Here is a 288,358-nt window from a genome sequence, read left to right as displayed (position 1 = left end):
TGAATGAGAGCTGCAAGAGGCAGCAGCTCAATTAGCTGTGGCATTGTTCTGACCCAAAGCAAGGAATAGTTGCTTACATTGTCCATAGTGCATAAATCCAAAAAGAGTGCAGGTGTGAGGGAATTGAGATGAACAGGCTGTCTAGGAATGGCAGATTCTTTTCTTTACAATGATTTCACCATAAGCCAGACTCGGAAACAGACATCCCAAAATGGCAGTCATTGCCTCCACATGATGTCTCGAGTATTTTTGTAGCATCGCAGAACATTTCTATTGGCCCTGGTTAAATAGCTGGCAGTGTGAGATATAGTTGTTAGCTTTGCAACAGTACTATGCTTATTACAGCCTATGAGCATTAGGAATACACGCGACAGTAGGAGTTGAAGTGAGCAACTTGCACTGCCATTCAATATGATCATTTCTTTGCCACGCTGGCCTCAACTCCTCTTTTCTGCCAGTTCCCCATAGTCTTTAACAACCAGACATTTCAAAAATGCATCTCTCTCTTCTTTAAATCCTCTAGTAAGTTATCCTCCTTAGTTCTTAGATGTAGAGAGGATCTTCTGCACAAAGAAAATCTGCGCACCTCCATTTCAAATGACTGGTTCCACAAATTGCAACTAGTTCAAGTTCAAGTACTAATTTATTGCCACATGCACCAATTAAGGTACAGTGGAATTTGACTTACCATGCAGCCACGCGATCAAAAAGAGCACAATACACAATAGAATGAACATCCACCACAGTGGAATCAACATTCTTCACTGTGGTGGAAGGCAATGACGTTCAGTCAGTCTTCCTCCTTTGTTCATCCGTGGTCGGGGCCATGAACTACGGACGGCCCGATGTACAGGCCATCTCGTCGGGATGCTCGAAACTCCGATGTCGGGACGGGCGGACACTCCGCGGCTTGGAGGTTCCAAATCGGCCGCTTCCTACCGGAGACTTCGGCTTCACGATGTTATAGGCCGCAGGCCGGCGGTCGGGAATACTTGCTTACATTGTCCATAGTGCATAAATCCGAAAAGATTGCAGGTGTGTGGCTTATGGTGAAATTCATTGTAAAGAAAAGAATCTGTCATTCCTAGTCAGCCCGTTCATCTCAATTCCCACACACCTGCAGTCTTTTCAGATTTATGCACTATGGACAATGTAAGCAAGTATTCCTTGCTTTGGGGCAGAATGATATCTGTCTGTAGGAAGGAGCTGAGATGCTGGTTTATACCAAAGATAGACACAAAATACTAAAGTAACTTAGTTGGACAGGCAGCATCTCTGGAGATAAGGAATGGGTGACATTTCAGATCGAGATCCTTCTTCAGACTGAGAGTCAGGGAAGAGGGAGTCTAGAGATATAGAAGGGTAAGGTGTGAAATCGGCAGATCAAAGTGGATAATGGTAAGGAAAACATAGAATGCTTCACAGTTAGTTGAGGGGAAGGAGACAATGCGGCATACAATCAGTAATATTTACTCAGTAGAACTAGTCGGAGTACTAGGATATGGGAGGGAAGGAGAGAGAGGGAAAACAAGGTTGGAGAAGTTAGAGAAATCAATTATAGTACTGCTGAGTTGTATGCCGTCCAAGCAAACAATATTTCTTCATTTGAAGACTCTCCCACAAGTAAAAGGATTTCAACATCCACCCTGTCATGCCCCCTCAGAAGCTTATATGTCTCATTCTCCTAAACTCCAAGGAATACAGTCCCAAACTGTTTACCCTCTCTTTCCAGGACATCCCTCTCACCCCAGGAATTAGCCAGCTGAATTCCTTTTGATTGGCTCTAATGCTACTAGATAGGGAGATCAACAGTGCCTAGAACTAGAAGATGCAGATAGATTAGTGAGAGTGTGATTAATTGTTTCGCACTGGTGATGCATTTGGTAAGGCATGCCACTTAACGATACTCGACCGCATATGAGATCACAAACATTTTTTTGCTCATTCAATTGATGTGGTTGTCGCTGGCAAGGCCAGCATCTGGGGATGGGCAATAAATGCAATGTAACAAATTTTAAGCAAGTTCAAAGGCAGGGAAAGAGGGGGAAGGGAAGAAAGAACAAAAGGGAAACTTGAGATGCTTCAAACCTGGAAGGGAGCAAGAGATTTACATGCTTGTGGCAGCTATCAATACATTTTTAAAAAGCAAGTTGCTGTTTTAATCATTGCTGGGTGTATTTGTAAAACTTTAAAACATGATGTTTTTAACATTTGTATATTGGTATATGGGCCTTACAACCAATGGAAAATCTCAATAGTTTTTCATAGAGTTGTACATTACAGAAACAGACCGTGCCCATGCTAACCATCAAGAATCTATCTATACTTATCCCATTTAGTAGCCTTTAGTCAGTAGTCTTCTATGCCATCCATCAATGAATTCTGACAGAAATGTAAAGGTAGTACAAATTTAGCACTTTCTGGAACACATACAATTAGCGATCCAGTTGAAATAGCATACCCAGTGCTATGTTGTTCTCAAGAAGGGTCTCAACCCAAAACATCCCCCATTCCTTTTCTACAGAGATGCTGTCTGTCCTGCTGAGTTACTCCAGCATTTCGTGTCTATCTTCAGTTTAAACCGGCGTCTGCAGTTCCTTCCTACAGTTAGATTTCCCGTGACTCTTCAGAGAAATGTTGTCAAACTGTAATTTTAAGGAGCATCTTAAAGGAAGTAAATGCGTACTGCAGAAGTGGCGGTGTCGGGGAGAAATTCCTAAGCATAGGACCTTGGCAGCTGAAAGCATGGTTGACAATGATGGAGCAATTGGAACTGGGGCCCAGCAACAGTGCCATGCACATGACCCAAAGAATCAATGCAGATCACAGAGATGGCATGGGAAGGGTGGCGGGGAGAGGAATGGTGTAAGGACTTAAAAGCAGTTTGATTTTGGCCTAGCGTTTATGGAAGGTTGAAGATGGGGACTCCCGTGAGTCCGTTGCAATTGTCAAGTCTGAAGATACAAAGGTATCAATGAGCTTTTGAGCAGGAAAGAGCAATGACACAATGGTGGAAAAACACGGTGTGAATGCATGGTGAGAAGATCATCTTGGGTAAAAAACAGTGCAACGGTTCCAAACCGCCTGAACTGGCCTTAGCAACTTAGCCGGGGAAGAAATTAAGTTGGGGGGTTGGCAGGAGATGGAGTAACAGTGAAATACCTTTTTAATATCCAACTGAATTAAATTTTTATACCCAGAATTATATGTCACTCTTCTCTCTGAGAATTTAGTGGAGGGATTGTGAGAAGTGTGGGTGACGTACAAAGTTTGTGAGTGTACAAGAAGAAAATAATGCGTTACTATGACTTGCACTTTACCTGTTTATCTCTCAATCTTCAGTAAAACAGTTGAAGTGACTGTGATAAAAGAGCTGCTTTTCTGTATGAAGACAAAAGAGACTGCCGATGGATGAACCAGGAACAAAAATCACAATGCTGGAAGAACAGTGGCTAAGCTGGTAGAGCTGCTGCCTCACAGCACCAACAACCCGTGTTCGATCCTGACCTCGGGTACTGTCTGCGTGAAGTTCTTCCTGTGACCGCGTGGGTTTTCTCCGAGGCTCCGGTTTCCTTTCACATTCGAAATACATGCGGGTTTGGTTGGGTAGGTAAATTGGCCGCTGTAAGTTGCCCCTTTTGTGTAGGGGGTGGATTCGCAAGTGGATAACATACAGTAGAACTGGTGCGATCAGGTGATTGGCGTGGACTTGGTGAACCAAAGGGTCTACTACTACCATGCTCGATCTTTCGATTCATTTCAATTCAACTGTATGGATGCTGGTAGACCTGCTGACTTCTTCCAGCATTCCAGTTGTTTGCTGCATTTCAGTTCTTTAACATTTGGCAAATGGAAAGCCCGTATATAATTGCAGACTTTTATTTTCAACTAGATCCACTGTATCAGCATTAAATCACAGTGAGACACTGCTGCACATCAGTAGATTTTGCACAGTGGGATAAATTGAGATGAAAAAATACACAGAATGTAATCACATAATATATTCAAACTCACTTCAAAGGCAATCTCCCTTTCATATATTACCCAGCAATGTTAACCCAGACAAGACTCCAAAAAGAAAAATGCACTTAAGGATCTTTAGACCCACAGGAACTGACAGAAAGTAAAGGTTCCTCACTACTTGCTTGGAAATTTCATAACTTCGGCATTTATTCTTTGACAGTTTGAGCTCGTGGGGTTACAAAGGAGGTACTGGATGTTCCCTGGATTGGTGAGGAGGAATTGATAAAAAGGAACATGCTTTTAAAATCGCTTTCCTTTTAAAAAGAAAATTCAATTTATTCTTCCTTTAACTGAGTACCATCAATCTTCACACATGTGCTTGAATAATAATCACATCCAGGAACAACTGCATATTTTTGTAACCAGCCATCCCACAGCAATTGATTACTATGTTAAAATTCTATTTTTAATGTTGCTTTCATCAGGTTTGCACCATGCTCCACTGTCACTAGCTTCAGGAATACAGCTGGGCAAAGCATTTTATTGACGCAAACAAAAAGTGAACAACCTGAATGTGGGAAATAGATTTATTCATTGAAAGAACTTGCCTATTCATCATGCTATTCATTGTCAGATCCCCCTCTCCCCACTTCCAAAGCATTTTACAGCTCATGAATATCTCACAGAGGTGGGGCAGTGGTCGAGTTGCTGTCTTACAGCGCCAAACCTGGGTTCGATCCTGACTACGGGTGCTGTCTATATGGAGTTTGTACATTCTCCCTGTGACCACGTGGTTTTTTCCCCGGTGTCCTGGTCTCCTCCCCACACTTCAAAGACGTATGAGTTTGCAGGTTAATTGGCTTCGATAAATTGTAAAAATTGTCCCTAGTGTGTATAGGTTAGTGTCCGGGGTGATCGCTGGTCCGTGCAGACTTGGTGGGCCGAGGGGCCTGTTTCCGCACTGTATCTCCAAATGAATCATTATCTTCATGTAAAATATTGAAATAACAATTGGTTGACATGCTACAGAGAGGGTGCGGAAAATATTCACAAGCATGTTCCCTCAATTGGAGGGCTTGAGTTATACGAAGAGTTTACACAGGCTAGGTATGTTTTCGCTGCAGCAAAGATGGCTAAGATATGATGTGAGAGAGGCATATAAAATATGACATGAGTGAGGCACAGATAGGGTAGAGAGTCGGTCTTTTTGCCATTGCAAATGTGCCTAAATCAAGAGGCATGGGTTTAAGGAGAGAGGGGGTGGGTTTAAAAGGGATCTGAGGGGTAAATGTTTCCATACAAAGAGTAATTTGTGTCTGGAATGAGTTGCCAGAAGAGGTGGTGAAGAAATGAATAGTAACAACATTTAAGAGTTATCTTGGCAGATACCTGAATGAGCAGAGCATTGGGGATATGAAATTAATGCAGGCAAGTGGGATTAGTAAAGTTTAGTTTGGATTATTTATTGTCACAGGTACTGAGGTACACGTAAAAAGCTTTTTTGTTGTGTGCTATCCAGTCAGTGAAAAGACCATACATGATTACAATCAAGCCGTCCACAGTGTACAGATAGGCATACTGGTCGGCATAGATATTATGAGCCAAAGGGCTAATTTCTCTGCTGTACAATTCAATATCCATAACAATGAGATCATGACCACACAATCTACTTTAGTAATGTCGGTGAAGTATTCATTCATTATGAAAGAAGATTATCCAATCACCTACAATAATGCTCCTCAAATGCTTCCCAGAAGGTTAATTTATCATTCAAATGGTACATTAAAAAAAAGTCAAAAACATCTGTGGCAGAACATTTTGTTCATCTATAGACAAGTTGTGGAATGGTCAAAACTTAGGGAAATATAATTTACTACAAACCCACTTCGCTGGCTGGGACACAAAAGTGCTGATTGATAGCAGTTTTAAGAAATGCAACTGATAGTTTGTGCTATCAGGATCAGAAAATGTTGGACACTTTTAGCAGGCCAGGCAGCATCTGCAAGGAAATCAAAAGTCAACAATTCCAGTCAACATCAGCACTGGAAAATTGAGGAAACGAGCACAAGTTGCAGGAGGGAGAAGGCAGGGAGAACAGGTGGCCCGTTTTAATTCTGAGTTAAAGAATTAAAGTTTTAATTCCGAGTCCGCGCCAATCTGCAATCATCCTGTACACCAACACGATCCTACACACCAGGGACAATTTACAATCTTTACCGAAGCAAATTAACCTACAAACCTGTACATCTTTGGAATGTGGAGCTCCCAGGGAAAACCCACACGGCGAAAACATAGAAAGTCCATACAAACAGCTCCTGGAGTCAGGATTGAACCCGGGTGTCTGGCACTGCAAGGCAGCAACTCTATCGCTGCGCTACTGTGCCGTCCCTAAGTATTCACATCAGGATCTGGGTATCAACAACAAAGCTGGCATTTATTACGTATCCTTAATTGCCCTTGAGGAGGTGGTGAGTCACCTTGTTGAACCTGTAGTCTTTCTGGTGAAAGTACCCTACTCTCACGGTAATGGTAGGCAGATCTTCCAGGATTTAGATACTACGGTGGGTTGCTTTGTCCTAAATGCTGTGGGGTTATTTGAGTTGTTGTTGCTGCATTCTGTGCTAGGGGAGGATATCCCTTGTGGGAGACAAGGAGCATCATGAGGTAACGTGGACAAGGCAGATTTAAATGAAAATGAACACAGTCGGGAATTCAAGTTCCTACAAGTAATGTGATAAGCACACTGAAAATCATTTGACAGTTGTTTGTTGGAGCAGCGAGTCACTTAGTGCTTGAGGCAGAGAATCATTTGTAATCTTGAGCAGTGGCAAAGTAACCTCAAGGGACTGAATTGGGGAGGTGAGTATGAGAAGCTGACAATTAATCATGGCAGGTCCAAGGTGCAGAGTTGAGCATGGAAGAAAGGAATTGCAGATTCTGGTTTATTAGCTATCCGAAGCAGGACAGCTCAGCCAAGCCAACTGGTTCAAGCTTCTCTTGCCCTGCTCAATTTATTTCTTCCCACCTTAATTCTATCCTTTCTCCCCTGATCCAGTCCCTTTCAACCATCATGAAGTACTTTGAGAGGTGGGGCAGGGTGCACATTAACTCCAGCCTCCCAGACCCTTGACCTACTGTGATTTACCCATGTCGCAAGAGGTCCACAAAATACACCATCTCCCTGACCCTACACTCATCACTGGAGCATCTGGATAACAAGGTCACCTATATCAGCCAGCTATTTATTGATGATAGCTTTGCCTTTAATAACATAATCCCAACCAAAGCCCTTTCCAAAACCCTGGATCTATGTCGGCACACCTTCCCCCTCTGCAACTAGATTGTTGACGTTCTAACCTATAGACCACAATCAGTGGGGATTGGTGACAAAACATCCTTCATTATAATCCTCAATACCAATGCCACCAGTGTATTCTCAGCCCCTTCCTATACTTCCAATACACTCACGAATGTGCGACCAAATTCTGCACTAACTCCATTTGCAGATGGCACCGCCAAAGTGGGCTGGATCTCGAACAATTATAAGAAAGAGTACAGGAAGGAGACAGAGAGCTTAGTAATACGGTATCAAGCCAACAACTAGGGTTGCCAACTTTCTCACTCCCAAATAATGGACAAAAGGACAAAATACGGGACAAATTCCCAACGGCAATTAGTTGACCGACTCGGCCATGCCTGAGTGCTGGACTGCACACAAACCCAGCTAGCGGGCCAGCTGTGGAGTTTTGGCCCACGCAACGTCGCGCGCAAAGTTCAGCGTCCCATCCAACTCATTACCCGATGATCGGCCATGAGAAGTCGGCGGTAAGCAAAGGTCCGAAGGTCGAACAGCTGGCCGGGCTGCCGAGGGGCCACAGGCGAGGCACTGCTGCTGCACTCTATGGGCTGGACTATGTCGGAATGGGTAAGGCGGGGCCAGATGCGACGATCCGACCCAACAGTCCCCTCGACCCGATTAGTAGCGGGCAAATACGGGACAAGGGTGGTCCCGTACAGGACAAACCAATTTAGCCCTAATATGGGACATTTGGCAACCGCACCGACAACCCCTCCATCAATGTCAGCAAGACAAAGGAGCCAGGTACTGACTCCAGAAAACGAGGTGATGCTCGTGCCCCAGTCAGCATCAATGGTGCTGAAGTGCAGATGGTGGAGAGCTTCAAGTTCCTTGGCATGAATATTACCTACAATCTGTCTTGGACCAACTACACTGAAGCTAGAGCCAAGAATGCACACCAATGCCTCAGAAGACTAAGGAAGTTCAGCAAATCTCCAATGACTCCTCCAATTTCTACAGAAACACTTGCAGGAACCATATTATTGGTTCCACGTTAGGGGCCTTCACACTGCTAACAACAACTGCATCACATGGACTGACACTCCTGGGTCCTACTGCCTCCCCCCACCCTTTCAACATAAATGCTCAATAATGGTACCATTGGGTCCTGCTGCCCTTTCTTCTATTCCAACCAAGCCACTTCTCCTACCACCCACCCATTCCTACACCACCCCTCCCCCCCACACCCCCCATCCCCCCTGAACCCTCCTCATCCCCCCCCCCCACAGAAGTTTAGTTTAGTTCAGTTTAGTTTTTAGAGATACAGCGTAGAAACAGGCCATTTGGCCCACCGAGTCCATGCCGACCGACGATCACGTTACCGACCTCAATTTTTACCAAAGCCAATTAACCTGCAAATATGCACATATTTGGAAAGTGGGAGGAAACCGGAGCACTCAGAAAATCCCCACGTGGTCACAGGGAGAATGTGCAAACTCCGTACAAACAGCAGCCGTAGTAATGATTGAACCCGGGTCTTTGTTGCTGTAAGGCAGCAACTACTGCTGCACCACAGTGCCACCCTAAGCCTCCTTCCACCTCTCTGACCCCCACTGGGCCCTGCCCTTACCCTTGTCAGATTTTCACTCAGCATAGGTCCTACCTTATACCCCTATGACCACAACGAGTTCCGGGCCCACCGTGATCTTGATCTCTTCTTTCATCGCCTCTGCCTCTGGCCCTTTTTCTCTTTCAGGAATCTTCCCCACCCAGTGACAACCCCTTCACCGTACCTTCCCCTTGCCTTCCACCACCACTGCAATGGATCAGCCTCTGTAATATCTGACAGCTCCGACAAAATGTCACCACCAGGTACATATTCCCCTCTCCTTCCTCTCTAATTATTTTCAAGGGATCACTGCCATTGTGGCTCCCTAGTTCTCTCTCCCATTTCCACCAACTATTCATTGTCTTACATAGAAACATAGAAAGTAAGTGCTGGAGTATACCCTTCGAGCCAGCACTGTTATTCAATATGATCACGGCTGATCATCCCGAATCAGGATCCTGTTCCTGCTTTTTTCCCGTATCCATTGATTCTGTTAACCTTCAAAGCTATATCTACTGTAACTCTCTCTTGAATACATCAAGTGAATTGGCCTCCACTGCCTTCTGTGATAGAGATTTCCACAGATTCACAACTATCTGGCTGAAAATGTTTTTCCTCATCTCAGTCATAAATGGCCTACCCCTTATTTTTAAACTGTGACCGCTGGTTTTGGACTCCCCCAACATCGGGTCTTATACCACTTGCCCGTACAAATGCAGGAAATGAAACACTTGCCATTTCATCTTTCCCCTTCTCACCACCCAGGGACCCAAAGTCTTTCCGGGTGAAGTAGCGATTCCCTTGGACTTCTTCCAATTCAAACCAAACACAGATAAGGTGACTGTTTTGCACCGTTATGATATCCAACGCAAACTTGAAGCACAGCAACTTACCCTCTGTCTGGGCACATTGCAGCCTGCAGGACTCAACATTGAATTCTCCAACTTTAGCAAACCTATTCTTTCTTTCTGTCTGCATCAGAACTGGCCACTTCTGATTTCCAGCATCTGCAGTTTTATGAGTTTCATTTCCTATTGGCAATCTTGGTAGTTATGGGAAAGTATGAGAATCGCTTGATTTATATATCAAATGAATTATGTGCCTTACAGTAATTAATATCATCAAAAACAAAGGATGCAGATGAAAATGCTCAGAATGAGGACAGACGTGCACAAAGGAAGGTGATAGAAATAGGCCAAATACTAAATTGATGTTGGCGCACTTACCTGGCAAGCCCACAGGTCAATTGAAGTCCCATTTAACAAAGTAACAGAAAAGCTGCAAAATCAATTCAATCCAGAGCCAGTGGAGATTGTGCAAAATAATAGGTCTGGAAGTGATTATCAGAGGTTAGTGATTATAGTGTTGTCCTAAAAAATCTATTGCAGCTTCAGTGCATTCTTGGAAAGCATACTGCAAAATGAGCTGTGGAAGGACTAACATGTGGATGTAGTATACCCAGTCCAAGTTATTACACAAACTAGATCTGATGCCTGATTGAAACTGAAAGATAGCTACAAAGTGGTGAGGAAGGCATATGTACGGGATGCTTGCCTTTGTTGGATGGAGCAATGAGTACAAGAGTTGGGACCTCATATTATAGTTGTATAGGTCATTGGTGAGATGGTTTCTGGAATATTGTGAGCAGTTCTGGATACCATTCAATGGGAAGGATGTGATTAAGATACTGAGGGTGCAGGTTTTACAAGGATGTTTATGGGACTGGAGGGCTTGAGTTATGAGAGACTGAATAGGCTGTGTCTGTTTTCCCTGGAGAGGAGGAGGCTGAGGATTAACCTTAGCGAAGATTATAAAATCTTATGGTGTATAGATAAGGTGGATGGTCTTTTTCCCATAATAGGAGAAACTAAAACTAGAGTGCATAGGTTTAAAGTGAGAGGGAAAATGATTAAATGGGACATGAGGAGCAACCTTTTCACACAGTACGGGAATGAACTGCCAGAAGAAGTGGTAGAGGTGGGTAAAATTACAAAGTTTAAATGACATTTGGACAGATTCATGGATCAGAAATATTTGGAAGGATATGGGTCAAATGCAGGTGTGGAACTAGCTCAGCAAGGCATATTGTTCAGTATGTAAGAGTGGGCCGAAGGGCCTGTTTCCTTGCTGTATAACTCTATGACTAAATACGGAAATGGACCCTAAACAAAGGAAATTTGACAGGCACAGAATGTAGAGTGACTTGATATACAGAACAATGGTGTTGAGGCTGGATCACGTGAGTGTGAGTGGCACAATTAATGCATCTGGAAAGAAACCCTACTATTGTTGCACCGGGAACCATTCAGACAAACGTGTCAGTTAAGGTCATCAAGATGCTTAAACTGTAGAAAGCAAGAGCACGTGGCAAGATATTGATACAAATATTGAACACAGTATGCATTGGATTAAAAATGTGTCAAAAAACACGTGAAAGCTGGTGACATGTTTTGAGGACATCATGAGAGGTGATGCGTGGAGCTCTTTAAAATGGGCAGAGATGAACGAACTAACGCTTGCAGTGAAGGCCTGGTTGAAAGTATTGATGGTGAGCTGGAAGAATATATTTATGGTGAATACATTATGACCATTTTTAAAGAAGCTTCTGGAACAGTATGAGGATATGCTTCATGCACAGGCATCAAAGAGCACAAAACACACATTCATATTACAAGTACCGGGGTACTTCATGTGCTAAAACTTTAGCTGGAAAGTGAAACAATGCTAATAGAGTTATTCCTTCATAGTTCATGTAATTTTGGTCCAATCCTGACCTCCGGTGCTGTTTGGGTAGAGTTTGTACATTTTCCCTGTGACTGTGGGCTTCTCCTGTTTTCTCCGGTTTCCTCCCACCTGCCAAAGATGGAAGGTTAATTGACCATTGTTTATTGCCTCCACTGTGTAGGTGACTTGGGGGTGGAGGGTCAATGGGATTGTGGTGAGAAGTCAACACAGATTAAATGGGTGCTTGATGGTTGGCAGACTCAGTGGGCTGAAGGGCCTTTCTTTGCTGTATGAGTCAACGAGCACCTACCGTGTGGGTAGATGCAGACAAAAGAGACTCCAGATGATGGCATCTGGAGCAATAAATAATCTGCTGGAGGAACTCAGTGGGTCAGGCAGCATCTGTTGAGAGGATATTGTTGATTACCCATTTTGCTGCACAGATGCTGCCTGACCCCTGAGTTCCTCCACTAAATAGCTTGTTGCTCTGAATAAGATGGTCCAGGCAGTTCTGATGATGCAGCCACAGATGAGCAACACTTTCATCACCTTGAGGAAGCGTTCAGATGATTTCACCAAAGCAAGGCCAAGCTTAAAAATCTATTGCATCTTTGTGCAGAAGATGTTTAGTTTATAGGTGGATTAACGACCCTCAGAAGGAGATGTTGACTATTTCATTTAGATTTTACAAGGTTTTAAATCTAGTGCGGGTGGTTTGCTGGGAACTCCCCTTGTGCTAGATACTGACCAGAGATCTTTGTTGGCCTGAGACTGAAGAAGGGTACTGACCCAAAGTCACCCATTCTTTTTCTCCAGTCATTCTGCCTGTCCCACTGAATTCCGCCAGCACTTTGCGTCTATCTTCGGTATAAACCAGCATCTGTGGTTCCAGTCCACACATCTTTGTTAGCCATTCCGATACTAAACTTTGTTTAACCTATGATGACCATGATGAGAATCAGATGTAGGTCATCTTAATGAATTTAATGATGATGACACCTGAAGTCAGAATATATAAACCAAATGCTAAGCTCGTCACAATGAAGGAGCCACAGATATCAAGATTTATCCTTACAAGTGCTAGAAGACTATTTCCTAGTCATTGCAATAGAAATAGTTAGAGCTACACAAAAAAGTTGAGGCAAGCATAAGAACATAGGGTAGGTATTGTGATGTGCAATGACTAATTCAGGCACAGGTCCGAATGAAGCTGTCCTCATCGTAGATCCAATGATTCCAAAGGAACTGCAAAGTGACATTCAAAAGGGACCTCCCTGTGGAACATGCGGACATTGTGAATATGATGCAGTGGCCAAAGGATTTACTTACTGGCCTAGTGCAGATAAAGGTAAACAGATCCTAGCCCCTCGATGTACATGATCTCATATGTGCTGAGAAAAACCTCTGAAAGGACCAATCCAGATGTGCAAGCGGCTACAACAATATCACAGCACGTTCATATTGATTATTGTCAAAAGGTCGCAGGCAAGATTTTAATATTAATAACAGCTATTAAAAACAGACATAGAACAGTACAGCTGGGGAACAGGTCCTTCAGCCCACAATGTTTGTGCCTAACATGATGCCACCTTAAACTAATCCCTTCTGATTGCATGTGCTCCATTTCCCTCCATTTGCCGCATGTTAATGTGTCTATCTAAAACCCTTCTGAACACCACCTGCCACCACGACCCCTGCAGTGTATTCCAGGCACACTCTGTGTTAGAAAAACCTGCCCCACACATCTCCTTTAATTTCACCCCTCTGATCTTATAACCATGTCCTGCAGTCTTTGACAATCCACTTTGAGAAAAAGATTGTGTCTACTTATTCTTGTAATGTTATACACTTCCACCAGGCCTCCTCTCAATCTCTGATGCTCCAGAGAAAACAATTCAAATTTGTCCAACCTCTCTTTTGGTGAATTTTTGTAACTTTGGCGTCGCCAAAACATGGCAACACTTGTGTACTGTCTAGGTGAGGTCTGCTACATGATTTTAACGGGATGTATGCAAAACAAAGCGTTTCATTGTACCTATAGTAGGTACATTTGACAATAAGTTATAATTGAATCATTGAATCCATTTACCTCAGTTGACTTCACCCAGGTGAGACATTAACGTGAGGCTCCTGTTATGGTGGACGTACTAACTTTTTACCCCCAACCTGTATCAACAACAAAGTACTCTCATTATTTATTGGTACAATTGAGCGCTCCATAAACAGCTGTTCGTAATGAAGTGGATTTACAACAAAAAGAGAATGCTGGAAGAATTCAGCAGACCAAGCAGCATCTGAGAAAACAAACAGACATAAATTGGGGCTTCAGTTCCAAACCCTGCAATAGGACTGAGAGTAAAGAAATCCCCAATCCCCCCCCACCTGGCTTTATCTGCACATCATCCCCTCCACATCTAGTTCCACCCAATATTACCTATCAGATACTATTCCTTTGCCCCAACCATACGTCTATACACTGGCAATCTTTCTTCTTCCCTCTCAGTCCTGATGCTGGGTCTCGAGCCAACATGTTGACCTGCACTGTTTGTCTCCCCAGATATTATCAAGTTCTTCCAGCATTCCAGTTTTCATTAGATTCCAGCATCTGCCGTCTCTCTCATCTTCAAGTGGATTTACAATCTGCACGAGGTCAATCAACTCCTACACGGAATCTTACTCTACTTCACTCCAGAGCCTAGACCTGAACTTCAGTTCATTAAGCTGCAGGCACTTCCCACAGTAACTGTGTAATGTAACTGCAGCTGTAGACTGTTTCCACACAATGAGGTTCTGTATGCAGTCATACCAACGTTGTGCACTGTGCAACTGAAGTCATAACATTCTTCACTTGTGTGGGACAATTAGATATATTTAGTTCATGTCCATGAAAACTACATGGAAATATATTCAAATGGTAATCTTTCTGACCCAAACGATGGAGTAGTTCTATGCTTGTTTGTTCCATGTTCTGTAGTATTAGAATATGTTTGTCTGTCTGAATGAAGTCTTTCAATTTGTGTAATTAATTCTGACCGCTTCATGTTAACTCAGTAGAAGCAAGTGTTGAACTGCAGTGGGAGCACCAAACATAGTTGCTCTCTACAAATGCCATTCGCAAATCAAAAACACGCTTGAGGACATTTTGCATGAGAACAAAAACATCAAAGCAAATTGAGAATTGGTTTAATTTGAGTGTGGAATTTCCTGCATCTTGTTCTCATGGCAAAACACACTGTGCCTGAAAGATGAAAAGGTTCTGGAGCAGGTGAGCAGCAGCATAAGTGTGACACACCAAATCCTCTACCTTTTGCAACGACCAGTTGGATGAATTACCCAAATGTATGGCTATCTGATAATGGTCACACTACCTTATAACTGAGCTTCTTCCAATTCAGGCTCCCTACCAACTGCGACAAGATTATCAGTGTACTTTATAAATGCAAGGTAATTTTCCTCACGTTTCAACGTGTGCTTATTGACCAATTTTCTCCCAGGTTCTGCACACCGCTCTCTCTCATCTTGACAGCCAGAAGGGGGGCTATGTGAGGATGCTGTTCATAGACTTCAGTTCAGCCTTCAACACGATAGTCCCCACCAGACTGGCTGAAAAGCTGCTGGAATTGGGACTCAACACCCCCTGTGTGCCTGGGTCCTGGACTTTCTCACCACCAGGCCCCAAGTAGTCAAGATGGGAGGAAATACATCGAAGTTCCTCACCCTGAGCACAGGATCTCCCCAGGGTTGCGTCCTCAGCCCCCTACTGTACTCCCTGTACACACATGACTGTGTGGCTAGGTTCAGCTCCAACTTGATAATCAAGGTTGCTGATGACACTGTGGTGGTGGGTCTGATCTCAGATAATGATGAGAAGGCCTGCCGGGAGGAGGTGGCTGATCTGGCACTCTGATGTCAGGACAACAGCCTCCTCTTGAATATCAAAAAAACGAATGAGCTGATCGTGGACTTTAGGAGGGCACATTATCCGAGGATGTACACACCATTGAAGATAAATGGGGATACTGTGGATAGGGTGAGCTGTTTTAAATACCTGGGAGTTCATATCTCTGAGGATTTGACATGGACATCACACGCCGCAGCACTCGTGAGTAAGGCAAGACAGCGCCTTTACCACCTCAGGCAATTGAGGAAGTTCACAGTGTCTCTGAGGATTCTCCAGTGCCTCTACTTAGCGGCTGTGGAAAGCATCTTGTCCGGAAATATCATGATTTGGTTTGGGAACTGCTCTGCCCAGGACAAGAAGGCTCTGCAGAGTGTAGTGTGTTCGGCCGAACACACTATGGGAACTACACTTGCCCCCCTGCAGGAACTATACATCAGAAGGTGCAACTCCAGAACCAACAAGATCATGGGAGACCCCTTCCACCCCAGCAATGGACTGTTCCAGCTGCTACGGTGAGGCAAACGCCTCCGTTGCCATGCTGTGAGAACGGAGAGGATGAGAAGGAGTTTCATCCCAGAGGCCATTAGGACTGTAAACTCCTATCTCTCCAGGGACTAACTTTACTGTACCATTTTACTGTTGTGTGGTGTCTTTTTAAAATTGCTGTTTTTCTTTCCTTTTTCTTCCCTCCCACAAATATGTAATACTGTATGTGGATATGTGATTCTGTTCCATTCTGTTTGTAGATTGTTTGTTTTTTTGCACAATACGCGAGCATTGCCACTTTTCGTTTCACTGCACATCTCGTATGTGTATGTGACAAATAAACTTGACGACTTGACGACTAATAATTAATCTTCAATGAGATCTAAAGGTGTTATATCTTATTTTGAACATATATTTCAATGTTATAAGTGTAAGCAACAATAAAAACAGGAGAGTTTTTGCAATTGTGTGTTCATGAAACGTACAGAATAGTGAAAGGCTGGAGAGGATCTTTTCACTAGTGGGAGGGTCTAGGACTAAAAGGACGTTCTTTTCGGAAGTAGATGAGGAGAAATGTCTTTACTCAGATGGTGGTGAATCTGTGGAATTATTTGCCACAGAAGGCTGTGGAGACCAAGTCGGTGGATTTTTTAAGCCAGGGTTAGATTGATTCTTGATTACCATGGGTGTTAGAGATTATGGGGAGAAGGCAGGAGAATGGGGATAGGAGGGAGAGATACATCAGCCATGATTGAATCGTAGACTTGATGGGCTGAATAGCCTAATTCTACACCTATCACATGATCATATGAACGTGTTTGGGGCTAAATTCAATGGTGGGAACTAGGCATGAGGTGCGGTACACGATGAACATGCGGTTGGTCATTGAAAAGCATACAGAACCTCATCTTGTTGTCTGCAAATTATAATTATTGTTGCATCCAACCTGTGCTAAGAGTACTGCACAGGGCACCAATAGTGGCTTTCACCAATTAAGCCTGCACGTCTTATAGGGATGGAGCAGTGTGCTCAGGTTAGACACTAGCATGTATGCTATGACTGAATTTGACAGAGTCATGAAGTTAAAACAAATGGAAATGCTCAATGACCCACCGTGTGCATCGGGAACCCATTTTACACTGATCCCATTTTATTCCCCCACATTCCCATCAACAAAACCCCTCCAGATTCCACCACTATTGAATAGGGTGTCACTGTGGCATAACGGTAGAGTTGCTTCCTTAGACCGCCCGAGACCCGGGTTCGATCCTGACTACAGGTGCTGTCTGTACAGAATTTGTACGTTCTTCCTGTGACTACGTGGGTTATCTCCAGGTTCTCCAGTTTCCTCCTACACTTCAATGATGTACTGGTTTGTAGGTTAATTGGCTTCAGTGGCCAAATAACCTGCATATATTTGGGATGTGGAAAAAACTGAAGCATTCAGAGGAAACTCACATGGTCACGGGAAGAATGTGCAAACTCCACACAGACAATACCTAAGGTCAGGATTGAATCTGGGTCTCTGGCAGTGCAAGGTTATTTTACTGGTTTTCAGAATTCTTATAGCAGATTTTCAGCTCTGCTGTTTATATTACTTTCACTTCTTGGGAGAGATTGATGCACATAAAATGTACCTTATTCTGGTTCAGCCATACTAACACTGAAAGCTGCGTCCAGATATGAAATGGTGAGGCTGTTTACAGAGGCAGGGTTTTATAATAAGTAATATGGTTTTACAGGAGTGATTGAACAATTCCCAACAACAAAACAATTGGGAACAATTCAACATACATCCAAAAGCAGTTCTCCTGCCTATCAAGCTCTTTATATGTTAGAGCAGTGTAATTTCACACCATGATCTCTCTGGACATCAATGCTCCGAAATGGCTTGTCCCACTAAGCAATTTTTTAGGCCACTGCCGGCGACTGTCATAGTTGTAGCAGGTTGCCGAAAAACCGGCGACTGGAGTAATGGGCCGGTCCCACTTAGGCGATTTCTTAGGCGACTGCTGGCGACTACAACAATGGAATTCACCAAAGTCAGCACCTACGACAACCTACGTCACCTGGTGACAACCTACGCCATCCTGGCAACAACCTACGACAACCTACGACAGCACCTACTTCAGGAGAAGACAAGCTACGACAAGCCCACGGTCGCCGACTGTCACCAAATTTACATTTTTACATTTCAAAATCTAGCGGCGACCAGAAAACATTACTACTCTTTGGGCGACTGAGGAGACTACTCACGACCATACAGGCGACACCCTGGCGACCGTGTGGCGACAGCCTAGTCGCCGGCAGTCGCCAAAAAATCACCTAAGTGGGACAGGCCCTTAAGGGTCCTGCTATTCCATGCCTTCCGCTTGCATTTCACCTTCCGAAATGCAACACTTCAAACTTGTCCAGATTAAACCATCTGCCAACTGATCTGTATCCTACTCTATCCTTTGACAAATATTTTCCCTATTTACAACTTCATCAATCTTTGTGCCATATGCAAACTTATAAATCAGCCCACACATTTTCATGCAAATCATTCACGTATAATGTAAACAAACTCATGTTTTAAACATGATTGGAAAGAGACATCAATGTATTGAACATTAGGTAGTCTAGACTCATGCAACTGATTATTTGAATTGCAAAGAATCAAGTTATTTTCTTTGCATGGATAGTATTGGGATGGTTCCTAAATGCTGTATATTTTCAGTGTTTTGCAACTGAAAATAGTTCTTCCCAGAGTGAATCACTAAAGCAATCACATTTAGGGCACTTTAAGTCACTTATGTAATTCGGCCAGATGTTTCTATGCATGATTCCCACATTAGTACTGTACAGGATGCCAGTACTCTCCATGCAACTTGGTCCCATTGACCCATGAATATTTGTAATTTAATACTCCCGAGACAGCTATTTGAAACACGGGACTAGGATACCAGCCAGGTATTAATTATTTACCTTTATCCTTTACGTTTCCCTTATGCCCTTGCCTTCACATTGCAACCTCCCCATCTCGAGTTGGCAGTCAGCAGACAACCCTGGGATCACCTGATCCCAGTCTCTAATCTTTCCCTCACCCCATTCCCCCATGTTTATTCTATCTGTCCTGACCCTAGTCCATTCTTGTACACACACGTGATGCTGGACACAGTCCAAATTCTAATCCTCTAACCTCTTCCAAAATGTTGGACTTCAATACCTGCCTAAACCTACTGCAGAGCAGCCAGGCCTGACTTAATCCAGCCACCAAAAGAAGTAGAGTACAGCAGGTTTTTATTCCCCAAATTGTCCAATATCCTCCCCAAGTTCCTCCAATAATTGAACCTTGAGTTTTAGTTTTGGAGGTACAGCATGGAAACAGGTTCTTCAGCCCAACTGAAGTTCCCAGAGCAAAGCCACCAACAGAAATGTTTGTTGCAACTTGGGGCTGTACCATCTACCAAACCCTTTGGAGTACACTAGGATTTCTTGGCATGCAGACATGCAGATTACCCTCCTCTTTCCAATCGGTGACACGTTAAAGTTCATGGCTGTGACTCTTCACTAATACTGCAATCACAGTTGGATTAGCCCCTCACCACAGAAAGAGTTGATTGATAACACTACTGTCCCTTGCACTGTGAGGAGAATTTTGTGCCTGCTTATTAGCTTCCCGCAGAGTTATAACTAGAGCCAGAATGTTTAGGCACTAAAATACTCTGAAATAGGCAGGCAAAAAAAGCATAATAAAATTACCAAAAAGGCACTAGGAAGCCATTTATTGACAAAAAAAAGGCATAAAAAGGCATACATTTCCACCACCAAAATATGGTTAAAAATGATAATATAAAGGTATACGACATTAAATAACCAAAGTTGCCTGCTTGCACATAATTACTAGCATTTTTTTTTAATTATCTGGTGTTAAACTATGCTGTCTCTCAGACAGAATATGCTTCAGTTGTGAAAAACGTCTTTCTACCTCATCTGAGGTCACTGGTGCATACCCGAAACAAGCTACCGACTCTATATTTATGTCGATATCTTGTGCATTACAACTACCTTTGAGAACTTTAGCTATGTTTTGTATTTCTTCAAATTCTTTGTTACCTAAAATCACTCTCTCGCATTTTACTTGTATGTCTTTACCTACATCGCCAGCAATTTTATGAATATCGTCAGTTACTTTGTTGAAAACCGGCAAGTTATTCACTAAGGTAGACAAAAGTACTGGAGAAACTCAGCGGGTGCGGGAAGCATCTATGGAGCGAAGGAAATAGGCAACGTTTCGAGCTGAAACCCTTCTGCAGACATATATTACAGATGAGAAGTACTTATTCACTAATGTTTCACCACGTTTCTCAAGGGAAGTGATAGCTTGTGTGAAGTTTGCAAAATTGGAAGCAATAAACACAAGATTGCGTTGGAGGGACTTTTTCTGCATGATTTCACTGACAACCCTGACTGCATTAAAATTTAAACAAATTATTTAAATATAAATTCTAAAAATGTGAAAATCTAGTTTTTAAGTTTGTAGAGGTAACATCGCACAATAGGCACTGCTTACATAACAATCAAAATCTTAGAACTATAGATTAACATGCTTTGGACAATTATTACATATGAATTGTAGTTTTCATAGCTGTTATGGTTCAGAGCTCAGTTCCTTCTGTACAGCATGCAAATAAATAAGCAGATGAGATACGAGTTATTAGAATGTTTATTGAAGAGACAAGGCTGAGGACAAGATATGTGAACAAAATGATTCAATATTCAATGTCGTTGTGGAATGATCTCAGAGATTTGAATTGTCTTGATAATATTCTGTAGGCACACAGCCGATAAATTTCACACTATGTCTCAGAAGCGTAAAAGCCACGTACTGAGGTTTTGATTATAACATAATTACAATATCGTTGCTGCATTGGAAACTTTGACTCATTCTAGAAGTAAATTAGGGTGCGGTTTTTAGAAGCTGTGACTGTGAGATATTTTAATGTTGATCATAGTTTATTAACTTCGAGTCTACATGGCTGGAAAAGGATATTGGTTTTGCTGACTAGAAGTTGGAGTATTATGAACTGATAAGGTAGGTTAGGGGAATTTTGGGGGCTGTGCGTAAACATATCTAAGCCCGTGTGTAGGTGTAAATATCAGAGACAACTTATTGACACACTTAAAGTTTCTAAAATGTTGACTACTACAAAAAGCATTTTGTTATTTGACGATGTTGCAACAATACCTAAATGTTTGCCTTATTTAGCAAGATATATTGTTTGCTTTACTTTTGAATGGTTATTCAGTGATCCAGTAGATTATTCACAGATGTCTAAGATAGTCTGCACCTTCAACATTAAAACCATCTCTAACAGAATCACTGATGGATAGAGATAAGGAGGAAGCCTCTGGCACACCAACCTGCCACTTACTACGCACAACTCCGTTAATAAGTTTTCCACAGAATTTTTATCATGCGTTAATTCATTTTGATTCAGTCTTTAGACGCAGATGTTTCCTGGGCAAGGCTGGCAACTCTTGTTGCCTTAAAATGATGGTGTTGGATCAACTGCAAACAACTGCAGTACTTTGTGTTTGCATGACCACAATGCCACCCTCCTCCAGCAAGCCAGGTCTGAGCAGTAAATCTGTATCTTAATTTCTAGATATCACTACAGTGGCAGCACTGCTTTGAACAATAATAATTAACATGGCAGAGCAAATGTATGACTCTATAACTTCAAGACTAGGATTATTTTCTCTGGAGCATGGGAGACTGAGGGAAGATCTGATAACAGTATATATAGAGAGGCATAAACAGGGTAGACAGTCAGAATCTTGTTCCTAGCATGGAAATGTCAAAGACAATTGGGCATAGCTGTGTGAGAGGGCCAAAACCTAAGAAGATGTGCAGGCCAAGTTTTTTTATTCAGAAGGTGGTGGGTGCCTGGAACGTGCTGCCAAGGGTTATGGTGGAGGCAGATATGTTAGTGGCATTTCAGAGGCTTTTTGATTAGCACATGGATATGCAGAGAATTGAGTCATGTGAATCATGTGCAGGAAGATAGGATTAGTCAGGCATTGAGGGCCAAAGGGTCTGTGCTGTACTGTTCGATACCACATGTTCAATACCATAATTTTGCATGGCCAATTCAAAGAAAATGCTTCTCTTTACTCCAACTCCAATTCTGATTTGTAATAGTAATCCTTTGCTGCCATCCTTGGAAATGATCACTAATAAAACTCGATGAAATTTATTCATTATTTGTTGTCTTCCAATCTGCACATAGACTCACTCCCATTCGAAGAAAATAACACTGCTGAGTTAAAGGCTGGAACAACAAGAACCTGCATATACAAAGCACCTTCAAAATACTGAACTATTGCAAAGTAATTTACAATAATATCATGAGCGACGTGAGCAGATGTTAGAGCAAGTGATTAAGTGGTAGGTGTAAAGTGTCTTAAAATAGGAGACAATGGTGTAGGGCGGGCATGGTGGTGCAGCGCTAGAGTTACTGCCTTACAGCGCCAAAGACCCGGGTTCGATCCTGACTAGAGGTGTTGTCCATGCGGAGTTTCTACGTTCTCCCCGTGACTTGCGTAGGTTTTCCCCTGGATCTCCGGTTTTCTCCCACACTTCAAAGAGTTACAGATTTGTAGGCTAGTTTTAGTTTTTAGTTTAGTTTAGAGATACAGTGCAGAAACAGGCCCACCAAGCTCGTAATGACCACCGATCCACGCACTTTAATACTACCATACCCACACTATGGACAATTTATACTTATACCAAGCCAATTTTACAACAAACATTTTACGTCTTTGTAGTGTGGGAGGAAACTGATCTCAGAGAAAACCCACGAGGTCACGGGGAGAACATACTAACTCCGTACAGACTGCACCCATAGTCAGGATCGAATCCAGGTCTCCGGCGCTTCAAGTGCTGTAAGGCAGCAACTCTACTCCTGCGCCACCGTGCACCATAATTGGTAAAATCGTAAAATTGTCGCTAGTGTGTGTAGGATAGTGTTAATGTGTGGGGATCACTGGTCGGCGCAGACTTGGTGGGCTGAAGGTTTCCATGCTGTATCTCTAAATTAAAGGCGACAGTAATAGAACAGATTAGAGCGGAAATACTTGAGACCAGAGCCCAAGAAGCTGAAGACAGACCTTGGGTGGTGGGAAGGAGAAAACCGGGCATGTCAAGAGATCAACATTGGTGGAATGCAGATTTTTAGTGTTTCATCACACTGTTATTGTTATTGAGTTATTATTGTCATACGTAACTATGTTTAGCATTCTATTTAGGCAAATCATACCATACATGAGTCCTGGAGGAAGTTACGTAATCATGAAAATCCAAGGGCATGGAGGGAATTATAAATAAAGATAGTCTCAATCAGCAAAAAACATAAGTACTGGAGGAAAGCTGTGGGTCAGTTAGTATCTGTGGAGTGAAATGGACCGACAATGTTTTGGATCAGGTCCCTTCTTCAGATTATAGACACACAATTTTGGAGTAACTCAGCGGGACAGGCAGCATCTCTGGATAGAAGAAATGGATGATGTTTCGGGTCGAGACCCTTCTTCAGACTGAGCTAGGCGACCGGGTGTCATAAAGATATGCAAGGATAATCAAAGTGGAAGAAGTTCAAGGAAAATGTAGAATAGATCATTGTTAGCTAAGGGGAAGGTGACAACGAGGCATACAATCAGAAAAAAGTTAACCAGGAAGTCTCCTGATCTAGAGGATAAATGGGAAATGGTTCAAATTATTGAGCTTACTAAACCAATGTACAATGTTCCGGAAGTGGCGGCACTGCCATGCAACTGCGGCTCGCCTGCAGTTCGTCTGTCTTTTTCTTTTTTTTTGTTTTCTTTTGTCTTGTTGGACGTATATTTTAGTTTATTTTTAGTTGTGTATGTGTGGGGGGTGGGGGAAACTTGTTTTAGTCTCTTCCTTCGGGGGGGGGGGGATGCGACCTTTTCTTTGTCGTAGCTGCGTCTCTGTCTGCGCTGAGGCCTAATCGCGGAGCTGGCGGCCTCCAACTGGGACCGACCTCGAGGCTCCGGAGGCAGAGCCAGGACTCACCATCGCGAAGTTGGCCGACTTCGGGGCTGTGGTGGCACTGTGGCGGCGGCCTGACTTTGGAGCATTGAAGCTTAGGCGCGGGCTCAGTAGACGACAACATCGGGAGCTCGCAGGGAGCTCTCAGGTCCCAGGTTGGTGACCGATTCTACGGAGCTTCCGCAACAACAGCTTCGTCCGCTGGACTGGAGGGCGGCAGCTTCTTTCGCCCCAGGCCATGGAGTTTGAACCACAGGACTTACCATCACCCCGCGGGGGGGCACAACATCGGATCGCCTCAACGCAGAGGGAGAACAAGGAAGGAAGAGATAAGGACTTTAAGACTTTTGCCTTCCATCACAGTGAGGAGGTGCCTGGTAGACTCACCGTGGTGGATGTTTAACTGTGGTCATTGTGTGTTCTGTCTGTTATTTTATTTTCTGTCATGACTGCAAGGTACGCAATTTCGTTCAAACTAAAAGTTTGAATGACAATAAAAGAAACTTTATACTTTATACTTTGTACCAATGTGACCCCAAACACATTAGTCAAACAGCAGTATTGAGATGACGCTTGTGATTATGCTCGCTCTGAGTCATCGTTGACTTGTTCACAGAAGCACATTGGAGAATGGGCTTATCACTCAACATCCCCAAGACGAAGGTTCGCAACATGAACTGGAAATCGTGTACCACTTTCCGTGTGTTGGGAACCAGCTCTCACTAAAGGCAAACCATCTTGGTAAATGCTTGCAAGTAACCGAGGATTTGTAGGCCCAGGCTACTGCTTGGGAGGATTCATTTTGGCCATTGGGTCTTTCCCAGTTCTTTGGTAGCACTGTGTGATAAATCCCACTCCCTCTTTCCAAACAAAAAAGGTTTCCATCACATATTTACCCAAACCTCAATTTGAAGTTACTATCGAATCTGTTTACCATTCCATGAATTCATTCCTGATCACAAATCGGTTCAAAGAGAAAGACCTTCCTCAAGTTACTTCAGCTTTTTTTTTTACCTTAAATCTGTGAACTCATTGCTGCAAGCAGAATTTCTTTATTTAGTCCTTGAAAACATCTTTAACAAATGTTTTCCTCTACCCTATTCTAACCTCACCACTTGACTGAAGTTTCACATCACAGGCAGCATCCTAGCAATTCTTTTCTGCATTTTGATATTCCAATATGCTTCCTAAAATATGGTGCTGTAACTGAACATAATGCTCCTTGTCAGGAAGCAGGATGGGAGTAAGTGTTAAAGTAGCAGTCAATGACCTTGTCAAAGTTTCAATTACCATCACCACTTTTGTGCCCCATTAGTAACGGTAAGAGTCCCATCCATTTTTAACAACCTTCTCTACTTGTCTTCCTGCCTTAAAGATTTACGTGTACCCACCCCCACTATTCCTTGGCCTTGCATTTCTTTAAAAGTGTACCATTTACAATAGTTGAAAAGTAAAATAACTGCAGATGCTGGAAATCTGAAGTTTTGTCCCACAGGACAAAGTATAACTTACTTTTTAACTTACTTTTTCCTACTTTGAATTTCTTCTTTCTCCCCTTTTCCAATCTCTTCCCACTTTCGTTAGTGATACTTCTGATACATTCCATCACTTTGAGAGTTTCCGGTTCCCTGGAATCGTCTGGATCATTTTCACCATGTACTCCAATCACCTCATACCTCCATCCCTCACCAGGTTACCCAAGGACTTTTGCTTCTTTCTTGAACCCTGGTCCAACCAGTCTCCCTCGATCATTCTGTCAGTCTGAAGAAAGGTGCCGACCCAAAACTCCATCTGTCCATTTCCCTCCACAGATCCACTAAGTTGCTCCAGCACTCTGTGTTTTTTTGCTCAAGATGCCAGCATCTGCTGTCTCTTGTGCCAGCATCTCTTGAACAATTTCTTGAACCCACCTTCCAAATTCAAGATGCAATATGGGAACTGGTACAGATCCATGTTGTGCCCATCTCCTTGTGGGACATGAGGCAGAGTCCTTACTTTGATTCTATTTAAAGCTTATTGATCACCTCTTTTCCTATGCACTTATGCTGCTTCATGCTCTCATATGGAAAATTACAGTTTTGTTTCCCTTCCTGCCACCCTTCATGTGACCATCTCTGTCTCTTCCCTTTCTAAATCACTATATCCATCGCCATCTCTGGGAATTCTGGAGCAGCCGATATCCATTACAAGTTCACAGGCTCCCACTGCTACCTTAATGCTTACTCCCAACCCCGTGCAGACTCCATTCCCTTCTTCCAGCAGTTCTGGCTCCATCTTATGTGTTCTGAGAATGACTTTGCCCATCAGCACTTCCAAGATATCTTTCCGAATCAAACTGAGTTTATTGTCACATTCACAAGTATGGTGCGGTATAGATCACAGGCACATAGACTTAGACAACACATAAAACATAAATTATACCTTAATTATTCATAAATCGTACATAAAAGACAGTGGAAAGATTATGACTGCAAAAATAGCATAGTGGCGCAAAACATAATTAGAAATAAAGTTCATGGTAGTGCAAGAGGTGGTCCTCGTGTTCCATTGTCACGGTAGGATTTGGGGAAGCACAGGTTGGTTCAAGAGTCAGATGGTTGTAGGAAAGTAACTGTTCCTGAACTGGTAGCATGCGACTTTAGGCTCGTATGTCTTACAATGGCAGCAGTGAAAATAAGATGGTGGGAATCTTTAGATGCCACCTTCTTGAGTGGTGCCCCATGAAGATGCTTTTGATGGTGGGATGGGTTGTGTCCACCACTTTGCAACTTCTTCTGTTACTGTGTCGTGAAATTGCTGCACCAAGCCATGATGCAGCTAGTCAGGATACTTTCAACAGTACATTTGTAGAAGTTTGCCTGAGTATTTAGAGACATTCCTAAGAAAGTTGAGGCACTGGCATGCCCTCTTCATGGTAAGATCTATGTGCTGGGCCCAGGATAGGTCATCAGAGATATTAGTGCCCAAGAATTTTAAGCTGCTAACTCTCTCCATAGCTGACCATCAATTAAAACAGATACAATACATGGTCTCCTGACTTCCCCTTTCTAGTCAATGATCAGTCCCTTGGTTTGTTTGATGTTGAGCAAGAGTTTGTTGTTGTGGAATCATTCAACTAGATGTTTTATTATTGTCATCTTCATCCCCACACCCATGATTCGACCAACCACAGTAGTGTCATCGACAAATTTATAAATGGTGTTGGTGCTTAGCTGATTCACACAGTCATGGGATAAAGAGGTGGAAAGAAAGTAGAGCAGGGGGCAAAGCGCATAGCCCTTTTCAGTTTGTGTCAAAATTGTCAGGTTCTGGTGCAAGAGCAGGGAAGCTGGTGGTCCTCGGCTGGTTTAGAGGTTATATCCGTGGGAAATGGGGCAGGGTTGAATCAATGACCTCTTATGATAGGTGGTCATCGGCCTGAAGTATTGGTTCCATTCATCTCTCCATAGACACTGTCTCCACAGATCTGGAACAGAAACAGAAAATGCATGGAAAACATACCATTGAACTTTGCTGTGTGTCTCATGCATTTTCTACCTCTGTTCAGATTTTCAACATCTGTATTTTGTAATTTTCAATTCTGACCAGTTATGATGTAACCTATTGTTACCTCTCACCACAGACACTGCCTAACCTGCCTGTCTTAACCCACATTCTGCTTTATTTCTAATTTCAAGCAACTGTTGCGACTGTATCTTATGTACTTATTCCCTCCTCTGTCCTCCCTCCATTAACAGCTCCTCCGGGCAGACTAGTTACCATTAACCAGTCTTCAGCAACCCCTCCAAGTTGACACCAAAGACGTACACGTTTATAGGATAATTGGCTTCTGTAAATTGCCCCTAGTGTGTAGGATGCGGAAGTGGAATAACATAGTGTGCAGGTGATTAATGGTTGATGTGGACTCAATGGGCCAACCGGCCTGTTTCCACGCTATAGTGAAAAAAGCACAATCTTGGGTTAAATCCAAGAAAACCTCCCTCCTCTTGCAAACAGCCGGGTAAAAGAGAAGGCATTTGGCAACTCAGATCTCCGAAGTGTCAGAATGGACTTTTGCCAAGTGAATAGCAAATGATCCCAGAATCTTCTCACTGAGCATTGGCCGACACCTGCCTAAGTCAGACCCAAGCCTCAGCTGAGGGAGTTCATGGAGAGAGTGAAATGGGAATCTGCCATCCTGGCTGCAGAGAGCTTCTCCTAAGGAGTTAGTAAATCAGGAACAGATATATAATTTACTATAACTATTCTTGTTGAAATGTTTTGTGCTATGAATAGTGCTCCAAGTGGTGTTTTTTTCCAGGATTCCACATGTAGTAATTCATGATTTCCAGTGGGGAATCCATTTGCATTGATCAGGTCAGATCATGCCACTACCAACACTGTCCAAGCACTCTGGCCACTAAGCCTGCCTGTGTCGATGGGGAGACTCCCATTTCAACTGTGGAAGGAATGATGTATTTTCCTGCTCCTTTCAAACTTTGGCTGGGAAATTAGGTCAGTCGTCAGATTTGCACCTGCTTTCAGCTCTCTCACATAATCTTATTTTAATAGCTTAGTTCTCAGAGATTTAAGACCTACTATTCGGGTACATGCCCCTCTCTACCTCCTATCCTTATCCTACAATACCAACACCATACTATCCACCAATTTTATCACCTCTCACTCCATCCCCTGATGATGGCCCTAACCCGTACCATTCCCCCAACTATCCATGATTCCACCAGTCAACATCCAATGAGTCAACACTTCAATAACTATTCCTACCCCCCAAAAGACATTTCATCGCCGTTAACTCAGTTCCGACTTCCCAACCAACCATCAATCTCCAGTTGAATGACCAAACTCTTCAATTGTTCTACAACTCTTGCTCCATAGCTCTGACTAACCACTCATGGCCCCTACTCCAGCTCCCCAATCTGACCCCCAACTTCAATCCCCAAATGCCCCCTGAATCAGGGTCCTGATTGAACCCATTCAAACCTCTCTCCCCTCCGTGATCCCTTGGACCCAGAAGTACCCAAAACTTTCAGTCATGGCTAGCAATCAAGAGAAGCTGTGTAAAGACCACAGTGTAATGGCCAACACCTCAGACACTACTATATTTTGCTCTAAAGTACTCGTGATCAAACCAATTGGTAATGTGCCCACAACAACCTTTTAATACTCTTTCCCCACTGCCAATGAATTTCTTGGTCTATATGTTTTTTCCATTTGCATATTTTAAAACCATAGTTAAAATAGAAATACTATTACTATCCAATGTGCAAATAATTACAGCACCCTTGAATAATTATATGGATATGTTTGAACTTGTTAAACATACTCCATATGGGTTCTGTGCTCAGCTGTTTTAATTCAACAAGTAATTAAGCTTTAAGCATCCTTTACAGATTCTGTTATAGAACATAGAAGAGTTAATACAACTCCTGTCTTAAGGGCGGCATGATGGTGCAGCGGTAGAGTTGCTGTCTTACAGCATTTGCAATGCCGGAGACCCGGATTCGATACCGACTACAGATGCTGTTTGTTCGTTCTCCCCGTGATCACGTGAGTTTTCTCTGAGATCTTCAGTTTCTTCCCACACTCCAAAGACCTAACGGTTAATTGGCTTGGTATAAGTGTAAATTGTCCCTAGTATATGTAGGATAGCGTTAATGTGTAGGGGATCGTTGGTTGGTGTGGACGGTGTGCCGAAAGGCCTTTTCCGCGCTGTATCTCTAATTTAAACTGAACTACAAAGTACAAGATGGTGCTCAAAGAACTGTCTCCTGGTGGTCCCAAGTCAAATCACTTTGAGAATTTTCTTATTTTCAGTTTCTCAACAACTGCCATGATGAAAGTCTCATCCTGAAGAAAACTGAAAGAATACAATGATTCAATACACTGCTTTTCCAAGATTGCAATCCTGGATTTTAAGATGGTAGTTTGAAACACACGTCATCACCACTAGGGCTTATGGAATCATCTAAATTATTCCAATTATTCAGGCTAGCTTGAGTCACTTTCAGGTAACTAAGAGAGAATTACAGGAATTTGATTAACATATTCATTGCAAATGGTATTAAAACTGAAAAATATTATATCTCAAAGAGAGTCAAATTACAATTATTGTTATTGAATTATTAAATATTTTTAAAACTCTGAGAGTAATAAATGTGGTGAAGTTTTTGTTGAAATAGAAAATATTTTGTACGAGAATATGACTGATATTTTCCGCTTGCTGTTTTTGGTGCATTGCTCAGTATGGTGACATGGCATTATTATCCACCTATAGGTCAATTGTTAAAGGGAGGCAGAAACTGAAATTCAAATCTTATGGTTCACTAAGTCTGGTTTGCTCTATACTTTAGTCATAAAGCACAAGGTATAACATCTGGAATTCCATTTTTACTGTTTATTTTGTCTCAGTTCCATTCTGCAGTGTTGTATTGTCAAAGCCATTCAAAGGACAATTTGATGTTTTGTCTCTCACTGTACAGTAAAACTTTGATAATCTGCTATTTTACTATTTGGAATTGTTTATGGTTCAACATCTGACTCACCAGCTGATATTTCTCTTTCTCTCTTTTAAAAGTCAGGACCCTATTTCATTCACACACTCACTTTAAACTCACAGGGGCCCTGTCATCTGCAGCCCCTTTAAATGCTTTGCTTCCCACAAACTCAGCTAGTTTGGTTTCCTGTGCTCCCTTTAAATTTACTGGCTTCACTGAAAAAAAGATTCATGTGTACTATTGAAAAAAATGTAGATGTGTATTTGGGTATTAATAGCAGTGACAAACAATAGCCTGAAAATTCTGTCAGTTCAACTGACTGTGCCGGATTAATGGAGCTTTATCTTTCTCCATTACTATCCCTGGGTGTGTCCCATATGATACAGTAGTACAGTCCCAACGGCAGATGCCCAGCCCGTATTGTGAGGCATCACAGGTTATCGTGACAGGACACTTCAGGTCGAAGTAATTCAGGGTAGCTGGCCAGCTGAAGTTTAAAAAAATCGAATACCTGTTGATGCTGTTTAAATGACTTGGACGTAAATATTGACGGGTAGTAAGTGTGCAGATGACATCAAGATTGTTGGCGTTGTGGTTTGTGAGAAAGCCTGTCAAAGTATACAAAGTGATACAGCTTAGCTGCAGAAATGGGCAAAGAAATGGCAGATGGCGTCTAATCCGAGCAAGCGTGAGGAATTGCACTTTGGAAGGTCGAATGTATGGGGAAAATATACAATTAATGGCATGACCCTTAACAGCATTGATATACAAAGGGATCTTGTGGTCCCTTATGACTCCCTGAATGTGGCGACAAAAATAGATAGAGTGGTACGGAAGGCATATGGTATGCTTACCTCATAGGGCATTGAGTATAAGATAGGAAATCATGATACAGCTTCATAAAACTTTAGTGCGGCCACATATGGAATATTACGTTCATTTCTGGTTGCCCCATTATAGGAAGGACGTGGTGGCTTTGGGAAGGGTGCAGAGGACATTTACCAGAATGATGCCTAGATTAGTCTGGGGTGGCACAGAGGCACAGCGGTAGAATTACTGCCTTACAGCACCAGAGTCCCAGGTTTGATCCTGACTACGGGTGCTGTCTGAATGGAGTTTGAATGTTCTCCCTGGAATATGTGGGCCGAAGGGCCTGTTTCCGCACTGTACCTCTAAAGTCTAAAGTAAGGTCTAAAGTCTAGAGGTTTTTAGCTACATGGAGCAGTTGGATAGACATGGATTGTTTCTGTAGAATTCCAGAGGTTGCAGGGAGACCTGAAAGAACTATATAAAATTACTAGACCAAGTGCAGACCCGTTGGGTCTGTTCCCCCAACGTGCGGTTGTGGGGGGGAAGGCGGCATGCAGCGTCACACACTAACTAACCCCCGCCCCCCCCCCCCCCCCCCCTGCACTCACACTAATTACCCACCTTGATATTATATTAATATTATTAATTTGCTCCTTTTACCCCATAACCATCCTATCTACTTACGCATAACCCCCAACTTGCAGTCACATCTAGAGAGGAGGGCGGAGGGGGGGGTAGAGAGTGAGGGCAGAGAGAGAAGGGGCAGAGACAGAGACACAGAGAGAGGGGCAAGAGGGATAGGGGGGTGGAGAGGAGGATAAGAGGGAGGGTGGGTGAGGGGGAAAAGGTGGGGGAGCAGGGGAGGAGAGAGAGAGAGGGGGTGAGAGTGAGAGAGAGGGGGTGCTGAGAGAGGGGGGTGAGGGGGAGAGGTGGGGAGCAGGGAGGGGGAGGGTGGAGGGAAGAGGGTAGGGGGTGTGGGGGGGAGGGGGTTTAGGGGAGGGAGGGTGGGGGTGGGGGATGGAGGGGAGGGGGAGGGGAGAGAGAGAGGGGGGAGAGAGGGGGGGAGAGGGGGGTGGGCGAGAGAGGGAGGGGGAGAGAGAGGGTGTGCTGAGAGGGGGGGTGAGATGAGGGGAGGGGGAGAGGTGGGGAGCAGGGAGGGGGAGGGAAGGGGGTTTAGGGGGTGTGTGGAGGGGAGGGGGGTTTAGGGGGATGGACGGTGGGGAGGGGATGGAGGGGAGGAAAAAAGAGGGGGAGAGAGAGGGGGAGGGGGAGATGAGAGGAGGGAGAGACAGGGAACGAGGGATTGGGAGAGAGAGAGGAGAGGGGTGAGAGAGGGGGAGGGGGGAGAGAGAGGGGAGGGGGAGAGGAGAGGGGGAGAGGAGAGGGGGAGAGGAGGGGGAGGGAGGGGAGGGGAGGGGGGAGGGAGGGGGGAGGAGGGGAGGGAGAGAAGAGGGGGGAGAGGAGAGGGGGGAGAGGAGCGGGGGGAGGGGGAGAGGGGGGAGGGGAGAGGGGGAGAGGGGGGAGAGGAGGGAGGAGAGGGAGAGGGGAGGGGGGAGGGGGAGAGAGGAGAGGGGGGAGAGGAGAGGTGGGAGAGAGGAGAGGGAGAGGGGGGGGGGAGAGGGGGGGGAGAGGAGAGGGGGAGGAGAGGGGGGGGGAGAGGGAGGGGGGAGAAGGAGGGGGGAGAGAGGAGGGGGGAGAGAGAGGAGAGAGGGGGGGAGAGGAGAGGTGGGAGAGGAGAGGAGAGGGGGGGAGAGGAGAGGGGGGGGGGGGGGGGGAGGAGAGGGGGGAGAGGGGGGGAGGAGAGAGGGGGGGAGGGGGGGAGGAGAGAGGGGGGGAGAGAGGAGAGGGGGGGGGAGAGAGACAGAGGGGGGGGGGGAGAGAGAAGGAGGGGGGAGGGGGGAGATGGAGGGGGAAGGGGAGACAGCGATAGATTGAGGGGGTGAGATAGAGAGGGAGAGGGGGAGAGAGCGAGAGGAGAGGGGGAGAGAGAGAAAGAGAAAGAGAGAGGGATAGGGAGAGAGAGGTGGGAGAGAGAAGAGGGGAGAGAGAGAGAGAGAGTGCTTTGTTAATTCAACCCCAACCATTTGCAGACAGTGTTTTTTTACTTCAAACTAGCTATATTTTCATTTTCAAACCAAATTAAGGGTACTCACAGTGCTGTAGACATTTGTTCAATGTCATTCAGAGCTCAGAGTGACAGAGACTAATTGACAGAGCTCCAGCTTGCAGAGACTAATTGAGGCACACCACTTCCTGGTTTTATAGTTCCTTCCCCTGCCTCCAGCGGGGGCAGCAGAGAGAATGGGGAATTTTGTAAAAACATTAATATCTCTGTCATTTTTCATCAACAGGAAAAATCCTCGGCACACATACGGCGGAGGGGGGCTCTGAGCAAGGTGGCCAAAAATGACGGCCGTAGGTGGGGGCGTTCTCTCAGAAATCGAAGCACAGATGGCCAAAACCAGTCAAGAACAGACTTTTAGTAATATAGATGAGAGGCATAGATAGGATAAACAGAACATTATTACCACTGAGAACTACTCGAGAGCTCCCACTAATGCAGCTCTTGTAAGTTCAGCCATCTAAGACAATGTGCTGACATGTCAAAGTTCCTCGTGCATCCTGTTGTTAACTAATTTCAGTGATAATTAAATTTCAGGAACTCGCTTTGGTTTAACAAACAGTACTATTCTAACCCACATTTTCACACAGTTATAGTTTTATAAGATTCTGGCCGAGAGGGTACAAAATAAGTTAATTTCTACAATCTTTATATATTGTTGATTAGAACGTGGCTTGAATATGGAGAATTAAAGGTCTGTTAGAAGATACAAAGACATTGACCTGAACAGCAACTCGCCCTCTCTCTCCACCCGCAGCATCTCTTGGCCACCACCATTATTTGTCATTATTTGTCTAAAGCATTGTTTCAGAGACCTCTTTGCCTCACATTCCAGACTAATGAGTGAGTGAAATGCTAACCATCTGAACTTCTAAACAATCATTGCAGATTATTGGAGTTTTTACTGTAAATGGCAGAGCAAGCAGGAGAGCAGTCTGGCCTATTGACCACAATTGATCTGTTCAAACCTGATCAGATGGTGGAGGGAAAGCGAAGGTTACAGTTTCCAATGATATAGAGAAACACAGCTGGACTCTGGGCTGCCAAGCACCTTGGATTAGGGAGGAGGCAGCACAGACTTTATCACACATTACCACAGCACTAGGTACTCCTAAAATATCACCACTAATGATGGGATAGAAAACAAAGGGTGTAATTTGCGCCTCCAATGATTAGATGTTCATTAAACATGTGGCACGAACAATGTTCAATGCAGCATTTGAAAACCCCATAGTTAGTAATTTTTGTGGTTTGGTTAACAGCTTGTTCCAACCATAACAGAGAAGGCAAACATCTCCCCACTAACACAATTTAATTCTGATCTGCATCTTGCAAAAACAGATAGAGGAAAAAAAGAATGCTAAAGAATGATAGAACTGAGAATTTGACTCTTAGGAAAGGCTACATGGGCTGGAGGCTCTTGTCTGTGAATCACAAGCTTGAAGCTGATGTCTCTAAAGTTCACTCATAATTCAGTGCAAACCAGAATGGACATAGGGAACATAGTGTAGGCAGCACAGTGACACAGCTGGTAGAGCTGCCGTCTCACAGCGCCAGAGACCTCAGTTCGATACTGACCTTGAATGCTGCCTGCGTGGAGTTTGCATGTTCGCCCGGTGACCATGTGAGTTTCCTTCGAATGCTCCGGTTTCCTCCCACATCGCAAAGATGTGCAGATTTGTAAGTTCTTTAGCCTCTGTAAATCGCCGCTAGCGTGTAGAGAGTGGATGAGAAAGTGGGATAGCATATGACGAGTGTGAACGGGTGATCAATGGACTTGGTGAGTCAAAAGGGCTGTTTCCATGCTGTGTGTCTAAACTAAACTAAAAGAGGAAAATGGAACAGGAATGTCAAAATGAATGCTGGAGAACAGGTAAGTGTGTGCCCAATAACAAAATGTCATGTTCTTTTATAAACATGTAGAACATAGGCTAGAGGAAGAGGGGGACGGATTAGGGTCCAAGACAATTTTGTTTTAAATGGAGCTATTGAGAACATTGCCAATGCTCAATGTAGAAGATACCCAGTCTGGATGGGCTGCTGGTGAAGTAAGGATGGAAATTGCAATGGCTCAGGCTGCAATTCTCCCTGGTTACAGGAATAATGTCAGATGGCTGGAGGGTTGCACCCCTGTTCAAAAATAGAGTAATGTAAGATTAAATGTCTACCATCAGTAAAACAGCGGTGATGCGAACCTTTGAATACAACTATCAAGACTAATTGGAAAAATGGGCTTTTTCAACCCCAAAAAGAAAGCTAATAAAGAAAGTCACCAGTGTCCTTTGTTAGGCAGAACAATTTAAATTACTACATTAAGTTTTTTAATGAAATCACAGAGTAATGAAGATACTTTGGTTCAGTCTTCACTAAGGAAGACATAAATAATCTGCCGGAAATAGCAGAGGACCGGGGGTCAAATGAGATGGAGGATCTGAGTGAAATCCAGGTTAGTCGGGAAGTGGTGTTAGGTAAATTGAATGGATTAAAGGCCGATAAATCCCCAGGGCCAGATAGGCTGCATCCCAGAGTGCTTAAGGAAGTAGCCCCAGAAATAGTGGATGCATTAGTGATAATTTTTCAAAACTCTTTAGAATCTGGAGTAGTTCCTGAGGATTGGAGGGTAGCTAATGGAACCCCACTTTTTAAAAAGAGAGTGAGAGAGAAAACGGGGAACAGTTAGTCTAACATCGCTAGTGGGGAAAATGCTAGAGTCAGTTATTAAAGATGGGATAGCAGCACATTTGGAAAGTGGTGAAATCATTGGACAAATTCAGCATGGATTTATGAAAGGTAACATGTCTGACGAATCTTATAGAATTTTTCGAGGATGTAACTAGTAGAGTGGATAAGGGAGAACCAGTGGATGTGTTATATCTGGACTTTCAGAAGGCTTTCGACAAGGTCCCACATAAGAGATTAGTATGCAGACTTAAAGCACATGGTATTGGGGGTTCAGTATTGATTTGGATAGAGAATTGGCTGGCAAACAGGAAGCAAAGAGTAGGAGTAAACGGGTCCTTTTCACAATGGCAGGCAGTGACTAGTGGGGTACTGCAAGGCTCAGTGCTGGGACCCCAGCTATTTACAATATATATTAATGATTTGGACGAGGGAGTTGACTGCAACATCTCCAAGTTTGCGGATGACACGAAGCTGGAGGCCAGTGTTAGCTGTGAGGAGGATGCTAGGAGGCTGCAAGGTGACTTCGATAGGTTGGGTGAGTGGGCAAATGCATGGCAGATGCAGTATAATGTGGATAAATGTGAGGTTATCCACTTTGGTGGCAAGAACAGGAAAGTAGACTATTATCTGAATGGCGGCCGATTAAGAAAAGGGGAGATGCAACGAGACCTGGGTGTCATGATACACCAGTCATTGAAAGTAGGCATGCAGGTGCAGTGAAGAAAGCAAATGGTATGTTAGCATTCATAGCAAAAGCAGGGAGGTTCTACTGCAGTTGTACAGGGCCTTGGTGAGACCACACCTGGAGTATTGCGTACAGTTTTGGTCTCCTAATCGGAGGAAAGACATTCTTGCCTTAGAGGGAATACAGAAAAGGTTCACCAGACTGATTCCTGGGATGGCAGGACTTTCATATGAAGAAAGACTGGATAGACTCGGCTTGTACTCGCTGGAATTTAGAAGATTGCTGGGGGATCTTATAGAAATGTACAAAATTCTTAAGGGGTTGGACAGGCTAGATGCAATAAGATTGTTTCCGATGTTGGGGAAATCCAGAACAAGGGGCCACAGTTTAAGAATAAGGGGGAAGTCTTTTAGGACCGAGATGAGAATTTTATTTTTCACGCAGTAAGGTGAATCTGTGGAATTCTCTGCCACAGAAAGTAGTTGAGGCCAGTTGAGGCCACCCTGGACACAACCTGTTCCACCTGCTGCCCTCTGGCAGACGGTACAGGTCTTTCAAAACACGCACAAACAGACTCAGAGACAGCTTCTACCCCATAGCCATACATGAACTTAATAATGCAAAATAAAAAATAACACTCACATTCAACTGAAGGGCTCTACCTCAGCTGCTATTGTTCTTTATCTGTAATTTTTTTTTTTTTTTTTTTTTAAATTTATTATATGTATGTATTTTTTTACCTTATCTTATATATTTAAAACTGCTCTTGTGAATCGCACCGTGGGATTGACTTTTAAATTTTGTTGTACCATGTGCAATGACAATAAAGAGATTCATTCATTCATTCATTCTTTGGCTATATTTAAGAGGGAGTTAGATGTGGCCCTTGTGGCTAAAGGGATCAGGGGGTATGGAGAGAAGGCAGGTACAGGATACTGAGTTGGATGATATGCCATAGTCATATTGAATGGCGGTGCAGGCTCGAAGGGCCGAATGGCCTACTCCTGCACCTATTTTCTATGTTTCTATGTTTCTACTTAGTACTCAAGTTGTTGACTAACAAGCATTGTTCCAACATAAACTCCCTGGCAATGCCTCAGCTAGGAAAACCTCACATGGACATTTTTTAACCACCTTATTGGCTTATCCTATGACATTTAAGGTGGCCCTGTTCTGCAAGGTGCTTCTGTACGAATAGTGCTCCCTATATTTCAATGTTTATCATTAACATATACCAAAAAAAAAGTAAGATACTGAGATCGTTTGGACCTCACTGGCAATATTCCAATCATAAATGGTCGCACATGACTTTCCTTTAATGAATCCATGCTGACTGTCCTTGCTTAATCCCTGCCTTTCTAAATGAAGCTTTATTACCGCCCTTTAGAATAGCTTCCCATAATTTGTCCACCACAGAAATTAAACTAAATGGTCTGTTTTTAATCAATGGTACCATATTAGTGGTCTTCCAATTCTCTGGCACTACTCCTATAGGCAGGGTGGGATGGAAAATAATGGTCAGAGCCTCTACAGATCTCTCCCAAGCCTCTTTTAGTATCTTGGAACATATTGCATCCAGACCCTGAGATCCATCGACTTTTGACCATGCGATACCCCATAACACTTCCTCTTTTAACTTCTTCAATTAACTATACTAATCCAGGTCAATGCTAAGCCTTTTTAAATGCCACTATCATATCTGCATCTGCCATGCATGGCAGCATGTACCAAACAAACTTGGATTGCTTTCTCTGGAACATTGCGGGCTGAGGGGAGACCTGATAGAAAATTATAATAGGCATAGGGTAGATTGTCAGAACCTTTTTCTCAGGTTGGAAGTGACACAGAATAGCGTGCATAACTTTAAGGTGAGAGAGGCAGTATTTAAAGGAGATGAGCGGAAAAACAGTGATAAAGAAGGCAAATGGTATGCTTCCCTTCATAGGTCAAGACATTAACTATAAGAGGCAAGAAGTCATGTTGCTATAGGACTTTGTTATAGGACTTTGGTTAGGCAGCATTTGGAGCATTCCGTACACTTCTAGTTACCCCATTACAGGAAGGAATTGATGAAGGCAAACATATTATACACCTTCTGTACCTCTCTATCTAGCTGTGTGCCATTTTCAGGGAGCTATGGACTTGGACCCTAAGATCCTCTGTTAAGGATTTTGCTATTAACTGTATATTTTCCCCTTACATTCCTCCTCCTAAAGTGCAACAACTCGCTTTCCATCAGATTAAACTTAATTTGCCATTTCTCCGCCTATTTCTGTAACTGATCTACATTTTATATAATACTGTGTACTTTGACAGCCTTCCTCACTGTCCACAACTCCACCAATGTTGGTATCATCAGCAAACTTACTAACCAAGACATCTATACGTTTATACTCAAGTTGTTTATATATATCACAAACAACATAGGTCCTAGCACAGATCTCTGCAGAACTCCACTTGTCACAGATCTCCAGCCAGAATAACACTCTTCCACCACAATCCTCTGTGTTAGAAACATGGAAACATAGAAAAATAGGTGCAGGAGGAGGCCCTTGGCCCTTCACACCTGCACCGCCATTCATTGTGATCATGGCTGATCATTCACAATCATTAACTATGTCTGCCTTCTCCCCATATTCCTTGATTCTGCTAGCCCCTAGAGCTCTATCTCTCTTTTAAATGTATCCAGTGAATTAGACTCTACTGTCCTCTATGGCAGAGAATTCCACAAATTCACAATTCTTTGGGTGAAAAAGTTTTTTCTCATCTCAGTTAAAAATGGCCTCCCTTTTATTTTTAGATTGTGGCCCCTGGTTCTGGACTCCCCCAACATTGGGATTTTTTTTCCTGCATCCAGCTGGTCCAGTCCTTTTATAATTTTATATGTTTCTAAAAGATCCCCTCTCATGCTTCTAAACTCCAGTCAATGCAAGCCCAGTCTTTGCAATCTTTCCTCATATGATAGTCCAGCCATCCTGGGGATTAACCTCGTAAACCAGTTCCGAATCCAAATGACCAAGTCACCATGTATTACATACATCTTAATCCTCTAGTTCAGCGTAAGGGATTTTTATTTATCTATCCATCTATCTATCCATCCATCCCTAAAACTCTGATCTTGTCATCGTCCGGTTTGTGCGGTCTTTCTATTTGCGCAAAAAAACGGTTCGCAATAGAGCTACGAATTTTCGCCAGTTCACTCACCGTTCTCCTGTGCTGTGATTGCACCAAGTTTTGTTCCGATCGATTGAATGTCATAAATGTTAGCAAGGTTTGCAAAATCTATAAAACCGCGCGTGCACAGATCAATTTCTTCTCCTGCAGCTCAGCGCTGCGCGGATTAGTTTCTTCCCCTGTCACTCACCAGGATGGTCTGCCCCTTCCTGCACCATCGTGTCTTTACTGGAGCTGAGGATGGCCCTGGAGGTTTCCAACCGGACACAATTTCCGGAGGGACCAGAAGCAGCCCAGCCCCAAGCAGCCCAGTCCCAAGCAGCCCAATGTCAGAGACCCAGCCCAGCGTCGGAGACCCAGCCCAGCCCAGTGTAGGAGACTCAATCCAGCCCAGCGGGGGAGACCCAATCCAGCCCAGTTTGGGAGATCCAATCCAGCCCAGCGTGGGAGACACAGCCCAACCAAGAGTCAGAGGCCCAGCCCAGCCCAGAGTCGGAGATATTACAGATGTCGCCAAACAGAAAGCGGAGACTCTGATCCCAACGGAGAAGAAGACCAGTGACCTGCGCCCATTGTGAGTCCCCATCGCACCACCAATTCCAGCCACTACCCCTCTGGTCCCCCTTGTTGGCTCCTCTCCCGTGATACCCCCTTCCCCATGCCTCTTCCCCTGTCTTTTCTCTGAGCTCGCTCCTCCCCGCCTACACCCCCCACAACAACTCCCCACCCACAAACACCTCGCTCCCACACACCCCCACCCCCCCCCGCTCAAACACCCCTGCCCCTGCCCAATGGTTTGCGTTGGGGGACCAGGCCTCCCGTGGGGGCTATGAGTGAGTAGTAGAATATTGCGTTGGGGGAACGGTTTACATTCGGGGAACAGGTGGGTGGTGGAAGCGGGTTGCATTGGGGGAATGGGTGAGTGGTGGATTATTGCGTTAGGGGAACAAGGCCCAACGGGTCCCACTTGGTGGTGGATATAATTAAAACTCTGATCTTGTTATCTTCTAGTTTGCGTGGTTTTTCTATTTGCGCAAAAATGGTACAGGATAGCACTACGATTTTTCGCCACCTTACCAATCTCCTGTGCTGCAAGTGCAACAAGTTTTGTTCCGATCTATGGTATATTTTAAAAGTTATTAAGGTTAAAAAATCTTTAAAACCGCGCCTGCGCAGATTGGTCTCCTCTTCTGTCAGTCACCACCACGCAGATTGGTCTCCTTTCCTGTCAATCTCCCCCATAGCCGGGGCAGCAACGCCCCTTCCTGCACCATCGTCGCACTGATTGGCTGCGTCCGCTGTCAGTCACAGGCGGCGCCTGCCTCGCCTAGCGAGGAGAATAAAGAAGGAGCGGAGTGAGCAGAGTGTGCATCACTGATGCTCTGCCAGGTGGAGAGCGGGTGGGGCTGCGTCTGCCGGCACCGACGATCCGGGGCCTGGACACTGACGATCTGGGGCATGAGCACTGAGGCTGGCTCTGAGGCTGACGGTTGCAACCTTGAGATTCTGGGGAGGATAGGAGGAGAGTGGGGAGATTGAGAGAGAGGAGGGGGTAGGGAGGAAAAAGGGGGACAGTGAGCGAGGTGAGGAGGGACAGTGGGGGGAGGAGGGTGAATAGAGGGAGAGGAGGGGGGGAGGGGGGGAGGTAGGCAGTGGGAAATACTTGGGGAGGTGAGGAGGGAGATTGCGGGGGGTTGAGGGAGAGAAGGGGGTAGGGTAGGAAAGTGGAGTTGAGGAGGGAGGTGGGGGAGGAGGGGGAATAGAGGGAGAGGGGGGGGAGAGTGGGGGATGTAGGGAGTGAGGAATAGAGGGAGAGGAGGGCAGTAAGGGAGGTGAGGAGGGATAGTGGATGGGGTAGAGGGAGATAAGGAGTAGGGGAGGTGGGGGATAAGAGGAGATTAGGGAGGGGAGAGATTGATGGAGGAAGGGAGGGAGTGACTGAGGGTATGGGAAAGGAGAGGGAGGGAGAGGCATTTACCCTGACTCTCATAAGACTGCCATAAGTGTTAGCACACATAAACAGCTTAAATTATAGAACTCATGATCAACTACAGTAATGTCTCGAAGCCTGGCTCTCAAAACATTGCACCAACTGGCTATCAAACCATTGCAATTTAAAGCAAATGTGGGTGTAACTGTGACAACATGGTTACATATCCCTACTTAAATGTGTTATGCTCATGTCATTGCACTGGCAGAGTAAGACTTCAAGAGTAAAATTCAGCAAAAAATTGTACTATTCAAATGGTAACAAGAATTATGTATGATTTTAAAATGGCCTGTCAAAATAGCTATACAAATAAATATATTTTTTATTTAGATTATTTTACTCTCTGTTAAGGTTTTGCATTAATTCTCGTGGTTTCTCACATTCATGTTGATTTACACCGTTATCCCTCTAATCCTTTAACGCTGTTTACTGTACCTGGGTACATGTGACAATAAACTAAACTCAACTCAAACACAAAGACCATTCCTCAAAATGTAACAATCATAATATTTAGGACTGCATCATAAGAGACATGAAGCTTTGGTACGAGTGCTGTTTGTCAACAAAATTACGCAATTTAATTTCCGGGTTGTAACTTTTAAGGAATGACTTGGAGGAGGAGCACAAGGCAGTGGAGCAGAGGAATGTACGGAAATATATCCAGAGGTCAGGACCCAAGAGTTGAAAGCATGACTACTAGTATTAGTGAGAAGATGCTCAGTATTCGCAAACAGATCCGAGTTTGGAGGGTACAGAGCTCTCTGATAGCTGTGGTGATTAATAAGCAAGGCCAACATCGAAGAAAAGGACAACAATTTGTTTAACCTGAGCTGCTGAAGATGGCAACAAAGGTCAATGAGAGCACAAAGCACGATGAACATGATGGCATTGGGTGGAGTTGAGCCGAGGGTTTCAAATTAGATCCATGTAACAGAATCCCAACTTCCCACAAAGATACAGAAAAGAACAGGAAGAAGATGTGCAGCAGGAACCAATATGAAATATCATAGGAAATGTTATCAGTGATACTGCATCCGCTTCACTCACATTAGTTCTCTAAGCCACTGAAACCACAAGCACAGTTAACGATGACAATCAAGTCAACAATCTTACATCAATAGTTGTTTTTTAGTCATTTCTAATCATTTCTAAATCTCTTATCCCCGCATAAGGTCAGCAATTTTACACCTCCAGCCTACTGTGCTATTTAATGACATGGCTAATCGAGTATCTGCCTTTGCCCCATAACCTGATACCTCTGGTGAACAAAAATGCTCAGTGTTAACATGAACAAGTTCTGTCGCATGAATTGTCATTTACAGAGGTCCAGAAAGTCCAGATATAACACATCCACTGGTTCTCCCTTATCCACTCTACTAGTTACATTCTTGAAAAATTCTATAAGATTCGTCAGACATGATTTACCTTTCATAAATCCATGCTGACTTTGTCCAATGATTTCACCACTTTCCAAATGTGCTGCTATCCCATCTTTAATAACTGACTCTAGCAGTTTCCCCACTACCGATGTTAGACTAACTGGTCTGTAATTCCCCGTTTTCTCTCTCCCTCCCTTTTTAAAAAGTGGGGTTACATTAGCTACCCTCCAATCCTCAGGAACTAATCCAGAATCTAAAGAGTTTTGAAAAATTATCACTAATGCATCCTCTATTTCTGGGGCTACTTCCTTAAGTACTCTGGGATGCAGCCTATCTTGCCCTGGGGATATATCGGCCTTTAATCCATTCAATTTACCTAACACCAGTTCCCGGCTAACCTGGATTTCACTCAGTTCCTCCACCTCATTTGACCCCCGGTCCCCTGCCATTTCCGGCAGATTATTTATGTCTTTCTTAGTGAAGACAGAACCAAAGTAGTTATTCAATTGGTCTGCCATGTCCTTGTTCCCCATTATCAATTCACCTGCTTCTGACTGCAAGGGACCTACATTTGTTTTAACTAATCTTTTTCTCTTCACATATCTATAAAAACTTTTGCAGTTAGTTTTTATGTTCCCTGCCAGTTTTCTTTCATAATCTATTTTCCCTTTCCTAATTAAGCCCTTTGTCCTCCTCTGCTGCACTCTGAATTTCTCCCAGTCCTCTGGTAGGCTTCTTTTTCTGGCTAATTTGTATGCTTCGTGTTTTGTTTTGATTATCCCTGATTTCCCTTGTTATCCACGGATGCACTACCTTCCCTGATTTATTCTTTTGCCAAACTGGGATGAACAATTGTTGTAGTTCATTCATGCAGTCTTTAAACGCCTTCCATTGCATATCCACCGTCAACCCTTTAAGAATCAATTGCCAGTCTATCTTAGCCAATTCCCGTCTCATACCCTCAAAGTTACCTTTCTTTAAGTTCAGAACCCTTGTTTCTGAATTAATTATGTCACTCTCCATCCTAATGAAAAACTAAACCATATTATGGTCACTCTTGCCCAAGGGGCCACGCACAACAAGACTGCTAACTAACCCTTCCTCATTACTTAATACCCAGTCTAGAAGAGCCTGCTCTCTCGTTGGTTCCTCTACATGTTGGTTTAGAAAAATATCCGTCATACATTCCAAGAAATCCCCTTCCTCAGCACCCCTGCTAATTTGATTCACCCAATCTATATGTAGATTGAAGTCACCCATTATAACTGTTTTACCTTTGTTGCACGCATTCCTAATTTCCTGTTTGATGCCATCCCAAACTCCACTACTACTGTTAGGTGGCCTGTACACAACTCCCACTAGCGTTTTCTGCCCATTAGTGTTTCGCAGCTCTACCCATATCGATTCCACATCCTCCAAGCTAATGTCTTTCCTTTCTATTGCGTTAATCTCTAACCCACCTCCTTTTCCTTTCTGTCTATCCCTCCTGAATATTGAATATCCCTGGATGTTCAACTCCCAGCCTTGGTCACCCTGGAGCCATGTCTCCGTGATCCCAGCTATATCATATTCATTAATAACTATCTGCACATTCAACTCATCTGCCTTATTATAAATGCTCCTTGCATTGAGACATAAAGCCATCAGGCTTGTTTTTACAACACTCATACAATTTATTTTTATACAATTATGTTGAAAAGAGGCCCTTTTTGATTTTTGCCCTGGATTTGTCTGCCTGCCACTTTTACTTTTCACCTTGCTACCTATAGCTTCTACCCTCATTTTACACCCCTCTGTCTCTCTGCTCACACATTTAAGAAACCCACCATCTCTTATTCTCTGTTTATTATATGTTTCTTCTTTCTCCCCTACATGTTGGGTCTGGGTGCTTCCCTTCTCTGCCTCCTGCCTCACACACTGTATACTAGTTTTCTCTATTGGAGTCCCCCCCCCCCAACCGTTCTAGTTTAAAGTCTCCCTAGTAGCCTTTTCAAAATCTCCCCGCCGGGATATTGGTCCACCTCGGATTCAAGTGCAACCCGTCCTTTTTGTACAGGTCACACCTTCCCCAAAAGAGGTCCCAATGATCCAGAAACTTGAATCCCTGCCCTCTGCACCAGTCCTTCAGCCACGCATTTATCCTCCACTGCGCTCCATTCCTACTCTCACTGTCGCGTGGCACAGGCAATAATCCTGAGATTGTTACCTTTGTGGGCCTTCTCCTTAACTCTCCTCCTAACTCCCTAAATTCTCCTTTCAGGACCTCTTCTCTTTTTCTACCTATGTCATTGGTACCTATATGTACCACGACCTCAGGCTCCTCTCCCTATGTTGGAGAAGGGGTGAGAGCAAATGTGTGGGAGTTTAAACAGACTCAGTTAAGAGCCCTTCAAACCATGATGGAGGGGAAACCACAACTGAAGAAAAAAGAGACACACTGGAATGATTGGCATGGAGATAGACCGTATCAGAGCGGATGTAATGGAGACGTGGAAACTGGAAGAATGGAATGGAGTCTATTCTAGCAGGGAGGGAGCACAGTCAAGATAGCTGCAAGAGTCTCTGATCTTGGAATAGTCCAGAGCTCATTTTCAAACTAAGTTTTTATCTCCAAAATGGTAGTACATTGTTTACACCGTTCATTTTGATCTAAAACCACAACTAATTATGTAAATTCTTGTGTTTGCATAACATCTATTTTGCTTTGGAGTTTCTGAAAGCCCACACTGGAGCATTGAAACTAAATGAAGGAATAGGCAGACCTTTCAAGCAGAAAATAGGAAGGAAATAGGTTTGGAGAGTTGCTCAGAAATGCAGCAGGCATTGCTTAACAGGAATTGAGTAACGTGGCGAGAGAATTAGAAATATCTTGGTTTCCTTAACTATGAGGATAATGTTATATTTATGTAATTTTACATTATATATGAATATTTCAATGAATTAATCTGTACTTTCATACTCCTGTACTTAGCAATTTTTTTAAAAAATAAGAAAGGCACAAAATGCTGGAGTAACTCAGCGGAACAGGCAGCATCTCTGGAGAGAAGGAATGAATGGGTGATGTTCAGGGTCAAGACCCTTCTTCAAAGTCTGAAGAAGGATTCTCAGCCCAAAACGTCACTCCAGCATTTATGTCTATCTTCGGTATAAACCAGCATCTGCAGTTCCTTCCTACGCATTTTTTTTTTTAATAAACTGGTATCCTTGGATTAATCATGGGTAATAATGTTTTGAAAAAAGGTGTTAAAATCATTCAAAGTTAAATACATTTTTTATTTGACTTTCTAGTAGGGATTTATTTCTTATTTGGGCATACAATAATTGACTGTGGAGAAAATTTTATTTTGTTTTGAGAAAGGATTATATAACCATATAACCATATAACAATTACAGCACAGAAACAGGCCATTTCGGCCCTTCTAGCCCGTGCCGAACACTTACTCTCACCTAGTCCCATCTACCTGCACTCAGACCATAACCCTCCATTCCTTTCCCGTCCATATACCTATCCAATTTATTTTAAATTATAAAATCGAACCTGCCTCCACCACTTCCACTGGAAGCTCATTCCACACAGCCACCACCAGTAAAGAAATTCCCCCTCATGTTACCCCTAAACTTTTGTACCTTAATTCTCAAATCATGTCCTCTTGTTTGATTCTTCCCTACTCTCAACGGAAAAAGCATATCCATGTCAACTCTGTCTATCTCTCTCATAATTTTAAAGACCTCTATCAAGTCCCCCATTAACCTTCTGCGCTCCAAAGAATAAAGACCTATCTTGTTCAACCTTTCTCTGTAACTTAGGTGCTGAAACCCAGGCAACATTCTAGTAAATCTCATCTGTACTCTCTCTATTTTGTTGACATCTTTCCTATAATTTGGCGACTAAAATTGTACACCATACTCCAGAATTGGCCTCACCAATGCCTAATACAATTTTAACATTACATCCCAACTTCTATACTCGATATTCTGATTTATAAAGGTCAGCACACCAAAAGCTTACTTTACCACCCTATTTACAAGAGATTCCACCTTCAGGGAACTACGCACAGTTATTCCTAGATCCCTCTGTTCAACTGCATTCCTCAATTCGCTACCATTTACCATGTGCATCCTATTTTGATTTGTCCTGCCAAGATGTAGCATCTCACACTTATCAGCATTAAACTCCATCTGCCATCTTTCATCCCACTCTTCCAAATGGCCTAAATCTCTGTAGACTTTGAAAATCTACTTCATTATCCACAACAACACCTATCTTAGTATCATCTGCATACTTACTAATCCAATTTACCACACCATCATCCAGATCACTGATGTATATGACAAACAACAGTGGACCCAACGCAGATCCCTGAGCCACCCCACTAGTCACCGGCCTCCAACCTGACAAACAGTTATCCACCATTACTCTCTGGTATCTCCCATTCAGCCACTGTTGAATCCATCTTGCTACTCCACTATTAATACCCAACAATTGAACCTTCTTAACCAACCTTCCATGTGGAACCTTGTCAAAGGCCTTACTGAAGTCCATATAGACAACATCCACCGCTTTACCCTCATCAATTTCCCTAGTAACCTCTTCAAAAAATTCAAGAAGATTAGTCAAACATGACCTTCCAGGCACAAATCCATGTTGACTGTTCCTAATCAGACCCTGTTTATCCAGATGATTATATATATATTATCTCTAAGTATCCTTTCCATTAATTTCCCCTCCACTGACGTCAAACTAACAGGTCTATAATTGCCAGGTTTACTCTTAGAACCCTTTTTAAACAATGGAACAACATGCGCAGTACGCCAATCCTCCGGCACCATTCCTGTTTCTAATGACATTTGAAATATTTCTGTCATAGCCCCCCCTATTTCTACACTAACTTCCCTCAATGTCCTAGGGAATATCCTGTCCGGACCTGGAGACATATCCACTTTTATATTTTTCAAAAGTGCCAGTACTTCCTCTTCTTTGATCCTCATAGTTTCCATAGCTACTCTACTTGTTTCCCTTACCTCACACAATTCAATATCCTTCTCCTTGGTGAATACCGAAGAAAATAAATTGTTCAATTTCTCCCCCATCTCTTTTGGCTCTGCAGATAGCTGTCCATTCTGACTCTCCAATGGACCAATTTTATCCCTCATTATCCTTTTTCTATTAATATAGCTGTAGAAACCCTTTGGATTTACTTTCACCTTACTTGCCAAAGCAACCTCATATCTTCTTTTAGCTTTTCTAATTTCTTTCTTAAGATTCTTTTTACATTCTTTATACTCCTCAAGCAGCTCATTTACTCCATGCTGCCTATAATTATTGTAGATCTCTCTCTTTTTCCGAAACGTCCAATTTTCTTTGAAAACCATGGCTCTTTCCAATTATTACTCTTTCCTTTCAACCGAACAGGGACATAAAGATTCTGTACAGGACAACCAGGTTCTGCAACAGCTTTATCCCCCAGGCCATAAGACTATTGAACTCACAATCAAACCGATGCTAGAACTTTCTTATACATTGCCACTTTTAAAAACTTTCCTATATATCTATTTTACAGAACTATGCACACATGAAGCACTTTTTATGGGCACACTAAGCACTGCATTGGAGACAACGAAATGCATGATCGCCTGATATAAATGTTATATTCTGCTGCTACTTTGAAGAGTCAATGCAACAAAATTTCGTTCAATGTGCACTGTGCCTATGTGTATACCTGAATGACAATTAAAGTTATATTCTATTCATGTACTGTTAACATTTCACCTTTAAATGTCTACTACATTTAAAACCATCTACTACATCCTTCCCATAAAAAAAAATGTCCCAATTCACTCCTTTTAAATCCTTTCGCATCTCCTCAAAGTTAGCCTTTCTCCAATCAAAAATCTCAACCCTTGGTCCAGTTCTGACCTTTTCCATAATTATATTGAAACTAATGGTATTTTGATCACTGGACCCGAAGTGCTCCCCAACACATACCTCCGCCATCTGACCTGTCTCATTTCCAAACAGGAGGTCCAGCACTGCCCCTTCTCTAGTAGGTACCTCTATGTATTGCTGCAAAAAACTATCCTGCACACATTTTACAAACTCCAAACCATTCAGCCCTTTTACAGAATGTGTTTCCCAGTCCATGTGTGGAAAATTGAAATCTCCCCCAATCACTACCTTGTGCTTACTACTAATATCTGCTATCTCCTTACATATTTGCTCTTCCAATTCTCACTCCCCATTAGGCGGTCTATAATACACTCCTATAAGTGTTGCTAAACCTTTCCCATTTCTCAGTTCCACCCAAATAGCCTCTAAGACGAGCCCTCTAATCTATCCTGCCAAAGCACTGCTGTAATATCTTCCCTGACATGCAATGCAACACCTCCACCTCTTGCCCCTCCAATTCTATCACACCTGGAGCAACAAAATCCTGGAATATTTAGTTTCCATTCACAACCATCCTACAACCATGGTTCACTAATCGCCACAACATCATACTTCCAGGTGTCAATCCAGGCTCAAAACTCATCCACCTTTCTTACAATGCTCCTAGCATTAAAATATACACATTTAACAAACCCACCACCTCTTATACTCTGTTTATTATCTTTTTCTTCTTTCTCCCCACTTTGTAACTCCACTTTTTAAAAAGGGAGGGAGAGAGAAAACGGGGAATTACAGACCAGTTAGTCTAACATCGGTGGTGGGGAAAATTCTGGAGTCAGTTATTAAAGATGGGATAGCAGCACATTTGGAAAGTGGTGAATTCATTGGACAAAGTCAGCATGGATTTATGAAAGGAAAATCATGTCTGACGAATCTTATAGAATTTTTCGAGAATGTAAACTAGTAGAGTGGATAAGGGAGAACCAGTGGATGTGTTATATCTGGACTTTCAGAAGGCTTTCGACAAGGTCCCACATAAGAGATTAGTATACAAACTTAAAGCACATGGTATTGGGGGTTCAGTATTGATGTGGAGAGAGAACTGGCTGGCAGACAGGAAGCAAAGAGTGGGAGTAAACAGGTCCTTTTCAGAATGGCAGGCAGTGACTAGAGGGGTACCGCAAGGCTCAGTGCTGGGACCCCAGCTATTTACAAAATATATTAATGATCTGGATGAGGGAATTGAAGGCAACATCTCCAAGTTTGCGGATGACACAAAGCTGGGGGGCAGTGTTAGCTGTGAGGAGATTGCTAGGAGGCTGCAAGGTGACTTGGATAGGTTGGGTGAGTGGGCAGATGCATGGGAGATGCAGTATAATGTGGATAAATGTGAGGTTATCCACTTTGGTGGCAAAAACAGGAAAGTAGACTATTATCTGAATGGTGGCCGATTAGGAAAAGGGGAGATGCAACGAGACCTGGGTGTCATGGTACACCAGTCATTGAAAGTTGGAATGCAGGTGCAGCAGGCAGTGAAGAAAGCAAATGGTATGTTAGCATTCATAGCAAAAGGATTTGATTATAAGAGCAGGGAGATTCTACTGCAGTTGTACAGGGTCTTGGTGAGACCACACCTGGAGTATTGCGTGCAGTTTTGGTCTCCTAATCTGAGGAAAGACATTCTTACCATAGAGGGAGTACAGAGAAAGTTCACCAGACTGATTCCTGGGATGGCAGGACTTTCATATGAAGAAAGACTGGATAGACTCGGCTCGTACACCTCGGAATTCAGAAGATTGAGGGAGGATCTTACAGAAACTTACAAAATTCTTAAGGGGTTGGACAGGCTAGATGCGGGAAGATTATTCCCGATGTTGGGGAAGTCCAGAACTAGGGGTCACAGTTTAAGGGTAAGAGGGAAGTCTTTTAGGACCGAGATGAGAAAATCATTTTTTACACAGAGAGTGGTGAATCTGTGGAATTTTCTGCCATAGAAGGTAGTTGAAGCCAGTTCATTGGCTATATTTAAGAGGGAGTTAGATGTGGCCCTTGTGGCTAAAGGGATCAGGAGGTATGGAGAGAAGGCAGAGATGGGATACTGAGTTGGATGATCAGCCATGATCATATCGAATGGCGGTGCAGGCTCGAAGGGCCGAATGGCCTACTCCTGCACCTATTTTCTATGTTTCAATGTTTCTTCCCTACATGTTGGTCTTTCTCCCCTACATTTTCTCACCAATATGTGCAATACAAACCAGTTTGATTTTATTGTCCAATCAGACTGAAAGTAATTTGTGACTGGAATAAAAGATAATGCCAATGTTTAGCATGTGACCTTTAATTATCCTGCACTCGATTTGTTACCTCATGTGGCTGGCCTAGTCTCTTGTGATGTGTCAGTTGTTTTGTAAATTTAACAATTTATATCTTATGATGCCACTGAAAGCCACTGTGCCACTTATGATGCCACTGAATGGACGGGAAGGGAATGGAGGGTTATGGTCTGAGCGCAGGTATATGGCACTAGGGGAGATTATGTGTTCGGCACGGACTAGAAGGGTCGAGATGGCCTGTTTCCGTGCTGTAATTGTTATATGGTTATATGGTTATATGGTGAAAGGACTTTATTTACGTGGTTTTCAGAGTCCGTGGGATATTTTAAAAACTTCTATTTTCATAGAAATGTTAATCATGTAGTAAATATCCATCTCATACTGCAAACACTTCAGAAGATAAAACAAAGTTAGACACAAATGCCCATTGTTGTTATATATACTGCTGCCATTCTTTTATCATATTTGATTAAATTTGCATTAAGTTTACGGTCTTTGAGGAAGTCTGCCAGCAAAATAAATACTGCCTCTAATTGTATTTTTACATTACTGCTACAGAGTGAGCGAAGAGCACAAGCGTTCTATGCTGAGGCAAATTGATTATAAAATGCCTTCCTTACAATCCAACGACTCTTGCCAGACAACTTATTAAAGCTGATTAAACATAGGCAATTATAGATTTGTTTTGGTAGCATGATAATGGAGATTCAGCTCGTTTACATTTCAATGAACAAGCTAATTGAATAAAGATCTGACCTAAGGTGGAACCGAGTGTGAAAGCCTTTGCGTAAATCACAAGATACAATTATGGCCATTCTCATTTTTCATTATTTGCCATTATAATGTATATGGTCACACAACCACTATTTTGAGAATGCTTATGTAAACCAAGAATGAGGCAAAAGTCAGCATTCCAGCATTGACAGCGCGCACATCAATTAAACTTCTGTTTGACCAACTATTACTACAACAAGGAGTGGCATTACATGAAGCTAAATGGAATCTAAAGCATTCAAAGTGACATTTGTTATTGAATTACAAATGCTGTATATTGCTAGCAAGCCCATCATTTATTGGCAATCTCTAACTTGAACCAATTGGTCAATGCTTTGACGCTCCTTCTTTAATATCCAATTACTCTTCGTATATTTATGCCCATTTTCTGCATAGCAGCCCATTAAATCCCTTCATAATCTCTCCAGAAAGAAAAATCCCAGCTAGTTCAATCTTTCTTGATCTCTATATTACTAAAACTCTGTTCTTGACCAGTTTTGGCGATCTGTGCTGCGATTTCCGAGAGAACGCCGCCACCTACGGCTGTCATTTTTGGCCACGTCGCTCAGAGCCCCCCTCCGCCTTATGTGTGCTGAGGATTTTTCCCGTCGATGAAATATGACAGAGATATTAATGATTTTACAAAATTCCCCATTCTCTCTGCTGAGGGGGGAGGGACTATAAAACCAGGAAGTGGTGTGCCTCAATTAGTCTGCAAGCTGGAGGAAGGCAGAGGGTCACGTTTCTCTGAGCTGTGAATAAAACTGAATATCCACACATCTATGAGTAAGTACCCTTAATGTGGTATGAAAATGAAAATATGGTTAAAGTAAAAAAGCACTGCCTGCAAATGGTTGTTTGGGTTGAAATAAAAAAACACTCTCTCTCTCCCCTCCTCTCCTCTCCCCCTCCCTCCTCTCTCCCCCCCTCTCCTTCCCCTCCCCTCCCTCACCGTCCCCACCCACCCCCCTCTCAGCCCCTCTCTCTCTCCCTCTCCCTCCCCCTCTCTCTCCCCCCCTCTCCCTCTCCTCTCCCCTCTCCCTCTCTCCCCTCTCTCTCTCCCTCCTTCTCTCTCTTCGCTCTATCCCCTCTCTCTCTCTCCGCCTACCCCTCATCCTCCCTCGCCTCTGCCTCCCTCCCCCTCTCTCCCCCCCTCAGTCCTGACCCTCCCTCCTCTCCTCCCCCTCCCCCTCCCCCCCCCCCTCCCCTCCTCCCTCTCCCCCCCTCTCCTCTCCCCTTCCCCCCTCTCCTCTCCCCCATCTCTCCTCCCCCATCTCTCCTCCCTTTTCTCTCCCCCCTCTCCCCCTCCCCCCTCTCTCCTCTCCCCCTCTCCTCTCCCCCCTCGCCTCTCCCCCATCCTCCTCCTCCCCCCCTCTCCTCCCCCCCCTCTCTCCCCTCTCTCCCCCCTCTCTCTCTCTCCCCTCTTTTTCTCCCCCTCCTCCACTCCATCCCCTCCTCCCACCGTCCCTCCCCTAAACCCCCTCCCCTCCCCCCTCCCTCCCCCTCCCTGCTCCCCACCTCTCTCCGTCCCCTCACCTCACCCCCCCTCAGCACACCCTCTCTCCCCCTCTCCCCCCTCTCCCCCTCTCTCCCCCCTCCCCCTCTCTCCTCCCTCTCTCCCCCCCTCCCCCTCTCTCCCCCCCCCCCCTCCCCTCCCCCCCCTCTCTCTCTCTCTCCCCCCCTCCTCCCCTCCATCCCCTTCCCCACCCCCCCTACCTCCCTCCCCTCCCCTCCCCTCCCTGCTCCCCCCACCTCTCCCCTTCCCCCCCCCCCTCTCAGCACCCCCTCTCCCTTCCCCCTCTCACCCTCTCTCTCTCCTCCCTCCCTCACCCACCCACCCCTTTCTCTTCTCCTCCTCCCCACCCTCCTCTCCCTCTCGCCCCTCTCTCTGTGTTTCTGTCTCTCTCTCTCTGTCTCTGCCCCTTCTCTCTCTGCCCTCACTCTCATCCCCCCCCCCCCCCCTCCCCTCTCTAGATGTGACTGCAAGTTGGGGGCTATGCGTCAGTAGATACGGTGGTTATGGGGTAAAAGGAGCAAATTAATAATATTAATATTATATCAAGGGGGGTAATTAGCGTGAGTGCGGGGGGGGGGGATAGTTAGTGTGTGTGACGCTGCATGCCGCCTCCCCCCCTACAACCGCACGTTGGGGGAAACAGACCCAACGGGTCTGCACTTGGTCTAGTAATCTATAAAAATCATTAGTATGAGAATTTATTCAATACTGATTAAAAATGTATACGTATATGCTTTAGAAATGTTCTCTTTTTAGTTCACAAATACATGGTTTGATCAGGGCAGATCAGAAGTGTGATTTAACGGTCCCTCTTGAGCACATAGATTAAAAGAGGACATGATAGTGTTACATACAATGATGATTATAGATAGGAAATGTTTCCTGCAGTCTAACCTGAGATCAGAGGCAGATAAACCCAGAGGACATATATTTAGAGCAAGGGGAAAGAGATTTATGGTGGATATAAGGAGCATTTGTGGGGTCATGAGGGGGACTGGTTTGACGTAGAGAGCAATGCATACCTGGAACACATTGCCTAAGAGGGTGATTGAGGCTGGGTTACTGAAAGCATTTATTGGTATTGGTTTATTATTGTCACGCTCACCGAAATATAGTGATCAACTTTGTTTGCGTACTATCCAATCCAATCACACAGTAGATGAGAAGAATCATGACATACACGAGTACAGCTGGTTGTGTGAAGAGAAAAATAACCAGTGCAGAATAAAGTGTTGCAGCATTACAGCTACATAGAAAGTGCAGATAAAAATATTGTAAATGTCGCAATGAAGTAGGTTGGAGATTGGGACAACACCTTTAGCATATGAAATGTCAGTTCAGTAGTCTGATAACAGCGGGGAAGAAGCTGTTCCTGAATCTTGTGTTATGTGCTTCCAAGCTTTTGTATCTTTTGCCCGGTGGAAGAAGGGAGAAGAGGAAATGGGAGAAGCAGTGGAACTGCTGCCTCACAGCGCCAGAGACCTGGGTTCGACTCTGACTACTGGTGTGGTCTGTGTGGATTTTGTATATTTTTCCTGCGACCTCATGGGTTTTCTCCGGGTGCTCCGTTTTCCTCCCACCATCCTAAGAATGTTTGTAGGTTAATTGGCTTTTGTAAATTCCCCATAGTTTGGAGGATGGGATAGCACAGAACTAGTGTGCAGGTGATAGATGGTCGGTGTGGACAGTGAGCCGAAGGGCCTGTTTCCATGCTGTATGTCTAAACTCTAAACTAAGCTGAACTTTGCAATTTCCTACGGTCTTAGGCAAAGCAGTCGCCAACCCAAGGTATGGTAATGGCAGTATGAATATTTATTTCTCTAATTTCAAGTAACCCTTGTATACCCTCTCTCTCTCTGTCCCTCCCCCACCCGAGTTACCATGCTAGTTTCACTGTTCCTATCCCTTAGTTATCATCTCTTGCGCAGCCAACAATGGACCTTTGTGAGCCCCATCTTTCATTGGTCATCGGTGCTGGCTCTGATTTCTTCTGTACCTTTTCATACCTCTAGATTCCTTCTCCCCTGACTCTCAGTATGAAGAAGGATCTCGGCCCAAAACATCACATATTCCTTTTCTCCAGAGATGCTGCCTGACCCGCTGAGTTACTTCAGCATTTTGTGCCTATTCTAGTTGCCAACCCAAGTTGTGATGCATCCCAAAAGAACACATTCTACGGTGCATCTGTAGAAATTGGTAAGACTTGTTGGATACATGTCGAATTTCCTTAGTGTTCTAGGTGGCTGTGCACTTCATGGCCAAAGTGCCAGTGTAGTTGTTCCAGAACAAATTGTTGGTGATATTTAATGCCCAGGAACCTGAACCTCTTGTCTCTCTCCACTTTAGCACCATTGATCCTGACTGGGGCATGTAAAACCGGGGACTAACATACTGTACCAAACTACTGTTGTGTTGTGTCTTTTTAATTTTGCTATTCTTTTTCTCACCAATATGTAATTACTGATTCTGTTCTATTCTGTTTTGTAGTTTTTTGCACATTCCGCAGGCATTGCCACTTTTCATTTCACTGCACATCTCGTATGCGTATGTGACAAATAGACTTGACTTGAAAAGAAGATTTAAGAAGGATCTACTTGAACGCTTGAATCAATAGACAACAGACAATAGGTGCAGGAATAGGCCATTTGGCCCTTCGAGCCAGCACCGCCACTCAATTTGATCATGGCTGATCATCCACAATCAGTACACCGTTCCTGCCTTCTCCCCATATCGCCTGACTCTGCTATTTTTAAGAGCCATATCTAGCCCTTGCTTGAAAGTATCCAGAGAACCGGCCTCCACCGTCCTCAGTGGCAGAGAATTCCACAGACTCACAACTCTCTGCGTGAAAACGTGTTTCCTCATCTCTATTCTAAATGGCTTACCCTTTATTCTAAAACTGTGGCCCCTGGTTCTGAACTCTCCCAACAACGGGAACATGTTGAGCGAATCACAAAGACATAGAGGGCTGTGGACCAAGGGCTGGGCAATGGGATTAGCAAGGGTGCCCATGAGTTAGCATTGACAGGTTGAGCCGAATTATTTGCTTTCATGCTGTATAGTTCTATGGTTGTTGTATTGACGATAATACACAATAAAAGATGAAAAGATTTTCCCTATTCTATTCTGATCTTTTCTGCAGGCTAACAAACGAGCTTCAACCTTCTGGATCTGTGCTATTTCGGTTAGTTTCGCCAGCTTTTTAAAAATAACCTACTTTAAATAACCTGTTTCTCAGGATTTGCAGCTAAAACTCAAAATACATGCAAATCAAATTCAATGGAGTTAATTATTATTTTACCAGCTGTGTGAATTTGACCAACGTGAAGCAACCAACTGGAAAGTGTAGATCTTATTCAAGGCGATTCAAACATGTGTAAAGTGATGGTATAGGCCATGTGTGTGCTCCTGCAGTATGTCTCAACCAATTATGAAAGTCTGAAATGAATTAAGAAGATAGAAACATAGAAACATAGAAATTAGGTGCAGGAGTAGGCCATTCGGCCCTTCGAGCCTGCACCGCCATTCAATATGATCATGGCTGATCATCCAACTCAGTATCCCGTACCTGCCTTCTCTCCATACCCCCTGATCCCCTTAGCCACAAGGGCCACATCTAACTCCCTCTTAAATATAGCCAATGAACTGGCCTCAACTACCTTCTGTGGCAGAGAGTTCCAGAGATTCACCACTCTCTGTGTGAAAAAAGTTCTTCTCATCTCGGTTTTAAAGGATTTCCCCCTTATCCTTAAGCTGTGACCCCTTGTCCTGGACTTCCCTAACATCGGGAACAATCTTCCTGCATCTAGCCTGTCCAACCCCTTAAGAATTTTGTAAGTTTCTATAAGATCCCCTCTCAATCTTCTAAATTCTAGAGAGTATAAACCAAGTCTATCCAGTCTTTCTTCATAAGACAGTCCTGACATCCCAGGAATCAGTCTGGTGAACCGTCTCTGCACTCCAAGATGCTATATTTTGCCTACTCTTACATTTTTATGTGTTCATCTGATCAAGTTGATGTGCAATCAGGAAAATTCCCAACTTTCTTTGTCAGATGCAATTTTTCCTAAAGCCACTGAGAACAATGATTTAGTGATGGAAGTTCCCCATCTCAACTCTACGAACATGCTAACTGCTTTAACGGTCTCATTGGGGCAGTCATGAATTTGGTGACTGCAGACTTTTGCAGCAGATAGTTCAAGTAAAACAGCACAATTTAATAATTATGGATGCTTTGCACAAAAAATCGGCTTGCAACCCGATGTGGTTGTTTAGACCGTATTTCTCACAGTCAACACCTTGTTCAGGAATTCATTAAAATTGATGCTTACTTAAGCATGAACAAACAGTTAATTCTGGAAATATTGCAGCAACCAGTCAATGTTTAAGCATTCTTTATTCACCGCATTGGGTTCTTGGTCACCACCCTGACCAAGGCCCTTCTCCCCCGATTGCTCAGTTTGGCCGGGCGGCCAGGTCTATGAAGAGTCCTGGTGGTTCCAAAGTTCTTCCATTTAAGAATGATGGAGGCCACTGTGCTCTTCAGGACTTGCAATGCTGCAGAAATTATTTTATACCCTTCACCAGATCTGTTTCTCGACACCATCCTGTCTCGGAGGTCTCCAGACAATTCCTTCGTCTTCATGGCTTGATTTTTGCTCTGACGCACTGTCAACTGTGGGACCATATATAGACAGGTGTGTGCCTTTCCAAATTATGTCCAATCAATTTAATTAACCACTGGTGGACTCCTAGCAAGTTGTAGAAACATCTCAAGGATAATCAATGGAAACAGGATGCACCTAAACTTAATTTTGAGTGTCATAGCAAAGGGTCTGAATACGTATGTAAATGTGATATTTCGGTTATTTCTTTTTAATGACTTTGCTAAAATTTCTAAACACCTGTTTTCCCTTTTTCTTTCTGGGGTATTGTGTGTAGATTGATGATAAAAAAAAAATTTCATCCATTTTAAAATAAGGCTGTAATGTAACAAAATGTGCAAAAAAGTGAAGGGTTTGAATACTTTCTGAATGCACTATACATCGGGGAAACAGGCCCTTCACTCCAATTCCTTCCTGAGCTAGTCCCATTTGTTGTGTTTGATTCATATCCTTCTAACCCTTTCCTATTCATGTACCAGTCCAAATGTTTTTACAGTATAAACATTGCAATGATACCCACCTGTACCAAATCCTCTGGCGGCTCATTGCACATACCGTCTGTGTGAAAATCTTGCCCCTCAGGTCTCCTTCAAAATCTTTTCCCTTTCATCTTAAATCGATGCCTGCTACTTTTAGACTCATCTGGAGAAAAAAAAATCCATATTTAGACCACCTTATATATGCTCCTCATGAATTCATATATCTCTGTAAGATTATCCTCAATTTCCTACGCTCCAGAGAAAAAAGTAGCAAGTTATATAGTTTCTGCTTATAACCGATGCCCCTCGGCCCTGATAACAGCCTTCTGAATACTTTTTACACCATTTCTTTTTTTTTTCTCCTCTTTTTTTTGTGTTTATTTTATTAGGTTAATACAGTACAAAACAATACAGTGGTACCTAATATTAGGTGCCAACTATGTCATAACGTAATACATTCTATGTACAACCTCTAGTTTTATGTTTTTGAAAAGGAAGTAAGAAAAACAAAAAAAAACAAAAAAATAGAGAGAAGAAAAAGAGGAAAAATAGATAGTAGAAAATAGAAAAACGTGAAGTGTGCATATAAGAAAAGAAAAAGTAGAAAGTAGAAATAGGAGAAAAAGACCCTTAAAAAATAAATTTTCAAATCTTTGTTCGGAGATGTAAATCTATCCACGACCTGACCTGAAATCAGTAATCTTTATGGTACTGCTGCATCGCATGGTTCCAAAAGGTCGATGAAAGGGGACCAACTCCTTAAGAATTGGTCATATTTATCTATTAGTCGGAGTCTCATTTCTTCAAGTTGTGCTATGTCCATCATATTCCTAATCCACATTATAATAGTTGGTATAGCTATATTTTTCCAAAATTTAAGTATCAATTTCTTTCCAATTATTAACCCATAATTAAAAAAAACTTTTTGGTCTTTATTTAAATTGATATCTTCTACTATTATTCCAAATATAATCCATTCCATATTAGGTTCTATTCTTGACGAAGAGCTTTGTAAATTTTGAAACAAACATTTATCGCATCTGGGAAAGACGTTTGGGTAACATTTATTCAACCTCGTTTTTGAATAATATAGCCTATGTAATAATTTAAATTGAATTAAATTATGCCTTGAATTAATGGAATGGAAATGTGTGTTCATCAGATACTTTTCCCATCTATCTTTTGGGATCTTTATCATTAGTTCATGTTCCCAATCTTCTCTTAGTGCCTCTGTTGAGGGTAATTCTCTATTTAATATACTATTATAAAAATATGATATTAGTTTTTGTGAATCAGCGTTAATATTCATTGCTTCTTCTAAAGGGTCTAAAAATATAGTTTGAAATCTATGTATATATTTCTTCATAAAGTCACATATCTGTATATATTTAAAATATTGATTATCATTCAGTTTAAATTTTGATTTTAATTGTTGAAATGATAACAATTTGCCCAATTCATACATATCTCCTACTATCCTAATCCCCAGTCTATCCCATTGTTTATATATTTTGACGATAAGAGATGGTTTGAATGCAGGATTGTTCAATATTGGGGTTAGTACTGATATATTTAATTTCAAGGATAATTTTATTTGTTTCCAAATTCTTATTGTATTGTGAATAATTGGGTTCTTCTTATATATTATACTATTCAATTTTATCGGTGAGAACAAGATTGTTCCTATATCATACGGGAAACACTCCTCTTTCTCCATTCTTATCCACTCCGACTGGTGAGTGGAACTATCCAACTAGCACATTATGTTCTTAATATGCACTGCCCAGTAGTAATACGTAAAGTTAGGTAATGATAAACCCCCAACTTTTCTTTAGGTTTACACAAATGCTTTCGTTGAATTCTGTGTGCTCTATAATCCCATATAAAATTAGTGATATTAGAATCTAGTATTTTGAAAAAATATGTTGGAATATATATTGGGATTGCTTGAAACAAATATATTAATTGTGGTAAGAAAGTCATTTTTATAGCGTTAATTCTATCTATCAATGAGAGCGGGAGCGTTTTCCAAAATTTAATCATATTCAGTTTATTTAATAGTGGCATAAAATTGGCGCTAAATAATGATTTGTGTCTTCTCGTAATTTGAATACCCAAGTACTTGAATTTTTCTGTCTACACCATTTCTAATATAATGATATCCTTTTGATAGCTAGGTGACCAGAGCTACACACATTATTCAATCTGTGGCCTCACCAACATCTTATACAGTTGTACTCAATGCTGTGACCAATGAAGGTAAGCAACCAAATGCCTTCTTCACTACCCTGTCTACTAGTGCAGCCACCTTCAGGGGACTATACATGCAGAACAGTGTGTTCTCTCTGTTTTGCAATACTCTCAAGGGCCCTGGCATTTACTGTGTAAATCCTGCCCTGGATAACTTACAAAACTGCATAACTACTCACTCGTCCAAGTTAAGTTCAATATTCCAATCCTCACCACACTTTTCCAATAGATCTGTTGTTCGCTTAGATAACTTTCTTCATTGTCCACTCTACCACCAATTTTGCTGTCATCAGCAAACGTATTAACCATGCCAATAACATTATCATGCAAATCATTAATATAGATGACAAACAATAATGGGCCCTGCACCAATCTATACAGTCATAGGCCTCCAATGTGAAAAGCAATCCTCCACTACCACCCTCTGACTCCTACAACCAAGAAAATATGTTGTACATTTGGCTAATTGGCTCTGGTTTTCATGTGATCTATCCTTCTGGATCAGCATGCCACACGGAACCTTGTCAAGTGCCTTGGTAAATGTAGATATTGTTGTAGACTATAATGAGGGGGAAAAGGAGCCAATATCACACTTGGATGCCCAATAGCAGTATTGGCCTTTCTTACACACAGATAGCACATTATATGACTTTATGGAGTGTGTTATGGAGTCCGGAAGGCTTCAAAGTGCCCAGACAGAAGATGAGGTGCTGTTCCTCAAACTTAAGTTCGGCCTCATCAAAGCAGCTAGATAGGTCAGTAGAATGGGATGGGGGAATTAATGTGACAGACAACGAAATGTTCAGGGCACCCAGCCGACTGACAGCGGGTGCTTTGCAAAGCAGTCATCCAACCTGCTTTGGTTTCTCCTTTGTAGGGATATCCCATTGTGAGCACCTAATGTAGTATATTAGATTGGGAGAGGTACACATGAATCGCTGTTTCAGCTGAAAAAAACGTATCCCTGCATGGTGAAAGGGGAAAAGGAATATTGCATATATGTTGCATCTCCTGCAGTTGCACGTGAAGGTTTCACGAGAAGTCGTAGGTGGATATGGAGGACAAGGGCGCTGCAAAGTGAACAATCCCTGTGGAATGCAGAAAAGAGAGGGGAGGAATTTCCTTTCCTAGTGTTATTTCTCTCTAACTTCCCTCATTGATCCGCAAATCAGGTTATTCATCAACAAGTTAGACTTGTTCTCTACATCCTATCCAAACCACCTCCAACCTCTCTGCAACTAAAAACTACCTTGCCTTCTCTTTTTTCTAGCTTAAGAGAAATCTTGGAGCTAAAACATAACTCCGTGTCTCTCCACAGTTGCTGCCACACCTGCCGTGTGCAGCATTTTTTTCACGCCTGTCACAATACTTTGCTACCATTTATAAGTGGGAGAACACATTTTTTTCTTTGTGTCAGGTATGTTAATTTAACGGATTTGGACAGAATATTATGAACAGTAACGCGCAACTAATTGGGCAATCGAGATCCAACAATGATTTATTATCACTGCTCACATTGGTAACTATTTTCCGTTACCATCCAGAAGTAATGAAATAAACAGCTATGAATTCCATTCTGAAAGCTCTTTGGAGAAACGTTCAGAATTGCGGATATGACCGGTTCTTTTCCCCCAAAATAATTCCAGTCAGGATATCCTGCAACAGCTTTTGGTAACGAGTGTCAAATAATGAGCTAGTATGTGAACGACCTTTATCAGTCAAAATAGGGCCGTTCCCATGAACTGATTCATTTTCAAAAATACAATCCGATAAAATTGCAACTGTGAATAAAACTGAGAGGTTACAGGCGAAAGAGGAGTGGAAGGCGACATTAAAATCACCAAGCAGACGATAATAAATACGAAAAGCATTGTTAAAATGGCTCTGGTCGTGTCCAGTATAGAGTATTTCTTGGGTGCGGAACGCATTGAAAGCCACTCAAACAGATCGACTGAAATAAGATTTCAGTAAACTCGAGACTCGCGTCACCGCTATGTGGAGATTTATTTTCCATTCTGACTTTCATTTTCATTCCTAGATTGCATGCTCAGTCCTATTCTCTCCGTTGCTTTTGTACGGATTTCTAAGAGCAATGTTCTCGTTCAAAGCAGACAACACACAACCAAATAGTTTTATTGTATTTCAAGACGTGTTTTTATTTATCCGTTGATTTTGTTTTTTAAATAGAAGATATCCAATCGCGTTTATTACATTTCAAGCGAATTAGCAGCCCATAATAAGGGGGAGGAAATGGGGGGAACAATCATGATCTATTTCGCTAGATTATTTCGCTAAACACGATGTTAATTCAAATTATTGATCAATTTCCAGAGCAACAAATTTTGAAATATCGAATTAATTTTAACAAAGGTCGAAAAGTCTCGAGCACAAGCAAGGTTAGAATAAGTCGCATCCGTGGACCTGTTCAGAGTTCAGTGTTTAATTGTCATGCGTATCAGCAATAGAATAATGAAATTTTTACTTGCTGCAGCTTTACAGGCCTATAACGCAAACAAAAAAACACACAAAGAAATATAATCAGTGCTGCGATAATATAATAATCAATAATGCCAGATTATAACAGTGCAAATCCAAAGTCGGCAATGCAATCAAAACAAAGCAGATCGTAATCATATTTGCTGAAGTAGGTTGTGGATGGTGTTGTGCAGTGTTCAAGAGCCTGATAGTTACTGGGTAGAAGTTTTTGAACTTGGAGGTCAGGGTTCTCAAGATTCTTCCCGATTATATAATGTTAACTATTTCTAACTAGTTGTGCAGGTAATTTGCATTTCAATATTTTTAAAATACATCCATTTTTCTACCTTGTCATATTGTATTGACGGCCAGTCAGCGGTTTTCGTTTGGATTATTCAACGTCACTTGGATTAAACTGTTCCACAAAATATGATTCCGCGTTTGTACTAGATATCAGTGCAGTAGTATTTTAATTTATTTATATTTATTTAGTGTCTCTGCAATTACAACTGAGTCGGTTCGAGTAGATGTAGTGATAAACTGCATTAATACCAATGGTAACATGGTCGCGTTTCTTTTTCCAGCGCTGTCTCTCCGTCAGAGTAGTTTATCCTTGTAGATATTTCGAACTGCATGGAGTTCGATTTTTTTCCAAGCGGACTCACGGAGAGAACAGCAGAAAGCAGCAATCAATTCATCGCCTCGTGCCCTTTTTCCAAGCACCAAACGCCTCCGGCCCTGGGACGATTTGGGAAACTTTTTTTTTCCAAAAATAAACTTTATACAGAATAATAAAAAATATATATATATATATATATATATATATACAAAGCAAGAACAGTGCAAAAACTCTTCCGACAGAAACTACCTATGTCTTCATCTTTTATGTCTTCACTCAATTATGTTTGTGCTTCCTCTTTGATATCACCACCTTCCAACCATCCGTGAGTTTGAATTCCAAAACGCGAATGGCTGCAGGGCTTCATTGAAACTGAAGTTTATAAAACGCGTGGACTCCGTGCAGGTCGCACTGCAGTGCGGTCTGTGCTTCGTTCACGCACCCGAACACAAGTCGGCAGCAAGGAGAGTTTCGCTGTGGTTGAAGTTTAACGACAAGCGAAAGAACCTATAAGTCAACAAGTGAGGGATGTTAACCACGCGGAATGCTGCTGCTATGGTCGCGATGACCGGCAGTGCTTGTGTCAACGTGTTTCGATAGGACACGAGGAAATATGCAGATTGACTCTGGTTTGTCCTTTTTCTTTCCTTTGCGCTTTTCCCCTTTGATAGTGAACCCTCTGAACCTGCTCTCTGAAAGCGTTCGGCAGAGGAAGGCTCGGGAAATGTGCACTAAACCTTTGAGAGAAGTTCCCAGCTTTGACAGGTTTCCTGCTTAGTGATACGAGACATTTCATGTCGCCATCTCGCCCAAGCAAAATATAGTCATTATATTGTTAAATGCATTTTATATAAAATGCTGCAATGCCACCGCCGTATCAATCTTTGGAAGTTAATGGCAACCTCGTCAACGTATTAAATATTTTTGGTTCTGCTTCACGTCGCTTTGTATATCTTGAAATAACGTTCTTGAAATAATCCTCGCATTATAATCCTTGCACACACCCAAGTGAACGACACACATGATCCACGCGAATACATCAAACCGCAGCTATATTAAAGTTCGAGGTAATGTCGGACATATAAATGTTCGTTTTAAGCTCAGGCCGCTGTGTTGTAGATCAAGTTAACAAGATCGCGTTTCCTAACAGAAATAGAAAGAAATGGCATGAAACAATCCGTCAATGGGAAATTATAGTAAAAACTACACATAACTACTATTCCAGACCAGGTAACTGGAAAGCTAGGAGAACTGTGTATTGATCCTAAAGGCAGCATTAGTGGAAGGAAACGGACACGCGGTCGGGACCCTTCCTCAGACTGAAAAAGAGTTTGGAGCAGAAAATCTCCCTCCACATCGGCTGCTTGTCTTGCTGATCTCCCCCCGCAGTTTGCTGTTTTTTTAACTCAAGATTCCAGCATCTGCAATCTCTATTGTCTCCCGTTTAGTGGACCTGTGCATGTAGAGAATCCCATAATATAAACCCAACTGCCTATTAATTTGAGCATGGTTTTCTTATAATTCAATTCGCCTATCTGCCAATGCTCCGATATAAATGGGAATACTTATTAATGTAATATTAATTGACACATTATAACTGGGTGGAACAAAAAAAAACCCAGCAGCTGTCGGAATTCTGAAATAAAATTAGACCCTGCTGGAAACACGGTAAGTCAGACAGCACCCGAAACGTCACCCATTCCTTCTCTCCAGAGATGCTGCCTATCCCGCTGAGTTACTCCAGCATTTTCTGTCTTGTGGAGAGAGAAACAGTTACTGATTCAGGTCCGAGACTCATCAGAACAGAACAGCGCTTAATGATATGTAGTATGTAAAGCAGACAGACAGGCGAGCCCTTTCAAAACGTTTTCTAAAAATGAAACAGTGAATAAGTTACTCCTGCTTTTTGCGTCTATCTTATGATTAAAATTGAATCTTGATCATCAGTTCCAGTGGTTGTTAACAATAGTGTGGACATTAACAAGGTATGGGGAATTTATAGTTACAGTTTAACAAATAAAATATTGCCTCAATTGTTTAAGTGGAATTATCAAATGGAAACTTAAAAATATTCTCACACAAAATAAGTAATTAGTAAAAATAATAGTCTGAGAGAAGAGTTTCAATATCTGTAATATACAGCATGACAAAAAATATCATGCAAATACGTTGTGGTGCATTGCTTCAATTCCTGGTCTAACCCAGTTTTAATTTTATAAGTATAAGTTCAATTCCACATTATCTTCTTCACCAGCATGCATCAAGTCCCAGGCTACATTCAAGCGGGGACTAATAAAGATAAAGCAACATTCTTGCCACACAGGTTCAAACATTTGACCTTGACAGTCAATGGCTTTAATCAGCAAGTCCTCTACCACTAACATCCTGACCAGAAACTCCTGAACCAGCTTCATAAAAATTGTGGTGAAAAGAACAGAGGTTGGGCATCCTGTGGTGATGAATCACTTCCTGATTCTTCAGGATCTTTCTACCATTTATACAGTAAGTCACAAAACACCTTGCCTGGATGAGTGCAGTGCCAAGGACACTCTCCACTATCCCAAACATTCATTCCTTCTAACACCAATGCAGAGTAAACTAGTTATAAAATATATTATTATTATTCACCTGGGCTGCTCCAACAACACCTCCCCAAACCCATGACTTCTATCAGCAAGAAGTATAAGTGCAGCAGGTACAAAGGAACACAACTTACTAGTTCCAATCCAAGTAATGCACCATTATGATATGGAAATATCTCACTCGTCCTTTGTCATTCTTGTCTCCAGATCCTGGAACTCTATGCCCAGCAGAAGTGTGGGAGAACCTTCACCTGAAGGACTGCAGCAGTTCAAGAATGTGGCTCACCATCTTCTCAAGAACAATTGGAGATGGGTACTAAATGCTGATTTCCTAACGATGTTCAGATCCGAAAATAAATAACATTTAAAAAAAATCCATGACTATTGTGAACTGCTCCAACTATTTCTACAATCGGAAATGGAAATACATGCAAACTGTAGATGTGAAAGTGACAAATTTCCAAATTATTACAATTCTAAAGTGATGATTTATGCTTTCTGTTATTTCCCTGTTGATGCATTATTTATGTATGCTGCCAGTTTGTTAAACAGGAAAATATTTGTTTACAATCAATTTACATTCAAAATGTGCTCCACAAAGCAGAACTACTGACCTGATGGCATCTGGAAATTAAAATATAACACATAAATGCCTTGCAGATGGTGCATCTTATTTCAGTTAACAAGAATAGATTTCCTTTCCCATTAAAAAAATGTGTGGTTAGAAGCTCCCCCCCCCCCCCCCCCCCCCCCAAACACCCCCCCCCCCCCCCCTCCCCCCCCCCCCTCCCCCCCCCCCCCCCCCCCCTCCCCTCTCCAAACACCCATTTCCGACCACCAACCTCCATACGAAATGTAGCTACAAGAAGGAAACGTGTTGGCCTATTGCTATATTTTGTTGACTCCCACGTGTGAATATATCTTCAGGTGTGACATGTAGCTGAAAATCCCTGCCTATACCAAGATTTGCAACACAAAAGCAATGAATAAAAATGGAACTAAACAAAACTTTATCTCATTTATAGTAATCATCATGCCACACGTCTTAATTTTGAACCAAAGTAACTGCACATTAACTCAATCTTGTAGTAATCCTTGTAGATTAACACCTATTTGCATTTAAACTGTGCCAAAGCACCCCAAATTAGGAATTTGGAATGGATGAAGGAGGGGGTGATTCATGCTGAGGCTGAACAATAGCTTGTAATATTTTTCAGTGTAGCTTTTTTTCATGGTTCAAAACTAAGATTTTATTTCGGAGTCACGTGAGTGACTACGTGAAGAACCCCGTCCAGCCGCACGTGCGACATGACGTCAGAGGTTTCCTGCCGGGTGCTTCGCGAGGGCAGACTATGGGCTGTGGGGAAACCCCGGTTCTCGCCGCGGAAGCGGATATCTGGGGAATGTCGGGTTTCGCGAATTCAGTCACTGACAAGGTGGTAAGTGAATTCCGAAGCGCTCCGGGTGCCGGGACGGTTTCTCTCCGATAGGCATATAGACGCTGGGGTTCCCGGGGAGGGGACATCCAGCAGACCAGGTGCCGGGAGGGGTTTTCCCCTCCGATATGCATATAGACGCTGGGGTTTCCGGGTAGGGGAAATCCAGCAGCATTGCGGTGCCAAGACCGCGGTGGTCCCCAAGATATGGGGTAAACCAACCAAAATGGCCATCCCTGGTACCGGGAGGGTTCCCTTCCGGTAATGAGAAAATTTGGAGGTTGGCCAGGATGGAGCTCCTAATGGAGAGGAGGCTCCATCTAGATACATTCCAACAACAGGAGTTGTGTCAGCTCGTGACTATGGGAGAGCCCGCACCAGCAGAGCCTTGGACAGGGCTGCTTAAAGGGGATGCCGAGTATATGGCAGTGATGGGCATATGGGAGAGCCTGCGCCAGCAGCGCCTTGTAACAGGGCTGCTTAATGTATGGCAGCAGCACCTATAGAAGGGCTGCGTAATGTCTCCCTCATGGAGGAGGTGAGCTTACCGGGGCAGTTTTGTTCTGAACCTGAAGTTGGAGGTATTGCAGAGCAGCATACCTCAAGGCATGGAAGCCGCCGGGTCTGTATTAGGCTGACACCGAGTCCATACCAGCGCGGGCTTATTGGAGAAGCCGTGCCAGCAGCGCCTTGTAGCAGGGCTGCTTAATGTCTCCCTCATGGAGGAGGGGAGCATGCCGGGTCAGTGTAACCTGACGCTGAGGGTATAGCCGAGGAGCATACCCCAAGGGATGAAGGCTCGTGTCAGAGGTACCATTCCTGGCAGCAAGGTTGCCATCCCAACACAATGCAGTGAACGCCACTATCAGGGGACGTTAGAGTCAGCCGGCGAATCTTCTATTCAGGTAAGACCTATTCCACAGGCAAAACCTGGAGGACGAAGCATAAGCTGTTGGACCAATTAGGCCAACGACGAGGAAGGCTTCATAGTTTCGGTGACAACGCACCCCACGGCTTCATCGGCAGTAAGCGGTTCACTGAAGCTGGTGGCAGCATGAAAGCTGGCCAGAGGGTCCACGCATTCTACCAGGGTTACTCTACAACTAAGGGACCACTTACAAGTTGGTAAGATTACACTTGGTTGTACAATACACAACTGATTAAAACATTGTCATCTACTCAGAGGCATTTAACCAGGTAAAACTAGACATTACTAGCATTCCAAGCAGGTTGGAATTGGGCCAGAATTGTGTTGAGGGAGGCTCAGTATTTTAGCCAGGATTGCCTTCGAGACAGGCTCGGAAATATGGGCAGAATTGTCTTTCAAGGTAGGGTCAGAATTGTGGCAAGAATTGTCTTTTGAGGGGCAGACACGAAATGATGGCAGGCGTGGCCTGTTCATTATGAAACATTGCTGATTAAATTGATTTCATAGGGTGTTTCTATTTACAGTGGTCATATTTGGAGGCATTGCTATGATGAGGCAATTTAACAGTATGATGACAATAAATCATCCAAAAAAGACTACTCAAGAGTTCAAAAACACTTGTTATGTATTGTCTGGATGATATTTTGACGCTGTATTTTGCTAAAATCCACTGTTTCAGTCTCAAGCTATTTGAGAAATTGGGCTCTATCCAGTTAAAATTAAGTTGTTATCAAATGGACATTGGGATTTCCCTTTGGCTATTAGTCGGCCAGTGACTCCATCCTGGGCAACAGATTGGAGTCAATAGAAACTTGGAACAGCCTTGTTGTTATAAAGTAGTTTTCTATTCATTAAGACCAATTGGCAATGTAATGGATGTGATGCAGCTGTGCAAGTGGGAGAACTGACAGCATGCTAAATGGCAAACTTTAAAGTGCCATGTAGGTCATTGTTAACACACCTTTGTTATTACCAGCTGAAGCTGCTAAAGTCACAATGATGGACAAACAGTATTCAGCATTGCTCCAGTAGTTTGAGCAGTAAACATTTCATTATATTGCAAAATGATGCTAATGGCCTAAGGTGGGAAATTGCGAATGTCATCTCTAGTTTGGAGGTGGAGGAGATTTGCATGTGTTATTGATTCTTGTTATTGGTATCAACTATCTATAGACCCTATGTGCATTTTATGGGTTATAGAGTGATTGAGCGAATATGCATATCTGCATGCTCATCATATCTTGATACATTATGATGGTGGCATATGATAGTCACGTGGATGCAATCAAGTAAAATAATCCTGTAATAGGTACATAATCTCATTTGCCACTGGAGTATCAAGTACAGAGCAATGACAACACAGAATGGGTGTTGGACCATACCGTATTTATGAAATTCTGATTCAATGCAAAACTGAATATAGATATGTTGTTTTCATGTTAATTCACAGGTTCCAAAGATATGTGGCATAAAAGTGGCGAAAGATACATTCTCGCTGCAAGCAGGAGGAATGGTCTTTTATGTCTTCCTCCATTTTGCTTCATCAGTCGGGTCTTCAAATAAGTCATCATGAGCCCGCTTTAGGTTTCCTGCTGTGTGATTGGCCTATGCAGTTTGATTCCCGATTTGTTGGGAATAATAATAATGCAACCTTATATGGTTATTCTAAACGTAACTTTGCTAGTTCAGCCTGTGGCTCGGGAAATCAGCCGTTGCATGATAAAATCAATTTATGTTCTACAGATTCTCCTACGGCTTAGGTTGTCACACCTATTATTGTATCTATTCGGAGTGCTGGGATAGTACCAAAAAAGCAGTACTTTGCTTCTTCAAAAGATGGGAAGCGTTTGTTTAACGCTCATATAACATTTAAAATGGTACAGATTTCTGAGCTCTTGGAGTTCATTTTAAATGTTCTTTGACAATATTAATAACTGTGCCAACGTGCTTTTCATCAGATTTGCTGCAGCAAACGAGATCCACTTTGTTGGGTTCACCCTGGATATCGAGTTAGAAAAGGATATCTTTAACACAAGTTTTTCCAGGACAAGTACAATGCAGTATGGGATGTTGACATTGTGTTAACACTATTTCAACAGGGGTTTCCAGCTACATTCTTAGCTTTGGCCGGATCTCATTAGGTAGTTATCCTCCTGGCGCTGGTTTAGCGCAACAGGTCAGTCGCTACATAATTGCGACAGGACAGGATGATTACACCTGTAAATAATATGTATAGTATTTTATGTTATAATTTATTTAAGCAGAGCAGTAGGGGTGTCGGGTCTCAAAATAGGTCAAAGCATACCCAGGGACCTTTCGTTGTGTGAGGGCATGTCAAGGTCACCAAGAGCCTTTGAGGCTCTGAGCTAGCTATGATTGTTAGTTAAAAAAACTTTATAAGAACGTATCTGTTCAAACCATTTCCAGGTGTTAAAACGGAGTTGAGTTATGCAGGAGTAGATACTGATTCCAGATCTCACTCCACCAGGGCTGCTACAACAGCAGCAGCAAGGGTTAATTACGTTCCGGTTGGACCACATCTTAACGGCTGCAGCTTGGTCAAACAAACAAATTTCCAAACATTTTATAATAACACGTTGCCAGACCAGGGGTATTTGTCAACTTTATTTTACGTTCTGTTATAGGTTCGATCCGGATGAGAGATGTGACTATTATTATTACTTCATTTAACAGCATCAGCATGTTTAAATCTATATCATGACTGTATGCATTATGAATGTTTTCCCTCATTTGTTAATGGAGCAGTTGTGGTTGAGTAGACTCGTTTCTCACGGCATGAAATCACAGGGCTTTGAAATCTTCACTCACGTGACGCTGTAGTAAAGTAGTAAGATTAAACGAGAACTTACCAGTTTGAAGTTTGATCTTTATTTTATAAGGAGTTACGATGAGGGACTACGCACCCTCCGCTCCCAACCCTCATAAAGGTCATCTGGTAGCTCTAGTCTTCTCTCATCTTACTATTACACTTCAGTCACTATTATCTGTGATTTCACACCGCTGCTTTGAAGCAGCTGGACGGGGTTGATTCATGTAGTCCCTCATCGTATCCGCTTTGGCATTCAACCATCTGTCAACCTAGTAGCTGTTTTGCGAGTATTACTTTTGCAGAATGAAAGAGTTCTCTTTATATGTTCTGTGAATGATGTCTGCAGAGTATGGGATTTTTTTTTTGGATTCTTGGAATAGATCATTTGCTTTTATTAGGTTTAGAACATAAATTGCTGGAGTAACAGCAGGTCAAGCAGAATCTCTGGAGGATAAGGATAGATGGCATTTCGGATCTGGTCCCCTTCTTCAAACTGCTCTTTAGTTTTTACTTGCTGAGTAGGCAACATGACATACTGGCAATTAACAGAAGAGATAATGGGCAAGAAAATTGTTACATACAGGGCCAAAAGGTAATACAAATGTCAATTTGTTTTGAATTTACTGTGTGATGCAAGCAAACTTTTTGTCTAGGCAGTAGTACTTGCAAAACTACCAGGCATCAGAATTGCACAAAATAGGTAGATTGTTCTATCATCTGTTGTGCAACATTGACTTGGTGCCAACACTGCTAAGGTGTAGCCTATGCCATGGTTAGCTAACAAGCTCAACCAAATTTTTAAAAACAGGAAGAAGTACCTCGCCTGTACTATCTGAAGAAATTGACAGATATTTGCAAGTTGATGTTTGATTTGGGGGAATGCTGGTTGTCGAGAATTCTGGCTACTTCTATACCTTTCACAGTTTCTGGAGTATCCTAAAAATGTGGCAGAGGTAAGAATTATATTCCCCATTCTGAACTTTAGCCAGATGTTATTGGTCATGAACATGGGGGAATTTGGTAATCAGTTCTCTTAGCACGGTAGGATAAGCGGGTGCTTGCAGGGCAGAAAAAAGGGAAATCCAGGAAGATGTCCTTTCCACAAACTATTTTCCAGGAGCAGTTTTCCCAACATGCACATCAAAGATGCACATCCCTGGCCCCCACCTTTGCGATGTGTTTGTTTGTGCGTGCGCGGTCGGCAGCAAAGATCCTGTAGGTTGCCGCTATGGTCGAGGCTTTCCAGGCAAGTGACCAAAACCCCTGGCGACTCATGGAAACCTTGGGTGGGGCACAAGGTCTTCAGAGGTTTCCGTTCAAGTTTCCTAAGTGGGACAGGGGCATTTACTTCTGTTTCTCTTTCCATGGATGCTGTTTGTTTTACTGATTGTTTCCAGCACTTTTTTGCAACAGATATTTAAACTAAAGCAGCAAGGGGAAAATGCATTCCTTTTTGATATTTGTGTGCTTTGAAGGAAGATGACAAGCAGGATAAATAGCTTCATTTTAGTACTTAGGGGGAATATGAATAATCTTGTAATCTTTAAAGGAAATATTTTAGGTATTTTTGTGTTCTTTTCTAATTCATTTCTAACACCGGGTGGTGCCCGTAATGTATATAACCAGTATGTCTCGTCAGCAGTCTGTCTTGTCCCTTCTCTGTTTTTATTATTTTAAGTATGTCTTGAATGTTTGCTTTAATGTCTCTTGGTATGTGTAGATGGTTTATGCATGCAACCTATAATGTAGCTACCTCAATACCACTAACCACGCCCAGTCATCTCAGTATAACTGTGATATCTTCCCCTTGCTCCTCCCTTGGTTCCAGTACGCCTGAAGACTAGATGCAGTCAGTACTGGGACGTGTTTAACATGTGCCTTTATTAAAGACTCAGTAAAGTTACAGTGTGTCAGACTTAACTCCTTTACATGGTGTCAGTAAATTAAACGCTCGCCTCCTGTTTATCGGGTTTTATTTGCTCCTAGTTTTACTAGTGTTTAATTCCCCATTTACCATGGCATTCTCGTGCTGCAAGCCCTCTCCCCTTGTCTTTGACGCTGACATTGCGGAGCGATGGGCTACTTTCGTGATGGACTACAACCACTTAATCAACATCGTGCACCGAAACAACCCTGATGCAGTCAAAGCCTCACTCCTGCTGAACCTTGCCGGTCCCAATGCTATGAAGCGTGCTCAGGCTTTCACTTACAATCCAGCAGTCCTGGATGACAACGACCAGGTCATCGAGCCGGCGGAATCTGCCGGTATGTCTCTTACGCAATTTTGCGGAGATTTGTGACTTGCCCTCTAACCGTATCTTGGAGCGGGCTAGATTCTTTACAAGGAAACAGCAGCCTGATGAACCTGTTGAATGTTTTATCGCTGACCTGCGCTACCTTGCTCAGCGGTGCCGTTTCGAGAACATGCATGATCAGCTCACCAGAGATATTTTGGTCACCGGCATGCTAGATCAGAAGCTACGAGCAGAGCTGCTGCGAAGACCGGATCTCACCCAGACTGAGGCTATGCATGTATGCCGTATAGCTGAGGTGGTTGACCCGCCACGTGGGCAGAGGGGATCTGATAATCAGGCTATTAATTTGACTGGTGTTGCTATGCCCCGTCGCAAGCAAGACAACGTTCGCCCTGCACCGCGGCTGACTTATGCCACTCGGGTCCCGTTTGTCAAGAAGTGCCCCAACTGCAACTATGTCCACTCTATGCAGTCGCAATGCCCAGCATTTGGGAAAGCTTGTAATTTCTGTAAGAAGATGAACCATTTCTTAGCTGCCTGTTGCTCCCGTGGGATCGTTCCTCCAGCTCCCAGACAAGTTTTAAACAACCTTCAACAAGTTGATAACGAATTCACTTCACAGTCTTCTGTCGACACTGCCCTCGAATCTGAACCCAGCATTTCCATGGGAGATGCCAGTGTTTATTCTCTCCTTCATAATCAATCTCGCCTCCCCGATCCTTCTGTGCTTGTCACTGTCAACAACAAGTCCTTCACTGCTAAGCTCGACACGGGGCCGAAGGTGAATGTTATGTCAACATCCCTGTTCAGGAAGATAAGGAATAATGAGCTGTTAACTGCTGATCGCTCCATATTGCGTGCTTATGGGGGAGAGGAGCTAAAACCTGTGGGGAGGGCCTCCTTCCACTGTGTGCTGAAGAAATCTTCGTGTGACCTGTCATTTTTCATTCTTGACTGTGACTGTGTGACTCTGTTGAGCAATCAGGCGTGTCAGGATCTCGGGCTGGTGTCCTTTGACCGTACTGTCCACGAAGTGCGGGTGATGCTGAATCCACTCTCCGAGTACCCTGACCTATTTGATGATGAACTGGGTAAGCTGCCCCTTGTATACAAGATCGCAACTGACCCGTCGGTTGTACCAGTGGTCCGTGCTCCACACAGGGTGTCGTTTGCCATGAAGGGCAAGGTCGAAGCCATGCTGAAGAACATGGTTGACATGGGAGTGCTTGAAGCTGTCAGCGAACCCACCGAGTGGGTCTCCACCATGGTCGCCACCATGAAGAAGGGTAAGAGCGAGATACGGGTGTGCATCAACCCCAAAGACTTAAATCTGGCAATAAGACGTCCTCATTACCCTATGAGGACTGTAGAAGATGTTGCTGCCCAGGTCGGTCAGGCCACGGTGTTCTCTGTCCTTGATGCCAGGAGCTCATTCTGGCAAATACCTCTAGACAAACATTCCTCAGACTTGACCACTTTTGGCACCCCCTTCGGACGATTCAAATTTTTGCAGATGCCGTTCGGCATCAACTCTGCCAGCGAAGTGTTTCAACGCTCCATGGAGCAACTGTTTGCTGGCCTGCCGTGTGCCATTATCGTGGATGACATCCTGGTTTATGGGAAAGATGCTGCTGAGCACGACCACAACCTCCGACGGATTCTAGACCGCGCTCGCCAAATCAACTTAAAACTTAACCCGTCAAAGTGCAAGTTCCATGTAGCTGAAGTACCCTGTGTTGGCCACATCTTCACAGCCCACGGGCTGAAACCTGATCCGCAGAAGACCAACGCTATCTCCGAGCTGTCTGCCCCGACCGACGTGACCAGCCTGCAGCGTTTCCTGGGCATGGTCAACTACTTGGGAAAGTTCATCCCCGACCTCAGCGAGCTGAGCGCACCTCTGAGGCAACTGACGAAAAAAGACATTGCCTCGTCCTGGTTCCCCCAACACCAGCAGGCTTTCGACCGTCTCAAAACAAAGCTTATTAGCACACCGACTCTCAAGTTTTTCGATCTGCAACGTCCTATTGTAGTTGCGTGTGATGCTTCCCGCTTCGGACTCGGTGCTGCCTGCCTGCAACTCCATGATGACGGCTCGCTGCAGCCCATTTCTTATGCCTCGCGTACCATGACAGACACTGAGCAGCGCTATGCACAAATCGAGAAGGAGCTTCTTGCGGTTGTGTTCACCTGCTCCAAGTTCAAGGACTTCCTTTTCGGTACCAGGTTCACCGTCGAGACGGATCATCAACCCTTGGTGACCATCCTCAATAAGCCTATCCATGTCGTTCCTGCTAGACTCCAGCGCATGATGTTACAGCTCCAGCGGTTCGACTTTCTGATCGTGTACAAGAGGGGCACCGAGATGCATGTGGCCGACGTGCTGTCCCGGGCCCCCCGGTCCTCCTGTGACAGGCACCCCTACGAGCAGGAGGATCTGCAGGTACTCAATGTCAACTTTGTTCCCTCTAAACAGCTGCAGTGCCTGGTTGAGCACACCGCCAACGACCCCGACCTGCAACAGCTCGCAGCTGTCATCCAGCGGGGGTGGCCCAACAGACGCACCTCGCTGCCTGCGGGCGCCCACCCTTTCTTTCTGGTCCACGACGAGCTTGTGCTCCGGGAAGGCATCATCATCAAGGGTCACAAGGTGGTTGTCCCTGCCTCCCTATATGACTTGTACTACAACGCTGCCCACATGGGGCATCCCGGAGCCGATGCCACCGTCTCACATGCCCAGGAACAATACTATTGGCCAGGCATGGCCAAGTACATTAAAGCCCGAGTAGCCTCCTGTCCTGATTGCAACACTCTTACCCCACATCAGCAGCGCCAGCCACTTCTGCAGCAGCCTGCGCCTGCCGTGCCCTGGACCTCGCTGGCTGCTGACATATTCGAATGGCGAGGCAAGCACTACCTGGTGTTGGTTGACTCATACTCCAACTGGTTCGAAGTAGACCTTCTCCCTGCTATCACCTCTGAAATGGTTATCAGTAAGCTGCGCAGACATTTTGCTACCTTTGGGCCCCCGGTCCGCTTGCAGACCGACAATGGCCGTCAGTTCACCAGTGCAGAATTCCAGGCTTTCGCTGTGAAGTGGAACTTCACTCACTATACCAGCAGCCCCGATTGCCCGCAGAGCAACGGCCTGGCCGAGCGTGCTGTCCGCAGTGCTAAGAATTTGCTCGAGCAGTCTCGTCTCTCCAATGGTGACTTCTACCAGGGCCTACTAAACCTTCGCAACATCTCACGGGACCCTACCATGCGATCCCCGTCTAATGTCCCACATGCTTCGCCCACCGATGCCGATCGCCCAACAATCCCTGGTGCCCAAGGTCCTACAGCCTGCCGCCATCCAGCAACGGATTGCTCACAAGCATGAGATACAGCGCCGCTCCCACGACAAGTCCTGCCGCCCGCTCTCAGCACTACTGCCTGGCCAGGTCGTCCGCATGCAGACAGCCACCGGATTCTCCCGACTCGCCACCATTGTTGGTGTGGACGATTCCCCGAGATCTTACCTGGTGGACTTTGATGGGACTGTCTACCGCCGGAGGCGCCAGCACCTGTTAGCCGTTAACGAGCCTCAGCCTACGCTCCTCCGTTGCGTTTCGAGCCTGTCATTACTAATTACCCCGCAGCTCCCTGCATGCCCCGGTCAGTTCGCTTGCCGCATTCTCCTCCCTTTGCGCTTCCTGGTTCCGGGCGAATGATCTCCTCCCCTGCACGCTCTCCCTCTCCTCCTTCTTCCCCGTCTCCTCCTCCTGGCTCACCTGTGTCGGTTGGGTCACCTCCAGCATTCCCGGTTGGGTCTCCGCCGCCTTTCTCCTTCCCGGCTGCTACTGCTCCGCCTCCTCTTCTATCTGGTGGGGAGGGTGATGGTGCTATACGCACACGCTCGGGTCGGATTGTCAAACCTCCTGTCTGTTACGGTGATTTCGTTTAAATTTGCATGTGTTGTATAATCACACTGCCACTGTTATAACTTCAATTTTAGATTTCTAAGGGAAAGGATGTAGATGGTTTATGCATGCAACCTATAATGTAGCTACCTCAATACCACTAACCACGCCCAGTCATCTCAGTATAACTGTGATATCTTCCCCTTGCTCCTCCCTTGGTTCCAGTACGCCTGAAGACTAGATGCAGTCAGTACTGGGACGTGTTTAACATGTGCCTTTATTAAAGACTCAGTAAAGTTACAGTGTGTCAGACTTAACTCCTTTACAGTATGTTTTATGTGGGGGGTGCGGGGGTGGGGGGAATCGGGGGAAACTTTTTCCAGTCACTTACCTCGACGGAGATGTGATCTTTTTCCGTGTCGCATCTCCGTTCCCCCCCCCCCCCTCCTGCGGCTTATATCATGGAGTGGTGCAGCCTTTCCTGGAGACCGACATGGAACTTCAAGCCGCAGGTGCGGTACGGACTTACCATCGCGGAGCCTGGGATCTTTTGCTGAGGATCGCCAGTGTTGGAGCTCCGACCGCAGGGCCTGTGAACTTTAACACTGTGAAGCAGTGGTCTCCAGTAAGAAGCGGCCGACTCAGGAGCTCCATGCCGCGGGATCCGTTCTGACACCGGAGTTTCGATCATCAGGACGAGACGACTTGAATAGCTGACCGTCGGCTGTTCAAAGGCCGCGACCATGGGTGAACAAAGGAGGAAGATGACTGAACTTTATTGAGGAATGCTGATTCCACTGTGGTGGATGTTTATGTTAAACATTATTTTATGTGCTGTGTGTATTTTTGCTTTTTACTTAATGTGGCTGTATGGTAACTAAAATGTCATTGTACCTTGATTGGTACATGTGACAATTAAATTGAATCTAGTTATTTGAGTTGTTACGATGGACCAGGATACAGGGCTTTTTAATAAATATTACAGTCATATCCATTTTTCTCTTTCGATGATGATTGTAGTTTCTGCTAAGGTACAAAATGATACTACACAATTTCACAGCAAAAGTCAACTAATGCAGCTATTTCTTCTTCCCCTTTGACGCTAACATTCAAAACGATGTCTCATAAGATAATATGTAAAGAAGACACAAAGTGTTGGTTGTAACTAAGTGGGTCAGGCAGCACTTCTGGAAAACATGGACAGGTGACATTCGGGTCAGAACCCTTCTTCAGAATGATTGTAGCAAGAGGAAAAGGTTGGAATGGAGGTATGGACAGGGCAAAACTTGGCAAGTGATAGGTGGATACTGGTGAGGTGAACTTTTGATTGGCAGACGGTTAGACAAAAGCCAGATATGAAAAGACAAAAAGTGTGAGAAAAGGATAGAAGAGGTGAGATTGAAGCGCAAGTGTTCAGTGATGTAAAGGAGGCCACATTAGCAGCACCAAATGCAGTGGATGAGGTCTGAGTAGATGCACATGAACCTCTTTCTTAACTGGAAGGACTGCTGAAATCCCTGGATGGATGTGGGGTAGGTACTTTCCTCTGCAATCACTGGAGATATTATAGCTGTCCCTACACATCCTCCCTCACATCCATCCAGAATCCCCAGCAGTCCTTTCAGGGGAGACAGAGGTTCATGTGCACCTCCTCTAACTTCATCTACGGCATTCAGTGGTATCAGCGAGACCAAGCGAAGACTAGGTGACAGTTTTGCCAAACACTTGCGCTCTATGCGCCAAGGCCTGCTGGATCTCCCAGTTGATTTTAGCTTCCCTTCCTATTCCCATACCCATACTGGCCTGGGCCTCCTCCAATGCCAGAGTGAGGTCACACATAAATTGAAGGAACAGCACCTCATATTGCACTCTGGTAATGGTATGAACATTGAATTCTCCAATTTTAGGTAAACAAATCCCCACCTTTTCTCCCCTTTATTTCCCTCTCTCCTACCTGTGCTTCACACATCTGTTCTTTGCATCTCTGGCCTTCGTCCAACTTTCTGCCAAGCAAAACACCTCCATACCTTCTTTACCTTTATCCACCTATCACTCGCCAGTCCCCACCTCTCCTCCAGCTTTCTCTCCCACCACCCATCCCACCCCCCCTCCCCCAACCAAACACTACAATAGGCCTGAAGAAGGGCCCTGACCAAAGGTCTCCTGTCCATGTTCTCCAGAACTCCTCCTTGACCCACTGAGATACTCCAGCACTTTGTGTCTTTTTTTGGTAAACCAGTATCTGCAGTTCTTCTGTCTATAAAATAATTCACATGGTTTCCAGAATAGAGGGAATGTGGATTTCTGCTCTTTATAATACTGAAATCTAAGCATTGCAAATTGTTCAGTTTGAGCAGAGTTAATTTGAGTTTTGTTATACGAGACTCTATATAAGAAATATTGTCACTAGAAAATACGTAATATTTCAATGTGTCTATTCATTCTATTAAATGCTCCAACAAACATTACAGCAATTACTTCTACATGCCTGGACATGCCTGGTCCTGACTGCAGGGAAGCATCTCACAGTATGAGGACTCCTCTCAGCAGAGTGCATTCTGTAGCCATATAATTTTATGTAGACAATAGATAAACAATGTTTATAGAACCATTACATTTTATTTGTCCAGGATAGCTACATTTTGGTATCGGTATGTCACTATCACATACACCGAGATACAGTGGAAAGCTTTGTTTTGTTATTATCTAGGCAAATCATACCGTAAATGAGAACATCACGCACATTAAACCCTTGTTATAACGGACCATAGGGGAGCGAATGATGTCTGTTGTTGCCAATTGTCCACTGTAACTGAGTAAGGAACTATCATTGTATAATAGACAATTCTAAGTACAGGGTAGTAGAAACAAATAAATTGCAGATGTTGGGTAATACACAAAAGGACATAAAATGTTGGAGTATCATGGATAGGTGACATTTTGGGGTGAGACCCTTCTTCAGACTCTAGTTCTGGAACTGGGCCTGGAATCCATGTGAATTGACAGCCCCAGTAAGTTGACAGCTGGGGGAGAGACGAGGATCGGTGGAGTCATTGATTGCGGCCCGTGGGCGGCCGGAGTACAGGTAGTCGGTGGCGGTGGCGATGGCGGCGCATGCGCGGCTGAGGAAGCTTTGTGGGCCGGCGGCCAGGGAGGCATTGCGGGCTGGGGATGGCGTCAGTAGCCTGACCTGGCAGTGAAGGTCCTTCCGCCATAAGCAAAATTCATCATAAAATGGTCCGTAATAACGAAGGTTTACTGTACTACAAAAAAGAAAATGAACAGAATGTAGAATACAGTGCTACAGCTACAGAGAAAGAGCAGATTTAAAAAAGTGCAAGAGTCAATACAAGGGAGACAGGAAAATCTGGAATTCTTTCTTAGCATATGAGAGGTCATACAAGAGTCAGATAACAGCAAGGAAGAAACTGTTCTTGAATCTGGTGGTAGGTGCTTTAAAGCTGTTGTACCTTCTGCCAACAGGAGAGGAGATAAGAGAGAATGACCAGGGTGTGAGTGTCAGCAAGAAATGTGCTGGAGTCAATGGGATGGAAGGGGAATGGGCTGATGATGGTTTACATGATCTACTGGGCTACTTTCACAATTCCCTGCAATTTCTTGTGCCGTTGAGCAAACTGTTGCCATAGAAAGCATAGATGTGTCCATGGTGCATCTGTAGGATGCATTCCATGGTGCATCTGTAGAAATTGTAAGAGGAATTGCCGACATGCCAAATTTCAATAGTCTTCTCACAAAATAGCGGCATGTATGTACTTTCCTGGCTACAGTGTCAATGTGGTTAAACCATGACAATTTGTTGGTGATATTTACACCTAGGAATTAGATAGGGAGAACACGGATATGCCTTCCTTGGCCAACATAACCCCCCAATGATATTACAATATGTCACAGATGCCAACGTCAGAAGCTCCTGCAAGAGTTTGAACCCTCGAAAAGCATCTGAACCTGATGGTCTACCTTGTCGCATTCCCAAAACCTGTAAAGACCACTGTCTGGAGTTTTAGTAGACATCTTCAACCTCTCATGACTGAGGTCTGAGGTTCCCAACTGCTTTAAACGGGCATCAATTAACGCCCAAGAAGTGTAAGGTGTCATACCTCAATAACTACCAACCAGTGGCACTAATGTCTGTGGTTATAAAGTGCTTTGAGAGGTTGGTTATAACGCTTATCAACTCCTACCTCAACAAGATCCTAGACCCACTACAATTTGCCTACTGTCACCACAAGACAGTAGAAGATGCAATATTCTGCACTCTGCACTGGACCACTTGGACAATAAAAACACATACATCAGGCTATTGTTCATGGACTACAGCTCAGTGTTCAACATCATCATCCCCTCCAAATTGATTACCAAGCTCAGGGAACTGGGTGTCTGCGCAGCCCTCTGCAACTGGATCCTCAACTTTCTCAAAAACAGAACACAATCAATATGAATTGGCAGTAACACTTCCTGCTCGATAACTACCAGCATAGGGGTACCTCAAGGCTTTGTACTCATCCCCCAGTTTTACTCTCTCTGTAGCCAGACCCACTTCCAACTCTATCTTTAAATTCACCAATGACACCACCGTTGTTGGACCAATTATGGATGATAACTAGTCAGAGTAAAGGAGGGGGATCGATCAATTGACCAAATGTTGCCAGAACAACAACCTTGCTCTCATTGTCAGTAAAACTCCGCTCAGTTCGTAATAACCAACCTGATCTCCCGGTGACTCAGAACTCCTCCTCCCATTCCGAATCGGACCTTTCCGTCCTGGGCCACCTCCATGGCCAGAGTGAGTCCCACCACAAATTGGAGGAACAGCACCTCATATTTCGCTTGGGTAGTTTACACCCCAGCGGTATGAACATTGACTTCTTCAATTTCAGGTAGTCCTTGCTTTCTCCCTCCTTCCACTCCCCTTCCCAGCTCTTCCACAGCCTACTGTCTTCCCGTTTTCCTTTCTGTTTCCCACACTCCCCCCCCCTCCCCCGACATTAGTCTGAAGATGGGTCACGTCCCAAAACGTCACCTATACCCTTGCTCCATAGATGTTGCCTCACCTGCTGAGTTTCTCCAGCTTTTTTGTCTACCTTTGATCAGACATAAATTACATTTTAGAAATTACAATGCTCATCGTTATTTTGAAGTAAATCATACAGCAGCTTCTGGCATCAGCACAAAGGCAGTTAAAATGCAGCAATCAGAGTGTTGCTGTCCAAATTAATCTCCTTCATGCACAGCAATATTATGTCATATTGCCTGGAGATTCAACATTCACATGCTTAGAACAGCATTAATTTAAGTTATTTACAAGATAGGTAACCATGTAACATGACAAAGTCAGGGCCTGTCTAGTCAAGTACAGTAGATGCAAGGATTCACATTATGAGTGTGGATAACAAACCACAACCCTGTGTACTTTAACTTACTTTTTGTGAGTATTTAATTTTTCATATTATAATCATTGAAGATACACATTCATTTTTGTACACTACATGTTGTATGCCTGCATTGCTTAATTGTACTCATGGAGAGTATAATTTGACTGGAGAGCATGCACCCAAAACTTTTCATTCTATCTTAGTACATGCAACAATAATAAACCAATACCAATAATGCGAGTTGCAGTGCAGAAGATAACTGGATGTTTGTGGAGTAATGAGTAATAAACAGCTTGTTTTTCTTGATACTTGGAAATCAGTGATTGAAGATCCTTTCTTAGGTTTATGCTAAATTGCTTTGGATTTTTCTTTTTATTCCTAAAGATTGACTGTTTCAAATGAAATAAATACCTGAGTTTTGTAACAATGTCTAGCTTACTACAATGTGAATTTTACAAACAATTTCCAATATCTATATAACATAGTCACGGAGAAGTAAAAAATTAATACCTTCTAAAATAATTCTGACTTCCAGTGGCGCCATGGAGTAGGAAGCAGGCGCCCGTTTTAGCACCGCTCCTGAAATGCGCTAAAAAGCCTGAAAAGAAAAACGGGGCCGATTTTAAATGCCTCCCGGCAGATACCTGACGTCGCGTAAATGACGTCATCAGAAATCGCCGCACACCGACGGGATACGGGCATTTTTAAATGAACAAACGGAATTTACCGGCTCTACCTCAGACACGACTAAGAACCAGACTGCTGGCCGTTCAAGAGTCAGTCAGAGGAAACAACCCCTGAAGAATCTGAGGAGGAATCTGAAGGAGAATGATTTATTGCTACTATGGAAGAAAATATAAAAGAACAAGAACAAGCTATGGCAAAGGACGTTGGTGAGATTCTGACTAATCAGCTGACTACTCAGCTTGGAAAGTTAGAATTGATATTCTACATCATCGCATTGAAGAAGTAAATACCGTTTTGCAAGAAGAAATCAAACGGGTTGAAGAAGATCTCAGCAAAAAGTTGGAGCTTGTTCTCACTTCAAAAAAACAAAACAAAGCGATTAAAGATCTGGAAGTTACTACTACGGACATGTCTGATACAATGCAAAGAATGAAGGAAGACCTAGACCGTGTTTCTGGGTAACTGGCCAGAATGACCGACAAATGCCTAGATCTTGAAGCCCGGTCCAGACGCCAAAACTTAAGAATTGTTGGAGTGAAAGAAGGAAAGGAAACTGGAAAAGATCCTCGGGTTTTCACTGCCAACTTACTTCAACAGATATTTAATCTGCCTGAGAGACCTAAAGTTGATGTAGCACATCGAGTCCAGAGAGCCCACTCAGGGATTGGAGCTCCACCAAGACAGATTATCCTGAAATTAAACGACATAGCAGCTCTTGAAGACATCATGAAGAAAGTGACAATCGGAAAAAACCTGATGTTTGAAGGAGAAAACATAAGATTCTTCAGAGATTATCCAGCAGAGATGGTGAAGAAACGTGCCCTTTTCACGAAGGGCACCGGCACGGGGCTGAGGCTGTGCTCCGGTGGCTGATGCGGCCTGGCGCGGGGCTGAGGCGGCATTCAGGCGGCGGAGACCTGAACCCGGGGCTCGGCCGCGGGCCAGTGGGTGACATCGTCGGGAGCTCGCAGGTCACAGGCTGGTGCCTGTTTTCCGGAGCTCCCGCGGCAACAGCTGCGTCCGCCCCGGGCCGCAGAGCTTGAACCGGCCCGTTCGCGGAGCTCGGTGAGCCGCGGGACTGACTTACCATCGCCCGGTGGGGTAACAACATATCGCCTCAGCGCAGAGGGAGAATGAGGAGGGAAGAGACAGTAACCCTAAGATTTTTGTCTCCATCACAGTGAGGAGGTGCCTGGTGAACTCACTGTGGTGGATGTTAATTTGTGTTTATTGTGTGTTTTGTTGTTTATTATTATATGTATGGCTGCAGGCAACGACATTTCGATCAGACCGAACGGTCTGAATGACAAATAAAGGATCTAAGTCTAAGTCTAAGACTCGTCTGATTCTTAGAGACATTCCAGACCTGAGATATGGAAAAATTTATCCCGCCAAACTAAAGGGATACATATGAAGGCTCGGAGCGTTTCTTTATTGACCCAGAAGCCGCGTTTAAATATGCCCAAGACTTAAAAAAAGGACCCTAAAGGATAAGTAGAATGCCATGGCTTTGTTTGATTAGCAGTGCTACTGAATTCTCACTGAACCTGTTGGCTAAACCGCGTGTACACCTTTTATATATATTTATAATGGGTAGTTTGATAGAATATGTTTTTTTACATAAAAATATATAAAAGTTGTAAATAAGATGGTCGACAAACTTGCATGTGCTTATGTCTAGACATTCTTATCAATGATAGATTGGAATGTATGCAGATAGACTGTTCAAGGCCCTCGTGTTTACTACGGAAGGTTCAAGACGTTTGAATTACGCAGCATAGAAAATAATTTAAATCGAAGGTAACGTAATAATCTACTAACAAATTATATAAATAATTTTATCATTATCACATAAAAAACTAACAATCGTACTAAACTGTTTTCTTTAACCTAAAACCTAATGTTAACACCTAATACCAATCTGTTCCTCTTTAAAGCTAATACTTAATAGCTACTAGATCTACGACCTCTAACCAATGCTCATTGTATCGGTTTATATCAAAAATATGTTTAATATCTATTCGTGGAGGGAGATTGGATCTTCCAGAAACTGCCAGGCCAAAGCGAGAGAGGCGATGGTGCTTGGAGATGGGAGGAGTAAGCGAGAGAGAGAGAGATAGGCAGGCAGGCCAGAGATTTCAATTAACCCCTTCAAGCCAGATGGTTTTCATCCGAGTACGTGTTTAATATACAAATACCAATGTATGATACTTTGTTCATTAAAATTGGGTATTTAAATAGTGAATACCCACTTAGACGTAGTTAAGAAATATAATCCTCTTAGAGGAAATTACTCACTCACAGTCTTCGACACTGTTTAATACAGGATTATTAATAAGCAAAAAACTTTTTTTTTTTAAATTTACATACAGTATTTAAATAGTAAATACCTACTTAATCCAACCTATAAGATGAACTACTTACAGTACATGTTCTGGGTTTTTTTCTGTGCATATAATATCCTGTTCTGACCTGTTTTTTATTTTCTATAATATTAATTTGTGAGGGGCAGAGCTAAATGAGATTTACACGTACGGAAGATCACACGAATTTTCCCACCAGTGGGTGGTCTCACACAGTATACTCAAATACTGCTTTTTTGATTCATTTATGTCATTTAGCACCTTTTTCGCTTTTTCTCCATAGGGCATCTTTCTTTGGGATATGCCATCAGAGTTCTGAAATTGGGAGCACCCACCCAACACCCAGAAGGTTGAGTTATTGTGTTGCAGCATCTGAAACAAGGGAATCCATGTAAGCTATAATGCAAGACGACCCTCTGAAGAAAACTGGAGGAATTACTTTTTGTAGCTGGAATATTAGGGGCGCTAACGAGCCAATTAAAAGGGATAAGGTTCTTGCCCAATTAAAATCAATTAATGCTGATATAATATTTTTACAGGAAATGCATCTTAAAGTTCAAGCTCAGACCAGGCTGAAGGCTAATTGGATCGGTCAAATATATCACTCCTATCTCTCCAAATCCAGAGGCACTGCAATTATAATCCGTAAGGGCATGCCATTTAAACATCAAAACACCATTGCAGACAAAGATGGTAGGTACGTCATAGTTTCTGGGGAGATATACTCTACCCCACTCACTATGGTAAATATCTATGCTCCTAACTTTGACAACCCACAATTTTTTAATAAAATCTTGACTAATTTCAGACTCCACCCAGCAAAACCTGATAATTGGGGGAGATTTCAATTGCGTTCTGGATCAATACTTGGATAAATCTTCTTAACAAAAGAGATATAATACAAAATCAAAATCCAGCGAACTCTTAAATACATATATAAGAAATAAAAATATAACAGACGTATGGAGGATTGCAAACCCATCCGGAAGAGAATACTCTTTCTCCTCATCAGTACATAAAACCTATACACGTATTGACTATTTTCTAGTGGACACTAAATTAACACCTTTCACAATTAATCCCAAATACCATAATAGTACTATTTCCTTCTCCTTAAACCTAGAAGGAATGTTTAATTAAAAATAGTTCTGGAGGTTTAACCCTCAAATACAAAATAATCCGGATTGTTGTAAATATTTAAAACAACAGATGGAACTCTTTTTTGAGACCAATGATACCCCAGGTATTTCGCCCTCATTATTATGGGAATCTTTTAAGGCATTTATTAGAGGTTCTATCATTTCATATCAAGAATGTCAAAACAAAAAGAATAGGACGGAACAATTGCAATTAGAAGAACAGATCAGACAACTTGACTTAGAAAACGCGATAGATCCGACTATAGATAATCATAACAAGATAGCAGTATTAAAATTTAAGCTAAATCAAAATCTATCTGCAAGAGTTATCAGATTATTTCAAATTACAAAACTGGCGGCCCACACACTTGCACGGTCCGAAAATCCCACGCGTCAACGGACTGTCGGCCCGTCTTGACGTCTGTCTTGACGGCGTACGCCTGGCCCGCAGGCTCACTCGGCATCACGCCCGCCCGCCCACTCCACCCTCCCCCCCCTCCCTGTACTTGGGGTCTGAAGCGTTGTTTGTGTGTGTGTGTGTGTGTGTGTGTGTGTGTGTGTGTGTGTGTGTGTGTGTGTGTGTGTGGTGTGTGTGTGGTGTGTGTGTGTGTGTGTGTGTGTGTGTGTGTGTGTGTGTGGTGATTAGTGTGTGTGTGTGTGAGAGGTTGGTTAGTGTGTGTGTGTGAGACACCTCAGGCCGCCCCCTCCCCTCGCAACCGCGTGTTGCAGGAACAGACCCAACATGTCTGCACTTGGCTTATGTTGATAGTCGGTGTCAGTCAAGTGAGATGACTGTGGGATGAGGAGGAGTGGATATAGATTGGAACTCAGCTCCTCAAGCCTTAACCTTCTAATTATATCTCAGTCAATGTGCAAACATTATTGCACACTCATGTCAAAGCATGGAATGCATCCTGTTGGCACTGCTTATCCCTGGGTAACTTAGTGCACACATTTACCAAATGCAGAGATGATATGGAACGAGATTGGTTTCTGTGTAGTCGAAGCTTCAGCTAGGTCGCGGCGTATTTTTCAAGATGTTAAAAATTGACCCCGACTAAAAATTGGTTGCCGTGGGAAAAATCGCTATTTTTTTAGTGGTAGGTCTAGTCGAAGCCAGTCGTAGTAGGTCGTGATGCTAATCGTAGGTAGTCGAAGGTGGTCGAAAGTAGTCGAAGGTAATAGCTCCGGGGTGAAAAAAATGGTCAGTAGAAAAAAAAGGTAATTTAAACAGCTGAACGTCACCTCTTTCACTCCAAGGCATGTTCATTCATAGCTGGAGTGTTTTTTGGAGAGGAGACGTGTTTTAGAGATGGTACCAAAAAAGCAGCAGCGCAGGGGGAGGGCATAACCCTAAACAAAACCTGCCATGCAGGTGTTGCCCACCCAGGAGGAGGAGTGGCACGAGGTGATGTCACGGGAGGTTATAGTGCAAGAGGAGGTAGCCCTGCATGAGACACCCCTGGAGGAGACCAGGGTGGTAGTATATGCCCCACCACCACCCCATCCTTTACTGCCTCATTTGAAGGCAGCAAAGCACCCCCTTTCTCCTGTGTCTGACACAGCATCAGAGGCAGATACCCCATTGGTGGCGAGGGAGGGCTGGAGCAAGGTTATGCCCTACACCTTCACCAGGGGGGCCTTGAGGAATGGTTCCAGCAGAATGCCATCCTGTAAAAAAGGAAAATGAGAGGCACAGGGACAGGGACAAGAATGGCATGCTTGCCATCCACTGCCCCACATGTGTGCTTAAAGTTCCATCTTTTGTCAAACCCCAGCACCACTCTCTTCCAGTCATCTGGTGTACTGGAACAGTCCATCACATCATCTCCATTCACCCATTGAGACCTCTTCTTGTGCTTCCTCTTCACCCTTGCTCTTCCCCTTCTGCCTTTGACAAATATGGAATAAATGTTGATGCATTAAAACAACAACCGTATTACCATCTCATCTGTATAATTTTCGCTCTTTAAACCATGTACAAACAATAGTCCCATCCAGTAACTGAGGGAAACATCTACCTTTTTCCTAATGGAAAACTACAATCTATTTTACATATGCAACACATTCCAGTTCTGAAGAACAACTGCCTCTTAAAAACGTTTTATGCAGCCAATGAAGTTGTAGAATTGTTATGCTTCCATTCACAGATATTTTACATTTCTGGCGACTCTATGACTGACCAACCTTTTTACAAAAAATGATAAAAGTTATTGATCTTAATGTACTTGCTTTGAATAACCACATATTCTGCAATTTAATTACAATCAGAAAATAGAATCCAAGACTATTTAATATAGATTAACCATTTGACCATGATTTGTTTAATAAAACAAATTAGGTTTGTTCTTTTTAAGAGACAACTAGGTCAAATTATAAATTATAGTATTTTTGCCTCTTATGAGAACAATTCAGTTGAATTCCTATTTAGTGTATATTCTCTTTCTCTCCAGTTTGCTGTTCAAATGTTTTCTCTGTTTTGCATTTATCATATTTGCATATATTTATCAATTTCCTCTTTTTTGCAAGTTTCTGTAGGAGGAATGTTCGCCAAACAGTATGATATATTATCCTGCACTTTTTTGAGGGAAATGAGGTAAATGCAGGCAAATGAGACGAGCCCAAATTGCCAACCAAGTTGGGCCAAAGGGCCTGTTTCCATTCTGGAAAGCTCTGACTTAAAATTATAAGCCTTCTACAGTGCTTTCATCATACCTGAGTGCTCACAGTTCCCATTGCCAACAAGATCTGTCCTGGTTAGTTTCCAAATTGTATTCCAGGATTGAAGTTCTTTTGTTGCCAGCAACATTGACCAACCACATGGCATTTCCAGCTGCAATCCTCCCAAACCCTATAGATTTGTTTGTTGGTATTGGAACACCATGTTACTAAGTTCTCTATTTCCTTTCTATGCTCTGTCGTTGTCAGAGATCCAGCGAACCACAGTAAATGGAGTTACAGCAGAATTTGACAGGAGAGGAAGGAGGATGAAAGTGTAGTAACGCTGGCAAATGATAGACTGGGCTAGTCAATAGGGATAGGGTTATGATTTTAAAGTCAGAAGATTGTGAATAAGGTGGGGTAGAAGGTGTGGACAGAGGTTGGAATAGGGTGGAGGGAAAGAGGTTGCAATTGGGTGGGATGCCCAGAAATGAGTTTAGTCTCACAATGTACACTGTAGGACTGGAGTCTTCTTCCGCCCTCTGCATATACAAAGGGCTGGTAATGCAATTACTGCTGGCTGTGCAGAACTTCTGACTGGGAATTTTATTTTTGTAAATAACGACAGAGCCGAATTCCTTCTTTTGTAGTGAATTACCTTTGCTCCAGATTGAAATTACAATAATTTTAATGTCCCAACTGACACTAAAATACCTTTCCTGACTCTCTATCCTTTACCGCTATAAGCCAAACCTTGCATTATACTCACATGAACTTCAGTAGTCAATCCACAAATGATCCCATGGAAAATGACTTCTTGACTATAACCAATTTAGCTGTTCCAAGCTCAATTCCTGAAAATCAATGTTTTAAAAGTTTCTTGAGAGAAAAGCTGACATAAAAAGCCCACACAAACTGCTGTAAAATAGCCATCTCTTTTAATAAATAAGGTCCTCAGGTGGTCAGACTTGTGGAATCCTTTGTTACACAGCCATCTCTCACAGCCCACATTAAGAGCTTTTTTTAAAGTTTGGTTCTGTCAAAACATGACGGAAAGGGGAATTACAATCTCATAGAATCATAGATCAATTACAGCACAGAAGTAAACCGTTCAATTCATAATGTCCACACCAATTCTCCACAAAAACAACTTTCTCCCATTGATACCTATTCCACAGCCTTGCAGCATATTTTTATCTACCATACTTATACAATTCCTTTTTAAGGGTCACAATTGTCTAAACTGGTCGTCATTTTATGTGTTTCAATCAAATCTTCCCACAGCTATCTTTTTCAAAAAAAACCCCAAACTTCTCTAATACATCCTTGTAATTTCCATTTTGCCAGTCTGTTAATATCCTACAATATGCCACAAACTGCTCAGTGCCAGCACAGTTTTCAGCCTTATTAACATAGGTGCAGCCAGCCATTCTTCCTGGATGTTTTGCAACAACATCATTTTATTTTGCTTGATTAGCATACTGATTACATGGTGCCAGAAGAATTTGTGTACTTTATGCAAATGTTTCCTTACCATTGAATTTTAATCACCACTCACCCATAGGTTCCAATACTCACCACTCTCGGGAGAGAGAGAGGGGCAGAGAGGGAGGGGGACAGAGAGACAGAGAGGAAGGGGGCAGAGAGGGAGGGAGGGACAGAGCGGGGAGGATGAGAGAGAGAGGAGGGACAGAGTAGGGAGGGGGAGAGGGAGGGGGGGGGGCAGAGGGAGGGGGGGGGCAGAGAGGGAGGGGGGGGCAGAGAGGGAGGGGGGGCAGCGAGGGACGGGGAAGAGAGGGAGGGTGAGAGAGAGGGAAGGGGCAGAGAGGGAGGGGGAAGAGAGGGAGGGGGGCCAGAGAGGGAGGGGGGGGCAGAGGGGGGGGGGGGCAGAGTGGGAGGGGGGGGGGGGCAGAGTGGGAGGGGGGGGCAGAGTGGGAGGGGGGGCAGAGAGGGGGGGGGGGAGAGTCAGGGGGGGGGGGGCAGAGTGGGGGGGGGGGCAGAGTGGGAGGGGGGGGGCAGAGTGGGAGGGGGGGGCAGAGTGGGGGGGGGGGGGCAGAGTGGGAGGGGGGGGGGCAGAGGGGAGGGGGGGGAGAGGGGGAGGGGGGGCAGAGAGGGGGGGGGGCAGAGTGGGAGGGGGGGCAGAGTGGGGGGGGGGGGCAGATTGGGAGGGGGAGGCAGAGTGGGGGGGGGCAGAGAGGGGGAGAGTGGGGAAGGGGGGCAGAGAGGGAGGGGGGGGGGAGAGTGGGAGTGGGGGCGGGAGACAGAGGGAGTGGGGGCGGAAAGGGAGGGGGACAAAGTGAGAGGGCAGAGGCAGAGAGAGAGGGCAGAGACAGAGAGAGAGGGCGTCGACCCAAGGACCCCTGCGCGAGGTGGCGGGCGGGCGTCGAGCTCGGCTCGGCCCGCGGCAGCAGCCTTCCCACCAGGCACCGGGCGGCCAAGGACTCCGAGCGAGGTTGCGGGCGGGCGTCGACCCGATGATCGTGAGTTCGGCCGCCACAGTCTCCAGTCCAGGGCCCAACTTCATCTCCGGGCTCATCCATTCTTCCACCAGCGGTGTCTTTGAATAACCTGAGGGGGTGGGAAGGGGGTTGGAGGGGTCGGGGGAGTGACGTCACTCGAAGCGCGTGGAAGATTCTGTGTGTGAGACGGCGCCAAGCAGACCCATTGTGACGTCGTCAGCTAAACCTTGTCGTTTAAATTCAAAGTCTTTGGATAATTTTAAACATTTTCAGCAATAAGTCAAGAAATAAAGCATGAAATGTTCAGATAAGGTGCTTTTGGACTCAACAGGAAAATGTCAACCAGAATATGTACCATTTTATCGTTACCGCGTAGTTTTTTCACAAAATGTAAAAACACACATGTATACACACATACAAGATCAAAGTTTTAAAGTTATACTAGACCAAGTGCAGACCCGTTGTGTCTGCTCCCCCAACGCAGCCGTTCCCTACCGATAGCCCCCACGGGAGAGGTGGTCCTCCAACTCAAGCGGCTCAGGAATCAGCAGTGCGGCTGTTTTTAAATGGCGTCTTTGAGGCGAGAGGCGGGCGCCAGCAGCCGTTATGGTAGCTGGCTAGCAGGAGGCGACAAAATGAGTGAGTGGGGGGGGGTGAAGGATTTTATTAAAAATGTGTACATAAACACGACAAAATTTAATGAGGAGTGGATACTTGGAATGAAAAGTGAAATCTCAACTGAAATGGAAAAAAACTTGGCGTTTCTCGGTCTGACGCTGGCGTAGCAACGAATCAAAGGCTGGCAGCCACAAGTCAGGCAGAAACACACACAGCCAGCCGGCAGCCACACAGATTTAAATATAGATAGATAGATACTAGATCAAGTGGGACCTGTTGGGTCTCATCCCCTCAACGTTGCCGGGGGGGGGGGGGGGGGGGGGGGGGTGCCTGCCCTGGCGCGTCACACACACACTAACCATAACCATCCCCACACACACTACCCACTACCCGCCCCCCCCCCCCCTTGATATTATAATAATATTATTCATTCGCTCCTTTTACCCCATCCCCCGCCCTATCCACTCACACATAGCCCCCAACTGCACAGGGCGGCTAGAAAGGGAAGGGAGGGAGGGGGGGGGGGGGAGTAGAGGGGGAAAAGGGTGAGGCGGGTTAGAGAGGGGGGGGGAGGGGGGTAGAGAGGAAGAGGGAGGGGGTAGAGTTTGAGGGTCGGGGGGGGCGGGGTTTGTCACAGAGGAAGGCTGGTTCCCGAACGCAATACTCCATCACTCACCCATAGGTTCCAATACACACCACTCCCTAGATAGGATGGGGGGGGTAGAGAGGGAGGGGGGAGGGGGAGGGGGGGCAGAGAGGGAGGGCAGACAGGGAGGGGGGAGGGGGAGCAGAGAGGGAGTGGGGCAGAGGGAGGGGGGGGGGGGGTAGAGAGCGCGAGGGGGGCAGAGAGCGAGCGAGGGGACAGAAGAGGGGGGGGGCAGAGACCGAGAGAGAGAGGGCAGTGACAGAGAGAGAGGGCAGTGACACTCCAGAGTCACTCCAGCTCCAGGCTCTGCTGCAGCCCAGGCCCAGTCACCTGGCTTGGCCCGCAGCAGCAGCCTCCCAAGGACCGCAAATTCGGTCGACGCAGTTTCTTTTTCAGCGCCGGTCACGGCCCCAGCCCAAGCCCCGGGTTCGGCCCTCACTCCAGCTCCAGGCCCTGCTCCAGCCCAGGCCCAGTCACCGGGCTCGGCCCGCGCAGCAGCTTCCCGAGGACCGCAGGTTCGATTTCAGCACCAGTCACGCAGGCAGTAGCCCAACCCGCGGGAGCAGCCTACAGAGGACCGCGGGTTCGGCCGCCTCAGTCTCCTATCCAGGGCCCGACTTCAATTCCGGGCTCGTCCTTTGTACCACTGGCGGCGTCTTTTGAATAGCCCAGGTGGGGTGGGAGGGGTCGGTGGGATGACGTCGGTCGAAGCGCGTGGAAAATTCTGTGTGTGAGATGGCACTGAGTAGACCCATTGTGATGTCATCAGCGAAAGCCAGTCGTTTTAAATTCAAAGTCTTTTGACGATTTTCAACTTTAATCTGTAAAAAGTCGAGAAATAAATCATGAAATGTTCAGATAAGGTGCTCATGGCCTCGACGGGAAAATGTCAACCGGAATATGTAAAAATGTTATTGTTACCGCGTAGTTTTTTCACGAAGATATAAAGACACACACACACGAGATCAGAGGATCAGAGTTTTAGTATATACTAGACCAAGTGGAACCTGTTGTGTCCCTTCACCACAACGCGCAGTTGCAGGGAGGGGCGGCCTGTGCGGTCGCACACATTAACCATCCCCCACACACACAGACCCCCCCTTTGATATTATATTAATATTATTCATTGGTTCCTTTTACCCCACCCCCCGCCCTATCCACTCATGCATAGCCCCCAACTGCGCAGGTGCGCTAGAGAAGGAGAGGTTGGGGCGGGGTACAGTGGGAGAGGGTGAGGGGGCAGAGAGGGAGGGGGAGGGGGTAGAGTTTGAGAGGTGGGGGGGCGAGTGGTGTCACAGGGGAGGGCTGGTTCCCAAACGCAATACTCTACCACTCACACATTGGTCCCAATACTCACCACTCCCTGGAGTGGGAGGGCAGAGAGGGAGGGGGGGGAGGCTGAGAGGGAGGGGAAGAGAGGGGAGGGCAGAGAGGGGGGCAGAGAAGGAGGGGAGGAGGCAGGGAGGGAGGGAGGGGGGCAGAGAGGAAGGGGGGACAGAGAGGAAGGGGGCCAAGAGCAGAGGGGAGGGCAGAGAGGGAGGGGAGGGGGCAGAGAGGGAGGGGAGGGGCAGAGAGGGAGGGGGGGGGCAGAGAGGGAGGGGGGAGGGCAGAGAGGGGGGGGGGGGGCAGAGAGGGAGAGGGGGGGGCAGAGAGGGAGGGGGGGGGGGGGCAGAGAGCGAGGGGGGGCAGAGAGCGAGGGGGGGGCAGAGAGCGAGGGGGGGGCAGAGAGCGAGGGGGGGGCAGAGAGCGAGGGGGGGGAGAGGGGGGCAGAGAGAGAGGGCAGAGACAGGGAGAGAGGGCAGAGACAGCACTATTCAAAGTACAAACTACATGCACAAATTTCAAGTAGAGGTGCTATATGACGTAGGCCTATACATTTCCACTTTATTTAATGTTTTCCACGCAATCAAATTTCTAGGCAATTTAGAATCATTTAGATTATTATTTTTATTGCTAATTACACGTATGTACAGTAACTAAATAGCATGCAATGTATTTTTACCCGATTTCTAACAACTAAAGGTTCACTTCAGAACGAGGTCTACTAAAAATTTGTGAGCAATTTAGGTAAAGCTGACTTTGAACTATTAGGATAATGACATTCATTTGAGACAAAGGTGGCAGGTGTTAATTCTTTATATTTGTTCTATCTCATTAAAACTATACGCCAATCATAACAACACTTGCAATGTTTCCTATGCATTATTTATTTCCTTTCCTTCTCACCCTATTATTTTTCTTAGTGCCTTTTCTCTTATGCCCCTACTGTACTGTCCTTCCTTCATTCCTTTCAAAGATTATTTTACGCCATCCTTTATTTAATTTTCCATTATTGTCTTTTATAATGACTCTTACCTACATCTCTTCCATTAGATCTTCTTTTGCACCTGATTCTCATCGTATTTTGTACCACTAGCTGCACAACAAATTTCAGCAACCACATTTCCAAATTTGTAATCATGGCGATAAAGCTATTCTGCTCAATAATGCAGTCACATATAAACTAAATAATGTTTCAAACAATAAATGTTTGAATGGATCTTAGCAGCACAAAATGAATAGTATAAAAATGACAGGACTCAGTGGTTTTCACAAAAAACAAGCCACCAGTGAATTAGGATTATGTAGGTCACATGCCTGTATTTTGGCAAATGACTGGGTCCTGCTGTGCATCCTGCATATACTAAACAAACTGCAATACTTTGCTAGATTTATTTCACAAAAAAACAAACCTTATATTAAACTGCTATTTTGGTTACCAGTGAAGCAGCCCTATTAAATCCATATTAAATCCATAATCCATATTAAACAGTGTAATTGAATTCCCTGGTGTAACGACACACTTATTCAAACTGATGTGTTTAAGTACTATGTAGTTGTTGGCATTAGCTGCACAACTACAACCTAATAGAGCCAGCCTTAAAGGGTCACATGCATGCACAGACACCACTGCTACATGATACTGTATGAAAACTGGCTAAGAGAAGCAGCAAGCATGACCCAAAATACACCAAAAGAGAGCATAAACTGATAAAGGAGTGACATGTTGTTTGCAAAGGGAATGCTGAGACTCGCCTGACCTATACTCAGGCAATCCTGCTTGGAAGATTTCTGCCAGGAACAAAACTCCTGCTAATTAGTCCACAGATGCAAGTGCCAGTAGTTTTGGAAAGTCTGTATGTGAGTAAATCTTCATATTCAATTGTGTTATTCCTTGATCCAAAGGAAAAATAAATAAATACTGTCCTCCTTGAATGCAGAATTTGTATGAGCTACCTAATGTCAATGAGCAATAGATTATGAGATGCAGCACAGACCAGCAACCTTGGCCTGGAATGATCCTAGGGAGAGGAAGCTGAGCAAGAAGACAAATGTGAAACCATTCAATCACATGTGTGATTATATTTTTAAGGTTGCAGACTATCTTGTTGGGTATAGACTTTATTCAGAGAAGCCTAAGAATGTGCTTAGATGGGATATGATGATATGGTGAGCCTTTATTAGCTTGAAGTGGGTAGGTCTTTAATGCAAGTTCTATGCCTCTTTATATAATGCATATGGATGCCTGAAAAGCCACTGATTCCCATTTTTCATTTATAACTCATTCAACAAGGAGAAGTGTTTGGTGTGCAAAAAAAGTGTAAATAAACTGTGCAAAAGTACAATACGTTGTCCAAGAGACAATTTGCATTAAGTATGAGCAGTGTCTATCATTAAAAGGTGTGACAAGCAATACAATAATGTAATGCAACATGACAAAGAATGTAGTTTGAGTGTAATTTGTTCTGTAAGTAGTCACATTTCAAGGGAAACAGCTTTCATAAAAGGTATTCTGTGAAGAACTAACAAGTTTTTTTTCCTGATGTGAGGATAAAAGATTTGCAGCGTTTTGAATTTATTGGTTCAAGTTTCACTCTATAAGCATTAATCTAAGGCTAATAAAAAGCATGACATAACATCAGAGGTAAAAAATTCCTAGTGGCATATAAAGATCGAAAACGCTAACAATTTTGCTTTTTTCTGGGATTGCGCCGTGCTTTTAGTGAGCACGAGTACTTATTTAAAAAAAACATTCATATCCCTATCATTCAACTTCTCCCATTTGGCAGAAGATAAAAAAGCTTAAAAGTACACACCACCAGATTCAAGAACATCTTCTTTCTTGCAGCTATCAGACTCTTGAATACGATAGGATAGAAACATAGAAATTAGGTGCAGGAGTAGGCCATTCGGCTCTTCGAGCCTGCACCGCCATTCAATATGATCATGGCTGATATAGGATATAACTTTATTTATCCCAGGAGGGAAATTGATCTGCCAGCATTCATAAAACACAAAATACTGTACATGAAACATGAAATTAAAGTGATGAGAGAAAAGGAGTGACAAGGTGTGTCTAATATTAGTTTAGGTGTCTCTTGGTGTGTCTTGTGTGGGGGTGGTGGGGAGGGGAAAGGGGGAAACCGTTTCGGTCGCCTCCTCCATGGAGAGGCGGCTCACGGCCTAACAGCATGGATTGCAGCGGCCTTTCCCGGAGTTGGGCCCGGAGCATCGATAGCAGGACCAGCGTGGACTTTATCCATTGCGGAGCGGGGGTGAACCCTTGCCAGGGGTCGCCAGATAGGAGTGCTCCGATTGCTGGCCTGGTGAATTTGGTATCATCAGGCTGTGGTCTGTGGAGCCTCTAGACGTGGGCGTGGTGTGGACTTACCATCCGGACCGGCCTATAACACCCTGAAGCCACGGTCTGTGGAGCTTCTAGCCGTGGGCGGGCCATGGACTTACCATCGCCTGATATCCCTCGCCAATGATCGCCAGAGAAGACCTCCAACCGGCGGCCCGCGGCCTATAACATCCTGAAGCCTCGGTCTCCGGTAGGAAAGTGCCGATTTGAGACCTCCAAGCCACGGAGTGTGTTTGATCGTTGGACTGGAACGCTGGCATGGGTGTTGTGGGTCAAGTCAAGTGAGTGCAGGGCCAACAATCCATTTCAATCCATTTCATGTCCAGTCAATCCATTTCAAGTCAAGTCAAGTCAAGCACAGGGCAGGTGGGGCCAGCCAACAATACAATCCATTTGCTTTTGTTTTAGGTGAGGTCAAGCAAAGCAACGACTAAGCAAAAACTCAGGGAAGGCGGGGGCAGCCAACAATGCAATCCATTTGCTTTCATTTCAGGTGAGGTCAAGCAAAACAAAGGCAATGCAAAAGCAAAAGCACAGGGCAGGCAGGGCCAGCCAACAATACAGTCCATTTGCTTTCATCTCAGGTGAGGTCAAGCAAAGCAAAGGCAAAGCAAAAGCACAGGGCAGGCAGAGCCAGCCAACAATACAATACATTTGCTTTCATTTCAGGTGAGCTCAAGCAAAGCAAAACCAAAGCAAAGGCACAGGGCAGGCCAAACAACTAATTTTCATTTCATTTCATTTCCATTTCAATTTCAAACACAGGGCAGGCCAAACAACTCATTTCATTTCATTAAGGGCTAACAAATCATCATTCATTGCAAGCATATTGCTGGCTAATAAATCATTTATTGTAAGCACATTAACTAGGTATGTTACAAAACCTACCTGAATCGTCATTGAGCATCTGTCCCAGCCCCGTGTGTGTGATTTTGGCGCTGTTTAGAGGGGGCGGGTTTAAAACGCGATTTTTACTAGGCTGTGCCAATCGAAAATGTTCAGCCTAGTAAATCATTAACGGAAAATCGCTGAAAGACCCCGTCGCAAAAGGTATTATTAGTTTTTATGGCCTTGCATAATAGTTATAGTAGTTTAAAAATCACTCTCTCAACCCGCGACCTCTCGCAGCCCCAGGGTTTTATAAAGCAAACAATTAAAGGTATGTACCTTATTTTTACATTAAAAGGGGCTTCTTAAGAACCCTGTATATAAAGTTTTCTATAGCGAGTAGCTCATTTTGGGCTCTTTATATCCCGCAGTATTTTTCTGGGCATTTGGGGGCACAAATCCAGCGCAATGTGAACGTTCTAAACCAGCGCGTTCCACAGGAACCCACTAGAAAGCCGATTTAAATTGACTTTAATTTACAGCAATTGAACACTAAATTCCTTCCATTTGGCCTATAAATTGATGTAAATGAGATTTTAAAATCATGTTTTATTGTGAATTATTTGTGAATATTATTTGGACACTTAGGCTATGTAAAAATGTTAATCATTTATTAAGAAATGGATAGATGTTTAGATCTAGTAATTGAAGTTTGAAATTAGCTACAATTGGGTAACTAACTAATTATATGCTTTAATTTCAGGTCCTCCAAGTAAGATTATTTTATATTTGTTTCAGAATGGTTCAATCTATGATAACTGAAAATTTCATTCAGTTCTCTTAATTTTTAAGAAGGTTATGGGCTTTTGACTGTCCTCGATCACAGCTTTTTTGTTATGTCCATAGAAAATCAGTTGGGAACAAGATGCTAATTTCCGAGTATGAAAATGGCCATAACTTTTTTATTACTTGAGATATGAAAGTGAATTAGGTGTCAAATTAAACTTATTATTATGCTTTATCTGATGGGATAAATTGCAGACTTGATTTTTTTAATCTCAAAATTTTGTAATATTGCTACATTAACGGTTAACAAATCATCATTCATTGCAAGCACATTAAGGTTTAACAAATCATCATTCATTGCAAGCACATTGCTGGCTAACAAATCAGTTACTGCAAGCACATAAAGGGATAACCACATAAAGCACATAAAGGGTAGACTTGCATTTCAGTGGACTCACAGCAGAATGAGAGTTGTGGCCTCTCCCTCACAAGCTTTCAGAGTGGCATCTGGGGTTTTATAGTCCTGCCCTCCCCCCGGAAGGGACGTTACCTTCATCATGGTTATTGACAGGCGAGAGGACCAATCAGCTGATCTCAAGATTTTTTTAAACACTCATAACTATTTTTATTTTTCAAGGGGAGGAATGCGAGTAAGATGGCCAAAAATCATAGCGAAATAGGGTAACGTTTTTCCTAAAATCTAAATACAGCGTAGACAGGAAGTGGTCAAGATGATACTTTTAGTTATATAGATTGTGTGCTCTTTTTAAGTGTACAAATTCATTTCACTGCACCTTCGGGTGCATGTGACGAATAAAATTGACTTTGAAACAGCCCCCTTAATTCTCAATTTTGGCCTTCTGTCAATCAGTCAAGATCTATCTAGGCTAGCAACGGTCCTCAAATACCATGGGCTCTCATTTTCTTTAGCAGGTTCAAGTGTGTCACCTTATCAAAGACCTTCTGAGAATCTAGGTAAACAACATCCAGTAACTCTCTTTTGTCTATCCAGTAATTTACTTCCTCAAAGAATTCCAACAGATTCATCAGATTTCCCCTTCACAAAACTATGCTGACTTAGACATATTTTATCATATGCTTCTAACTATTTGGAAACCTCATCCTTTATAATCTATCTATCTAGATAATCCAAACTCAAATCTTGACCACTTCCTGTTTGCACTGCATATTGATTTTAGAAAACACGCTACCACTTACGGCAGTGATTTTTGGTCATCTTACTCAGAGTTCCCCTCCGCTGCGCAGGACAAGCAGGTTTTTCCCATCAATGAAAAATAAAAGATTTATTAAGGTTTAAAACATTTTGAGATTCTCTCTCCTGTCAATCAGGCATGAAGGCCACACCACTTCCGGTGGGAGGGGGAGGGACTATAAAACCTGGAAGTGTGGACTGCCTCAGTCTTTGCAAGATGGGGGAGGGACAGGTCACGACTCTCAGTCTGAGCTGTGAATAACACTGAGCACATGTCTACTAAACTGTGAGTTGTTTTAGTGACCTGTCAGTGCCCTTAATGTGGTTTGAAAATGTAGTTTGAAAATGCAAAAGTGGTTTTGGTTTGAAAATGCAAAAATGGTTTTGGTTTGAAAATGCTAAAGTGGTGTGCCTTATTGAAAAGTGGTGTGCCTTATTGAAAAGTGGTGTGCCTTCTATATAATTAAAAGTCTAATTTTTGATCACTTCCTGTTTGCGCTGTATATTGATTTTAGAAAAAAGGCTACCATGTACGGCTGTGGTTTTTGGCCATCTTACTCAGAGTCCCCCTTCGCTCATCAGGTGTCGAGGATTTTTCCCATAGATGAAAAATAAAAGAGTTATTAGTGTTTAAAAAATGTTGAGATTCTCTTCCCTGTCAATCAGTGCAGGAAGGCCACGCCCCCTCCTGTGGGGCGTGTGGAAGTGTGGGCATGGCTCAGTCTCTGCACGATGGGGGAGGGAGAGGTCACGACTCTGTCTTTGGTGGCCTTGCATCCTGCTTGAAATGGTATGAAACTGCATTTGAATTTGGTGGCCTTGCACCTTGCTTGAAATGGTAGGAAACTGCACTTGAATTTGGTGGCCTTGCACCCTGCTTGAAATGGTAGGAAACTGCACTTGGATTCAGTGGCCTTGCACCCTGCTTGAAATGGTAATGAAACTGCACTTGTTTTTGGTGGCCTTGCACCCTGCTTGAAATGATATGAAACTGCATTTAAATTTGGTGGCTTTGCACCCTGCTTGAAATGGTATGAAACTGCACTTTAATGTGGTGGCCTTGCACCCTGCTTTAAATGGTATGAAACTGCACTTGAATTTGGTGGCCTTGCACCCTGCTTGAAATGGAATGAAACTGCACTTGAGTTTGGTGGCCTGGCACATAGAAACATAGATAGAAACATAGAAAATAGGTGCAGCAGGAGGCCATTCGGCCCTTCGAGCCAGCACTGCTATTCATTGTGATCATGGCTGATCAATAACCCGTGCCTGCCTTCTCCCCATATCCCTTGACTCCACTAGCCCCTAAAGCTCTATCTAACTCTCTCTTAAATCCATCCAGTGATTTGGCCTCCACTGCCCTCTGTGGCAGGTAATTCCATAAATTCACAACTCTCTGGGTGAAAAGTTTTTTTCTCACCTCAGTCTTAAATGACCTCCCCTTTATTCTAAGACTGTGGCCCCTGGTTCTAGACTCGCCCAACATTGGGAACATTTTTCCTGCATCCAGCTTGTCCAGTTCTTTTATAATTTTATATGTTTCCATAAGATGCCTCCTCATCTTTCTAAACTCCAGTGAATACAAGCCTAGTCTTTTCAATCTTTCCTCATATGACAGTTCCGCCATCCCAGGGATCAATCTCGTGAACCTGCACTGCACTGCCTCAATCACAAGGATGTCCTTCCTCAAATTAGGAGACCAAAACTGTACACAATACTCCAGATGTGGTCTCACCAGAGCCCTATACAACTGCAGAAGAACCTCTTTACTCCTATACTGAAATCCTCTTGTTATGAAGGCCAACATTTCATTAACTTTCTTCACTGCCTGCTGTACCTGTAAGCCAACTTTCAATGACAAGGATGCCCAAGTCTCGCTGCACCTCTCCCTTACCTAACCTAACCCCATTGAGATAATAATCTGCCCCCTTGTTTTTGCCGCCAAAGTGGATAACCTCACATTTATCTATATTATACTGCATCTGCCACGCATCTGCCCACTCACTAAACCTGTCCAGGTCACCCTGCAACCTCCTAACATCCTCTTCTCAGTTCACACTGCCACCCAGCTTTGTGTCATCCGCAAACGTGCTAGTGTTGCTCCTAATTCCCTTTTCCAAATCATTAATATATATGGTAAAAAGTTGCAGCCCCACCGAGCCTTGCGGCACTCCACTCGCCACTGCCTGCCATTCTGAAAAGTACCCATGGATAGCACGCAACAAACCCTTTTCACTGTACCTCGGTACTTGCGACAATAAACTAAACTGTAAAGTGTACATTTAATAGGAATCATCTAATGAATAACTTTCCATTAATTGTGTAATGTTGATATTGGTATATTATTGTCACGTGTACCAAGGTGCCATGAAAAACTTTGTTTTGCATGCAATCCAGGCAAATCAAACCATACATGAGTACATCAGGAAGTGCCAAACAGAAAATAGAGTGCAGAATATCGTGTTACAGTTAGAGAAAGTACAGATTGAAAAATCATGTAAGGGCAGCAACGAGGTAGATTGGGAGATCAGGAATTCATCCTTAGCATTTGGGGGTCATGAAAGGTGAATCTGGTGGTATGTGCTTTTAAGCTTTTTATCTTCTGCCCGATGGAAGTAGAGAGAATAATAGGTGTAAGTGGTTCTTGTTATGCTGGCTGCTTTCCCAAGGCAGTGTGATGGAGTCAATGAGGGAGGGAGTAGAGGTTGGAGAGGCCTGTTTGTATGATGGACTAGGCTGCATTCACAACTCTTCAAGTTTACCTGTCTTGGGCAGAGCCATATCAAGCTATGATGCATATTGATAGGATGCTCTCTGAGGTGTAACTTTAGAAATTTGTAAATGTCATTGAAGACATGCTCAATTTCCTAAGACTTATGAGGGAGTAGAGATGTTGGTGTGTTTTCTTGACTGTGGTGTCAATGTGGTCGAACCAGGACAAATTGTTGGTGATATTTATGCATCAGAACTTTAAGCTCTAGACCATCTCCACTTTATGATTACTGATGCAGACTAATGGGCCTGTCCCACTTAGGCGATTGTTCAGGCGACTGTCAAGTCGTAGCGGGTCGCGGAAAAACCGGCGACTGGAACGGCGACTGTCAGAGTGGAACACACACATATACTTACATCGCTTCCTTCACCAGTCAGTTATGCAGGCTGGGGACAAAGCAAGCAGGGTAGTGCTATCTGAGTGAAATTCACACGGTGCAAAGCCAATGTGATACAGACACACACCATGATGAACAGGAAAGTTGGCACTGTAATTAAGATGGTGAAAGCACAGTGTATGGGAAGGGTTACGCAAGTCCTTTAAAATAATAGGGGGGGAGACGGGGTGGGGAGGAGTGGAGACAACTTTTAAGAAGCCAGAGATACACAGCTGTGAAGCTCGGCGAACAGTAACATTACCGGTCAATTATACTTGGTTCTGAAAACTATTGTTTACGTTTTTTCCCCCCCAATGATCCAATGAAATTCACCAGTCATGTTGAAAAATTAGTGGCGACCAGAATGATGCCGCAACTAGTTCTGAGAATGCGGGAACTACTCACGACCATGAAGGCAACTGCCCTGCAACCATGTGGTGACCGCATAGTCTCCGGTAGTCGCCAAAAAAGCCACCCAAGTGGGACAGGCCCATAAGGCTTAGACTCCACCCCACATCCTGAAGTCGATGACCAACTCCTTCCTTTTACTGACATTGAGGGAGAGGTGGTTGACTTGACACCATGCTATCGAGCTCATCTTGTAGCATGTAGATCGTCTTGGATCAGCACACAGCAATGCAGATACTTTTAGTAAAGTAGCAGCAGTAAATCGTGACTTTTGTATTTAATTTATGCCTACACAAAGCAACAACGCCCTGTTACTAAATATAAACATTCCACGTATTATCACTTCCCTGGCCTTGCAAACAAATATTTAAGACTACTAACACTGATGAGCATCAGTAAATAGGGTTTGAGCAGCAACGGCATAACTCATAGCATTTCAAAACTAAGTTTAAATAAGCATGTACATTATGTTTCATCCGACCTTTTCAATTCGAGTAAACACCGATAAGACAAAGATATATACACATCGGTATGACAAAGATATATATTTTAAATGACCCCATCATAACACTATTACACAAATTGATCGGCTCTGAGATATAAATTCCAATTGCATAGGATTTAACACGTGGGATAATTTGACCTGCTAGTTTACTACGACTAGATGGTAGGTCGCGTGTATTGCGCGCTTTCCTGCAGGAACCGCTCCGCCTACCCTTTTCGCAATGTTGACGCAATCTATAAATAGTAGAACAAAAGGACAACTTCCTTGAAGCTTGCTGAAACTGCATAAAAGGGTAAGCTTTGTAGGGGGGGGGAGTGGGGGGTAAATGTAACGTCGATGTTTGTGAAGATTCGTTATACCAAAGAGCATATATACATTCTGTTACTTTCGGATCACATGAAGTATCGATTTACGAGAATCTGTAAGTGTCCCACATTGTTTCCTTCTATCAAAAGTACATAAATGTGTTCTGTAATGTACCTGCGTCAATTTCATCAAACGCGTTTACGGTTTCTTTTGTTTGTTACGTTATTTAAGGACACAGTAACGTAGCTTGTGGAGTCTTTAAACTAATGTGGCTTATACGTACCGTACAACCAAATAACGCAGAGTCGAAAATATTTCGAAGTACATTAAATTGTACCTTAGTGGGCATCTAATTGTATCGATACCTAGCAATGGGATGACGCAATTCCAGACCTGATTTTTAAATTGTTGATGTGAAAACAAGGTAGTCCCATATGATACGACGGGTTTGTTTATTTTCCTCCAGATATTTTTGGTTATTCTTGTTCCGTATATGATAAACCGTCCAGAAAAGTGGGCATTCGATGTCAGGATGTCCGTACAGATTGCAAAGAAACATGGTATGTTGTTAATTTGTGATTATTTATTTGAGGTTGCGTTACAACTTAACCGAATGATGAAAGAGAATAGAAGTGCCTTTCCCCGTTTACTTATTGATCTGTCATCACGAAATTATGCTGCTTGCGTAAACAGCCAGCACACCTTGACTAAGGTAACAAAAAGCAACTCAAAAAATAATGCATAGAATGAATAATACTACTATAGTATTTACATCGATACACAATAGTCTTCCGGCATTAGCAGATTGACAGTTCAGACTACCAAACAATAGTTGACCTACAATCAGGAAAATGCCAAATTAGACCAGTGACAGCGTCACACAGCCAATTGACGTAGGCATAGCAAGGAGGGTGGTACTTCCGCTGTAGCGGAGGACTTTGTTACAAACAATAAGCCGTTTACAACATTGCTGATTGAAGAATCCCAATTGATTCAAAGTAAACTTTGGAAAATTCGCCGAAGCATGGGAAATAAATATAATTAAAATGCTTCAATTTCAATTTGAAATTGTATACCAGTCTTTTACCGCCTTGTCTATTTTTATTTAAAGTGGGTAATGTCTACAGTTCTTCTAAACACCGACACTCCAAATTAAGATCTTTAATATGGTACCGTGATATATAGGTTACAATTTAAAGTATTACTGAGACGCAGTCTTCAATGCTCGGCAAGTGTGCGTCCGGATGGAAGTTTAAGACAAGCGCAAGATACGTAACTTGAGAAAATACTGTAAAACGCTGTGTATAGTATTAAAATATATTTAAAATATATCGTTGGTGTTTACTTTGTCCGTTAACAATTATCTTCCTTTTTAAAAATAATACAACCAGGTCTAATACGTGGAGTATATTTTGGAGAAACGTGCGCGACTGTCTTCGGCAGTTCTGCTTGTCTATTTATTTACGGGCGTGTATCGATATCGTGCAGCATCTAACTGACAGGAACAATGCAACAATCCGATTATCTAATTAAGATAGTTAATATTTAAATATCCCCATGGATATAACACTTTAACATAAACATTTGATGGCGAATATTTACGCTCTTTGTAATGAATTGCTTCACAACTTTCCTTTCTAAAACCGGAGGCGCTGTTGATAGTTCTTGTGGAACTGGAATCCCACCTCCTATTGGTCTGTTTAAAAAAGAACACCTCTCAGCACAAGCTTAGAATTTTTTAGAGCTACGGATTCAACTGTGACAGTACCCGTCTTAATTTTGAATCATTTGTTTTATTTATTCCGAGAGTTAGAACAATAGAAATTAATGTCTATTAAAACCACTCATGTAGTCTTCCAAATACATGAAACCAAAAAGTGCTATATTGTAGTTATTCATGAGGCAATAATCCACAGCTTTCGTTTATTTAGTTTAACTTTGTTGCCTACATCATCTTTGTGTCTTAGAAATAAATAACAGTATTTTTGTGAAATGTTGCCTTTATTTTAGCACAGGTACCACCAGATAACTTGTGTCAAAACATAAACTACATACATCATCAGTTTGGATTGTTGTCGTAAATGAATGCTGAATTCTTGTTCATTCTTCTTGCCTTGGTCGTTTCATTTTATGCCACTAGAAATGACTCTGAAGGTTCTGTTATTGTTTATACACTGTATGAAAATATTGTTCTATACTTTTATATTGTATTAGCATTTTAATAGCTCCATGTCTTTTCTTTTTAGCCCCTTTCAATATTCTCAAAATGTTTGAGCGTATATTATGTTTACTTGACTTGACTTGGTTTAAGACAATGAAAAAGATGTGCTTGGTACTGCATAACATTAGAAGGAAGTACAATTACTGGATACAAAAAGTCTCACTCCACTCCAACACCTGCCTGCCGCCTCGCACATTGAATGCTTAACATTCTATTAACCAAATATAGTCTGAAGAAGGGTTTTGGCCCGAAACGTTGCCTATTTCCTTTGCTCCATAGATGCTGCTGCACCCGCTGAGTTTCTCCAGCTTTTTTGTATAGCTGACATAAAAAATGGGTATTACATATCTATGGAAATTAGTAAGGATGGGACAGTTTGTTTAGTGCCTTTTTCTTCCCCCCCAAATGATCTTTGCTAGTCTTGTTCCTTTAATGATCACAAACAAAATTGAAACATGTTAGTAGGTTGGATTCTGCCATTTTTTTTTAACTTAATGGAAAGTTTAGCATGTAGTTTTAATACAGTTCTAGCTACTATCTGTAGGAATGATTAGCATACCAATTATAACAATTGATTTCATCACTGCTAATAGAATTTGCCTTTGTCCTACTGAAACATTTACACTTGAATTGGAAGATGTACGGAGGATACAAACCTCTGCTCAAATAATTCGAAGTTCAAAATTTTTGCCCACAAAGTATAGAAATAACTTCCTCCTCACAATTTGTGTATTGTGGGAGATTGTAACCGTCAACTCCGACCATAACTACCATTGTGCCCTGTGTCACGATGGTTAACCCTATACTTCCTGGCTAGAAAAGTGCACTCATTTTGGTGGACTAAGATTATCTAAAACCCTGTAAGTACTTTCACTACTTCACATTCTTGTCCAAGAGAAATCTGTTAAGGTACACAAACAACATCTGCTAACATTATCTTGATCAAGATTACAATGTATTTTAAATGATTATAATAATAATCACAGTGATACAGAATAACATGGATTACTTAAACAGTGCACAATTAATCGATTAATGTTTGTAACCATAGTTTTAATATATTGTGCTAAGAATGTTTTTAGAATAGAATGCTTCTGGTGGATGATTACAAGCCGAGACAGTGACCTATCCATGTTGTTGGTGATTCTTCTTGTTAATACACCCATCAGATGATATATTCAGATCACTATCATTTTACTTCTAGATGAGGAAATGTCCTTGGTTTCTTTAATTTTTTTGAAACAAATACATTTTTTAGATTTCCTTGCATCTACTAATTACCCGACCTGAGAAGAAAAGGGAGTTTGTTGTTGTTAAACCTCTGGTAATGCAGATCAAATTCTGGTCACCTAGGTTTGCAACAATGTCCCAACTTGAATAGTTCTGCATTTTGTATGTGCCAAGATTTCAATATATAGCCAATCCTTCCTGATATCGTAATTACAATTGGGAAAATAACAGGATTATAACTTAGTTGTACCACCAAACTCTTGCCAAAGTAGACACATTGGGTGAAAAACCTCCAACGAAGTGTTGCAACAACATTTAAGACATTTGGACAGGCACATGGATAGGAAAGGTTTAGTGATATGGGCCAAACACCTAGCAGAAATGGGCCACATTAGTCAGCAACCAAAGGGCAATTTTCCATGCTGTATGACTATTTGACGGAGCTGAAATATCAAGAGAAAAGGGCCAGATTTGTAATTGCAATCGAGAAAATCACCCCGCAATGGAATTAGGATTTAAAGTTCATGGGTTAACTTTTTTAACTGAAGAATCGTCACTCCTGAATTTGCCAGAAGAGTTAACATTTCAGTCTTCCACCTGAAATGTTAATTCTGTTTCTCTTTCCGCAGATGCAATCTGGTCTGCTGAGTGTTTCCTGTATTTTCTGTTTTTGTTTCAGATTTCTAGCACCTAGTTTTTTTAACCTTCAAATTCAGAATTGTTTTGGGTGATGTGACAGTATGCCCTAGACCCAAGTGTTCAAACTGCAACTTATGGATGATGTACAATCAAGGCCTTGTACAATCTTGTGGCATGCTTGTGCAATTGAGTGCAGTTATTCATTCACCTTTGATCCCTTCTATTTGCATTTGAGGGAAACACATTCTTAGGCTGGTTGTTCCAAAGTTGTACGTCAGGATCCATTATTTGCAACCTAATAACGATGAAACAAGGATTTAATTTTCTTAAATCTTCCATGTCCTTTAAATGTTCACATCCAAGTAGCCCATGTAAGGAAAATTAAATAGCTAGCACAACTGTTGATACAAGTGTTGAGTTTCTCCCTTTGCACAAAGACACTGAAGCAACAAAGTGATCAGGTGAGAGCTTGCTAGTTTTCTAGTGACTGTCAGAAGACAATTTGTGTCCTGGCAGTCATTTTGAAATGATTCACATTTTAAGATTGAAGCCTTATTGTCTTATTACTGGGATGACCATAACCATCTTAATTTTACCAGATCTTCTCAAATCAATTGATTGATGAGGTGTTTGGGACCCAGACAATAATAAATTCAGTGTTGGCAGGGCTTTATATACCTGTTGTAGCCTTTCAAGCCACACACTTATTTTTTTTCTATCAAACACATGTCTGGGATTCAAAATTAATGTGGTTTCTATTGATATCAATTTTACGCACAGATTTTTTTTAAGTTATTGAAACCACATGCAGGCTTGGAGACACCTAGCACCAAAATAAACTATCAAATGTAGGGTGTTATTTAAAAAAAAATCAAAACTCATCATCGTTCTTTAACGTTCTTAATTAATTATTAGAAAGGCACATGAATTGAGGCGGCATACGTCGATGTATCTGAAAAACAACAGTTCTGTTCTTTATATAAAAAAATGACAAGTGCCAACAGACCTGCGAAGTAGTGGACCTTGCCTGGTCGGTGTTAGTCGGAGGCAATTTTAGTGAGGCGCCGTGAAGTGTTCCTAACTGAAGCCCGCGTTGTGGCAAGGTGCGCTGAAAGGGTGAGGTTGGGAACCGGTGTGTGGTGCTGAGGCGGCTCGGTTTGTCGAGGAGCCCCCTGCGGAACCGTTGGCCCCAACAGCTTCTCGAGCCGCTACCGTTGGAGCCCAATTTCAAACTGTCAGCGCGAAGTTGCTGCTTACCCGGCATGCCGCGCGCATATCCTTCCCTCCTCCTCCCGCGACTAACGAATTTGAGTCGAATCTCGGCTTTCGGCGCCATTTTCGACTTGAAGCAAAAAAAAGGACCCACAGTCGAACAGCGCACGGCGGAGAAGAAGGAGCTGGAGACAGGATGCGAGCGGGGTGAAAGTGAAAAATGGCACGTCGGAGAGTGCGGGACAGAAAAAAGAAAAGGATTGGGGCGATGTGGGAGAGGAATAGAGGAAGGAGTAGTAGGTTCGGACTTTTAAGTCACGACTAACATTGATGGTCGGAGACAGGTAAACCAGTTGAGCTGAAACTCCTGTTCAGTTAACTCGTCCGTTGACCAGGAACTCGTTCTCCCCAATTAATTCGCCCGAACCACAGCTGCAAAGGGATGAAGGAAAGGAGCAGAATAGTGCGGAAGAAATAGGTTTGGATATTTCTCTTTTATAACCCCTCCCAATTTATACTGTTGGTTTTTAAAGTTTGGTATAAATTTATTTTTGTGCGAGAGGAGACACCCCCCCCCTTGCGTTTTCGTGTTTTAATTCAGTTTTTGTCATTTGTCTCCTGAAACCGCTTGCACTCTCCAACAAAAGTGGTGAAGTAAGCCTAAACTTTTGAACGGTATTAATTAAGTGACAATGTCTTGCGGCAATACTGGTAGGATATGTGTCGATAATATTTTTTTGTGGGGGTGTGGGGTAGTGGAGAAGACAAAATGTAGGGGAGAGCAGCGTGAAGGTGGATGAAGGGGTTTAACTGAGTGTCAGTGACTTTCTTTGATATCCACTCGCCCTCGATGTGGTCGAGCCCCCTCCCACAGTTGTGGTTTCGCTCGATAGCCCCTTCGTCTTGTTCGGCGGACTAGTTTTATGATTAAGCGCAAGTTCAAGGCTGATATGCGCATCTCTCTATCTCCATTCGTGTAAACTGTATCTGAAATCTAATTAATTTTGGCACTAATTTGCTAATGTCCCGGCTACAAAAACTGCAGTAAAAGTCCCCGGACTGGTCAACAGACGCGGTCACAAATCGGACTACTCTCGGACACTTGTTCCAATTTGCATCTTTTTAAAATTTACCAACATTTGAAAAACGATTCATTCCGAGAATTGAAACAACATGTAACATCGTGACTCTTTCCCTGACCGAGGCCGGCGTTCGCGATTCGAGGTGCCTACTCAATTGACTTTTATTTTCAATATTACTGTAAATGTCAATGCCGCAGCCCAATTTCAGAAATCTGTTGCCACCCCTATCCCATCCCTTTACACAACCGTCTCGGTGAGCAAGTGGCAGTTTTCCCTCTTCCCCTTACAAACTAAATTTATCTCGAATATCTTTGCGGATTTTCTTAAGTAGGCAGTTGGAAATTTCCCCTTTTAAATTGAATTTTGAACTTTTTTGGAATATGATTGAGAGATTAATGGTGTTTGATTCAACTTTTTCTCCGCGATGGCGTGGACGCAAGTGACTATTGTGTGCATGAAATCTTAGATTTTTTTTCAAAACCTATATCGGCTGATATCGGAGGTTTATTTAGGGTGCGTTTAAGAAAATTAAATTCGGGAGAAAACGATGTAACTTGTCATATCATGAAGTGATATTGAAAGCTGATGGCGCAGTCATATCAATGCTGTGCAAATATAGCTTTATATACGTTACATCTATTGACATTACTATGTATTATTTTGTACCGTGAATGGGACGTTTGAGGATTGTTTTTTTCATCTGGCACTTTAATTCCATATTTTGAAAATTATAGGTGTACAGAAATATTTTAACGTTTACCTAAATTAAATTAATAAAACTGGTGGGGATTCATTCCAACCTCATAGATGACTAAATCTTCTAGATATTTAAATATTATACCTCCCCAATATTTGTTGAATGCAAGTTGCTATAATTCTTGTCGAGTTTATTATTTAGTCCGGGGAGGAAGCATTGGGATAATCCTGAATGTTACTCGTTGGATTTACACTTGGTTTCAGACAGATGGGGCTAACATATTTTAACATATCACTCACTCACTCACTCACTTAGGGTCAGTATATTGGGGCCAGTGAAGAAAATACTTGTAAATGGCACAATCTAATCTTAAAATCGTGAAGAAGAAAAACAAGACGAGAAAGGCATCCCCCCCCCCCCCCCCCCCCCCCCCCTTCCTGCAGACCCACTGTTCCCCCAGTTCCCGACTTTGGTTGAAGATGGAACATGCTGCAGATTATCTGGGGGGAAATCAAAATGTTTCCACGTTGTTAATAGAAAACAAAGCAGTACATTTAAGGAACATTTTTAGCACAAATAATTTTGATTTGCTTTGGCAATAACAATATTTAGATGTCACCAGTATTTTAATGCAATTTCATTAAACCTTTTCATTATCAATGCCTTGGTGCAAATGATGAGTGTGTTTTAAAAAAAAAAAGAGAAACGTTTTTAAAGTTAAAAAAAACTTATAAAGTGATGTTGGAGAAGGATTAGAGTATGTTTAATGCAATTAAAATTGTGTGAAAGAACTTTCATAATAACAGGATTGATATGGAAGGCTGGTTCCCTACTCGTATTAAAATTGTAAATTTAGCTTTAATTATGTCAGTTACTTAATATTTTGCCATTTTTTTGATAGTCTAATAAAATGAAAAATGTACAAGATATTATGATAGTAAAAATATCCATGCATTTTTTTTAAATTTTCAACGTTTGCTGTTTGCACCAGGCAAATCACAAATTTTAGCAAGTATGTTTTCAAGCTTGAAAATATATGGCTTCTTTAGAAAAATGTTTATACTTTTGTTTTAATGTTAATTTAAATCATTTTTTCTTATATTGTCATGATTAATGTTATTTTATTTACTTTAATTCATTCAAGTGTAAAAGTTATTATGATTGCAATCAATAGATTGAATAATGTAATGTAGTTTACCAAAATGATCATCTAAATAAGTTGCATTGTAATGATGAAAATGTCTTGGATATGCAGTGTTATTAACAACACCGATTTGGATGCAGCTTATACTAAATGTATGGTGTTTAAAAAGTGATGCCATACCAAGTTTTCATATTATATACTTGTCAAATAAATATCCAATTTGTTGCTAATTAGTCCAGGAACATAAAGCTGTATTGGCATGTTTCTGAAATAGAAATGAAGATTTTTTTCAGAATATCTCAGATGTTTTAATGTTCAGGTAGCTTAAAGTAATTTGTGTCCCCACTTCCCTGCCTTCCCAACCATTACACTATATTCTTCCCATGGAAGGATATTTTACTTGGAGGGCAAGAAGGAGAGCAATCTTCAAGAACGTTATTCTATAATCTATTGAATTAGATTTACTCTGTATCGGATCATTCAGGAAGATGCAAATTAATTAAATGATGGTAACATGTTTAGCAGAACTTGAGCAGAAGATAACTTCCCATTTTCGTACAAAATGGGTTCATGTTTTCCAAAGTAACATTGTAATACAGCAAAGCAAATGTAAATTTACTCAATTGTTACTTTAATGGTCTCTCATATCATCCTATAATCTGCTTTTCTATTTTTTCAATTGGTACCGTAGCTGTTTAAGTGGTACCGGTGGTGAGGAGGGGGAGGGGGAGGGGGGGTAGGTTGGGGGTCGTTAAGAGTAAGTGGAGAGAATGCTGTTGGAGTGATTTATGCACTCAATTGACTTTAAAACTGAATTTAACAATTTCAAAAGCCCTAAATGTGCATTTTAGTATTATTTAAAACTAAAAATAGATAAATCTGTAGCCATTAATACCACTGAGTTTTTTGCAAGTTTTTTTTTTGTATGATGTCTTGGATTATCAATCTGCATCAGATTATAATATTTGAACTATGATTTCTAACTATTGCATTTTAATGTTCATGGATGAAAGAAACATTGGTTGAAATAATTAATAAATTGAAGTTAAGCTGCTGCCGAGATTGGTGATTTGAATTTTTCTTCTTGCTATTGCAGCAAAACACATAATGGATGAAATGAAGTTGAGTTTATAATGTATACCCTGACTTGCATTCTAATGGATTTTAATGTTTTGTTGGCGGGGTAGAGTAATGGTCAAACATGTCTTAATTCAAAGAGATTGTTATATTTCCCCAGATGATAATCTTGTGTATACTTTTATTTCAGAAATATTTACATTTACTGCTACTTCATTGCAGGGCTAACAGTTATTTTTTTTTAAACTGGTGTTGTTGCTTTTATGACAAATTACACTCAAAGCACTAGGACCATGGAGAATCCTTTCCCTGTATTACCATGATTTTCTAGTTAGGCCTAAATCATTTATCCTAAATCATAAATGCCTTTAACTTTGTGATCATCTAAGAAACTGCAGAGGTTTTGCATATCATTGGTAAATGAAGAACATTGATATATCCATGAGGGATTGACAGAAGAGACAAATTGAATAGAAACTGAGAATTTGTCTCGTTTTTTTCAGAAAAGGGCATGAAAAATAGATTTTTAACCCTTTGACCACTGAAAGACTTGTACTTTTCAGACCACTTTCATATCTAGTTTTACATGTCAATACATTTTCATGAATTTAGTTTTAGACCACTTTTAAAAGTAGTTTCTAAATTTGAGCTTTAGAAACCAATGGTGTGTTTTCCCCCCTTAAGGAGTGCAGATGAACTTACATTCTTGTGATTTGAACAAGATTAGATTAATTGTTGGAGTTAATATCAAAATATTTCAAAAATTGTGCATAATGGTTAAATGCAGAGAAAATGTATTTACAGCTATTAAGTGAACACATTGGCTGCAGAGGTAAACTACTGTGTTTTGAATTAGTTTGTCATTTACTTCTAAGTTCTAGGTTTTATACTCTGAATTTGCCAGAGGTGAGAATAGGATCTGAGGTTTCAGAATTGACTCTTTGAATGTTAAGTAGCTGCCAATGAACTCAGAATCCTAGTCAGATAATTTGGACTAGATAGAAACATAGGTGAAATTGGGGGATAGTTACTGATTAGCTCAGTTGCTTCATTCAACAAAAGGCATTTCATTCAATATAATGTGAAAAATAAAGATCCAATTTGACCTTTGGTGATAGTGGTCACAAAATGAATGAAGTGTATTGTAACTGGATATTTTCTGCTTCATTCTTGAATTATCCTTCACCTGTAATGTAACTTCACTTGCCATGCAACATGTCTGACAGCTAAAGTGATAGTCTGCCATTACATCTGACCTTGAAATGATTGAGAAAAGGGGTCAACTGGATTAAGTTGCGCTATTACATACATTCTTTTTTAAATGGACCTAACGGTGATATAAATTGAGATTACCAGCTGATGCAATATTTTGAATAAATTATGTTATTTAATGGTGGGAGTGAGTAATTTAATATTTCAACTTTGCTAATGGTGGTCAAGAGGAAAACTTTCATGCCTTTGTAAATCCCAACTACTGTATGACTTGAAAGCTATTGCTTTGAAGTTTATGGTTGCATATTTTTGAAAGGGTGAAAAAAATTCTCGAGAAACTTTATAAAAAAAAAAAAAAAAAAAAAAAAAACACATGTACACGGGACAAACTGCAAGCATGAATAACATGGAAAATGTATTTTAATTTGATAAATAGGATGTGGGGTGTTTTTGGAGCATTTTCTTCCATTTTCCAGACTTTGCATTGTGTTTGGTTATAATTTAGCAATCATTTTTTCAAATCTGCCTCATTGAATGTAAGTGCAGTACCTCCATTCATAATTATAACTATCAGCTATGGCTTGTTCACATTTTTATCTTTCCTTTTCTATCATGGTTCACTAAACCCAAATGTAATGCAACCACTATGGTGAAAATGAAAAGTATCTAAAGTGGCAAAACTAATTTTTAACCTTATGTACAGCTTTTAATTTATCCTGCACATTTGACACAATAAACCAAGGATGCATAATGTAAATTATATCACATGTCTGCTGATTGTCATTTTGTTTCTCCCACTTTTCAGCTATATTTGTCCTTATTTTTAATTTTTAACCTTTTCTGTGTTATTTTCCCTGTTACTGATGTTAATACCACTGCACTCGTTTCATAAGTCATTGCTGACAGACAAGTGGTACTAAGAGCTGGTTCGATTTTTTTTTGATTTTTTTGTCAGCTGAGAAATTATATTAATTTAAAATTTTGTTTTTTCCCCCCTAAAAATTAGATGTGGAAAGGACTTTTGGATTCTTCCCCAACTTAGTTACGGAGCAGCTTAGTTTTTAAGAAAACTTAGTTTTAAAAAAAATAGTTGTGGCTCAATTCTAACATTTTGTTAGTTCTAGCTATTTGTATCACACATAAGAAGCAAAAGCAAATTCTTCCACAATGTTCTCAAATATTCATGTGGAAACGACGCTTTACTATGGTTTAAAAAAAAAAAAAAATTGTAAGTGACTGCATATAGTTGTACATAATGATAAAGTATGAAACAGGTGAAAATCGGGGTCAAGACATTGGTGTACTTTTAATTATTTTTTTTTGGGGGGGGGGGGAGAATTAACTCATTGAGACTAATAAACGTTTAATAGGTTTGAGGATCCAATGATGGTTTTTTAATCTCAACTTTGAGTAGAAGTATTAAAACAATTTCAGCTAATTCGAAGCTGAGAAATGATGCAAAGTTGTGTAGAATCCCAATGCAGTTAAAGCTCCCAGAAAAAATGAATTGGGCGTAATGCTTATCATTCATGTAGCTACTGTACATTTGTTGATCTCTCTACAGTTATAGCTGTAGAAGTTTTGGTTTGGCAAACTAGCATTAGAACAAAGATTAAAAACAGCAACATATGGGTAATTTATTTTCTGAGATCACTTTTATTTGATATCAGGATTATATATGAAACTGATCTGCACTGTTCACAAAACTAGCATCAATGACAAAACCAGTTATGTATTGAGCTTCTTTCCCAAGGGTGTGGAAACTGTGAAGAATTTATTTAGACAAAATAGTATGGAGCTATTTTCTTTTTGGGGAAAATAACCATGATAGATTCTTGCACACAGTATTTCTAATGTATGGGTGTGTTATAATTAGCGTTTTAAAATGCAACCCAAAGTTTAACTTGAAATCTAAAAATGAATTATGGATAATCTGAAATGATATTCAATGTAGCTTATTTGTTTTGCTTATTCATTCATTGCAATTAACCAATTGACCAAATCATTCCTTAAACGGTAGATTAATGATATAAAATAGTACATTTCATTTAACTGCTCAAAATCACAAATGAAAACTTCGTGAATTTTAGTCAAATTAATTCCTAGACAAACTTGCTTTCCCAGTTTTCAATGTTGTAGGTCAACAGATTTCTCTTTTCATCAATGCTAACTGACTTGGTTTTCCAGCATTTTATGTTTCAATTAATTTAAGATAGACTGCGGAAAATAAGAAGATAAACAATGTCAACAGAATAGTTGTATATAGTAATTGCTTGACTTACGAAAGAGGCATTCCTGGGACGTGTTTTCCTTAAACAGAATTTCAAAAATAAAAGGGCTTTTCTCATTTAGTGAAAACTAAAAATTTAGTCGGTATTCCTGAGCTTAAGAATTAAAGTAATCTGATATTTAATCAAGGCAAATTTTATGAAACTTCAGATAAAAAGGTTGATCATACCCTTTCGAGGAACAACCTTACAGTAGGTTTCCATGTGGTGATGTCAGGGGGTGGGGAGAGAAAGAGTAGTAATTGGTTGATTCTGGTGGGCCCAACGATGTAGTTTGTAATGTTCATGCTGAGATTCCTTGTGACTTTTACTGGGTGGTTGATGAATGAGGCTTAAAGAAGATATCACTAGAAATCTGGACAGTGTTTTAATTGGAAGTTCCTTATTGCGTAGTGTAGCATTTTGTATCGTATTGCCATTCAATACCACAGTGGGATAGTTGTCTTTGAAGATGACTATCACCTTTTTGATGTGGAGGTACACCTTTTTATGATTGTGTTATTTTGGTGACTTTTTATTGCTTGTGATATTATTGCTCAGCTCTAGCCGATCTCATCTGTAAACTCTTCAGCATAGCATACCATGAATTCTTATTCTTCATACTGAGCTGTGTTGTCGAGCCCAGCATCATTTGTATACAAGACGGTATATTTTGGACTTTTTTACAGATTCACTTCGCTAGATTTTTCTGGCTCAAACTTTCTGTATCGTTCATTGTTTTACAAGTTACATAATCCTAAGAGGCATTAATGCATTCTATGGCTACCTTGATATTTGGCTATTTCATGAAATGGTGGGTTTGTCATTGCTATTTGACTCTAAATGACATTCCTCATTGAATGCTGCGGGTAAATATTCTCAAAAGTAATAATACCCTGGTCCAAAGGAAGAAACGTCAGCCATGTCATCAATGAATGTTTATGGATGTTGTTCATGTAGAGCAAGGTTTTGTTGTCCAGTTAATTCATTGTTCAATGAAAGGGGGAAATAAACAAAGTAAAATAATATTGAGAGAGCAGTGCTATCGCCCAGTCCTTTATGGAGATGCAAGCAACGCATATGCTGGAATCTTGAGCAAAAAAAAAGGAAATATTGGAGGAACTCGGCGTGTCAGACAGCATCTGTGGAAGGAATATACAGATGATGCTTTTGTTTGGGACCCTTCTTCAGACTGATGGAGTAGGGAGGAGAAAGCTGAAAAAGACAGGTGGTGGTGAGGCAAAACCTAAAGTGGATTCGGGTGAGGGGGGATTTGGTTGGCAGATGGGTGGATTTCTTCACCGAAGGTCGTCACCTTTGTTGTGGAGAAGCTTGTGTGTGCCTTAGATCCCGAAAGCTAATCCTTTTGGCGTTAAGCTCCTGGTAGGATCTTTGTGGGCTGGTTGAGGGGGAGGTTCCTGATAAGGTGCAGCCCAAGAAGACCTCAACAATGAAACGGGTGGAGGATGGTGACTGGCCAGCAAGTGGAGCACACATAACGGTGAGAGGCAAAGGAAGGCTGCAGCAGAGAGAAACTTCCAACTGTTGTGGAGTCCCAGCTCTACCTCTGACAAGGACCTTTTGTTTGTTCATGTACCAGTCTCCGCACATTAAAAGGTGTCACACACAGGTTGCCACCTTGCAGGGATATACCACCTGCTTATCCCTGCAATTAAATCTGTGGTTCCAGGATCTGCTTCTTCAGCAATCTCAAGACCCAAAGAAAGGACCCACTAGTGTACGGAGATTTTGGAAGAAATGTGTGCATACGGTGCTGGGGAGAAAGAGCAGGCGAAAGAGAGCATGGGGAAGGGAGGACCTACTTGAAATTGGAGAATTCAATGTTCATACATATCGGGTTCTCGGCTACCCAAACAAAATGTAGGATGCTGTTCTTTCAGTTTGCGTGTGGCCCTCTCACTCTGGCAATGGGGAAGACAGAGGACATATAATGGTATATGGACACACTGATCTGTTTTGTAGTCAATGCCTACTGTGTTCTGTTGTGCTGAAGCAAAGCAAGAATTTCATTGCCCTGTCAGGGACACATGACGATAAACTCTCTTGACTCTTGACTTGACTTGAATGACTTTGGAAAGGGCAGTTAACATTGTGAGCGACCGGATGCACCAGCAAGCTTTGGCAGTGTTTAGCGAAATAGTTACCCAGTTTGCACTTGGTTCCATCAATGTAAAGAAGCACCTAATGCAATATATGAAGTTGGGATCTTTGGATGGAAATTAGATGTCAGGACGGGTATTACATTTCCTGCACATGCCAGAGAAAGTGCTTGGGGAGGGAGTGGGTTATGTGGGAAGGCATGGATAAACCAAGGAATTGCAGAGGCAGTAGTCTCTCCAGAGAGGGTGGGGATGAGAAGATGTAACTGATAATGGGATCGTGTTGAAGATGGTGGAAATGTCAAGAGAATGATGTGTTGGATGCAGAGACTGTTGGGGTGAAAGGTGAAGGTTTGGGTGATAGTAGATTCTCCTCCAGACGAGCATGCAATAAGTCTCCATGTTACGGTGCCACTTGTATCCTTCTGGGGTGGTGGAAGCAAAAGCAGAACTACAGGACACTGGGAAACATGATATGGGCTTAATCCATAACAGCATAGACTAAACTATGTTTACTTATGAAAGATAATACTAATACTACTTTCTATTAGTATTAATGGTTATAGCTTGCTATGCTTTCTTAGTAATTCTAAAGAATGAACTTGTACTGAGGAATTCTTAGTAGTCCTAAAGAATGAACTTGTTCTAAGGAATTTTGAAAGATGCTCAAAATAATCTATAACAATGAAAGTATTGCGATTGCTATGCGAAAACAATGGTTTGCAATGCAAAATAGTGTGCCATTTTTCATAGGGCAAAATGGATTGATGAAAATCTGTACTTGAGTCTCTGTCGTAGCAAAAATTGTCTGTGAATTGGGGCATTACTATATTTGAAAAGCATCTTACTCCACATTGCTATTCTTGGCAGTGCTCTTTCCACCATAACACCAAGAAGAGTGCATGTGTCTCCAGAAGAAGGAGCTAGGACCTCATAGTTTAGGCTTCTGAATTTTTAATATTGTTGGTGACATTACATCTCTATAATACTAAAACTCTTCCTATTCTTTGTGGTTGTGCCGACTATGTGTCAATCTGCTTTTCCTATCTTCTTCCAAACGCTGGGCCACAACCGTCCCATTTTCAAATATCCTACTCGCATTTCCCCCGTCATGGTGATAAACATCTTCCCGTTGCATTCCCACCTATATTTCCGATGAGATGAATCCTTAACATTTTAAAAACAGCCCCAAAAACGCTCCAATTTCTGGGGGGGAAAAGCCCAGTGACGTCAGAATGCACTCGCAAGGCAGGACGGGACACTCCGGGAGTGAGGGGCACTCCAGCACTCGTGCGGCGGCTGCCAACGCCCGACACCTGGTGGCGAGGGTGGTGCAGCGGGCGCTGGCTGGAGCCAAGCCAGGTGCTCGAGCTGGAGTGAGAGCAGAGACCGGGGATTGGGATCTGTCCCCTCCGTCCCCCCCTGTCCCCCCTCCCTCTGTCCCCCCCCCCCCCTCCCCTCCCTGTTTCCCCCCCCCTCCCACTGTTTCCCCCCCCCCCTCCCACTGTTCCCCCCCTCCCCCCCCCCCTCCTCCCCAACACCCCCCCCCCCACCCCCCCCCCCCCCCCCCCCTTTTATCCCCCCCCCCTCCCCACTCCCCCCCCCCTCCCACTGTCCCCCCCCTCCCTCCCACTGTTCCCCCCCCCCCCTCCCCACCCCCCCCCCCCCCCCCCCCCCCCCCCCCCCCCCCCCACCTCCCCCCCCCCCCCCCCCCCCCCCCCCCCTCCCCCCCCCCCCCCCCCACTGTCCCCCCCCCCCCCCCCCCCTCCCCCCCCCCCCCCCCCCTCCCCCCCCCCCCCCCCCCCCCCCCCCCCCCCCCCCCCCCCCCCCCCCTCCCCCCCCCCCCCCCTCCCCCCCCCCCCCCCCCCTCCCACCCCCCCCCCCCCCCCCCTCCCACTGTCCCCCCCCCCCCCTCCCACTGTCCCCCCCCCCCTCCCACTGTCCCCCCCCCCTCCCACTGTCCCCCCCCCCCCTGTCCCCCCCCCACTGTCCCCCCCCCCACTGTTCCCCCCCCCCTCCCACTGTCCCCCCCCTGTCCCCCCCCCCCACTGTCCCCCCCCCTCCCACTGTTTCCCCCCCCCTCCCACTGTTCCCCCCCCCCCTCCCACCTCCCCCCCCTCCCACTGTTCCCCCCCCCCTCCCCCCCCCCCCCCACTGTCCCCCCCCCTCCCACTGTCCCCCCCCCTCCCACTCCCCCCCCCTCCCACTGTTCCCCCCCCTCCCACTGTCCCCCCCCTCCCACTGTCCCCCCCCCCCCGTCCCCACTGTCCCCCCCCCCTCCCACTGTCCCCCCCCCCCCCTCCCTGTCCCCCCCCCCCCCCCACTGTCCCCCCCCTCCCACTGTCCCCCCCCCTCCCACTGTGTCCCCCCCCCCCCTCCCACTGTCCCCCTGTCCCACCCCCCCCCCCTCCACTGTCCCCCCCCCCCCTCCCACTGTCCCCCCCCCCCTCCCACTGTCCCCCCCCCCCACTGTCCCCCCCCCTCCCACTGTCCCCCCCCTCCCACTGTCCCCCCCCCCCCCCTCACCTCCCTCCTGTCCCCCCCCCTCCCACTGTCCCCCCCCCTCCCACTGTCCCCCCCCCCCCCTCCCCTGTCCCCCCCTCCCACTGTCCCCCCCCTCCCACTGTCCCCCCCCCCCCCCACTGTCCCCCCCCTCCCACTGCCCCCCCCCCCTCCCACTGTCCCCCCCCCCCCCCCCCCCCCCCCCCTCCCCCCCCCCCCCCCCTCTGTCCCCCCCCCTCCCACTGTCCCCCCCCTCCCCCTGTCCCCCCCCCCTCCCTCCCCCCCCCCTCCCACTGTCCCCCCCCCTCCCACTGTCCCCCCCCCTCCCACTGTCCCCCCCCTCCCACTGTCCCCCCCCCCCCTCCCACTGTCCCCCCCCCTCCCTCTGTCCCCCCCCCTCCCTCTGTCCCCCCCCCCCTCTGTCCCCCCCCCTCCCCTCTGTCCCCCCCCTCCCTCTGTCCCCCCCCCTCCCCCCCCCCTCCCTCTGTCCCCCCCCCCCCCCCCCCCCCCCCCCCGTCTCCCCCCCTCCCCCCCCCCTCCCACTGTCCCCCCCCCCCCCTCCCTCTGTCCCCCCCCCCCCTCCCCACTGTCCCCCCCCCCCCTCCCACTGTCCCCCCCCCCTCCCACTGTCCCCCCCCCCTCCCCCTGTCCCCCCCCCTCCCGCTGTCCCCCCCCCCCCCCCTCCCTCTGCCCCCCCCCCCCCCCCCCCCCTCCCTCTGTCCCCCCCCCCCTCCCTCTGTCCCCCCCCCTCCCTCTGTCCCCCCCCCTCCCTCTGTCCCCCCCCCTCCCCTGTCCCCCCCCTCCCTCCCCCCCCCCTGTCCCCCCCCTCCCCCCCCCCTCCTCCCCCCCCCCCTCCCCCTCTGTCCCCCCTGCCCCCCGCCCCCTCCCCCCCCCCCCCCCTCCTCCCCTCCCTTTCCCCCCCATCCCTCTTTTTTCCCCCTCCTCCTCCCTCTCCCTCTCTCCCCCCCCCCCTCTGTCCCCCCCCCCCCTCCCTCTGTCCCCCCCCCTCCCTCTGTCCCCCCCCCCCTCCCCTCTCCCCCCCCCCCTCCCTCTGTCCCCCCCCCCTCCCTCTGTCCCCCCCCCTCCCTCTGTCCCCCCCCCTCCCTCTGTCCCCCCCCCCTCCCTCTGTCCCCCCCCCCCCCCTCCCTCTGTCCCCCCCCGTCCCCCCCCCCCTCTGTCCCCCCCCCCCTCCCTCTGTCCCCCCCTCCCTCCCTCTGCCCTCCCCCCCCCCTCCCTCTTGTCCCCCCCTCCTCCCTCTGTCCCCCCCCTCCCTCTCTCCCCCCCCCCTTCTCTTCTTTCCCCCCCCCCTCCCTCTCCTCCCCCCCCCCCTCTCTTCTGTCCCCCCGGTCCTCCCGTCTTCCCCCCCTTCTCCCCCCTCTCCCCCCCCCCCTCCCTCTCCCCCCCCCCCTCCCTCTGTCCCCCCCCCTCCCCTCTGTCCCCCCCCCTCCCTCTGTCCCCCCCCCCTCCCTCTGTCCCCCCCTCCTCCCTCTGTCCCCCCCCCCCCTCCCTCTGTCCCCCCCCCCTCCCTCTGTTCCCCCCCCCTTCCCTCTGTCCCCCCCCCCCTCCCCCCCCCCCCCCCCTCCCCTCTTCCCCCCCCCTCCCTCTGTCCCCCCCCCCTCCCTCTGTCCCCCCCTCCCCCTCTGTCCCCCCCCTCCCTCCCTCTGTCCCCCCTCCCCTCCCCCCCCCTCCCTCTGTCCCCCCCCTCCCTCTGTCCCCCCCCCCTCCCTCCCTCTGTCCCCCCCCTCCCTCTGTCCCCCCCCTCCCTCTGTCCCCCCCCTCCCTCTGTCCCCCCCCCTCCCCTGTCTTCCCCCCCCCTCTCCCCCTCTGCTGTCCCCCCCCCCCCCCTCTCTCTGTCCCCCCCCCCCTCCCTCTGTTCCCCCCCCCCCTCCTCTGTCCCCCCCCCCCCCCTCTGTCTCCCCCCCCCTCCCTCTGTCCTCCCCCCCTCCCTCCCTCTGTCCCCCCCCCCTCTCCTCTGTCCCCCCCCCCTCCCTCTGTCCCCCCCCCCCCTCTGTCTCTGTCCCCCCCTCTTCCTCTGTCCCCCTTCCTGTCCCTCTGTCCCCCCCCCTCCTCCCCCCCCCCTCCCTCTTCCCCCCCCCCTCCCTCTGTCTTTCCTCCCCTCCCTCTGTCCCCCCCCCTCCCTCTGTCCCCCCCTCCCTCCCTCTCTCTGTCCCCCCCTCCTCTCTGTCCCCCCCCCCTCCCCCTCTGTCCCCCCCCTCCCTCTGTCCCCCTTGTCCCTCTGTCCCCCCTCTCCCTCTGTCCCCCCCCCTCCCCTGTCCCCCCCCTCTGTCCCCCCCCTTTCCCTCGTCCCCCCCCCCTCCCTCCCTCCCTCCCCCCCCCTCCCTCTGTCCCCCCCCCCCCCTCCCTCTGTCCCCCCCCCTCTCCTCTGTCTCCCCCCCCCTCCCTCTCTTCCCCCCCCCTCCCCTCTGTCCCCCCCCCCCCCTCCCTCTGTCCCCCCCCCCCCCTCTCCCTCCCCCCCCCCCCCCCCCCCCCCCCCCCCCCCCTCCCCCCCCCCCCTCCCCCCCCCCCCCCCCCCCCCCCCCCCCCCCCCCCCCCTCCCTCCCCCCCCCCCCCCCCTCCTCCCCCCCCCCCCCCCCCCCCCCCCCCCCCCCCCCTCCCCCCCCTCCCCCCTCCCACCCCCTCCTTCCCCCCCCCACCTCTGTCCCCCCCCCCTCTCTCTCTCCCCCTGTCCCCCCCCCCCCCCTCTGTCTGTCCCCCCCCCCCCCTCCGTCTGCCTGGTCCCCCCCCCTCCCTCTGTCCCCCCCCCCTCCCTCTGTCCCCCCCCCCTCCCTCTGTCCCCCCCCTCCCCTTCCCCCCCCCCTCCCTCTGTCCTCCCCCCCCCCCCCCCTCCCTCTGTCCCCCCCCTCCCTCTGTCCCCCCCCCTCCCTCTCTCCCCCCCCCTCCCCGTCCCCTCCCTCTGTCCCCCCCCTCCCTCCCTCCCTCCCCCCCCTCCCTCTGTCCCCCCCCCCCCTCCCTCTGTCCCCCCCCTCCCTCTGTCCCCCCCCTCCCTCTGTCCCCCCCCCTCCCTCCCCCCCCCCCCCCCTCCCTCTGTCCCCCCCCCCCCCCCTCCCCTCCCTCTCCCCCCTCCCCTGTCCCCCCCCCCCCCCCCCTCTGTCCCCCCCCCCCCCCTCTGTCCCCCCCCTCCCTCTGTCCCCCCCCCCCCCCCCCCTCTGTCCCCCCCCCCCCCTCTGTCCCCCCCCCCCCCCTCCCCCTGTCCCCCCCTCCCTCCCTCTGCCCCCCCCCCCTCCCTCTGCCTCCCCCCCCCCTCCCTCTGTCCTCCCCCCACCCTCCCTCTGTCCCCCCCCCCCCCCCCCCCCCCTCGTGTCTGTCGCCCCCTCCCTCTGTCCGGCCCCCCTTCATAAACCTTCATAACATTTCTAATATTACAGCGATCGGAGCAGAGGAGAACGATGAGCAAGGTGGCAAAGAAAATCCTGGCGCTATAGGGTACCGTTTATGCGCAAATTAAAAAATATGCAAACCGGAAGAGGACAAGATGAGTTTTAGTAATAGTATAAATAATAATAATAATAATAATAATAATATAGATATGGATTGAATAACACTGAATTTGCAATGGAACCAAATGTTAAATTTTGGTCACGGACAAATTAGAAGAAAATATTTATTGCAATTAAATTCAATTGTGTTAGGTCATGTATCACATTTTCAGAACTATGTAATTCAATTTTTGTTTTGGTATAAATTGCAAAACCAATTAAAAAAAAATTGCACAAACTGGAACAATCTGGCTTACAATTTTCATCACTACATGCTTGTACACAAGATATTTTATTGTGTGGGGCGAATCTTTGTGATGCCATAAGTTCTTCCACGTCCATTCAACAGTTTGCGGGCGGGTTGTGTTCGCGGGCGGGGTTGGGATGTGTTCATGGGCGGGGCTGTGAACGCAGGCGCTGGGGACGGGAGCCGCTGAGTGCGGAGCCGGGTTCTGGAGCTGGGTACCAGTGAGCCCACACACCCACCCACACACACACACACACACGCTCACACACTCGCACACACACACACACGCCCTCCTCCATACACCCCCTCCCCCACACACCACCACACCACTCCTCTCCCACACGCTTACACGTGGTATAATAATAATAATAATAATAATGTTTATTTATATAGCACTTTTCAACAAAACCAGTATTTGAACCAAAGTGCTTTACAGAGATTGATTAATTGAACAGATCAATGCAATAAATCCATACAAATCAAAAAAAAAAAGAGAAAAAGAAAAAAGACACGGAAACAGTACACTATAGAAATCAACATGAAACGCCCCCCCACAGCAGAATTCACTGTGAGGGAAGGCACTAAAAATATCCAGTTCTCCCCCTCATAGTCCACCCGAGGTTGGGGCCTATATCTGGCCTCATCAGCCAACCCGGTGTTTTCAGGCCCTCTTGCTGCGAAGCTGGATCATCGGCGTCGGTGAACATCCATCAGCGGCTTGGACTGAAGCGGCCGCTTCCCCCACGAAGACTGCAATGACCAAAGTTCACAGGCCGCTCCGGCCGGACCTCCGACTCTGGCGATCTCGGATCCCAGGCTCCGCGGTGCTGCAAATCCAGCGCCGCCCGCCCACGGCTGGACGCTCTGTAGCCGCAGCTCAACGATGTCGCAGTCGAGGAGCTTACCGCAAGGCGACCCGGTAAGGCATCGCCCGCTCCATGTAGGTGTCCCAGCATCTACACCGCCGTCGAAGCTGCAGTCCCGGCAGGAAACGCCGCTCCAGTGCTGCTCCAGTTCGATTGTAGGCCGCACAGAGAGGACGAAGATGCGGTTCAGAGAAAAACCGCATCTCCGACCAGGTAGGACTGGGGTTAAAATAGTTTCCCCCTTCCCCTCCCCCCACCCACCACATAAAAGAAGACCTCCAAGAAACATTTTACACGAACAGGACTAAAAATAAAAATAAAAAAAGGGTGAAAGGACGGACTGCAGGAGGAATAGCCATACACAACGGCGCATCACCCCCGCAGTCCGCCATGTAGGCACATTAAGAACAAAAGAGTAATTAAGAAGAGAACTGGAGCACCCTAAAAATCAAAGTAATCTATCTGTGGAACAATTGGAGATGGGCAAGGTGTGAATAAATATCTCACCCTGTATTTATGTGCAGATGACACAAAGCTGGGTGGCAGTGTGAAATGTGAGGAGGATGCTATGAGTATGGAGGGTGACTTGGACAGCTTGGGTTAGTGGGCAGATGCATGGCAGATGCAGTTTTATGTGGATAAATGTGAGGTTATCCACTTTGGTAGCAAAAAACCAGGAAGGCAGATTACTATGTAAATGGTGTCAAGTTGGGAAAAGGGGAAGTACAACGGGATCTGGGGGGTCCTTATTCATCATGCATGGCAAAAAATGATAAACAATGGAAGGGCCAGGTGAACTTGTAGTGGATTGGATGTATCTTTTGCTGCTGAGTGAAGTAAGAGAGTAAGTAGTTGGAAAGTCCCCGGAAAGAACTAGAAAATCAAAAAAGTGTGTAGTTCATTCCTTGTTTAAATTAACCCAGCAACTCCAGACCAATTGCTTTGATCACAGTAATAACAAAAAGTTATAGAAACAATTCTGTTTGGAATTATCCGCCACTATACAAATTAGTTTAGAGAAACAGCACGGAAACAGGCCTTTTGACCCATCAAGTCCGCGTCGACCAGCTATCCCGTATACTAGCACTCTCCTACAAATCTTCGGTTTCTTCCCACATTCCAAAGACGTACAGGCTTATAGGTTAATTGGCTTTGTATAAATGTAAAATTGTCCCTAGTGTGTGTGGAGGTGTTAATGTGCGGGGATCGCTGGTCAGTGAATGGCCCGTGTCCCGCTGTGTCTCTAAACTAAACTACAATTTACATTTCTTTTACCATTGCCAATTAACCTACAGACCTGAGTGTCTTTGGAGTGTGGGAAGAAACTGGAGCACCCAGAGAAAACCCATGCGGTCATGGGAGAATGTATAAATTCCATAGACAGCACCCATAGCCTCTGGCATTGCAAGGCAGCAGCTCTACCGCTGCGCCACTGTGCTACCCCAAATGGGGATAAACTAAAGAAATCCACCATGGATTTAAAAAAAAAATGTGAATACGTTTTCTTTTGATAAAGCAATGAAAGAAATATAGTTAATCTGATGCACGAGGATTTCCAAATGGCATTTAAAAAGATGGTTTACAATAAGCAAATAACAATTGAAGAATCGCCACCTTTCACTCAGTTAGCAAAAGTTGGATCTGATATGATGGTTCATTCCTGCACAAGCTGACAATTCTTGCTAAACCTCTATAAAGACATCCAAGAGAAGAGACAACATTGAGCAGATGCTTTGTATCAGATTTTGACCAATTTCTATGCTTTACCTTCTGCCTCCAAGATGGCCATAATAATTTGTGAGTGATTCTTAGTTCCTACTTGTTCTGCCCCAAATATCCATTGGAATCATTGCTTATACAAAATTATATATTTTTTAAAGGAAAAGCACCATTTAGATACCAATGGTGTAGCTCAAATACATTCACATAGTTTGGTTGACATTCTGAAACTTTTTAGGTGAGGAATAGTAGCTCATTCAGCATTGCAAGCAGCTGTCATACCAGTGTGACTTGCTTCTACAGGAGTATGTTATTTTCACTATTGTGGCACAGTCAACGGTGCTCATGTCTTGTAGTTTGACACAGCCATTACTGATTTATTTTCCATTAAAACTACACACCCTGGGGCCTGCAATGTTCTCATGCTATTTTACAATGTCCCCCTTGTCGCCATTGGCAGGCTGTCCTTAATCAGAGTCCTTGGTGACCTAAGAGAAACTCTTGCCTTATTACGCCTACATTTCTCAGTAAAGCATGAAGCTTCTGCTGTCGACTCTGCAGCCACTCTCTTCTATGGCATCCACAATTTATTTTGTTGTTGGGAAGTATCTTTAAGGGTTGCCATTTTTTGTGATTGCTCTGTAGTAGAATGTTAACAGCTGTGCTTAATTTGGTTTGATCCTGTGGGGAATCATTTTGTGCTTGTCCTTCTTTCTATGTCTAAATGCCCTTGACTGTTTCAAACTGGATTTTGATCAATTTCACGGTTTCTTTCATAGTCGACCTATTAGTATTAAAAGCAGTTATGATTTAGCATATTAAAGACCTGCAGTTCAATTTCAATCCTCCCGTCTTTACTAGTCCTAAATGTGTCAAGCTGTGGGTTATTTTGAAGTTTCATTTTAGCCAAGAAATTCGTTTTTCTCCCAATCACATTTCAATTTGTATTTGTTTCCATTTGGTGTATGACTTCTGAATGCAAATCATCATTATTTTGTAGAACTAGAAGATGACATGTTATCAAAGCTGTACTAACCACTTGAGATGTTGCGTTTCCGTGATGCATGAAAACTAACATGACAAAAGCTAACATGATAGTTCACTAGACGTTTTCAAGAGAGATTTAGCTCTTAGGGCCAAAGGAATCGGGGATATGGGGAAAAAGCAGGATCGGGTACTGATTTTGGATCCGCAGCCTTGATCATATTGAATGGTGGTGCTGGCTCAAAGGGCTGAATGGTCTACTCCTGCACCTAGTTTCAATGTTTCCAAGTTTCTATCCCCTCTGTGTGGAAAAAGTTGCCCCTCTGGTTCATATTAAATCTTTCTGCTCTCACCTTTAACCTACATCATTGGTTCTTGATTCTCCAACCCTAGGAAAAAGACTGCATTCACCCTATCTATCCCCCTCATGATTTTCTATTTTTCTAAAAGGTCAACCCTCAGCCTCCTATGCTCCAAGTAATAAAGTCCTAGCCTGCCCAACCTCTCCCGATAGCTCAGATCCTCAAGTCCTGGCAACATCCCCATAAATCTTGTCTGCACTCTTTCCAGCTGAATGGCATCTTTCCTACAGCAGGGTTACCAAAACTGAACACAACTTTTCAAATACAGCCACACCAGTGTCTTGTACAGCTATAACATAATGTCCTAACTTCAATACTCCGTTCCCTGACTGATGTTGAGACAATATCTGGTGCACTGTGTAGGAGTACTCTTTATTTAGGGAAAATGTAAATGTGTGGGAAGTAGTTTGGATAGTGACTAATACCTGGAATGGGTAGGTTGTCTTATATGAAAAGCTGGCTTATGTTGGACAGGCGACTTAAAATCCTGAAGGATCAAGACTGGGTGGATATAGAGAGGACTTATCCTGAAGGGAATCCAGAACTAGTAGTCATTGTTCAAATAAGAGTCGCTCATTTATATCAACTGAGGTGAGAACTGTTTAATTTCAGAGAATTATGAATCTTTGGAACTCTTTCTCAAAGGGCAGTGTATCCTTTGTATACATTATAGAGACTGCTACAATTTTCTACATTGCAACAATGGGCTGCTCTGCAGAAGTACTTCACTGATCGTGAAGCGCCTTGGGAATTTCCAGAGTCATGATTGATACATTAATTCCAGTTCTTCAGGTTAACTTCTTCAGAAGAGTGAAACAAATTAAAGACACATATTGTTATACTGAGCAGAGAACAGCAGATCAGGTTAGGTGAAAATCCTGTTCATAAACCCAATTTAGAAAACAATTTGAGGCTAATTGATTTTCTTGTGTTTCCAAACCAGTTGTAGGATCTATCTATAGTTTCCTTGGAGCAACATCATAGGGAAATACTTCTGAGTCTTCCGAGTTTTATTTTATTATTAATTTCTTAAAAAGCACCAAGATTAATATAGAGAAAAGTAAATAACTTAAACTAAGCATTACAATGCAAAATATAGAGCTGGGTACAAATGTCAGCAAATCTGATTTGTACAATATGTCACATTATTACAGAATAATATTGATGATAACGCATTACATTACAAGGAAATTAAAAAGGAAGCTATATTAAGAGCAACTTGCAAACTGATTTATACTGACACCAAAAATAAATTGAGGCCATTCAACTTAGCTGTTAGTTGCCATCAAGTTTTGAATTACTTTTATTTATAAAGACGTTATGACTGCATACTATTTCCAAATACTGTAATAAATTGTATGAGCCACTTAAAACTACTTGAGATAAAACACAATGAATTTTAAATGTTTCTTTGAGCTACTGGTGAGGGTAGTGTCATCTATATTACTAAATCTCTGATCTTGACCGCTTTTGGCCGACTGTGCTGTAATTTCCGAGAGAACACCGCCACCTACGGCCGTCATTTTTGGCCACCTCGCTCAGAGCCCCTATCTGCCGTATGAGTGCGGAGGATTTTTTCCGTCGATTAAAAATGAGAGATATTAATGTTTTTACAAAATTCCCCATTCTCTCTGCTGCCCCTGCTCGCAGCAGGGGCAGGGGCAGGGACTATAAAACCAGGAAGTGTTGTGCCTCACTCAGTCTCTGCCAGACCCAGGAAGCGAGAGGGTCTGGCAGAGACGGAGCTGCGAATAAAACTGAACGCATGTCTACTCCACGGCGAGTCCCCTCGATACAGCTGTAAAGCGGCTGCAGTCCTTTTTTAAAAGTTTGTGTTCACAAAATGAATTTTGGTTGTCGGGTGCCTGCAGCCCAATTGTTTGCCTCGCCTTTTTTGACAAGTTTGTGTTCACAAAATGAATTTTGGTTGTCTGGTGTCTGCAGCCCAATTGTTTGCCTTGGCTTGGCTTTTAAAATCGTTGCAACAGATGGATGCCTGCCCAAGCATCCATACGGCCCACAATGTCTATACTAGCCCTCTGGAAACCAGTACCTTCGGCCCGCAATACCCATACTAGCACAACAGACACAGCCCCCCCCCCCCCCCCCCCCCCCCCCCCCCCCCAGCTGGTGAGCAGTATTGGAATTGGTGGAGAGGTGGAATATTGCGTTGGTGACCAGCCCTCCCGTGTGATGCTGGGAGCCAACGGGTCCTACTTGGTCTAGTTAAATAATACATTTTTGGTAGTCACTTGCATTTTGGACAATTGTAAAGAGTTAAACATTACTTACACAGTCTAATATTTTGGGTGTAAAAATCATCTTGTATGGGCAGCAAAATAAAGACAGCAATTTAAATGGATTTTTCGTGATGTTAAAGCTCTATTTTCACAATTAATTAAGTAATTTTGAGGCATTCGGCAAGAACATCTGAACCTGGATCAACCTAGGTTCCAAGTGAAACTGATCGGCTTCACCTTCAGATTTATTTTGAACCAACTAACGGGTTCTCAGGGCATCAGAAAGATAGAATACCCAACCAACATTTACTACTAATCAGAAACTAAGAAAAATGTAAAGGAAATTAAAAATGATAAATTTAAACACAATAGGGAAAATGTTAAAATCCACTAATATCAGGGAAAATTGTTTTGTGTTTGCCCTATCTGCTGCCCTTGCAATCGATGAGCCTAAGGACCAGCAAGCATAATTTATGGAAACTTGCCTTCTCCAGTATACTCCACAAGACTAATGACAGTGCAATTACCATATGATTAGCCAAACAGAAGACCTTCACTTGGAGTGCTGAGCTTGTCTCCAGTTAAATGACTCAATTAATATTTCTCTCTTTTTTTAACCATGGAGAATGACATGAAGACTAGGGAACTTTTGAAAAGTAAATTAAGCTATCTTAAGGAGAGTCTGTATTACAGTTGAGGCAGTGCAGAACATCCCAAGACTTATGAAGGTAGATAAATCTCCTGGGCATGATCAGATATATTGAAGAACTGGGAAGCTGGAGAAGAAATTGCACTCTGCTCCTGAGTCTTTCCAGGTATTTATAAAGATATAAGTTTGGTGAATAGTTGCATGGCACACTTTTACTGGTAAATGGCAGTCACTGGTATTATAACTGCCTTTGCCTGTAGGAAGAAATAGTGTAGAGGGTCCCAAACCCAAAGATGCATCATTGCAGAAAATCTAAGAAACGGACCATCAATAGTCCATTCCTCCCTTTGATGTTCTGCATGCACAGCCTGCACATATAATAATCAGATTATGAAGCATAAAATAGACAACAATAAAGTTTCATAAATAACTGCCAGAAATCAATTTTTAGCGTCACATTTTATATTTATTCATCCAATCGTCAATTGCACAATATATACAGCAAAGTTTCTCTGCATTCTGCACAATGCAAAATTATATTTAAATAAGGTATATTAAAGCTAAAGAACTGGAAAAAAAGCAAAAATAATTAAAATATCACAAAACCTCGATCAATGCTAACGGTCAAACGAGAAGGTCAAATCTATTCTGTGGAAGTAATTTGGGTCTGTAACTTAAGGCAAGCGAAATTTAAAGAAGAATTGCCTCGTATGCCATTTGACAGTTCTTTGTAGATTGGATGTGAAATTGTACATTTTGGCAAATGAAAAAAAATGGCGAGAGATGGCAGATGTTCAGAGGCGGAAGGATTTGGTTGGCATGATTTGCAAGAGTGCAAGTAGAGCAAGTGATTAGCAATTTAAACACATTTTTTTGCAAGGGGGAAATCAAACACTGTTTTTAAGCAGCTCCGGTGACTCGGTCCAGGACTACTGAGGCACTTTTGTACCCATATCCCAAAACTGGGATGGTCAGCCTTCAACAACCATTAACATTTTCTTCAATAAGAACCGTTCCATTTGCATGTTTCTCACCCTATGTCTAAATAAATCCTTCATTATCAATATAGAAAATCGCGGAGAATCCTATCCAACAGTCGGCTTTGGCTCAATATGTCTGCCTTCTCAAAATAATTAGGAGTACACAATTTCTAATTGTAGCAGCAATTTATTGATTACAATTTGACATTCAACACCATCATCCCCTCTAAACCAACTCTGGGAACTGGGTGTCTGCTCATCCCTGCGCAGTTGGATCCCCAAATTTCTCATCGTCAGACCTCAACCCAGAATGAATTGACATCAACAGTTCCTCCTGGATGACCATAAGCACATGGGTACCTCTAAAGTTGTGTGCTCAGTTCGCAGCTCTACTCTTTCTATACCCATGATTATCTGACCAGATGCATCTCAAATGCCTCATTTAAATTTGCCAACAATACCATGATTTTTAGATGAATAAGGGGTTAGAATACAGGAGAGACATCGGTTATCTGATTTAATGGTGCCAGAATAACAGTTTTACTCTCAACATTAGCAAGACCAAGTTTTTAAGAAGGAACTGCAGATGCTGGAAAATCAAAGGTACACAAAAATGCTGGAGAAACTCAGCGGGTGCAGCAGCATCTATGGAGCGAAGGAAATAAGCAACGTTTCGGGCCGAAACCCTTCCAAGCAGCTGATTGTGACATCAAATGGGACTGGGGTGGAGAGAGTTGATGGTTTCGAGTTCCTGGGCATGCCAAACTCCGGAAATCTATTCTGGTCCCAGCCCATTAATGCAATCGCAAAGCTCATCAATGCATTTACTTCCTTAGAAGTTTGAGGATATTCAGCACGTCTCTGAATACTCTTATCGGACTTCCACAGGTGTATGATAGCATATTGACTTAAATTGAACCCAAAAGAATGAGGAGGCTGCACAAAGTGGTGTATGTTGCCCAATCGTTCACATCTACCCACCATCAAATGCAGTTGCTGCCTCGAACAGGCAGTTGACATCATCAAAAGACTAACATTACTCTGGCCATGCTATCATCTCGCTGCCACAATCGGGGTGGTACAGGAGCCTGGGAATTGTGATCTCCCAGTGCAAATCAATGTCTTCCCATCAGGATCTTGAACCACACTACATAACTCTAACCATAACTCTACCTTGACAACAATCTACTATGGACCTTTAATTTTCTCCACGTACTTCAGTTTGCACTGTTATGGTCTAGTTGCCTAGTATTACTGATTATTTATTGTATTTATTGTCTTTTTGTTGTGTTAATAGGTTTGTAATGCTGCAGCAAGTAAGAATATTGTTCTTTTCCCAGTGCACATGACAATTAAACACAAGAAAGGTGAAGTATGGAAAAGGGTCCTTCTGCCCACTGAGTCCATGCCGATCATCAATCAGCCATTCACACTCGTTCTATGTTATCCCACTCTCTACGTACTAGTGCCAATTTAAAGGCCAACTAACCTACAAACCCACATATTTTTGAGATGTAAGCGGAAACTGGAGCACCCTGAGGAAATCCATGTGGTCACAGAGAGCATGCAAACTTCACACGGACAGCACCCAGGATTGGGATCGATCCCGGGTCTCTGGCTCTGTGAGACAGCAGCTCTCTTAGTTACACTACTGTGTCACCCCTAATAATTGATCTGAGCAAAATCCTCAGCCAAATTTCAAATAATTAGTTTGATTGATTTTAGTCTAATACAACTCTAATTTTACTGGTGATTTTTACAATTATTTATCTTGTTTAAACTTGAATATTTGGTTCACATGATATACTGTGGATTTTGATCTGTGGTTGTGTTGCAAGTTAGTATTAGTTGCACGTTAGTTATCCTGCTAATGACTTATGTCGGTTTGTTAGAACCTCTTGTGGCAGAAATAAAGTACTGTAACAATACAGTATTCAATCACTTGGCAATATTTTCTCCAATATAAATACTTTTATGTTGGATTCATGGAATCTTCCGCTGTTGAGAAGGGATCATCTTTGCGCATGGGAATCCCAATCAAGCAGTTGTACCACACCTGGAGTATTGCGTACAGTTTTGGTCTCCTAACCTGAGGAAAGACATTCTTGCCATAGAAGGTTCACCAGACTGATTCCTGGGATGTCAGGACTTTCATATGAAGAAAGACTGGATAGACTCGGCTTGTACTCGCTAGAATTTAGAAGATTGAGGGGGGATCTTATAGAAACTTACAAAATTCTTAAGGGGTTGGACAGGCTAGATGCAGGAAGATTGTTCCCGATGTTGGGGAAGTCCAGAACAAGGGGTCACAGTTTAAGGATAAGGGGGAAATCTTTTAGGACCGAGATGAGAAAAACATTTTTCACACAGAGAATGGCGAATCTCTGGAATTCTCTGCCACAGAAGGTAGTTGAGGCCAGTTCATTGGCTATATTTAAGACGGAGTTGTGGCCCATGTGGCTAAAGGTATCAGGGGGTATGGAGAGAAGGCAGGTACAGGATACTGAGTTGGATGATCAGCCATGAACGTATTGAATGGCGGTGCAGGCTCGAAGGGCCGAATGGCCTACTCCTGCACCTATTTTCCATGTTTCCATGTTTCAAATAGGGCGCTCCTTAATTTAAATATAGGCACTATATTTGTCATTGTAATTTAATTTTTACGGTCACTCAATGGCATAGAAACGTGGATTTGATGCCTTACAGCACCAGTGACATGAGTTCGACCCTTACCAAGTGTTCTGTCCGTAAGGAGTCTGTACGATCTCCGTTTGACCAGCGTGCGTTTATTCCGGGTGCTCTGGTTTCCTGCCACGTTCCAAAGGCGTGCAGGTTTGCAGGTTAAGTAGCTTTAGTAAGTTGTCTCTATTGTGTAGCATAGAACTAGTGCACAGGTGATCACTGGCCAGCATGGATTCGGTGGATCGAAAGGTCTGTTTCCACACTGTATCTCTAAACTATACCATTAATAACTTGTTCAGGTTATTTTGTATTGCGCAGTACTTTTTCCCCATTTCTCACTGAATTTTTGGTTCAATAAGAACCGCTGATTCCCCTCATCCGAGGGCTAGATTGTACCAGATTCTGAGTTTATCCGTCAGGGGAATGAAAGACCCTCCTCTATAAACTTTTTAACAATCCAGTAGTTCTTGGTTCATACAAATTATGTAATGTTCTGTCTCACTATGTTGCAAATGTTTATAATTTAGACTATGTAACTGCCGTTGTTGGTTTTTGCTTTAAATCTTTGGCTAATTCTGCTGACAGATTTCTACCTATCTGTGGAGGTAGAAAATGTCTCTCTTTCCCCTTTTCTCTCTCCCCCCCCCCCCCCCCCCCCTCTCCCTGAATTACGAATTACTGTTGCAATAACATGTAATAATAACAGATCAATTTGAGATGATTACTACTTGATGTTTCCTAAACCTCATATTTTTTGTTTACTGCTGAAAGTCTTTAGTAATGCATGGATGTTTCTGTTTTGGGATTCTTGGGGAAATGCAGAAATACCTTTAATGCAATTTGTTTGCAATGACCATGATAGGCAGAGTTAATGAAGTATGAATGTTCTTCTCTATGCAAATATTCCTCCCACTTTAGCTAACACTGAATTTCTTTTTCTGATTTTAATTTGCAGCGAAGCCAATTTTGAATGTAAAGAATCGGCTCAGCACAGTTGGAAGTAAGAACTCTCTCATCACGCCTGCAATTCGACTACAGTTGTAAATCGGATTAGGAGCCAGAAGTAAGGAATGGGTTCGCAGTATGGCCGCATCATTTAATAAAATGTAAAAATTAACCTTGCAGAATCAACTGGATAATCAGTCGCACAGGCGTGCTTTCTCCCAGGCCACGTGTTCATGCATCAGTCCAATTGCATCTTTGTCTTTGCACCTGGGCATCAACTGACAAAGCCGCTCCCCTTGTATTGAACCTGTACTATAAACCATCATTTTGGCTTCCTGGTACACTGATGCACTGAGATTCTCTTCCACTTAAACATCTGTCCATCATTAACATCTATCAATAAAGACCGGTTTTACAATATGGTGTAAAATGAACTTTAAATAAAATGCCCTTCCACTGCTAATACAAGAGTACCCTTGAACTGAATATTTTCAGATGGAATATAATGCGAGTGTATCTGTTTGATAAAGAAAATATAAAGGCAGATTAAGTTGTAAATGATGAGAGATTGAAACATGTAGGTGTTCAGAGAAACTTGGCAGTATTTCACACGGATCGCCAAATATAACATCCAGGTTCAGCTGCATTTTGGAAGGCAGATTATATATTGGGCTCTTTTTTTACGAGGATTTAACAAGAAAGTGGAGGTGCCTTATCCCAATTACATAGGATGCATCTGCCATATTATGTGCACCTGTTCTCATGCAAGGAAAACTATGCTTGCAATAGGAATTCACCACATGGATTCCTGGGTAGCCATATGAGAAGAGGTTAAGCAAACTGGATCTTTTTGTTCTAGAGTTTAGAATGAGAGTTCATGTTATTGAAATGTACACTATTCTCAGAGTTTGACAATGTAGGTGCAAAGCTGATATTTCCCGTGGTCTGTTTAAAACTAGGTTTAGAACTGAAGCAGCTTTAAAATTATTGTTTAGTTATTCGGTTCAGAAATAAAAATGACCTTCACCCAGGTGGTAGTAAATCTTTGGAATTCAATAGTCAAGATGGCTGTGGAGGCTCAGTTGCTCAGTGTGTTCAATACAGACCAGTTACTCTTTCGATATGAGGAGAATCAAGGGGTGTGGAGTTAGTGCAGGAAAATGGGACTGAGCTGAAAGACCCATAAATATGGCCCCTCTTTCTATCCCTCTTATTTGTGCATTTACTCAGCTTAACGTTGCTTTGCAAAATGATAGGTTCACAAGAGTGCAATGTTTTGTTTTGGTCTGTGAGTAGATTTTCCAACTTTGTACTAATTTGAATATTTCTCTAAATTGTGTCCACATAAATTTGGATTGAGTCTTGCTAAGCGTGAAATAGCAAACTATGGATGTTTGGATTAAATCAGTCCCTTATTTTAAAGTGTAGATATTACATTGCATCATGTGTAAGAAAGAACTGCAGATGCTGGTTTAAATCGAAGGTAGACACAAAATGCTGGAGCAACTCAGCGGGTGAGGCTGTCTCACCCGCTGAGTTACTCCAGCATTTTGTGTTTACCTTGCATTGTATCGCGCTGCTTTATCGATGTGAATATAAGGATATTTTGGATTTAAAACTGGGTTCCTTTGCTTTCAGTTCACTGCTGGTTTTTTTCAAGAAAGGGGCAAAACAATCTATCCATCTCACTATCTATTAAAACTCTGATCTTGGGTGTGTGTGTGTGTGTGTGTTTACATAATCACATCTCGAAAAAACGACGCGCTAACGGTAAAATACTTTACAAATTCCGGTATAGATTTTTCCGCTCAAGTCCAAAATCGCTGTATCTGTAAAATTCATGCTTTATTTCTGGAGATATTAATGAAAATTAATATCTCCTCCACCCCGTCCTCTTTCTTCCCCCCCACCATGTCAACACCCTACCCCCAAAACCATGTGCTCTCATTTTAGTCACCAGTCTCACCCAAGTTAAATAATATCTAAAGTGACACATTGCAGTGAAATTTTGCAAACTCATGCATGTAGGCCTCATGAATGAGTGAAGTAATTTAACCACTAAAAAATGTATTGAGCATTACATATTTATTTTTACTTTCTTGTTTTTATAATTGAACTGGATGTTTATGACCTGTTGAGATAGTTTATTCACTTTAAATTTGTAATATTGTACAATGTTTTAATAGATCCCATTTCCAACTCTATAAGAGTATTCTCTATATAGAGTATAAAATAAGATTTATTTTGTTTAGTTTTTGTGGGGTCCCTGTGATGATCTAGCAGCACATAATGGTTTGTGAGTTGTACGGAGATGCAGGCCATATTGTGCTGCCACATGAACATGGGAGAACAATCTATCGAGTTCACTACAATATAATCTTTGGATTCCTTCGTGCACTGTTAATTGAAATGGAACACAACATTTCTGATGTCAGTTATGCCTTAGCAGCATGTAAATATTGGAGTTCAATTCTTGTGACGGTCCCCAATATTAATTGTGCTGCTGGAGCAAGGCTGACTGCTTCTACTGGTGCCAGACATTCCAAAGGAAACATTGATGATCTTATCCAATAGGGAAGGTAATAGTTATTTAATTGGTAAGTAGTCTGTTCAAGCTTAAATCTGTCAGTACTTTGAATAAGTTATTTTTCTACATTTCAAATACTGTTCATAAATTTAATTCTGATATCTTATCCATATATATTTAAAACTCTCATGTTGGTTCCTACGGGTTCTATTTCGTGAATATTCGTTTTAGCCGTTTGTGGATCTCCTCCGAAATTTGCAAAAAATAGGTTTTTCCTCCTCTTAATGTTTGTAAAATTAGAAAATTTGGTTTATCCTTTCCCCGCTTTTTTGGTAAAAAACATAAAATGTTAAAAAAAAATAAAAAATCCAACTGCTTTCCACCCATAGAACATTGATGAACGTTCCATCGTGTGATGTCACAATCGCAATGGATCTCATTTACCTATGCCTTTGCTCCAGCCCCCCGCGCCTGATGTTGCAGCATGTTCCATTGTGTGATGTCACAATGCCATCCCTTACAGATGGCCAATCGCAATGAATCACATTTACATATGACTTTACTCCAGCCCCGCCCCCGCCGCCTGGAAAATCTACTCACAGACCAAAACCTAGGTTTCATAAACATCTAAGTATGAAAACGTTACCCCCTCCCTACCAACCCCCCTCCTCCTACTCCCCCTCCCCCCCCCTTCTCCCCTCCCCCCCCTCTCTCCCCTCCCCCCTCTCCTCCCCCGCCCCCCCCCCCGCCCTCTCCACCTCCCTTCCCTCTCCCCCCCCCCCCCCCCCCCCCCCCCCCCCCCCCCCCCCCCCCCCCCCCCCCCCCCCTCCCCCTCCCCCCCCCCCCCTCTCCCTCCCTCCCCCCCCCCCCCTCCCCCTCCCCCCCCCCCCCCCTCCCCCCCCCCCCCTCCTCCCCCCCCCCCCTCCCCCCCCCTCCCCCTCCCCCCCCCCCCCCCCCCCTCCGCCTCCGCCTCCATCTCCTTCCCCCCTCCCCTCCCCCCCCTTCTCCCCCCCCCCCCCCCTTCTCCCCCTCCCCCCCTTCTCCCCCTCCCCCCTTCTCCCCCTCCCCCCTTCTCCCCCTCCCCCCCTTCTCTCCCCCTCCCCCCCTTCTCCCCCTCCCCCCCTTCCCCCCTTCTCCCCCTCCCCCCCTTCTCCCCCCCCCCCCCTTCTCTCCCCCCCCCCCCCCCCCCCTCCCCCCCTCCCCCCCCCCCTCCCTCCCCCCCCCCCCCCCCCCCCCCCCCCCCTCCCCCCCCCCCCTCCCCCTCCCCCCCCCCCCCTCCCCCCCCCCTCCCCCCCCCCCCCCCCCCCCCCCCCCCCCCCTCCCCCCCCCCCCCCCTCCCCCCCCCCCCCCCCCCTCCTCCCCCTCCCCCCCCCCTTCCCCCCCCCCCCCCCCCCCCCCCCCCCCCCCCCCCCCCCCCCCTCCCCCCCCTCCCCCCCCCCCCCCCCCCCCTTCCCCTCCCCCCCCCCCCTTCTCCCCCTCCCCCCCCCCCTCCTCCCCCCCCCCCCCACCCCCCCCCCCCCCCCCCCCCCCCCCCCCCCCCCCCCCCCCCCCCCCCCCCCCCCCCCCCCCCTTCCCCCCCCCCCCCCCCCCCCCCCCCCCCCCCCCCCCCCCCCCCCCCCCCCCCCCCCCCCCCCCCCCCCCCCCCCCCCCCCCCCCCCCCCCCCCCCCCCCCCCCCTCCCCCCCCCCCCCTTCCCCCCCCCCCCCCCCTCCCCCCTCCCCCCCCCCCCCCCTCCCCCCCCCCCCCCCCCCCCCCCCCCCCCCCCCCCCCCCCCCCCCCCCCCCCCTCTCCCCCCCCCCCCCCCCCCCCCCCCCCCCCCCCCTCCCCCCCTCCCCCCCTCCCCCCCCCTCCCCCCCCCCCCCCCCCCCCCCCCCCCCCCCCCCCCCCCCCCCTCCCCCTCCCCCCCCCCCCCCTCCCCCTCCCCCCCCCCCCCCCCCCCCCCCCCCCCCCCCCCCCCCCCCCCCCCCCCCCTCCCCCCCCCCCACCCCCCCCTCCCCCCCCCCCTCCCCCCCCCCCCCCCCCCCCCCCCCCCCCCCTCCTCCCCCCCCCCCCCCCCCCCCCTCCCCCCCCTCCCCCCCTCCCCCCCCCCTTCTCCCCCCCCCCCCCCTTCTCCCCCTCCCCCCCCTCCTCCCCCTCTCCCCCTCCCCCCCCCCTTCCCCCCTCCCCCCCCCTTCTCCCCCTCCCCCCCTTCTCTCCCTCCCCCCCCTTCTCCCCCTCCCCCCCCCCCTTCTCCCCCTCCCCCCCCTTCTCCCCCCCCCCCCCCCCCCCCCCCTCCCCCCCTCTCTCCCCCCCTCCCCCCCTCCCCCCCCCCCCCCTTCTCCCCCCCCCTATTTACGCTACTGGATTTCATAGCACATAAAATCAGAGACCTCCAGAAACATGACCCATTTTGGTGGGAAAAAGAAATATGTGAGCTTTTGAATATTAGATGTATTGGACTGGAGGGCTTGCATTATAATTCTACCTTCATATTTCAGAAATATAATGAAGAGAAATGTAACCTATTTGCCAATTTTCCAAAACTCTTATTAAACAGGATGTGGTGGATAACATGTGGTAACGCTATAAAATGCAAATGTCTGAATCCACATTAAGCAGGCAACTTAAATTATTGCCATAATCAAATGTCCTTGCTCCATTTGAAAAGAGAGTTTGTTGCTTATATGAGATCCTTTATAATTTTGTGGAAGATAAACATGTTTTACCACGTGGTTTCAATATCAGGATGCTTTTGAACATGTTATTGAACAAAAGTTAGTTTATCGTGCATTGAACCTGCTGCGGTGCCCAAAATTGCTTTGTGTAATTGTGACATGTTTCATACGATGCCATTAAAATATTTACTATATGTGTATTTTTACAATACTGGCACAATAATGTGACAAAGGGGGTCAAATTTCAAATTCCTTCAAAGAAAGTTGACGAGCATTTTATTTGGTTCATGACTAATATAGTATCAACAAAAAATATAAGAAAAAATAGCATATTAATAATAATAAACTTTATTACGGACTCGAGATCCAGACAAGGGGCAACATTACATTAAAAAATGCATTGCATATTAAATATCATAAAGTACTAAAGACCACAAGATCATCTGCATACATAATATGGTTCACTAAAATATTACCAATCACGCACCCAGTGTTACAGGCTTTCAATTGGTTAAACAGATCATCAATATATAGATTAAAAAGGACTGGGGACAAAATTCCCCCTTGTCTAACACCATTGCTAACCCGAAATGGAGCTGAGACCCTATTGCACCATTTTATCTTAGTATATCACTTATAAAAGCATCATAAATTATATATATTTTTTAAACACAATACATAAGTTAAAAATCCAGGTTAAAAGAATGATCAATGTCCTACAACGATACCAGTGTCTCCACAGCTGGGATTCGTAGCGTGTAGTGCTAACCCTTATGTTTGACAAGGCCACAATAATCACATTTTTAGAGTAATTTATCCTGCAAATGAATTTATACATGTGATGTCTTAGGATAGCTTCTAAAGTACTGACTCCTGCAGCCACAAACATATTACTGGCACTACACCATCTAGGTTTGCTTAGCAGTGTTCTCATGGCATCGTTATATGCCACCTTTAGTCTCTGCATACTTGTCTTTCCATAGTTCGACCACGGGTGCGCAGTGTGGAGTGGTGTGCAGTATGCTCTAAATAGCAACATCTTCACCACATCTGCACACGCACCAAATTTACGCAAGAGAATATTCGCCTGTACATACAGCATGCGTCGTTGCCTATAAATATCCTCATCATCTGTCATTTGTTCTGTAATAATATGCCCTAGATATTTTACCTTATTACAGACACTAAGATTAATGTCAAACAATTTAAAATCAGGAAATTTTAGACATTTATCCTCTTTGGTTCTACAGATCATAACAGCGCTCTTACTAGCATTATATTTAATGTCATGTTCCACACCATACACAGAACATATAGTAAGGAGCTGCTGGAGACCAGCACTACATGGACTAAAGACCACAAGATCATCTGCATACATAATATGGTTCACTAAAATATTACCAATCACGCACCCAGTGTTACAGGCTTTCAATTGTTTTGACAGATCATCAATATATAGATTAAAAAGGACTGGGGACAAAATTCTCCCTTGTTTAACACCATTGCTAACCCCAAATGGGGCTGAGACCCTATTACCCCATTTTATTTGCATAGTCTGGTGGGCATACCAGTAGGCCAGAATGCTAACAATGTATTTAGGCACCCCACTTTGACTCATTTTACCAAACAGCTTTCTGTGATTAACACGGTCAAAGGCTTTGGAAGCATCAATAAAGCACATAAGGATTGAAGAGTTTTTGCCTCTATATTTGTTTGCAATCTCCTTTAGGGCATATATGCATAAGTCAGTGCCATGTTTAGCTTTAAAGCCAAACTTTTTATCTGTGGAGTTAACAAACTCATTTATTCTAAAATATGCATGGCATGATTTGTAAGTTTGAAGGTGACACCTAAAATAGGTGGTATAGTAGACATGAAGATGGTTATCAAGAATTAGCTGAATCTTGATCAGATGGGCAAGTGGACTGAGGAATGGCAAATGCAGTTTAATTTGGATTTGTGTGAGCAGGGCACAATGACCAGTAGAGCTCTGAGGAGTGTTGTAGAGCAGAGGGATCTAGCAGAAGTTAAAATTCATGTTCCCGAAAAGTGGCATTGGAGGTAGGTTGAATGGTGAAGATGGCTTTTGATACTTTGGCCTTCATCAGTTACAGAATTGAATATAGAAGTTGGGAGATTATGTTGCAGTTGCACAAGACACTGGAGTGGCTGTACTTGGAGTGTTCAGTTTTCGTCACTGTACTTGAGGACATATGCCATTAAGCAGGAAAGAATGCAGAGAAGATTTAAGGAGATGTTGCCAGATGTCAAGGGCCTGAGCTACTGGTAGAGATTGGGCAGGGTTAGGACTTTATTTCTTGGAGCGTAGGATGCTGAGAGGTGATTTTATAGAGGTGTATAAAATTCTGATGGGAATAGGGTGAAAGCACAGTAATTTTCCCAGGGGAGTGGTATCAAGAACTATGGGGCATATGTTTAAGGTGAGAGGGAATATATTTAATAGGAACTGAGGGATGACTTTCACTCAAACGGTTGTGGATATATGGAATGAGCCGCCAGAGGAAGTTGTAGAGCCAGGTACAATAACAATATTTAAAAGACATTTGAACAGGCACATGGGTAGGAAAGGTTTAAAAAGATATGGGGCAATTACAACTAGCCTAGGTAGGGCATCTTGGTCAGCATGGACAAGTCAGGCTGAAGGGCCTGTTTCCGTGCTGTAGGAGTCTAATTCAAACCCTAGAGTCCAGGCAACATCCTTAAACTTTTCTGCACTGTCTCTAGCTACATGTCCTTCCTATAGCATGGTATCCAGAAATGTGTTCAGTGTTCCAAGTGTGGTCTAACCAACATGTTGTGCAACTATAACGTGCTGCCTTCACCACCCTGATTACCTGTGTCATCCCCTTCAGGGAACTATATACTTGTATATAGTTATATAAGTTACATACTTGTATCCCTGAGTGTCTCTGTTTTACAACACTACCCAGGATCCTGGCATGTGGTGCGGTCTGGCGATATGGGGCATATGTTTAAGGCGAGCAATGGCGGCCCCAGGCTTACAGCCAGGGCGGAGAAGAAGCGCTAACTTCAGCTCAACTCTGCTCAAACACCAGAGGAAACCATTTCCCGACGGGCCGGGGACCATCAGCTACACTTTCGCCTTATCCAGGAGTGGCTGTCGGTTAACCCCCTCAGTGCCGGCGAAAGCACCAGTCATCAACGGGGATACACACAAAATGCTGCAGTAACTCAGCGGGACAACAGCATCTTTGGAGAAAATGAATAGGTGACGTTTCGGGTCGAGATCTTTCTCCAGAGATGTTGTCTGACCTGCTGAGTTACTGCAGCATTTGTGTGTATTCCCGTTGATGACTGGTGGCACTGAGGGGGTTAGGCAGAGCCATTCTTCCCACTGTTGTAGCCCATTGCTGACTAGCATGGCCATTCACATGTTGTAATTACTTATGCACAGGTTTCTGCTTCCATGGAGGCCATCAAAAATCCTATACTCTCGTATGCCAGTCGGAGCTCGGGGCATGATGTCGGCCGGGAGCAGACTGCGTTTTCTGAGAGCGGTGACACACTTGTAATCTGAGTGTTCATATTAGTCTGGAAGCATTAACAACAGCAGTACAATCTGAGCCATATGGGGATTTTCGGTTCCAATGTGGTTCCATTGGCATCTGAAACTTAACGCGGTTGTGTGCTGACGTCTCAGACCCTCATCTGTGATTCTCCGTGTTTGCATAAAATGTAGATATGCCCCCATCCCTCGACATTTTCCATGTGTGTTTGGTTATTCCCAATATGGCCACGCTGTCGCTCTACTATTTTTGTGAATATTCATGGATTGATCACCTCCTTCACTGCTTCTATCTTTGGTCCTTTAAAATTGAATGATGTGAACACCATCAAGATCCCCGTGCTCCCTGCATTTGGAAAGCAGATTTCAATAATGGCTGAAACTGAAACGTCACCCATTCCTTCTCTCATGAGATGCTGCCTGTACCACTGAGTTACTCCAGTGTGTTGTGTCTATCTTTTGATTAAACCTGCATCTGCAGCTCCTTCCTACACAGTTAAGAATTAAGTCTGTTCACCTCCCTCCAATCTATTTGTTTATGCACACCATTATTGACATCTCACGGGAGGGGACAGCTGAGGAACCCAAGGAAGATCAGCCTAGTAGGTACCCTTGCCTTCAATAGAAGAGAGAAAACCCAAAATAAAGGGTGCCTGAAGATAAAGCATGCTGTTTGAATATCACTAACTAGAATATGATAAAAGAAAATAATATGACAAAATAAAAGCTAACCTTCCATTTAATTAATACCTACAAGGTACAATATCTCTAACGGAAACTGGCAGAATACATTGAACCCTTTCCCACCAGCTCAAAGAGAAAGGTTCTGACTTAATTTATGACAAATGTATTTTTGTCTGTGTGCCTGTTATCCTGAGAGTTGCCTTATTTCTGCAATAAAAATATAATTAGTCAACATATTCAGTGATATTCATTTTCCTGACAGTTCTCAGTGTGAAACTGTCTGGCATAGTAGAGTGCTTGCCAAAACAGTGCCACGCTATTGTGCATTTCTTTTCCGTTTACAAAGGGGGACAGTTTGACAAGCCCAGCTATCAGTGTTTACCCCTGGCAAACTCCATGGAAGGGAAGATTCGATCAAGCAAATTGTAAAAAAAATAGCTCCGCCCAGACATGGTAATTATGATTATAAGGGCCAGTAATAATGTTTTATATTATTGATGTTATCTGCTCTGAAACACAGATAGTTTCAAGAGAGAGTTAGATTTAGCTCCTCGAGCTAAATGAAACGAGGGATATGGGGAAAAAGCAGGAACGGGGTACTAATTTTGGATGATCAGCCATGATCATATTGAATGGTGGTGCTGGCTCGAACGGCCTACTCCTGCACCTATTTTCTATGTAAGATGCCCAGGAGTAAACCATTTAATAACATCCATTTTTTGCACTGGGGAAAGTCAAGTTATAATTCAATATCTAGGCCAGTTGTTTTTAGAATGAGCAATTTAATTCAATTTCTTCCGGCATCGTACAAGTGAAATTGTGTGATTTGCACACATTCCATGTTTGATTTCAGCATGCTGTATTCGCAGATGGAAAAAAAAATGCTTTGTCGTTAATACTACAATCCATTAAATTATAATTATTCAAGCAAAATTGTGTTTTTTCTTTGCTTTCCACACAGCAGGGAGGAATTGTGCAGAGATGCCGAAAGTGAAATATATGACCATCTATTTCTTCCATACCAATGAGACTCTTATTGACTAATTAAGCCACGATTTTCCCAATTTCTAACGCTTCTTGGTGATGGCTAAGGTCAACATATGAAATAAAAAATGCTCAGTGTCTGCCAAGGACAATAGTTTGTCATCAATCTGTTTCTCTCTTGATATATTCTACTTGTCTTCCAGAATATCTCCAACATTTTCTTTTTATTTCAGATTTCCAGCATTTACAGCTCTTCATATTCCAGTTCTTCATATTAATATTGACTTCCTGAACATCACCTCAGCCAAAATACATTTATTTTATCATGACCAAGAAGATTGTCTTTTGCTGAAATCTGATCTTTCAATTCATTATTAGTTCTTAACTGAGTTACCTCCTGGTCTGTGACTTTTCACCTTGAAAATGCACTCCAGGGGAGCTTAATCCTCCCTGACCAATGGATATGCTGAGATGCTCAGTTCTCCTGTTTCGTTCAAATGTGTAGCATTCAATTTTCTCATTGGGGGAGACTGTTCTGGTGCTTACAAGACAAAATCCTTCTCTCAGTAAAGTGTCTATGAGTAATCCAAGGACATTAGAACCATTGATAAGTTTTCTTTCATCTGGTTGAATGGACACATATCTGAAATACATAATTTAATAATCACAATTAATGTAATACACACTTCTTAAATCTATCCATTAAAATCAGAGGAAAAGTTCTGTGAAATATTAGGACACTGTATTGTCCTACAGACAACATATTTCATTATTAATTCTGGTTATTACTGGCTTGCTAGCTTTATAACGCATGTTCAATAAAATGCCTTCAAAGCCATAAAAGTCAAGTCATTGAATTCTGTAAACGAATTTCATGTAGCTACTGAGTAACAGTAAAATGCAGAGAATTCATCTCCGAGTTGATAAATCAGGGCTCCACCTGCCTTTGATAAAGGAGCATGTAAAAACAGTTTAAATTAATTTGAATATAACTTTAAAAAGTTATATTTGCTTACAATTATATTCAAACGCTAGAAATAAATGCAGCATGTCGGGATTAAGATATAATCTTATCTGCGTTTACTATTTCAATCAAGATCAGCCACACTTTTTAGATAAGTGAGGCCACCATCCTTGATTAAATCTCAGATTTCACTAAGCATTCCTAAATATTGATAGATCGGATGGAGACTTCATCTAGTTCCCCGGTGCTCCGTTAACTGTTCAGAGCTGAGCCGAAGATTAAATGCGCCAGATGGCCCATGAATTCCGAGCTCCAGTGTATGGGGGTGGAAGTCAAGAATGAGCTTAACCACACACTGCATATGGCCATGGGGTACTGGGAATCGGGCTATTTACCTTGTGGATAACTCATCTCCAGTTGAATAGTCCGTTCCACATTGAAAGACGAAATCGTGATGAGATGGTCTCTGTAATGGAATTGGAACCAATGGTCTCTGAAGTGAGGAAGAATGATTCCAGCTCTGGCCAGGCTGCTCTGAAAACACCATAATACGTCCGGCTAACTTTTCAATGGTGTTGTTACAGGAACTGAAAACTCTAAAGAAGGAGTAGGTTTCCTGCAGGGAGTATCTCACCTCCAGGATCTCGAGCTTTTGCTTCAGCCGAGCCTGGCCCAGAAGTTCAACCAAGAAGGGCAAATTGTAGAATTCTGCCTCCCTCGCCAGCCGGTCGTAATCGGAGAACGCTGCGGGAAGGTCGAGCTGGCGAGTTCTCAAGAAGTCCAGAATATACCGAAAAAGACCGCCATCCCTGTCAATGAAAATTTGCCCATTGACTATTCCGAAGTCAGGATCACCTCCTTCCAACGCCCGTGCTAACTTTGAATCTTGGTACCGCTTGAGCGTGCCGACAAATGTGGAGTATTTCATCCCTCCAACATTTAGAATTATAACATCTGTCTTCTTACTCATTCTCGACAGGTTTCGGGATTTCTATCCTCAATGTGCCTGCGTCCAGCCAACACAGCTAAAAAAAAATGCTTTCTCCCCTCCCTGGTGTTTCCACGCAACCCAGTTGTAAACATAATGCTGGCAGCACTCTGCTGTAAACATAATGCCGGTGGTGCTGTCACGGAAGTGTTACTGTGGGCGATTCCCAACATTCAACAATAATGATTATCGATCTTGATTATCGACTTCTTCTAGACCTTTTTTTAAAACGTGACCCCCCTCCTCCAATTTAAAATAAAAGCTGCCTTTTCAATAAATAAAGTAAATCTATTGACAGTTGGTTTTATTTTCATTTTCATTCTGCGTTTTTTTTCTTTCATCGACTACCCAGCAGGGGCTTTGTGAGCTACAGATTCTAACGAATCTCAGCTATCATCGTTAATAATTAGCCTATTTATAATCTTTGTCATTGCATTCTGCATGACGCGACAATGGAGTAAGAATATTTGGTAAATCCAAGTATTTCTGACCAGACAGATCTAAGGAAAAACGCGTTATATTTCTGCTTTTCTTTTCTAGCAATCATTAGTTTTCCTTTGCAGGAATTCAAGAGTTATATTTTTTTTTTGGTTGAAGATTGGCTAAAATTAAAACCACGATAATTGGAGAAATAATTTTTTTTGAAATTATTGTACTGTATTGGGATGTGGACTTTACTGGAAAGGCTCATGTTTATTACCCATCCAGATTGTTTCAGTTAAATGCAACAATGAGTATGGTGAAGTGCTTTGCATAACTTTCCTTTGTTAAGTAAGATTGTGATCTAGCGACATTAAAACAGCAACGGCATATTTTCAATTCTGCATAATGTGCAATTTGAAGGTGATGGCATTGTCACACTGCTCCCTTGTCCCTGCATTGTGGAAATCACAAGTCTGGGCTATTCTGTTAATAACTGCTGGGAGATTCATGCTTTACATAAGTAACTGCAATGAATTTGCAACACAAACTGCAGATCATGCTCTGCCACTGGTGAAGTGGGTGAAGGATTAGGGTGTTAACTAGAGGGCCAGCCATAACATCATAAATGATAGGAGTAGAATTAGGCCATTCGGTACATCAAGTCTACTCTGCCATTTAAGCATGGCTGATCTAACCCCATTCACCTGCCTTCTTCCCATAACCTCCGACACCCATACTAGTTAAGAATCTATCTAACTCTGCTTTAAATATATCCACTGGCTTTCCCTCCACAGACGTCTGTGGCAAAGAATTACACAGATTCGTCACCCTCTACACCCCCCCCCCCCCCTCTCATTTGTCTAAACTCCAGTAAATATAGGCCCAGTGCCATCAAATGCTCATCATATATTAACCTACTCATGACTGTGAAAATTCTTGTATACCCTCTCCAGAGCCAACATATCCTTCCTCAGATATGGTGCCCAAAATTGGTCACAATATTCCAAATGTGGTCTGACAATCGCCTTATAGGGCCTCAGTATTATATCCCTGTTTTTGCACACAAAACCTCTCAAAATAAATGCCAGCATTGCATTTGCTTGCTTTACCACTGATTCGACATGCAAATAAACTTTTTGGGAATCCTGCACCAGCACTTCCAAGTTCCTTTACACCTCCGATTTCTGGATTCCCTCCCCATCTAGAAAATATTCCACACCTTTATTCCAACTACCAAAATGCATGACTCCTCACTTTGCTACACTATATTCTATCTGCCATTTCTCTGCCCATTCCTCCAACCTATCCAAGCCCTGCAGTCCCTGTTTTCTCTACACTATCTGCCCCTCCACCTATTTTCATACCATCCGCAAACTTGAGTCAAACAAGTTGTTTCCTCTGTTATGCAAAGGTTTTTGAACATTGGAGCTCAGATTCAGATTCAGATTCAATCTTTATTGTGATTGTGCAGTGTACAGTACAGAGACAACGGAATGCAGTTAGCATATCACCCAGAAGAGCAAACATAGAATAATGAACAGCAGAATATATATATGTACATGCATTAGTGCAATTTTTCTGGGGGAAGGAGTGGCCGGGGGGGTGACTGGCAATCACCAAGGTGTAGAGTTAAGTTGTGTGACAGCCGCAGGGAAGAAGCTGTTCCTGAACCTGCTGGACCAGCAACGGAGAGACATGTAGCGCTTCCCGGATGGGAGGGGGGGGGGGATGGCGGGGGGTAAACAGTCTATGGCTGGGGTGAGAGCAGTACTTGACGATGCTGCACGCCCTTCGCAGACATCACTTGCTCTGGACAGTCTCAATGGAGGGGAGTGAGGAACTGGTGATGCATTGGGCAGTTTTCACCACCCTCTGCAGTGCTTTCCGGTCAGAGACAGAGCAGTTGCCATACCATACTATGATACAGTTGGTAAGGATGCTCTCGATCGTGCAGCGGTAGAAGTTCACCAGAATCTGAGGAGACAGATGGACCTTCTTTAGTCTCCTCAGGAAGAAGAGACGCTGATGAGCCTTCTTGACCAGTGTTGAGGTATTGTGGGTCCAAGAGAGGTCATCGGAGATGTTGACCCCCAGAAACCTGAAGCTGGAACCCTGGGAAATGGAGACTTTAATATTATGTTCCTGATTGTGAATGGTTTTTGAGGGAGTCAGGACATCATCCCCAGCCAGGGTATCTGCTCAAGGAACGACAATATTTATCTGGTAATATTTATCAGTCATAGAGCTATACAGCACGAAAACAGGCCCATCAGCCCAACTCGTCTATGCTTAGCAAGTTGCCAACTCAGCTTAGTCCCACGTTCTTGTGGCTTGGTCCATATCACTGCAATTGTTTCCTTTCCATATCCCTGTCCAAGTAATTTTTAAATGTTGTAATTGTACCAGGCAAAAACGTCCTCTGGCAGATTGTCCTTATACTCACCACAATCTGTGTGAAAAAGTTGCTCCTCAGGTCCCCTCTGAATCTTTCTGCTCTCCTTTAAATGTATGCATTCTAGTTTTAGACTTCCCTACCCTGTCTATCTATGTTGTCCCTTTAACAGAACTATGTACCTGCACCCCTGGGTTTCACTATTCTACAACTCACCAGGAGCCTACCATTTATTATTTTTTTTAATATATTTTTATTAGAAGCGTAAACACATAATAGCAACATGGTTTGTTTATCAATTACATTCATACAAAGCTTCTGTTCTTTTTATAGATTTTTTTAAAAGATAGAACTGAAAAGAAAGATCTATAAACTAATAGAAAGGAAGGGATAAAGAGGAAAAAAACGGAGAGAAAGAAAAAACAAAAAAAAACAAAGAAAATTACCAATAACAGTTTTGGAGATAGGTCCGTAGATTATAAGGCATAGTTATTCATCCAATCCTGAGCTGGGGTTTCAGTCCAGCTTCTGTGTTGAACCAATTTACTTCTTTAAAAATATCAATAAATGGAGACTATATTCTAACAAATAATTCTGGTTTGTCAATTAAGACAAATCAAATTTTTGTCTTAATTGTGTAAGGTCTCAGACATTGCTGTAACCACATTTTAATTGTGGGGGTTGTTGGATTTATCCAAAATCTTAGTATTAATTTTTTCCTGCCAGTTTTAAAGTATTTTTTAATTGTTTCCAGGTTCGCATACCACTATGTATTATCGCATTTCCACTATGTTTTTTTTAATCAATTTTGTAGGTGTTAACAAAATCGCACCAATTTCAAAAGGTAGGCAGTCCATCTTTAACCAATCTGGTTGTTGATCCATATCCTCCAACCAGAAGTTCATATTTTTGATATTAACTGCCCAAAAATAAAATAGAACATTTGGTAAAACTAATCCTCCATTCATCGTAGATTTACACAGGTGTTTTTTTACTTATTCTATGGTTCTTGTAGTCCCAAATAAAACTTGTAACAATAGAGTCAAGTTTAAAAAAAAATGTTTTTTGGAAGATAGATCGGAATTGATACTAATTGTGGAAGGAAAATAATTTTTTTGACATTCATTCTATCAAACATTGAAATGGGGAGTGTTTTCCAATATTGAATATTCTTATGTAGTTTATTGAGCAGGGGAGGAAAGGTTGATTTAAATAAAGACACATATTTCTTCGTCACATAAATTCCAAGGTATTTAAACTTTTCGTAGACTATTTTAAAAGGAGATTGTCGCAATATATATGGGTTTGGTTCCGTTACTGTCATAATTTCTCTTTTATTCCAATTAATTCTATATCGGTCTAGGACGGTCTGCACCTGGGCTGGAATGGAACCAATGTCCTTGGGGAGTGTTTGCTAGTGCTGTCGGGGAGGATTTAAACTAATGTGGCAGGGGGATGGGTACAAGAGCAGAGAGGCAGGGGGGTGTAAAATGAGGGTAGAAGCAATAGGTAGCAAGGTGAAAAGTAAAAGTGGCAGGCAGACAAAACCAGGGCAAAAATCGAAAAGGGCCACTTTTCAACATAATTGTATAAGGGGTACGAGCGTTGTAAAAACAAGCCTGAAGGCTTTGTGTCTCAATGCAAGGAGTATTCGTAATAAGGTGGATGAGTTGAACGTGCAGATAGCCATTAATGATTATGATATAGTTGGGATCACGGAGACATGGCTCCAGGGTGACCAAGGCTGGGAGCTGAATATCCAGGGATATTCAATATTCAGGAGGGATAGAGAGAAAGGAAAAGGAGGTGGGGTAGCGTTGCTGGTTAGAGAGGAGATTAACGCAATGGAAAGGAAGGACATTAGTTTGGAGGATGTGGAATCGGTATGGGTAGAGCTGCGAAACACTAAGGGGCAGAAAACGCTGGTGGGTGTTGTGTACAGGCCACCTAACAGTAGTAGTGAAGTTGGAGATGGTATCAAACAGGAAATTAGAAATGCGTGCGACAAAGGCAAAACAGTTATAATGGGTGACTTCAATCTACATATAGATTGGGTGAATCAAATTGGCAGGGGTGCTGAGGAAGAGGATTTCTTGGAATGTATGCGGGATAGTTATCTAAATCAACATGTAGAGCAACCAACGAGAGAGCAGGCTATTTTAGACTGGGTATTGAGTAATGAGGAAGGGTTAGTTAGCAGTCTTGTTGTACGTGCCCCCTTGGGCAAGAGTGACCATAATATGGTTGAGTTCTTCATTAGGATGGAGAGTGACATTGTTAATTCAGAAACAATGGTTCTGAACTTAAAGAAAGGTAACTTTGAGGGTATGAGACGTGAATTGGCCAAGATTGACTGGCAATTAATTCTAAAAGGGTTGACGGTGGATATGCAATGGAAGACATTTAAAGACTGCATGGATGAACTACAAAAATTGTTCATCCCAGTTTGGCAAAAGAATAAATCAGGGAAGGTAGTGCATCCGTGGATAACAAGGGAAATCAGGGATAGTAAAAGCGAAGGATGATGTGTAGAAATTAGCCAGAAAAAGCAACATACCAGAGGACTGGGAGAAATTCAGAGACCAGCAGAGGAGGACAAAGGGCTTAATTAGGAAATGAAAAATAGATTATGAAAGAAAACTAGCAGGGAACATAAAAACTGACTGCAAAAGTTTTTATAGATATGTAAAAAGAAAGAGATTAGTTAAAACAAATGTAGGTCCCTTGCAGTCAGAAACAGGTGAGTTGATCATAGGGAACAAGGACATGGCGGACCAATTGAATAACTACTTTGGTTCCGTCTTCACTAAGGAAGACATAAATAATCTGCCGTAAATAGCAGGGGACCGCGGGTCAAAGGAGTTGGAGGAATTGAGTGAAATCCAGGTTAGTCGGGAAGTGGTGTTGGGTAAATTGAATGGATTAAAGGCCGATAAATCCCCAGGGCCAGATAGGCTGCATCCCAGAGTACTTAAGGAAGTAGCTCAAAGTTCAAAGTAAACTTTATTGTCAATTCAAATAAATTGGACTGAAATTACGTTTCCCCATACTCCAAATGTGCAAGTGATATTTATAACACAGACAGACAATCTACCAATAAGATAGACAATATACATTATTTAAAATATTCACAGTGTGAATAGTAAAATTTTGAGGTATGTTATTAAGGTGCAATAATAAAAGGTGCAATATAGAAAAGTGCAAATAGCATACTGCAGACATTGAGTTAAAATTATTTTGACAGCTCCAGAAATAGTGGATGCATTAGTAATAATCTTTCAAAACTCTTTAGATTCTGGAGTAATTCCTGAGGATTGGCAGGTAGCAAACGTAACCCCACTTTTTAAGAAGGGAGGCAGAGAGAAAACGGGGAATTACAGACCAGTTAGTCTAACGTCGGTAGTGGGGAAACTGCTAGAGTCAGTTATTAAAGATGGGATAGCAGCACATTTGGAAAGTGGTGAAATCATTGGACAAAGTCAGCATGGATTTATGAAAGGTAAATCATGTCTGACGAATCTTATAGAATTTTTTCGAGGATGTAACTAGTAGCGTGGATAGGGGAGAACCAATGGATGTGGTGTATCTGGACTTCCAGAAGGCTTTCGACAAGGTCCCACATAAGAGATTAGTATACAAACTTAAAGCACACGGCATTGGAGGTTCAGTATTGATGTGGATAGAGAACTGGCTGGCAAACAGGAAGCAAAGAGTAGGAGTAAATGGGTTCTTTTCACAATGGCGGGCAGTGACTAGTGGAGTACCGCAAGGCTCAGTGCTGGGACCCCAGCTATTTACAATATATATTAATGATCTGGATGAGGGAATTGAAGGCAATATCTCCAAGTTTGCGGATGACACTAAGCTGGGGGGGCAGTGTTAGCTGTGAGGAGGATGCTAGGAGACTGCAAGGTGACTTGGATAGGCTGGGTGAGTGGGCAAATGTTTGGCAGATGCAGTATAATGTGGAGAAATGTGAGGTTATCCATTTTGGTGGCAAAAACAGGAAAGCAGACTATTATCTAAATGGTGGCCGATTAGGAAAAGGGGAGATGCAGCGAGAACTGGGTGTCATGGTACACCAGTCATTGAAAGCAGGCAGTGAAGAAAGCGAATGGTATGTTAGCTTTCATAGCAAAAGGATTTGAGTATAGGAGCAGGGAGGTTCTACTGCAGTTGTACAGGGTATTGGTGAGACCACACCTGGAGTATTGCGTACAGTTTTGGTCTCCAAATCTGAGGAAGGACATTACTGCCATAGAGGGAGTGCAGAGAAGGTTCACCAGACTTTTTCCTGGGATGTCAGGACTGTCTTATGAAGAAAGACTGGATAGACTTGGTTTATACTCTCTAGAATTTAGGAGATTGTAGAAACTTACAAAATTCTTAAGGGGTTGGACAGGCTAGATGCAGGAAGATTGTTCCCGATGTTGGGGAAGTCCAGGACAAGGGCGTCACAGCTTAAGGATAAGGGGGGAAATCCTTTAAAACCGAGATGAGAAAAACTTTTTTCACACAGAGAGTGGTGAATCTCTGGAACTCTCTGCCACAGAGAGTATTTGAGGCCAGTTCATTGGCTATATTTAAGAGGGAGTTAGATGTGGCCCTTGTGGCTAAGGGGATCAGAGGGTATGGAGAGAAGGCAGGTATGGGATACTGAGTTGGATGATCAGCCATGATCATATTGAATGGCGGTGCAGGCTCGAAGGGCCGAATGGCCTACTCCTGCACCTAATTTCTATGTTTCTATCCTGAGAATGAGCCAAATTGCGTTATAAGATTTAATAAGTTCGGAATAAGAATCTGAAATGAAGGGCTGGTGGAGCCATAAATGCTGGAGAAACTCAGCAGGTGAGGCAGCATCTATGGAGGTGTTGGGCGAAGCGATCGCCAAGCCTGCCGATGTAGAGCAGTTGACACCTAGAGCAGTGGATGCAATAGATGAGGTTGGAGGAAGTGCAAGTGTATCTCTGCCTCACTTGGAAAGACTGCTCGAGTCCTTGGATAGAGTCGAGGGGAGAGGTAAAGCGACAAGTGTAGCATTTCCTGCGGTTGCAAGAAAATGGTCCAGGTTAGAGGGTGGGAAGGGAAGAATGGACCAGGGAGTTACAATGGCCAATAGACAATAGGTGCAGGAGTAGGCCATTCGGCCCTTCGAGCCAGCACTTCCATTCAATGTGATCATTGGCTGATCATCCTCAATCAGTACCCCGTTCCTGCCTTCTCCCCATATCCCCTGACTCTGCTATTTTTAAGAGCCCTATCTAGCTCTCTCTTGAAAGCATCCAGAGAACCCGTCTCCACCGCCCTCTGAGGCAGAGAATTCCACAGACGGAGAGCGGTCTCAGCGGAAAGCCAAAAGGGGAGGCGATGGGAAGATGTGGCCAGTGGTGGGATCCCGTTGGAGGTGGCAAAAATGCAAAAATGTCGGAGGATTTTCTGTTGTACATGACAACTGGTAGGGTGGAAGGTGAGGATAAGGGGGACTCTGTCTTTGTTACGAGGGGGGTGGGGAGTGAGAGCGGAGCTACGGGATATAGAGGAGACCCTGGTGAGAGTCTCATCTATTGTCGACGAGGGGAACCCTGGTTCCCTAAAGAATGCGGACATCTCCGATGCCCTGGTTTGGAACACCTCATCCAGAGTGCAGATGCAGCCTAGACGGAGGAATTGGGAGTAGGGGGATAGAGTATTTGGAGAAGCACTTGAACTGCTGTGAAATAGAAGGCTACGGGGCTGGTGCTGTAAAATAGAATTATTATTGAAATGCAAATAGTATAGGATTAAAATGAGATTAGGCATTTGGTGACGAACAGGGTGCACCGAAGGACCCATCTCCGTGCTTCATGATTACTTGACCAGGGTAGATACTATTCGATCAAGAGTGAAGGTTTTACTGCGAATACATACAATTCAGTCTATTATTGAATAATGATGCTCTTTGAATAATAATTTATGGAAAGTTGCTGAAGCCATACAAAAAAAAAGTAAAATGCATTGATGATCTAGTGAATGCGAATGAAAATACTGAACAACGTTCGGTGCCGTCGGATCAAGTACCAGATCGCTCTCCACCGAGCAGACAGCTGAATGCTCGCTATAGGATCTTCGGGTTGAATGAACCGCCGGCAGGAGCAAAGATCTTAGGATCTGCTCTAAGATCTTTGGGCAGGAGAGGCATGGCGCGCAACGTCCCGCTGATGCGGTGCGCGTTCCCCCGGGCGTGTGCGTGCACGCGAAGCCAAAAGCGGCGTGACGTCAGTGGGCATAGTGCTGGGAACATGGCGCTGTCGTGTTGCTTGCGCTGGTGTGGAAATGGAGGCTCTGGACACATTCAACTCAAGGAAATGCCCGCCGTCCAGTTAGACACGCAGCACATGGGTAAGTCAGCGAGTTGTTACTACCAACAGAAGACATTAAATCAACCATTTTACCTCATTGAATTTCCTACCTGTAATTCTTGTCCGATTATAAAATATAGGCAGGAAGCTCAGTGCCTGGAATGCGGGGCAACCTGTAACTTTGATTCAGTGTTGAAACCTGTGCACAACGCCGCCTCGCTAAATAGTGTTCATTGATCGTCTCTGACGTGGGCGTGGTGTATGATGGCGGCCTCAGATTGAGAATTGCTTTCACTGATTGCACAAAAGACTTGGTGATTAATTACTAGACACATTTAATTGATAACAAGTTTATTAGCAATGCAGTTTCTGAATCTAGCATCAACCACAGCCATAATGGTAATGATGTTAGACTACGAACCTCTACCTGGAACCAGAGGCCCTGCAATACTAATCCTCAAACCTAAATATTCTGTCACTAGCGGGCTAGGCAGGACCAGTGGCAGTGTCGGTGGCAATCGGGCAATATTATCGTTGTTGTATCAAATGCATTACTCAGGCACTGTACTGTAACATTCCGGTGTCAGGCCGTGTTACTGGGGATTGTGGTGTGTTTCAGTATCATTTAGTGTAAAACAATCTACGCTACAATTTCTACCCACAGCACATGGCTTTGAAGTGACAACACGAAATGTGACTTCAATTAAAATACGGTCAGTGGAGACTGACGTCAGACAATTGGCTTGCAACATCACATACTATCAATAGAAATGGTGTTAAGGGGACTATGGCTAAACATTCAGGGATTGGAATGCTTCATCTATCAATAGGGGTTTTTTTTAAAATGGAACAGTGGCAACTGGGAGGGTGACGCTGACTGTCATGGGATAGTGACATGGGTTTTTTGGGGACTGCAATAAAAGTGGCACCACTGGGAAGGTAGCATCAGTAGAGTAGGTGACATAGGCTGTGTTCTTTGATTATCTGACATAGGATAGGATTGTTTTGCATTGATACCAGATGATGTCAACAGGTCAGATATTCTCAATTAATATTTCATTTTACATGGAGCTGGCAAAATCTCAGAATGGCATCCATGTGTGCCGTGACCATTGATACAATCCAGTTCCTGCTGCCTCTCTACCAGAGCAATGCAGCTAGCACTTTCCCTTTCTCTGCTCTGAAGGAAAGCACTTCTTTCCTTTCAAGTGCTTCCACTTCCCTGTTGAATGCTACAGTCAATTTTGCTTCTATTACCCCTGCCATTGCCAATCTACATCTGCCCTCTACACTTGCTGGATCACCAGATGGTGTCCTTTTCCCAGTTCTGATGAAGGGTTTTCAACCTGAAATCTTAACTTTGTTTCTCTTCACAATGCTGCCTGAACTGCTGAGTGTTTTCAGCATTTCCTGTTTTAATTCAGATTTCTAGTGTATGCAATTTTTCTTATTTTCAGTGTTGGCAGTGATTGCAGCACGAGACATCATCAATGGGAATTGTGATGTCAGTGGCATCCAAGAATGGCTGTCATAAGCAGCAGGAGAATAATATTTTACCATCATCCTGACATGATGAAAACCGCTCGCTTTGCCATTACAATCAAACAGGATATCAAATCAAGTTCAGCGAGGAGAACAAAAGGTGTCCTTAAAAATGAAGTGTCAATCTGTTAAAATTGTAATGCATAACCAGATAAATGCTAAATAGCATGCAGTGAAAAGTGCTGTGCAATTTCGACCCATCACATCAGATCTGCAATCTAGCCACATCCAATTGTAAATGCTGGTGGACAATTAAACAGCTAATGGGAGATATAGGCCCAGTAAGACAATGCCTAAACGCTTACAACCCTGCTCAACCGGAAATGCCAAGTGGACGATCTAATTAGTCTTCTTCCCAAGACCCCCCTCATTAGAGAAGCTTATTTCCAGCCAGATGGATTCACTCCATATCAATTGACATTGAGGAGAAAACATTCCATCAGTAGGTGTCAAACCTTCTACAAAGCAAGGTGGTTGTAGGCTTTTCACTGTACCTCAGCAAACATGCAAGTAAATTAAGCTAAACTAAGCAGTCAATGATCTGAACACCAGGACATTGCTGCAGGAGTTCCTCCGGAACAATGTCCTTGGCTCAACTATCTTCAGCAAATTCAGAAAATAAAGCAAACCATTCCTGGATTTAGCAGAATCCAAGCAAATTTAAGCATAGGTAAATAAATGGAACTAACATTCATTTGTTTAAAAGTCAGATAATATCAATGGGATACTGGACATGGGACAGCGTGAATAGGCATGTGGCACCAGAGTGTAGCCATGGGATACATGACATCAGCTGATGCTAGTAGGAATTATGATGTTACTGTGAGATCAGCTCATGACGGTGTGGCACCATCGAGTGTGGCAGCCTCGCCAGCCGTAGTCTGTCCTTACACCCTTTTTGTTATTTTTAGTGTGTCTAAATGTATGTTTTTAAAGGCTTCTAAGTATTTTTTATACTTAGAAACCCCGTGGAGCAGGCGATGTTTTACCGGAGATCGCCGTGTTAGAGCTCCGGAGTGTTGGGCCTGCTGACTTTAACACCGTAGAGCTGTGGTTTGCGGAGCTTCCCGCCGCGGGCGACGTTGACTTTAACATTGCGGAGTCCTGGGATCTTTTGCCAAGGGTCGCCAGTGTTAAATCTCCCCCCAGCTCGCCCAACTCCCTAGTTGGCTCCAGTACAAGCTGCTCTAAGAATCCATTACGGAAGCACTCCAAACTCCCTTTCTTGGGGTCCAACACCAACCTGATTATCCCAGTCTACCTGCATGCTAAAATCTCCCATAACGACTGTAGCATTACCTTTGTGACATGCAAATTTTAACTCTTGATTCAACTTGCACCCTATATCCAGGCTACTGTTTGGGGGCCCGTAGATAACTCCCATTAGGGTCTTTTTACCCTTACAATTTCTCAGTTCTATCCATACTGACTACATCACCGGATTCTATGTCACCCCTCGCAAGGGACTGCATTTCATTCTTCATTAACAGAACTACCCCACCCTCTCTGCCCACCTGTATGCCTTTTCGATAGGACGTATACCCTTGAATATTCAGTTCCCAGCTCTGGTCCTCTTGCAGCCATGTCTCTGTAATTCCCACAACATCATACTGGCCAATTTCTAACCGAGCCTCAAGCTCATCCACTTTATGTCTTATACTTCGTGCATTCATATATAATACTTTTAATCCATTACACCGCTCACCCTTCACATCGATTCCTATTTCACTTGGTCTTATTCTCCTATCCCTTCCTGAGCTTTCAGCCCCGTTAATTCTGGTGTCTTTCTTTTATTCTCTTTCCCTTTAGCTCCATCCATATATCTCCAGTTTGTCCCCCCCCCCCCCTCCCCGCCCACTATTTAGTTTAAACACACCCGCGTAACAATGGTAAACCTGCCTGCCAGAATGCTGATTCCCCCTACTGTTAAGGTGCAACCCGTCCTTTTTGTACAATTTACCCTTCCCCCAAAACAGATCCCAGTGGTCTAAGAATCAAAATCCCCGCCTCCCGCACCAGCTCCTCAGCCACAGATTCAGATCCTCTATCTTCCTGTTACTGCCCTCACCAGCACGAGAAACTGGAAGCAAACCGTAGATAACCACTCTGGAGGTCCTGCTTTTCAGTCTTCTTCCGAGTTCTCTGAAGTCACGCTGCAGAATGTCTTTCCTCTTCCTCCCGACGTCATTTGTGCTGATATGCACTACCACTTCCGGCTGCTCCCCTTCACCCTTGAGGATGCTCTGTAATCAGTCCGTGGATCCTGGCACCAGGGAGGGCGACGCACCATCCTTGACTCCCGCTTGTTGCCGCAGAAGACCCTGTCTGTACCTCTCACGATGGAGTTCCCGACTACCACAGCTCTGCCTGATGTCTGTCTCTTCGGTTTTACCTCAGTGTCACCTTTTGACTTGCAGACCTGTCTTCCACTCATAATGGCAGTGTCTTCTGTCCTGACAGCTTCCAAAAGGGTGAACCTGCTTTCAAGAGGTACATCACCCAGGGTCTCCTGTACTCCAAGCTCCCTTCCCTTCCCCATTGTCACCCACCTTCTCTCTTTGGGCATCTTCAGTGTAACAATCTCATTGTAGGTCCTGTCCAGGAAACTTGTTTTCCCGGATGATCCTGAGGTCATCAAGTTGCTTCTCCAGTGCCCCAACATGGTCCTTCAGGAGCTGAACCTGCACACACTTTCCATAGTTGCAGCAACCAGAGGCACCATCAGTGTCCCTGACCTCCCACATCCTGCAAGCCTCACACTGAATCAGCTTACCAGTCATATCTTCACCACGTCCTGTCCTCTCCAACTTTTGGCGTAGTCTCCTCAGCCTCCTCGCCTGAAACTCTTGAGCCAAAGACTCGCACTTTTCTCACAAGGCACTTCCCTCGACAAGGACGCTTTCCGACCTGCCACTCCCTTAGAGCAACATAGAAACATAGAAATTAGGTGCAGGAGTAGGCCATTCAGCCCTTCGAGCCTGCACCGCCTTCAATATGATCATGGCTGATCATCCAACTCAGTATCCTGTACCTACCTTCTATCCGTACCTTTAGCCACAAGGGCCACATCTAACTCCCTCTTACATATAGCCAATGAACTGGCCTCAACTACCTTCTGTGGCAGAGAATTCCAGAGATTCACCACTCTCTGACCACTCAACCTTGCTGATAATGGCTGATTAATTGCCTAATTCGCCAATTTACCAATTTGCAAATTAAATTCCTCAGCAAATCCCTACACTCCTTCACCTGCTGCCGACCTCTCAGCTAATCCTCAGCCTTTCCCTCTGACTCACTGACTTCCAGCCAATACTAGTTGTTGCTGCTTCTGGCTGCTCCTTCTTTCCTACCTTCACGGAAAACCAGTGAATTTTCTCTCCAACCTTCACGGAAAACCATTTATTTATTAATCCTGTTTCACTTTATCAAGGGCGTTCTGAATATCCAAATAGACCACATCAACTGGTTTGGCCTTTCTATTTCCTATAATATAACAAGTAACTAGACTTAAAAATGGTTAAATAGTTTTTAAGTACATTTGGACACTCCTAGGTCATGCTTGGCATCATACAATAGCACAGAATTTATTATTTCCCTTTTAGTGTAGATGGGTTTTATTGCACAACTGTGTGCATCTTTTCAAATAATTTTTATGATAATGCTATTTCTATTAATATTAATTATATTCTTCATAGGAACAGATGTTGTTATTGTTAAAAACGGGAGGAGAATATGTGGCACAGGAGGCTGCCTAGCCAACGCACCTTTGCATCAGAACAAAAGTTACTTTGAGTTCAAAGTACAATCAACAGGTCAGTGAATAATGGATAATTAAGGTTTTATTTAATATCCACAGTATTATTTAATATCAATTTACTGTATTGCCTTGATGTCCCATTTAGTGTGGCAAACTATTTGTTTGGAAATTGGTTGAGCAGTGGAAGGCAGAACAAGAATATTGGCTAGTTGCTCAAAGTAGCACGTGCAGCTAACTAGTTGAGACTCTGCAGAGAGCTGCAGTATTTAATAATGATTATAAATGATCAGATGATGCCATAGAAAGTGCCATATACAAGTTTGATGACAAAGTGATAGGTAACAATGTAAGCAGCTGAACTCTTTTAGATTACAGACATTGATTAAAAAGGTAAGCAAATGTAATCCATTATGTCAAATGAATTGCAATATAGTCATAACTTAATCCATTCAAGACTTAAAACAAATTATCCATTAAATGATGGAAGGCTAAAGTATGAAATGTGCATGGATGATAAAAATGTCATGGATGGTTAGAAAATAATATTATAGGCTGTTACATTGTTCGCTTTTTTATATATAATAATAATAATAATAATAATACATTTTATTTATGGGCGCCTTTCAAGAGTCTCAAGGACACCTTACAAAAATTTAGCAGAAGTGAACTTCTATAGGGAGTGAATATGCAGAAGCTTTACTACAGCTATACTGTATCATGGGATAGAATACTGGAATTCTCTGGGCAGTTGTGGCTACTTTAGGAAAGATTCTTGGAGCAATTGGAGCATTTTTGTCACAATGATACCCATATCTAGGTTAAATTACAAGGAGAGATTGCATTAAACTAAGGTTGGGTTCCCGAGAACTATGAGAAGCTTTCCCGTTACTAAAAGTAACTGATGCATTAGGTAGTGACAAAAGAAAATTCTATTGGTTGAGGAGCCTAAAATAAGGAACTAGGGTATATAATCTAAAACATAGAAACGGTCTTTTCGTAACTGAAATTTGAATCATTTTTGTACACAAAGGGTGGAAAGAGTATGGGATACTCTAACGAAATGCCACTGACACTATTTCATTGTTATTTATCTATCTCAAATTTTAAATTTGTTTTTCAAAGATATTAAAAAGGACAAAGTAAAATGCATCTAGTTAGGTCATAGATGGTGATGATCGCATTGAATTGTTAAACAGATTCAAGTGAACATGTCAAGTTCCATGTCAGATAGAGTTCCTTCAGTATAATCTGTACAAATTGTCCTTTTTCTTCGGGGATTCATTTTATTAGCATTTTGTTATCGACTGCATGCCAAAACTCAACCAATCATTTTTTATCATTTAAAAATAAATTGGATAGTTATATGGATGGGAAGGGAATGGAGGGTTATGGTCTGAGCGCAGGTATATGGGACTAGGGGAGATTATGTGTTCGGCATGGACTAGAAGGGTCGAGATGGCCTGTTTCCGTGCTGTAATTGTTATATGGTTATATCATCACCAAATTAAAGATGTAGAAAAAATACCAGAGATTCTACAACATTTTGGGACAATTTAAAAATTGAGAGGCTTTGATTCAAATCTCATTAAGGAAGCTGGAGAGTTTAAACTAATTTTATTACATATATGTGGAATAAAAAGCTGGTATTAATAATGCTGGACATTATTTAGCAACCAGACTGCTAAACAGCTTCCTTCCACAGGCTGTGAGGGTGCTAAACAGTCATTCCACCTGATTCTGCTGCTTTTGCACTGACAATTTAATAACTGGCACTGAGTAATAACTCTGGCACTGGCTCAGGTCACTTAAATCAGCTGCCCTGGACTTTTTATGACTTTTTTTAATTGTATTTTAATGTTGCTTTTTTACCTGCACTTTTTTAAAAAAAAAACTATTCGTACTGTTTTTTATCTGGAACTGGATTGCTTTTATTTATGTGTGAAATGTTTAAGTTTTATGTGCGATGCTCCGGTATTCCCTGAGAAACGTCTTCTCATTTTGCACTGTACAAATTGGTGCTTTGCATGATGACAATAAAGAATGACAATGATGATGAAACTAATGTATTGCATAAAAATATGGGTATACTGATATTCAAATCACAACAATGTGGTTATTTCTTAAATCTTCTGAAATGACAGAAATTTTAGCTAGGATTTTTCAAACAGAAGTAAAGTTACAGCTGGTAATCGCCCTCGAAGAAAGCTTCCACAAAGATCTAATTATCTCAGTCGTGTGGACTTTGCCTTTTACAACATTTGGTCGCTGTCCTTGTATCAGTTCAATGGGATTCTTGAGACCAACAACAATGAAACGATATGTTTAAAAAATTCTCACAGCAGATCAAGATGTGGAAATAGTAGATTCTTTAGTTAATATTTTAGTCATTTCACAAGGTTTGTACCAAAATATGGGATGGGATGGTCAGAAAATAATATATTGAACCCAACTTTTAAAACAAAATAAGTAAATGATGCATTTAAAATTAATTACAATTGGAAAAGTTCAATTAAGAATGCCCAATTTGCATCCATTGAATTAGTTTCTTGGGACCCAACAAGCCAAATTCAAGTGCAATAGTAAGAGCAAAGGGGTAGAGACCGAGTGAAGAATATAGTTATATGCATTGTAACAAATCAGTTGCATAGACCATGTCCACAATGAGGTAGAGGTTAATCAGACAGTACACTAGCTTATGGAAGGACCGTTCAGAAGCCTGATAGCAGAGGGGAAGTAGTTGTTCCTGAGTCTGGTGGTGTGTGCTTTCAAGCTTCTGTATGTTCTGCCAGACAGGATCAGGCAGAAGAAGAAATTACCAGAGTGGGACAAGTCTTTGATTATGTTGGCTGCTTTCTGCTCGCCTTTCTCAAAGATACCCCATCCCCATCCTGTTGTGAATGAGTGAATCCTTGATTAACAAATGAAATTACTTGGTAGACAGTATTTTGCTTTAAATGTAGACAAATCTCACTTTGTGGTGTGGATTTTAATGTGCTGACAAAAACATCCAGATTGTCCAGAGCCATGCACAGTATTTTTTTTATAAAGTTAAATCAATCTATTAAAAAATTGAAGAAAAATTGCAGATGCTGGAAATTACATTAAAAGAACAGCAAATCACTCAGATAGGGTTCTCCCCATTGAAACTATATTTCCTAACCTGCTGTTTCCAGCATTTTCTGTTTTAATTTTTGCATCTGGTTTGGATTTTAGGAACATAGTGCACATTTTAATAGTGATGCACTGTTATTCTTTTTTCAGGAGTGTGGGGGGTTGGTGTTGCTACCCAAAAAGCCAATCTTAACCAGATTCCTTTTGGTCGGGATGCACAAAGTTTAGTGCTTAGACATGATGGAGCTATTTATCACAATAATGAGGAGCGAAACAGACTACCAGCTAACAGTCTTCCTCAAGAAGGAGATGTTGTGGTAGGTAATGCACAATTAAAAATTTGCAAGTACTCATTCAGCCCATTTCCATATTTGTCTTTATTTTACTCATGCATGCCATCCTATAGGCTTCTGCGACCTGGACTACCTACAACAAGCATCCTAAAGCACTGGGAAAACCATACCAAATTCCTCCACATTCACTGAAAGAATGGTACTTGTGTTCTCTCCCAAGCCAACATTCCTGCATGCCTGCCACTACACGTCAAAAACAGACATATTATTCTGAGCTCTGTCACCAAAAGAGATTAACAGATAGACAGAGGAAAATATTCAAAGACCAGCTCAAAGCCTCTGAAGAAATTTTAACATGTCCACCAAATCTTGGGAATCTCTTGCCCACAACTGTTCAAAGTAGCATTTGGAACAGTAAAGATTACCTTGAACCCAAGCACCAGGAGGGCCTGCATTAATAGCAGAAGGTGTGGATCACCTCACAAACTACCCAACTACCTACTCTGTCTATTGTAGATGTTGGTCTCGTCAGTCACCTACAAAACCTGCAAACCTGGAGTCAAACTAAGTCATCCTCTGTCCCAAGGGGGAAATGACAGTTTTATTGCTAATGGAGATATTTTAATTTTGACTTCCTTATGCCCTGCAGACCTGGCTAAACCAGTTTTGCCTCTGGTGTGGCTTTATGCAAATATACTGTTGGTTTAAGGAGTCTAGATGAGAGCCAAATGATCTATGTTCATGTCCATTCAGAAAGTAAAGGGTCTTCCTGTTGCCTCAGTTTCATTGTAAACACTGCTTGTAATAAACACTGAGCTTTGGTGTATCTTTCAAGGCCTTTCCTTTTCTTCTTAAAGACATTCCATAAAAGCTACCTCTAAACCAAGCTTTTAGTCAGCTGATCAAATACCTATGTACTTGTACAGGTAATATTTCAATACAATTTGCCATTGGCTGATTCTAGATTGATACGGCTAGAAACATACTTGATACCTGATAGCACAAGGATTACCTGTACAATGGCAATTAAATAAAAATTAGGCTGTTAATTTCAAAGTTATCTGAAAAGTTCCAAAAGAATGTTGCTAGCAATAATAATCCATCTTTTCTGTGTGTGAAAGTATAAATTGGATTTCCTTGTCACTGCTAATGGCACCGCACCATTGTATTAGGCAGATGCCAATGTAATTAACGTTGACTGCCTGAAAGTAGAAGCTAGAAATATATAAACATTTGTGTGTGTGCTGCAGTAAAATACAGTTCTCCCGGGCCGCTGTAACAGAATATGAACTATAGCTTCCAGAGATACTTTCAAACCTTACACTCAAAACAAGCTATAATTATGCATTTTAGGTTATGTTATCTGTATATATAAATGATAAAGGTAGTCCTGGGATATCTCATTTCAATTAAAGTGGGAGCAATTGAGGAAATGGGGATGGTGGGTTCTTGGAATAAAGGAGAAAATTGTGTAGGTTTCTTGTTCTGTTAGTTTTCCAGTTGAGCATTAAGCACATCTGTATTGGTTGTAATGGTTGAATAGCTTGTTGATGTTCACTATTGGTTGGCTAGGAACTTGCCTAGAAATTAAAATAATTTGAATTATGCTGCTGAGAATCAATTCAATTTTTCAAAAGAGTTCAGGCCATCAGTTTTAAAAATTTCAAAATAAAACATCATGCCGTTTTCCAAAGTTGCTGTTTTAGATGTCAACAGGCTGGAGCTACGTTCTTACTCAGCTGCCATTTTCATAAAAGATATTGTCTCTTCTATCGTGAGAAGCAGATTTAGTAGTGAATTCATTTGGAGGGAAGGAGGGAGAGAGGGAGAAAGATGAATTAAATCTTAAAAATCTAAACTTTAAAATTCTAAAGATGTAAATAACGTAAGAATCTAAAACATCTGTATTTGAAATAGAAGAATGGAAAGACTTGCATCTATACAGCTCTTCTCAGGATATCCCAACAAGTTACCATCACTGAGGTGTTTTATGAGTTCAGAAACAGCAAAAACAATGTAAGCTGTCAGAAATACCAATGATCAGATAGTCGCATTTTGTTGGACACCACTTGGGATAAATATTGTCCAGGACATCACTGCTGTACCTCAAAATTGTGCTACAATACCCTTTGTGACTATATGAAAGGACAAATTGAGCCTTATTTTAATGTCCAGTCTGAACGATGGATTATGCTGGACTCCCTCATATTTCTAAATTCTAAATATTTTAAAAATGGGCATGTCACATTGAATTTTACAAACTTAATCACATGTTTTTTTTTTGAAAAGGGGCTGACCTATGATCATGTGGAACTGAACATTTATTTGAATGGGAAAAATATGCATTGTCCAGCATCTGGAATTAGGGGTACAGTATATCCGGTTGTATATGGTAAGTAGATTTAGATGCTACTCTACCTGAATCACTAACCCATTTTTATTTTGCTTCTATCGGCTACATTACTTGCAAATCAAAGTTTATACCTAAAATTGCTACTCTGACTCTGCTGAATTGGTGTGTCAATTTAACTGCACAATGAAGCAACAGTGCGGGAAACAAAAGCAAAGAACTGCAAACTGGAAATCTGAGATGAGAACAGAATGAGAGAAATATTCACCAGGTCAGATTGCATCTAAGGAGAAAGAAAATGGTTCGATGGCTTTTCCCCAGAATTGTGAGCAATCTTTTCCAGACATCCTGGTTCACAAAATCTAATAAGAGAAACCAAAAATATATATTCACAGTATTAGAACAAGATTACTTAGGCTTTGAAGGTTACATTTCCAAGTCAAATGTGTCTGGAGCTTAAACACTTCCATTATGCATTCACACTTGGGCTAAAAAACATGGTGATTATTGGTGGTGCATTCTTTTTGTTGTATACCAAGCACAGTTTTAAATATCTCCCTGCTTCCCTTGAAACAATTATATACTGTTGATGCACTCCTCCCCATTTCAAAAGTGTATGAGGACAGTGGTGATGTAGTGGTTAAGTTACTGGGCTTTTAACCTGATTAACAGTTTGCACTAGTTCAAATCCCCCCCCCATGCCAGCTGGAATTAATGAAAAACAGACTGAAAGACCAAGGTTGTGGGACAAGACAACAATGCAGCTACAGTGCCTTCCATAATGTTTGGGACAAAGACCCATCATTTATTTATTTGCCTCTGTACTCCACAATTTGAGATTTGTAATAGAAAAAATCACATGTGGTTAAAGTGTACATTGTCAGATTTTAATAAAGGTCATTTTTATACATTTTGGTTTCACCATGTAGAAATTACAGGAGCGTTTATACATAGACTGCACAGGCTACTGGGTTTTTGGAAAGGGAAAAATTGAATCCTGAGGATGGAAGTAGTTGATGGAGCTGGCAGAGAAAACCAGGAAGTTACAAAGGGAGTAGTCCCTTTACAATGAGTAAAGGGGAGGGGAGAGGAAGATGTATCTGGTGATGGCATTTTATTGAAAGATGTGGAAATTGTGAAGGAAATATGCCTACAATCTACCACACCATCGTTGTGCTATAATGAATATATACAGGACTAGATATGTTCTAAGGCAACATCCATCATTGGGGTCTTTCGAACATCTCAGACTCTAATGGTAGCAAGTTCAACATTTCCAGGTAGATCATTGAAGATGCCATTACATGTTTTATCTTTTATACATTTACTAACTTTTTTTTAGATATTTGGTCTGTGTAGGAGCCATTTATGTTTATTGTTGGCATATTATTTTGCTTAGATATATCTTGCAGTATTATTTTGGACGCTTGGGGGCGGTCATTAGATGCACAGGGTGGTGCATATGTAAGGGCATAGGAACATATGAAGGGGCAGGCACAGGGAGGGAGCACATACAGTTCTCACCAGACCAGGGACAGAGCAACCAGCTACAACTTACATGCAGAATTAGGAAAACCTGGTACATTCATCTCTTTGTTTGTACAACCACCTCAATAAACAATCAACTAAACTGGAAATAAGGACTGTACCTGGGTACTAATGGCAACTGGAAAAGAGGACACTGAAAAAGTTGAACATTTGCCATTACAGTCTGTTTACCAATTAAACTTGTTTTTGCCATGGCTCATATGTTGTAGAGCCCAATAATCCTTAAGTGAGAGGATTACAAATCCAAACTGCAGACTGCTTAGTACAAATTAAACAGCACATCTGTCATACTTTTCATCAGTGCAGAGGACACATGAGAATTGCTTACCAAGGAACAAAATTAACTTCTGTATGTGGTCTGTAAAAATGCTGTCAAGAGATATATTTTGTGTATAGTTTACATAATGTTTGTAGAGTTGAAATATTTTAAAGTGGCGCTGGGTGTGCAGAAATCATCAAAAATAGAACACAGTAAACTAATCTACTCATAGAATAATATTATACATTGCACTTACTGATCATTTTTTCCATGTGCATTCGTGATTTTAAAACTAAACCTTCCTTTCACCTTACCAAATGGTTAACCATCTTCTATTTTCTTGATGTTTAAGAAATAACTGCAGATGCTGGAAAAATCGAAGGTAGTCAAAAATGCTGGAGAAACTTAGCGGGTGAGGCAGCATCTATGGAGCGAAGGAATAGGTGAAGTTTCAGGTCGAGACCCTTCTTCAGACTGATGTGGGGGTGGGGTGGAAAGAAGAAAGGAAGAGGTGGAGACAGTGGGCTGTAGGAGAGCTGGGAAGGGGAGGGGAAGGAGGGAGAAAACAAGGATTACCTGAAATTGGAGAAGTCAATGTTCATACCACTGGGGTATAAACTGGGTAGTTTACACCTCAGCGATATGAACGTTGACCTCCAATTTCAGGTAGTCCTTTCTTTCTCCCTCCTTCCTCTCCCCAACTCTCTTCCACAGCCCACTGTCTCCACCTCTTCCTTTCTTCTCTTCCCCCCCCCCCCCCCCCCGCACCTCCACATTGGTCTGAAGAAGGGTCTCGACCCAAAACGTCACCTATTCCTTCGCTCCATAGATGCTGCCTCACCCTCTGAGTTTCTCCAGCATTTTTGTCTACCTTCTATTTTCTTGATGGTCTGTTCCTCCACCTTGGATAGACAGTTCAGTGGTTAATCCATTGGAGCTACTCTTTATATCAACTCCACTGATCAATGTGGTTCTGCAAAAATGGACCAGATTACACCTATGGTTCGTGCATCTGCATGTTTCATACTTTCATACCTCTGCAATACAGTTAGGAAATGTAGATCCCAACCTTAAGCTCTGTATTTCCCTCCAGGTCATTGATATAAATAGTAAATAGTTGAGGCCCAGGAACTATTCCCTGGGGCACTCCACCAGTTATACCCATTGCTGTGATTGCTAATCTGCAATTCACACATACACACTTCACCAATACCTTGACTTCTATACAAGGATTTTTACTGGCAGTCCAATTCTTTCTAAAAATCCTAATTTTCTACATCTACGGGTTACCCTCTATTGTATAGGATGCATCTAATAATATTGGTGTACAATGCCTTATGACTGGTACTGATTTCTGGTATCAATACAAATTGTACAAATTATACAAATTCAAAAGTCAAATCAAATTAAAACATGGTCTTAAATTCTAGATTTCTAAATGTCATACATTTACAGAATTACCTGATTTTTTTTTTCTTCTTTTTTTCCAGTTGATGACAGTGCAATTTTGGATTGTCAGTTCAATGAATTTTACAGTCCTCCTCCTCCAGGGTTTGAAAAGATATTGTTTGAGCAACAGATCTTTTGATATGCACTGTTTAAATGTATACTGTCACCCGAGCACTGTTACCTTTCCTGCTCCTGCCTAGATATTTGTATGTTTCTTTTGGTCGGAAGTTACTCAAAGGCATTTTGGTCGAATTGTCAGCAAATTAACGGGTTTATCATGCTTTCATCTTTCACTATCTGATAATGTAAAAAAAAAAGTGTTTTTAAAGAGACCATTGGTAAACAATGCGAGGTTCAATAAATAAATAGTAAACCTTGTGCACCTTATGATTAAGGAAAATTAAACTGAAATGTTTGCCTGTGAAACACAGCATCGTAATTACTATACTTTCCAAATTAAGTACAAATATCAAATAAGTAATCACACGAATAATGTTGCTCTAAATACTATATTTATGCAGAGTTACTTATTTGCTTTTAATCTCTTAACCCTGTCTGGAATATATTTTTGTTGCTCTTTTTGTAGCTGATTTTATGTGATATTGATATCAGAGTATTTTTCATCCATGCAGTATTCTTCACTCAACCTTTTTTACTCTTTATAGACTCATTTAAATTTTGCTACTACGGTTATCAATTTACTCATCTTTGCCCTTTCTCTCTGTTCCACCAAGAATGTTTTGCTCCATTTTTAATATTTTTTCGGTTGAGATGAGTACCTAATAGGATGTAAAACATCTTCAAAATCACCAGTTAAAATCTTCCCTACCTGGAGCTCACATACAAAAAACAGATTGTCAGTCAGAAGAACAAATTATTTGACCAAAAATTATAGACTGCAGTGCCCCTGCTCATAAAAGCATTTTATTAGATTTCCCTCTGAAACGTTAACTTTTTTGTCCCTGAAGATAAATGCCATGAAAGTCAGAAATATGAGATAAGACAGAATTCTGGAAACAGCAGGTTAAAACTGGGAGGATGTTCGAAATGGCAATGTTTAAGTTCACAAAGTGGCCGAAAAAGAAAACAATGATTGAAGGAGGAATGATTGAATTTATGTGATTAATTGGGCCATTGAGTACATCTCTGACACAAAAACAGTGTTGGTTCTGATGTCGAGTCCTCCAGCCTGAATCATTAACTGTTTCACTTTGCAGTGCTTCCTGACCTAAGTATTTACAACATTTTCTGTTTTTGTGTTGAAAATATTGGTGATACTGGAAATAGCAGGTCAAGTGATATCCATGGATAGAGAAACAGTTTGAAACAGGAAATATATTTAATCTGTCTTAAAATGGTGACAGGAATGATGGAGGGGAGTATAGTAGTATATGTCAGAATGGAAGGTGCTTAATTGGGTGCATTTGTGCGATGGTTAGCTAACAAGCATATGTTTGTCACTGTGACAATCTTTGTCTCCTGCTGGCCCTTCAGTAAGATTCAAATGCATTGCCAGAATTTGAAGGAAATGAGAATAACTAAACTTATTGAAGTTTTTGAAGCTCAATAAAAAAGTTGTTGTCAATTCTAATACAAAAGAAAATAGCCGAACAGAGCATCTTCATTCTGCTCCATTTTCATCTTTAAAGAACTGGAACTGAACTTTTAAATCCATGCTTTCTGTCTAAACCAAGATTTCTTGACACAGTGTTTATCATAGGATTGGACGTGGATAAAGGCCTATTATATTTGGATTCAGCATCTAAAGTTTCTATGAAATGGTATTATTTATATTTAAAAAAATAGGTGTACAGTTCTTTGTGAAGATGATGTAGAATCTCCAGTGTTATTTAATATTTTCTAAAGATTAGAGGACATTAAAGAACACTTGTTTTTGCAACTATTTGTATTGAAATTTATTATTATAAAGTGGAAATGTTGTAGTTACAAACATTAACAGAAATGAGACCTATGCTCTATAACTAAGCATTAATTTGGGGGGTTCTGAAAAGCCATACAGAAGAATTTGGTAAGTGTAATTAGTGAATATAAATAGTGTTCATGACCGTACCTCTATTCAAAAAGATTGTAGCTGATCTTTTACTTCAGCACTGGGTTCCTGGGAGAACCTCGTTTCCCTTAATTCCCTTAATATGTAAAAGCATATTAATTTTTGTTCTGAACATATTCAGTGTAAAGCCCTTGAGGATTCCAAAGATTTATCAACCTCTGAGTGAAGAAATCTTGTCTCATCTCAGTCCTGAGTAGCTAACACCTTACTCTGATTTTGGCCGAGGTACTCCTACCAGGAGAAAAATCAACCCCATATTTTACCTCGTCAAGCCCTGTAAGAATGAGATCATCCTCTTATTCTGATAAATACGAGTTGAGACGCAGTCTGCTTATTCTCTTCCTAGACAATAATCCTGCCGTGCAATGTTTAATATCAAAGGGGATTACTTCAATTGTTTCCACATTTTCTGCCTTGTCCTCATTCATTCACTTAATTTGCCGATATCCTTCTGAAGCTTCTGCTTCCTCCCCACAACTCACTGCCACCCAGCCAGCTGAAAAAAATTCTGACTTTTCTCCTGCAGACGATTGTTTTAAATTCATCTTGCATTAAAATCAAAACAGAGAATAAATGAAGAGTATGAGGCCACTGTGCATGTATTTTTTTTTTTTGTTTTGTTATGGTAGCGAATTCGGTTTGTGCCAAAGAGATGGAATATGTTGAAGTAAATGTGATCAACATTAAAATAAGAATGTTATGTTCTGTTCAGGAAAATGTACATTCTATTAAAGTAGCTGCTTGAAATATATTGTCAATCGTAACTGTTGGAATGAAATAAATATTGGCTTATTTTCCCCATAAATGGTTGTGACAAAAATTTTTGGAAGGTTGCAAGGTGAATGTTATTTTGTAACAATAAATATTTCTTCCCACCTCACCCCCAACTCTGCGTCAAACTTTCTTGAGCAGGTTTTTTGGGTTCTGCTTTGCTCTGCTCTTTGGCCACACAGCTTAAGTGTTGCAACACTTTTTGAGTCTACATTAACATAATCAAGATAAGCACCGTCAGCAGTGGTCTTATATGACCATGTTACAAAGTATGCCAAAAAGTTGTCTTTTTCATGGCTTCTTTTCATTAGGCCCCACCATATCATTGATAAAGCTCATTGCAGTGAGGACACTACTGGAAAGAATTGGTGTGGCTGAGATATTTGACTTTCAACATCTGCAATCATATTCCAATATGCGAGATGCAACTCTAGCCAGTGAAGTGCTTTACCAATTATTTCCATCAACTTCAACATTGCTCCATTCTCAAAAGTCATAATGTCAACAACATCCACTCGCACCTTTCTGTTCATGTTCGGACCAAGGATATAATAAGGACTGGAGTTAAAACATAAACTGAGCATCAGTTACTAGTTCTCTGATCTGTGGTGATATTAGTGAATCACAAAAATGTACAACACAGCATTAGGTCCTTTCAGACCACTTCATACACGAGGCCAATGATGCTTGTCTATTCTCCTGTGCTTACATTAGGTCTATATCACTTTACTTCCCTGTCCAAGTACCTGTAAAAATGCCTTTTAAATTTTGTATCTAATATCCACCTCCACCATCTCCTCCGGTAGTTGCAGATATTCACCAAACTCTGTGGAAAAACTTGCCGCTCAGATCTCCTTCAAATGTGTCTGTTCTCATGTTAAGGAGGTTAATAGATATGAGAAAATGGAGGGATTTGAAGAGGAAGAGAATTTTAAAAAAAACATTGTTAGACCAGGATCCAATGTAGGTCAGTTGAAAAACGTTCAAGGATGGGCAGAACATCATGCAAATTAGGAGATGTGCAGCAGAATTTTCAAAGAGCTGAAACGTCTTGAAGATGGTATATTAAGAGTTCAGCAACTGAGCACTGAAATAATTGCAGGGTGGCGACAGTGTCTTAGCTGGCCTGAAATCAGTCATAATTAATATCTAGAAGACTAGGCTTCTCTACCAGACAATGACCAGGAAATCAAATTGGAAGCTACAGAGTGCTTCAAAGGGAAGGAAAGTGCTCTACTGCCGGCCCCCATAAGATCTAGGGACTTAAAGTGCACACAATGGGTGTAAAGTACCAAGCAAATTGGGAATCTAACATCTTCACAGAAGACAAATCCAATTGCAGTAATTACAGAGAAGTTTATCTGTTCTCTAACAAGGAAAATACTCCACAAAAATCCTACTCCACCACCTCCTCTCAGTAGCCAAAGAATTGTTTCCATCAATTTGGAGGATAATGATCAACACTGCTCATCAACTCTCAACAAAATGAAGGGAAGCATTCATCAATATAAAAAGCTTTTGACTATCATCAAGAGAGACCATAAAGAATCCTTCTCAAATCAAATGAAGGAGATTACAGAATGGTAGACACTGACCGGTCCATCTCAGGTACTGACTTCCTCAGCATTGAAGGAATCTATAGCAGGCACTGATTCAAAAAGGCAACCAAAATGATCAAAGATGCACAACATCCAGCCTCTTGAACGCTACACACTAACCTCAGCAAAATTAACTTCTATGGACTGTGACATTAGTTGCATTATGGGGTTTTTTGTTTACCCCAGTTATTAATTTATTGATATTTAAACATTATTATTTTCCTGTGGGTATCGTATTTATGGCCCATTTAAGCTGCATGTAAGAAAGTTTGCTCACTAGTTTTTTTTCCCCATTTCACACTGTAATGACCTAGCTTAACATTGCTTTTAGTTTCTTGTTATTTGTTATTGTATTTGCCTTGTTGCCGACGTCTCCCAGCCATCGCTGGGCACCGTATCTCTCAGGACACGATCCCCTGCTGATCGACGTGACGGGTCTGTACCTTGTCCATCCTGCGGCTTTTGCTTTTACGTTGGTCTCCTTGCACCGCTCGGCATACGGCCGGGATGGCCCACAGCCTGAGCATCGACTGCACCCGTGGGTCCCACCGTCCCGACCCACAGCGTGCACCCGAGCCACAGCAGGATCCGCCCTCGACCATGCTTGCGCACTTTCCGTTAGAAGGTGAGCACGCTCTAGCCCTTTTCCACGTCTGCCCTCACGGTGTGCCTGTGTGTTTACGAGTTCAGGCTGCCGCGTTTTGTCAGCCCGCTCGTTTTCCTGCCTCCGTTTCTGGGAGGGGGGGTCCTGTGGCAGCACCCAGTGGTTAGGCCACTTGCTATGCGAACCCTCGGGGATAGGGCCATGTGACTGGGCAATGACGGGAAGGAGTGTCACGCTATAGGGGTGTGCCCTAGTATATAACGAACCCCGGGTCAACCTTCCCTCTCTCTTCCAGTGGTTTGATAAAAGCGAGTGAAGGACCTGCCACAAAAACCAGAACGAGACGCAAGCCCACGCGGCATGTAAACAGCCTCGCACACAAGTCTTTTACAGCAACTATTTATTGACTGTTTTGTGTTAGAGGTCCGTGGTCATCACTGGAGCTAAACGTGCACTGTATATGTTACCTAGGTCACTATGGTTAAAGGCCTGCAATAAAGACACCTTTTCTTCCCAATGTCCTTTGGCCCACGCCTCAACACACCATTGTCAATACACTGTTGGTTCTTAAAATCTGACTGCCCACAATAATTGTCTCCATTCTATGCCTGCTGCATGATGGCATAAGACCCGCCATCCTGATTGGGTATCAACCAATTCAGATTGATAGACAATTTGTCCCATCTAATTGTGGGTACAAAAACAAAATAAATGGATGCGGCAATCAGAAATTAAATTTGAAAAGCTGGGATCAATTTTAGATCATCCAATCTTCGAGTTATCTAACCTCTAATGGAGAGAAACAGATGTAAGGTCTAATCTATAGAACAAATGGGAAAACTGAAAAACCCTCTGAAAAGAAACATGTTTATTTTGATGTTTATTTAGCTTGGAGAATTTAGACCATTTCCCACATCAGGCAGCTACATCTCAATAAAGTAGACATCGATGAGAAAAAAAATCACCATCACATCCTGTACACCAGCACCTCCTTTGGCTGCCAGACGAGTTGAGTATTTTGAAGATTAAAACAAACATGGCACTGAGCTCATGGTCAACTGCACAGCCGTGATCTCTGGCCTCCAGAGATTTAAACTGCCAACTACAGGCAGCTCAAAAACATTGGAAAGGTACATATTGTGAATGTGTCATTTAATTAGTGTTCAAAACTCCGATGGAGAATTTCAGAGACGATCAGGTGTCTTAAAACTAAAGCTAATCTTTTAGAATTGAGGCCAGTAAGTGTCTTGCACATGAAGTCTTCCCACCACAAAGTCATAGATGCAGGCTGGTCCATGAAAACTTCATGAAGCAGAAAATGGTTAATACAAAATTATATTTCAGATTTAGGTATTATTGAAGATATGTTAGCATTCTGAAAGAAGAGTAACTCTCAAATTCCTCCATCTCCATTCTTGATGTTAAATTTGTTTTTGGTCCATGAACCACAAATAAACAATTTGAAATTGTCTGAATATTTGTTTTCCTGACATGCTGTACAAATAATTCCACCACCCTCCCACCCCACCACAAATCTCTGTTCCATCAAATTGTGGGCAAGGTTACAGAAACAAAATAACATGAATGCTGAAATCAGAAATTACTATTGGCATGGCTGGGATCAATCTTAGAATAATCCAATCTTCAAGTCATCCACTTGTAATTGAGAGAAAAAAAATGTAATGTCTGATGAAAAGTTATCGACCTGAAACAGTAACACCATTTTGCCTCTGCAAATGTTGAGACTTGCTGAATGTTCTAGTCCAGGCAATGTACATAGATGGTAACAGAGAAGTTGCACAAAAATGCACAAGGCTGGCCTGCTGGAATGTAACAAAGACAGTCTGCTAGCAGAAAAGGAACAAACTACCCACAAGTTAACCAGTAGAGCCACCATTTACCTGGCTCCTATCAACAAGTCCGAGACACCAGGGTGGACTAGAGAAAAGCATATATCAGGCTTGATTAGACACATGCTGGTCATCAAGAAAATCAGTATGTCCACCGAGAACTGAGAGAATGTTAACAACCTGCAAATCTGGAGAAACTGGGTGAAGGCTAGGGAGATTAGGTTTGATCTTCCACAAGCCAAGCAGACTTGGTTTGCCATCAGGGTCTTCTCAATTACCACTGCCAAGCGCCACTGATTTGTCCCCACTTGTTGGATGTGTACATCATAAATTCAGAATTCATGTCATGAGGAATAAACAAAAAAGCTACATGTAAAGCTTGATAAAGCAAAAAACAAAATATCCCACGAAGAAATGAATTGGAAACGTATTCTAGACATTGACATAGTATAAATGTATAATAAAATTAAGAATTTATTCCCAAGTATTTTTTTTTGAATGGACTAGTTTATTGAGTCATTCAGCAAAGAAACAGGCTGTCTGGCCCATCTTGGGCATGTCAACTATAAATAATCCGTCTACACCAATCCCATTTATAAGCACTTGGTCTGTACCCTTGTATGCCTTGGTGATTCAAGTACTCATCCAGATAATTAAATGCCGTGAGAGTCTTTTCTGTCACCACCTATTCTGACTATCTTAAGAAATAAAGATATTTGCACCAATGTTAAGGGAAAAACAAGTATACAACTTGAAAACTCAGAACTTTACTTGCATTCTCAAATACCTTAAATGTTTATTTCCAGCAGTTTTCCAGAAGGTAATGAAATAAACAATTTGTTCAAGAATTAATTCAAAATGGCAAACTGCCAGTCCCAGGTGGAGATATATTGACAACAGTAATTAACACTTTCCTCAGCTTTAGTATGCCTCCTTCAGAAAGTGGGAGGTATCTCCAACATCCTCATTCAGACATTTCTAACCCAAACCTATTGAAAGAACCATGCAATAGACCATGCAATGTCAAATATTTTGGGCCAGGTGGCAATTGGTAGACAAAGCTTTACTGCTACTCCCACAGCTGTGGGGAAGGTGGAAGGAGACTAGTTTTCTTGCCCGAGTGCACTCAAATCATAACCTGGTACAGGCCACAGACCACGTATCAAGTCTGGGCTATTTCTGATCACAGCACTTTTAGTTCACTTTTCATGGTTTTTCCCATTCTTCGATCTGCATATGTATTTAAGCTGAAGGACAATCCCAATCATATGGCAAAGGTTGAATTTTACAGGCTAAAGTACTGAAAGTGATAAAGGCATATTTCAGCATTATAGTGACAAACATAAGTAGTTACAAAGACAAATGATGCTCCACAGGTAATCATTATGAATATGATGAGTCTAGATGCACCTTGAGCAGGATGCTAAAGGCATGAGGAAGGAGAGAATGGAGACAAATGCGTGAGATGGAAATGATCATAGAATTTGGGATATTTAGCATATGGTAAATAATTAACATAAGTGATAAAAAGGATACGAACACGTGCAATTTCAAGATCTGCCACAAAGTTGTATTGTGATTGGAGCCTGTTTTTCCAATGAATCTAATGTAAAAGCAGATGATTGGCAAGACTACGGAGGAAATGTTAGTCTTATGGGTTAGTCCCACTTAGGCGAGTTTTCAAGCGACTGTCACCTGAAAACCTGGCGACTGTCAGAGTGGAACACACACACAAACATCGCTTCCTTCACCAGCCCGTTATGCAGGTGGTGGACAGGGCAAGCGGGGGGAGCGCTGTCTGAGTGATATTAACACAGTGCAAAGCCAATGTGATACAGCCACACACCGCGATGAACAGGAAGGTTGGCGCAGTAATTAAGATGGTGAAAGCACAGTGTAGGGGAAGGGTCACGTAAGTCCTTTAAAAGAGGGGGGGGGGAGAAGGAGTGGAGACGCATTTTAAGAAGCCAGAGATACAGGGCTGTGAAGCTCGGTGGACATTAACATTACCGGTCGGTTATCCTTGGTTCTGAAAACTACTGCTTATGTTTTTTTTCCCCCCAATGAGCCAATGAAATTCACTGGTCAGCACCAGCTACAACCTATGACAACCTTCGACCTCCTGGCAACCCTCTACCACTGCACCTACAGCACGAGAATTCTCGCTAATGTCCATGGCGGCTTCAGGTCGCGACTAGTTCCCAGAATGCGGGAACTCCTCGCGACCATGAAGGCGACTACCCGGCAACATGTGGCGAACGCATAGTCTCCTGCAGTCGCCTAAGTGGGACGGGCCCATTATAACAGATTTTATAACAAATCTACAACTACATTTTTACATCAATACGTGCTAATGAGTTGGAGCTGGGAGTATAGCCATCATTTTCAAACTTCCATATGAGAAAATCTGGAGGTGTACTGAATGGAGAATGATGGCAATGATGGACTTCAAAAAGGATTAGACAAGCTCGTAGTTTGACAGAATGGTGATAGGTGAAATTTAAAACAGAAATGTGAAGTGTTACATTTCGGAGGAAGAATAAGAGGCTATTTAAAATTGAGGGCACAATTTCAATAGGGGCACAAAATCAGAGATCTGGGGTATATGTTTATTGTTTGTTGAAAGTAGTAGGGAAGGTTGAGAAAGTGATTATAAAATATAATTTAGACAAAAATGCTGGGGAAACTCAGCGGGTGAGGCAGCATCTATGGAGCAAAGGAACAGGCGAGGATTCGGGTCGAGACCCTTCTTCAGACTGCTATTCCTTATTCCTTCGCTCCATAGATGCTGCATCACCCACTCCAGCATTTATGTCTACCTTCAATTTTCCAGCATCGGCAGTTATTTCTTAAACATAAGATATAGGATCATCAGTTTTATAAAAAGCAGAAGGCTCTAAGGCCAAATAAATCATAAACATTCATAAAACAACTGGAGTATTGTGTATTGTTCATGGCATCACTCCGAAGGAATAATATAAATGCTTTGGAAAGGATCTTGGAGAAATTTAACAAAATGATTCTGGAGACCTTGGTTATGTGGATGGACTGGAAAAACTGGGGTTGCTCTCCTTGAGACAAAGGGTATGAAGAGATCTGAGATAAGTATTTAAATTAATGGGGAGCTTCAACAGACTAGATGGAGGTAAAGCATGTCCATTGACAGAGGGATCAGGAACTAGGAGACAATTGATTAAAAACAGCAAAATTGACTGATATATTTTTAAACACACCCAAAGGTTTGGGCCTTGGAATGGCCTGCCAGGGGTAGTGGTAAAGGCTCATTTTATTGTGGCATTTAAAAAGGAACACAAAAGATGGTATTTGCAGGCACAAACTATTGTTTTTACATAGAAAAAGTGCAGACTTGACAGGCCATATGGGTCCTTCCCTGCTATATAACCTATCTTTGTTGACCTTGTTGGGAGTGTATTATAAGCCTAACATGGAACAAATATGCCAGGAGATTGCAGGCAGCAACAAGACCAAAAAGGGTGTCATGGTAGGATATTTTAATATTCCCAATATAGACTGGGACCATCATAATGCCTAGACTGTGGAATTTATCAAATGAGTTCAGGAAAGTTTCCTCAGATGTAGAGGGCCCTACAAAGGAAAGGGCAAAGCTTGATCTACAATTGGAAAGAGCAAGTGACTTAAGTGTCTGTGGGCAAGCCTTTTGGAACCAGCAACCACAGTTCTATTAGCTGTAAAATAGTTATGGATAAAGACAGAGAGAGCCCACAAGTTAAAATGCTGAATTGGGGAAAAGCCAATTATAATGGTATTAGACAGGAACTTGCAAAACTTGAATGTAGTAGGGAGTTTGTAGGCAAAGGAACATCCAAAAAGTGGGATGCTTTAAAAAGTGCTGATAAGAGTTCAGGGCATGCATATTCCTGTTAGAGTGAAGGGAAAGACAGCGAGAAGTAAGGAACCCTGGATGACAACAGAGATTGAGGCTCTGGTCATCAAACAAGGAGTCCTGGGACACGAGGAGGCATCTGGGGTCAAGTGTATCTCTGGAGGTTTCAGGAATTCTTCAGTAGCATTCTTAAGAAGGAAACCAGGAGAGCAAAAATGGGGCAGGAAATAGCACTGGCAGATTATATTAAGGAAAATCAAGAGATTTCATAATTACATTAAGTGAAAGAGGGTAATGAGAGAAAATAGGGCCCCATAGAAACCAAAGCAGTCACCTCTGTGTAGTCACAGATGGCATGGTTCTCCATTCAGTACACCTCCTCTTCTGATTTTACCATGGAGAAAGACATGAGGATTGGGGAACTTGGGACAATGGTGATGTATCGAGGACAGTCTATTTTGCAGTTGAGGAGGTGCTGAATATCTTAAGGTGTATGCATGAAGATAGATGCAGTGTCCTCCATAATGTTTGAGACAAAGACCCATCATTTATTTATTTGCCTCTGTACTCCACAATTTGAGATTTGTAATAGAAAAAATTCACATGTGGTTAAAGTGCACATTGTCAGATTTTAATAAAAGCCAGTTTTATACATTTTGGTTTCACCGTGTAGAAATTACAGCAATGTTTATACATGCCATTTCAGGGCACCATAATGTTTGCGACACAGCAATGTCATTTAAATGAAAGTAGTCATATTTAGTATGTTGTTGCATATCCTTTGCATGCAATGACTGCTTGAAGTCTGCGATTCATGGACATAACCAGTTGCTGGGTGTCTTCTCTGGTGATGCTCTGCCAGGCCTGTATTGCAGCCATCTTTAGCTTATGCTTGTTTTGGAGGCTAGTCCCCTTCAGTTTTCTCTTCAGCATTTAAATCGCACACTTAATTGGGTTCAGATCGGGTGATTGACCTGGCCACTCAAGAATTGACCATTTTTTAGCTTTGAAAAACTCCTTTGTTGCTTTAGCAATATGTTTGGGATCATACATGCCCAGGCCATAACACCACACCACCGTGTTTCACAGATGAGGTGGTATGCTTTGGATCTTGGGCAGTTCCTTCTCTCCTCCATACTTTGCTCCACTGATATGTTAATCTTCATCTCATCTGTCCACACGACCTTTTTCCAGAACTGTGGTTGCTCTTTTAAGTACTTCTAGCCAAACTGTAACCCAGCCATCCTATTTTTGCAGCTAACCAGTGGTTTGCATCTTGCGGAGTAGCCTCTGCATTTCTGTTCATGAAGTCTTCTGTGGACAATGGTCATTGACAAATCCACACCTGACTCCTGAAGAGTGTTACTGATCTGTCGGACAGGTGTTTGGGGATTTTTCTTTACGATAGAATTCTTCTGTCATCAGCTGTGGAGGTCCCTTTGCGATTAGTGTAATCTGACTGTACCATCTTACACCATCATCTCATCAGCCTGCCAGTCCCTTTGCGATTAGTAAACTCACCAGTGCTCCCTTTCTTCTTAATGATGCTCCAATCAGTTGATTTTGGTAAGCCTGAGGTTTGGCTGATGTCTCTAACAGTTTTTATTCTTGTTTCTCAGTCTCATAATGGCTTATTTGACTTTCATTGGCACAACTTTGGTCCTCATGTTGATAAACAGCAATAAGTTTCCAAAGGTGATTGAAAGACTCGAGGAAAGATGAGGTGCTCTCCTACACCTGCATTAAGGAGGCAATTAAACACACCTGAGCAATTACAAAGCCCACAGTGCTTTGAAATGGGGGGACTATGTATAAACACAGCTATAATTTCTACATGGCGAAACCAAAATGTATAAAAATGGCCTTTATTAAAATCTGACAATGTGCACTTTAACCACATGTGATATTTTCTATTATAAATCTCAAATTGTGTAAAGAGGCAAATAAATAAACAATGGATCTTTGTCCCAAACATTATCGAGATCACTGTAAATCATCTGTGCCTGATCAAATATATCCAAGGATACTATGAGAATCCAAAGAAATTACAGGAGCCCTGGCTGAGATATATGTGTCATCATTAGACAGGGGTGAGGTGCTGAAAAACCAGAGGGTGGTTAATGCTGTACCTCTACTTTAAGGTATGGGAATTATAGACAAATGAGCTTAACATTTGTGGTAGGCAAGTTACAGGAGTGGATTTTGAGATATCGATGCATTTGGACATACAAGTGCTGACAAGTTAGTGAGCATTTTTTGTATGTTGGACATCGTATCTTACAAATCTGATTTTGAGTTTTTTGAAGTAACTAAATAGGTTGACGAGCTCAAAGACATATTCATAGACGTTGTCTATAAGGACTTCAGCAAGGCATTCAATAAGGTAGGTTGCCATGAAAGTTAAGATCATGGGAGAGCTTGACAACTAGACAGAGAATTGGCTTCATGGAAGGAAGCAGAGGGTTGTTTTTCGGGGTGGAGGCCTGTGACTAGTTGTGAATCAGGATTTGTGCTGGACCCATTGCTATCCGTGGTTTATATCAGTGAATTGGATGAGAATGTACAAGGCGGATTATGATGTTTGTAGGTGACACTAAAGTGGGTGGTATCGTAATGAAGATGATTATCAAAAATTACAGCAGGAGCTTTATCAGTTGGGCAAGTGTGCTAACAAATGGTTAATTGAGTTCAATCCAGATAAGTGCGACATGTTGTACCTTGGGAAGTCAAACTAGGGCAGGACTTACACAGTGAATGGCAGTGGACTGGGGAGTGTTGTGGAGCAGTGGGATCTAGAGATACAGATGCATAGTTCCCTAAAAGTGGCATCACGTGTAGAAAGGGTGGTCAAAATGACTTTCGGTAAATTGGTCTTCAACAGTCAGGATATTGAGCATGAAAATTGAATGTTATGTTACAGTTGAACAAAAAGTTGCTGGTGAGGTCGCATTTGGAGTATTGCAGTTCTGGTCACCCTGCTATATGAAAAATGTTGTTAAACTGGAAAGAGTGCTGAAGTTTACGAGGATATTGCCAGGATTTGAGGGTCTGAGCTTTTGTGTCAAGTTGGGCTGGTCAAGACTTTATTTCTTGAAGCGCAGGAGGCTGAGGGATGATCTTATAGAAAGGTATAACATCATGAGGGTAATAGATTAAGTGAATGCAGAGTCTTTTACCCTGAGTAGAGGAATGAAGAACAGAAGACATAGGTTTAAGGTGAGATCAGAAGGATTTAATAGAAACCTGTGGGGCAACTCTTTCCTGAGGATGGTAGGTATATTGAAGGAGCTGCCAGGTTGAGGCAGATACTATAATAACATTTAAAATACATTTGGACAGGTTTATGAATTGAAAAGGTTTAGGGCGATATGGACCAAACGCAGGCAGGAGGGACGAGCATAGATGGGGCATCTATGACAGCACGGGCAGATTGGCCTGAAGAGCCTGTTTCCATGCCGTGTGACGTCGAATCTTTCATACCTATTACTTGTGAAAATATCTCTTAAATGTTTTTCATTGTACCTCCCTCAACCACTTCCTCTGGTGTTTGTTCCATGCATGTACCACTATCTGTGGGAAAAGTAGTCCTTAGGGTTTCTATTAAATGTTTCCCCTCTCACCTTAAATCTATGCCCTCTAGTTCTTGATACCCCAGTCCTGAGAAAAAGATTGTGTGCATTCACCCTATGTTACTCATGGTTTTATACACCTTCACAAGATCATCCCTGAGTCTCCTGCTCTTCAACGAATAAAGTTCCTGCCAGCCCAACCTCTCCCTATAACTCAGTCCATCAAGTCCTATAGGAAAGCTTTTTGTTAAGTTTGATTAAACAAAGAGATGCTCCTGATGTATGTCCGACATCAAAAGGCACAACATTTTCCAACAATGGTAAGACCTGCTAGTTCAATCCCGTCCAAGTTCTAGATCTGGAATCTGCAGTAGGATTGATTGTGCTCAGAGTACAAACACAAGTGGATTCACCATGACCCACCTTTTTTAGCCTAAGAGACCAGAATGCCAAGTTCTGCTGGTCTGCCAAGTTGGGATCAGTTAATCAAACAGTGACAAGTACCAATGCTTAGCAATTCCATGGTAAGAAAATAAACTTGATCAACAGTATTAGACCTACATACTAACTTTTCATATTAATGCTTTTTACACACAGAATCTCTACTCAAGTATAGCAAAAAGAAAAAAAAACATTTGTTCAGTGGTCATCTTCATTTCAACAATAGCTCAGATTATTTTTTCAGTACATTATGTTCAGCTTGGAACTCCACCTGGAAAATAATGTCTTATTTAAAACTCCAAATATGGTCACTACCAGTACATACACTGTGTCATCATGCTGTGGGTTATTAATAACAATGTGCATAAAAATGACTAAAGACTACATTATAATTAATTACGATGTATGCAATATAAAAACAGAAATGCTGATAAATACACGTCTTTCAACCTCACTAGAAAAAAAAAGATAGGTTTAATGTATCAGGTAGCAAATATGTTCAAGTTTCCAGCATCTTATAATTTTATCTTGTTATAAAAGATGAAATAGCCGCACATTTGGATAGCAGTAACAGGATCGGTCCGAGTCAGCATGGATTTATGAAGGGGAAATCATGCTTCACTAATCTTCTGGAATTTTTTGAAGATGTAACCAGGAAAATGGACAAGGGAGAGCCAGTGGATGTAGTGTACCTGTACTTTCAGAAAGCATTTGATAAGGTCCCACATAGATGATTAGTGGGCAAAATTAGGGCACATGCTGATATGGATAGAAAATTGGTTGGCAGACAGGAAACAGAGAGTGGGGATTAACGGGTCCCTTTCAGAATGGCAGGCAGTGACTAGTGGGGTACCACAAGGCTCGGTGCTGGGACCGCGGCTTTTTACAATATACATCAATGATTTGGATGAAGGGACTCAAAGTAACATTAGCAAATTTGCAGATGACACAAAGCTGGGTGGCAGTGTGAAATGTGAGGAGGATGCTATGAGAATGTAGGGTGACTTGGACAGGTTGGGGGAGTGGGCGGATGCATGGCAGATAACGTTTAATGTGGAGAAATGTGAGGTTATCCACTTTGGTAGCAAAAACAGGAAGGCAGATTACTATCTAAATGGCATCAAGTTGGGAAAAGGGGAAGTACAGCGGGATCTGGGAGTCCTTGTTCATCAGTCTATGAAAGTAAGCATGCAGCAGTGAAGAAAGCGAATGGCATGTTGGCCTTTATAACAAGAGGAATCGAGTATAGGAGCAAAGAGGTCCTTCCGCAGTTGTACAGAACCCTAGTGAGACCCCGAGGTTTACACAAAAAAGCTGGAGAAACTCAGCGGGTGCAGCAGCATCTATGGAGCGAAGGAAATAGGCAACGTTTCGGGCCGAAACCCTTCTTCAGACTGAAGAAGGGTTTCGGCCCGAAACGTTGCCTAGTTCCTTCGCTCCATAGATGCTGCTGCACCCGCTGAGTTTCTCCAGCTTTTTTGTGTAACCTTCGATTCTCCAGCATCTGCAGTTCCTTCTTAAACCTAGTGAGACCCCACCTGGAGTTTTGTGTGCAGTTTTGGTCCCCTAATTTGAGAAAGGACATTCTTGCTATTGAGGGAGTGCAGCGTAGGTTTACAAGGTTAATTCCCTGGATGGCGGGACTGTCACATGCTGAGAGAATGAAGCAGCTGGGCTTGTACACTCTGGAGTTTAGAAGGATGAGAGGGCATCTTATTGAAACATATAAGATTGTTAAGGGTTTGGACATGCTGGAGGCAGGAAACATGTTCCTGATGTTGGGGGAGTCCAGAACCAGGGGCCAGTTTAAGAATAAGGGGTAAGCCATTTAGAACGGAGACGAGGAAACACTTTTTCTCACAGAGAGTTGCGAGTGCGTGGAATTCTCTGCCTCTGCGGTGGAAGCAGGTTCTCTGGATGCTTTCAAGAGAGAGCTGGATAGGGCTCTTAAAGATAGCGGAGTCAGGGGATATGGGGAAAAGGCACCTATTGTCCATTGTCCATTATCTTCTGTTTTTATTTTAGATTTCCAGTGTTTGTAACCATTGCTCTCTCTGTAGCCACTTGTTATAAATAAACATTTATAGCCTCACGTGCATTCATTTTCCATGAGGCCTCACTAGGATTTTCTTTTAAAAGTATAATTTCCACACGTTATACTTGAGTGAACAGTCAATTATATTTTCACTCTCTGAAGATGGCAATGCCATTTAAAAAATCTGCTTAGAAAAATAAATATTAATGGAATTAAGGAAATAAGTAAAATTATTTTAATGACTTCAAATAACTTACAAACTCCTTTGTGTTTGGATTTGCAAAAATGGCAAGGGAAGAAGTTGGCTCTCTAGGTCAGGCCTAGGATTGATAATTCACATTAGTCCCCTAAAAGCTACGCGTGTGGATTCTCCATAATAAGTTTGTGGCAAATATACTTGTTCCTGACAAATTTGCAGCCACCAGTCCACCTGGCAGCTGGAAGCAACACATCACTTCATCCTCCAAAGTATATATAATGGCAAATAAAGGAAAGCCCAACCATTTTCATTTGTCAGGTAGCCACCCCCACCCCATCCTCAATCATGCTGCATTTCCTCTGTTAAATAAAGTCCATGACAGAATACTACACAAATGAAACACTTTTCACCATATGAATAAAATGTACATTATCTGCTTTATCTCTTAAACTTGCTGACCCACTTATCAGAGATTGCCATGGTTTGATTTTCATGGCCCTACTGGCCATGTACCGTGGAGTCTCTCAGACCACTAATAATATTCAAATAAAAGTGTATGTTAATTCAGATAGCTATGTTCTAAAGAACATTTATTCATAAAGACCGCCCTTTTTAAATCTCCAGGCTAATGATGATTAGAAATAGGATTGAGTGGCTTAGAGGGTTGAGTGTTTCTTATGTGGCATCAGAGCTGCCAAAAGGACACCAATATGTAACCTCAGAAATGAACTTTGTTAATGGTGGGGAGGTGGGAGATGAATTGCCTTTTAGACCATTAAAACAAGAGGTAGTTGTTAAAACTTTAGTTTCAGAATTTAGTTCTTTTTTGTAATGAATGTCTCTTTCCACATAGTAAATCACACACACAACATTTTAAATTCTATATTGTGCGAATGGATATTATGCAGTTACCATATGTAGCAGATTTACAACATAAAAATATATAGGAAAAACAAAGGCACAATGAAATCCAACTCATTCTTCAGGCAGAAGAGCTGAAATGAGCCACCTTAAAGAGCGATTTTAATTTAAAATTTATAAAAAGGATATAAATAAACAAGGCCAAAACACTATCTGTATCATTAAAACAGTTTCATTAGCAAGTAAAAATCTTGCAATTTTATATGAGCTTGTATCATTTAAAGATACAAGATATGGTAATCTTTAAAGTGGCTCAGTCTTGGTGGCAAGGTATTATGATGGATATAAACCTGCACAATTTTGTTCATCAATGAAAAACAATTTGTCAGCAGAGCTTTGATTGCATTTTTTCGGATTCAATTACAGTAGGTACTGCCCACACTTGATAACTACATTAATTCAAATGCAATCTGCTGTCCCTTTACAATAATGCTCTGGGGTGGGGGAGGGAAGGGGGCCTTTACATCCAGTCACCATAGTAACAAACCCCATCCCTGTATGGAGTCACCTAGCCCAATACCCACAAAACTCACCCTATGCACATTGAATAATGTAAATAAAGCATTCAATGTCAACGAACCAGATGTATACTTAACTGTAAGCTTCTGTACAGCCTTATATAACGCTTAGATTACATTCTCCATAAAGATTTACACTCCTTTTTGTACATTTTATCAATTTTCCTCTAGTCATTTGAAAAAGTGTGGTTTTAGATCCTCAAGTCCATGGCCAAATTTAATAAAACAGCTGTTGATTCACAGCCATCAGCAGTATCCACAGTAAGGAACGGTCGATATATGATGCAAGACTGTCTAAGACTGTGTGTCACTGCAAACATGGAAGCTCCACAGTTTAATCCCACTAAAAGTCCAACAAATTACTTTTCTACTGGATTGGCTTAACCTGAAATTAAAGAAAATACTGATTCACCTAACAGTTGGAAGCAAGATTCTCAATGGATGAAGTGATTAATTTTTTAGTGTTTTTTTCCTCTTTTGTGTACACACACTTTATCTAACAGAGCGAGAATCTAAATGTGAACATGAAATATGGGTGAATCTTGCTTTCAGCTTAAAGCAGAGGCTCAAGTCACATTGATATAATAATTGCAGCTTGGATAAAACACCATGCACAGCATTTGTTAAGTACTTCCAAAGAGCAGGGCAGAAAAAAGATAAACACAGGTTCCTAGTAGTGGTTGTAGTAATCAGCAGGGGCTTTTTTCATAGAATTTGCATAAACTGTCAATAAGTCATTATTAAACTTGGCTCCATTCATTAGGTTTAGTTTTCCAGCCTAGACTGAGAAGCAATGTAAGCTTAACAATCTAACATGGATGCACGCTGGATTTTTTTTGATATAACCTCCTTGTGGCAAAAAAATGTTTTTGCAGTCGCCAGAAAAATAAAAATCCTGATTTCAGTTCATCCAAGGACTACTTTGGCCAATGGTGTTTCTACAATATTTGCAAATCCTTCTACTGTAAGCCCCAGGGTAAAGTCTTCTAAAAAGCCTACTTCACATGTCAAAGCCAACTCTCTTTTCAAGTCCCATTAATAAATACCTAATCATTCAGAAATCTTCCTGTTCTACATAGAGAGCAACTATCTTGTGTGTCTAATATGTAACGTTGTAAGTGAGACTGCTATTACTGTCACAGGAATCGGGAAACAGGGAGGAAAAGGTAGAATCACTGGCGATGTTGGGATTACTCTCGTTTTCTGATATGATAGTTACTCATGGGCTCACAAGAATCATGCACACGTGTCAACAATCCGTGTGGTAGCAGATTTTGGCAATTGCTGAGTGATTGATAATTAGACTTTTCAAAAAGCATCAAATGTAGATGCGCCGCGGATGTCTCTCGAGCCTCCATCACACTCCTGCTTGGTGAATTTTTTTTGCTGTTTTGGGTAGGCAAGGGACAGGGAAGCTGCAGCATCTTCTCAACCTAGAAATTGAACTCCTTCGTTTGAAGGTTCGCTGATGGGTCGAAATTGAAAGTTCCAGCTTGAGTTGCTTCGGGAAGGAGACTTGGATCTTCATCAATCTATTGTGAAACAGAATTAATGAACAGCATATATAACAAACACTACAAATTCCTTTGAACAGAGCTTGTGTAAAATGAGATTGTGACTGTTTGACAAGTCACCAATGCTTTTTCCTCCATCTAAATAATCCCATTTATCATAAGAAATATTAAGAAATACTTGGGATTATTAGTCTCCATCAGCTGCTATGAATAATTTGACAATGAGTTACAGCGGCAATGTTTAACCCGAACATTGCTTGCATTCCAACTATTTGGTGTAAAATAAGGAATTTAGAAACTTACTGAAATGAAACATTTGTAAATGACCAAAATGGTAAGTTTGGTAAATGGACAGTTTTTTTAGAGGGATATGAGCCAAACGCACGCAAGGGGGACTAGTGTAGATGGGACATTTTGGTCGGCATAGGCAGTTAGGCCGAAGGTCCTGTTTCCCCGCTGTATGACTTTAAGTTTATTTTACATATAAAGACGTCTATATTAATTTGCAATCTGATACTTCAAAAGACCAAATCAAATATATAAGTAAAATTAGTAATTACTTGACAATAGAAAGATTAACTCATCACCACCAGATTAACGCATCTTTGTCTACAAATTTTGAGATGAGATGCACAAGACTGATAATTTGTGACATTTGTACTCCTGGGTTACAGCAACTGACAGACTCTGACTGCACTATCTTGCACCATCATCTCATTCAGCATTGATGGAGGGGGAAAAAGTGGGCAATTTCAAAAATGATTGCTCAACTCCTCATTAGGCAAACTTACTGGGAATAATAGGATCCAATCCACTGCACACATTAGAACATTGAGCACAGCATAATTTAATCATGTTTGGATAAAAACAAAGAAAACTAGGTTGGTCATAAATTCAGACACCTCACTCCTTTTCCATGCATCTCATTTTCAATTAACCCCATTTAGTTGCTGACAAGAAATTCAGAAATTCCCTGTTTTGATTTATTGTTTAGGCAAATTAACTGACAATCTGTTTCAGCAGCAAGAAATACTGCAACTCCAGACATCCCTAAGGTAGGGCAGATTTAGCCAGGATTCCCAGCTGTGTACATGTGTGAAGGATACAGTGCCCCCCATTATGTTTGGGACAAAGACACATCATTTATTTATTTGCCTCTGTACTCCAAAATTTGAGATTTGTAATAGAAAAAAAATCACATGTGGTTAAAGTGCACAGTCAGATTTTATTAAAGGGTATTTTTATACATTTTGGTTTCATCATGAAGAAATTACAGCTGTGTTTATACATAGTCCCCCATTTCACAGCACCATAATGTTTGGGACACATGGCTTCACAGGTGTTTGTAATTGTTCAGGTGCGTTTAATTGCCTCCTTAATGCAGGTATAAGAGAGTTCTCAACACCTAGTCTTTCCATCACCTTTGGAACCTTTATTGCTGTTTATCAACATGAGGACCAAAGGTGTGCCAATGAAAGTCAAAGAAGCCATTATGAGACTGAGAAACAAGAATAAAACTGTTCGAGACATCAGCCAAACCTTAGACTTACCAAAATCAACTGTTTGGAACATCATGAAGAAGAAACAGAGCACTGGTGAGCATACTAATCGCAAAGGGACTGGCAGGCCAGGGAAGACCTCCGCAGCTGATGACAGAAGAATTCTCTCTATAATAAAGAAAGATCCCCTAATCTGTCCGACAGATTAGAAAGACTTCAGGAGTCAGGTGTGGATTTGTCAATGACCACTGTCCACAGACGACTTCATGAACAAAAATACAGAGGCTACACTGCAAGATGCAAACCACTGGTTAGCCGCAAAAATAGGATGGCCCGGTTACAGTTTGCCAAGAAGTACTTAAAAGAGCAACCACAGTTCTGGAAAGAGGTCTTGTGGACAGATGAGACAAAGATTAACTTATATCAGAGTGATGGCAAGAGCAAAGTATGGAGGAGAGAAGGAACTACCCAAGGTTCAAAGCATACCACCTCATCTGTGAAACACGGTGGTGGGGGTATTATGGCCTGGGCATGTGTGGCTGCTGAAGGTACTGGCTCACTTATCTTCAATGATGAAACAACTGCTGATGGTAGTAGCATAATGAATTCTGAAGTGTATAGACATCCTATCTGCTCAAGTTCAAACAAATGCCTCAAAAATCATTGGCCGGTAGTTCATTCTACAGCAAGACAATGATCCCAACATGCTGCTAAAGCAACAAAGGAGTTTTTCAAAGCTAAAAAATGGTCACCCGCTGTGAACCCAATTGAGCATGCCTTTTATATGCTGAAGAGCAAACTGAAGGGGACTAGCCCCCCAAACAAGCATAAGCTAAAGATGGCTGCAATACAGGCCTGGCAGAGCATCACCAGAGAAGACACCCAGCAACTGGTGATGCCCATGAATCGCAGACGTCAAGCAGTCATTGCATGCAAAGGATATGCAACAAAATACTAAACATAACTACTTTCATTTAATTGACATTGTTGTGTCCCAAACATTATGGTGCCCTGAAATGGGGGGGGACAATGTATAAACATTGCTGTAATTTCTACATGGTGAAACCAAAATGTATAAACATACCCTTTATTAAAATCTGACAATGTGCACTTTAACCACATGTGATTTTTGCTATTACAAATCTCAAATTGTGAAGCACAGAGGCAAATAAATAAATGATGGATCTTTGTCCCAAACATTATGGAGGGGCACTGTTTACAAGATTCCTTCAGCTTGTTCTGCATTAGACTCAATTACACAGTACCAACTGTCATATATTAAGAAAGCATAATGAAAATACTAGAAGGGAACAGATTTGCAATTAGGCCAGAGAGAAGGAACAATGCATAACCACCAAATAGCGTAAAAATACTGATAACTTTCCATAAATGCATTACATGCTTCATCATAAAAATAAATCTAATCCTGATTAAAAAATATTTATTTCCCTATTTAGAAATGTTTTGGTCTATCTCATTTAAGAGAGTATTTGATAGATCAGAACCCCCTAAAAATGCAGCTCATAACATCAAACTACCCTATTTCATAAGCTAAGAACAATCACAACTCAACAAGATGGATGTATGCAAAAATAAAACACACAAATTATGATCTCAATGCTGAAAGGAAAGATTGCAAATTTCACTTGTGAGTGAACAGCTGAGAGGATATGCTGCACTGGAGATTGCTCCTAGTGATGAGTAAAAGGTAGGCAGGCACTAACAGAAAAGCCTATTGGAAGTGGCTGTGTTGGGGAAAGCTGTATATTGAGGTGCAAGTGCAATGTTAAGAGCAAGTGCTGAGGCTTTATCTCATGAGGCTTTGGCAAGGAGGCTGGGAGGAGATTGACAGCAAAATAAGGTACGGTCTGTTTTTGTTTATGTACAGACAGAGCTGTGATGGAGACTCTATAGTTGGGGGGGGGCATTCAGAAGATTCTGTGGCAGGAAACAGGACCCAAGGTTGGTGCATTGTCTCCCTGCTGCCAGGGTCCAGGATGTCTTGGCCAAACATTTACAGCCATTGCAGAAACCTGGCTAAGAAGCAGCGTAATGTTCCAGGATAGAGGTGGTACAGGTGAGATAGAGGTGCGAACAAGAGAGATGGGGAAGTTGTTTCATGGATTAAGGAGAACACCACGGCAGTAGTTTGAGATTACTTTATTGAAGGATCGTCCAGTGAAACTGTTTGGGTCAAGCTGAGAAATAAAAATGGGATTGATCACCTTTTTGGGATTATGCTAAAGGCTTACAAATAATCAATGGAAATTAGAAGAACAAACATTCCGGGAGGTTGCAGGGAGCTGCAAGATTTATAGCGTTGTCATAGAAGGGAAATTTTGCTTTCCAAATATGGGCTGGGACTCCCATTGTGGCTAGGACTTAAGACGGGGTGGAATTTGTAACATGTTCAGGAAAATTTCATCAGTCAAGGACCACTCTCAGGGAATTAGGCAGGGCAAGTGACCAAAGTGTCAGTGCATGAGCATTTTGGGACCAGTGACCAGTTTTATTAGCTGTACAATGTTTCAATGTTTCTTTGTGTGTTTTGTGTGGGGGGTGGTGTGGGGCGGTGAGGGAGAAACCGTTTCGGCCACCTCCTCCATGGAGAGGCAATTTTTTCCAGGTCACCTTCCCGTGGCCTAACAGCAAGGATCGGCGCGGCCTTTCCCGGAGACGCACCCAGGGCTTCAGCGGCGGGCGCAGCGTGGACTCTCGGCATGGAGCGGGCGAGCCCTCGCTGTGGCTCGCTGGAGGGGAGCGCTCCTTTTCGCTGGCCCGCGGCAGCCGGCAGCCTGAAGCCGCGCACGGTCTGCACAGCTCCAGCTGGCGCGGCGTCCGCAGCCAGGGATCCCTCGTGGGGGACCCGGGGGAAGAAGCCATCACTGCCGGCCCGTGGCCTACTTCTACCGCGGGCCCGGCGTGAACTTACCATCACCCCTGGAGGGGAGCTTCGACCGCCGACCCTGCAGTCTGCGGTGCTTCTGTCTGCGGCGCAGCGGGGACTTTAAATCTTCGACCGCCGGCCTGCGGCCTACACCAACTTAAAGCCGCGGTCTCCGGTGGGGAAGAGCCGACTCTGGACTTACCTGGACTTGTACCTTGTCCTTTTACCATCTGGACTCCCGCAGCAACGGCTGCGGAGGGTTGAGGTCCCGACCACGGGGGAAAATGGAGGAGGACTGGCCAAATTGTGTGCCTTCCACCACAGTGATGAATGCTGCGGTGGACGTTTATGTTAAATTTTTATTGTGTTTTTGTGTGTGTTCTTTATAATTGTACCGCTGCTGACATATTCATTTCACTTGCACTTATGTGCAATGTGACAAATAAACCGTATTGTATTGTATAGTTATGGGTAAGGATACAGCTGGACCACAAGTTAAAGTTATAAATTTAGAGTCAACTTTGATGGTATTAGGGAGTAACTCGCAAAGGTTGATTGGAGTGGGTTGTTTGTGGGCAAAGGAACATCCAGAAAGTTGGATGATGTTAAAAGAGTGACACTGAGAGTTCAAGGTTTGTATGTTCCTGTTGAAGTGAAGGGCAAGGCTGGTAGGCGTAAGAAAGCCTGGATGACAAAGAAATTGAGACTCTGGTCAGAAAAAGGAGGCATGGGTCAGGTATAGGCTTGGATCAAGTGTATCCCTAGAGGAGTATGGCAGATTGACAAGCATACTTAGGAAGGAAATCAGGAGGACAAAAACAGGACATGATATAGTTCTGGCAAATTAAGGAGGATCCAAATAGATGTTATGTATATTAAAAGAAAAAGGGTGGCTAGAGAGTTTAGTTTAGTTTAGAGATACAGCGCGGGAACCGGCCCTTCGGCCCACCTATGTCCACGCTGACCAGCGATCCCCGCCCACTAACACTATCTTATACACACGAGGGACAATTTTACATTTATACCAAACCAATTAACGTTCAAACCTGTATGTCTTTGGAGAGTGGGAGGAAACCGAAGATCTCGGAGAAAACACACGCAGGTCATGGGAAGAAAGTACAAACTCCGTACAGACTACCCATAGTCAGGATCGAACCCGCGACACTGGTGCTGTAAGGCAGCAACTCTGCCACTGTGCCGCCCTTGAGAGAATAGGGTTCCTCAGATACCAAAGTGGTCATCTATGTGTGGAGCTGCAGGAGATGGGCAAAGTGCTCACTGAATATTTCTTCTCTGTTTTTGCCATGGAGAAAGACTCGCAGGATAGGGAACTTGGGAAAGTTAATAGAGATATCTTAAGGTCAGAAGATAGACACAAAATGCTAGAGTAACTCAGCGGGACAGGCAGCATCTCTGGATAGGAGGAATGGGTGACGTTTCGGGTCAAGACCCGTCTTCAGATGTAAGGTTAGTCCATATTACATTCGAGGAGGTGCTGGACATCCCGAGATGTATGAATGTAGATAGATCTCCTAGGCCTGGTCAGATTTAAGGACAGCTAGAGTAGAAATTGCAGGAGTCCTGGCTGAGATATATGAATCATCGATATATGAATCATCAGAGAGCATTGGTGAGCTTACTAATCGCAAAGGGACTGGCAGGGTAAGGAGGACCTCCACAGCTGATGAGAGGAGAATTCTCTCTATAATAAAGAAATATACCCAAACATGGGGGGAGGGGGGTTGTGGGGTGGGGGGGGGGGGGGGGGAGGAAGGGGAGTGTGTGGGCGGGGTGGATGTGTGGGAGGGTGGGAGGGGGAGAGAGCTCAGAGAAAAGATGGGGGAAGAGACAGGGGGGAGAAGGGGGCATCACAGGGGGAGAGAGGCAGGAGCCAGCGAGGGGGACCAGAGGGGAAGGGACTGGAGCTGGCGGTGCAAAGGGGATTCACAGCAGGCACTGGTCGCTAGTCGTTCTCCTCCGCCCGGATCAGAGTCTCCGCTTTCCCCGTGGCGACATCTCCGACTCCGCGCCAGGCTGGGCCGCTTCCGGCCCCTCTGAAAATTGTGTCCGGTTCGAGATCCCCACTGGCCATTTTTTAAACCTCGCTAATTTTTACATTATGCCACCGATCAGAATGAAACTTGGTGCACTAGCAGCACAGGAGAACGGTGAGTGAGCTGGTGAAAAATCGTAGCACTATTGCGCATCGTTTTTGCGCAAATAGAAAAAACGCGCTAACCGGAAGATAACAAGATGAGAGTTATGTATAGATGTAGGCCAAATACAGGCAATGGGACTAGCTGAGATGGGGCACCTTGGTTGACATGGACGAGTTGAGCCGAAGGGACCATTTCATGTTGTATGACTCTACGACGCTCTGAGAGATGAACAGATATGCTGTTGCATATATGGTCCTAATTAACTTTGAGGGATGAAGGAATATTGGATCCATTTTAAGATTCCACTTTCTCCTTCCTTTGAAATCAAACAACCTAGGAGCTAAACCAACTATCTGGAAGAAATAAATAATCAACTTACATCATCACCAGAGAAGTACTGATCGATGATTTCATAGGCTAGTTTATAGATTTCTTCATTTTCATGTTGTTGCAGAGCTTCTATTTTTTCCAAACCTATGAGGAGAAAACAAATTGGATGTTGTTGAAACAATTGTGTGAAGGTCTTGCAGGTTACAGCCAATTTTAGAACATTAATAGAACTGCAAAAAACTTACATTATGTTTTATCTGCAATCTAGACAAGTAGGCTGTGGGCCGAGGAGCTTTATTCCAGTGTTTCGTGACCCAAGTCACAGAGCTACATGAAATGTTCACATATTGTGTAAAAATATTATATAAATCACCCCTGAAACTCGTCATGAACAAGACTTGCACATTTTTTTATTAAATTAGAGGAAAAACTGAAAAAATTTCGGGTATTTTCCGTCCAATCAAAGCACGTTTAACATTGAGTTGTATGCCAGTTGGCCAATCACGCGCTTTGTTTCATGCTAGCTAGGCAGGGAGCACACATCATGGCTGAAAGGACTTCACTGATGCCTGTTTTACTGGAGATTCCGATGAAGGTTCTTTCTAGTTCTGCGGAATACATGTCGTGGAAACTTGCAGCAGGGCAATTCAATTTAGTGATAAAAGCATTAAGAAGTCTGAAGAATGTGCAGCTAAGTGGATAGAAGTGGAAGAAAGTCTTGAAAGCAAAGTCGCTGCTGAGGTGCTGCAACACAAATTTGTGAAACCAATGAAACTTTGTGAATCAACTGAAACTGAAAGGTAAGATCTAAAGTCTGAATTTATGAAAATTAATCTGTATGGACTTTAATTAATTTTATTGCACCCTTTTATAATGTGAAAAAATGAGATTTGGAGGCTGTACATTCACTCATTCATTCACTCACTCACTCATTCATTCACTCATTATTCATTCCTTCATGCATTCACTCATTCATGCATTCCTTCAATCATTCACTCATTCATTCATTCACTCACACATTCATTCAATCATTCATTCATTCACTCACACATTCATTCAATCATTCATTCATTCAATCATTCATTCATTCACTCACACATTCATCCATTCATTCATTCATTCAATCATTCATTCATTCATGAGGGCCTAAACTATGTGTATCCATAAAACAAGGTAAATTAAACATTTTCACTAATGCCAGCTGGTTGTAGTCTAATAAGTCTTTAACATCTAATCTCGGAGGTGCCTGCGATAACTTACCGGGAAAAAGTGCTCCGATCGCGGGGCCTATGTGTTTAACATAGTGAAGCCATGGTCTCAATTAAGAAGCGGCCAATTCGCGAACGCCTTCCGCGGGCGGGGGGGAAGGCTGTACATAGTGCCGTCCATAGCGGCTGTTTCCAGGCCCCGACCATGGGAGAAAAACTGAGGAATATTCAATGCACTTTATAGGCTGCCATTGGAGTGAGAAATGGTCAGAAATGGCTGATGTTTATGTAGAAATGAATTGGTGTATGTGAACTTAAACTTGAACTAATTTATCTATGGTAGTAACAGTGTTATTCTCATTAACATTAAGAAGAGGATGAAATGTTAAGAATTGAAGTCCATGCAGACTTAATGACTATGAGATGGGGTTTTTTTAGCCTCTGCCTGACCCTCCACTTGAACTTGAATTAACTTATCAATGGACTTATCAAAACTTATCAAAAGACTTGCAATCTGATGAAGAATATTCAGATAACGATCAGATGTAATGTAAACAAATAAATTGGAGAAATAAATGATTATATAAAATTTTATTTTAGTGTCGATCGTTTCACTGTTTATTTGGTCAAATTATTTAAACAATGAGTGAATTACTTATGATAATGGCGTGCTGGTGAATGACAGTGCAACAGCCCACCCATCCACATATACATACACACAACCACACACACATCCATCCGTACGCACACTTCCATGCAAGCACACACATACATCCACACACACATCCATCCGCACGCAGACATCCATGCACACACATCCTTGCACACACATACATCCACACTTACATCCACACATCCACAGGTGCACGTTTGACAGGTATACACAGACACACACACATACAAACTACAGATACTCAAACAATGCAACACTTTTAGGGTTATTTTAGGTTAAAGGTAATACCCCTCATTTGCAAAGGCACCATCGAGGGGTCTCTATCATATATATAGGCTCATTGTAGCTTAAAATGAATACTCATCGAGTAAACATCAGAGCATTCGATTCTTGGTCAGGATGTGACATTTACATCAGAAATAAAGGTCTCTTACAGGTCTGCCACCCTGCCTGGCACTGCCCCAGTCCCACTATGGCCATTACCCCCACTCTCCCCACTATGGCACTCAGTGGGGTTCAGTAAATGGGGGAACCCAGAGGATGTGTCCTGACGCTTTAATTAGGCAGGTTCATAAGCCCTTAAAACATAAGAAACATAGAAAATAGGTGCAGGAGTAGGCCATTCGGCCCTTTGAGCCTGCACCGCCATTCAATATGATCATGGCTGATCATCCAACTCAGTATCCTGTACCTGCCTTCTCTCCATACCCCCTAATCCCTTTAGCCACAAGGGCCACATCTAACTCCCTCTTAAATATAGCCAATGAACTGGCCTCAACTACCTTCTGTGGCAGAGAATTCCAGAGATTCACCACTCTCTGTGTGAAAAATGTTTTCCTCATCTCGGTCCTAAAAGATTTCCCCCTTATCCTTAAACTGTGACCCCTTGTTCTGGACTTCCCCAACATCGGGAACAATCTTCCTGCATCTAGCCTGCCCAACCCCTTAAGAATTTTGTAAGTTTCTATAAGATCCCCCCTCAATCTTCTAAATTCTAGCGAGTACAAACCGAGTCTATCCAGTCTTTCTTCATATGAAAGTCCTGACATCCCAGGAATCAGTCTGGTGAACCTTCTCTGTACTCCCTCTATGGCAAGAATGTCTTTCCTCAGATTAGGAGACCAATACTGTACGCAATACTCCAGATGTGGTCTCACCAAGACCCTGTACAACTGCAGTAGAACCTCCCTGCTCCTATACTTAAATCCTTTTGCTATGAATGCTAACATACCATTCGCCTTCTTCACTGCCTGCTGCACCTGCATGCCTACTTTTAATGACTCGTGTACCATGATACCCAGGTCTCGTTGCATCTCCCCCTTTCCTAATCGGCCACCATTCAGATAATAGTCTACTTTCCTGTTTTTGCCACACATAACCTCACATTTATCCACATTATACTGCATCTGCCATGCATTTGCCCATTCATCCAGCCTATCCAAGTCACATTGCAGCCTCCTAGCATCCTCCACACAGCTAACACTGCCCCCCAGCTTCATGTCATCCGCAAACTTGGAGATGTTGCATTCAATTCCCTCGTCCAAATCATTAATATATATCGTAAATAGCTGGGGTCCCAGCACTGAGCCTTGCGGTACCCCACTAGTCACTGCCTGCCATTGTGAAAAGGACCCGTTTACTCCTACTCTTTGCTTCCTGTTTGCCAGCCAGCTCTCTATCCACATCAATACTGAACCCCTAATACCATGTGCTTTAAGTTTGTATACTAATCTCTTATGTGGGACCTTGTCGAAAGCCTTCTGAAAGTCCAGATATAACACATCCACTGGTTCTCCCTTATCCACTCTACTAGTTATATCCTCGAAAAATTCTGTAAGATTCGTCAGACATGATTTACCTTTCATAAATCCATGCTGACTTTGTCCAATGATTTCACCACTTTCCAAATGTGCTGCTATCCCATCTTTAATAACTGATTCTAGCAGTTTCCCCACTACCGATGTTAGACTAACTGGTCTGTAATTCCCCGTTTTCTCTCTCCCTCCCTTTTTAAAAAGTGGGGTTACATTAGCTACCCTCCAATCCTCAGGAACTACTCCAGAATGTAAAGAGTTTTGAAAAAATTATCACTAATGCATCCACTATTTTTGGGGCTACTTCCTTAAGTACTCTGGGATGCAGCCTATCTGGCCCTGGGGATTTATCGGCCTTTAACCCACTCAATTTACCTAACACCACTTCCCGGCTAACCTGGATTTCACTCAGTTCCTCCATCTCATTTGACCCCCGGTCCCCTGCTACCTCTGGGACCTGGGACCTCTGCTGCAGTCTCATTACATTTCCTATTAAAGCGACTGGAAGATGCCTTACAGGACTGTCCCCCAGCCTGGAACTACCCCAGTCCTACTATGGCTGTGACCCCCCACTCTGCACACTGGCAGTCAGTGGGGTTCAGTAAAGGGAGGAACCCACAAGAACTGCCCTCACCCATTAATTAGGCTTGTTCAGGAGCAGGACCTCTGCGACAGTGTCATTAAAAAAACACTCACAATTATATTCATCATATTATTTTTATATAATATAATTATGCTTAATTATATATGATTACAGTCATATTTACAAGTCATATATATATATAATAATAATATATATGTATAATAATATAGTTTAAATGGACTGCAACAAGGAAATAGGCTGCCCATGGTGTAATATGGGCATTGGCCACAATCGCTTACTTTCCCGATTTCATTTTCTAATTAGTTTAATTAATTAATGTGCAACTTGTGGCAATGACGAGTTATGACATCCTTCTCAATTATATTTCATCTAAATCTGTGGAAAATTTCATGTAGTTCGGTGACTTGGGTCACGAAAACCGATTTCTAGACACATTTTTGATGCTCGGCCCACAGCCTAAAGGACATTTTTTGTTGAATTATTAAAAATGTCAGAGCTAAAAATAATGTATATGAATGAGAAATTCAAGTTCTGGAAACTAACCTCCGCATTCCTCTATTACTTCTGCTATTGTGCTTGCTTCTTCTCCAGCCATTTTTAGAATATTGTTCAGTCCATCAAGCACAACCTGCACTACCTGAGTATCTTTCACTCCCAGTAAATTGCAGAAAGGGGGGATTACACTCTGTTGTACGAGGTACTCAACCTAGAACAAAGAAAAATTATAAAGTGTCATATTCACAAATTTCTTAATCTAACTCATTTATACATGGGAATGCAGTATTTTCCATCAACTCTTGTAAATTTAAGTCAAATATAAGGAAAGATTAAGTGGGTTCAGTGAACTGGATCAATAATTTTTATTGTATTTATTGTACTTTAATTGTACTTCCCCTTTTAACAATTAGAACCATGCGTTAACTGTTGATAGTGCTGTTTTACCCCAGAAAGATTCCAAATTTTTGAGTACAAAGTCCAGAGCACAAAGGAACAGTCCATGTCAATGCCTGATATTAGAAGTTTCCATTAGACTTCAAATGATTTTAGGAGGAAAGAATTTTGATATTTGAAAATCATACCAAATAATTCAAAAGTTTCAACAACTGAAACTTCTTATCACAGGATGAATGCAACAAAGCAATAACTAGCTTCTAAGTAGCAGCTAAATGAACATTAGGCCTTGCAAGCTTCACAAAAATGCTGGAGAAACTCAGCGGGTGCAGCAGCATCTATGGCGCGAAGGAAATAGGCAACGTTTCAGGCCGAAACCCTTCTTCAGGCCTTGCAAGCTAGTTTGTATAACCAAAGTGAAAACTGCCTTTCCCATCCAAACACATTGTTCAAGAATTTCAGCTCAGTGGAACTTTTGGGATATAAAGAGAATGCTTGAAGAGAGGCTGAAAGCTTGATGCATCTGAAACCTTTAACACATACTCCAGGATGGACAAGAAACTGTTCAGTTATTAATAAGTCGAGCCAGAAGAAAATGTACCTCCAAATAAGGATTACTTGAAAATTTATCATTGACATTAGCTAATGAAAAGATGAATGAAATTGTGATTTTGAACAGACCAGTCTTTCAGATTAATAAGGTTTGAATTGCTGAACTACTCTGCACATGGGCCAATCTTGTCTGGCTATTTGGTATTGAGAAATGAAAATTAAATTTAAATTTCATTTTTACTCATTTATATGACCAAGCAATGGTCTCTTTGTCATTGAAAGAAATTTGGTATTATTTCTGGGAGCAGAAAGTTGATAACGATGGGAGTTATTCATGTTTTGGTGGGATAAAAATTGTTTGGGTGATGACACAAGAAACTGCAGTGTCTGGAATCTTGAGCAAAAAACAAACCAGTGGTGGAACTCAGCGGGTCAGGCAGCATCTCTGGAGTGAATGGACAGACAAACCTTTGAGTTGGTACCCTTCTTCAGACTGATTGGAGTAGAGGGGAGAAATGTAAGATCGTCACCCAAATATTAAATGTGGAGGATATGACAATCTCTCTGAGCAAAGGATGTTAGGTCAGATTGGTGATGCAAAATATAGAATCCATAAAACAGGAAATAGATAAACAAAAAGTGTTATGAGAAGAAAAAGACAATAAAAATGTGTGAGAAATCATAATTCTTTGACTGTAGTTCACTTACTTGTTCCTTTTTGCCACTAATTGTCAAGTTACTGATTGCCCAAGCAGCTTCTTTTTGAGTTCCAAAATCTCCCTGCAATGAAAAAGATGCAGTTCAACTTTCATTGCATCACAGTCAGAATACATCTTCAGTAACCGTTTCATACGATCAAATTCTCAACATTACAATAAATTGCAGAATTGATGAGGAGTTTTATTTTTTTTTAATGCTTCAACAAGGGAGCAGACAGATGGCCAAGTAGAAAATGAAAATGCTCTTTGTGGATTGCAAATAAGCCTACAAGGAAGCATGGCTTAATAGTTTATCCTCCCTTCCTCCCCTCACCCCCATTTAATTAGACTCATGCTATACTGACCAAACTCAGTCATAAACTAAAATGAACTACAACTGCATAAAATAAAGTATTTTGTAATGTTATACATGCACATTTGTGAACCATTTTCTTCCAAACTGCTTAAGCATCAGATATTGCTATTTTAGCTGCAGGCCACAGAATGTGACTGTATTTTCTCAGAGATCATATTTGCAGGCACAATCACGTTACAGAAGTACGGAACTATAAAAGGTTTCAGATTTTGGCCATAGGATTCTACATTTGCACAAGCTATAAAAAACATACTGAATAAATTAATTTGAACAGTTTTCTTATATGACCTATGGTTGTTTATTTAGCACAGTATAGGCCATCCTCAAGTTATGAAGTGGTTCTGTTTTTAGTTACTGTTTTAAGTTGACTTTGTCCACGTGAGAAAATGCACAAAATCACTCGATACTGTAGTGCCGACCTCCACAGTATTATATTGAATGGTGTCGATAAGAGGAAATTATCATCTCTGTACTCCACAATTTAAGATTTGTACTAGAAAAAAATCACGTGGTTAAAGTGCACATTGCCAGATTTTAATTAAGGGTATTTTTATACATTTTACTTTTACCATGTAGAATTTACAGCAGCATTCATACATAGTCCCCCCATTTCAGGGCACCATAATGTTTGGAACAAAGCAATGTTATGTAACTGAAAGTAGTCATGTTAAGTATTTGTTGCATATCATTTGCATGCAATGACTGCTTGAAGTCTGCAATTCATGGACATCACCAGTTGTTGGGTGTCTTCTCTGGTGATGCTCTGCCAGGCCTGTATTGCAGCCATCTTTAGCTTATGCTTGTTTTGGGGGCTAGTCCCCTTCAATTTTCTCTTCAGCATATAAAAATCATGCTCAATTGGGTTGAGATCGGGTGATTGACAGCCACTGAAGAATTGATCATTTTTTAGCTTTGAAAAACTCCTTTGTTGCTTTAGCAGTATGTTTGGGATCATTGTCTTGCTGTAGAATGAACCGCCGGCCAATGAGTTTTGAGGCATTTGTTTGAACTTGAGCAGATAGGATGTGTCTATACACTTCAGAATTCATTATGCTACTACCATCAGCAGTTGTATCATCAATGAAGATAAGTGAGCCAGTACCTTCAGCAGCCATACATGCCCAGGACATAACACCCCCACCATCGTGTTTCACAGATGAAATGGTATGCTTTGGGTCTTGGGTAGTTCCTTCTCTCCTCCATACTTTGCTCTTGCCATTACTATGATAGAAGTTAAATTTTGTCTCATCTGTCCACAAGATCTTTTTCCAGAACTATGGTTGCTCTGTAAAGTTCTTCTTGGCAAACTGTAACCCGGCCCTCCTATTTTTGCGGCTAACCAGTGGTTTGCATCTTGCAGTGTGGCCTCTGTATTTCTGTTCATGAAGTCTTCTGTGGACAGTGGTCATTGACAAATCCACACCTGACTCCTGAAGAGTGTTTCTGATCTGTCGGACAGGTGTTTGGGGGTGTTTCTTTATTATAGAGAGAAGTCTACTGTCATCAGCTGTGGAGGTCTTCTTTGGCCTGACAGTCCATTTGCGATTAGTAAGCTCACCAGTGCTGTCTTTCATCTTAATGATGTTCCAAGCAGTTGATTTTGGTAAGCCTAAGGTTTGGCTGCTGTCTCTAACAGTTTTATTCTTGTTTCTCAGTCTCATAATGGCTTCTTTTACTTTCATTGGCACAACTTTGGTCCTCAGGTTGATAAACAGCAATAAAAGTTTCTAAAGGTGAAGGAAACACTGGAGGAAAGACTACGTGCTGAGAGCTCTCTTATACATGCATTAAGGAGGCAATTAACCATACATGAGCAATTACAAACGCCTGTGAAGCCAGGTGTCCCAAACATCATGGTGCCCTGAAATGGGTGGACTATGTATAACCACAGCTGTAATTTCTACATGATGAAACCAAAATATATAAAAATACCCTTTAATAAAATCTGCCAATGTGCACTTTAACCACATGTGATTTTATAATTACAAATCTCAATTTTGGAGTACAGAGGCAAATAAATAAATGATGTGTCTTTGTCCCAAACATTATGGAGGGCACTGTGAGTGACACAGGTAGACGTGGTTGTGATGGTGGCCTTGATCAATAAGGACACTGAATACAGGAATTGACACGTCATGTTATAACTGTATAGGTCACTGATGAGATCATACATGGAATAATGTGTTCAGCTCTGATTACCCAGCCATGTCATTTAGCTGGAAAGGGTACAGAAAAGATTTACGAGGATTCATAACTGAGGGCTTGAGTTATAATGAGAATGGATAGCCTGCGACTTTTTCCTCTGGAAGTTGAGAGGTGATATTATAGAGGTATATAAAATGATTAGGGGCACGAGGAAGCAACCTTTTTCCAAGTGCAGGGGATCGTAAAATTATAGGGCATATATTTAAGGTGAGAGGGGAAAGATTTAAAAGGGACCCACAGTAATCTTTTCACATGGAGGGCACCAGATAGACATAACGAGTTGTCAGCGACGAGTACAAAAGACATTTGGACAGTTACATGGATAGAAATGGTTTAGAGGGATGTGTGCCAAATGCAGACAAATCAGACTAGTTTTGGTGGGACATCTTCATTGGCATGGGTGAATTGGATTGAAGGGCCTATTTCTATGCTGTATAAATATTAAAATAGTGTCTGATTATCCTAGAGAGTTACACTTTTGATTCTAATAATATTTATGAGATCTCCTTCCTATGTATTAAGCATCCATAAATTGGGTGTTATAAACTGGGGAGGGCCTATACATGAAAATAACCAGTTCTTTAATTCCTTTGCATTGTGAATTAAACATCACTGGTACTACAATTATTTCAATTTCAAATTGTGGCCTTTACATAGATTTTATTTCATATTTTTCCTTACCTTTGCCAGCTGATGAATAATCATGGGAATCAAACCAGCATCTATTACAGCTTGCACTTGCAACTGGTTTCCTGCTGTAATATTGGAGAGGAACCACACTGCTTCCTGCCGAAGACAATTCATACAAAACATCAACCATGGGCTCTTGCCACCAATAAGCCAATAACATTTTGCAGATTAGGTTGGTGCACACAAGTAACATAAGATTCAAAAGGTTTCCACGGATAGCTCTCAAACCACAATTAGTTCTAACAATTTCAGCTACTCTCTCAAAGGTTCTGGGCAGTTGGCACTGCATAGAATAAAATGCCAACCAACTGAGATGGAGCAGATGTCAGGTGGTGAGAAAGATGTAGGGTGGATATCAGATGGTCAAAGAAACATGGCCCTCTGCTGCTGTTTTACAAGCAAAACCAAATGTGTCCAGAAAGTACAAATATTCAACCACGACACCTCCATATTTGTAAACATTCAAGCAGATTTAATCCAACAAATTAAAAAAGCTCACTTTAGCTCACCATTACCAAGCCAAGGTTATGGCAGAAATATATTTATCAAACCGCAGAATCATATTTCATAATCACTAACTTTACCCAGACCCACCACACAGTCAACACAGGCCAATGATTGTTTTAAAATATATTCACTTTTCAGTAATTTTGATGGCAACCCAATACGTTATTGACAAAGTGTGGGTGAGCCATGCACTTGAATAAAATACTTTAGACAATAGACAATGGGTGCTGGAGTAGGCCATTTGGCCCTTCGAGCCAGCACCGTAATTCAATGTGATCATGGTTGATCATCCCCAATCGGTACCCCGTTCCTGCCTTCTCCCCATATCCCCTGGCTCCGCTATTTTTAAGAGCCCTCTCTAGCTCTCTCTTGAAAGCATCCAGAGAACCTGCCTCCACCGCCCTCTGTGGCAGAGAATTCTACAAACTCACCACTCTCTGTGAGAAAAAGTGTTTCCTCGTCTCCGTTCTAAATGGCTTACTCCTTATTCTTAAACTGTGGCCCCTGGTTCTGGACTCCCCCAACTTCGGGAACATGTTTCCTGCCTCTAGTGTGCCCAAGCCCTTAACAATCTTATATGTTTCAATAAGATCTCCTCTCATCCTTCTAAACTCCAGAGTGTACAAGTCCAGCTGCTCCATTCTCTCAGCATATAACAGTCCCGCCATCCCTGGAATTAACCTTGTAAATCTACGTTGTACTCCCTCAATAGCAAGAATGTCCTTCCTCAAATTAGGGGACCAAAACTGCACACAATATTCCAGGTGTGGTCTCATTAGGGCTCTGTACAACTGCAGAAGGACCTCTTTGCTCCTATATTCGATTCCTCTTGTTATAAAGGCTAACATGTCATTTGCTTTCTTCACTGCCTGCTGTACCTGCATGCTTACTTTCATAGACTGATATACAAGAACCCCCAGATCGCGTTGTACTTCCCCTTTTCCCAACTTGACGCCATTTAGGTAGTAATCTGCTTTCCTGTTTTTGCTACCAAAGTGGATAACCTCACATTTATCCACATTAAACTTCATCTGCCATGCATCTGCCTACGGATTTTTTTTAAATCCGTATTTTACAAAGCAAATCCGTGCACCCGTATTCTGATCGCATTTCCGTACAAAATACGGAAAATCCGTACTACTTGGCAGCTCTGCTCTTGGCAACTTTTTATTTTACCTTGTTGATCTTCTCTTTTGGATGGGTCAGGAGATTAGGAAAATGTGATAGAACATCACAGTTAAGAACAATTTGCGTCTGGTCATCTGTACCCGTCACTATGTTGCCGACTGCTCTCAAGGCGGCTGTCTGTATGTAAGAGGAAAAATAGATGTAACGACTTTTTTCCATATTTATTCCTAGTCATTTAAAATTACAAGCTTAATAATTACTGTTTTTACTATAATTAAAAACAATTATTATTCATATTTTAGGTTTAGGTTTTATTATTGCCATAGTGCCGTGGTATTGTGTAAAGCTTTTGTTTGTGTGTTATCCAATCAAATCAGATAAAATGACACACAAATACAATCAAGCCAAACATAAGTACAATAGGTAGGGCAAAGAGAAAGATAAGGAGAGCAGAATATGGTTAATATTGTAACAGTTCCAGAGACAAAGTCTCATGTCCACCTAGAGCCAAGTCGGTTGGATAATCAGATTGTACTCTCGTTCATGTAGGAAGCGTTCAGAAGCCTGATAACAGAGGTGAAGATGCTGTTCCTGAGACCGGGGATGTGTGCTTTCAACATTCTATTATTATGGTTACTTCATCATTATTACAGTGCCCTCCATTATGCTTGGGACAAAGACCCATCATTTATTTATTTGCATCTATACTCCATAATTTGAGATTTTTAATAGAAAAAATCACGTGTGGTTAAAGTGCACATTGTCAGATGTTAATAAAGGCCATTTTTATACATTTTGGATTCACCATGTAGAAATTACAGCAGTGTTTATACATAGTCCCCCCATTTCAGGGCACCATAACGTTTGGGACACAGCAATGTCACGTAAATGTAATTAGTCAGGTTTAGTGTTTTGTTGCATTTCCTTTGCAATCAATGATTGTTTGATGTCTGCTATTCATAGATATCACCAGTTGCTGGATGTCTTCTCTGGTGATGCTCTGCCAGGCCTGTATTGCAGCAGCTTATGCTTGTTTTGGGGGCTAGTCCCATCCAGTTTTCTCATCAGCATATAAAAAGCATGCTCAATTGGGTTCAGATCGGGTGATTGCCTTGGCCACTCAAGAGTGGACCATTTTTTTTATTTGAAATATGTTTGGGATCACTGTCTTGCTGTAGAATGAACCTCCGGCCAATGAGTTTTGAGTCATTTGTTTGAACTTGAGCAGATAGGTTGTGTCTGTACACTTTAGAATTCATTATGCTACTACCATCAGCAGTTGTATCAACAATGAAGATAAGTGAAACATAGAAACATAGAAATTAGGTGCAGGAGTAGGCGATTCGGCGATTCGGCCCTTCGAGCCTGCACCGCCACCATCCCTCAATATGATCACCCTCTGTGGCTGATTCAATTAATTGTCAACTCAGCGAAATGCCCGCATACCTGCGACATTCTCTCCATACCCCCTGATCCCCTTAGCCACAAGGGCCACATCTAACTCCCTCTTAAATATAGCCAATGAACTGGCCTCAACTACCCTCTGTGGCAGAGGATTCCAGAGATTCACCACTCTCTGCGTGAAAAAATTTCTTCTCATCTCGGTTTTAAAGGATTTCCCCCTTATCCTTAAGCTGTGACCCCTTGTCCTGGACTTCCCTAACATTGGAAACAATCTTCCTGCATCTAGCCTGTCCAACCCCTTAAGAATTTTGTAAGTTTCTATAAGATCCCCTCTCAATCTCCTAAATTCTAGAGAGTATAAACCAAGTCTATCCAGTCTTTCTTCATAAGACAGTCCTGACATCCCAGGAATCAGTCTGGTGAACCGTCTCTGCACTCCCTCTATGGCAATAATGTCCTTCCTCAGAACCAGTACCTTCAGCAGCCAAACATGCCCAGGCCATAGCACCCCCACCACTGTGTTTCACAGATGAGGTGGTATGCTTTGGATCTTGGGCAGTTCTTTCTCTCCTCCATACTTTGCTTTTGCCATCACTCTGATATGTTAATCTTTGCCTCATCTGTCCACAAGACCTTTTCCCAGAAATGTGGTTGGTCTGTTAAGTACTTCTTGGCAAAAACAGTAACCCGGCCATCCTATTTTTGCTGTTAACCAGTGGTTTGCATCTTGCAGTGTAGCCTCTGTATTTCTGTTCATGAAGTCTTCTGCGAACAGTGGTCATTGACAAATCCACAGCCTACTCCTGAAGAGTGTTTCTGATCTGTCAGACAGGTGTTTGGGGATTTTTCTTTATTATAGAGAGAATTCTTCTGTCATCAGCTGCGGAGGTCTTCCTTGGCCTGCCAGTCTCTTTGCGATTAGTAAGCTCACCAGTGCTCTCTTTCTTCTTAATAATGTTCCAAATAGTTGATTTTGGTAAGCCTAAGGTTTGGCCGAAGTCTCTAACAGGTTTATTCTTGTTTCTCTGTCCTCATGTTGATAATCAGCAATAAAAGTTTCCAAAGGTGATGGAAAGACTGGAGGAAAGACTAGGTGCTGAGCACTCTCTTATACCTGCATTAAGGAGGCAATTAAACACACCTGAGCAATTACAAACGCTAGTGAAGCCATGTATCCCAAACATGATGGTGCCCTGAAATGGGCGGACTATGTATAAACACTGCTGTAATTTCTTCGTGGTGAAACCAAAATGTATAAAAATGCCCTTTAATAAAATCTGATAATGTGCACTTTAACCACATTTGATTTTTTCTATTATGAATCTCAAGCTGTGGAGTACAGAGGCAAATAAATAAATGTGTCTGTCTCAAACGTTATGGAGGGCACTGTATTACCACCACACAACATTTCTCTATGCAGAATAACTAGGATCGTGATCATAAAACAAAGTGCCGCTGTTCTGTCATCCTTTCGCATCAGTAAAACTTACTAAAGTCCATAGTATTGAACACTCGACCAAGATCTGAAATAAGTACCTATAAGTACACAGTAGCTATAATAACCGAAAATAGACGAGGAAAATGCCTTACAATAAAATAAAAAGTTGCGTTCATAGTAGTCAAAAAAGTTCTGGCCAAGCTTATTTTGACTTTTAGTGTTCATTTGGACAGTGGAACATTTTTTAACGTTTTCTCACCTGAACCTTGACCTCTTGATGACTCAGAAGTGGAACAAGGAAAGGCACCACACCCGACTCAATCACCATCTGTATTTGTTCATTACCTCCATCTGTCAGGTAGGACAAAGCCCAGACGGTATCCACAAGTATCTTGAATATATTAAAATAAATAATTAGAACCCGTCAAAATCAAAATAGGTTAACACCTTCAATAGAGAAACAATTCAAATATCATTTCAGTCACCAATATATCAAACTGGTAATGTATTAGCAACTTCTCTACTAAGAATGATTTCAATACAGAACTTGTTACCACACTTCATTTTAAATGAATGGTTTAGATGCATGTAAGAGGATGCTAAGTACAGACCGAAAAAAATATGTAGGATGTGTTTATATGAGATGAATAAGTAAGAAGGGTCTTGCATAGATCATAAACCAGAGTAGTCATTAGGTAAATGGCACACTGCTGTGTTTCAAATACAATGTAGCACAGCATGATGTGCATTCAATGGGCTACTATTGTACAATATCTATAAAATAAACTAAATGACAGCAAATTCATGAATGTAGCCATTAACTCAGTTCCACCACAAAATATAGCATGTAGCAAAAATAGGAAAACACACTTCTAGTTCGCATAAGGGCAACGATTAAAGACCCAGCCAGTAGCAAGTTGGTTGGACAACCAAAGTTCTCCTAATTGACAAAGTAAAGATGTTCCATTCGTTATTGCAGTTTTCAAAGGATAAAAAGACCTGATCTCCTGTTATTCTAGATGCAAAATTCCACATAAAGCAGAAGGGCTGCTCAAAAATTAAATAATAGTGTTATGAATAAGCATTTGTTAATAGCAACAGGAGTGACTAGCCTACAAATTTGCTGCAGAGAATGAAGTGATAATCATGAACAGTGAGCCTCAGCATACATCCCCCTCCATAATGTTGGGGACAAAGACCCATCATTTATTTATTTGCTTCTGTACTTACTCCACAATTTGAGATTTTTAATAGAAAAAAAATCACATGTGGTCAAAGTGCACATTGTACTCCCTCTATACTAATAACTGCATAGCCGGTCATAGTACGAACTCCATCATCAAGTTCGCTGACGACACCACTGTCATGGGACGTATCACTGATGGGGATGAGTCAGAGTATAGAAGAGAGATTGAGCAACTGTCCATATGATGCCAGCACAATAACCTGGCCCTCAACACCAACAAAACCAAGGAACTGCTTGTGGACTTTGGAAGGTGTAGGATGGGTACCCACAGTTCCGCTTGATTTGGCAACTTGAGTGCCCTGGAGAGGAAGAGACTACAAAAAGTAGTAAACACTGCCCAGTCCATCATCGGCTCTGACCTTCCTTCCATCTAGGAGATTTATCGAAGTCGCTGCCTCAAAAAGGCTGGCAGTATCATCAAAGACCCACACCATCCTGGCCCCACACTCATCTCCCTGCTACCTTCAGATAGAAGGTACAGGAGCCTGAAGACTGCAACAACCAGGTTCAGGAATAGCTACTTCCCCACAGCCAGCAGGCTATTAAACCTGGCTCGGACCAAACTTTGAACATTAATAACCCATTATCTGTCAATTTGCACTATATCAGTTTATTTATTCATGTGTTTTGTAGTCAATGCCTATTATGTTCTGTGTGCTGAAGCAAAGCAAGAGTTTCATTGTCCTATCAGGGACACATTGTCAGATGTTAATAAAGGCCATTTTTCTACATTTTGGTTTCACCATGTAGAAATTAGTGCAATGTTTATAAATAGTCCCTCCATTTCAGGGCACCATAATGTTTGCGACACAGCAATGTCTTGTAAATGAAAGTAGTCATGTTTAGTATTTTGTTGCATATCATTTGCACGCAATGACTGCTTGAAGTCTGCGATCCATAGACATCACCAGTTGCTGGGTGTCTTCTCTGGTGATGCTCCGCCAGGCCTGTATTGCAGCCATCTTTAGCTTATGCTTCTTTTGGGGGCTAGTTCCCTTCAGTTTTCTCTTCGGCATATAAAAGGCATGCTCAATTGGGTTCAGTTCGGGTGATTGGCGGCCACTCAAGAATTGACCATTTTTTAGCTTCGAAAAACTCCTTTGTTGCTTTAGCAGTATGTTTGGGTTCATTGTCTTGCTGTAGAATGAACTGCCGGAAAAATGAGTTTTGAGGCATTTGTTTTAACCTGAGCAGATAGGATGTGTCTATACACTTCAGAATTCATTATGCTACTACTATCAGCAGTTGTATCATTAATGACGATAAGCGAGCCTGTACCTACAGCAGCAATACATGCACAGGCCATAACACCCCCACCACCATGTTTCACAGATGAGTTTGAGTTCAAGTTCAAGTGAGTTTATTGTCATGTGTCCCTGATAGAACAATGAAATTCTTTCTTTGCTTCAGCACACAGAACATAGTAGGTATTTACTACAAAACAGATCAATGTGTCCATATACCGTAATATAAATATATACACACATGAATAAATAAACTGATAAAGTGCAAATAACAGATAATTGGTCATTAATAATCAAAGTTTTGTCCGATTCAGGTTTAATAGCCTGATGGCTGTGGGGAAGTAGCTATTCCTGAACCTGGTTGTTTCAGTCTTCAGGCTCCAGTACCTTCTACCTGAAGGTAGCAGGGAGTTGAGTGTGTGGCCAGGATGTTATGGGTCTTTGATGATACTGCCAGCCTTTTTGAGGCAGCCACTGCGATAAATCCCCTCGATGGAAGGAAGGTCAGAGCCGATGATGAACTGGGCAGTGTTTACTACTTTTTGTAGTCTTTTCCTTTCCAGGGCGCTCAAGTTTCCGAACCAAGCTACGCTGCAACCGGTCAGCATGCTCTCTATTGTGCACCTGCAGAAGTTAGAGAAAGTCCTCCTTGACAAACCGACTCTCCGTAGTCTTCGGGCCAGTAAGTAACTTTCAAGCTGCAATCATATTTTTAAGGACATGTTAACCCATGTGAGTTTTCGGTTACATATAACCATTTAGTTCACTGATGACACAGTTCAATGGTTGCACTGTTCAGTTATTTCAAAGTTGATATTTAGTCTTCATAGCCATATTTTTTGGGGACTATTTAGATAAGTCAAAATGTTATTATAAAGGTACTTAAATGTATTTTTTAGTACATAATACTGGAGAAACAGTTTAATATTAGACAGGAAGATTCGATTTGTAAAATGTTTGTTTGGAAGAGCTTGCTGCTTCTTTCTATAGCAGCTTTCTTGGGTGGGGAGGGGGGTTATGTCACTGCCAGTAACATTTTAGCAATTTATATAGACACATCATTACACACTAGTCATATCCGTTGCTCAGACAATGGCCGTCTCTTGTCAGGTTGGGTGGGGCAGGGGTTCCACTCTTCCTATCATGCTAAAGCCAGAGGAGTTTCAATCCTTATCAGCCAGAACATTTCCTTTGAGCCAGATAATGTGATCTCTGACAAGTTTGGTCAGTATGTAATTGTGACTGGAAAATTATACAATACACTGGTAGTATTTGTCGACGTGTATGTCCCGAATGTAGACGATGTAGGTTTTTTCGAACGGTTATTTTCATTACTTCCAGACATAAAGACATACTCTCTTATACTCGGTGATGATTTCAATTGTTGATTAGATCATCTTTTAGACCGATCCTCTACTAACCCCAGTACAGTAAGTAAATCAGCTTGTTTCATCCAAGCCTTTCTATCCCAGTACAGTGTCTGCGATGTGTGGCACTCTTTACATCCACAAGATAAGGAATACTCATTTTTCTTACATGTCCATCATACGTATTCTAGAATTGACTATTTATTTCTTGATAACCAACTTGTACCCCTGGTTCATTCCTGTGACTATGAGAGTATTGTCATTTCTGACCATGCCCCTATTGCTCTGGCCTTGTCCCTTCCAGATCTCCCTCAAAAGAGTAGGCAGTGGCGATTCAATTCAACTTTCCTCTCGGATGATAAGTTTGTACAGTTTATGGAAAGAGAGATAGCCTTTTTTTCCCCCACTAATATATCCCCTGAAATCTCTAGCCTGATCATATGGGATGCCCTTAAGGCTTACCTTAGGGGGCAGATCATATCTTACACTGCTCAAATGAAGCGGAAATCCAATAAAGAGCGTTTAACTCTTGCTCATCAAATTGGAGAAATTGACAAGCAATATGCGCAAACTGAAAATCCAACTCTATATAAAAGACGATTGGAACTCAAAACCAAATTTGACCGACTCACTACTCACTCAATTGAACACATACTTTCAAAAAATAAAGCCATGTTTATACATATGGAGATAAAACTGACAAATTACTTGCAAATCAACTTAAAGGTGCTAAAGCGAGACAGAATATTTCTAAAATTCGCATGCTTAATGGCCAGTTCACTTCGGATCACTTGCAAATTAATGACGCTTTCAGAGACTTATTCCCAGCTTTATACTTCAAATCTCAACCGAATCATAAGGTAATTCATGACTTTCTGAGCAGTCTAAATATTCCCAAACTCTCATTAGATTTTTGAACCCAAATCACAGGCAGAAATAGCTTCAGCCATTTCCTCAATGCTATCAGGCAAATGTCCGGGCCCTGACGACTTCCCCGCAGAGTTTTTATTTTAAAGTTCTCTCTGCTCCTTTCCCCACACTTGTGTTCCGTTCTATCTGAATCCTACAGACAAGGTTCTCTTCCTCCTTCCTTTGCCGAAGCCTGTACTACTCTTATCGCCAAAAAAGGTAAAGATCCAACCGAATACGCCTCCTACAGACCAGTCTCCCTTCTAAACACGGATGCTAACATTTTAGCTAAGGTTCTAGCTCGTAGGCTAGAGAATGTCCTCCCTACTGTTATATCTGAGGACCAAACCGGCTTTGTTAATAGCAGACATTCCTTCTTTAACATACGTCAATTATTAGATATTGTCTACTCTGCTTCTGAGGATGTCCCTGTGTGTCGTATCTATTGATGCAGAAAAAGCATTTGATCGCGTTGAGTGGGTCTATCTTTGGGCTGTTCTGGACAAATTTGGTTTTGGAACAAACTTTATTTCATGGATCAGGTTACTATACTCTCATCCCACAGCCTCAGTTTGGACTAATTCCCAGTTGTCCAAGTCGTTCGACATGCATCGTGGAACCCACCAGGGGGGTCCTCTGAGCCCCATGCTTTTTGACTTAGCCATCGAACCACTTGCCATGGCCTTTCGCAGCTGTAAGGACATAGCCGGTATTTGGAGGGCAGTACACAGCATAAGGTCTCACTATATGCTGACGACCTTTTGCTTTTTGTCTTAAACCCAGGCACCTCTCTGCATTCTGCTATGTCACTGCTCAATAATTTTGGGCAATTTTCAGATTATGATAAATCTTGGAAAAAGCGAACTGTTTCCCATTAATTATGAAGTACAACCCTCAGATCTTACCAACTTGCCATTCAAAATTGAAAAAAATAAGCTCTTATACTTGGGCATTTCAGTTACGAGGAAATATAAGGATCTTTTCAAAGAGAATTTTATCATTCAGTTAAACCAGATCAAACAGACGCTAACACAGTGGTCACCCCTGTCAATGTCACTTGTCGGCCGGATAAATTCAATCAAAATTACCATTTTGCCAAAATTTTTGTGCCTTTTTCAGGCCTTACCGGTTTTTATCCCCAGGTCCTTCTTTGACCATCTTGACTCAGTTATTTCCTCCTATATATGGAGAGGCAATCGACCTCGTCTTAATAAGGCCCACCTTCAAAAAACCAAGGCTGCTGGTGGCCTGGCTCTCCCAAACTTTCGCTTTTATTATTCGGCTGCTAATCTGCGCTGCCTTGCATTTTGGTCGTTCTTTCACAGCCAGCCCGATTGCCCTGCCTGGGTAGCCATGGAATTACATACAGATGATAATATGTCCATACCTGCACTACTTGGTTCCTCACTTCCACTCCCCTCAATTAAATCTGTAAAAAATCCAGTGGTTAAACACTCTTTGAGGATATGGGTTCAATTCAGGAAATGTTTTGGGTTGCATAACTTTTCTCTACTGAGCCCTATTGCATCAAACCACCTTTTAAACCCATCAACTCAGGACCATGTCCTTTAAAGAATGGCATAGGAAGGGTATTGTGCGCTTCAAGGGCCTGTTTATGGGTAACACTGTAGCATAATTTGAACAATTAAGCACCAAATTCAATCTTCCAAAGTCAGATTTTTTCCGATACCTGCAAACAAGACATTATGTGTTCTATAAACTGCCCAGATCTTCTATACCGACAGACACAACCCTTGTTGATACAGTTCTTTCTTTAAACCCATCTCAGAATAGACTTGTCTCAGCATTACATGGCAGGATGTTGGATCTATGGCGCGCCCCCCCTGGACAATCTCAAGGCAGCATGGGAGGAAGACTTGGGCTTCTCTCTCTCGGAAGATACTTGGAGTTCCATTTTTAAATTGGTTAATTCCACCTCTCTATTTGCTCGTCACTGCCTGATCCAATTCAAAGTGGTACATAGGGCTCATATCTCAAAAGCCAAATTATCTACTATTTACCCTGAGGTTAGTCCACTGTGTTAAATGTAAAATTTCTGAAGCCTCTCTTATCCATATGTATTGGTCATGCCCCAGCCTTAACAAGTTCTGGCTAGAGGTCTTTCATACATTATCCCAGGTGTTAAACATCAAATTGGAACCAAAGCCACTAATCGCTCACTGGTGAGGTGGTTAGATTAACTGCAGATAAACGCTGCACTATATCTTTTGCTTCTCTTCTGGCTCGGCAAACAATCCTGCTTAGGTGGACGGATCCTACCCCGCCCACTCATACACAATGGCTGACAGATATCACGTCCTGCTTAAAGCTCAAGAAAATCAGGTACTCACTTCAACATTCAAAGGGAAGGTTTCAGAAAGCGTGGGGACCTTTTTTAAATGCATTCCAGGCTTTGTAAATGCTTGATCATCAAGTACAGTTTAATAGCTTAACAGCCTACCCATTCACTTATCGTGGATTATTGTTGTGACAGGCCGATATTTGCATATGCCCACTGGCAGTGACTGGGGAGGAATTATTTTTGGTATCTCGTTTTTATTTTATTGTTGTTGTCTTGTTATATGTTGGCATAAGTTTTTTATTTATTATTTTCGTACACTCTGTCTGCAACAAATGGACAACTTTGCACTTTGTTATGTCTTGAAAACTAAATAAAAAAGATTTTGATAAAAATTTTAAAAAAGTTAGATTTAGCTCTTAAGGCTAAAGGAATCAAGTGATATGGGGAAACAGCAGGAACGGGGTACTGATTTTAGATGATTACCCATGATCATATTAAATGGCGGTGCTGGCTCGAAGGGCCGAAGGGCCTCATCCTACATCTATTTTTCTATGTAATCATTTGTATAAAAATTTTAAAAACGTAGCTCCAGCACAGATTACTGTGGCATGTAAATCATTACATTTTACTAACCAGAAAAATGCGAATTCTCCTGCCCAACGAGTTTAAACCCTCCAAAACAACATGAGGAAACTTGCCAATAAGCACACTGCTCCTGATGCGATTTAACCCACCTTTCCCTAAAAGCCGCATTCCCCTCAGAAATAACTACAAAGGCACAGAAATCTAAAGCCCTCCTTCCTGCACTATATTTCTAGCTATGCATACATCTGCAAGATTCTTCTAGCTTAGTAGTAACTAACATGTGGCTGCAAAAGTAATATTATATTTATAATAAAAGTTTTTTTCCTAAAAATCTACCTGGAGGATCACCTCCCATTTTCGAGCCAGTGGATGTGATGCATCTGCACTTTCAAAAAGCCTGCTTTTGCTATGGTTATGAATCACAATCTCTGTTCACCTTTCCCCTTAAAATAATTCTGCTATCTTGGAACAATGTCATTTCTGCAGCCACAGATACTGGATTAACTATAGAATTATCTATTACTGTTGCTTCTTGATCTTCCTGCTCCCTTCCTGTACAACTGTGCTAGCTGTAGAGCAAGACAACACATATTTGCTCCATCATTGCTCCAAACCTAATGATGGCCAGAGAGCAAGATGCCCTTGCTCTCAAACTACCAGTCTTTTTTCCACAACTATCAATCCATCCCGTCTCTACCTGCTGTTGAATCGTGAGACTACCTGCTGAATAGTCTTATCCACAAATCATTTGAGCGTTACTGATGAAACGCAGCAACACCAGTTGTAGCTCAAACTCTGAAAGCCTGAGTTTGAGCTCAGTTCATGATACTTCCTACAAATGTAGATGTTCAGGCCACTTGATGCAATTTGGAATTCCCTCCTGATACAAAATATGCATTCGCAGATCAAAGGTCTCGTGTTCAAATGTCATGAAACAATGAGGAGTCAAATTGCATGTAAAATCCTGCTTGTATTAAAATTAATCAAATCTGAGAATACATGTTCCCAAAAGACTGAAAATTTACCCTGTCGCATCTTTGTATCACTTACATTAATGTCTGTGTGGTATATCAACACACATAATGCCGGTAGAATCTGTAGGGAAAAAGGAACGATACATTAGATGTTTTACTTCTTAGACTAAATTAAACAGCATAAAATTAACCTGTGCAACATCAGTTACAACATGTATAAGCAGAATTAGTCATATTGTATCTCTTTGGAAACATTTCCTAAGGTTTTACACAATTGGACATTTTTCAGAGAGTTGACATTTTAGTTGAACAAATAACCAATAAATAATTTGTGATCAATGCCAAAAATGATATATTTAACCAAGGTGGGAAGGCAAGAGATGAAAAGGCAGCAAATAATAGATGCTAGGATTGTTTAAATGACATGTATTTAGAAGGAGTTGAAGGAAGATTAAAAGAAAGGCTTGGGCGGAGGGGAGGTTTGAGGGAAAGTACTTCGGAAGGGAAATTCAAAGGGTGTGAATTGGGGAACCACAGACCGGAGTGGGAGGGGGAATCCAAGAGGTTAAGGAGGGAACACAACATCTGGGATGGTATTGGAGATTTTGAAGATGGTGGTGCGGGTATGGAAGGGGGGATTTGAGGTGAGGGCTGGCGGAACAAGAGGTGGGGAATGAATGAGGCCGCAGAAAGCTGGTGGGGGGGAATCATCTCAGGGTATAGGAGCAGGGTTGGGACCAACCTGCAGGTGTGAGCAGGTGGTAAGGGGGGGGGGGGGGGGGTGCGGGGAAACATACAGAGGGTGCGGAGATAACTTGAAAGCACTGGGATGAGGGATAAGGTCATGAGAGCACTGGGGGGCCCCCAAGACACTGGGGAGCCTTATGGCCATAGGAACATGGGTGGTCCACAAGGCCTCCGTGAAGAGACTCTGAAGGAGGGAGTTCGCGGCGTGGTGAGGGCTTCAGCTGGTTAGATGGCAGCGGCCTGCAGAATTTACAATACACTGAAACACCCTAACTTGGAAAATGGGAAGTCATCAAAGAGGAATAACTAAATAACAATGGGGTTTCAGTAACAGGTGGCATCAGGCACAAATGCAATTGTTGGATGTTACAAAGGTAGAAGCTTTTGATTAATGTGGTAGTGGACAAGGCAGTTGAATCAGAGGCCTTGAAAGGAGAAGGGGAGATTTGTCTATGTTGGCAAAAAATTGCAACAATGGTACTTCTGCTGATAGTTACAGAGTTATATCTGTCCATCAACTCTTTACATACATGCTGATAAACTGAGATATTATTTCCAGTTATCAACGAAAATGGGATTTGGATGGTTTTATTAGTAAATGCAACAATTTTCAGTATATGAAAACAAATATTAAAATAACACAGGTCAAGTAGATATTCAGTGGTTTAGCAATAAGGCAGCATTCTCGCAAAATAATTGCATTTGAATTGATAACCACAGCTCGCCATGTCACGATGCCAGAAAATACCTGCAGTAGATTTTGAGAATATCACCAGGAAATCCTTGCCCCGATCTCCCCCGATCTATCTATTGGCTGCAAATACTTTTGTCCATCAACTTTCCCTGGAATGTACGCTACACTGTCCTTGTGGAGATATCCACCATTACATTGTGTGGGGGCAGGTGATCACATACTGAATGAGATTGATGCACACGAGATATAGCATTTCAAGCCAGGACACCTATAAAACTCTAAAGGCCATTGCCAGTAGCAATCCATCACAATCTGTAAATCCTTAGCCCAGCATTCCCCTCACTAGTATCACCATCAAAGCCATAAAGAACAACAGAAGATAACCAAAAAGACAATACGTGGAGAAAAGATGAGGTACAAAGGTAAGCTAGCCAATAATATAAAGCAGGATAGTAAAAGCTTCTTTAGGTATGTGAAGAGGAAAAAATTAGTTAAGACCAAAGTTGTACCCTTGAAGACCGAAAAAGTGAATTTATTATGGGGAACAAGGAAATGGCAGATGAGTTGAACAGGTACTTTGGATCCGTCTTCACTAACGAGGACACAAACAATCTTCCTGATATAGTAGTGGCCAGAGGATCTGGGGTGACGGAGGAACTGAAGGAAATCCACATTAGGCAGGAAATGGTGTTGGATAGACTGATGGGACTGAAGGCTGATAAATCCCCAAGGCCTGGTGGTCTGCATCCCAGGGTACTTAACGAAGTGGCTCTAGAAATCGTGGATGCATTGGTGATAATTTTCCAATGTTCTATTGACTCAGGATCAGTTCCTGTGGATTGGAGGGTAGCTAATGTTATCCCACTTTTTAAGAAAGGCAGGAGAGAGAAAACAGGGAATTATAGACCAGTTAGCCTGACATCGGTGGTGGGGAAGATGCTGGAGTCAATTATAAAAGATGAGATAGCCAAACATTTGGTTAGCAATAACAGGATCAGTCCGAGTCAGCATGGATTTACGAAGGGGAAATCATGCTTGACTAATCTGGAATTTTTTGAAGATGTAACTAGGAAAATGGACAAGGGAGAGCCGGTGGCTGTAGTGTACCTGGACTTTCAGAAAGCATTTGATAAGGTCCCACATAGGAGATTAGTGGGCAAAATTAGGGCACATGGCATTGGGGGTGGAGTGCTGACATGGATAGAGAAGTGGTTGGCAGGCAGGAAACAAAGAGTAGGGATTAACGGGTCCCTTTCAGAATGGCAGGCAGTGACTAGTGGGGTACCGCAAGGCTCGGTGCTGGGACCGCAGCTATTTACAATATACATCAATGATTTGGATGAAGGGATTCAAAGTAACATTAGCAAATTTGCAGATGACACAAAGCTGGGTGGCAGTGTGAATGAGAGTGCAGGGTGACTTGGACAGGTTGGGGGAGTGGGCATGGCAGATGAAGTTTAATGCAGATAAATGTGAGGTTATCCACTTTGTTAGCAAAAACAGGAAGGCAGATTACTATCTACATGGCATCAAGTTGGGAAAAGGGGAAGTACAACGGGATCTGGGGGTCCTTGTACATCAGTCTATGAAAGTAAGCATGCAGGTACAGCAGGCAGTGAAGAAAGTCAATGGCATGTTGGCCTTTATAACAAGAGGATTCGAATATCGAAGAAAAGATGTCCTTCTGCAGTTGTACAGAGCCCCAGTGAGACCACACCTGGAGTATTGTGTACAGTTTTGGTCCCCTAATTTGAGGAAGGACATTCTTGCTATTGAGGGAGTGCAGCGTAGGTTTACACGGTTAATTCCCGGGATGGCGGGACTGTCATATGCTGAGAGAATGGAGCAGCTGGGCTTGAACACTGGAGTTTAGAAGGATGAGAGGGAATCTCATTGAAACATATAAGATTGTTAAGGGTTTGGACACGCTAGAGGCAGGAAACATGTTCCCGATGTTGGTGGAGTCCAGAACCAGGGGCCACAGTTTAAGAATAAGGAGTAAGCCATTTAAAATGGGACGAGGAATCACTTTTTCTCACAGAGAGTGGTGAGTCTGTGGAAATTCTCTGCCTCAGAGGGCAGTGGAGGCGGGTTCTCTGGATGCTTTCAAGAGAGAGCTAGATAGGGCTCTTAAAAATAGCGGAATCAGGGATATGGGGAGAAGGCAGGAACGGGGTACTGATTGGGGATGATCAGCCATGATCACTTTGAATGGCGGTGCTGGCTCGAAGGGCCGAATGGCCTACTTCTGCACCTATTATCTATAAAGCCGGGTACAAGCTTAGATCAATTAAAAGTGTAAATGTGCATGCCAGAGGACAACCCAAAAATGGCAACATAAGATAACCTGCATGAGATACAGAAATAACACGCTATAGAGCTAGGGAATTCCCTAGCGTTCTGCTGTCTTGGCACAGCCAGTTGTAACAGTTTAGGCCCGGTGAATATTTATCCAACAAAAAGGAAGGAGGATCCATGAATATCACCATCATCGAGTGCAAAAGGCAAAACTGAAGTGTTTACAACCATCCCCAGCCAAAATAGAAACACAGCGTATGTTTTAAAATGATCACAAAGCAAATAATTTTGGTGTTCAGAGGGACCCGAGTGCCCTTGGAAACTAATCACTTAGTTAATATGCAGGTACAAATAACAATTGGGAATTATGTGTTGACCTCCAATATAAGAGGTCAAGCATAGACATGTCTGGCTCTTGTTATATAATGCCCTGGTGAGACCGTATCTGCAACACTGCACAGGATCGGTCCTCGGTACGCAAACTTGCAACACAGTGCATACACCAGTGAATCTTGGGATAATGGGTTTGTCAACAGGCAGAGTCGATGTATTGGTCAGCTTCAGAAGAATGAGAGATGATCTCATTACAACAAACAATATCCTCAATGTTGTGACAGAGTAGATGAGTCAATAACATTCCACAGATCGGGAATTCCAGAATTAAAAATCGGCCTCGATTATTCAGGATGGAGATGAGATGAAGTTTCGTCATCGAGAATTTAGAATTTGCTACACAGCCTGTTTTGAAGCTCAGTTGCTAAGTATATGCGAGACAACTTATTAGATTTTTAAGTAATGAAGATATAGGATTAGTACAGGAAAATAGCAGCAAGATAGAAAAAAATAATCAGCAACATTGGACAGAAAGATCTGCCACCAAAAGGCCTCCTCCAACTTCTATATCTTAGATTATGTATCAAACAGATGACATCTCAAACTCTTTCTGAGGCCTCGCTATCACAAATGTAAATCTTCAGCTAATCAGAGTTATTTTGCCTGATTTTCAAGAAATGACTCAGTGTTGCATTAAGCAAAGACTAAGAGCATAAGAAAAATAAGGGTTGTTCTTTCGGCAAAGACTAATAGCAGCTGGAATACTGAAGAGTATTAATTCAAAACTTCTGCAGAGTGATTCACCTCAAACTCTCCAAAGCCTTCCACTATCTCAAGGTAGGTGTCAGGAGTATGACTGGATTACACTTGCCTGGATATGTAAATCTAATCAAAAAATTTAACATCTTCAAGAACAAATTCATTTGTATCCTCAAACGGCACTTTTTATAATAAAATTCACATCCTTGTACGCAAAGGCTCACACCAAATCAACTTCAAAATACATGTTTCATTAAGTCCAGAGGCCAATAATTATACTTCTCAGGGATAAAGACACAGTGCTGGAGCAACAACATATCAGGCAGTATCTCTGGAGAAAAGGAACAGGTGATGTTTCGGGTAAAACCCTTCTGCAGACTGAAAGTAGACAAGGGTGGGGGAGGGAGGGGCTGGAGGCGCGTGAAGGCCAGAACAAATCAGGGCCGGTAACTGATGATCAAGAAAGGGTGGAGCTCATAATGGCTGGGGAAGAGGTGATAAAGGATACAGGGATGTGAACGATGAAACCAGTAGGATGACTAGGGTGAGTGAGGAGGAAGGGAGATCGGGAATGCAAAGATTACTTGAAATTAGAGAAATCAACATTCATACCATTGGGTTGTAATCTGCCCAAGCAAAATATGAGGTGCTCTTCCTCCAATTTGCATGTAGCTTCACTCTGACAGTAGAAGAAGCCCAGGGCAGAAATGTCAGTATGAGAATGGGAAAGGGAGTTAAAACGTTTGGCAACCAGAAGATAGCTTGGGCCAAGGTAGTTGAGGCTGGAGTAGATACAAGTGAATATCTGTTTCATCTGAAAGAATTGTCACGGTCCTTGGATGGAGTCGCGAGAGATGGTATAAGGACCTGTGGTTGCAGGGGAATGTTCCTGGTGAGGGAATGGTTTGGGTGGAAAGGGATGAGTGAACCAGAGAGTTGACTTCACAAAATTATGTCTTCACCACATGGTCTGCAGTAATTGAAGAAATTGGTTCTTCACAAATTTCACAATTGCAACTTGGAACTGGCAATAAATGCTACATTTCCATTTTCCATGAATAAGTTAGAGGTAATAATTGGTGATCATAGAAAACATAGAAAATAGGTGCAGGAGGAGGCCAATCGGCCCTTCGAGCCAGCACCGTCATTCATTGTGATCATGCTGATCGTCCCCAATCAATAACACGTGCCTGCCTTCTCCCCATATCCCTTGATTCCACTAGCCCCTAGAGCTCTATCTAACTCTCTCTTAAATCCATCCATTGATTTGGCCTCCACTGCCTCTGAGGCAGGGAATTCAACAAATTCACAACTCTCTGGGTGAAAAGGTTTTTTCTCACAGTCTTAAATGGCCTCCCCTTTATTCTAAGATTATGGTCCCTGGTTCTGGACTCGCCCAACATTGGGAACATTTTTCCTGCCTCTAGCTTGTCCAGTCCTTTTATAATTTTATGTTTCTATAAGATCTCCCTCATCCTTCTAAACCCCAGTGAATACAAGCCTAGTCTTTTCAATCTTTCCTCATATGACAGTCCCGCCATCCCAGGGATCAATCTCGTGAACCTACGCAGCACTGCTTCAATCACAAGGATGTCCTTCCTCAAATTAGGAGACCAAAACTGTACACAATACTCCAGATGTGGTCTTACCAGAGCCCTATACAACTGTAGCAGAATCTCTTTACTCCTATACTGAAATCCTCTTGTTATGAAGGCCAACATTCTATTAGCTTTCTTCACTGCCTGCTGTACCTGCACGCCGACTTTCAGTGACTGGTGTACAAGGACACTCAGGTCTCGCTGCACCTCCCCCTTATCTAACCTAACTCCATTGAGATAATAATCTGCCCCCATATTTTTGCCGCCAAAGTGGATAACCTCACATTTATCTATATTATACTGCATGTGCCACACATCTGCCCATTCACTAAACCTGTCCAGGTCACCCTGCAACCTCCTAACATCCTCTTCACAGTTCACACTGCTACCCAGTTTTGAGTCATCCGCACTTGCTAGTGTTGTTCCTAATTCCCTCTTCCAAATCATTAATATATATGGTAAACAGTTGCGGCTCCAATTCCGAGCCTTGCGGTACTCCACTCGCCACTACCATCAGAAGTGGTAGCAAAGGTGATTTGACAGGTGGCGCCACGAGCCGGCAACCACGCCAGCAGATTTTCAGCCTTCCGACTTTTTTTTGTTTTTAGTATGTCTAAAAGTGTGTTTTGGTGTGGGGGGGGGGTGGGAGCGGGAATAGGGGGAAACTACGAGGTAAGTGACTAACAAGGTTAGTCATTTACCACGGTGGAATGCGACTTTTCTCCTAGTCACATTTTCGCCCACCCTCGCAGCCTAACAGCTTGGATTAGTGCGGCTTCTCCCGGAGTCGGGCCCAGAGTTTCAGCAGCGGGCGCGGCGTGGACTTTCCATCGCAGAGCCGGGAGATCCCATGCCGGGTGTCGCCAGAAGATGAGCTCCGACCTCCGGCCTGCAGCCTATAACATTGTGAAGCCCCGGTCACCGGTAGGAAGTGGCTTGTTTGGGACCTCCAAGCCATGGAGTTTCCGTCCGTCCCGACATCAAAGTTTCGAGCCTCCCCGACGAGTGGGGCTGCACATCGGGCCGTCCATAGCAGCGACTGCGGAGGGTTCATGGCCATGACCACGGATGAACAAAGGAGGAGGACTGACTGAATGTTATTGCCTTCCACCACAGTGAAGAATGTTGATTCCACCAAAAGAATGTGTGTCCTAGTTGAGAGGGAAAGATAGAGCAGGCACGATTGAATGGTGGAGTAGACTTGATGGGCTAAATGGCCGTATTCTGCTCTTAAAACATATGAACTTAGAAGCTTAGGTCAGAGACTGAACACATGATGTAACCCAATATTTCAGTGCTGTACTGTTTGATATTTGCAATGTAAGAGGTACTATATATCAGCTGAAATGATAGACTGATTCTGCATGTCCTCTTAGATGCAAAAGTATTGCACACGATTTTCCAAAGAACCGGTGTGGTTTTGCCTTGAACAATATTGGTCCATTAACTCATAGCAACAGAAAATGATTATTGGGTCTTTTAACACATTGTTACCACAGGCTCTTATGTGCAACTTAGTTACTCCATATCTATATTACAACAGTAAATGCAGTAAAAAAGGACTTTTGACTTTATAAATGCAAATATTCACATTTGTTGATTACGAGTATATGGTATGCTGTCATTCTCAAGCTTGCCTGAAATAAAGCACTATTCCTACTCTAATTAAGCAAAACATGGATAACTACTTAAACCATTTATATTAACAGAACTAACAACTTATTTTCACTATTGCAAAGATTTGACATGCACCTAAATTTACAACGTTCAGTGAGGACTCTTATTTGGATAGAACATCAAGAAAATCTTAAACAGCCTTCAAAATGGCGTGCCTTCATTGGAAGCAAGAAGTAATTAATTTGCTGTTTACTCATTTTTAGTGCTAAGCTGACCTCAACACCCCTCGTCACCACAGGCAAATAACTTTAATTATTATGCATTCTTTACAACAAGGATTTGCTCACATTTGTATATTTGCCATCTTTGCAGGTCTGTGATAATGAAAATTCATAATGGCACAAAGAAATATGCCTTTTGGTAAATGACTTTAAAGAAATTTTGTGCCGGCCAAAAGTACAAGGTATTTTCACTCAAAAACCAAAGTCAGTCCAATCTCTTTACCTCCTGAACAGTCTCCATTGGTGGTGGCGGATCCTTATTTCTGCAGAGGTTAACTATAACCCATGTGACGTTACGAAGGAAAGTGATGGGAATGGAGGGATTGATGAAGGACAGAAGAGGTTTAACAACTCCCAGTGAGATGACGTAGTCTCTACACCGAGGACCATCACCTAAAGAAGTGGAAATGAAAGGGCTTGCATTAGAGATGAACCTAGAAAGTTAGATGAAAGGAGCAATGCTGTGGCTGTTGCATGTACAACAGTTTGATGGAAATGCTGATGCAACAACTCATTAAAACAGTTGAAAACAAAAATATGACTATTTGGTGGCTTGTTCAAAACGTTGTGCACAGCAGCTCAAGAAGATAATTTCATACTAAAGGAGAAAGCCATGGACACCTGTACTAACATTTTGAATGTATAATGTTTGCACTAGTCCTGGCTTACTTTCTGGTGGCTATACCTTCACCACACTTCCAGAAGTGCAGTCTTCACTAAAACATATCTCCACATATTTTTTTTTGTCAAATACCTTAAAACCACGATTAATCAGTGGAAATGTTTCTTCTAACATACTCCTTCCAAAATCTCTCAAAATTAAGAGTATTTCTGTTAAATCTTACCTTAACTGCATCTACTCTGTAAACAATTACACTTTCACACATTCCTGTACATTACTCATCCCTGACACTATTCTAATAAATTTCCATGGCACCCTCTCCAAAACAATAAACTATTTCATAGTGCAAAGAAATGGGAACTTAAAAGTAATTTTTTTAATTTAGCATAACTTCTTGGCATTTGCACTTAATACATCTATTTAACAATGTGACAATCCCCACGCGTTTCCAACGCATGGAGAAGGCTTTCCAGCATTACAAACCTATGATGTTTCCTAGAGCCCAAACTGCTTGTTCACAAACATTCTGATGAGGGGAGTGAAGTAATCGGAGGAAGAGTGGTACAGCATCTAGAAACAAAAGACAATACGTTAGCTTCCTTCTTTTCACGGTGTTAATCCAGCGATTGCACCATATATGGGATAAAAACTAAAATGCAGATAAATTAGCAGTTCTATATTTATAGCATTTGTTTTGAATGTCACAATACCATTTCTTTAACAAATTTGCACTTTACGTCAAAATTACCATCTTCTTTCCATTCAGCGGAGGAATAAATCAGCAAACTATTTCCCGGGCTTTGATGGTATAAAGAGAGAAATTCAAGATCTGTATAATCCCGTTAGTTTAATTATAAGGAAAATAAAATGTACAGTTAAAGACCTTCTCTTTTTCAATTATATCTATACACTACAAGGCCGAGGAAATAATGGTAAATTAAAAGTATTTTGTAATAACTGTACTGCATAACAAAATTAATTTGGTTTAACTTTGATTATTCCTATAGATTACTGACAATGTTACATTATAAAGGGATGTCAAAAGCATTTTTTAATGCTGATTATCAGCAATATCAATCTCAGCTGTCTGATCTCTGCTAAAATGGAGAAAATAAAAAATAATTACGGTAAAGACACACCGAGTCAGTTCTTCTACAAATGGGGAGGACGAAATGTAACCCCATTTAAAATGTAACCCCTTGCGCGGCAAAGTGGTGCAGCTTGTAGAGCTGTCGCCTCATAATGCCAGACACTCGCGTTTGATCCTGATTTTGGGTCCTGTCTGTGCATATTCTTTCTGTGACCGCGTGGATTTCTTCCGGGTGCTTTGGTTTCCACCTACATCCTAAAGACACACTTGTAGACATGTTTGCAGGGTAATTGGCCTCTATTTGTCCCTAGATTTCAGGGAGAGATTATGAAAGTGAGATAACATAGGACTAATGTAAACATGTGATTGATGATTGACAAAGACTCGGTGGGCTGAAAGGCCTGTTTCCATGTAGTATCTTTCAATCAAACAATCAACAAAAAAGAAAATTCTATTAACTCTGTCAACTTTATGAGCATCTGCCTTCCCTCAGATATCCAGCCATGAATGAATATGGTAAAAGTTCCTTGGCCTGAACAGATGAAAACCATTGCTCTTACCTCTGCTACATTCTGTCACTATTTATTTTAATTCAAGCGATGAACCCAACACAGTCTACCCACTGAAACCACTAAATTCAACCTTTCACTAATATCTTTGCTTCCCTTTCAGATTCAGTTTCTCCATTATTCTCATTGCTATTCTTCGATTTCTAAATACCACAAATATCACCCAATCTTATTCTACTTTCTCATCGATCCTGCCCTTTTTGACCTACAACAGTAATCAATGTTTTATACCATCCTAACTGTGAAATCCATCTAGCTACATCCCAAAATTTTACTCCACTCTCTATAGCAACAAAAATCTAATATTTTCAGATAGATTTTCAGACTCCTCTAAATGCCTTCTCACATAAGTTTAGTTGATTTGCTTATTTGCCATAACTGAAAAGTACAAGTTAAATGCAAGTGCAAGTGGCATGTGGAATTGATTGCAGAACTGAAGAAACTGCTGGCAAGTACAGCTATCAGTAATGCTGGAGGAAAATGGCACGTGTCACAGGTTTAGAGCAGAAAACTTGAGAGAAAACTTTATCAGCTCTTTTGACGTTAAGGAAGTCCAACTGAAGGTGGATTAAAAAAGACAGCACTGGATTTGTTATGATGTACACCGCTGAGAAATGAAGGGGAAAAAATGCATCTTTGTCACAGCCACAGAAAGCATCAGAGACTTGGACTCAGTGTTGTCATGCTACATATAGGACAAATGCTAAATCTGAAGAGACATATAATTATTTACAATTCAAAAAAATAAAACTTATCTGTACAATCCATTCTTTGCAAAAATAGATCAAGACATTTTGCCTGATCAGAGATATTTGGCCTGATTAGCTACATCTGTGGGAAGCTAGAGAAATTGGCCAAGATATACAAAATATGAATCATATCAGATGATATACGAATCATCATTAGGTACGAGTGAGGTACCACAAGACTGGAGGGTGGCTAAGGTTGTGTCTCTACTTAAGAAGAACTGCAAGGGAACGCCTGGGAACTATAGACCAGTGAGGCTAACATCTTTAGAGGATTGGCTTATGGAAAGAAGCAGATGGTAATGGTGAAAGGTTATTTTTCTGACTATAGGCCTGTAACTGGAGGTGTGCCCTGGGGATCTGTGCTGGCCCCATGGCTGTTTGTGGTTTATATAAACAATTTGGATGAGAATGTAGAAGGCATGAATAGTAAGTTTGCAGATGACACAAAAATGGGTGGTATCGTAGATAGCAAAGATAGTTATCAAAAATTACAGCAGGATCTTGATCATTTGAGCAAGTAGGCTGAGGAGTTTAATGCAGTTAAATGTGAGGTTTTGGGAAGTCAAACCAGGGCAAAAGGTCCTTCACAGTATGGAACATTCGCAGAGCCCTGTGGGGTGTTGTAGAGCAGAGGGATCTAGGAATACAGGTCCATAGGTCCCTGAAAATTGCATCACAGATAGATAGGGTGGAGAAGGCTTTCGGTACATTGGCTTTCATCTGTCAGGGTATCGAGTATAGAAGTTGTGATGTTATTTTATAGTTGTACAAGACGTCGGTGAGGCCGTATTTGGAGTATTGTGTTTGGTTTGGTCACTCTGCTATAGGAAGGATGTTGTTAAGCTGGAAAGAGTGCAGAGAAGATTTATAATAATAATAATAATAATAATTTTATTTATAGAGCACTTTAAAAACAAACATAGCTGCAACAAAGTGCTGTACATCACTAATCATTGACAAAAAAGTTAATACACACCAAAAATAACAATCAAACGAAATAGTAGGAAAAGACATGTAAAATAAAGAAACATCAAAAACACCACAAACAGAAGCAAAGCCTCAGGCATGGTCAAAAGCCAGGGAGTACAAATGCGTTTTAACACTGGATTTGAAGATGGACAGTGAGGGGGCCTGTCTGATGTGCAGCGGCAGGGTGTTCCAGAGTGCCGGAGCAGCAACAGAGAAGGCTCTATCCCCTCTGAGCCTCCGACTAGACCTCGGTACCTCCAGGAGCAGCTGACCAGCTGACCTGAGGGACCGGGCAGGAGTGTATGGGTGGAGCAGCTCAGAGAGGTAAGGCGGGGCGAGCCCATTCAGAGATTTAAAAACAAATAACAGTAACTTAAAATGAACCCGAAAGTGCACCGGGAGCCAGTGTAGGGAGGCCAGAATTGGCGATATGTGCTCCCTCTTTCGAGTCCCTGTTAAAAGGCGAGCAGCAGCATTCTGAACTAACTGGAGACGAGCCAGTGAAGAACGAGCAACACCAAAATAGAGCGCGTTACAGTAATCCAGCCTAGATGTAATAAAGGCATGGATTACTGTCTCAAAATGCTGCCCCTCGAGAATGGGCTTCACCTTCGCCAGCTTCCTTAGGTGAAAGAAGCTGGACTTAACCACCGCGCATATTTGGCGATCTAATTTAAAGTCACTGTCCATCCTAAAACTCAGGTTCACAACTGTTGGCTTCACGTACCTTGACAATGGACCTAAATCAACAAATGGAGGTTCACGGCAGCCATTGGGATCAAATAAAATCACCTCTGTCTTCTTTTCATTAAATCCAAGAAAGTTTAGGGCCAACCAGGACTTAATGTCATCAAAACAAGACAGAAGCGATTTTACAGAAAAGGCATCTTCCCCCCTCAGCGGCAAATAAAGCTGGGTATCATCTGCATAACAGTGGAAGGAGATGCCATGCTTTCTAAGGATGGAACCCAGAGGAAGTATGTACAGCGAGAAAAGCAGGGGCCCCAGAATCGAACCCTGTGGAACCCCATATGACAGGGGAGCGGAAGAGGATTCAAACCCAGCAAGGCTAACACACATGGTTCTGCCCGCCAGATAGGACCTGAACCATCCCAGGGCACTGTCGCAGATGCCCACTAACTGCTGTAGCCGAGATAATAAGATATTATGGTCCACCGTATCAAAGGCGGCAGACAAGTCCAGCAGGACAAGAACCACACAATCCCCAGAATCATTAGCCAGGAGGATATCGTTAAAAACCCTTAGCAATGCTGACTCCGTGCTGTGCATGGTTTTAAATCCAGACTGGAAGATCTCCCGAATATCATGCTCCTCCAGGAATAGTTTTAGCTGATGAGGATGTTGCCAAGACTTGAGCTATATGGAGAGGTTGGGCAGGTAAGGACTTCATTCCTTGGAGTGTAGGAGGCTGAGAGGTGATTTAAAGGTGCATAAGACCACATGAATGCACAGAGTCTTTTACCCAGAGTAAGGGAACCAACACAAGAGGATATATGTTTCAGGTGAGAAGGGCAAGATTTAAAACAAACCTGAGGTGCAACTTTTTCACTCAGAGAGTGGTGGGTATATGGAACAAGCGGCCAGAGGAGGTAATTGAGGCAGGCACTATAGCAACATTTAAAAGACATTTGGACAGGTACATGGATGGGAAAGGTTGAGAGAGATATGGGCCAATCACGAGCAAGTGTGACTCGTGCAGATGGGGTATTTTGGTCTGCTTGGGCAAGTTAGGCTGAAGAGCCTGTTTCTGTGCTGTTTGACTCCATGACATTGATAATTATACAAAATAAATAATATGTACATTTAAATGAATACATTTTCATATTTATTACTTGCCCTTCTCACCTGAAACATATATCAGATTGTGTCTATTACACATTCACTGGCTGCATGCCAAAGAAATGCAGTCTATGTAATCACAATGCTTTCACAAATCAAATCAAAAAGTCAAATTATTCATGCATTGGAAGCTAATTGATCTAAAATCTTCTAGCTGATCTAAGTGTACTTAGAAAAAATATTTTAAATTTGCTATTTATATTTCATAATAATTCCACATTATTTTCCAATAGGAATAAATTAACAAATACAAAACAATTGATAAATTGCCAGTAGCTGAATATCTCCAATTTATTGGCTTTGTTACTTACTTGCTTCAACCACTGCTTGAGTTTGTGCAGAAGTCCCAGATGCTATATTAGTCAATGCCCAAGCAGCTTCAAATTGAAGGGATGGGCTGCAATATCAATAAGCATACATCATTCTATTGTGACAAATCACATACATCAAATCTTTGAAAAGCATAATTGTACAGGCTTTAATGACAGTTTCACTGCATCAGGCTTTAATGATGGTTTCACTATACTGGAATGAGAAATCTACCAAGAATTAATATTTCTGGTTGCAACTTGATTGTTCTGCCCAGTGGAGTCTGACTACATAATCCAAGGCCAACAAGAGGGTGGTCAAGAAGAGTGTTGATACATTACTCTCTATCAGTCAGGGCACTGTATAGAAGTTGGGAAATTATGTTACAGTTGTATAAGACGTTGGTGAGGTCACACTTGGGAGTACTGTGTTCCGTTTTGGTCACCCTGTCATAAAAAGGATATTATTAAGATGGAAAGAGTGCAGAAAAGATTGCCAGGATATATGGGGGACTTGTGGGTCTGAGGTTTGGCAGGCTAGGAGCACAGGAGGCTGAGAGGTGATCTTCGAGGTGCATCCAATCATCAGGGAAATAAATATGGTGAATACACATACTCTTTTACCCAGAGCAGGGCAATCAAGAACCAGAGGACATGGGTTTAAGGTGAGAGAGGAAAGATTCAATAGGAACGTGATAGGAAATTTGAGGAAGGACATCCTTGAGATTGAGGCAGCGCAGTGTAGGTTCACGAGATTGATCCCTGGGTTGGCGGGACTGTCATATGAGGAAAGATTGAAAAGATTAGGCTTGTATTCACTGGAGTTTCAAAGGATGAAGGATGGATCTTATAGAAACATGTAAAATTATAAATGGACTGGACAAGCTAGATGCAGGAAAAATGGTCCCAATGTTGGGCGAGTCCAGAACCAGGGGCCACAGTCTTAGAATAAAGGGGAGGCCATTTAAGACTGAGGTGAGAAAAAACCTTTTCACCCAGAGAGTTGTGAATTTGTGGTATTCCCTGCCACAGAGGGCAGTGGAGGCCAAATCACTGGATGGATTTAAGAGAGTTAGATAGAGCTCTAGCTCTAGTGGAATCAAGGGATATGGGGAGAAGGCAGGCACGGGTTATTGATTGGGGACGATCAGCCATGATCACAATGAATGGTGGTGCTGGCTCAAAGGACCGAATGGCATCCTCCTGCACCTATTTTCTATGTTTTCTATGAAACTGTTTCATTCAGAAGGTGGACGAGCTGCCAGAGGAGGTAGTTGAAGCAAGAACTATAACAGCATTTAAAAGGGACGTGCTTAAATGGACAAGTCAGGCTGAAGGATCTGTTTCCATAGAGTATGACTCTATGACACTAAGAGCCTACTACATAGCCATATAATAACCATATAACAATTACAGCACGGAAACAGGCCATCTCGACCCTTCTAGTCTGTGCCGAACACATAATCTCCCCTAGTCCCATATACCTGCGCTCAGACCATAACCCTCCATTCTCTTCCCATCCATATAACTATCCAATTTATTTTTAAATGATAAAAACGAACCTGTCTCCACCACCTTCACTGGAAGCTCATTCCACACAGCTACCACTCTCTGAGTAAAGAAGTTCCCCCTCATGTTACCCCTAAACTTCAGTCCCTTAATTCTCATGTCATGTCCGCTTGTTTGAATCTTCCCTACTCTCAGTGGGAAAAGCTTTACCACGTCAACTCTGTCTATCCCTCTCATCATTTTAAAAACCTCTATCAAGTCCCCCCTTAACCTTCTGCGCTCCAAAGAATAAAGCCCTAACTTGTTCAACCCTTTCTCTGTAACTTAGTTGCTGAAACCCAGGCAACATTCTAGTAAATCTCCTCTGTACTCTCTCTATTTTGTTGACATCCTTCCTATAATTAGGCGACCAAAATTGTACACCATACTCCAGAATTGGCCTCACCAATGCCTTGTACAATTTTAACATTACATCCCAACTTCTATACTCAAAATGTATACATGTGTCAGGTTCAGCTTGGGACAGCTTTGAGAAGAAAATTGAGTCAATGAGCTTGGATCAGATCAACTGAATGGACTCTCGAGGAATAAAAAGTGTTCCAGTATTACTTCATTTCTGGGTGGTGGCGATAATGCTGTATCCTAGGTGGGGAGCTCCAAACATTGACAAGTCAGGAAGAAATGCAAAGGAACCAAGGCTGAGAGATGGACCTTGAGCTGGGCAGACAGAAAGGAGTAATGGTCTGGTGGCAGGAAGCTAAGTTCAATGAAAGTTGCTGCTGTTATTTAGAGTCCCAAGCCAGAGCCACAGGCCATCACTTAAGAGCCTGGCTATTTGACCCAAAATTAACTGGATCTAACTAACTGTGTATGTCATGCTCAAGCTAGATTCAATTTGGATGTGATTGTGTTTGGTTAAGTTGAGCTTTAATTTTTTTGACCCAGCAGACTTGTAGTATGCTGATGCATCTGTGCAATGTCACACATAATATGGTTCCACTTGTCTAACAATCAATATAGAAACGTTAATATAAATGATACCTGCTTGGCTGAGTTAATAGCAATGTGAATCAAGTTCCCAGCAATAGTTAATTAATTAGTACAACCATTCCTCAGTGTTGTCATGCATTCAAGAGAATGCTGCAGTCTCAGTTCAACACATAATTCAATAACACATCAAAAATCAATTACAGTATATCAAGTTTTCAATCACAACTAATTAAATCTATAATTGAATTTTGCTTTGAAACGTAAAAATCTAATCCCCCCCTAAACTAATATTTGTTGGCAATAGTAGACATAATAATGAAAATAAACTATTACGCTGTTCTGAAATACACAATGATTTGATCTGAAGGTTACTTTTGTCTCTGTCAGATTTGGTGCAAGCCATCAACAAGAAGGCATGATCAAGAGATGTGCACAATGATGGTCTTCTACCCTAGCGACTTCACAGCAGAGAAATCCACCCATGTCTCACCATATTTTTTTAATGTCTTGGTTTATCAGACTTTCAGTAACACATTATAAAATCAAAGGGGTAGAGTACAAATTATAATGAGATCAAAGGTCACAAAAAGAGAACAAATTCTAATAATAAACACCAGTGTTCACAGGGTACTGAGCATGTCAATATCTGCTCAATTTTTACAAAGCGGGGATTTTTCACTCCATAAACTAGAGCATAACAACATGCAGCAAAAAACTCTGGAAATAGAGAAAAAAAATCAACTGGTCCACATAAAATGGATTATTTATTTCTGTGTATTCTTCACTGAAGCAAACATCAGCAGTAGACATCCCTATATGCTGTAGAAAATAACTGTCTTTGCTCTACAACTGGTGAATATAAATCTTCAAAATTTAGAATATAGCTAAGTCAAACCTCATTAGCAAAAAGATCCATATGCATTATCAATCAGTTTTGCAACAAAAATAACATCTCGATATGATCACTGTTAATGTTTCATAGCAGTAACACAAATTGCATGTCTCACAGTAATACAGTGTTTAAAATCCTCTTAGCAATAGCCATTCCTTTACTGACTCAATGGGAGATGTTAATGAAGGGTTACTTTAATAAGATTAGCCTAAGGAAAGGTGGGTGAGGGCTCGACAGTGGAAAAAAAAAGTCAGCATGGACTGGTTAGGTGAATGGCTTGTTTCTGTGCCTTCAACAACTTTCAATGAAAAGTAAACAATGAAGACTGCTATTGTTCAACACTTACTTGTCATCTCTCTCAAGACATTGGACTAGCACTGGTAAGATACCAGAATTTATTAATTCATCAATAGGGGGGTTTCTGTCACTTGAAAGCAATTTCCTGCAAGATTATAAAGAATAACAAAGTTAGGAATACAAATTAAATTCTCCACTTCCATCTCCAGTAAATTAAATCTATTAATCATTACATAAAGCAACAAATCTACAAAAAATCAATTTTGAATAAACGGCACCAGATTATATTAATTAGAGCTGTGCAGTCGTACAATAATATTCACAATAACAGCATCAGCCCAATTATTCAATTCAAATGTTTACTTTAATCACATTAGTGGCTAAACATTTCTAAAATGAAAATTATTTTACATTATAACAATAATCTATATAACATAGCTGTTATTTATTGCCTTTTTAAAAGGCACACTATGATGTATAATTGGTATCACTTTGCTTATCCTTTTTATTAAAGCAGCTTAAATTGTTATTAAATTTTATCAATGTAATTATCTATTGATCAATTAAGACATATAAAGTAAATGATAGGGTACTTATGGAGAGTTGATAAACAAAGATCCTTGGGGTACACACTGCAAAGTTCTACTGTTGCAGTTTTATAAAATATTGGTTAGTCAGTACTTCGGAGCATTCTGTGCTGTTTTGGCCACCACACCACAGGAGGATGTAAATGGACTAGAAAGAATGCAGCAGAGAAACCCACTAGAATGGAAAAATTCAGTTCTGGGGAAAGAATGGATAACTGTGCTGGTTTTGCTTGGAACAAAGGAGGCTGAAGGGTGACCTGATAAGAGATAATAAAATTATAAGAGGCAAAGAGGAAGTAGAGATACCAAGATATGGGGTATCAAAAACAAGAGAGTGTGGTGGGCTGAGACACACCAGCTGTGGCCGGCCAAATACATCACCTCCTCTACACCTGGGATCGTCATTCTGGGCGGCGTTTTCTCGTTGTCACGGAAGCGGAGGTCAGTGTTTTGTTTCCCTCGGGCACTGCCACTCGTTCCGGAAAGCAGGGGCTTTCCCCTGACCGCCGGCAACAGCAGCAACATCAGAACATTCGGGGTCTGTACGATCCCCTCAACTTCAACTCCTGTCGCTTCAAGTAGACCTTTACCATCGCTGACGTCTCACAACCGCTGCTGGACGCTGACTTCCTCCAGGCGCAGTCCCTCCTGATCGACATGAAAGGACAACGTCTCGTTAATTCTGAGACGTTCGAGTCAATCACCTTGCACCATGCCGAATTGACTGGGCCCCTCCTCAGCTCGGTGACCTTCTCCAACAATGAGTATGCCAGGATCTTGGCCGATTTCCTCGACATCATAACTCCCCATTTCACAACGGCCAGCTCCAAGCGCGAGGTGAAGCACCATATCCCCACCACTGGACCTCCACTCCATGCACGTGCACACAGGCTGCCCCCCGACAAACTCCAACTGGCCAAAGACGAGTTCCAGAAGATGCAGGAAACGGGCATAGTGCGCCACTCAGACAGCCCGTGGGCATCCACACTTCACATGGTTCCCAAAGTGTCTGTGGGCTGGAGACCCTGTGGGACGACTGCCGTCTCAACGAAGTCACAACAGCCGACCGGTACCCTGTCCCCCAAATCCAGGACTTCACGGCAAACCTGGATGGTGACAAGGTATTTTCCAAAATCGACCTGGTACGCGGCTACCATCAGATTCTGCTCCACCCAGACTACATCCCCAAGACGGCCCTCATCACCCCGTTCGGGCTCTTTTGAGTTCCTGCGCATGCCTTTCGGCTTCAAGAACGCCGCCCAAACTTTCCAGCGGCTCATGGACACGGTGGGCAGCGGGTTGGACTTCGTGTTCATCTACCTCAATGACATCCTCGTCACCGGCCGCTTTCGCCAGGAACACCGCGCACACCTCCGGCAGCTCAGCCTTGCCATCAACCTGGCCAAGTGTCAGTTTGGCCTCACTTCCATCAACTTCCCCGGCCACCACATCAACCAGCACGGAGCAGTCCCGCTCCCGACCAAGGTTGAGGCCATTCATAAATTTGCCAAACTATACTGTGAAGGGACTCCCAGAATTTGTCGGCATGGTCAACTTCTACCACCGCTTCGCGCCAGCAACCACTGTTCAAGCCCCTGGCCCACAAGCCGAAAGAGCTAGTTTGGGACGACGCGGCCACGACCACGTTTGACAACGCCAAGGAGGCACTGACAAAGGCAACGATGCTGATACATCCACAGGCCAACGCACCAACAGCTCTCACAGCCGTGGGCGGAGTCTGGAACAACTGATCAATGGGAGCTGGCAGCCCCTGGTCTTTTTCAGTCGTCACCTAAGAGCCCCCGAGCAGAAATACAGCTCTTTCGACCGGGAGCTCCTCGCTCTCTACCTGGCCCTCCGGCATTTCCGCTGCTTTCTCGAGGGCAGGGATTTCACAGCTTTCAGCGACCACAAGCCACTCACACTTGCCTTTGTCAAAGTGTCTGAACCTTGGTCAGCCCGACAGCAGCGCCACCTGACCTACATCTCAGAATACACGACTTGCATCCAGCACAGCACATCGCAGGCAAGAACAACCGGGTCGCAGATGCATTATCCCGCACCGCCATCAATGCCATCCACGCTCTGGCCCCATGTGTCGACTACATGGCCGTGGCGGCCACCCAGCGAGACGATGCTTGCCTATCACACCGCCTGCTGTTGGAGGATGTGCAATTCGGGCCCGCTGACACCACACTCCTCTGCGACGTGTCTACGGGACAGCCAAGACCCATCATCCCCACTGCCTGGTGCCGCCGGATTTTCGACATGGTTCACGGCCTAGCTCACCCTTCTATCCAGACAACAAAGGCACTGATGGCAGCCAAGTTCATGTGGCATGTGTTGCGCAAACAGGTCGGCAACTGAGCCAGGGCGTGCATCCCGTCAAACCCCCAAAATTCAGCGACACATCAAAGCGCCGCTGCAGAACTTCGCCCTAACACATCGGTGTTTCGTTGGACCGCTGTCCCCATCCAGACGTGTCACCCACCTCTTCACCATCGTGGACAGATTCACAAGATGGCCGGAAGCCATCCCGCTCTCAGATACATCCACTGCGACCTGTGCATATTCCCTCATCGCTCACTGGATTGCCCGCTTTGGCGTGCCGGCGACATCTCCTTCGACAGGTGTGCAGTTCACCTCCTGTGGTCAGCAATCGCCTGGCTGCTTGGCACTAAGCTGCACTACACAACGGCCTACCGCCCGCAAGCAAACAGCCTAGTGGAACGTTTTCACCGGCACATGAAGGCATCCCTTAAGGCACGGCTCACGGTCCCAGACAGGATGGACGAATTGTTATGGGTCATGCTAGGTATACACACTGCCCCAAATGAGGACTGGCAACTTCCTCGGCTGAGCTGGTGTACGACGCCCCGCTTACGGTCCCAGGGGATTTCATCCCGGCGGCGTGTGGACATCAAGAACTGCCCATGACCATGCTGACGCGCCTCCGTGAGAAGCTAGGCACGCTTTGTCCAGTCCCAACATCCCGACACGGTCTCACTACCACGTACGTCCCACCCAACCTCCAGGACTGCCAATTCTGCTGGTTGCCAACCTCCAGGACTGCCAGGATTTCCTTCGCCGAGATTCACACCATACACCACTGCAAAAGCCTTACGAGGGACCCTTCAGAGTACTGCAATACGACGCCACAGCTTTCATCATCGACATGAGCGGCAGACACGAGACTGTCTCCGTGGACCGTCTTAAGCCGGCACACTTGGACATTGACCAACCAGTGCAGGTGGCACAACCCCGTCGCAGAGGGCGTCCACCATCATGACCAAACCCGCCATCAACTCAACCAGCTGTAACCCCGAACACAGGGGACACATACACAAGATCAGGTCGCCTAACTTGACAGCCTAACCGCCTCCATCACTCCAGTTCTGGGGGGAGGGTCATATGGAGGGCCGAGCCACTTTGGTCTCGAACTTTCGTTCGTCGGGCTCGAGCACTCGTGTGGACCTTGCGTGATTTGGGCCGACCAATCAACGCCGAACTGGGTGTACAGCTGGCGGGGTGCAGCAGACGACAGAGCTAGACTTCTCTTCACAGTCAACACATTAACACACACACCGTGCCCTTTTGTACTAATTGTTGAGCTGTATAGTTTAACTATTAAACTGAGTGTTTATACAACACGTGAACCTCTTCAAGAGACAGGTTTGAAGTGAGAGGAGTTTCAAAGGGGATCTGAGGGGGAAAGTTTGTTTTTCTCAAACTGAGGATGATTTATATCTGGAAGGTGTCAGGGGGTTATGTTGAGAAGGCAGGATACTAGGGTTAGGAGGGAGAGATTGATCAGCCATGATTGAATGGCAGAGTAGACTTGATGGTCAGAATAGTCTAATTCTGCTCCTATCACTTGTGACGTTAGATGCTGCTAGAGGAGATGGTGGAATCAGCTACAGTCATAATGTTTAAGAGGCATTTAGGCAAGCACTTGTATAGACAAGTCATTTAATGATTGAGACACATTGCAAGCAAATGGGATTGGTGTAGATGGGCAATAAAAGTTGCCGTGGACACGGGTTTATGGGACTATTGTTGTGCTGTACAATGCATTAACTCCAGAGAATCCGGGTGCAATGGACATTTGCTTCTTGCTTTCCCTCCCAATTGCCAACAGCAAAGAAGCAGCAAAGTAGATAAAATTACTGATAAAATTCTAACTACAATACTAGTAAAAAAAAATAGTAGAAAAAAAATTTCAGTGTTTTACAATAGTTTTCATTAATATGTTAACAGCATTCACTGTACAGAATTTATTGTCCTGTTTTTAAACACAAAAACACTTTAAAATAATATCATATTACCTTACTCAGATGATGACAAAACCAAAATAATACTTATATTAGTCCTTACTAAGGGACAGAGTTTGTAATATGAGGGGGAAAACTCAGAGAGTAGCGGTGTGGAATGAGCTTCCAGTGGAATTGGAGGAAACATTTTAGGCATCTTGGATGAAAAGGGGGAATGGAGGGTTATCATAGTGCAGGCAGGTATACTAAGGGGTATTTGTTCAGCACGGATAGGGCCGAGATGGCCTGTTTCCTGCTGTAATTGTTATATGGTTATATGGTTATAGTTATATTTATTTTTATAAATATGACCTCCATTCTAAATTATTATATAAGATGTTGACTGAAAAGCATAACAAGAAATTATAAATGCAAGTGCACAAAGTTGGACCTCATAGAATTTAAAATATGAATGTATAATAGTTCGAACTGTTCTGAAAAGAAAGCATCGTTATTTCTTACATGAACATGCATTTGCAAGGAATTAAAACAATAATGACACAACCCATTGATGATTAAGATTTAGTTTTAGGTGGCAGAAAATTAAACATTGTTAGCAGTATCCCTTAGTTCTTAGAATAAAATAATAGTTGATGGCGTAGGTAACATTTAAATCAAGATTTCTAAAAGGAATACAACAGTTTACACAAATATACTTTAAAGACTTTAAAGTATCTGAAGGTAGTATTATGTAGAATGTGTATATTTAACGTAACCCATATCTGATGCATAAACGGGTAGTTTTCAACAGTAATTCACAGGTAATTCTGTAATTTAAGAATGTAGGAAACTGAAATGCCACACCAACCCAGACTGAGTTGATGTCTTGTTATAGGAATTAATAAAATCTGTTCCATATTTTCTGCATTATGTGGTATTCTTCAAAATATGTTGTGAACTATGAAAGAAAGCAAATAAGTTGGTGCCACAACTCATCCATGATTTACAGGCTTATTGAGTATAATTCAGAATTGGTAGTGGACAAGATTAACATTTGACAATTGCAGTCAGGTGAATAGAATGAAACCGTAGAAAATGGTTTATTGGCCAAGTGGAACATTTTTTACGATTTATTTCTTGAATGAATACGAGGAAAGACAAATCCACATTGATTACAAGGGTTTTGTCGGAACAATACTCTTCAGAGGCTCTTCACAGGCAGCACGATTAGAGGTTATTCTGAAAACATGATCATAAAGGATGATAGAGTAGTATAATGCAAGGTAGACAAAATTGCTGGAGAAACTCAGCGAGTGCGGCAGCATCTATGGTGCGAAGGAAATAGGCAATGTTTCGGGCCGAAACCCTTCTTGAGTAGTATAATGCAGCCTGGTTCCACACTGCACTAGCTACTGAATAGTTTTTGTTCAACCAAGATACTGTGGTGTAAATGTAGAGAAACAAAGAAGAGCTGGATGCTTAAGTTAGCTGCATGTAAAGTATAGAAGACAAGTATAAATAGGACTGGAATTCGAAAATGTGTAACTACAGAAACTAAAACAAAAACAATTGGCCATGAGTTACTGAAATTGGAAGAATATTTCTAACTGCTTTCTAATTTGGTGAAAAAAATTCACGGATAAGAAATTGATGCACAACCTGCATGGGAGATGCATGCATGAAGCACACAGATTCTGTGGAAATTTACCTCCAAACGTTTACAACAATTAGTGCCAAACTAAAATGTGAGGGTTGCAAACATATCCAAAGGGGTATGAATTGTAGAGAAACATTAATTCAGAATTTAAATCCGAATTTAATGTTCGAATGGAAAAGGAACTTGCTACTCTTGCCTGGATTTCCTTTATTCTAATAGACTTTACACACCTTTATTATATCACTAAAAAGCACAGTAAACTGCAAAGGAGGCCATGGACAAAGGATTGCCCACAGAATAAGAATTTAAGATTGGAATCACCTCAAAATTGAATTTGACAGAAAACATCAGATATTGACTAAGGTCCCTATCCTTGGTTCCGATTGTTCCTCACGATTCCATCCTGACCACAGCTCGTTCTCCTATCCTATCCCACAATGACAAAATGCAAAAAGAAAATTATACCAATAAATGAGAATTCTTCTAGGTAACTGGATTAATTTGAGGGATCCTATGGGGTCAGAAAAACATGGTCACGTGCCAGTAAATAACAAATAAACTGTCGATATTCAATTTAACATTGATATATATTCTATTGAAGTAATCTGTGTTAATTTTCTTTGGTGAACAACGAGGAAGATTTGATAGCCGGGCCACTTCCTGATATTGGTATCATGTAGGAAAATTTCAGGAAATTGTTCAATTGTTAATAATTCAATAGTTCAAAGATAATACAAGAGCACAAGAATGGCTTCCATCTGATATCGTGTAATATGGCATCAATGTGTAAATATAATGAGCACGAGGCATCCGGCACACAGGTACCTCTGAGGTTACAACAAAGAGCAGGTCTCGGACATCATAACCTGACAAGAATACGACATTAAATTTTAAATTCTGGGAGTGAAAAAGTTTATCAAATTAAGGACTCATGCAGTTATTGTGAAATGTTATTATTAAACAATATTTACTGATAACAGTCGATCAGCAATTGAAATTAGAGTTGCATGCAATTTGGATTTCTAACATTCAGAAGACTTCTTTTTGAGTTACTAATGAAATTAGGACAACTCAAAGTAACATGGAAATGAAACATCAAGAACAAGATCCAAAGATGAATAATGGTAAATAGAAATCTGCAAGTTTTTAAAAAATCCATGATGTCTTGGTTATATGGAGTACTGCAGCATTGGGACTTTCTTTGTAATATAAACCAAACAGAAATTCAATTTTGCAAACTAATAGACTGGGATAATTATGCTATGCTACTTTCCATGTACTTGCAAAATTGCTGTTGAAGACCTTTGAGTCACAGACTTGAGGTCTGTTTGCCGTTATGATTAACATGCAGACACTAAAATCCACATTTTACTTATAGGCTGTTAACAGCCCATCTACCTAATAATGTGTTTAATCGAAAGAACAAAATACTTATCTATTTAAGAAATAATTAAGCTGACAAAGTAAAGGTTCAATACAGCAAAGGTGAACTAGCATGTGCAAACATACAGACTTGGTACCTACACAAAACCAACACTACAACTCACCTTGCAGCTTGCACAGCACTCAGCTGAATAACTGGATTTTCATTTGTTGCATTCTGCAATTAAAAAAGAGAATAAAGTTAACTTTTCATAGTTAGATAAAGTTAGATAGAGCTCTAGGGGCTAGTGGAATCAAGGCATATGGGGAGAAGGCAGGCACGGGTTATTGATTGGGGACGATCAGCCATGATCACAATGAATGGCAGTTCAGGCTCGAAGGGCTGAATGGCCCCCATCTTGCACCTAGTTTCTATGTTTCTATAGTTATCAAAAATAACAGCCAACTCCTTTATTTATAATTTTACTTTGCTTTAGAAATAAGAAATTGAAAACCTCAAAATTTATGAGGTTCTTTGCTTAATTATACAGTTTTTAAAAATATGAACACTGGACTAAACATAATTTTGAAGTCATAATGGACATGTAAAAATGTTTTATCACAAAGACAAGTGAAATGAAAGACTAATTAAAGGAATCAAAACTGGCTGAGACTTTAGGGCATGGTGTTGAATTGACTTAATACATTATAAACTACTTTGCATTCAGTAGACTTGATTAGTTAAACGAGACAAAGAGACTGTGAAAAAGGGCACTATGATCTGATACCACCACAATGACTTGCTGCACTAATTACCATTACAGAAAATAAGAATTTATAGTGTTATTCATTGGGAATGAATAGCTGCAACAGACGAGGGCTGCACTATTTTGTTGCACTCGTATCGAGTGATGGTGACATAAAAATGGCAAGATTCAAACCATTTTACAGGTAGTTCTGCTATAATGCAATAGTTACGTTTCTAAGAAACCTCATTATTAGAAAATCATGTTATAAAGACAATTGTGTCAATGGGGTCAGGGAGTTAGGGACTAGAGTAATTTTCCCCATAACATTATCAAAAATCCTTTCAATGTTACTACAACCTAAAAATACTAAAGGCTGTATATTACGTTAATATTGTTGCACAAGTGTCAGCAAAACTAACAGCAGCTTTTAAGAAACAATGGTCTCTTATTACTGTGGGGAGGTTACATAGAAGCAGGGTTTTTTTTCCTCATGTACTGTAATAAAACCAAGACAACTTTTCTGCCTATCAATTTCCAAAGTAATGTTTAAATAGTTCTCTAGTTCCCAATTAAAATAACATTGTAACCAATTCACCCCCTTATTTTTGAATGGGGCTCACAAGGCTGAATTGTCTATTCCTGCTTCTGTTTTTTATGCTTGTATAAAAACTGCTCAGTGCATTTTCTGCTCTTTAATGACACAAAATATTCATTGAGTAATTTTCCTTCTAAAGAACAAGCAGAAATTGCACTTTATTAACAACTTTAAAGGTCGAGATCTACTGAATCGGAAATAATATAAATTGCAATCTTCTTGTAAATTAACGGAATCCTAATTTTACCACCAAAAATGTAAATTAACTCTTCTTACCTGAAGTATGGCATCTAATGTTATATTTTGCTAGAAAGGAAATTAAAACTAGAATTAGATGACGCAATTTTTAGAAACATTATTTTCAGTGCTATAAAACTCTGCATCATATCTCAGAGTTCATAGTGTACATTCATAGTGTCCAGAAGATCACAAATCTTCCTTAAAACATTTACCCTTTCAGATTTACCAGCTGCTGCTATATCAGAGTAGAATGGATTTCACATTCTAACCTATGAAATACCAATTATTTTTAACATTATTAAATTAAATAATCTTTAAAACTGTCCAGTGTCCCATGCGTAAACCCCATTAAGCTTCAGATTTTCAATGAATAACTTTTAATGTCAATAAATTTAATCATTCCCCAGATCATGATCAAACATGAATCAACTAACAACTAATCAAACAATCATGTTTGAAAGAACACCAGAATAACAGAAAGATAGCTACACATGAAAACAGAAAATGCTGGAAATATTAATCTAAGAAGACGAAAATACTGAACATTTGGCCATAAGAATCTTGGTGACTAATTTAACAATCAAACATTTTTTCAATTTTAAAAACCTAAAACTAGTGAAATGGCACAAAATCACAATGCTTATGCTTCAACATACTCTTTCTTCTGTAAATACATTTGTTATTATTGAGTTGAATCATGCTGCAAGAGCTGCATCTACAGCTGTAGAAAGATAATAAAATATCATTTGAGTTACACCATTGTCTGGAAATGTTGTGCAAAGTAAGTGGGATAACGCATTCAAGTTATTTAACATTTTGTTTGGACATCCCAAAATGTTATGCATTAACATTGAAGAGAACTAGCAAATTGCTTTAGTGAAGGCATCTTGCTAAAAGATGAATTCGCCCCGACCGACCTGAGCGCGCATTCTGCACCATGAGCCATGATCATATTGGACATCAAGGACCCACACCAGCCTGGCCACATACTCATCTCCCTGCTACCTTCTACCTGCTACCTTCAGGTAGAAGGTACAGGAGCCTGAAGACTGCAATGACCAGGTTCAGGAATAATTACTTCCCCACAGCCATCAGGCTATTAAACTTGGCTCAGACAAAACTCTGAACATTAATAGCCCATTATCTGTTATTTGCACTTTATCAGTTTATTTATTCATGTGTGTATATATTTATATAATGGTATATGGACACACTGATCCGTTTTGTAGTCTATGCCTACTATGTTCTGTTGTGCTGAAGCAAAGCAAGAATTTCATTGTCCTGTCAGGGACACATGACAATAAACTCACTTGAACTTGAAATTGTAACTTAAAGTCAATATTACCACTTACAGCTTTGAAATCTCCATCCAAATCAGAGTCTTCTAAACTTTCTTCTTGTGGCACATTTCTTTTCTTGAGTAGATGTTCATCTCTTTTATTCTGTAAATAACAGAAAAGTCGTTGAGAGGACATGTGCATCACTTTTATTTATTTTGTGCTCACTGCTCAGTTTCACATAAAGCAAATGGTGAAATAGATTCACATAATTTGAAATTAGAATTGAATTTAAAATGTTTAAATTTTACCAACTTTCTCCAGGGCAAGAGAAAATAAGAAGAATTAAGTTGAATTCAATGGTTGATATACTTTTGTTGAACACAACTTTGATCTAAGCTGATCATTAAAGGGCATTCTCAAATTTAACAAGCCACATACCAGAATATCTACAGTTTATAGGAAGTTTAATCAAACGTTCCAATATATTGGCTTAATGATAACCTGTTCAACTCAAAATAGCATGGATTCAAACTCCAGATTAGGACTTCAATACATAACCTAAACCGACAATTCATTCACAAACCCTGGCCTGAATGGGGTAAGAAATAGGCATGAAAAAAATTAATAAGCACATCATGAGGAAGCAAAGAATGTAGAATCACAGAGGAGTATTTGCCAGCAGCAAAGAGTGGGGGTATTTAAGCTATGATTTATCAGTTTTAAATCATCAAAAAGAGGTGGCAAGGAGGAAGAAGCGCCCAAATCATAGAACAGTACATGGGAGATGACACAAAAAGCTGGAATAACTCAGTGGGAGAGGCAGCATCTCTGTCTGGAGAGAAGGAATGGGTGAGTTTCAGGTCGAGACCCTTCTACAGACTGGTTAGGGATAAGGGAAACAAGAGATTTAGGCGGTGATGTGGTGAGAAATAGAACAATGAATGAAAGATATGCAAAAAAGTAACGATGATAAAGGAAACAGGCCATTGTAAGATGTTTGTAGGGTGGACATGAGAAGCTAATGTGACTTGGGTGGGGGAGGGATAGAGAGAGAGAGAGAGAGAGAGAGAGAGAGAATGCCAGGGCTACCTGAAGTATTCATGCCACTGGGCTTTAAGCTGCCCAAGCAAAATATGACATGCTGTTCCTCCAATTTGCGTTTAGCCTCATTGGAGGAGACCGAGGACGACAAGGTCTGTGTAGGAATGGGATGGAGAATTAAAGTGTCCAGCAACCGGGAGGTCAGGTTGGATCACGCGGGCTGAGCAAAGGTGTTCCGCGAAAGTCTGCACCTTGTCTCACCGATGTATAAGAGTCCACATCTTGAACAACAGATACAGTAAATGAGGTAGTGCAAGTGAACCTCTACCTAACCTGAACGGACTGTCGGGGTCCCTGGACAGAGTCGAGGGAGGAGGTATAGTGACAGGTGTTGCATCTTCTGCTGTTGCAGGGGAAGGTACCTGGGGAGGAGGTAGTTTGGGTGGGAAGGGATGAGTTAACCAGGGCATTGCGGAGATAGTGGTCTCTGCGGAAGGCGGAAAGGGGTGGAGATGGGAAAATGTGGCTGGTGGTGGGATCCCGTTGGAGGTGGTGGAAATTTTGGATTATGTGTTGTATTCGACGGCTGATGTGGTGGAAGGTAAGGACTAAAGAGACTGTCTCTGTTGCAACTCGGGCGATGGGGAGCAAGGGCAGAGCTGTGGGGTACCGAGCAGACACGAGGTAGGGCCTCTTCTATGATAGGAGAGGGGAACCCCCGTTCCCTAAAGAATGAGGACATCTCAGATGTTCTAGTTTGGAACACCTCATCTTGGGCACAGATGCGGCGCAGACAGAATCATTGGGAAGTTGAGTCTTTGCAGGAAGCAGGGTGTGATAAGATGTAGTCAGTGGGTTTGTAATAGACATCAGTCAATAGCCTATTGTCTTGTGATGGAGACTGTGAGATGAAGAAAGGGGAGGGAGTTGTCAGAGATGGTTCAAGTAAATTTGAGTGCAGGATGAAAATTGGTGGTGAAGTTGATGAAGTCCATGAGTTCTGCATGGGTGCAGGAGGTAGCACCGATGCAGTAATCATTGTAACGTAGATAGAGTTCAGGGATTGGGCCAGTGTACGCCTGAAATTCAACATACCCTACAAAGAGGCAGGCATAGCTGGGGACAATGTGGGTGCCCTTAGCTACAGCTTGGACAGAGGAAGTGGGAGGAGTCAAAGGAGAAGTTGTTGAGGGAGAGGACCAGCCCCGCTAGGTAGAGTAGAGTGTTAGTTGAGGGAAATTGGATGGTTATTATTTGAGTGCCCATTATATCCCGCAGTATTGGGATATTCGAGGGCACAAATCTAGCGCAATGTGGATGTTCTAAACCAGCGCGTTCACAGGAACCCACTAGAAAGCTGATTTAAATTGACTTTAATTTACAGCAATTGAACACTAAATTCCTTCCTTTTGGCCTATAAATTAATGTAAATGAGATTTAAAAATCATGTTTTATTGTGAATTATTTGTGAATATTATTTGGACACTTAGGCTATTTAAAAATGTTAATCATTTATTAAGAAATAGATAGATGTTTAGATCTAGTAATTGAAGTTTGAAATTAGCTCCAATTGGGTAACTAACTAATTATATGCTTTAATTTCAGGTCATCCAAGTAAGATTGATTTATATTTGTTTCAGAATGCTTCAATCTATGATAACTGAAAATTTCATTCAGTTCTGTTAAGTTTTAAGAAAGTTATGGGCTTTTGACTGTCCACGATCACAGCTTTTTTGTTATGTCCATAGAAAATCAATAGGGAACAAGATGCTAATTTCCGAGTATGAAAATGGCCATAACTTTTTAAATACTTGAGATATGAAAGTGAATTTGGTGTCAAATTAAACTTCTTTTTATGCTTTATCTGATGGGATAAATTGCAGACTTGATTTTTAAAATCTCAAAATTTTGTAGCATTGCTAGATGAAGTCGAGATACGTGGAAATCATTTCCGTGGGACAGGAGCAGGCAGAAGCAATGGGCCTGCCAGGGCAGTTGTGTTTATGGATTTTGGGGAGAAGTTAAAACGGGTTGTGCGAGGCTGGGAAACGATAGGGTTGGAGGCTGTGGAAGGCAGACAGCCATCAGTGATGAAATCAGTAATGATGTTTGAGATTAAGGCCTGGTGCTCATCTGTGGGATCATGGTCCAAAGATAGTAGGAGGAGGTGTCTGAGCGTTGTCGCCTGGTCAGCCCATTCCTTCTCTCCAGAGAAGCTGCCTGTCCCGCTGAGTTACTCCAGTTTTTTATGTCTATCTTCGGTTTAAACAAGCATCTGCAGTTCCTTCTTAAACAGTACATGGGACATGGGCGATTGATATCTCCCAAATAGCACAAAGTAAAACATGACAGTAAGGTCAAGGAAGCTGAAAGATTCAAGCTCAGATTACATCCTCGCCACAATCTTGTTTACCTTTTCCTTTTCTCCAGAGATGTTGTCTGACCCACTGAGTTACTCCAGCGTTATGTGTCTATCTGTTTTTAAACCAGCAGCTGCAGTTGCTCCTTACAATACTTTTACTGCAGCTAACTGAATGTACTAAGGATTGTTAAGTGAGTCCAAATGATTCCGACAAATACATGGTTCTTGCTATAGTGGGCACAGTCAATGCCCATCCTTAAAGATAGTGGTCAGCCTTCTCATATCCATTACATATTGTGGTTCAGTGAAACAGCAGGAGTCTGGAATAACTGGATTGTGCAATTAAAAAGACTGACATGGACCCAATGGGCTGAAGAGCCTCCTTCTGCACTGAGACAATTCTATTACAGAGCAATAATCGACAAACATGATGGGAATCACATGGGTCAGGGGCAGTCCATGTGCAAATGTCAAATGCTCTCATATTAAGCTATAACATGTTTATGTATAACCCAGTCTGTGAAAGCATGTGGTGGTGGGCGAGTGCGATTTCAACTGGATTCTAACTACAATCTCACTGATTGCACTTAGATTACTAGTCCACTAACAAATACCACTAAAAAACATCATATCTGCACTGTATTATTGAAACACTACGAGTTGCTACACATTGTAAAGAATTGCAATACAAATTTTTAATGCTGGAAATACTCAAAGGGTCTGCATCTGAAATATTGGAAAAGGGTCTGCATCTGAAATATTAAATCGTATTCTCTTTTAACAGATGCTGCCCGATTCACTTTTTTCCCCAGTATTTTCTGCTTTAATTTCAAATTTCCACCAGCTGCAGTTTATTTTTACATTTCTATTACTGTAAATAACTTCATAATTATGCATAATCAAGCTCAATGCAAAGGTGACAACTGAATCTCAAATGCTTGTCACAATCCCAGAATTGTAGTTAATTACTTTAAAAGCCCTACATGATTAACCTGATTATCTCCAGCAATGCTACAGTTCATTTTATGCATAGCTAGCCAAGCAAACTTTTCACATTCAAAACTAGAATAAATTTAATCTTTGCGATAGTTCCTACTTGCCTGCCAAAACACATTTACCTGAACTAAATACCAATTTTCGTTTCGCCGAACACCTCCGCTCGGTCCGCAATAACCAAGCTGACCTCCCGGTGGCTCAGCACTTCAACTCCCCCTCCGCCTCCGACCTCTCTGTCCTGGGTCTCCTCCATGGCCACAGCGAGCAGCACCGGAAATTGGAGGAACAGCACCTCATATTCCGTTTGGGGAGTCTGCACCCCGGGGGCATGAACATCGAATTCTCCCAATTTTGTTAGTCCTTGCTGTCTCCTCCCCTTCCTCAGCCCCCCTGCTGTCTCCTCCCATCCCCCAGCCTTCTGGCTACTCCTCCTTTTCCATTTCTTGTCCCCACCCACCCCCGGCCCCCGATCAGTCCGAAGAAGGGTTTCTACCCGAAACGTTGCCTATTTCCTTCGCTCCATAGATGCTGCTGCACCCGCTGAGTTTCTCCAGCTTTTTTGTGTAACCACCAATTTTATCTTGTAGTATTAGTCATTAAACCACAAAAAAAGAAAAATCTAACAGGGTGGCAACTGGATTACATAATTGTGTCCAGCTTGATAAAAATACAAAATATACCATTCATATACATTTTAAACAGAGCTTCTTGCCTCCAATAGCAGGCAGACAAATCAACGCAAACATTTGCTCTCAAATTAACATGAAAGTAATCAAACCAGTTCTGATTAGAATGATCATTCCTGTTTCAATAACCATGGCTATGTGTACATAACCCATGATTCCCAAATACAGTAAATCCTTGTTATAAACGTCCATAAGGGGAGGGGAGGGGTGTGGTGTCCGTTATTGCCGATTGTCTGCTATGACCGAGTAAGGTATTATCATTTAAGTAGTAGAAACAAAGAACTGCAGATGCTGGTTAATACTCCGGGTCACAAACTGCTGGAGTAACTCAGCAGGTAAGGCAGCATCTCTGGAAAAAATGGATAGGTAATATTTTGAGGCAAGGACTGTGTCAGTCTGCTGAGTTACTCTAGCACTTTGTGTCATTTCACCACATAACTAGGTGCCACTGACGATGATCTGCACCAGCGACCCCTTCTTCCACAGTTGCCACACCGTCCAGTTAGTACAACTGTTGTTGCGGCTCACGTTGTACCCAATGGCTGGCAGTGCTTTCTTTAGGCTGCCGCCACCGACTAGACATGCTCGGTCACAATGGGGCTCCCTTCCCTCACACCAGCTGCTGCTTGCTCCCGTTAGCCATTTCCTTATCCACTTCCTGCCCCACCATTGTCTCCACCTCCTTCTCCCGCCACTTTGTCCACTCTGCCGCTCCCTCCTCCACCGCCACCTCCTCCTTTTCTGCCGCAGTCGCCGACATCCTCCAAGGTGGAGTTTGTCAGTGACTCCAGAGGAGAATGAAGAGAAGGCGGAGGTGAAGGGGAGGAGAGGTAGAGTGGACAAAGTGACAGCCTATTGGAAGAAGCGGCAAATGTTGAGAGGGGTGACCAAGTGTTTTCTGTCCGTGGCAGTAGCTTGAAGAAAGTGACCGCAGTGACCGTCGGCCATGCTGAGGTTTTTCAAGTGTGCTGAATGATGGCATCAGAGCTTGTGTCATATGGACAGCATGAGTTTGCAGAATAGGTCTACTCAGATGAATAGTAGATTTAAATCTGTGACTGTTAATTATTTTCTTTTAGATATTGCATTCTCAAAAAAGTGTATAGATATAACAACATCACATTATAATTTTATCTACTTTTAACATTCACCGTATGACCCAAAATAAAAACAGAGAATGTTAGAAATTTAGCAGGTCAGACAGGATGTATTCTCAACAAATTCTCAACAAATGTTTACTTTATTTTTGATCTATTAAGACCGATGGCACTGCTACTTCAGGCATGCCTGACAAAATGTGGAGGCACTCATTATCTGTCCATTTCTTGGGATCAGCTGGGAAGGATAACATTTCCATGTTTTGGCAGACAGTCCAAGCTTCAATGTATAACCATTGTACTATATTTCAAAATGGTACTATACCTGATGCATACAATTTTGAACGTTTAGATATTGCAGATTCACAGCATGGACAATGATGCCCTGAATCCATCATGACTTCATACAAGAGCAATTCATAGTCCCAATCCCTAGTTTCTCCCTGCAAACTGATTCCTTTCAAATATTTATTCAGCTCCCATCTAAATGCTAAAGTGGAATCTGCCTCCACTAGAATTTATGGCAGTACATTTGAGATTCTAGATATTCATTGTCTAAAAAAATATTTGTTTAAGAAGGAACTGCAGATGCTGGAAAATCGAAGGTAGACAAAAGTGCTGGAGAAACTCAGCGGGTGCAGCAGCATCTATGAAGCGAAGGAAATGGGCAACGTTTCGGGCTAAAACCCATCTTCTCGTATAACTTAAAGGCCATTCTCACGTTGCGAGTTGACACAAGAGGTAACCAGTTAAACCTCGTGGTAATAACGTACGATTAGCGTACGGCATTCGTGGACGCAACGTAGTGCATCGTGGCGCTAACGGCAGGTACTCGTGTAACTTGTCGACTCTTGCAAAAAATCAAACATGTTTGAAATTTTCCACGAGTCAATTTTACTCTTGTGGTTAAGAATTGAAACATTTTAACTCGTTGTAATAACGTAGTGCTCCGTGCGTTTACCTTAGTGTATCGTGAGTCTACCGTGGGAACTCTTTAACTCAGCAGGCAGGCAGCAGCAGATTGTGGATCCCTTCAGTTTCCCAGCGACAATCACCTGCCATAACGCGAGAGAAATCATGCACTGTTGTAGGTCTCCTTTGCACTTCGGTGTTTCTGTTTTTCTCCACTCATTGTTGGCCCTATCTGTCACCACCCCCACCTACGCACCTCTGCTTCCCGGCCATGTGTGTGACCCCTTCCCTCCCCAGCTCCCCGCCCATTGCACCGGCGAGGGGGCTTTGCACTGTCTTCACGTCGGCGATGCCAACAGGTCCGTGCCAGTCGCCCCGGGGAAGTCGCTCCCTTCAGTTTCCCAGGGGGTCGGGACGGGGCTGGAGTTGGGAGGGAAAGGTGGTGGTGGGGGGGGGTGGGTTAGGTGAGCAGGAGAGTGGGGCTGTTTGCAGTTGCAGAGGGAGGGGGCAAGGGCGGTACAGTTCCCAGTCTCAGCTCCTGTCCAGGGGGTGGCCGGAGACGTCAGGACCAACGGGACACCGACCCCCAGGCCCACTGAAAGCACGGAGATCCCAGAGACCCACAGCCAGCAGCAACTCCAGCCCAGCCCCACTCCAACTCCAGAGGAACACGCTCCCCGTAGGGGCAGAAGCTGATGGTGTGCAAGGTACGTCTTGTTCTTGGGGTGGCGGATGAGGGGGCGCAGCTCGGGCTGTGGGCGAACTGCCACTTGTCGCCGTAGCGGCCCATCGGGGAGCGGATTCCTCTGGAGTTGGAGCGGGGCTGGGCTGGAGTTGCTGTTGGCCTCTGGGTTCTCCGTGCTTGCAGTGGGCCTGGTGGTCGGTGTCCCGTTGGTCTTGACGTCTCCGGCCACTGCCCTGGACAGGAGCTGAGACTGGGAACTGTACCCCCTTTGCCCCCTCCCCCCGCAACTGCAAACAACCCCTCCCCCGCTAACCTAACCCCCCCCTTCCCCCCCCCCCCTCCCCACCTTTCCCTCCCAACTCCAGTCCCGTCCCGACCCCCTGAGAAACTGAAGGGAGCGACTGCCCCGGTGCGACTGGCATCGACCTGCTGGCATCGTTGCCGTGAAGACAGTGCAAAGCCCCCGCGCCCGTGCAATGGGCGGGGAGCTGGGGAGGGGAGGGAAGGGGTCACACACATGTTGCCTGAATCTGACGCCAAAGCTTTGGGATCGTTGCCCTTCGTGTTGGTGTGGAGGGGGAAGGGGGGTATTGTGTTGTTTGATCGCCCCCTACTATCCCAGGGACAGGGAGACACAGCGGCTTTTGAAACTGGTGGGCAATCACTTCCAAAGTTCTGCCCACACAGTCAGTACACCTATCCTACACTTGTCTCCCGCACTAAGATCACCCCGCAGAGAATGATCCCAGCCTAACCCAAGAGCCATGTCACCCCAGACAGATTAATGACGCCCCCCCCCCCCCCACCCAACCTCTCTCCATCTTAACTCACGTCTGGGCACCGAAGCAACTCAGGAGGCGAACCCTGAGCTCCGTCTCACAACGATCTGATGTGCACATCCGTCCACATTCAAAGATTTAATCTCCCGTCTCCCCGCAGTGTGTAGACATGGCAGTAAATTCAATTAAAACATATCAAACCTGTGTGTTTCAAACAAATCATAAGTATAACTGCTCTGGCACTGGATGGTGCGCATTTTCCCCTTTGTAGGTCACATCAATAGATGCGGCCGCTCTGAATTATATCTTTAAAACAAAGCCACATGATGGAGAGGTCCTCTTTAACACTGTTGCTTATTAAAACATAACACTGTTGCTTATTAAAACAAACCTTCAATCAGGATTGGCTCAAGAGTAACTCGGGAGACGAACTTGGAACATCGCAGAAATGACAAGTAAACGGCAAACTTGTCATACCCGTGGGAACTCGGTTAAACTCTTGATCATACACTTGCAATCTCGTACACACCACAAGTCTTTTACTCGGGGTACCTCTTGTCTCAACTCGCAACGTGAGAAGGGCCTATAACAGTTAAACCCCCTTTTCACGGTGCGACTTGACGCAAGAGGTAACCAGAGTTTGACATCGTGGGAACCTCGTGCGGTAACAGTACGGCATTCGTGGACCACCGTGGCGCTAACGGCATGTAATCGTGTACCTTGGGTACTCGGGAGAAAATTCAAACATGTTTGAATTTGTCCAAGAGTGTCTTGTGCACTTGTGGTTAAGCATTGCAACATTTTATGAACGAAGTGTCCCGTGCGATAGCGGTAGTAACTCTTGCGGTCACCGTGGGAACTCCTGCCAACGGTGAACCCGGAAGTTGGATAGAGTGAATCCAGCCAGTTTGCTATTTACATACAAATCTAATAAAACTAGCTAAGCATTTCATTAATGTCAGTGTGTCTCTTTTTGTCTGAAAGATGGGGGTGTCTTCATTTACTGGCGGTGGGTGTCTGTCACTGAAACAGGCAGGTAAGATTTCGCATCCACCTTGTGTGTCCCTCTCACACAGGCGTGAATGGATGAACTCCGCGGGCCAGACAGCATTTACGGAGAGAGTTCCTCCAGTCATGCCTGTGTGAGAGGGAGGGAGGGGAGAGAGAGAGAGAGAGAGAGGCAGTCCTGGTCAGTCCTTTGAAGATAGACACCAGTTTGCTTGGAGCAACTCAGCGGGACAGGCAGCATCTCTGGAGAGAAGGAACGTAAATGCTGCCTGGCCCGCGGAGTTCCTCCATTCATGCCTGTGTGAGAGTGAGGGAGGGAGAGTGGGAAGAAGGCTCTCGACCCGAAACGCCACCCGTTCCTTCTCTCCAGAGATGCTGCCTGTCCCGCTGAGTTGCTCCAAGCAACTGGTGTCTATCTTCAAAGGACTGACCAGGACTGCCTCTCTCTCTCTCTCTCTCTCCCTCCCTCCCTCTCACACAGGCATGACTGGAGGAACTCCGCGGGCCAGACAGCATCTACAGAGAGAAATGGACAGCGACCCATTCTTCAGGCTGCCTTATGTCTCTCTCCCCCCCCCCCCCCCCCCACCCCACGCCCAACCCACCCACACACGCGAATGCTGGAGAAACTCAGCGGGTGCAGCAGCATCTATGGAACGAAGGAAATAGACAACGTTCCGCTGAGTTTCTCCAGCATTCGCGTGTGTGGGTGGGAGTTGGGGTGGGGGGGGGGGGGGGGGGGGGGGGGAGAGACATAAGGCAGCCTGAAGAGTGGGTCGCTGTTCATTTCTCTCCGTAGATGCTGCCTGTCCCGCGGAGTTCATCATTCATGCTGTGTGGAGAGTGAGAGAGAGAGAGAGAGAGAGAGAGAGAGAGAGAGAGAGAGAGAGAGAGAGAGAGAGAGAGAGAGAGAGAGGCAGTCCTGGTCAGTCCTTTGAAGATAGACACCAGTTGCTTGGAGCAACTCAGCGGGACAGGCAGCATCTCTGGAGAGAAGGAACGTAAATGCTGCCTGGCCCGCGGAGTTCCTCCATTCATGCCTGTGTGAGAGAGAGGGAGGGGGAGGGAGAGAGAGAGAGAGAGAGAGGCAGTCCTGGTCAGTCCTTTGAAGATAGACACCAGTTGCTTGGAGCAACTCAGCGGGACAGGCAGCATCTCTGGAGAGAAGTAATGGGTGGCGTTTCGGGCTGAAAGTTTCTTCAGACTGAAAGTTTCACCTCTCAGTAGATCATAAAATGACACAATAATCACGGTCAATGTGAGATACAGTCTTTATTCATATTTGACAAAATAAAAAGACGACTTCTTGCACATATTGAGAGAAGGTGCATCACACCAAACAACATTTGTCTAAAAAAACAGATTATTCTTCAGCTCATTAAAGAGCTCGGGTGAAAAAAACGAATAGAGTGTGTGACAACAAAGTAACATCATTTGTGCCACGTGATTAACTACACTACAGTCCACGATGTTCATTCGGGAAAGATCGGGAGACGGACAAGTCACTCGCACAAATGACAGAATTGCCGAGTACCGTGGGAACTCTTTACTCTACCCCCGTTATATCGTGTGATATCGTGCTAGACCACGACCACTCCACTCTGGCTACATCTTGCGTCAAGTCGCCCCGTGAAAACTAGCCATTACTTCGCCAATTATCTTTTTATGACTCCAGTTCTTTCACTAATGGGAGCAGATTCTCTATACCTACTCTGTACTACGACTACCCTTCATAATACCTTCATCAGATTGTTTTATAACCTCCTCTGTTCTGAGTGACCCTGATATCCCAAATGTCTTTTCACCACCCAAAAGCACTTCAGGAGGATGATAGAATACTGGATAAGTACAGTGTTAAAAGCACTCTAGAAGCCTGATACCATTCAGGACAAAGCAGCTCACTCTATATGACTCTAAATAATCAGCACAGTGGAGCAGCGGTAGAGTTGCTGCCTTACAGCGCCAGAGACCAGGGTTCAATCCTGACCACGGGTGCGTTTATACGTTCTCTCCATGGCCTGCATGGGTTTTCTCCAGGTGCTCCGGTTTCCTCCCACACTCCAAAGGATTATAGCTTTGTAGGTTAATTGGCTTTGGTAAAATTGAAAATTGTCCCTAGTATGTGAAGGATAGTGTTAGTGTGTGGGGATTGCTGGTCTGCGCAAATTCGGTGGGCAGATAGGCCTGTTTACGCGCTGTATCTCTAATCTATCTCTGAACTAAATTAAACAATCATTCTCACTTCTTGTCCCTGAGACCCCATTTTCCTTTTACCCCCCCCACCCCGCCCACGCCCCTTTCCCCTTCCACACACATCTCTCCCGCCAGCTTTACCGTTCACTCCTCTTCTTCTTTCTCTACCTGACACTGTCACCTTTTCATCTCTAGCCTTTCTCATCTACTCATCTGGGAATCACCCCGCTCACGCATCTAACTAGTACACCAGGCTTTATTGAGAAAAGGTACAACAGATCTTGGCTAAAGCTGGGTACAGAAAAGCAAAATTCACAAGACATCCTTCACTTGACAACAAAGTAATTAATGCAAATTTGAGAAAGCATACTGGAGATTGCTGATGTATGTCACACACAGATCTGAATAGATAGATTCTAGACTCGGCTCTGCCATTATAATGAGTATTTGAAGGTCAGAGGTTTGCCAATGGAATTACTGTAAAGTGGAAAGGGGATAATTTCTAGTCATTCTTACAATATAAGTAATAGGTTCTGGCAGCAGCCATGTCAGCAGTGCGTGAGTTTTTTCAACTTTTTTTAAGTTTTTAGTATGTTTTAAAGTGTGTATTTATTGTTTTTTTGTGTGTTTTGTGTGGGGGGTGGTGTGGGGGGGTAAGGGGGAAACCGCTTTGGTCGCCTCCTCCATGGAGAGGCGACTTTTTCCAGGTCGCCTCCCCCGTGGCCTAACATCAAGGATCGGCGCGGCCTTTCCCGGAGACGTGCCTGGGGCTTCAGTGGCGGGCGCAGCGTGGACTCTCGGCGTGGAGCGGGTGAGCCCTCGCTGGGGCTCGCTGGAGGGGAGCGCTCCATTTCGCTGGCCCGGGGCAGCCGGCAGTCTGAAGCCGCGGTCTGCAGAGCTCCAGCTGGTGCGGCGTCTACAGCCCGGGATCCCTCGTGGGGGACCCGGGGGAGGAAGAAGCCATCACGGCCAGCCCGTGGCCAACTTCTACTGCGGGGCCGGCATGGACTTACCATCACCCCTGGAGGGGAGCTTCGACCGCCGGCCCTGCAGTCTACAGTGCTTCTGGCTGTGGCGGGGACTTTAAATCTTGACCGCCGGCCTGTGGCCTACAACAATCTAAAGCCGCGGTCTCTGATGAGGAAGAGCCGATCCTGGACTGACTCTGGACTCTGGTCCTGGCCACGGGGGGGGAATGGAGGAGGACTGGCCAAATTTTTGTGCCTTCCACCACAGTTATGAATGCTGTGGTGGATGTTTGTGCTACATTTTGTGTGTTCTTTATTATTGTATCGCTGCTGACAACCCAATCCTTGCCGGGTCACTGCTCGTGCGGTCGACCAGTAGGTGCAGAGAGTAGCTTTGAATGTTTGTCTCTTCGTTGATTGTGTCTCTTTCTTTTTTTTTTAAAAAAGCTACTGTAATGCGCCCTTTTAAATTGCCCCTCGGGGATGAATAAAGTGCTTGATTGATTGATTGATTAATTGAGACATTATCCATAATTTTTTTGAAACAGAACTCTGAGAGGGCTTTCCCTTCTTGAAAGAATACTAATCTGTGGGGCAAAGTTTCAGAGTAAAGGAATCTCATTTAAGACAGAGAAGAAATTGAATATTTCAGAAAAGATTGTGAAATTTTGCAGTTCTCTGCCTCAGAGAGCTGTGTGGCTGAATCAATAAATGTATTCAAAATTGGGATTGTTATTTTGTCCATTGGGTGAATCAAGGGTTATAAATGACAGGCAGAAAACCTGAGCTGAGGCCAAGATCAGAATAGCCATGATATTATTAGGCAGCAGAGCTGTCTCCATGACTATGTAACTTCCTCCTCTTCTGTGGAAGCACTTATATCAGTCAGAAGATTGGAATTTCAAGTCCTATTTTTCACACCTGAGTGCAAAGTAAAAATTAGCATTCCATTGCAAAACTGAGTGCGTGCTACGAGCTGTCAAATATCAACATCTTTGAATGCTCGTCGCATTTCTTTGGAGGACATATCAAATCGACCCCAAATTAGTCTCACCGAAGGGTGTATCTTTTACTGTTCACAAAACTCTGATACTGCTGGCTGAGACAATGTTTATTGTCCCATCTTAATTGCCCAGAGTAGCAACCCAACGACATGATAACGGGCAAATACAAAGTCCACACAAAAATTGTAAGGATGGTAAATTCTGCTCCCCTAAAGAAATTAGCAAAGTGGATTTTTTTTAAAAATTACAATCAGTTGATAACATTAATGCCGCCAATTACATTAGCTTTCTATTCCAGTTTTATTTAATTATTTGGATCAAAACTCACCAGCTGCCACAATGGAATTTGAAGTCATGTCATCAGAACATGAATCCAGACCAATACATATTCCTTCAGCTAACCCTAAAAATTAATAATCTGGTCTACTGTCCTGGGCCTTGTCCATTGTCAGAGTGAGACCACATGGAAATTGGAGGACAGCACCTCATATTTTGCTTTGGTAGCTTACAACCCAGCTGTATGAATGTTGAATTCTCTAATTTTAGGGAACTTCTACCTAACTTGCCCCACACCTCTCCATTAAAAGTCGGTTAACCAGTTCCACAGTTCGCAACTATGTATACATCTTGGGCTCACACCATCTCTAGCCAACAAGCAGCCTATCAGGGAACCTCCTTGCTTGAGGTAATCTGTTGCCTGTCCCAGCAGATGCTGCCTGGCCTGTTAAGTTACTCCAGCATCTTATATGTAGAATCAGGTTCTTTCTTCATTATTGTTTGAGACCTCACTGTTCACAAATTGATCGCAATGTTTCCATTAGTTATAACAGTCATTGCAACCAGTAAAGTACCTGTAAATTATTTTGGGACACTTCAGGTGTGAAAATTGCTATTTAAATCCATATCTTTTGCTTTAATTAAAATGTAACATTATTGTAAGCAGGTACCAAAACCCACATTTCAAGCAAATAAACTGTTTGGTAGGTGTAAGGGCACTAAGCAGGTGCTATCACAAAATCATCACTTTATGGTCCCGAGTGGTTCTGGTAAATTCTGCAAAAATAGTCAAGGAGATTTCAGGAAGCGCACATTCCAGTTAACAATAAAATAACCTCAACAAACTCATTAAAATTAATCTACTTAAGTCAACTCGACAATTGCAATACTCATTTCTCATTCAAAACCCTTTAGGTCACTCGTATATCACAGATAAACATTCACATCCAGCTTTCTCTATTTTTCTCAATGGTCTATGCTGCATTTTACTGACTGCACCAAAGTCCTAGGAAACTACATATGATTATTTCCATTCCCATTGCGCTTCAATGGAACCATGCTTCCGATTAGTGAGCAATCTATCCGCAGAGAAAGATACGTTTTCATGCAAAAGTGCAAAATGTCATTAAAACCTCAAACTACTCTTGCCTAGCCCAGAATTTACAATAGAAACAGCAAAATGGCAATGCTCCCTATCGCTAATCTGATTTCATAACATAGAAACCACTCTCTCTGAACTCCAAGTCTAAAAACTACAAGTCTACAACATGCTCATCCAATATGTTATTAAAATAGCTCTTTAAACCTCAGTCTATCATTTCCAGATACCAGTCCAACATCATCAAGCAATGTGCTTTGGCAAACACGTTAGTGTTCACCCTGGCGTGCTTGTTCATTGGCTGGGTATGAATGCATGTAGATGGTGACGCATGACTCATGGAAAGGGCAATCACTTCACATCTGTAACTCCAAAAAGAGTTGACTACAATATACTCGTATATCAGAACCATGTCCTAAATACGCACATTTAGCATGACCATATGCTTAGAGGCTAACTAAATTATATAAATAGTGCATGACAAATAGCATAATTAATTCAATAGCAATTTACATATGACTATGTAGAAAAAACACTTTTGGATTTAACTAGTCATTAAGTAGCGATGTTACAAAACCTACCATCAGCAGCGCTGCAGTTCTGCCACTGGCCATGCGCGCGATTGGCGCCTTTCAGGGGGGGGGGGGGGGGGGGGGGGGGGATTAAAATGCAGGTTTGTATCGCTTGTTGGAGAGGGATTTCCTCGGGCTGCTAGTCGATGAAGAAAAATCGATCGGACTTCCGTTCCCGGTTTTTTAATTTTTTTTAATTTATTTATTTTTTTTTGATTTAATTCTTTTTATTTGAATTTCACAGCAATTTGCATACATACAATGATAACAGACAGTGACAGTCAAGGCATAATTGTGCAACAGTATGTAAGCGACCCTCAAAGCCCTTACCCTTACCCACCTTCAACCCACCCGAATCAGGTCGGAACCAAACGGGGACAAACGACACTCACATACATGCACATCCACACAAATATGGTAAGATAAACGAAACAAAAAGTACTAAAAAAAAAAGAAAGAAAAAAAGGGGGGGTCACTAATAACAGTTAATAAGTAAGTAATTAAATAAATAAGTGTGGGGAGGGGGTTAAGGGGAGAGCAGCTGCAGTAGAGCAGAACAATGGTGGAGAGCACTCAGTCCTCTTCCGAGTCCGGGGACAAGTTGAGAGAGTTAACAAGTTCCAAGAAAGGGTTCCATGTATCTAGGAATGTCTTGGTAGAGCCTTTGAGAGAGAACCTAAGTTTTTCAAGCTTTAAATTGTAAAGCACCTCCTAAATCCAGCGGGCATGTGTCGGGGAACAGGTGAGTCTCCAGTTAAGCAAGATCAGTCTCCGGGCTAACAAGGTTGTAAAAGCTAGAACCCGTTTCACCGCAACAGAGAGGTTGGTGTTGGGAGGGGTACCCAAAAATGGCTGACAGTGGGTTTGGAGGAATAGTCTGGCCGTAGGCTCTGCTTATCAAGTCGAAAACACTCCTCCAAAAGGCTGCTAGCTTAGGGCAAGACCAAAACATATGGCTATGGTTGGCAGGAGATTGATTACATCTGTTGCGGGTGTCCCTAACAGCGGGGTAAATTCTAGATAATCTTGCATTTGTGTAATGGACTTTGTGAAGGACTTTGCATTGGATTAGGCCATGACGGGCACATATGGAGGAAGAATGGGTCAAGTCCAAGGCAGAGTCCCATTGCTGGTCTGTTAGTTTCGTATTCAGCTCACCCTACCACGCAGCTTTTAATTAGGTATGAGGTTTCAATATAACCGACCCTAACAAGTTATACAAAACAGAGATGCATTTCTTCCGGTTGGGATCTAGAGCTAATATGGTATCGGTCAGGGTTTCAGGGGGGCGATTTAGGAAATGGGGTAATGTCTTCTTTATGAGGTAATGTCGAGGGACGCAATTGGGCCTGCACCCACAGATGTTATAGGAAGGGGGAGTTGGGAGCATAGGACAGACCGCAACGGGAGATGTGAACTCGCCTTTTCCATGTGTACCGTGGTCGGTAGGTAGTCGCAATCATCATTCATCCAATACAGGAGTTTTTGCAAGTTAGCTGCCCAAAAGTATCGCCTAGTCAGGAAGTGCCAAACCGCCGTCACTCTTAGGAGACTGCAGTTTCGCCTTTCTAGCCGGTTTGCCAGAGGCAGAAAGTTTGTGCGGAACATATCAGATAAGGGTGTTGTGATAAAGACGCCGAGGTAGCGAAACCCGTCCTCTGCCCATTTGAATGAGGTTAAAGAGCGAGGGAGCTGCTTAGCCAATGAGTTAATCGGTAACAGCTCACTCTTTTGGTAGTTAAGTTTATAACCAGAATACACGCCAAACCGTTCTAAAATATTTGTAATCACAGGGAGAGTTGACTGGGTTTGAGATGTACAGGAGCAGGTCATCCGCATACAATGAGACTTTATGAGTTGTGTCGAACCATGTAAATACCTTTAAAGCCCTTCTCTGAGCGTAACCAGACCGCCAAGGGTTCTATCGCGACAGCAAACAGAAGTGGTGATAACCCTATCTGGTACCTCTCTGAAGGGGGAAGTGGGGCGACAGCGTGCTGTTTGTTTGTACTGAGGCCACCTGGGACGAGTATAATAGACTGACCCAAAGAATAAAACTGTTACCGAGGCCAAACCTGTCCATCGCCTCATTTTTTTTTTTTTTTTAAATAAATCGCTGGACGATTTAATAGTTGGATTAAAGTAAGACGTGACTTTGAATGCCCTCAACGCCTATAACGTGACGGATCATAATTACAGGACAAAACAAAAGGTAAGTCGTGTATTTCACATATAATCTTGCTTCTTGGCTTTAATCTAATTTTACGATGCAAAAATGTTTTGTGTTATTGTTTATCCATAATCAATATTTTTATACTAAATAGCCACAACAGTTTTAGCTACATGTCTTGTGCAAACAAATAATAACTTTAATTATATAGAGAGTGGATGTTTGTAGAATAATTTATGGAAATTAAACATTATGAAATTATCCATCTGGCATACAAGTTCATGACAGTGAGATTTAAAAATCATGTTATATTGTGAATTCTTGTGTGAATGGGATTAGTTTGTTATTTGGATACTTAAGGGCCTGTCCCACTTACGTGTCCTTGGCACACAAATTACGCGACCTCGTGGTCGCGTTGAGCCACGACAGTCCCGCGAAGGTCGCGCGCGATTTCATGCGTACGCACAGCTGTCTGGAGCGCATGACGTCATTTGAAGATGGACACAATGGGTGACGTTTCGTGTCGAGACTCTTTTTCAGTCTGAAAAGAAGGGTCTTGAACTGAAACGTTATCCATTGCTTCTCTCCAGAGATGCTGTCGGTCACACTGAGTTACTCCTGCATTTTGTGTCTATCTTCAATTTTCTTGGCCCCGCTCTGGGAGTAGATGTGGGGGCGGATCCGGACCGCAACGGCTGTGAGCCCCAGGCCGAGCTCAGCGATCGTTTGCCTGCTTCTGCTGCTGTTGAAGGTGAGACGTTGCATCGCGCCAGGGTCTTGGGCCTGTCCCACTTTGGCCGTCAGTTCCGCGACAGGCCGTTGGCGCGCGAAGATTTTGTTCACTACAAAAATTTCGGAGCCCCACGCGATGTTGCGCACAAGACAACTACATATCCCTCCGCGTTTCTCAGTGGGACTGGCCCCACGATGCCCGTGCGCCTCAACGCGACCACGAGGTCGCGTAATTAGCGTGCCAAGGACACACGTAAGTGAGACAGGCCCTTTCAGCTATTTAAAAAAAAAATCATTTTCTTAAGAAATGGATTGATGTTTAAGATCTAGTAATTTAATTTCGATGAATTTAATTGATTTGATGAAACTGATGAATATGAATTTTTTGTTGGGTATTTACTATTTGTTTTGGGGTTTAACTTTATAATTTCTACCTTTTTTCGAAAACTGCAAACAATAACTTGTTTCTGTTAATGCTTTTCAGTGTTTTTTTTCCTTTACATTTTAAACAGATGTCTCCGAAGAAGAAATGCAAAATTGTCAATCCAAATGCCCAGCAAAAGAGACTGATTTAGACAGCATTAGCAGAGATTATCCGAATTTGGACTACTCCAAAGGTGATGATCTACAGGACATTCTTAATCGGAAAGTAGTTGGCAGAAAGGCATGTCATGCGTGGGTTGAAGAGCAAAAACTTGTAGTTTACAATGCCAAAATTGAAAAAGTTGAGGAAAAACTAGGTGTACAGTTGCTTATTGGTTACAATCTGAGGAGTATGATGATGCTACTGATTATGATATGCCAATGTACCAGCTAGCAACTAATGGTCTATTGCTAGAAATTGTAATTTATTTACCTATCTGTTACAGACTTACAGCATACAATACAATAATATTAAATTTTTGACCTTGAGAATATCACATTTTTGAATTTTCAAGGCAGTCTGGGTGTTTATTACTATTTCCGTCACAACGGTCAATTTTGTAATTAGCTACTATTCGGTAACTAACTAATTATATGCTTTAATTTCAGGTCATCCAAGTAAAATGTTTTATATTTGTTTCAGAATGTTTCAATCTATAATAATTGAAAATTTCATTCGGTTCTCTTAATTTTTAAGAAAGTTATGGGCTTTTGACTGTCCTTGATCACAGTAGAAGTTAAGTCAATGGAAAAGCAATAGGGAACAAGATGCTAATTTCCGAGTATGAAAATGGCCATAACTTTTCTAATACTGAAGATATGAAAGTGAATTAGGTGTCAAATTAAACTTATTTTTATGCTTTATCTGATGGGATAAATTGCAGACTTGCTTTTTAAAATCTCAAAATGTTGTAACATTGCTACATTAGGGGGCAAGGATATGGAGGCATCCAAAATCAAATGGTTAACATTAAGCCATTCATTAATGAAATACAATACAAGTCCGTAAGACATAGGTGATGTGTGAAATTGAAGATAGGCAGCACAATTTTGAAGCACTTGAAGTTTGTGGAGGTGTAAAAGAGGGAAACTAGCCAGGAGCACGCTGTAATAGTCAAACCTAAAAGTAACAAGAGCATGGTTGAAGATATCTCTATACTATTAAGTCTCATCTTGTATGTACGTATACGTGTATGTGTCATCTGTGTGTTTCTACCTTCGTCAAAACGCCACGCGCTAGCGCAGAAATGTTCACACATTATTAATTAAATTAAGACATTTACCCCGTCGACAAAATAAACTGCTTCACCACATTACATGCTATATTTCACAAGTTACAGCGTTTTAAAAATAGCGAAAATCAACTTTTTCAACAGCAAACCTCCTTCAACCCACTTCGAGTGACATCACAAAGGGGGAGTGCTCGGCCACCAGCTTCCAATGACATCAGGGGGAGGGCTGCATTTAAATTAACGTTCCGCTTTTTTCGACCCAGGCTTCCACCCGCGACGCCCCGGCTGGGGTTTTTCGCAGCCATCAAGGAGGCATGAAGACCTCGGCTGTGAAGGAGACTTCAAGACCACAGCGATGAGGCCTCGCGACATTGGGGCCACGGTGGCCGTCAAGCATCCAGACAGTGGGTCGTCACGGTCACGGTGACGGTAAGGCCTCGCGACGATGGTGCCGCCGCGGCAATAGGGAAAAGGAGCGGGAAAGAGAGGTGAAGGAGGGATTGGGGGAGGAGAGGGGAAAGATCCTGGGGAAGTGAGGAGAGAGAGTGGGGGGGGATTGAGGGAGAGGAGGAGGTAGGGAAGGTAGTTGCCACATCTATACTCCCTCTCTCACCCCCTCCCACTCTACCTTCCCTCCCTATATACCCTCCTCCCTCTCTCTACGTCTAGACGTACCCCCTACGTCTCCCTCTCTCTCTCCACCCTCTCTCTCTACTACCCCCCCCCCTCTCTACTCCCCCCTCCCTTAATCCACTTCGCAGCACTTTCTTCAGCCTTTTTAATGCTTTTCCCACTAAATACAATTACCTGCTGCATGTTTCCACGACATTTATTCCACAGAACAACAAATCGGAATCTCCAGTAAAACAGGCACCTGTGAAGCCCCCTCAGCCATTTTGTGTGCTAGCCTGAAACAAAGCGCGTGATTGGCCAACTGGCAGGCAACTCAATGTTAAACGTGCTTTGATTGGACTAAAAAATTCCCGACATTTTTCCGGTTTTTCTCTAATCTTATTAAAATGTGCAAGTCTTCTTCATATCGAGTTTCAGGGGTGGTTTATATAAAGAATTTTACACAATATGTTAAAATTTCATGTAGTTTGGTGACTTGGGTCACAAAACCCTATTTCTAGACACATTTTTGATGCTCGGCCCACAGCCTATAGGTGACTGTGCCATCACCAAGCATTTTTTCACCAATAATGAACACCAATAAAGACGTTGGGTTTCACCTGAGTTGAGAACCACACAGCACAGTTTTGGACCTGTGCTGAATTCTGGAGGCATGGATGACTTGGCTTGCCACCAAGGCAGCATATGACTGATTGGCACCAAGGTACCTAGTAAAACTGAAATCAATGGCGTTGATCACATGAAAGAAAACAAATGTGGGCGGAGGTCAGACCCAACCATTTCAGCTGCTTCATCAATAATCATCCCTTTGTCATAAGATCAGAAGTGGAGATGTACACTGATGACTGCTCAAATGTATTCACCATTCCTCAGCAAATAAAGCAGCCCACGCCTGCACGCAGCAAAATCTAAGGTATGAGCTGTGTAGCAGCGCAGCACAGTGCCAGGCGTTGATCAACTCCAGCAAGAGTTTATCAAACTGCCTTCCCATGACATTCAATGGCATTTCCATTGGTAGAGCTCTCGCCCCCACTATCACCACTTCCAATATTCTTCTGACCTCAAGTTCAACTGGAACGGCCATATAAATACCGTGACTACAAGAGCAGCTCAGAGGCTGCAGCAACTGAGTCGCCACCTGACACCCCAGCGTCTCTACGGGAACAAATCAGGAGTGTGATCGAATACTCTCCACCTGTTTGGAGTGTCACACAAATAACTCTTAAGAAAACCAACACACTCAGGACAAAGCAGCCCACTTGAGTATCACCCCAAAATCTACCCTAAAGATTCACCTCCAGTGACTGCAGTGTGCATCATCCTGATTAGAAATGTATCACCTATCTTTCGTGTTCACTGGAAAGGAATCCTGAAACTCCCTGTTCGACAGCGCAGTTATTCTCCAATAATCCAGCACACTTGACATTTTGAAAAATGTGGACGAGAGATAACTGCACATGAAAACTTTGAGCATTCCGATTTGCAATCTAATCCCAAAGGCAAAGATTTTGGTACTTTAGATACTAAAATGTACACTTGTTTATTAGACGAGTTCTAGTTCGACTCACCCTGTGATGCCTTAAAATGTCCTTATGTAGAAACAAGGAACTGTAGATAGCAGATACCAAAGATAGGCACAAATTGATGGAGTTAAACAAACTGTAGGTTCGGCAACATCTCTGAAGAAAAAGGATAGGTGATGGTTCAGGTCAGGACCCTACATCAGACCATCCTGATTTAGTCTGAAGAAGGGTCCCGACCCAAAATGTCACCTATCCTTTTTCTCCAGAGATGCTGCCTGAACCGCCCAGCACTTTGTGTCTACCTAAAATTTCCACATACTACTGCAACACACACAGTAGAAACATCTTAAAACATATATAGTTCCGTAATTTCTTCTTACTGGTGAGATAAAAGTGAACACAAACTCACACTAAATTTGCTAAATGCAGTTCTCTCCGAGTAGAGTACGTATTGGAATTAGTTGATTGCCTCTTTCACACCCCTTTCACAGACATAATGGACTAAATATCTTCCATGTGGCACAACTGTAAAGTAGACATATAATCTTACATATAATAATCATAATCGTAATTTATTAGCCAAGTATGTTATACACTTCTAATCTCAACAGCTATTGTCTCCTAGAGCTGCCATCATGTACAACACTAAAATTTGCCCAATATAGCACAGAACATTGCCTATAATAGCTAGCTAGCTGGAAAATAACACAACAGGTAGGAATAGCAGGATGGTGTTGAAAAATGTGAAGCAATAGAGAAGTCTCGAGGATTCATAGCCCACCCTGTTAAAAACACAGCATCTACAGGTTTACTGGAGTGATTTGCATCAACTGGTTACATATTCAAAGCGCCAAAGACTAAGTAACAATGATAAAGCACAGAGCTGTATTAAAATACAATTACCTTTCTTAGTTCCACTGTGACTTCATTTCTGTGCCTTCTCATAGTCTATAACCAAAGAGAAATTGTCACAAATTAATCATTTTTCTCAACATATTTCAGTGGTAATGTGCTACAAAGTAGTTAACCTTCAATAGTACTGCTCATGGGATGTCAAACAAGCTATTTTTATACATGCTCGCAAATCTAAATATTATCCACCAAGTGGATGACAACACTGTTGTGGGACGAATCACTGATGCTGACGAGTCAGTGTATAGAAGTGAGATTGACCGATTGACCAAATGGTGCCAGCACAATAACCTGGCTCTCAATACCAGCAAAACCAAGGAACTGATTGTGGACTTTGGAAGGGGTAGGATAGGGACCCACAATCCCGTTTATATCAACGGGACGATGGTGGAAAGGGTCAAGAACTTCAAATTCCTGGGCGCGCATATTTCCAAAGATCTTTCCTGGTCCCAGCACACTGACGCAATTATAAAGAAAGCACATCAGCACCTCTACTTCCTGAGAAGATTACGGAGAGTCAGTATGCCAAAGAGGACTCTCTCGAACTTCTACAGGTGCACAGTAGAGAGCATGCTGACTGGTTGCATCGTGGCTTGGTTCGGCAACTTGAGCGTCCAGGAGCTGAAAAGAATGCAGAAAGTTGTGACCACTGCCCAGTCCATCATCGGCTCTGACCTCCCCACCATCGAAGGGATCTATCACAGTCGCTGCCTTAAAAAAGCTGCCAGCATCATCAAGGACCCACACCATCCTGCCCTCACACTCATCTCTCCGCTGGCATCAGGTAGAAGGTACAGGAGCCTGAAATCTGGTACATCCAGGTTCATGAACAGCTTCTCCCCCACAGCCATCAGGCTATTAAACCCACCAACAAACAAACTCTGAACTATAATAGCCCTTTGCACTTTATCTGTTCATTCATGTGTATATAATATGGTCTATGCTATATAGACACACTGAACTGTTCTGTATTTATGCTTACGATATTCTGTTGTACTGCAGCAAGCAAGAATTTAATTGTCCTATCTGGGACACATGACAATAAACTCTCTTGTCTTGACTTGACTCATTCCTGCAGGCAATTCTGCAATATGATGAGATTGTTGGCAATGTGCATGGTCATATCGCATGGAAATAGGCCCTCAGCCCAGCTGACCATCAAGCCTCCATTTACATTAATCCCACACTAATTCAATTTTTGACGTTTGCCACATTACCATCAACTTTCTCCAGTTTTTAACCACTCATCTACACAATGTCAGCAATTTTGTGTCCAATTAGCTAACCACCCCACAAGTCTTTGGGATGTGGGAGGAAACCAGAGCAGCCAAGGGGACCCATGTGATCACCGGAAGATGTGTAAGCTCCTCAAGGAGCATTGCAGGTTAGAACTAAACCCGGGTTATTTACTCACCTTAGTTCTATGACCCTTAACAACTTTGAGCAAAAATCTGTCAGTCCAAGTTATGACATTTCCAAAAGACCTGCCCTCAGTTATTTTTAGTTATAAAAATGTTCAGAGTTCTAATTTATCCTGTGTGAATAGACAATAGGTGCAAGAGTAGGCCATTCGGCCCTTCGAGCCAGCACCACCATTCACTGTGATCATGACTGATCAACATTCAATACCCCGTTCCTGCCTTCGCACCATATCCCTTGACTCTGCTATCTTTAAGAGCTCTATCTAACTCTCTCCTGAAAGCATCCTGAGAATTGACCTCCACTGCATTCTGAGGCAGAGCATTCCACTCTCTAGGTAAAAAGGTTTTTCCTCTTCTCTGTTCTAAATGGCTTGCCCCTTAATCTTAAACTGTGGCCCCTGGTTCTGGACACCCCCAACATCGGGAACATGTTTCCTGCCTCCAGTGTGGTCAATCCCTTAATCATCTTATATGTTTCAATAAGATACCCTCTCATCCTTCAGGCATCAGCTCCCTGAAATCATTCAAGTCATTGAGAGCTTATATTCTCCTGTTCTAAATACTCCCACCAGTGGGGATAGTTTTCTGCAAGTTCATACACAATTTATTGCACCCAACATAATTTACTCAGGGTCATTCCAATTTGCTTATCTTTCCCAGGCAATCACCAAAGAATAAAGCCTTTTGCCACAGCAAACATCCATCATATTCTTTTTCTGTTAAATGCAGATCCAAACCCTAATTTTATTAAAAATGTGTCTGGTAAAGTGTTACAAACATTTTGATTGTTGTGCAGATTAAGATATTTTCAGCACTTGTTTTATGACAGCAGAACCAGTCTCTCCTTTAATTCTACTGTGCCCCTTTATGCTGTAAACAAACTCTTGTTTAGTCAGGAAAAATATGAATGGAAAGTACTTCTCACTTTGGATCCATGCCAGAGACATATGATAATTAACCTTTTAATTAAGTTTATTTTCCCCTACAACAAAAATGTAACATCTGTACAAGGTCAGACATTGTTTTCATCTGTTCATTGGGGCGTGTCCTGTGACAATAGTTATGATAAATCCAATCTTTGTTGTGGAGAATTAAGAACAGTACCAATTGCAAAGGTGAACAAGAAACCATTCAGTTTCCGAGGTGTCGCTTGGCGGAGGCCTCCTGAGGTGCTGCGGCTCCCATGCCTGCCCGGGAAGGGTCTTCGATCGGCAGGACCTCATCCGATTGCTCGTCAGTCAGCAGGACCTGCACGGATGCTCGTCAGACAGTGTAACCAGGAGGGAGTTGGAGATATTGGGTGCTGGGAGTGAGTCGGGAGGAGGGTGAACTGGGGCATTGCCTCCAGGCCCTTCAAGGTCAGCTGCAGAATACAAAGATGACCAGGCGAGGAGAGGGACGTGGGCTCTCAGGAATGGCCCCACTACACGGACTATGGTCTTTGGAAGTGGGGAGATAGAGGGACGCACGGGGGGGGGGATAAAGGGATGGTGGGGGGGGGGAAGGGGACGGGGAGGGGGATAGAGGGACGGGGGGGACGGGGACGGGGGGATATAGGGGGGGTAGAGGGACGGGGGAGGCGATAGAGGGTCGGGGGGGGCGATAGAGGGTCGGGGGGGGACGATAGAGAGGGGCGGGGGGGGGATAGAGGGACGGGGGCAGAGGGACGGGGGGGGGCAGAGGGGGGGGGGGGGGGGGGGGGCAGCGGGACGGGGGGGCATAGGGACAGGGGTTGATAGAGGGACGGGGGGGTAGAGGGATGGGGGGGATAGGGGGACAGGGTGTGTGATAGAGGGGAGGGCTGACATAGGGGGATAGAGGGAGGGGGGGGGGATAGGGGGACAGGGGGGTGTGTGATAGAGGGGAGGGCTGACATAGGGGGGTAGAGGGACAGGGACGGGGGGTAGAGGGACGGGGGGAAATGGGGGGGGGGGGGGGAATGGGGGGAGGAGGGGAGGAGGGGGAATGGGGGAAGGAGAGGGGAATGGGGGGAGGAGGGCAGAACGGGGGGGGGGGGGAGGAGGGTGGAAATGGTGATGGGGAAACGGGGAAGAGGGAATGGGACAGGGAAGGTTATACTGGGCAGGGAAAACGGGGGGGGGGGGGGGGGGAGGAAACGTGTGGGGGGGACGGAAGAGAAGGAGTGGGGGAGGGAAACGGAGGGGGAAGGGAACTCGGGGAGTAAGGGGAATGTGGAGGGTTGATAAGTTGGGGAAGGAGGAACCGGGTGGGGGAGGGAGTTAGGTGTTGGGCGTATAGTGGGTGGGGGGAGCAGTTGGTTGGGGTAGGTGGGGGCGAGATTGGATAGCGTGGAGGTGGGGGTTTTGTTTGATGGGGACTGGTAAAGGTTGGCTGGGGGGGGGGGCGTTTCGGTGGGGGGGGGGGGTGAGAGATGTTTGGATGGGGGCGGGGTTTCTAGCTCTCGGGTGGGCCGATGGGGCTTAGGTATTAGTGAGGGTATGAGTGGGGTTGTGTGTGGGGGTGAGGGGGGGAGAGGGAGGGTGCTAGAGTGGGAGGGGTCGGGCCTTGATCAGGGGCCGCGGGACTGCCAGCGGTTCCCGGGCGCCTGCGCCTCCGCCCCCCTGCATGAGCGCGGTCCGCCCGGGCCCGACTCCTGCTCCCGGTTCCGTCAGCCGCGGTTAAGGCCGATCAGCCGGCTGTGCGCCGACTTGCTGCGGTGCGATGCGGCCTGTCCGGCCCCGCCGTCCCCGCCCGCTCCCTGGCGGTTGCGGCCGGGGCTCACAGGCCGGCGCCCAGCCCGCTGAAGGCCTAAGGCCTCGCCGGCCCAGCGACATCTGCAGGCCGCGGCCCCGCCTTCACCCCAACCCGGGGCTGCTCACCTCCACATCGCGGCCCTTGTTCTTGAAGCTCTTGATGCGGTGATTCTCGGCGGCGCTGCTGTCGGCCATCGCGCTGCTCAGCTCCGCCCGCCACCCAGGAAACGAGAGAATGTTCCACCGCCGCAGCTCCCGGCGGCTGCCGTCAGGGGGCGTCAGAGCGCGCCTGTGCTACCGGTGACCGTGGGCAGGTGGCGTCACTCTCCGTCTTTACTGTCGACCAGCTTCTGCAGCGGGAGATACCAGAACAGGTCTCCAGGAAATGACCACCCAACAAAGATACCGGTGCTCGGTGTCTGTACGGTGTTTGCACATCCTCCGTGTAGTTTTCTCCGAGTCTGCAGTTTCCTCATATCCCCAAAGAGTGCAGGTTAATTGATATCTGTAAATTGTCCCTACTGTATAAGGAGTGGATGCGAAAGTTAAATAACATAAAACTAGTGTGATCAATGGTCGGCGTGGACTCGGTTAATCCGAAATATCTGTTTCCACGCTGTATATTTTAATCAAAAGAAAGCAGGGGAGGCGAGAATATGTCACCGATACCAGAGGGCGCGACAAATAGAAGCTGCAACCCCGTGTCTCGCCGCCGGGGCGGGGAGATGCAAAGACGCGGTTGTCTGGCGATTGGCCACCGAGCGCCTGCAACAGCGGGCGAGCCGCACACGGCGGGGTTTAAGCATCGGTGATACCCGCTGTATCAGATCCTTTCGTCTGATGAATGATCCTTTCTTTCTGTTGCTGGGGGGAAGAGATCGGAAGAAATCTTGGGATCAATCAGAAGCCATTTCACCGCGTGAATTACCATAACCCAACAATAGTCATAGTGAATTAATTCACTGAAGAAATGTTTCCAGCACTACCGCGAGGTTGCTGAAGAGGAAGAGTAGCTCGGTGGAAATCAAGTTGTTGATCATAGCTGTGATTATGCATGTCCCGTCTGGCGATTTTCGTCGCTGATGTGATTTGGGAGGGCGGGGAAATTGTGCATTCGGCAGGGATGGACGAACAGGAGCCGTTGCTGAGCCCGGCAGCGCTGTGTTCGCTGTTGCTCTGCTCCGCTCAGCTGGTGCTGGCTTACGCGCTGTCGCTGTATTTCGGGCAGCGGCGGCCGCCACTGGACCGGGCGCTCCTCACCTGGCTATTCTACGACTGCATCACGCACTTTACTCTGGTAAGTTGTCATGCTGCAGTACAACGCGGCTGAAGTAGTCCCCTTAAAGGTATTTGCTGTGTGGGATATTTTCCCATGTGTCAGAAAAGTACTCACGGTTGTACCTATTCAGTTATTTTACTAAGCGACTTTTGTAAGCTCAAGGTGTAGAGAGATGGAGGATAATTTGATCGACACTCATTGTTATAGGGAGGTTGCAAGCAAAGATCGCTATAAGATCTTTGGTTGCAAGGCAGTCGAGGTCACGACCCGTGACTCGAACTGTTGCCACGCAACGCCTTCTGGAGTACACGTGGTGAACGTCAGGTAAGCACTTACTATGGCTGCCAGTACAGCCGGCCCTTCTTCTGTCCCAGCATGCGGGCTCCGCTGTTGGACGACGTCACCTCAGTATTTCACTGTCAGACTCCTGTGCTCCAGTCATTGGAGAAGACCCATCCCACAATTGGACCTTCGGATGAGAAGGCCGCTGGTGAGGCTTTGTATCCTCCTCATAACCTACAATCACATCAAGTTTAATTTCATCAGTTAACTTAGACATGCTACTCTCAGTCCCCTCATCCATTGATATATACAGTGAGTGGCTGGGGCCCAAGCTCTACACCCTGCAATACTCCACTCGTTAACATCTGTGGTCCAAAATATGCCTAATTATGTGTGCTCTTTATTTTGTTTCGGTCAACCAAATGTTTTAATCCTTGCGTGTATACCAACTCTAATACCAAGCTCGGGCGTCGGCAAGCTAAACCAGTCACATACACACTTGAAGGGAACATTCGACAGGTTGAAGCTGATGGGGAAAGTCACTGAAATGTGACAGTGTCATTTAACTGGTCTCAATGTACCTGTTGGGGTAAAATCTTTTGTTCTTTACTATAGTTGCAATGTAAAAGTACTGATTTTAATAGTGTTGTATGACATTATGAATTGATATGGCAAATAAACTAATTTGAAGAGGGATATCAAATCTACATATGGTCATTGTATTTTCATACTTTTTATGATTCTGTATTTACAACTTATTTTAGTTCGTCTTTATTGTGGGTATAGTATATTTCAGTGGGAGGCAATGAAACAAATTGTCTTTTGTAGATAAGTAAGATGTAGGTACACAACATATTAAATGAATTAATAGAAAAAGGGATGTTCTCCAGAGATGCTGCCTGACCTGCTGTTACTTTAACAATTGTCTTTTTTTAACTAGAAATAAATATTTCCATGTTATCTATCGCTGCGACCATCAAATAACAAATTCTGATGCTATCTCTGGGAACTAGTGGAAGATAATCTATTGTCTATAATTGGAACGAATCTTGCCCACTCATCTCTTGAAAAGAACAGAGGAACATAAAATGTATTGGCATGTATAAAATTACTATGCAAACAAGTAAAAATTAATTTCATTTTTGTACTGTATTGCAGGAAGGTCCATTTGTTTACATGTCCTTAACTGGGACTGTGGCTCAATCGGATAACGTTCTTGCTTTTCTGTGTAAGTCATCAAGACTTTAATGAATTTTGCATACAACTGTGGTAATTATTGGTCAGCTTAATAAGCTTGATTGATCAAGATGGTGGATTCTGCAGGCTTGTTTGTGCTGCTGCTTACAAAGAAAGGTGACTGAGTCTAGAACTAACAAGCGAGCATTTTTTATTGAAAACGTTAAACTAACAGCAGTGCCTGATACAACAATGTATCAAGCATCATTACGTTTTTATGTAGACTTGTACCTTTATGAATGGACCTTGCAATGAAATCCATATGACATTGTGTTATATATTCTGGAACACTACCTTCCTTGTGTTGCCTGTATAATAATAATAATAATAATAATAATAATAATCCTCTGACACAACATTTACCCCAGACCCACTGTCACATCCCTAATAGCATCTTCAGATCTGTGGAACTTATACAATGCAGAGTTAGAGCTATTAACAACTAGACCTCAGCCCAGAGACATTATACAATGCAGGATATAAAATGACCTATGACATAACAATTATCCGCTGCCTTGTGTCTACCAGACCCCCTGAAAAGGTTGTGGTTGATCATATAAACCTGGTTCAGCTCGTATCTTTAATACCTAGACTAGCTTACTTGGGCCCAATGACTTATTGGGGGGGGGGGGGGGGGGGGGGGGGTCTGGTAAGGCCAAGGCAATGGGTTATCATTCTGGCATGGGTCATTTTGTATTTCCTAGGCTGTGATTGATCATCTAAACCTGATTTTAGCTGGTACCTTTAATATCTAGGCTAGCCTAGATTGATCCATAGGCGTGGCAGTGAGCACACCTTGGAAGTGGATTGATGTGGTATCTCACTCATCTATTTAGCACCCATTTTCTGGTCCCTTGGGGGGGGTCCCCCAGGTCTACACGCAGTGTGTGGTACCTGGCAGACTCACAATTCTGTTCATTTCAGGTGACCCCCTCCCATAGTCAGACATTGGTACCTAGTTTGTCTCACCTAACGTCTCTGGGCTGAAGGTCTAAACCTTTACTGAAGAATGGCAACTCAAATAATAGCACCATCTGGTGCAACAATGTGTCATGATACATTCAATTCTAAAAGTCACTTACTTTTGCATTCACTACACGGGGCTAATTTGACTGCTGCCCACAACCTTCCTCACCTATATATTAAATAATTTGTCTCCTGGCCAGTAACACCTTGTTATGTTTTTGTAACAGTGAATGTATAATTTGTGTGTCTGTAAAAAAATTGTAGGTTAATGCAGGTATAATCCCAGGACATGGATTCAACTCCTTGGTTTAATGTCTATGTATTTCCAGGGAAAGAGTATGGAAAAGCAGATGCAAGGTGGCTTTATTCCGATCCTACCATTGTGTCGTTAGAAATCCTGACAGTAGTGCTGGATGGGATTTTAGCACTGGTTCTTATCAATGCCATTGTGAAGGATAAATTCTACAGGTAAGAAGATTGGAATATTGCTCATTATGCAAGATGACTAACCTTTAAAAGCTTGATGTAATGACACACAAAAATGCACATCAATTTGCGTTTTGCACGACACATTGTAAAATGTTTGATAAATCCATTGTATAGCGCTTGGTTCTGTCTCGCACAGATTGGTTCTGTCCCCTTCCTATTATCTTTCACCTGTGAAAGTATCGACTTATTCAGGGACCCCCCCCCTTGGACTGTTGCATTGATTATCGTGGAAGGTACAGATAACAAATAGAGCCAGCAAGAGTTTTGAATTGGTGCACCAAATATATCCCCCCCCCCCCCCCATTTTATTGATATCTGTACAGATCCAGCCAGGGATTGTCCTGAAATATATAGCTCATTATTGGGAACTTGCATAACAATCTGCTAGAGGAACTTGGCGGGTCTGTCTGCATCTGCAGAGGGAAAGGGACAGTCGACATTTTGGGTTGAGATCCTCTGTACTGAATGAGTTGAGAAGTGTTTTTATCTGCTAAACCAGCAAAAGAACATGGACAAATATTCTATATATTGTGGTGGTGATGCATGACATTTGCTAAACAAAACCAGCACAGAATTAAGCGGAAACACACAATTTGGATTAGAATGGAAAGTGTTACCAGGCACCATGTGGTTAAATGTAATTAAATTCTAATTAAATGTAGTTAAAAATTAAACTATAAAAAAAGCACGTGAATATTACCACACTCCAGCATTTGCCTTGTTCATTTTTTTGATTGATATAACACCCTCACGATGTTGTGGAACATTGAGCATCATTTATGTCAGTGCCGAAAACTAAGGTTGAGAAACTAAACTAAAAATGTAACTTTCTGAAAAGCAGCATTCCAGAAGATTCCCAACGTATTTATCAAGCAGAAATTTTGAAGCCCCCAACATGTTGGATAGTGAGGGAGGTTGCGTGGTGGACAAACCAAGCCAACATTTTGGGTTGATGACTTCACCAAGGCTACTGGAGCTTTAGGTCTGTACAGATTTTATGTAATTCCAACGCAAGGCAGCAGAAAAATTGGATTTTTTTTGCCTTTTATTCCGTATCTCCCCCTGCAAGGCATCACCTCCTCATCAAACTGAAATATTAATTCCATCGCCACAGATATGTGCAATATTTTCTAGTTTCCATTTTCCAAATCATCTTGTTTTCCTCATCAAAATAAATAGCATTACTTCTTGTTCTCTCATTTCAGGCACTTTGTGCAGATAACGCTTTGTGTTTGTGAGCTGTATGGGGGCTGGATGACCTTCTGCCCTGACTGGCTCAATGGAAGCCCAAACTTGAATACCAGCAACTGGCTCTATCTCTGGGTCTATCTGACTTTCTTCAATGGGATCTGGCTGGTTGTGCCAGGACTGCTGCTCTGGCAGTCTTGGCTCAGTCTCAAGGAAATGCACCAAAAGAAAATTGATGTCGAGAAAAAATCAAACTAGATGATAATTCTGCCAAAACATCCAGGAGGAAGTGGATCCTCTTGATGTTGGAGGGAAAAAAGTTTGTAGAATTCCTTAAAAAATATTTGATTTGTTTACATTCAATTTATAGGGGCACGCCAGGATATGAATAGCCCGACTTATGAAACTCTGACTATACACAAGTTCTCTCATAAATTTTTCAAGCATTTTTCAAGCTCATGATAATAAAATGTCTCATAATATTATGACAACTGCATTTCGTTGTCTCTGTACTGTACACTGCACAATGACAATAAAGTTTGAATCTGATGTAGATTAATTAAACATAAAACATGGCTCATAATTAAACACACAGAATATATACTTTATAAATCAGTGAATACCATGAAACATTATTATTACTAGCATGAAAATATGGAACATAAAGGGGGTGATTATTTAATGAAAGACTTGTATGTAATGCAATACAATATGGGGAGTTATCGAAAATGGACATTTCTGAATTATGAAGAAATTGATTTCTGGATAGTTCTCGGGAACGGAACCCTTGTGTAACTCGGAGACTGCCTATATATTTAATTTGGTTAGGAGTTGGTACAAAGTTCAACTTGATTACATTCCATCATCCAAAAAACAATATTTCCCTTTTATTTAATATAAACACTAGCTGCATCCTGAGAAATGATTGACAGATGCTACAAATGGACCTGCATTTATATAGACCTTTTGCAGTCCCTGAATATCCCAAAGCAATTTACAGCCAACAGCAATGAAAAGAGTGAACCGTTCGTAACCTGCATCCTGATTGCCACTCCCACAAAGCTTTGACTTATTGTCTTCACACTTGACATCCGTAGTGACCATTCGTTTACAGAGGTGATTCACTGCCAAGTAGCAAGTATTGGAGTTCCCCTATTAATGTTTCTACGCTGTTGTATTTTTAGTTATCCCTTTGATTTGAATTTTTTTAATGTTTGCTGTTTTCCCACACTGCAGCATCTTTACTTAAAGATTACTCAACTGGCTGCAGAGTGGAGCTAGGAATGATGCGAAGGGTGCTGTATAAATTAACATATTTTCTCTTTTAATTGCTAAAGCCACAAGGTTTAGTTGTGTTCTGTAAAACATTAACTTTTTGGCTTAATGAAGCAGATTTTATTGGGCTTATTTCATTAAAAGATGTAAACTAATTTGCTTTATCTTGGCGACCATTTAAATATTTTTAATGTTTATGCTGTTCCTCAATCTCTTGTGAAATTTTAAATCTAAAATTATTTATTGCATATTTAAAGATTTCACTTTGATCAATTTAGAGGGGGTGTCTTAATAACTATCAATGTTATAGCGTGGAATAGGTTGTCTGCTGCTGTAACAGTCTGTACAGTTAAACTTTTAGAGTAAAAAAAGAGGCAAAATGCTGGAGTAACTCAGCCGGTATGGCAACATCTCTGGAGAACATAGATGACGTTTTTGGTTAGGACCTTTCTTCAGTCTGAAGAAGAATCCCGACACGAAACAACACCTATCCATGTTCTTCAGAAATGCTGCCTGACCTGTTGAATTACTTTCACACCTTGTTTTTTGTAAACCAGCATCTGTAGTTCCTTGTATCTCCTCCAAAATATTTTAGTTTTTGTTATACTTTGTACCTTCAAGGCTGTTACACTTAAAAAAAAACATTTAATTGCTTGAGCTAGTGTTCAGACATGCTGAATTACTGTTGGAATTGCTACATTGTGAAAGGGGCAAAGTTTATTAAAATTAAGTGATTTCACCACCCATTTTGATTCATTCTGTTTTGCTGATTAATGTGATGTTGAGGGCAACCGAAGGGGCCCAACTCATTTGCATGTGCTAGCAAGTAGCGTAAGAACTGATTATAAATTTTACCATTTTTTTTTTTCATTTTCATTATTACCTCGGATTTATTGCACATACATGTTAGTACATTACACAAAATATCATACAGTTGTTCAACTGTTTTTACAGTTTGATTGTTGGCTTTTTCACTACATGAATCTACCTTCAAAGTTTTTCTTCCTTATTTGGTCACAAGACATGGACTACACTGGCACTTATGGTCCACCCCTCTGTCCCTGAACTGGGGAAGCATTTGAAAGTCAACCACATTAGTGGGTCTGGAGCCACATGGAGTCCACAC

General features: G+C 43.0%; 4 protein-coding genes, 1 long non-coding RNA gene and 3 pseudogenes across 7 annotated transcripts; 5 read left to right on the top strand and 3 right to left on the bottom strand.

The window, feature by feature from the left end:
- Positions 1 to 63,403: 63,403 nt before the first annotated feature.
- LOC129702845 (uncharacterized) lies at positions 63,404 to 64,420 on the bottom strand. The gene is made up of 2 exons (XR_008724451.1): positions 64,301 to 64,420; positions 63,404 to 63,774 (listed from the first exon to the last, which is right to left on the bottom strand). It is a non-coding gene; the product is annotated as an uncharacterized LOC129702845 (long non-coding RNA).
- Positions 64,421 to 122,281: 57,861 nt separating this feature from the next.
- LOC129702480 (basic proline-rich protein-like) lies at positions 122,282 to 124,854 on the top strand (annotated as a pseudogene).
- A 73-nt stretch (positions 124,855 to 124,927) lies between these two features.
- On the top strand, positions 124,928 to 138,818 carry LOC129702479 (basic proline-rich protein-like; annotated as a pseudogene).
- Positions 138,819 to 139,783: 965 nt separating this feature from the next.
- Positions 139,784 to 147,458, top strand: LOC129702478 (basic proline-rich protein-like; annotated as a pseudogene).
- A 1,439-nt stretch (positions 147,459 to 148,897) lies between these two features.
- On the bottom strand, positions 148,898 to 161,822 carry LOC129702842 (putative potassium channel regulatory protein). 2 transcript variants are annotated; one of them, XM_055644872.1, is made up of 2 exons: positions 150,474 to 151,049; positions 148,898 to 149,757 (listed from the first exon to the last, which is right to left on the bottom strand). In XM_055644872.1, the coding sequence occupies exons 1-2, from the start codon at positions 151,046 to 151,048 to the stop codon at positions 149,505 to 149,507; spliced, it is 828 nt and encodes a 275-aa protein (XP_055500847.1). In that variant the 5' UTR covers position 151,049; the 3' UTR covers positions 148,898 to 149,504. The 2 variants fall into 2 exon arrangements, 1 of the variants encoding a protein (XP_055500847.1); XR_008724449.1 differs by lacking the exon at positions 150,474 to 151,049 and adding an exon at positions 160,333 to 161,822 and having other exon boundaries at positions 149,622 to 149,757.
- spryd7b (SPRY domain containing 7b) lies at positions 160,106 to 177,482 on the top strand. Its single transcript, XM_055644873.1, has 5 exons — positions 160,106 to 160,262; positions 165,460 to 165,576; positions 168,783 to 168,949; positions 171,215 to 171,317; positions 174,573 to 177,482. Exons 1-5 carry the CDS (start codon positions 160,163 to 160,165, stop codon positions 174,668 to 174,670), a joined length of 585 nt encoding a protein of 194 aa, XP_055500848.1. The 5' UTR covers positions 160,106 to 160,162; the 3' UTR covers positions 174,671 to 177,482.
- A 14,920-nt stretch (positions 177,483 to 192,402) lies between these two features.
- On the bottom strand, positions 192,403 to 280,849 carry kpna3 (karyopherin alpha 3 (importin alpha 4)). Its single transcript, XM_055644867.1, has 17 exons — positions 280,644 to 280,849; positions 276,374 to 276,418; positions 253,152 to 253,241; positions 251,836 to 251,865; positions 250,401 to 250,453; positions 242,409 to 242,504; positions 238,675 to 238,760; positions 233,610 to 233,696; positions 232,728 to 232,897; positions 224,254 to 224,298; positions 215,810 to 215,941; positions 212,757 to 212,885; positions 211,065 to 211,169; positions 207,813 to 207,884; positions 206,205 to 206,367; positions 201,412 to 201,506; positions 192,403 to 194,505 (listed from the first exon to the last, which is right to left on the bottom strand). The coding sequence occupies exons 1-17, from the start codon at positions 280,710 to 280,712 to the stop codon at positions 194,407 to 194,409; spliced, it is 1,566 nt and encodes a 521-aa protein (XP_055500842.1). The 5' UTR covers positions 280,713 to 280,849; the 3' UTR covers positions 192,403 to 194,406.
- Positions 280,850 to 280,900: 51 nt separating this feature from the next.
- ebpl (EBP like) lies at positions 280,901 to 287,976 on the top strand. 2 transcript variants are annotated; one of them, XM_055644868.1, is made up of 4 exons: positions 280,901 to 281,814; positions 283,237 to 283,306; positions 284,610 to 284,748; positions 285,975 to 287,976. In XM_055644868.1, the coding sequence occupies exons 1-4, from the start codon at positions 281,572 to 281,574 to the stop codon at positions 286,213 to 286,215; spliced, it is 693 nt and encodes a 230-aa protein (XP_055500843.1). In that variant the 5' UTR covers positions 280,901 to 281,571; the 3' UTR covers positions 286,216 to 287,976. The 2 variants fall into 2 exon arrangements, with proteins under 2 accessions (XP_055500843.1, XP_055500844.1); XM_055644869.1 differs by lacking the exon at positions 280,901 to 281,814 and adding an exon at positions 282,129 to 282,286.
- The last annotated feature ends 382 nt before the right edge of the window (positions 287,977 to 288,358 follow it).

Source organism: Leucoraja erinacea, chromosome 13, assembly GCF_028641065.1.
Source record: "Leucoraja erinacea ecotype New England chromosome 13, Leri_hhj_1, whole genome shotgun sequence".
NCBI classification, from domain to species: domain Eukaryota; kingdom Metazoa; phylum Chordata; class Chondrichthyes; order Rajiformes; family Rajidae; genus Leucoraja; species Leucoraja erinaceus.
The sequence above is the reverse complement of the archived record's forward strand: the minus strand, read 5'-3'. Positions and strand labels throughout refer to the sequence as shown.

Excerpts from the sequence above, each read along its gene's own strand:
- ebpl (XM_055644868.1), top strand. The coding sequence starts at position 281,572 with ATGTCCCGTCTGGCGATTTTCGTCGCTGATGTGATTTGGGAGGGCGGG. Across the intron at positions 283,307-284,609 it reads TAACGTTCTTGCTTTTCTGT|GGAAAGAGTATGGAAAAGCA; the intron begins GTAAGTCATCAA and ends ATGTATTTCCAG. Across the intron at positions 284,749-285,974 it reads GTGAAGGATAAATTCTACAG|GCACTTTGTGCAGATAACGC; the intron begins GTAAGAAGATTG and ends CTCTCATTTCAG.
- spryd7b (XM_055644873.1), top strand. The coding sequence starts at position 160,163 with ATGGCGCTGTCGTGTTGCTTGCGCTGGTGTGGAAATGGAGGCTCTGGA. Across the intron at positions 160,263-165,459 it reads GTTAGACACGCAGCACATGG|GAACAGATGTTGTTATTGTT; the intron begins GTAAGTCAGCGA and ends TATTCTTCATAG. Across the intron at positions 171,318-174,572 it reads AGTATATCCGGTTGTATATG|TTGATGACAGTGCAATTTTG; the intron begins GTAAGTAGATTT and ends CTTTTTTTCCAG.
- kpna3 (XM_055644867.1), bottom strand. The coding sequence starts at position 280,712 with ATGGCCGACAGCAGCGCCGCCGAGAATCACCGCATCAAGAGCTTCAAG. Across the intron at positions 242,505-250,400 it reads AGTGCTGTGCAAGCTGCAAG|GAAATTGCTTTCAAGTGACA; the intron begins GTGAGTTGTAGT and ends ATAATCTTGCAG. Across the intron at positions 212,886-215,809 it reads ATCAAGAGGTCAAGGTTCAG|ACAGCCGCCTTGAGAGCAGT; the intron begins GTGAGAAAACGT and ends TCTTACATACAG.
- LOC129702842 (XM_055644872.1), bottom strand. The coding sequence starts at position 151,048 with ATGAGTAAGAAGACAGATGTTATAATTCTAAATGTTGGAGGGATGAAA. Across the intron at positions 149,758-150,473 it reads GGAGATGAGTTATCCACAAG|ATATGTGTCCATTCAACCAG; the intron begins GTAAATAGCCCG and ends TATGTATTTCAG.